The 202,962-nt window shown below is 32.3% G+C and overlaps 5 protein-coding genes across 7 annotated transcripts; 2 read left to right on the top strand and 3 right to left on the bottom strand.

Moving 5' to 3' along the window:
* Positions 1–322: 322 nt before the first annotated feature.
* Positions 323–112,207, bottom strand: LOC114326341 (rho GTPase-activating protein 26). 2 transcript variants are annotated; one of them, XM_050654212.1, is made up of 16 exons: positions 111,789–112,207; positions 88,279–88,436; positions 81,609–81,779; positions 31,697–31,849; positions 30,850–31,039; positions 30,590–30,687; positions 30,315–30,494; positions 27,382–27,515; positions 26,922–27,118; positions 25,954–26,059; positions 20,001–20,364; positions 15,929–16,163; positions 13,097–13,238; positions 9,636–9,707; positions 1,370–1,449; positions 323–680 (listed from the first exon to the last, which is right to left on the bottom strand). In XM_050654212.1, the coding sequence occupies exons 1-16, from the start codon at positions 111,946–111,948 to the stop codon at positions 589–591; spliced, it is 2,532 nt and encodes an 843-aa protein (XP_050510169.1). In that variant the 5' UTR covers positions 111,949–112,207; the 3' UTR covers positions 323–588. The 2 variants fall into 2 exon arrangements, with proteins under 2 accessions (XP_050510169.1, XP_050510170.1); XM_050654213.1 differs by lacking the exon at positions 9,636–9,707.
* On the bottom strand, positions 13,483–15,183 carry LOC126886987 (uncharacterized). The gene is made up of 2 exons (XM_050654225.1): positions 14,074–15,183; positions 13,483–13,880 (listed from the first exon to the last, which is right to left on the bottom strand). The coding sequence occupies exon 2, from the start codon at positions 13,872–13,874 to the stop codon at positions 13,527–13,529; it is 348 nt and encodes a 115-aa protein (XP_050510182.1). The 5' UTR covers positions 13,875–13,880; positions 14,074–15,183; the 3' UTR covers positions 13,483–13,526.
* A 3,784-nt stretch (positions 112,208–115,991) lies between the features above and the next one.
* On the top strand, positions 115,992–158,453 carry LOC114326316 (calaxin-like). The gene is made up of 5 exons (XM_050654223.1): positions 115,992–116,081; positions 143,106–143,361; positions 149,425–149,554; positions 152,970–153,223; positions 157,035–158,453. The coding sequence occupies exons 2-5, from the start codon at positions 143,108–143,110 to the stop codon at positions 157,255–157,257; spliced, it is 861 nt and encodes a 286-aa protein (XP_050510180.1). The 5' UTR covers positions 115,992–116,081; positions 143,106–143,107; the 3' UTR covers positions 157,258–158,453.
* A 904-nt stretch (positions 158,454–159,357) lies between these two features.
* LOC114326339 (uncharacterized) lies at positions 159,358–183,300 on the bottom strand. 2 transcript variants are annotated; one of them, XM_050654214.1, is made up of 8 exons: positions 183,153–183,300; positions 182,423–182,651; positions 178,291–178,515; positions 175,581–175,675; positions 175,257–175,476; positions 170,602–171,501; positions 168,619–168,833; positions 159,358–165,131 (listed from the first exon to the last, which is right to left on the bottom strand). In XM_050654214.1, the coding sequence occupies exons 1-8, from the start codon at positions 183,158–183,160 to the stop codon at positions 164,963–164,965; spliced, it is 2,061 nt and encodes a 686-aa protein (XP_050510171.1). In that variant the 5' UTR covers positions 183,161–183,300; the 3' UTR covers positions 159,358–164,962. The 2 variants fall into 2 exon arrangements, with proteins under 2 accessions (XP_050510171.1, XP_028130473.1); XM_028274672.2 differs by having other exon boundaries at positions 170,602–171,504; positions 183,153–183,298.
* Positions 183,301–185,770: 2,470 nt separating this feature from the next.
* On the top strand, positions 185,771–202,508 carry LOC114326340 (RNA 3'-terminal phosphate cyclase). Its single transcript, XM_028274673.2, has 5 exons — positions 185,771–186,100; positions 186,155–186,272; positions 196,232–196,799; positions 198,261–198,519; positions 202,384–202,508. The coding sequence occupies exons 1-5, from the start codon at positions 186,065–186,067 to the stop codon at positions 202,441–202,443; spliced, it is 1,041 nt and encodes a 346-aa protein (XP_028130474.1). The 5' UTR covers positions 185,771–186,064; the 3' UTR covers positions 202,444–202,508.
* The last annotated feature ends 454 nt before the right edge of the window (positions 202,509–202,962 follow it).

Raw genomic sequence — 202,962 nt, 5'->3', positions numbered from 1 at the left:
TTCCTGACTTCTATCATCGAAATGAGTTACAGAATAGGCATGAATGGCATGTAGAAACAGGAAAAAATATGAAACTACGAAAATTTAATGGTTTTGTCACTAATCAGTTGCTCCGTGTCCAAAGATCCTTGTATTTTCTGGTTGTATACGTCTAGAAATCTTTAGAACTGAACATAGAATCGTAGCAGTGGTTGTAAAACAGTTGTAATTGTGACAAGCGCGTAGCAGACTACGAAATACCAACTTCCCAGATGATCCTTCGAGCCGGATCTTCAATTATCTTATTATTTGAAGCATCAACTTCCACAAAATACACTCAAACTCATGGAAAAACAGATATGTTTATTAAGAAGTATGATTATTACCTTTGTACTCTTAAACGTGACAAAAATGAGTAAACCTAGTCATGATCGATTACGTAGAACCTTTCCTCGTCATCGCTGAACTGGATTGTTTCACCAGAGTCCTTGTACTATCTAAACTTTGTCTTTGCTGATTCAATCGAACGGTTTGGGCTATTTCTGGTTGAAGTACTTTACATATTCCTCGGCACAGGGACGTGGATAGTTTCGCCAGCGAACCAACCTGTCAAGGAAGCACCTCGACGTAGTTTTCCGGTATCAGTCCCGTTTTGCCGTTCAAAGTGCCTTCTAACCAGCCGGGTTCTTGTGAGGATTTTACTAAAACGATAAAAAATATCAATATCACATCAATACTAGATGAATTATTACTATACAGGTGAGTATGTACATTTTCCTTACATTTCAAATTTTGCTTAGACCTGGACATATCTGAGTACAAGAACTACAATCCTTTCTGTGAGTGCCCCCTCGGAATGCTACTAAGAAGCTATAAATTATCAAACAGGATTCCATAGCATTTCTTATTTTATCGTCGAGATGACTTGTGACGTCAATTTAAGTATGTTGTAGTGAAATACCCACGCGTGGGTTTTTTACAAGCCTAATCATCAGGCCTGCATTTTTTTTTTCAATTACCATAGTACCGGCACTATTGTGAGGGCAATGCACGCTTGTTTTCTTTTGTGTAAGCATCTCAAACCGACCCTAACTTGCCATTATATTTTTTAGACAGTTCGTCAACTTTTAATTTATTAGTTTGTGAAAAGTGAAAAAGTTTGGGAAAAGTGGTTGAAGCAGTTAGTTGATGGGTCAGTTTGATGAAGGTGGCGAAAATGATTCTGAATCAAACAGGAAGCCGAACAAACTTATAAAACACTCTTTACTTTCAGTCTAAAACTCGACCCAATTTCAGTCTAAAACCTATATGATAGACGAACTATAATAACTGTAATTACATAACATAAAAATGCTATAACTAAAACACTTAAAATTTCGGATTGTCTTACCATTTGTAATTATTTGGTTGGGTTCAAACGAAAGTTCACCATCCTGTTCTCCCAAGCAGGCATATAGAGTTCTGACTCGTCTGAAAATAATGCGAAAATTAATATATTACCAATATAAACACACCGGAAAAATAAAAAGGAACCATGTATATGCGCAATACCGGGTGTCCATTTATATTTTCCCCAATTTTAACTGTCTATAACTTCTAAACGGCTCAAGATAGAAATATGCGGTTTTCGCTAAATGTTTTATTTTAGTAAAAGTTTTGTCTGAATGGATTAAATTTTTTATATCGCTTTCAAATACGAAAAAAAAATGGCGGATTTTTGAAAAAAACTTTATTGATTTTTTTTTAATGGAATACGCAGTATATTTTTTTGTAAATTGAAAGAAAGGTCATTCACCTATCCAGCGATATAAAGTTTTTCAAAATCGGTTGTCAAATGACTGAGTAATTAATTTTTAAAATGAGAGGTACAACTCTCTAACTAAGCAAATTGATATTATGTTATGTGATTTCCACATTGCATCTCTCATTTTAAAAATTAATTGCTCAGTCATTTGACAACCGATTTTGAAAATTTTTATATCGCTAGATAGGTAAATGATCGTTTTTTCAATTTTTTAGGTAAATGGACATTTTTCATATCGCTTTTAAATAAAAAAAGGCGGATTTTTGAAAAAAAAAAACGTTGACTTTTTTTATTAAAACACCCAGTATATTTTTTTGTAACTTGAAAAAATGGTCATTTACCTATCCAGCGATATAATTTTTTTTAAAATCGGTTCTCAAATGACTGAGAAATTAATTTTTAAAATGAGAGATGCAATGTGAAAATCACAACATATCATTTTGCTTAGTTACATGTTATTTAGGTATGTGATATCCACGCTGCACCTCTCATTTTAAAAAGTAATTACTCAGTGATTTGACAACCGATTTTAAAAAACTTTATATCGCTGGATAGGTGAATGATTGTTCTTTCAATTTACAAAAAAATATACTGGGTGTTCCATTAAAAAAAAGTCAACAAAGTTTTTTTCAAAAATCCGCCATTTTTATTTTCGTAATTGAAAGCGATATAAATTCAATCGATTCATACAAAACTTTTAGTAAAATAAAACATTTCAGCGAAAACCGCATGTTTCTATCTTGAGCCGTTTAGAAGTTATAGGTAGTTAAAATGGGGGAAAATATAAATGGACACCCGGTATAGTACTCTCTGATATAGCTAAAGCTGTGAAGAAGAGATATATCTGTGAAAAAGCACTCAATTTTATATAACTCGACGAAAGCTAAAAAACTCGCTTAAAGGGTTTCAAAGAGATTTCAAATATTAGATTTGTAAATTAATTTCGATAAAACAAAAAAGATACAAACTTGTAATTAAGCGAACGCATAAGAGTAGCTGAATCGGAAATAGAAATATGTAGAAAAAAGTATACCTACTCGGAACTCAGAAAGTAAGATTCTGCAGAGAGGATAACAACCATAAAACAAACATCACAATGATCGGATCAGATCACCTAGAATGTAAGAAGCCCTATCAAATGAAATTTTCGGATTTTGGGAATGATTTACACAGTAAAAATTGAAACTTGTGGTTATAGGAGAGTGCATATAGATTTTTTGTAATTTCATTAAGAAATGTTTAATAAACAACACATCAAAAAGTTTTACTCGAGAAGTGGGTGCTTCGTTTTTTATTAAACAAATGAACTACGAAATTAGATGTTTTTTAAATAACTTCGAAAATACAAATTTTAGAAAAAAACTGACTTGACCATTTAAAAATTCAGAAAATTAAAAGAAAACCTTATATAAAGAATTTTCTAAAATTAAATCTGTATCTTCTATAATTTTTTATTTATAACGCTAAAGTCACCCTTCTCACAAACATTGGCGCACTGTAAACTAACGTACGGCGAAGTGTATGGTTGAGTTATTTGAATGTAATTCTTTAACTAATGGATCAAATGAAATTTTACTAATTGAACATGAAAGTAGAATAAATAAGCTATCTTATGGTTATAATAGAAAGAAATAAAATGTATGGGCATAAATACGGTGTGGGCAGAAAGTAAGCCTTACATGAATTTTGTTTAAAAATGATTTAAAAATGTGTAACTAATACAACTTTTCTTATAAAACTAACAATTTTGCACAACTTACCTTTCAAGCATCTTACTAAATGATGTTTCATTCAAAAAAAATCTCAAAAATTTAATTCAAATGATATGACGTCTTAAAAAAATGTAATTTTTGAAATCTTTGTAGTTTTATAGAATTATCACCACTTTAAGACGGTATTACTCAAGTTTGAATAGATCTACATATTACAGTTTTATAAGTGCTTTTTTAAAGCTTATGATGTAATCTTTAAAATGCACTGAATTATTTTACTTTAGAAATGAAATAAACTATTTCTTTTTAAGAAAATTAAGAAAGATAACAAAAATGTAATACAAAAACCGAAAATTACCAGCTAAAAAAATGTTTATACAAAGTGATCAAAACTTTTTTCTGTAAAACTTACCTAAAATACATTTAATAATAAGCTTCAACAATAATACATGTTCAGCAAACAAATTTTTTTAGCTCTTATACAGTATGTCTACGTAACTGGGAACCTATTGATAACTTTTTTATTATCAGTTTTACGAAAAAAGTTATTCTTTATAAAATACTCTGCATCGTATATAATCTAAGATGCAATCATCAAATATCAAATTTAATTAATGTTATACGAGGTAATGTCAAAAACTAAGAATTTCACTCAAGAGTAAAGTACCTTTACATTTCAGAATATCGAAAATTATTATTAAGAAAAGTTGTTTGGAATTAAAAAATTTGTTTTAGTGTTCAATTACATCCTTCTAATTAAAATATTGTGAACAATAAAGGCGCTTAACTCTTAAGAAAAATTCATATTTTTTACATATCTCGTATAAAATTAAAAAGGTTTGATATCTGATGGTTGTATATTAGATTTTAGACCAAGGAGAGCATTTTATGAAGAATAACTTTTTTTTTGTAAAAGTGATAATAAAATAGTTATCATAATTGTAATAAAATTATGAGTATCCGTAATTTGAGAAAAAATTGAATTTTTTTTTTTTTCGATTAGAATGATGTAATTGTATATTTAGACATATTTTCTAATTTCAAACAACTTTTCATAATAGCATTTTTTGATATTCTGGAATATAAAGGTACTTTACTCTTTAACGAAATTCACATTTTTGACATAACTCGTATAAAATTGATAAAATTTTATATCTGATGGTTGAGTTTTAGATTTTTGACTATCCAGAGCATTTTATTAAGAATAACTTTTTTTACCGTAAAATTGGTAATAAAAAAGTTGTCCATGTGGTTCCTAGCTACGCAGACACACTGTATAAGAGCTTCTGTATAAGAATTTTCAAATTGAAATGCCATATTCGGATTCAGCATAATCAAAAACAAAATAGAAACATATTTGATCAAAGTAAAATAATTAATTTAACGATATTTTTAAAATTATTTATACAAAACAATTGTTATTATTTAAAGAATTAATAAACAATTAGCCGCCAAATCTGCGAGTAGAACTTTTTACTTTAACATGTATATAAACTAACAAAAAAAGTTTTAGAACAATATAAGCTTTTTTGAATTTTTCCGAAACAATGCATGTTTTCGTTCTAATTGCACTCCCCTATTAGTTCCCATGAGAAATAGTAGATAATGAGTATTGTAAGTATCCATGATCTGATAAATAAAATTATGAACCATTGTGACTAATATTTGAAGTAGTATGGATGAAGTAGAAAAAAAAACATCACGACTAAAGAATTCACACCAATAACGCTATTAAGACTAACAGTAAAAGTGAAAATAATGATATTAATTGTCAACGTTCTGGGGTCGTATTTTCGAATTCAATCGAATATTTTCGCATACGTGTTAACTCGAATGAAAAATTTCGTATACGAACGTGAATGTGTATTTTTGAACGTCCTTCGAAATGTTAAGTTGGATTTATAGTTTGACGTAGCGTAGACGTAGACGCAACGGAGACGTAAGAAACGGACTGGAAACGTAAGAAAATATCATGTCAATTTATAGTTCGACGTAGCGGAATTTTTGCGCATGAGTAGAAAGAGTAAACAATGACTTAATTCTAATTCAACAACATAGCATATAAATTATGCGAACAGTAATAAACAAACTTTGTGTTTATTTATTTATACTTATACTACTATTTGTACAGAAGGACGCAGAGGAATTGGTAGAAAGCAGGCCTCTTGGTTGAAGAATATCCGGGAGTGGACAGGAATAAAGAAAGCAGAACACCTATTTAGAATAGCTCGAGACAGAGACAGTTTCGCCATGTTAATCGCCAACGTCAAGGGGACTTGATAGGGCACGTTAAGAAGAAGACTACTATTTATTATAATATTTATCTGTTTTGTGTGTTACATGGATTAGGAAATAAACGAAGATATGCTCCTTGGTGCCGCATGCCGTGGGATTTCCAACTAGTTTGTTTCATTTCTGGTCTTTAAAATGTTTATTGGATTTACCTATCGTATAATATGTGTATATAACCCCGAATTAGGCTAATAAACAACTCATATTTATCTGAAATATTGAAATGACTATGATATATTTTTATTAAATTAATAACTTAACATCCATTGTATTCAAATAATTAAATTCGAATATGTTGATAAACAACTTTATCTTTACAAAATTGATGAGGGAGTGTCCACTTTGGGTGACAGAACAAAATTCTTAATTTTGATTGGCCAGACGTAAGAAACGCACTGTAAAAGATGAAAGTTGGTCATCTCTTCCGTTACGCTACGTTTCTCTTATGTTCCGTCAGGCGCTTGCGTTCATTTATAAACACGAGTACACAAAATTCAGTGTTGATCTTTTCCACTGCGTCTCCGTTACGTCTACGTCTACGCTACGTCAAACTATAAATCCGACTTTATACGTATACGAGCAGAATTTGCACCGGCAAACACTGCAAATTCGAATAACATTGAACTTATTTGTCATCTGAAAAGTCACAATGTTGCCATATTTGTTTGGTCTATTTCTTGCATAATGTACAAGACTGTCTTAACTGGGGTTAATGTATAAGAATAAGATTGTATAAGAACGTTTAATGTATAAATATAACGACTTATAGTCTGAACAAATTATAAAAAAGGGCCATTTTTGGGAGAAAAGTTGTTTAGAAGTTATTTTAAGTGTAATCGAATATTAAGATTGCATAGGTATATTAGGTTTGTTCGTAGTACGATCCAATCGATCAGCAACCGTTGCAAACCATCAGACGCATGCGCAGTGAACAGTTAGCGTTGCGCAGTTAACAGTTAGCGTTCGTAGACTACGAACGCGCATGCGTCTGATGGTTGGCAACGGTTGCTGATCGTTCTACGAACAAACCTATTAGTAATATCAATTTGCAAAGTCCGCAGAAAGTGTGCCATTTTGTTTAATATTATTTTTATATCCAGTATTTACACTGATACTTTAGTATTTACTTTTCAAAACTTTACTTCAAAGCGATTTTTTAAATGCACCTTTATGTAATGTGATAGTATGAAAAAATTGAGGATATGGCAACGGTGTCATATGTCAAGTTTGGAGCTTAGATCTAATGCTAAAATGCGTACATAAAGTTAGGTTAGATTATATTTTCAAGGCATAATCGTACAACATGTCCTTTCTTTCTATTAAAGAATTATTTAAACCAGCCATTGAAAATAAATTTCAAGGTAAAAATATTGTAGACAACAACACAATTAACACTATCAGCTAAAACTATCATGACAGCTGAAATGACCTTGAAGTGAAACAATAATTCGTATACGAGCATCACGATTCGAATGGTTCATACCCATTCGAGTCGCCGTATACGAAAAAATTCGTACACGAAGTATTCGAAAATACAAGACACCGGATTTCAAGCGAAATTCTTCTAATTTCGTATGCGAAATATGCTCGAATGAATTCGAAAATAGGACCCCTGGATATGACACTCGAAGGAAATAAAGTCCTTTGTGGTTAATAGAGGAATTTGTACTGTATACCAGAGGTTCTCAATCTGTGGTATATGTACCACTGGTGGTACATATCATTATTGGCGGTGGTACACAAAACACAGAAAAAATTAAAATAGTAGTACTTAGTAAGTATTGATAATACAATTTAAAAATATAGGTGGTACCAAAAATAATAAAAATAACTGTAGGTGGTATATCACTCAAAAAGGTTGAGAACCGCTGCTGTATACAAACTAAAATCTACACCCAAATCATGCAGTTGATATTTAGATGGTGCTGGCAAAATTTTTGTTAGCCATAAAAAATCGTTGTTAATTGAAAAATACGCCGTAAATCTAAATCAGTCAAATGACGATATAAAAGCTGGTTTAGACGTTGCGATAAATGAGAGCAATGTATCGTGACGATCGAGTTGTTACGATTTATCGCAGCGTCTAAACAAGCTTTAATAAATATATATGATAATTTGCCTAAAAATAAACAAAGAATAATAATCAATATCTTCTATATAGTCTGTTATTCAACAAGTATCGTCACTTTGTCTGTAAGAAAAATACTATTTATGGTTTGTCCGATATTTTATCATTCTATAAAGTACCTGATATGTTCTTAAAATTCGGAAGACTGTCAAATGACGCTTCTACAGATGCTATTACCGCCTAGTTCGACGAAAAGTATTTGCAACACATGGATTTTTTTAGATATGAGTATAATCAGAAGTCAGAAGGGACCAAATCTGGAGAATAGGTTGGATGTTGCAACAATTCACTGATATTCTCGATGGTTTTGTGAGGTATGTGAAAAAGTGTGTTGTCTTGATGAAACATGTTTTTTTGTCTTTTGAAAACCAGCCTCTAACTAACAAACTTTTACATCCAGCTGGCTCAGTAGGTTAAAAACAGTCTAAGTTGTCTAATTGTTTTACCAGTTTGCACGTAATGCACGAAAAAAATTTCATTTGTGTCCCAAAACTGTAAATAAATAAATTAGTTTACCAGTCTACAAAGGGACATATCGAACAGTAGTACCATCTATGAAAAATAAGATGTCGGGCGCCACAGTGCGATTTCTTATCGAAGGACAACGTTATTGAACAACCACATACACTTTTTCATGTCACAAAACGTGTAAAACTTTATGCTTTGTTCATTTTTATGCAAATGAATTTTTACCATTATGGTTATGAAGCTAAGAAGCAATATCTATGACGTCACGTTTTACACTGCTACTAAATATGGTTAGAATTTTAACAAAATATACTTTAAAATTTGTTAATTGAAAGATCTGTTGTAATTTATAATTTTTTTTCGGTTTTACAATTTTTCTATACTTAATATACAACGGAAATTATAAAAATATATTTTTTGTGAAGGTTTTGACATTCAGATCGGAAGCAGTTGTCATGTCAACTATCATTTTGATCACAACTTCCGGTCGAAACTATAATTATTAGTATTTTGTGTTGTTTATGTAGGAAGTTAGATAATACGGCAGCTTTAGCATTATAACAAAAAAAACCTTATTTAGAAACAGTGAAAATTTTCATTGTTTTGTTTTATTTTGATTACTTGTTGGTCTTGCCTTAATAAACATTTGATTTCAATAATTGTACAAAAATATTATAATTGCCATTAATATTAATTATTTACTAAATCGTCCATTTTGTCTGTAATTGCTTTTCATGAATATAAGGATATGCGAAAAAGAAGATTAACTAAATCAAAAACTAAAAGTAAGTTAGTGTCTAGTCTCTTTGTTAATGGTGCAATACTTATTATTAAGTTAAGTCCGTTAACTAATAAATTACTAAAATTTAGGTAAAGCTCGACCTTATTCACTTACATATTCTCCTTCTAGGATGATGATGAAGTTAACAAAAAACAAAAGTGGCAAGAAAAATAGACAACTCAAAACTAAAAAACTTGAAAAGGAAAAAAGAAATAAGTATTAAGAATGAAAAACAGATAGAAACGATAGATAATTTGGTACAGACAGACATTTCGGAATATTAGCTGTACTGTGACAGCGTGTCACATTGAATGTTTGACAGTCGTGACCTCATTGTATTTTTGACAGCCACATCATCTAAAAGGAACTTTTCTTTGTGATAAACATCAAAAACATTTCTCGAGGTACACTCAAGTAGTTTTATGTATTTAGCGGACAAGACAAACAAGTACTCAATAATGGTGTCGTTACCTTACTCTATTAGGTGTTGGACTACCTCTTCTAGAAGATGTGTTAGTAACTAGAGTGGGGGAGTGCAGCTTCCTAAGGGATTAAGTAATGTTAGTAGTGTTTCGAAGAAAACCAAACGGTATTTTAGCTGTAAGTAGGGAGCCAAGCACCACAGCAAACCCACCATATACTACCAAAACAGGTTTGTATCATGAACTACCAAAATTTTTCAAATTTGGATCTATAAATTTTATGAAAATTAGAGGGTATACTTTGCAAACCGTCTTAGTGGTTAAAAAAATACAAATAAACATTTAAAAATGGCGAAAAAAAAAGAGCTAATTTTAGCGTTTTCGAGTACATTTTTCATTGGTTCTTTTTTTGATGAATAATATCGAGGTCTTGAACCGGAAGAATCGGCTTACCAGAATTTGTGTTTTACTGTTTTTTTTTTATGTAAAAATATGTTGTTTCTTTTTTCAATTCTTTCACACTGTATATATAAATTTTTTAAAAAGGTAATACCGTCATTGAAAAGAGTAAATATATTTTTTAGGAAATATTTTGAACTTTTCATTTGTTTTAATTACCATTTAATAAATGCATAACGTATGTTCACATGTACCTACGGGCGGCAGATTCATTTTGAATGCCCGCCATTTTTGTAAAAGACTAAATCTGAGATAGCCTCATATCTAAATTTGAATCTTTGTATGTGTAGTATGTGTGGTCCAAATTATATGCTTCTACCATTAAATGCACAATAATTATTTTATTATTATTTGCACGAAGCTGCCGCACAAAGGTACCTTCATGTGAAGATACGTTATGCATTTATTAAATAAATGGTAATTAATATGACTAAAGAGATCAAAATATTTCTTAAAAAAATATTTTTACGCCCTTTTCAACGCTGGTATTACCTTTTTGAAAAATTAGTATATACAGGGTGAAAGAATTGAAAAATAACATATTTTTACATAAAAAAACCGGTAAAAACATACAGGGTGTTTGGTAAAGAATGGGCCATAGCTTAATCCCAGGTTCCTGAGGTTAAAATAGACCGATTTAAGCTAACTTACCTTAGTACAAAGTTTATAATAATCGAGATACAAAGTTAAACTTTTTTTTTTTAATATTGAATATTTCCTGACAGGTATGAGGTAACAATATGAAATTTGGTATGTGGGGGTTTTTTGGGTCGAGAAAACTAAATTCGCTACCAAAAATTATGTATTGCCCAGAGGGCGCCACATACGCCTTTCAGCACTCATTTATTACGTTCAATTTTTTTTATCCCTCACTCTGTATAATTTTGACATTAAAATTTTTATTCTCCTCTTAGTTTTACATAAAAAAGGTATACTTCTTTCATCTCCCTAAACTCAATCGTTTTCGAGATAAACGCATTTTAAATCTGCGGTACACCATCTTTTTTAGCATAATATCATTGTAGTTACACCCAAAAATAACTTAAAACCATAATAAGTGTGCCAGTTCTCAAATTTATGTCATTGCATCGCAAATTCCATTTAAAGAAATTTGCGATACATTTTTGGATAATTTTATGGTTTTAAGTTATTTTTCGGGTGTAACTACAATGATATTATGCTAAAAATGATGGTGTATCGCAGATTTAAAATGCGTTTATCTAGAAAACGGTTGAGTTTAAGGAGATGAAAGAAGTATACATTTTTTAAGTAAAACTAAGAGGAGAATAAAAATGTTAATGTCAAAATTATACAGAGGGATAAAAAAAATTGAACGTAATAAATGAGTGCAGAAAGGCGTATGTGGCGCCCTCTGGGCAATACATAATTTTTGGTAGCGAAATTAGTTTTCTCGACCCAAAAAACCCCCACATACCAAATTTCATATTGTTATCTCATACCTGTCAGGAAATATTCAATAATAAATAAAAAAAAAGTTTAACTTTGACACCCTTTATCTCGGTTATTATAAACTTTGTACTAAGGTACGTTAGCTTAAATCGGACTATTTTAACCTCAGGAACCTGAGGTTAAGCTATGGCCCATCCTTTACCAAACACCCTGTATATTTTGGTATACCGATTCTTCCGGTTTAAGACCTCGATAATATTCATCAAAAAAAGAACCTATATACAAAATTTGGTTGAAATCTGACATCTCGTTCAAAAGTTATCGTGCTATTAGTCACATATGTATAGTCGACATTTTGAATGCCCGCCTTTTTTGTAAAAGGAACAAAAACTGAGACGGCCTCGTATCTAAATTTGAACCTCTATATGTGTAGTATATGTGGTCCAAATTATATGCTTCTACCATTAAATGAACAATAATTCTTATATTTGCACGAATCTGCCGCATATAGGTACATGTGAAGATACGTTTTGCATTTATTAAATGGTAATTAACATAACTAAAAAGCTAAAAATTTTTCCTAAAAAATATTTATACGCTCTTTATAATGGCGGTATTAACTTTTTGAAAAATTAATATATACAGGGTGAAAGAATTGAAAAAAAAACAACATATTTTTACATAAAACCCAGGAAAAACACAAATTCTGGTAAACCTATTCTTCCGGTTCAAGACCTCGATCTTTTACATATAAAAAAAGAACCTACATAATCTTTTTCTCATGATCATCTTTCAGTGCGTCACAATTTTTCGATTTCTTTCTAACGCATTAAATTGTATGTGACAGAAAAAAACGCACGTCGGTGATTACATTTCGTCGGTGATATTTTAACATTTATTCTAGTTATTCTAGTTGTCGATAGATGGCGCCATAATAAAAAAATATTTTTTTTAATTAGATAATAATATTACAAATATAATCTGTATAATTTATAAGACTATACAAATCGAAGAAAATATCATTTTATAAATGCAAGAAACACATTCGATTTGTTTTTATTCCAAATTGAAAATAAAATGTGACAACTGTCAGATTTAACTAAAATGTCATGTTAGAATAAATGTCATAAATGTGTATTATCACGGACTTGCCCTTTTTCCTATCATTTGTTACGCACTGAAAAATGATCATGAAAAGGACAATACCAAATTTGGTTGACATCTGAAGTCTCGTTCAAAAGTTATCGTGCTATTAGTCACATATGTATAGTTGACCTTTTTGAATCCCCGCTATTTTTGTAAAAGTCTAGTTCGCTAAAGATTATTGTAACGGTGAACGACAAGTCGTGAATTCAATTATAAATTCCCTTGTCGAGCAATTCACCACTCTGCTTTATATTTACATCTTAAAAAGCGCAGAGGATAATAATATGAATTTTAGTTTCCGTCTCTTTTGACTTACGAATCAGTTGGCTTAGTTAGGCAGTGGAGAACGATATTTTCATGACTAGTTTAGCTGAAACTGTTGCACAGATCTTATGGGCAAAGAATGTCCAAGTTTAACTGTCATAATATTCATCTTTTTCAACCTGTGTTGGAAGTACTTTGTATAATAATAACAAAAAAAGCAAATCAACTTACACATATCCCGGAGACTTATAGTTTTTTGGGTATCCCATGTAGTACGACCTTTTGGATTTCTTTGGTAGCATTCCAATTAAGTTATTCCCGTCTCTGGACGTTGACGATAGGGATTCATTTGAACTACTGGTACTATTAGTTTCTGAAACGACAAACAATCTTAAGTTATGACAACATTGCGGTTATTAGTATTGGCTTGACAAGTCAAAAATTACAAAAATACATTAAATAAAATTAATTTACATTAAAACTTTCTTTGCCTTAGATTTAATCAAGTTCAGATTTAGAGAGACTAATTTATACGAGCACTAGCTATAATACCCGGCTTCGCCCGGGAGTTGATAGGAGATTACGCGGTAGTTGCAATAAAAAAATAAACTATGACGTAATAGTAAAAAAATTTATTGAAAACATTCGCTCATTTTTTACACTATTTGCTTATAAACAACATTTCTTTACTGAATTTTTTCGCGTGGCAAAATTGGCAAATGTTATCCATTTTTCCGATCACAACATGTTTATGATTGTAATATTTTTTCGTCGGTTCGTAGTGGAATGCTTCCTTTGTTAAATTATCTTTTAAAATTCTCGATTCTTCTATACTTTCGTTCTCTTTTCTTTCTTCATTTTTTGTGCTTCTCAGAGTTCTCATCCTAGTTCGTTGATTTTGTAAACGTGCTTCGCGCTCTTCTTCCGTTTCATTTCTTCTATGTTCTTTTTGTTTCCGCCGTTTCGCTGCAGAACTGGCAAGATCTCCTCCTTTTTTACGTCTAGGCATTGTATTCTGTAAAATATAAATTAAATAAACATTTTATAGACAAACAATTAAAAGAAAAAGAAAAACAACCATTAGAATTAATTAAAGACACTATTAATTATCTTTTCAAAAATAATTATTTTTTCAAAAATAATTAATATAAATAATTAATAATCAAACTGAGAACTTCCTTTTTCTGAAGTCGGTTAAAAATACTTACATTTGATATTTCACAATAAAGGCTCACAGACGACTTTTTTCTTCTCGGCTTCAAAATCGAGAATTAATTAAACACACTATTAAAAATACTGACACGTGATACTTCAAAATAAATGCTCACAGATAACTTCTTTCAGTTCCTTTCGCAATCGCTTTTCAAATCGAACTAACTCTGGCGGGTGATACCGGGCCCTTATATATTCAGAGAGCTAGGCTCTAGCATATTCGGAAAAGTTCGAGAGTATTTTCTTTTACACATTCTAGAATGTACTCGACATTATCGTCCGCCGTAACAATAAGGTCTGCAGCTATAGCATAAGTAGTAAAGGCGCGAAATTTGAAAACTTAAATTTTTAAATATTTTCAGAATTAATAATTAATAATTTGAATAACTAAACTTATCTCGCTTCAACTCCAAAATAAAAGCTACTTAATGCTGTATAAATACACAAAATTTAATAACTTTATTATAGAAACAAATGTAATTTGAGACTTTGTTGAAATTGGAATTTCAAATTTCGCGTCATTGCTACACATGCTGTAATTGCCCGCAGCGCCATTCGAAACGCAACTCAAATAATCGTTGTTCTGAATGGAGTTCAACTACTCGACAACAGATGGCGCCACTACTTCACTTAATTTTCAAGTTGAGGAATTGGAAAAGCCCTTATATCTTTAAAAATACGCCCTTTAAGTTAAAACGGGAACTTACTTGTTCGAGGGGGAATAAAGGGCTACGATAAAGTCCCTTTATCGTATCGGGAATCCTTTTTAAGTTTTATCGGCACACACATTTTATCAACTTAGTTTTATTATATATAATAATGATAATGATGTTAATACCGGAATATTTAAAAGTTTGGCGAAGGGGCGAAATTGGGAATATTTAAAAATTTGGTGGAGGAGCCAGGTTTAGGGCTAGCCAAGCTTGCTAGGAAAAGCCCTTATATCTTTAAAAATACGCCCTTTAAGTTAAAACGGGAACTTACTTGTTCGAGGGGGGATAAAGGGCTATTGCACTATATAAGTCCCTTTATCGTATCGGGAATCCTTTTTAAGTTTTATCGGCACACACATTTTATCAACTTAGTTTTATTATATATAATGATATTAAGCTTAAGCTCCATTCCTCAGGCATTTATTCCTTGGACCAAATTTTACAAACTATTTTTGTATTACCTTGGTGATTTGCTCTTCACCTTGTTTAAATGACTCTCCGGAGTGTCAACACTGCCTGGGAATATGTAGTTTTTTTGGAATATTTCAGACATATTACCCGTGGAGAGAGATAGGGAGAGTTGCAACTTGCTCCAATTGATTCTAGATTAGATTCAAGATTGCTGGACAAATCAAATTCCAATTTGCATATGTTAAATAACTATTGAGACGACTTAACGCCTTTGAAATGTGGACCTATAGAAGAATTATGAGGGTTTCCTGGGTAGATAGAGTTACGAACAACGAAGTACTGAGAAGAACAGGTAAAGAGAAGGAAGTTGAACTTACAATTAAAGAAAGAAAACTACAATATCTCGGACATGTGATGCGGGGCGAGAAGTATGGCATCCTGCGACTCATAATACAAGGAAAGATAGATGGCAGAAGAAGCATCGGAAAAAGACAAATTTCATGGCTGAAGAACCTGCGAAAATGGTTTGGATGCAGTTCAAACAACTATTTAGAGCTACTGCCTCAAAAATTAGAATACCTATGATGATTGCCAACCTCCGTAGCGGAGATGGCACCTAAAGAAGAAGAAGAAGAAGAAGAAGAAATAACGATTGTTTTTATGTTTATTAATAAATAGTGATTTTCTTTGGACACAAAACTTGTCTTGATCTGCGTTTCATACTCACCTAACCTATTGCTGTAAGGCCTAAAATTTGGAGGGCTGTAATTGTGCAGAACCGGTAGATTCGTTTCAGACTGTGACACGATACTCGGTATCATTTGCTTGAACTTGTGTTGGTGATTAAGGGCTGCTCGGGGTGATATGTGTTCGCTTCTGGACAAATCAAAGGAACCGTTTGTTGATTCGTTTACGCTGTACATGCTTGAAGATATTCGGGGCTCCACGTGCGTTGAGACGGTCTAAAAATAGAAAAGAAAATATAATTAAATTTTTTTGTTACAATAAGGGCCGGTATTTCAACAGCTACTCAAGCTTTTGCTTAGCTAAGCCTGTGTCAAAAGTTAGGGAGAAGCTTAAGCTGGGCGCCGTATTTCCATCATTTCCTTAACTAAACTGGTCCTCAACTGTCAAATTAATTTGTTTGGTACATCTGAATACGTCAAAATGCCAGAACTAACTGTTTTGATGTAAAAACCACTACTGTTGACATTTAATTTTATCTTGTCATCTGTATATGTGTCATGTATGTCACTTAATTTTTTGTATATGGTACATGTGTTGTTAGTATAATACATATTATTGTCTATATTTTCTCTGGTTAGATTTTTTATTGTTATTTTGCATGAGCAATATATCCGTTTCTGTCATTTTGTTTATTGGATATATTCCTTAAAATGTCAAATTGGACTGTAAGTTTACTTTTATAAAATAAATATGCGAAGCATTGTAGAAATAAATAATTTTCAGGTCTACACCTTCCAAAAGGACTAAGAATTTTAATAATCGTTATTACGTAAACGTTGGTTTTCAAAATAACTATAATTATATTAATCTATAGAAATATCCTCAAAAAACAGAAAACAAATTTTAAGCAAAGGCTTATAGGGCAGTCAATGAGACCAAGAACAGGTTATTACCTCCGAATTCTATCCTACTGCGTGGATTTTAATGAAATTTTAGGAATAGCCTGAAAATATCTCCTTATTCAAGTCTATCCTATGCCGATGTGTGTTTTTGTCTTGGGGACGGTTCCCACCCCTTCTCGGGGGTGGAAAATTTGTTGGTTAAACAACTACGGAAGTTGCTAGAGAACCCAATTCTAAGCAAAAACTGTTCTATATTTTTTCTTTTCGAAAATTCAATACTTTTTGAGTTATTCGTGGTTGAAAATTGTCCATTTTCATTGAAATATAACACCTTTTCAAATGGTTTTCTGCGAATACCTTAAAAACAATGCATCTAACTAAAAAATAAGATATGGTAGGTAAAAAGAGTTTTGGTGCATGCTCAAAGCAGTGTATTTAACTTGAAATAACAGAGAAACAGTCGATTTTATGTATATAATGCTACCAATACCTTTTATTGTGCTTGAAAAGTCCTTTCAAATAAGCAATATTAAATGTCGATTACATTCAAACTAATCGAGATATGCTGCAAAAAATTGATGACTAACGAATTTTAAGAAAAAAATTGAGAAGTATATTTAATCCCTCACCCACAAGAATTTAAATGCATCGTTTTCCTTCTACAATACATTTTACTACAGTGTCATTTTTATGTTCAAAAAGTTGAGCAGGTTCAAAATGAATGGTTTTTGAAAAAAAAAAAAAAAAAAAAAGATAAAATTATAGAGCACATATTTAAATTTTCTTAAAAATCTGCTTTTTCTCCATGTAACTTGAAAATGATAAGAGATACTGTTATAAAAAATAAAATCAAAATGTTTATCTAGAAGAAACCTTCATTTTTGTATGGCATCTCTTATCATTTTCGAGTTACATGGAGAAAAAGGAAGATTTTTAAGAAAATTTAAAAATGCGCTCAATAATTTGATCTTATTTTTTTTCAAAAACCATTCATTTTAAACCCGCCCAACTTTTTGAACATAAAAAGAACACTATAGTAAAATGTATTGCAGAAGGGAAACGATGCATTTAAATTCTTGTGGATGAGGGGTTAAATATACTTCTCATTTTTTTCTTAAAATACGTTAGTCATCAAATTTTTCACTGTATTAATCTGCGCACAATGTAATCGACGCTTAAGCTCAGGCTTAGTGGAAGCTTTGGCTTAAGTGCGGTTGGAAATACCAGCCCTAGGTGTCGCTTATGGTGAAATGCGTCAAACTAACGCCCGGTTTCCGAAAGGACGATCATCTCAAAAATTATGTAATCGACGATTAACAATAGATTAAATGCGCCAGAAACGTCAACCAAACTAGTTTTAACAACAGTCGATCACCTGACGTAAGATTAATCGTTAGTTAACAGCCGATCATGAGTGTTTTGAGTCTCCGAAAGGTCGATTAACCAGTTTCGCTTGTCAAACGGCGGTAAAAATGGACTGTTACCGAATCTGCGACTATCCGTCGATTAACGGGCTGTTAAGAGTTTTTTTTTAGTTTTTTAAATTACTGTAATTAACAAATAATGGGAAAAATTGTCAAATAACACATATATAAATGATATAAATCATATTATTCAATAAAAATAAGATTTTTTTATGGAAGAAATAATTTGAAATATTTATTTAACTTGCAGAACATGGATATCTCGGACATTTTTTATATTTGATTATATAATTTATATTTTTTTTTCTTTTAAAAATGTAAGATAACAAGGATGCTAGACTCATAGAGCTATTTTTTGAGAGGCCAGAGCTCTAAAAAGCAGAACATAATGATTATAGCGATGTAAATAAGAGGGAAAACGTGTGAGAAATTATAACAGCTAACTTTGAAGACAATAAAACAGCCGGTAAATAAATTAAAAATAAATATAAAAAGTAAATATATAGACCAAAAATAAAAATACGATTATAAAATATTATAGATCAAAAATAAACTGTTTTATATATCCAACTCTCGTCACATTACCTAGCCTCATTTTTAAAATGCTCTCGTTCAATTCTTGCCCCAAACAAAAGTGACAGTACGTAAGAGAGAATGCACCTTTAGAATTTAAAGATACAAGTTTGGATTTAGAGGTTAATATAATTGAAATTTTGAAGGATAACAGCCAATTGTGACAGTATCGCTACCAAATCGTATGTCAGATCATCGATTACATGATCTATGATCATGCAATTTTACAATAATTGGCGTTTGAGAAACCCATCACAGGTTAACAGTTGATCAAATCTGACAGCCGATTAGATGATCTGAGATTTGAATAACGTTTCGGAAACCGGCTGTAAGTATTTTCAAAGTAAGTTATCAATCGAAGTAGCACAGAAAACGACAATAAATATCGCCTCCGTACCACCAGATTGACAACAGGTGGAATACTTTCTTTGGTTACACCTCCTGAGATTTTCAAAAATTATAAATCAAACAGGATGCCGAGGAAATTAAGATGAGAGAATTTTAAATTTTATTTTATAAATTTTGAAAATCTCAGGAGGTGTAACCAAAGAAAAATATTTCACCTGTTGTGAATATGGTGGTATGGGACCGATATTTATTGTCGTTTTCTGTGCTACTTCGATTGATAACTTCCTTTGTTTTTCGGTAGATGGCTCTAGTTCATCCGTGACATTTCTTTCTTTGCAATTCGGAAGGGCCCCCAAAGTATGATACGTGGAGAAAGAGAGAAGAGGATATGGGACTACTGATGAGGGGGAAAAGACCTCCGAAACCGGTATAGACTCTTCCTGCACTCTCTGATTTAACCAGAGTATTATGCATCTGCTGCATGTTCGTGTTGCAAAGAAATTGAAAATATTTATACATTTTTTAAGTATTTTCACTTCGACTTAGAATATGGATACTCAATGGTATTCTTCGTTTTTGTCTGTCGAATCGTAAAGTGATGCACACTGAAATATGCTTTTCAATCGCGGAGTGATCTACAAAAGGGAAGCGAGTCCTAAAAGGCGAGTCGAAGGTAGGGATATTCAACATGCTGTATCACCGGCAATTCTGCTCCGATCAACCTGAGATTTTCAGAGAGTATTCTTAAAGTTATGTACTTTCATTCCAAATAATAAAATAATTGAAAATTTCAAACCATACCCCCCTTAATAGAACCCTCTGGGAAGAATAGTTTGCTGAATAATTTCTAGTAAAAAATACTTACGCAAGTATATTGCTGAGGAAAGTCCCTCTCTCTATAACTAGCAAGCACTTTACTCGGTTCCATGTACGTCCTGCTGTTGAGTCCTTCCTCGGTGCTCATGTACGTAGGCAAATGGTTATTAGGCGGTCCATAGATGCTCTGACTGTTATTGCTGCTGACTGGCTGGACGTGAGGCGGCACGCTACCTGGCTCGTTGAAGAATAATCTTTGGTAATTTTCAATCAGTATTTCTACTACGATATTGTAAAATTTGAGATCGAGTATCGAGGCCACCGTTTCTTCTTCGGGCCGAAGGAGAGTCGGGCCGAAACATACGCCCAAATTGCTAACGTTCATAAGATTTTTATCACATTTTGCCACGACACTAAAACAATTCAGAAAAAAAATTAATGTTATAAAATAATATGAAAAATCGCCGATTTTGCAGCTAAACAATCTTTTTTTAAGATAATCTGTTTTCTTCGATGCCTGTTGCTTTAACACACCAACAAATCTAAAATTCATTCAACAATCAGTGGCGTTTGAAAAAACTCCAACCATGAATTTTATATCCTGTCCTAAATATTTTAAAGCCCACCCTGTTAGAATGTTTCAAAATATTACATAATATTGAGAAAGTACTTATTTCCCCTTGAAAAAATTATTGGACTCGTCCCAAACTTGCAGAGTTGCATCATTAGGACCGAATTTAGCTTGCAAGTACGCAGAAGAATTTTCGGAGGTTAGGTACCCCGCCGAAGAGAGTAAGTTCCACATCAACCTCTAAGCTGGTAGCACGTCAGCCAGCGGTGGAATTCCGGAAGCCGCACCTACCGGCTTAAATTGGCTTTGTCGCCAAGTTTAATCAAGAGAATGGTTTAATCTGTAGTTCTGTGACCATAGAAGAACACCCGTGCAAGGTTTCACTCCATAGTGTTGGATTTTTACAGTGGAAATCGGGTACATACGCAGTAACACGTTGTGGCGACGTAGTTGTGAGCCGGTATGATGGTGGTTTCTGCTATCTGTTGGAGCCCTGGTGGTTAGTCATGAAGTTTGATGTCCCCCGTATTGAAGTCCCGTAGTTTGATGTCCCGTATCGAAGTCCAGTTTTAAAAGTTTCCCGATGAGATGTTTGGTCTTAATCTTGTTCCAGTAAGTTTCCATTGTCTTGAGCCTATAGCCACGCCCACCAGTTGATTGACACAAGAAGGTGTTTTGTTTTGTTCAAGTGTGATGACAGGATGTTTAGTTTTGAGATAGAAGTTGGTTTCAATAAAAGTATTGTACTATTTTGTTTTTAAAAGTGATTATCCAAGGATATTAAAATTTGCAGTTGGTAAAAAGTTTAAGTATTTTTATAAAGATATTCTGCTTTCATAATGGTTGTTCTTTGAAAATTGGATAAAATGGCAGTGAAATTTGACAGCTTTGAAATAAATAGGTCAAATTGTTTTGAGATACAGTAGGAAAAATGAAAGAATACCCATGAATGAACATATAAAACACGCTGTATTTTCCTGTCACCTTGTCAGACAAAAAATTGGCCAGCGCAAGTACATGTAATAATTATTGTTACATGTACTTGCACTAGACAATTTTCTTTGTGACACGTTGACAGGAAAATACAGCGTGTTTTATATGTTCGTTCATGGGTATTCTTTTATTTTTCCGACTGTACACTGCTAAAATAAGGTTAAGAATTGGTAAAATTCAGTTAAATAATTATAGTTGTTTGTATTTGTCATTCTTGTAATAAAATCTGTAACGTCATATTTGAGAATAATTATTTTACAATAATAAAAATAGTCTGAAGGTTTAAATAAACATTATAAAATGTACCTATTTTTATTTCTAAAACCTTTTTTGGAAAATTATTAACCAGATTTCTAATGCAATTGAAATTGAGTTTTAGTGTAGAAGAAAAAGAAGTTGGCATAGAAGCCAATATTGATGATAAAGATAGCCCAGCTTGACCCAACAGAGGAATCTCAGATGAATGCGCCCCCCCCCCCCCCCCCAATTGGTATCCGTAAGTATCATAACGTGTCCAGTAAGTACCCAATATGTGTATCGGAGGATATTTTATTCCAACCGGCGTCATAATATATTAAATAGTAGGTAAGTCCTCCAGTCTGTGTAAGTATCCTTTGTTTATTTGGTTGTGGTAGTTAGTCATCTTAAAACCCTCCCATCTCCCTAACGAATCTACGACTCAGCTCTCCGAACAACAAACTGATGCGCCGTTTGCAAAGAAGGTTTATGTGCCTGCTCCTTCTACTTTAGCCCCATTTCGACCCCCAGTATCTTTGTAGTTAGTCTTATCCCTGTCCCCATCTGAGCAGACATGTAAAACGCTTCAGCTTCTATTGCTAAATTTTTAGTTTAGAAAAACGTTTACCAAGATCTTAAGTCTTGTGAATAGATGAAAGTCGGAGAGTATCAAATCGGGTGAATAGAATGGATACTTTATAGACAGGACAAATTTACTTTTTGTATGTGTTTTGATTTGGTGAGATTTTTACTAACCAGGCCTTTTTTCGAATTGTGGTCTTATCAAATTCACACTTGGTGTTCAATCATATCGACATAAAAACATTTGGCAGAAGCAGTACTTCTTAAAATGTCTTAAAGGTTTGTGAAAGATCCGTTTCTTTCTTATTTGTACGACTTTCAATATGTCATTTGCTCAGTTGCTCATAACTTGTGCTCTATAACTCCTTAATAATAAGTTTAATGAGTCTTGTGAGATTCATAGTGCATTCATTTCTCAATTTATTTCCTTCAATGGCTGATTTGCTCATAAATATCACATTAAAGTCATGTAATGATCGTTGTAGAGAGTTTTGTGAAATCCCTAAACAAGTTACTTCTCAATTATTTTCTATTTTAAAACAGAAAACAACGGCTATTTTATTTAGTTGCTCATAAAACCTTTTACGATGATTTTATCGGTTTCGAGAGGATTCGCAAACATCCATTCTTCTATTTCTTTCTTTGCATGACTGGTAATCGTTTGCCCTAAAACTCCACTTTAAGGGGCTATCCTAGTGTATAAGTACGAAGTTCATATACTTTTTTGGGAATTTCTAAAATAAAAATTAAAGTAAAACCTCAATATAACGGACTAATTGCGGAGACGAGATGTCCGTTAAAGGCGAAAGTCTGTTATATAAAAATGGGTTTAAAATCAATCAATTTTTTTTTTGAAAATATGTACATACTGTATTTAGATGCAGTGTACAAATCTGTAAGTTTTTTGGCAAAAACATACAATTAAAGTTGCCATCTTCTGAATGTCGAACATTTTCAGGAAGACAAGCAGGAGCGTTGTCTAAAATCAATAAACATTTCACCTCTTTCGGCGGCATTTCCAGTTTCTTCTCTTGAAATTTTCTCATTGCAGGTACAAATTCTTTAAAATAACAATTTTTGAATATCTGTGGTGAACCATCCCTTATTAGAGCTATAATATGAAACGGGCAGATGACGCAATATATTTTTGACAACTCCTCTAGGTTTTCGAGATTTGCCAATAATTATAGCAGTCAATCCATGCGATACATTGTATATTGGCGTTCGTTACCATAAAACAGTGCTGAGATACTGTCCTTGCCGATTTTTTATTCCAGAATTCGACTTTTCATATTTTTTGCATTCAATTTTTGAAGTTATACTTCTTTGGGCGCGATTTCATTGAGGGTGAAATTTTATTAATCTGCGCACACAGGCAGTATGGAGTTCGTTACTAAATGTTTTAATTTATGTATTTATCAGTCCAGAAAAGGTGTGGAAAGAATATATTAGTGTTTTTAAATATATTTTTCTACAAACGTGTTAAAAATGCAATTTATAGCACTCCGTAGGAGCGTTAAAAATGCTACTTTAAGGCACCGGTGCTTTAAAAATTTTATGGCACTGCAGTTAAAAGTGAATTGTCAAATTGTGAAACGTCAAAATATTTATATTTCATTTATTAACATTAATATTAATAATACAACTTGCGCAATTTGAAGAAGGTGGTTTAAAAGGTTTTTTTAAATTTAATTTAAACTGCATTATTGCATTTTTAACACGTTTGTAGAAAAAAAAACTATTAAAATTTGTTAGAATATACAAAAATAAAAGTAGATGTTATTCTGATTTACGTATTGACAGTATAGACAGTTTTGATGTAATGTCAAGAAAAATATAAAAATGGAATGTCAGTCAAGTTCAAGTAAAAGTTTTTGTAGGTATTTTTCTGTAATTGAGAATGAATAAATTATAATTGTTGATATATAAGACGTTTGTAGAAAAATAGTGTATGATATTGGTATCTACGTGTTAAAAAGTACATTTTTAAGGCACTCATGTGAATTGCAGCATGAGCGAAGCGAATCTTTCACACGAAACTTTCACATACGTGCCTTAAAATTGTACTTTTAACATTTATATCATAAATAACTATTATTATAATTTTTGTGTATTCGGTCTTGTCTACCTCGGGAATAAGATAATAAGTAATATTTAAAGTACATATTTTATAATTCACTTCGTCTGTTTGTCACTATGTCTGAGAAATCTTGTAGCCCGGATAATCAAAAGGGTATAGCTCAGTGGTAGAGCGTTGGACTGGAGATCAAGAGGACCCCGGTTCGAATCCTGGTGTTTCTAATCTTTTTTTAATTTTTGGTATTGTTTTAATAAAAATGTTTGGAAAGTAGTAAGTAAAAATTCATTTAATCTTTAAATAAAATACAAATGAACTGTCCGATAGTATATTTATTTCATTGAAATCATATTTAGAAGTATAACTTCTTAAGTGCGTACAAAGTACACACACATTCTTGTTTTTTACATTTGATTGTATTTATTGTCCGTTATATAGAGGTCGTTCTATCGAGGTTTTACTGTACTGTACCAATTGTTTTAAAAATTTGCATGAGCATTTACTATAAAAAAAAGTATTATGTAAAACAATTTTTATAAAAAAAATATTAAAAATTAAACGATTTATACGCGATATACTGGCACCCTGAAAATAAAAACATAGGTCCACTGCTGCTGTGATTGGGACTAATAGAGATCCTGAAACATAAAATTTCAAAGTGATTATTGAAATATAAGTTACTTTCTATACCATCAATTAGGATTTTTGAAAAATATTAAAATTTGAAAAAATGACGAAGGTTTGAATTTTTTTTTTTTTTTTTAAATTAGCTAAAACATTTTCAATTTGAGAAACCGCCAAAGTGACATTTTTTATCCGATTAAAAAACCCCTAGTTGACGGTATAGAAAATAACTTATATTTCAATAATAACTTTGAAATTTCATGTTTCTGGATCTCTATTAGCCCCAATCTCTGCAGCAGTGGAGCTATGTTTTTATTTTCACGGTGCCAGTAGATGGCGCATAAATCGTTTAATTTTTAATATTTTTTTATGAAAATTGTTTTACATACTTCTTTTTATAGTAAATGCTCATGAAAATTTTCAAAACAACTGGTATAGTACTTTTCATTTTAGAAATTACCAAAAAAGTATATGAATTTCGTACTTTTACACTAGGATGGCCCCTTAAAACACGTTAATGATCAATTCAGGCAGTTTTGTGAGATCCGTAATACATTCACTTTTCAATTTATTTCATTCTTGAAACAAATACCAACGGTTAGTTTGCTTACTTGCTCATAAATCCCACGATAAAGTCATTTAATGATTGTTTTAGTGATTTTTGTGAGATCCTAAACCACTTACTCCTAAATTAATTTCTTTTTTAAACGCACACCATGGCTGGTCTGCTAAGTTGCTCATAAACCTCACATTTAGGTCTCTTAAAGTAAAGACTAGTCTCTTTTTAAGCAGAAACAATGACTGGTGTGCTCTGTTGCTCATAACTTACGATTTACAGCCTTTAATATTCGTTGTAGTGACATTCTTTATTATCAATGAAGCATATTTAAATTTTGATACATTTGAACCAATACTTACTTTGTTAAATGTTTCATGAGCATTTTTAAAACCTCAAAATTAATTTTTGGCAATCTGTACAATAATGTATGGACATCTCTTATACGGTTTTGTTTTGATTCATTTTCTGAAAAACAAAGAGTATGTATAAGAAAGAAAACGAGTCAAAATATTTTTTTATTATAGTTAAAAGTTTAAAACAAATTAATAAAACTAGAAAGTCTTCCTAAGGCTTCTATAATGTTAAGCCATAATAATATTTAGAAATTATCAGACTATCAGACAAACTTTAAATCATATCACATCCCATATTCACTTAACTACTAGACTTTAGAATTGGTAGATCCTTAGAGAAATGACAATTGCTCTATACTATGACAACTGGAAATTAAAACGTGCCATGACAATGGACAGGTGACGTCGAAGCAGCCATTTTGAAAAACGTGGCTCCTGAAAGTTAACTTTTTGATGCTAAACAATAACTTTTGAAAGATTACGATAAAATTGTTCAAAAAATTTTGATCAAAGTTGACTTCAAACAGCCAACTGAAGTATTTAACAAAAGTGATCCTAAAAACAGAGACATGGTTATTTGTCAATAGTGAATATTTCTGGCCATAGTACTGTAACAACAAAATATATTTGTGGCGACGTTGGTAGAAGAATATAGAATTTTGTGACACCGCTAATGCTGCAAAACAAAATAGAACAATCACTCAAGAATTAAAAAAACAACACAGAAAATAGGTCAGAAACATAGATATGAATGAAAATAAGCCACAATGGAAATTATACAAATTTATGCCCTTTGTTGTTATGCATTTAGTTTGGGAATGACGTTTTAAAAGTGAATTTTAGAAATGAATTTTTGTATACTGAGATGTAATAAACTTTGGTGTGCTTAAATGCAACTTATTTCCAACGTAACCACTTTCCTTTATACGGTTTCTGGAAAAATCGTAACATAAATTAGATTTGGTGACACTTACTGACTGCTGCTATAAATCCATTGTGATATCGAAAAGTCATAAGGGGTTCTGGTAGGTTTCGTAGATACATCTTTAAAGAACTAGTAATTGTTTTGGTTTCCCATTCAACGGGATCGTCCAGTAACAATTTGTCGTTTTTTCTTCGGTCCAGGCCCATATTCAATAGTTTCGTCACTTTAGAACTTACTCCCACGACCCTGTTGAAGATACAAAAAAAAATTGTGAATATTAGAACAAAAAATCAGCATAAAAGAGGGGTTTAAACAACGATGTATGGAAAATAATAATGCTCTCGTTACTGTACGCTCGTCTTTAGTCTTTATTGGTAATCAGCTGCTCAATTCATAACGATTAAGCTAATCTGTAGTTTCTGAGGTTGCATAATTGTATAGTTACATATAACATACCATTATTAATTCTTAGTTAAAATGTCCTAAGAATAATTTTATAATTTACATACCTATAGAGGCCTTGTTCTTCTAATCCTCGACTTTCCAGCATATCTATACATTTTTTTACAAACTGAATGCCATTATCGTCAAGAATCCTTTCTTCTACGTTATTCTTACTAACATTATTAGGTATAGTGTACGTCTAAAACAAATCAAAGATGTTTATGAAACGAAATATTAACACTACTTACAATAATATAATCAATACAATATGTGTGCGGCAGAGAGGCAAAGAAAAAACTAAAACGAAGAATTAATTAAGATGACAAAAAAGAAACATGAAAGAAAAATATGAACAAGAGAAAACTAAACAATGAGGATAAATGATGAACGAAGAAAGAAAGGAAGATATATAAAGCAAAAGAGAAGATGTATAATGGGAAGGGAAATAAAAAAAGTGAAATCAAAAGGAAAGAGACAGTGTGATAAAGAAAAATTGAAAACTCAATAAATATAAAGTTGGCAGGAGATTATGCAGTATCACTCTATCCTTCACTATTGTTATGTTTATGACTAGAGTCCGGATTTCTAAGCATAATGCTTATGATAAATAATACAAGCAGGACTATTTTCTTTTTAAATATGAACGAAATATGCAAAAATAATTCATTTTGACACCACTTTTTTATGCTTTTTTGCTTTTTTTTAAATTCATATGCCTTTTTTGAATATATTGTGCTTATTTGGTGCTTTTTTATATATTATTATTATTATTATTTTTGCAGTTGACATAATTTTTATATGATTCCATTCTTCAAAACATAGTCTATAAAAGCCTGTCAAAAAATATTAATAATATCGAAATTTTTGCTAATATTTATTTGTCAATATTTTCGCTAATAATATCTATGCACCTACACTTAGGCACTTCCGGGACTTCCCCGTCCGCGTCGTTTCGTCTGTAGGTAAAACACCGTTGAGACTGTAGGTTGTTTAAATACAGGTATGGAAATAATTTTTCGGAATGTAGAACTTTCAATTTAATAAGTAGATTCCTTGATTTGAAATTAACCAGTGAAAACTTCAAGATAACGTCGCGATATGTCATATTGTGGATAAGGACCACTAATAGTTTTAGCAAAACTACAAACATCGATTTCCCTATTTTGCCGAACTTCATTGACTTTTTTCTCTCGTGGTACATCCGTATATTTTTGTACACAACCAAACAATTCAAATTTTTTAACAATACAACTAATCGTTGATTGTGTTGGAGCTGGCTTATCTGGATTGGCACAAGTAAATTGAAGTTTAATGTCACGATACGAATGGCCTCTAAAATACCATTTTAAAATTTGTATTTTTTCTTTCTTTGAATACATGGTTAGAAACTTAGAAATATGTACTACCTTAATTTCAGCTTATGGCAATAGAATGGAGGCAAAGCAAAATGCGCCACGAAATCTAATATTCACTGTACGTGTGTCTAGTACATGGCAATCGCGTTGCTAAGACTATCCGGCTCAATTTCCACTTGTTAATGAGTTGATAAAAAATGGTAAAAAAAATTCATTGAAGCTCCTTTTAAGGGTGCAACTTAAGTGTTAACTCAGTGGGGTACATGGTTAGATTCAGCTTTATACTACGTCAAATATTTCGAAAATTTTGAAAGCTTCGTAGTTGTTAAGCTAAACTTAGAAATAATTATACATATTTTAGAGTAATCTTCGTAAAAAAATTGTTTGTCAAAATTTATATGCTTATTTTCATGCTTTTTTTTAAACATAATGCTTTTTTCTCATAAAATCGTTATGTTTTTTGCGTTTCTTTATGCTTTTAAATCCGAACTCTATTCATGACTCATGACACTCAGATGATGTTTATAACGGAAATGATAAAAGAGAAAAATATGAGAGAAAAACAGTAAAAATCTAAATAATTATAAGAATAATACAAATACTGAAAAGGAAGATGGAAACGGAAATAGCATGGGGAAAAAGCTGATTCAGTGAAAAAAGGAAGATACAGTAAGATATACAGACAAGAGACAAAACATACAGAAATATAAAGCACCTAGGTGCCAGAAGATGAGAAATAAAGAGCCAGAAGATGAGAAAGGGTGACGTAAAAAAATTAAAGTAAACAACAATGAAGCAGAAAACAAACAAGAAAGAAACATAAAGCATGGGGGCTGTAAATAGCGGGAGAATGACAAAGTGGAGAAAGAGGTGAAAAAAATGAAAGTAAAGAAAAATGTGGATAGGACTGGAGGATTTATGAACAAATCCTCATTATCAATATTATCACTCTGTTCACCATTATTCTTATGTAAATTATCCACGAAATCTGTATAATGAGGTAAGAAATTGCAAGTACGAGGAAAAAAAGAGGGACAAAATTCACGGAACAATTAAATAATGAGAGAAAGAAATGAATGAAGAGAAAGTTAATAGCAATACTGTAAAAGAAAGAAAAAGATAGTGGGAAAAGGTGAGATTGCAGGTATATTCATCTATGTCCCTATGTCATATGTAGAAAAAAGATAAGAGGATGGAGAAAACTAACAGAAAATAAAGGTCGAAGTGGATCTAAAGTTGAGATAATGGAGAAATATTGCAATATAAAAATCAAGAAGTATCAAAGCAGAAAAAGAAGATAAAAAGGAATAAATAAATATATCAGAGAAAAAAATGACACTAAGATAAAGTAGGAAGTGGAATGACAAAAGTATGTGGAAAGTCAAAAAAAAAAAGAAATGCAATCAGTTAGAAATAAAGATATGAAAGAAAGCGTTAAATATGGGAGCAATGAAAAAATGAATGAAAAAGAGTAAAGATGCCGATATATAAAAAGAGAAATTGAAAAATATAACAAAGATGAAGGCACTATAAAAAGAAAAGAGAAAAAATTGAGATAGTAATTAATATACCACCTAATATATTGGTTTATTCGTTTAAATATCTTTTTGGCAATATTATCCATAAATACATCTAATACTTACAGGTTCCTTGCCATCCATTATATCCATCCATGCTTTCCTATCCTGATCTGATAGTGCTTGAAATGTAAACGTGACGCCGGGTTTTTCGTCAGATACCAAGTCAAAACAAAATCGTTTTTCAATGGAATCTGACATCCGTCTTACGCATGACGATATGACCATTTTGTCTGGCGGTGAAAGCTGTAAAGAAAGATATGAATAATAAATTTGAACGGCAGCAGGAATAAAGAATACGAACTACCAATACCTGAAGTAATTTTTGTAACTAGACTTACCGTTTTTGTGGTCAGCTGATTATAAGGAAGCATGCTGAATACTTTGGTTTCTTTGTCATAACTACAGTAATGCTTTGTCCATGTGGTACCAAAGGCTTCTAAAATATAAATAAAAATACGCATAAAGTACTGAAAATGACAAAAAATAAAAAAAATTGCTATAAAACGACTAATTCCAATATTAAACAGGATCGGCGAAAGCATGCATCCTTGTCACACTCCACATTATATCTACTTTTACTTTATATCGATTTACTTACTTTTTTCTAATAAAAATAGATATCCTTCTCGACATCCTTTGGCATTCCTTATGGGTTCATCTTGTTTCTGTACTTCGGACATACGTTTCTTTAATTGTTGACTAAAACCATCAAAATTGTTGCGCGTTTTTTGGATCTTAGCTTGCAAGTCTTTCCAGTACGGATCACAGTCTTTTTTTAATTCATAGCCCTACAATGTAATAATATTATGCATGAAAATATAAAATATGTCTCCATTTTTTATACTTGACTTCGATTAATAATTGTTCTCTTTTTGTTCGAAGTACTGAAAAAATTTCGGCTACAACCTCAACGGTAGGTGTTTTCTGCGATACTTTTATCATTTCAGAAAAAGCAAGTAGTCACTTGGGGCCAAATGTGGCTAATGCAGTGGATGTTCGGTCAATTCGTATGCCAACTGGTATAATAATGCCATAATAATTGACCATCAACAAATACCACGTATCGCTATATTGTGTTCCAAGCACTTTCTATGTTTGTTAATTGTTTTGGACAGAACATACTGTCGGTAAAAGACCGACCAGTACGAAGCCTCTCTAATCTTTAGTGTCTTCCTTGGTTATACTTCTATCTTTTTCATCTTTTAAGAATAGCAATCTAGTTTGTGTATTAATTTAATGTCTTGATGGGTCCCTAGACTAGAAGCGAGTAACCATGTTATTCCTTACTGATAATCAAATAGTTATTGTGATAATTACTTTCTTTTCTTTGCTTTAGGAAGAACTTAAAAAAGTTGTGACTGGCTGAATAGCAAAAGCCTGTGCCAAAAAAAAGGAATAGCAAAAAATAAATATAATTTAAAAAAAAAAGTAATTTTAATAGTTACCTGATGATAGAAGGTAAACCAAGAGTAAATAAAAGTCAATAGCGTTTCTACAAATTCAAATTTTTTCCTCTCGTGCACTTCTTGTATTAAGTAGACATAATCCATGCTAGCAGCATAAAAATGACGTTCAGCCATGTCCACAGATGCATCAGCCTAAAAATAAATAATAAAAAATTAACTTTAGAATGAAGTATGTTAGATATACGAGATACAACTTCATGCTAAAGCTAATCTTTGAACTACTTGAAAATGGTCGCTAATGATGAAGATATGTATATTACTTATTTAAGTATTTATGAATGCCAACAGTTTCTTTGAAGTCAAGAATTGTTTTTGAAATGAAGAAACTCAAACAAGAATTTGTTTTAATTATATAAAATAAATTTAATATTTTTCCACTTTCCATAGATTTCTTAATCACTTCTTTCCATTGATTTATGACCAATGCTTTTTCTTTCCAATTCTCAATTCTGAATATTACTTTTTTGTAAGTCTTCATGCTATCCTTCCATCTCTTTCTTGGTCTACCTTTTTGTCTTTTTTGTATTAACTTTTGCGGGATAATAAAATATACAGGATGTTTCATTAAAATAAAATTTATGAACTATGCTACACTATTTGCTTAAGGTACTAGTACACTAATAAATAGCTAAATTGAACACTTATTTCAATAATTTTTTTTTGTTATTATTTTATTTTATAATAATTTTATCATAATTTACCAATTATGTAAACATAGAACGAGGAGTGCGTCAAGGGTGCATTCTGTCCCCTCTACTATTTAACATCTATGCCGAACATATCATCAGAGCTTCTCTTGAAGATCGCCCTGAAGGTGCCAGAGTCAATGGAATTATCATTAACAATGTAAGATATGCCGATGGCACCGTAGTATTAGCGGAAACAGAAGGCCAACTAAAAATATTGATGAACATACTATCAGAAGAAAGTCACAGACTAGGCTTGGATATTAATCTTTCCAAAACCAAAATCATGGTATTCCACAAGAACCCCCATGAACAAATTACACCCAACATACAAGTCAATGGTATCACCCTTCAGAGTTCCCAAACTTCATATACCTGGGCAAAGAGCTAAACAATCAGCTAGACCATTAAAAAGAAATTAGAAGACGCATTGAAATAGCAACATCTGGCTTCATGAACATGCGTAAAATGCTCTGTAACCCCAAGCTATCAGTCACAATACGATTGAGAACACTAAAGTGTTATGTGTGAATGTGTGGTAAAATCGAAGGTAAAAGAGGTATAGGAAGAAAGAAGAAATCCTGGCTCCGAAACATCAGAGATCGGACCCACACAACAGGGAATGACTTAATCCATCAAGCCCAGAACAGAGAGAAATTTGCCATATTGATCGCCAACCTCAATAGAGAAGGCACTTAGGATGAGGAGGATTTTATAAATTTTTTAGGCATATACATTGATCGTTGAAGAACATATTTTTGAAGTTATACTTCTTTACCGGCGATAGAGGCTGAATTTTTATATGTTAAAACCTATCAGCCCCGCGCATGCGCATTATAACTTTGTTCTGATTGGATGTTCAAATGACATGTCAAAAATTATTCCAAATGGCGGCTGTGGCACAGCTGTACACTAGGTTCACTTTCAAGATGCAGTAGAAATAGAAATAAACAAACCAAGACACGTTAAATGCAACTAGGAGCACAACCGGATCATAATTTACAGTGTATATACATTGTACATTCAAAATCATGATTTCCAAAGTTTATACATTGTAAATTATGATTCGGAAGTGCTCCTAGTAGCATTTAACGTGTCTTGGTTTGTTTATTTTCTACTGCATCTTGAAAGCGAACCTAGTGTAGTTTGATTATTTATGGTTGTTGCGTTTTGAAATTTGTGTGAAAAGAAACAAAGTTAGTTAATAGTTATACTGCCTTTTTAAATAGTTTTCATATACCTATATTTTTGGAGTTTTGGACTATTTTGGACAAGGAAAACTCATTCTAATTTGGTAAGTAGTTTTTATTATAATCATATTGTAATTAAACATTTGGATTAGGTTGGAATACATACATTTATTTTCTCAAGAATGGGGATTTTAGAGAGAAATCCCAAATTAGGTCCGATTTTTATTTTTAAATTATGATATTTTGGCGTAGATTTATTTATCTAGTAGGTATGTAATGCTTTGATTTACATACTTAATTTGATTACCAACAAAAGTTCTACCAATTTTCATCTAATATATTGTTTTCTTATTGTTTTGTTATTGAATATTTTACATAATTTAATTACATATATATTTAAAACAACTGTCAAACAGTAAAACGTTCAGTTACCCTATTTTTCCACATGAGAAATAATGTGGGATTGGACGAGTGAGTCTAGGCTTCGATTACGAATCAAAGCGGCATGAAGTTCACGGGTTCGATTCCCGATGCAAGTTTTTATTTTTTTTATTTTTTTTTTCCATTTTATGATTGTAAGTATATTTGTTATATAATTTTTTTTTCAGAGAATGCGTATTTAAAATTTTTACCAACAATTATTATCGTTCAGAAATAATTTTTTCTTTGTGGCATTTTTCAATGTGTTTGTGTGCGTTTTATTCTTTAATTTTTTAAAATTTTTGGTATTGTCTTAAAAATCACATAATATGTAGTAGAAGTATAACTTCTTACGTGCGTACAAAAGTACACACACATTCTTTTTTGAAGATATTCTTCTTTAGCGGCGAATCTATTGAGGGTAAAATTGTACGTTTACCGCGCGCCTGCGCACACTGACAGTATGTGGTTTTGACATTCATTGCTCATTGCTAATCTTTCAAGATAGGTATGTATGTATCTGTAACCGTGCAAATAAGTCATTAAAAGAATATATTAGTGGTTTTAGGAAATGTATTATGTATTTATTATAATTCTTGTGTTTTTGGATTAATAAAATATTATGTAAGCATAACATTTTTACACTATATGTCGTGTGCCGTGTTGTGTAATTATATCCGAAACTTACATGTCTGTTTCTAGTGCCTCGATGGAGTAGTTAGAAATGAGTTAGCACTGAGATTGGAAGGTTGCGGGTTCAATTCCCGGCCGATTCATATTTTTCTTTATTTTTGGTTGTTTTAATAAAAAATTTTTGAAAGTGGTTGATAAGAAAGTTAGTTTGATTTTTAAATAAAAAACAAATAACCTTTTAAGTATATTTACTTCGTTTAAATTACCTATTATATAATAGAAGAATATCTTCTTACGTGCGTACATAGTACACACACATTCTTTTTTTTTCAATTTATTATCATCTATTATTATCTATTACTCTATGGCTGTGAGACCTGGACATTAAAACAGTATGACGCCAACAAACTGAATTCATTCGAAATGTGGATGTATCGCCGAATGCTAAGAATAAGCTGGACCAGCAAAAAACTACAAATGAAGATGTACTGGAAATAATGAAGACACGTCCTCATCTGGTCAATACAATCAAAATTAGAAAGACGTCATATCTAGGACACATAATGCGCCATAGGGAATTTGAGCAGCTTCAGGTAATATTAGAAGGCAAAATCGAAGGTAAAAGGGGTATAGGAAGAAAGAAGAAATCCTGGCTCCGAAACATCAGAGATTGGACCCACACAACAGGGAATGACTTAATCCATCAAGCCCAGAACAGAGAGAAATTTGCCATATTGATCGCCAACCTCAATAGAGAAGGCACTTAGGATGAGGAGGATTTTATAAATTTTTTAGGCATATACATTGATCGTTGAAGAACATATTTTTTTTTTCAATTTATTATCATGATAATATTGTATAGAGGGCGCCAAAGTTCTGCTCTTGAAAATTACATTGTCTCATGGCACATAGTTATTCTTGAAAACGACTTCTCCGAAACAAAAAATAACAATGGAATATTAAAAAGGAAGGTTAATTACACCGTAATCTACCAGAAAATTGCAAAAATATGTAAAGAAAAAATTTTGGCTTAATAATAAAGTCGAAAAAAAACATGAAAAAAATTTTTTTTCTTCATATTGCGACCATTTTTTTTAAATCGTTTTTTAATAAAATTGTGGTATATTACGGTGTAATTAACCTTCCTTTTTAATATCCCATTTTTATTTGTTGTTTCAGAGAAGCCGTTTTCAAGAATAACTCTGTGCCATGAGACAATGTAATTTTCAACAACAGAACTTTGGCGCCCTCTATAAAATTATTATCATGATAATAAATTTAAAAAAAATTATGTTCTTCAACGATCAGTGTACATGCCTAAAAAATTTTATAAAATAAAATATTAAAATCAGCGGATAAAAAATTATTGAAATAAGTGTTCAATTTAACTATTTATTAGTGTACTAGTACCTTAAACCGCACACATTTGAATTTGAAAGTTGACTGGTGCCAGCGTTTTAAGGACATAAACAATTTTATTTCATAAGTAGTTTCGTCTGGGGATGTGCAAGCCGCAAGCAAATCTAATATTGCTATCATCCAAAGGAGCCAGTCAAAAATACTACGCATGTTCACAAATGCACCTTGGTTCGTGTCGAATTTAACATTACATGAAGATCTGAAGGTTCCATTCATCACAGATATCATTAAAGATAGGTACAACAAACACCACGAGAAAATGGAAACACACCCCAATGCAGTCTTACAGCCGCCAGTAGAACCACCTAGGATCTAGGACTCCTTCACTGGAAGGAATTCCTTCACGCCAATGAGGAGCCCAGCTCCCAAGCCAACATTTTATCTTATAGAACAGGGGTCACCAATTGGCGGACCGCGGTTTGCATCCGGACCGTGGGCTAGTTTTGTGCGGACCGCCATTAAATTCAGAATATACCTAGTGTTTGGCAATTTTGAAAATGTTTAGCCATAAAATTGTGTACTATTTTTGGCTCAACTTATGTGTGCAACTTGTTTCAATAACTTGATTTAAAGAAAGTTAATAACTACATATGTACAAAACTGAATATGTCTAAAAACTTCATTAGCATTCAAAATATAAATTCCTGACTTTTAAAATATTCTCAGTAATATTTACAATACTGCTGTGTTCAAAATATACTGATAATAACATCAAAACAATACACAATGAATTTATATTTTCTTTACTGTACCAGGAAAGCTTTAAGTCTGACATAGACCAAAAAACAATCAGATATTATTAGTTTTCCTTTCCATATTAGTACATGTGTGAGGACAGTTTCGTATGAAAAATGTTTCTGACTCGATTTCTTTGCGGATTCCTGTTCAAAAATGTCCCCTTTAAACAAATCAGAAGGGTGCCGGGCAAAACAATTTTTTAAACAAATTCAAAATTACCTTTTTGCCTCGAAAAATGTATTTTTAGGTTTCTTAGGTCATTTTAAACAAAAAAGGTGTCGTCATATTTCTGAAAATTGATAGTTTTCGAGTTATAAGCGATTTAAAATTTGAAAAATGCGAAAATAATGCTTGAAAACTCTCAAGTTTTGATAAAATGGCAGAAGGTCTTTTTTGTTCAAGATGACTCAAAAATGCTAAAAACATATTTTCGGGGGCAAAAAAGTGATGTTTTGAATTTGTTAAAAAATTGTTAAACAATTTCTGCCCAAAAATGTCGCCCGGTACCCTTCTGATTTGTTTATAGGGGATATTTTTTAACAATAATCCGCAAAGAAACCGAATCAGAACAACCCGACACAGGCAGCATTAAATCCGGACCCCGGAAGTGGTATAGGTTTTCAAAACGAACCCTCAGGGAAACTAATTGGCGACCCCTGTTATAGAATGTATATTCTGATTGATAAATAAAGTATAATTAAAAAAAAAGAAAAAGTAGTTTCAACACTGCATAATATTCCTTATCAATTTCTGTTAATATTTTTTGTCGTTAGCAAATTATTAGGCATTGATCTTCGTAAGTCCAGCTTGTACTCTTATGATTTCATGTTCATCAAAAATAGCCCCATTAGTATGGGGTTTAACTACTTAGTAACTTGCAGTTTCTCACATGTGAAAAAAGTAATTGATTAATTACAGTTGGGTTTTCTTTTTCTTCCATATTGCATTCATTATAGTATGATGAAGGCGACTGATCAGTCTCCTCCATTTTTTAACATAATATCTATAATCTATATTATTATTTTTCTTTGTTGGGAACTACCATTGATGACTGCTATTTTTAGCATCCGTTGATCGATGTTCGTGATAAATCCTACGTTTTGGAAAAAATGTTTAAAAATATTATTGAAAAGAAATATGTGTGTGTATATATATTACACAAATTTTTCATGTAAATATTCAGCGGCCTTGTAATCCTCCTACTAATTTATAAAGTCAGCAGACTAAAATTACGATACCTAAGCCAAATGTTTAGGTTTAAAAAATATAATTTTAAGTATCGGTACCAATAATTAGTTTGGGTATGTAAAAATAAATGTTTTAAAATTTGGAGTTTATATATAGACCAGAATAATGAAACTCAACACAATGAACAGAAGTAATGTATGTATTAGTATTATATAATGAAACAATTTGCTTATTTGCTTCTGTGAGTTCTGTACATTAGCTAGTAAAAAAATACACAGAATATTGCGTTTTTTTTTCAATAGAAACGTAGTTAATCGATATGTCGAATATTTGTCTCACTTTTATAATATCTTGGAAATGAAGAATGAACTCGTTGGTTTGAAAAATTTGCATTTTTTCCACGTTGAATAGGTATTTCCAACGACCGGTTCTGGAGGGTTGAGCGCCCCAGAAAAAACAAAATTTGTCGACCTTTCACACAAAATTACACTCCTCTTTTTTGAGTCACCTTGTATATTTCAAAATAATTTAATATAAACCCTCTATTAATCCACATGTTATCGCTGATTAGACATTGTTTGTAATATTTTATCGTTTAGCAACCAATGCAATGTGTTCGCCTCAACGTCAACGTGACTCATTATAACATTGCAATATTTTTTGTTTCAAACTTATTAATTAATTTTCTTTTTTTAGTTTTAGTAAGGCACTCCTGTCGTGAGGAAACTTTTACTTTCTATATTTACCGCCTCCAAAACAACGATCAATCCTGTGAATATATTTAAGTAAAATATTTATATAATCGGTTCCCGCAATATTTGCATATTGCAAAAGAAATTATGTTATTTTGTTCAGAAATATACACTGCTAGTAATATACACTGCTCAAAAAACTAGTACTAAAAACGTTTTATGAATCGTACTTTCATTTTTACATAATCACTTTCATGAGAGACCGCAGAGTAAGGTTCAAGAGGTCGCTAATTTATTTAAACAAATTATAAAAATCGATTTTTTCGGCCCGGGCAGATTTTTTTTAGGTTTTTTGGATATTTTTGAACAAAAAAAGATATCTTTGAAGATTTGCATTAGTTGATATTTTTCAAATTATAAACAATTTAAGGGCATGGGCGCAAATATTTTACGGCTATCCCTACTTTTTCTGACTTTACACGGCAAATTACGTGTAGTAAAATTCTCACTGGTATGGATATGTAAACGTTACTTGACAAATGTCATCATTAATTTTAAAGAGATCGCTTTTGAATGTTCTTGGATAACTGTTGCTTGTATAATTGCATCATTAATTCAGTTAATTAAAAAATATGATAATTGTTTCACTAACTATGTATTCAGTGATTGTAATAATTTATATGTACAACAAAAACTAATACTCAATCGAGAAAAGAGGAAAAGTGTTAAAGTGAATTTTTAATAATATATTGTTACTATAGAACGCTTACAATTTTGAACATCTTTAACAACAAAATACTTGGACCACAAAATATATCCTGCTGTATTCTCTGCTTGGATCTTCCATAAATAATAAACAATAAATACCTTTTTATTAAGTCACGTCTTAAATCAATTATTTTTCAAATACACTATCAATATTATTTAATCAACAACTCAAAATATTCCGGATGACATGTCAAATATTTAAAATTGTCACTGTCTTGTCACCATTATTATATTCGACTCAGTGCGTTGTATGACAAATATAGCGAATGTTCGATTTGGAAAATATCACTACGGACATGGTGTCCATTTTTTCGAATCCTGAAAAAACTGATAAATATTTTTTAAAAATTTAAACGCAAAATGAAAAACTAAATTATTATCGAGAGCCGAAAGTCCCTTGAATAAATAAAAAGTTTCTATTGAATGGGATATTTGAAATTAAAAATCACACTACATTTTCTAATAGTTTGTCACCCCTGTAACTTATTACAATAAATATTACAAAGTTTTCAGGGACTTTCTGCCTCGATAATACTGTAATATTTCATTCTTTAAATTTTTCAAAAATACTTATTAGTTTTCTCAGGATTTGAAAAAAATTAATCCCCATTTGAATAGCATTGCAGCCGAAAATACGTACCCATCCTCTTAACTTGATATAATATTTAATATGGTCGTCATGTTTTCACTGAAAAAACAATAAAAAACTAAGCTAAAAAATTTCTTTTTTAATAAAAGTCATTGTGATTTTTCCCTATGTAGAAAATATTCAGTAAAAATAGATAAATTTTTTCACATTTTGACCGACTGTACATACAGGGTGATTGATTAGTAGGGTTTGGTAAAAACGTAGGTTGTGCATTGCTTCGAGCAAGACTCGCATAACCTACATGAAATGTGCTGGCAGATGCACTTGTATGCAAGCCAAAAAAACGAAGAAGAAAAAGAAGAATTTTTCCCGAGTGACACTTTGACAGTTTTAATTTCACGAGCCAAAGGCGAGTGAAATTATGTCAAAGTGTCACGAGGGCAAAAATTGTATATTAATTTTAGAGATCGAGTGCAATTTGTTGCGATTATTTCATGAATAAAACTGGTGAACACCAAAATTTTATTGTAATTTATTTATGTAAGTACAAATTAGTACAATTAAACACACAGTTGTTATAAATATTAATTTGACGGTTGAAAGTCATCACTTTTATAATTTTGAAAACATTAATTGTCATTAATGTCACTGAATGTATTTTTTCGTAGCAACGAAGGGCATCTGACGGAATATACTTAACGACGGGATATTATCAAAAATTATCGATTTAATTTAGATTTCTGTAGCTTTCTATTGGTCAGAATCTCCTATGAATGAAATAATCAAAAGTGTCGTATCAAATATTAGATTATCAAAATTGTACTGTATTAAAAAACAATTGATATTATTCACTATCTTTTTTATTCCCTCAATTTAAAATAAGTTTATTTTTAGAACTGGTTCTGAAGCAATAGATGCTGAACTCATTATTCTTCTCTTTGTGTAGACATGACTCTGTCTGTTTTTTCAATGTGCCTCTAGTAAGTTGTAGTTCTATCGTTTTCTTGGGCTTCCCACTGGTGTCTTCCTATTGGGGAACCGTCTTTCACCGTCCTTACTACTCTCCTTGTTGTCATTCGGTTATATTTATGATCGTTATATTTTACTCTTCTCTTTATTTCCCAGTCCTTGATGTTTTCCACCGGCACCTCTGTCATATATACAGGGTGATTGATTAGTAGGGTAAAGCTCAATAGCTCCGCTATAGTAATAGATAGCAATAAAAGTTAATAACAAAAATTTTAGCCACCTTTGAGCTTCACATTACAAAATTAGTTAGAATGTTACAGGGTGTTCGATAACATAGTGGCAGACCTAACTTATGTTTTTTTTAATGGAAAACCCTATATTTTATTTTATATTCGAAATCCTGTTAACTTCTCCATCACAAAAATATAAAGGTTTGTAATGTTATACAGGGTATTTACAAAGTTACAACCAATTTTGTATGAAAATCGTAAGAAGTTCAACTCCCTGTATAAATAAAAATCAGCACAACAGCAATGGTTTATTAATGCCATATGTTTTTATTTATTGCCAAAATTTTTAAGAATTATTGATATTGCTAATTTTCTTTATATCAAATACAGGGTGAGTCAAAACGCAAGTACATTATTTTCTCAGTAATGATAAATGGAACACCCTGTATTTTATATCATTATTGAAAAGTAACATTAACGTACTTTAATTTTTATATAACATTCCCTATGCCCAAATTTATTAGTTTTCGAGATATTTTCATTTTTCAGAGCAAATTATTTTAGGTGTTTAAATTTATCTAAATTTTAAGTAAGCCATGACTGAATTGACAATTGAAGATTACCGATTATCAATCCGGTAATCAATGTAACACTGTAGCAAATAAAGAAATAAAAATAATTTATTAGTAATACATTTTACAAACAAATGCAACAATGCAACATGCAACATTTTTGAAACAATTAAAAACTATCTTTTTATGTAAATGCAACAAATAAACAAACAAAATTAGTAATAAATTTTACAAAAAAAACACACAAACACAAAATACAATATTTTGTGAAGACAATTAAACACTACATTTGTATGTAAATGAAACAATGTAACAAATAAAGAACGAAACATAAATTATCAGTAATACATTTTGAAAAAAAACATGTTTGAAAAAATTAGAAGATACTTTTAATAAAATATTTTTAATATTTAATTACATAAGGTGTTCAAAATTATCTCCTAACACATTTATGTTTAAATACACTTTGTATTCTATTTTTCATCTCATCCCTTGTTGTTGGAGGTATTTTATAAACTTCATTATTAACGTAACCCCAAAAAAATCAGTCCAGTTTATTAAATTCTGGTGATTTGGGTGGCCACGCTACTGGTCCATTGAAAAATGAAAATATCTCGAAAACTAATCAATTTAGACATAGGGAATGTTATCTAAAAATTAAAGTACGGTAATGGTACTTTTCAATAGTGATATAAAATACAGCGTATTCCATTTAAAATTACTGAGAAAATAATGTACTTGCGTTTTTTACTCACCCTGTATTTGATATAAATAAAATAAGCAATATCGACCATTCTTGAAAATTTTGACAATACGTTAAACAATATGGCATTAATAAACCATTGTTGTTTTGCTTATTTTTATTTATACAGGGAGTTGAACTTGTTACGATTTTCATATAAAATTGGTTATAACTTTGTAAATACATACCCTGTATAACATAACAAACCTTTATATTTTTGTGATGGAGAAGTTAACAGGATTTCGAATTTAAAATAAAATATAGGGTGTTCAATTTAAAAAAAAAACATAAGTTTGGTCTGCCACTGTGTTATCGAACACCCTGTAATATTCTAACTAATTTTGTAATGTGAAGCTCAAAGGTGGCTAAAATTTTTGTTAATAATTTTTAGTGCTATCTATTACTATAGCGGAGCTATTGAGCTTTACCCTACTAATCCAGTGCCGGTTTATGCACTGGGCGCTTGGGGCGGGCGCCCAGGGGCCCGGGCCCCGGAGGGGCCCGTATGGACCCGTTTCTTTTATTAATAAAAGAGAAAGTCCGCTAAATAATCTATTACATATTTTCGGAAATAGAGAAAAACACGACGAAACACCTGCGATTTCGGAATGGTCTGATTTTAAGACTGACGGTTTTATACAAACTGTGTTAACTTTTAAACCAAAAAATGATTTCTTAGAAAATTGTAAAAAAATGGATCAAGATGGAGACAAAGCTTATTATAGAAGATTAAATGAAAGCAACTTTTATCGAGGAAATCCCAATGGAGTGAAAGAAAAGAGAGATGGGCTATACGACGCAAGTGTTTATTGTTACCCGTGCAATTATTTTCAATTGCAAAAAATAGTTTAACTGATTTTGGATGGACCCACTGGAAACATTTGGCTTAAATATCGCGAAGAAAGTAAATTTCATCTGAACTCTATGGTTAGATACATTAATAACAAGATCATCATTAATTGGAGTTATAGACGCTGGCTTGAAAGAGCAAGTAGAACGCAAAGCTGTCCATTGGATAAACGTTCTAAGAAGAGTTGTTGTCACTACTAAATTACTTGCTTCTCAAAAGGACTAGTTTTCCGTTGATTCAATGAGGATTTAACGAGTCGCCATAGAGGAAATTACTTTAAATTTTCTTGTATACATACTAGGCTAAATTTGACAACTTCTTAGCTGAGCATTTACATCGGAATGCGAAGAAATGAAATGGTTCACCAAATTTGCAATGAATTCTTGGAAGTGATGAAATCAAAACTCGTAGAAACTTTTGACGCTGTAAATGCTTTACCTACTTAAAAACTAGTGATCCATCAAACCTATTTTTTCCAGATAAACAATAATAGACACGAAAAATCAGCAGTTAAAAATGAAGCCAAGACACTGCAGAATAAAATGGATACCGTTGAGACAGCTCTGTTGACACTGATTTGGACAAAAACTTTAGACCGAGTTAATGCAACAAGCAAAACGTGAACGTGAAGAAACTGTGGACTTGAACGTGTGAATTGAAGTAGAATTACTTACTAAGCCTTTCTACCTTTAGGTGTAAGGCTTGAAGTAGAATTAATGACATATATTTTGAGATGTGTTGGAGACGTAAGAAATATGTTAAACGAAATTGAACTAGAAGCCAAAAATTTTTTTTGCGAAGACGACGATATCTCAAACATATTCTATACAACTGACCTTCAAAAAACAAACAAGAGAAAAACATTTTTCGATGAAGCAGGTGAATGTAAAAGAATTTTAAAGGGATAAGAAAGATTCAGATTCAGAACTGAACTAAGTACATATTTAATGTTATATGCCATAATATTACTCAAGATCTTTTAAAGAGATTTAAACGCTACAAAGATGTTACATCAGCTGTTAGATGTTTCTCTACGCTAGATAAAGAAGCAGTTAAGACGTCAATTAATACTTTATGCGTGAAATATAAAAAATATGTTGAGGAAACCAAAGAGAACTTGCATAATGAAATTACTTATTCTAAGTATAATGTTATGCCAAAAGTTGAATAAACATTTGAAACATTTGGTGCCATCCGGGATGTAAAGGCAACATTTCCCAATATTTTACCTTTACTGCAAATTATTTGACGGCACCAACTCCTAATGCGTCAGGTGAGCGGTCTTTTTCGGCTTTAAAAAGAATAAACATATATTTAACGCCAAATTTAGGTCAAGAAAATCTAGACGCATATCACTATTGTATTATAGAAAATGAAGACCTGGAGCAGCCGAATTGTGATAATATGTAGTATTATATGAGAGATTTTTAATGCCTAGTCAAGAAAAAAGTAATCTAATTTTTGTCGTATGTATTTTTTAGTTTAGAAGATATTCTTTGTTTGTCATGTATTATTTTGTGGAACTTTCTGTTTTTTTATATTTTTAAATTAATATATATTATTCTGAATATTTTTACGTTTGCTATTCTTCTTGTTTGTTGTAAAAACATTTTGTATGGATTTTACAATAAATATTTTTGATGCATGTGTTCTCTTGTTAAAAGAACTGGTAACGAATAGCAATTAAGGGGGCCCCTAAATATCCAGCGCCCAGGGCCCGAAGTTAGGTTAAACCGGCACTGTACTAATCAATCACCATGTATTATTCATTTTATTGATGTCGATTATAAAAAACATTGTCTATACTCGTAAAATTTTTATCAATAAATAAACGACATGGTTTTTAATCGACTATTATTTATTGCAGTCACGTATGTACCTATTACAAACGAACAATGCGATCAACAAAGCTATAAATCAACGTTTTAAACAATATGGTATCGAGTCGATTGATAGTAACATTATTTAATTAAGGTCAAGTCATCATACCTTCCACCTGGAGACATGATTACGGATTCCCTCCAAAAATCTGGTCACATGACAGATGAATTATCGGAGACACCAGTTGAAATACGCGAAAGACACAAAACGTTGAGAATTGCAAACGCAGCACTGAAAATTATACAGTCTGTATGATTTATGTCTTCAAAATTTTTCTGAAGCTGTTAAAAATTACATAAAACACTCTAGTTGTGATTCAAAATGGTAGTTTTTCGCATCTAGGTAACGGGGATGAAAGACTTGCATCTCGGGAAAGCAAGTGAGGATCCTGACCACAAAGGTTTATAGCCAATGCCAGCCCAAAATCTCATATGCGCTAGTTTGAAATATAAAATTTTATGATTAATTATTTATATGGGAAATAAGCCACAATTAAAATGAAAAAAATAATTTTATTAACGTTTCGACGCCCAAATCGGGTGCCGTTGTCAAAATACAAAATATTACAGTAATATTTTGTATTTTGACAACGGCACCCGATTTGGGCGTCGAAACGTTAATAAAATAATTTTTTTTTTTCATTTTAATTGTGGCTTATTTCCCATATAAATAATTAATCATAAAAATGCCACAAGGAAATAGCTTCAGAACAACATAAAATTTTAAGTGCATTTCTCTCTCCTATAGCCCTACAGCCTAAGTCGTACCTTGGCCTCCCCCAGCCCAGCATCCACCTCAAAGTATCTCTATCCCTGGCTGCTACAACGACTAATGGACCGAGTAAAGATAGCCTGTAGAGCAGTGGTGCTCAAAGGGTCGATCGACAAAGATTTTGAAGGCGATCGCGATTCACGGAAAAAATACAAATACAGAAAAAACATTGATTAATCAAATGAACAGAAAGGATTTAAACAACTTTCCATCGTTGAAAAAAAAAGGGTAACCGCTCATAATTATGTTTATTATGAGACGGAGTTGCAAGCACATAGCGAGTTTAAAAGAAGCTTCGCTGATTTTAAAAACTGACAGTATAGTCCATTCTTTCACGGTTTTTGCTCTAAATTTTAAAGAACCGCTTGGATTGACATGAAATTTGGCATACGCATAGCTTACATGTCAAAGAAAAAAAGTGATATTGTGCCGACGTGTGCTTTTGCCCTGGGGGTGACTTTCACCCCCTGTTGGGGGTGAAAAAATATATGTCCAAAACAACTCCGGAAATGGGTAAACTGACTAATTTTAAGTAACTTTTGTTCTATAGAGCTTTTTCGCCAAGTCAACACTTTTCGAGTTATTTGCGAGTGAATATGTTCATTTTTCAACAAAATAACCACATTTTTAGACGGTTTTTCGCAAATAACTGAAAAAGTAAGTATTTTGTCGAAAAAAACGTTCTTAGCAAAAATATAGCCTATAAAAAAGTAAAACAAAAATGGTGAACGCGTTAGGTCTCTGGATCTCGTAGAACCAGAGTTATAGCCAATGAAATATAGATTCATATTCACCAAATTTCAAATAGAATATTTCGACGTGAAATATCCAAAAAATTAAGCACTTTTTGGGGAAAACCCATTTTAACTTTTTTAAAGTGTTTAAAAAAAGCTTTATTTCTGTTTTTACGAAAAGTTTCTAGCATTAAATTTAAGCAAGTTACGCTGAAAATAAAGTTGGTCCCTTTTGTTTTTGCAAAAAAAAAAATCGGGAAGACCACCCCCTAATTAGCAACTTAAATGAAATTAATCGTTGCCGCTCCATAAATTATTTTACTTATATTGTGTTTATATGATCTGTAAGTTTCATCGATTCAAAGTGTTTATTATTGAAAAAATTTGGTTTCAAAGTAAAATTTTTAAAAATTTAAATTTTGAAAAATATGCTTTTTTTCAAAATAACTTAAAAATTATTAGAGATACCAAAAGTCTCGAAATACAAAAAAAAGTCAGATTTGCTTTTCTGAATATCATGTATTTTTTTATTTTTCTGTTAGACAAAAATTCATCAAGATTTGGTGTTTCTAAATTTGCATACATTAGTGATCAGTGACTCGTTTAACCCCTTTTAACTACAGCCGTTTCAATAATAAGGACTTTGAACCGATGAAACTTACAGATCATATAAACAATATATACACGAGTCAAGAAACTTGTGAAGTCGTTACGATTAAGTTCATTTAAGATACTAATTAGGGGGTGATTTTCTCGATTTTTTTACCAAAACCAAAAGGGACTAACTTTATTTTGAGCGTAACTTGTTTAATTTTGATGCTAGAAATTTTTTTTATAAAACAAAAATGAAGCTTTTTTTAAACACTTTAAATAAGTTTAAATGAGTTTTCCCCGAAATGTGCTTCATTTTTGGTTATTTCACGTTAAAGTATTCCACTTGGAATTTGACGAATATGAACCTATATTTCATTAGCTATAACTCTGCTTCTACTACATAAAAAAACGTGATATATTCACTATTTTTTTAAATTTTTTATAGGCTATATTTTTGCGAAGAATGCTTTTTCGACAAAATACTTACAATTTGAGTTATTTGCGAAAAACCGTCTAAAAGCGTGGTTATTTTGTTGAAAAAATGAACATAGTCACTGCCAAATAACTCGAAAAGTATTGACTTAGTGAAAAAACTCTATAGAACAAAAGTTACTTTAAATTAGCCAGTTTACCCATTTCCTGACTTTGTTTGGACGAATATTTTTTAACCCCCAAGAGGGGGTGAAAACCACCCCCAGGGCAAAAGCACATATCGGCACAATATCACTTTTTTTCTTTGACTTGTTAGCTGTGTGTATGCCAAATTTCATGTCAATCCAAGCGGTTCTTTAAAATTTAAAGGTTTTGCAATATTTTACCGTTAATGAATGGACTAGTATTGTAACATTCGTGTCTAATCCATTTTCTTGTGAAGACGTAGAAAAAATTACCACAAAAATATTCATTACTTTCAACATGGAGATCATTTCCGACCAAACTGAGGTAATGAAAATAATTTTGCATGTACACCGTAAGTCCAGAACGACCGATACGATATGTTGATCTTTCATATCGTCTGACAACTATCCGTCTTTGAAGCAAGTAGCTCTGGAGCTTACATTTTGAAGTAGTGAAATCAAAGCACGTAGTGAAATCAAAATAGCGTAATAGGCAACTTACGAACATCACTCATCATATCATGCTTGCGTTTGGCCCTCGGTAATTACAGTAAAACCTCGATATAACGGACTAATTGGAGGGACGGGATGTCCGTTAAAGCCAAAGTCCGATATATAAAAATAGGTTTAAAATTAATCAATTTTTTTAAATATGTACATACTGTATTTAGATACAGTGTACAAATCTGTAAGGTAAAAAAGGAATCAAGTTGTATTTACTACTTTTTTACTTTTCTACTTCATCTAAAAACTTTCTGCAATATAGGTACCTACTCGTTTGGTTGCCAAAATTATTCAGATCCATTGGTATTCAACCCATTCAAGCGATGTATGTTTTGTCAAAAACATACGGTTAAAGTTGCTATCTTCTGAATGTCGAATAGTTTTAGAGGGATAAGCAGGAGTGTTGCCTAAAATCAATAAACATTTCACCTCTTTCGGCGGTATTTCCAGTTTCTTCCCTTGGAATTTTCTCACTGCAGTTACAAATTCTTTAAAAAACCAATTTTTAGAATCATGCCTTATTAGAGTTATATGTACTATGAAATGGATAGATCATGCATTATATCTTTGACAATTCTAGGTTTACGAGATTTGCCAACAATATAGCAGTCAATCCATGCGATCCATCGGCGTTAGCACAAAGCAGTGCCTAGATCCTGTCCTTACTGATTTTTCTTCCAGAATTCGACTTTTCAAAATTTTTTTACATTTGATCGGATTTTTTGTCCGTTATATTTGAAGTCCGTTAAATAGAGGTCCGTTCTATCGAGGTTTTACTGTACTTACCACCATAAGAAAAACTAATTACAACTCCCTGTAGTTACAACCTTTTATCAAATAGAAATGTGCAATAAAGTTTTTTATTATCAAAATTTTTTTTACTAGCAGTCGATCGCTGGACGCTTGCAGTTTATGTGGTACATCTTACGCAGTATAAGTCTTAGCACCACTGCTGTAGAGAATTTGGAATGAAAGTAGATACAAAGAAGACAAAAACGATAGACATCGGCAAGCACCAAAACAGAAAAACAGAAGGGTGAAGGTCAATGTCGACGGAACAGATCTGGAAAGAGTAACAAGAATAACGTACCTTGGAAGTAATCTTGATAAAACTTTGGACCACTCACTAGAGATAAGAACAAGTATGGAAAAGGCACGTACAGACGTACAGTGTTTTACAAAATGCAAAAAGTTCTATGCAACCGCCAGCTGGTTATCTCATTGAGAACTAGAATACGTAAGTGCTATGTGTTCTCCATCTTGCTCTATGGTGTTGAAGCCTGGACAATAACAGAAGCAACACAAAAAAGATTCAAACTCGGGTGCTACCGTAAAATGCTAAGAATATCCTACTTGAGTAGTGTGACCAACTCCAATGCAGTCAAATTCAGGAAAAGGCTGAAATAAATACCTGAAATCCGGGACTTTTCAATGAAAATCGGGCCATTTTTTTAAATATAGAACTTTAATATTATCATTTTATTGATTATTTAACATTTTTATGTTGAAAGGGATATTTTTGGTGGAATTAAGCCATAATTGGTTGTCCTGTTGGTTGTTTTCAATCCGGAAATCGTTCTCAAAAACGGAAAAATTTAAAAATCAACTGATGTTGGATTTCCATGTAAATATAACTTTATGTTAATATAAAAATTTATTTATCACTACAACCAATTATGGCTTAATCCCATCAAAATATAATTGTCTAACATGCCACAAGAAAATAGCTTCAGATCATTTTTATATTGATTAATTCTTTTGGTAGGGGAGCAAAGTATGCTAAATGTGCAGTCACTCGAGCGCTTTGGGGACCTATTGGGTTGTGATTATTGGGTCCTAAAACCAAAAAAAGTTAAGTAAAATTTTCCATTTTAGCGGGCGCTTGCCATTTTTTAATTTAATTTTCCATTTCCATTAATCGTTTTTTCCGAATATAGCGCCATCTATACATAATTCGAAAAAATGTTTCGAATAAAAGTTGCTTATTTTTATGCAGAGAATTCAAATCTGCAATAAAAAATGGGGGCTCCCATTTAAGATTTTAAAGTAACCCCCAACCCCACCTCCGTGGGGGGTCGCGTTTGGTACCATTCGATAGATTTTTCAAAAATATTAAATAAGTGTATTTTGCAGTTTTTTGATCTGATGTTTATTTTACTAAATATCGCGGGATTTGTATTTAAAATTTAAAATTTACCCCCCACCCCTCTCTGCGAGGGGTCGTGTTTGGTATCTATCGATAGATTTTTGAAAAATATTGAAAGTGTAGTTTTCAGTTTTTCGATCTAACTTTCATTTCGCGAAATATTCGCCTTTTTCTTGTGAAACTTTGTGACTCACCAATTCCCTTACGCCCCGCTCAAATCGTCAGATTTTTTAAATATACACTGTTTTGCATGTACTTAACTTACCTTATCTTAATCTGACAATTTCGAGTATTTTTAAGGACAGATTTTTTTTTTCGGGCCCCCCTTAACGAACTCCCCTGTGTTAAGAGCCAATAGATGGCAGAGGTACATCTGCAGGGTACCACGTTTCTCCCCATATGATAATCTGACGCGCTCGAGTAACTGCAAAAATCCCCGCTTGGGCTCCCCTACCATTTGTCATATTTGTCGAACGATTGAATTTGCTTAAAAATGAAAAGAACACCTTTAAAAATCAATCCATTCATAATGAAATTTACCTCAACGAAAAACACAATATTTTGGTCACATCGTAAGAAATCAATAGTATGATCTACTGCTCCAACTTATCGGAGACAAAATCAATAGCAAAAGGGGACCAGGAAGACGACGCAACTCTTGGCTTAAAAACCTACGACAATGGACGAACATGACCTCCACAGAACTATTCAGGGCTGCTGCAAATAAGATTAAATGGACAAATGTAATGGACCATTACATTTGGCGCAAATTGGGCCATGGTGAATTACACACATCGTGTGTAATTCACCATGTGTGTAATTATTAGCTGTACTAATGTCAAAATGTTTACGGTAAGTAATAAAATGACTAATTTATAAGATTAATGGGATGTTAAAATATCTTATCTTTAAGCGGCTTCTGGAATTTCTTAAACATATCGAATTTCATATGTCAAACATTGATACCGCCACTTTGTGCGCAGTCTGACCAATTTTCGTTTCGACTATATCGACACCCCCATAGGACAAGGTTGTAACTCAGTTTTAGCGATTTTACAGGATAGGCAAAAAACGAAAACATGACATTTTAAAAATTTGTAGCGAAATGATTAGACTCTTTTACACTAATGTGATATGCTATTTATATCATAATAAGGGATTACTGTGAGATGTATGTTTTGTAATTTTAATAACTATTGAAAATCTTAAACATGAGTATTCGTAGAAAAAGGTTGTAAGTCGCCTAACAACCATTTTACACTCTCTGTGTTAATTATTTTTCCCATTTAACTATTAAGGGTACGTATTTTCGGCTGCAATGGTATTTAAATGGGGATTCATTTTTTTCGAATCCTGAGAAAACTAAGAAGTATTTTTGAAAAATTTAAACGCAGAATGAAAGATTATGTTCTTACCGAGGGCCGAAAGTACCTGAAAACTTCTATAATGTTTATTTTAATAAGCTACAGGGGTGAAAAACTAAGAGAAAATGTAGTGTGATTTTTAATTTCAAATATCTCATTCAAAAGAAACTTTTTATTCATTCTAAGGGACTTTCGGCCCTCGGTAATAAAGTAATCTTTCATTTTGCGTTTAAATTTTTCAAAAATATTTATTAGTTTTCTCAGGATTCGAAAAAATGATTACATTTAAAATACATTGAAAACTTTGACAGACGTCAAAATGTTCTTTTCCTCTTAAAAGGTTGTATGTTTTGAGTTATTTGCAGTATAGCTAGGAGAAAATGAGTTTTTAAGGGATATTTAAACAAAATATCAACTAAGTTTTCACAATTTTAATTGGAAATTATAAATTTTACAATATACCCTATTCCACGAACATACGCCTGTTTTGGATTACTTCGACAACGAATATTTTACTGTGCAAAATAAGAAGAACGAAAGTAAATTGCAAATTACATTGTTGTTTATTGGAATAATTATTAGCGCCATTTACTTTAGTACTTCTTATGTTGCACAGTAAAATATTCGTTGTCGAAGTAATCCAAAACAGGCGTATGTTCGTGGAATGGCCCATAGCAATAATATTCTATCACTATGAAAAAATCATGGTATAAAATATCTCAAATTTTTCGCATTTTTATTGCGTATCTCTAAATATTTAATTCTAGACCATTTTACTTGATTACTTTAGTCTTTTACGATTAATATCTACTTCAAAATTAACATGTGTGTCCTTAAATAGGTTAAAATTTAGAATTTGGTTCTGATTTCATTCAGTTACGGATTTAGGCTTGCCTGATGCTTTGGCATATCGTATCATGGTTATCCATTGGTCTGGAGCAGCGGTTCTCAATCTGTGGTACATGTACCACTGGTGGTACATTTCATTATTTGAGGTGGTACACCAAACGCAAAAACAGCCAAAATCGGCACCACTATTATAGTTAATTAGATCACCTAGTTAGATATGTATTTCAGTTAGGTGGTACCAAAAATAATAAAAAGTATTTGGTGGTACATGACACAAAAAGATTGAGAACCGCTGGTCTGGAGCATATACCTACGACTTAATGTTTTTTCCGTTTTTCTATAAGGGCATGCATTGAATCACCCTCGTTTTGTGAATGTGCTATTTCGAAAAATACATGTGCAATGTTAATATTACACTGTTTCACTATATAGAAGTATGTACCAAAAACTATTCTATATTTATTTTGTCCACCGCAACTATCAAAATGGAAAAAAGCCTTTAAATCCTTTTTTTATTTTCATTTGGATAAATTGACTTATGAGATACACCATATGTTTAAATACTTAATAAATTAAACATACGTGCAACAAAGTTGTAACTCATTTAACAACCTTGTTAATCGTCAAGTATAAAGAAAGTAAATATTTAACCTAGGGAGTATCCAGTGTTACTGCCTTTTTCACGCTAAAATGGCACACGTAAGTTAAAATACAACTTTTTTCAATGGAGTATTAGCCAAACTATTGAGAATTAAACTATGTCGTTTATATTGATTTGTGTGCAATTTTTTGCTGAATTCGCCTATGTTGAAATCTGAAAATAGATGTAACTTGAGTTACAACCTTGTTCGATGGGGGTGTCGATATATTCGCATAAGCGTGACAACTCTCCTATAATAACTGGCATCGGCTATAAGCTCTTGTCCTTGTAGTCAGGATCCTCGCTTGCTGTCCTGAGACGCAAGGAGATGAAAGTGTCGCGCACCCTCACCAATTAATGACGTCATCGCTCGATATTTCGCAAAGTCAGAACAGTGACGTAGGAAATTACGTATTATACGCGATGAGTCTTGAGGAATGACAGAAAATGATGTGGGTTAAATGAAAGTATTTCATTCAGCAAATACACAGGAGGGAGGCTTTGTTATGAAAACAAAGGCAATCGGGAGAGAACGAGTCTATGGAGACTATCAATTTGTAGGGAATGTGTTAATGGGATTATTTTAGCTTAATTTAATGAGGATATTGCACGTAATATGTAACAACAGAACAACGGATTTTTATCACATTCATCAAAAAAGTTTATAATAAAGTGTCAGGAAAGAATGTTAAATTTGAATGTATAGAATTTTTATAATTTACGAAATAATATAAGGTCTAACAGGTAACTTCTCATAAAATAAAATATATGTTTTTCCATTTAATTACCCCTTAAAGTTTGTCGCACTTATTTAGAAACACCCTGTACTGATGAAGAACATGACTAGTTGTTAAAGTACCTAACTTTTGTATTATACAACATAAGCGAATGAATAAAAAAACAGACTGTTAAGAAAACCTGAGGCTATAGTTGGGTTTTAATTTTACTATTTTATAAATGCAAGAATATTCCACAGGGTGCGAACTTTGAGAAAATAACACAGTTTGATTCGTACACCCGGTACCTATTTAATGAAAATTTACCTGTTTTGCAACAATATTATTACAGCGATACTGTCAGAGAATAAGGCTATAAAATGTTATAGCCCAGTAAATGAACCGGAAATTCGTAGATACCGTGTAATTTTCAGGGGCAACTCCGAATTGCATGAAAATTTGGATTTAGGTTCTACTTACCCTCCACTTCAAAGCTGAAATTGTGCCGTTGGATGCTTTTACGTGGGGTGTGATAGTCACCCCTTCTCGGGGGTGAAAAAACATACGTTCAAGATAAGACCGGAAATGGATAAATTGACTGATTTTAAGCAACTTTTGTTCTATAGAGTTTTTTACGTAGGTCAATACTTTTCGAGTTATTTGCCATTGAAAATGTTGATTTTTCGACAAAAAAACTACGTTTTCAGACGGTTTTTCGCAAATAACTCAAAAAGTAAATACTTTATCGAAAAAAATATCCTTAGCAAAAGTGTAGCTTATAAAAAACACAAAAAAATGGTGTATCAGTAAAGTATATCAATTAAATAAAAACAAAGTTGTAGCTCATGAAAAATACGTTCTTATTCGTCTAATTCCAAATCGAATATTTCAAGGTGAAATCACCGAAAAATTAAGCACTTTTCGGGAAAAACCCATTTAAACTTTTTTAAAGTGTTTATAAAAAGCTTTGTTTTAATTATTAACAAAAGTTTTAGCATTAAAAATAAGCGATTTACGCTCAAAATAAAGTTGGCCCTCTTTTTTTGTAAAAATCATGAAAATCTCGCCGTGTTTAGTTCCCCAAATGAAATTAATCGCTAGCGCTTTACAAACAATTTACTAACCTATCTATTTTTTATATGATCTGTCAGACTCACCGGTTTAAAGTGTTTATTTTTGAAAGGATTATAATTGAGAAAGCTTGAATGGGTCACTAATCACGAGTGTATGCAAATTTTTAACAGCCATATCTTAACCAATTTTTGTCTTACGGAGAAACAAAATAAAACTAGCATATTGATAATAGCAAAACCTACATTTTTTTACTCTTTAAGATTTTTCTTATCACTAATCCTTTTTAAGTTATTTTGAAAAAATAAAATTTTTCAAAAATTTTTAGAAATTTTTTTTTTAATATAAAACCAAATGTTTTCAAAAATAAGCACTTCAAACCAATCAAACTTACAGATCATATAAACAATACACATAGAGTTAAAATAGATGGTAAAGCCAAACGATTAATTTCATTTAGCGTGCTAAATAGAGGGAGGTTTTCACGATTCTTTTTACTAAAAAAAAGGGGCCAACTTTTTTTTTCAGTGTAACTCGTTTATTTATGATGCTGTAAACTTTTGTAAAAAACGAATAATAAGCTTTTTTTCGATACTTTAAAAATGTTAATAAGGTTTTCCCGAAACACGCTTATTTCTTCAGTGATTTCGCGTTGAATTATTCGATTTGGAATTAGACGAATAAGAACGTATTTTTCATGAGCTACAAGTTTGCTTCTACTTAATTTGTAGTCTTTACTTAAATGTTAACAAGGTTTTCCCGAAACACGCTTATTTCTTCAGTGATTTCGCGTTGAATTATTCGATTTGGAATTAGACGAATAAGAACGTATTTTTCATGAGCTACAACTTTGCTTCTACTCAATTTGTAGTCTTTACTGGTACACCATTCTTTTTGTTTTTTTATAGGCTACACTTTTGCTAAAAATATTTTTTTTACTTTTTGAGTTATTTGGGAAAAACGGTCTGAAAATGTAGTTTTTTTTTATGAAAAATCAACATTTTTAATCGCGAATAACTCGAAAAGTATTGACTTACGTAAAAAACTTTATGGAACATAAGATGCTTAAAATAAGTCAATTTGTCCATTTCTGGCCTTATTTTAAACACGCGTTTTTCACCCCCTGAGAAGGGGTAAATGTCACCCCCCAAGTAAAAGCAACCAACGGCACAAATTCAACTTTGAAGTGGAGGGTAAGTAGAACCTAAATCCAAATTTTCATGCAATGCGGAGTTGCCCCTGGAAATTACACTCCAAAACGGTCATTTATTGGGCTATTAAAAAAAATTATGTACTTAAATCGGATAACAGGTTTAGGAGATATGACACATCAAAAATAGCCCATTTTTGGGGTAGCCGTTTTCTCTGAGGCGCAGTGTACATAGTAATGTTCATGAAACAATTAGAGTATTTAGACAAACGTCAAAGAAAGCACAAGGCAAAATAATGTACTTTAGTCAACTTGATAGAAGTTTAAAAGTTTATTTTTGAAAAGTAATCGTCTACTCCCACTCAATTATTAATTTATTTTCTTATTTTAATCTAGACGACCTTGCTAAGCTGACAGTGCATAAATATTTACACTTTGAAGTGATTAACTTAACACAACACTGATCTTAATTTATTTTAAATCAAAACAAATTAAACACGGCCTGCGAAAATTAAGTGAAAACCCAAATATTGAAATATTATTTTTGGAGAGCATCTTTACATATGATTTATATCTTTTTCAAAAGTAGGTATGTAACACGTTCAATAATAAACATTAAATGCGGAGCTATCCGCAAAATCAGCAATTTACAATATTTAAAAAAAAATCTGAATTTGTCACGGTTTTAAACCGTTTTTTTTTTAGTTAACCTTGAAAATTATAAACATTTTTTCTTTAGTTAGTGCATTGAAGTATTCTTTTTTATTCTATATTCATTCCCATCATTTAGAAAAGAGTTTACTGCTAAAATTGTATTGCCAGACAGAAGTGACTTTCGTAAACCAGAGATGGGTACAGAAGCACCTCAGTTACCAATTCTTGTAAATAAATGCCAAAATAATTTGTTCTTATTTAGGTCTACTTAACTATTTGTATTCTTACTGTAGCATAAAAAATATTCGTAATAATTGTACCTATATTACTCTTTTTAACAAATTATAGTAAGTTTTGTTGCTTATAATTCGGCCGATATGTGAAACAATTGCACATTTAATGATACAAGCATATAATTTGCACCACATATACTACACATATAAAAGTTCAAATTTAGATATGAGGCCATCTCAGATTTTGTCTTTTACAAAAATGGCGGGCGTTCAAAATGGCGGCTATACTTATGTGTTTAATAGTACCATAACTTTTTAACGAAAAGTCCGATTTCAACCAAATTTGGTACATAGGTTTTCTTTTTGATTTACAAGAGGGATATGGTGAACCGGAAGAATCGGTTTACCAGAAGTTGTGTTTTTACTGGTTGTTTATGTAAAAATATGTTTTTTTTTCAATTTTTTCCCTCTGTATATATTAATTTTTCAAAAAGGTAATACCGCAATTGAAAAGAGCGTAAAAATATTTTATAGAAAATATTTTGAACTTTTTAGTTATGTTAATTATCATTTAATAAATGCATAACGTATCATCACAAGTACCTATGTGTGGCAAATTCGTGCAAACATTATAAGAATTATTGTGCATTTAATGGTAGAAGCATATAATTTAGACCACATATACTACACACATTAAAGTTCAAATTTAGATATAAGGCCATCTCAGATTTTACCTTTTACAAAAATGGCGGGCATGCAAAATGGCGACTATACATGTGTGACTTATAGCACGATAACTTTTGAACGAAAAGTCCGATTTCAACCAAATTTGTTATATAGATTCTTATTTTGATGTGTTAGACCAAGGTCTTGAGCCGGAAGAATCGATTTACCAGAAGTTGTGTTTTTCCTGATTTTTATGTAAAAACATGTTGTTTTTTTACCAATTCTTTCACCCTGTATATATTAATTTTTCAAAAAGTTAATACCGACGTTGAAAAGAGCGTAAAAATATTTTCTAGGAAATATTTTGAACTCTTTAGTTATATTAATTACCAATTAATAAATGCATAACGTATCTTAACATGTACCTATGAACCTATGTGCGGCGCATTCGTGCAAATAATATAAGAATTATTGTACATTTAATGGTAAAAGCATATAATTTGGACCACACACACTACACATACAAAGATTCAAATTTAGATATGAGGCCATCTCAGATTTCGTCTTTTACAAAAATGGCAGGCATTCAAAATGAATCTCGCACATAGGTACATGTGAAGATACGTTATGCATTTATTAAATGGTAATTAACATAACTAAAAAGTTCAAAATCTTTCCTAAAAAATATTTTTACACTATTTTCAATGGCGGTATTATATTTTTGAAAAATTAATATATACAGGGTGAAAAAATTGAAAAAAACAACAACATATTTTTACATAAAAAACAGTAAAAACACAACTTCTGGTAAACCGATTCTTCTGGTTCAAGACCTCGATCTTATTCATCAAAAAAAGAAACTTGATACCAAATTTGGCTAAAATCGGACTTTTCGTTCAAAAGTTATCGTGCTATTAGTCACATATGTATAGCCGCCATTTTGAATGCTCGTCATTTTTGTAAAAGGCAAAATCTGAGATGGCCTCATATCTAAATTTGAACTTTTGTATGTGTAGTATATGTTGTCCAAATTATATGACTCTACCATTAAATGTACAATAATTCTTATAATATTTGCACGAATCTGCCACATATAGGTACATGTGAAGATACGTTATGCATTTATTAAATGGTAATTATAATTAACATAACTACAAAGTTCAAAATATTTCCTAAAACATATTCTTACGCTCATTTTAATAGTGGTATTACCATTTTGAAAAATTAATATATACAGGGTGAAAAAATTGAAAATAAATTATTTACATAATATAAAATAGTTTTACATAAAAAACCAGGAAAAACAAAACTTCTGGTAAAACGATTCTTCCAGTTTATGGCATCGATCTTGTAAATCACAAAACGAACCTACGTACCAAATTTGGTTGAAATCGGACTTTTCATTCAAAATATATCGTGCTATTAGTCATATATGTATAGTCGCCCATTTTGAATGACCGCCATTTTTGTAAAAGCAAAATCTGAGATGGCCTCATATCTAAATTTGAACCTTTATTTGTGCAGTATATGTGGACCAAATTATACGCTTGTATCATTAAATGTGCAATTCTTATAATATATTGCACGAATCTGTCGCACTATTACTGTATAGTTGCACACCGCTCTCTTAACACCAGGTATATTATTTGCTTATTTCAACGACCAACTACGGTGCAAATTAATACACCTCAGATAAATTTCTTCTTCTTCTTTTGGTTCCTATCCCTTTGGGATGTTGGAAATCATATTGGCAATCATAACCTTGCTCGCTGAGGCTCGAAACAGTTAGGTAGAGGTTTTCTTAAACCATGTTCTCCAATTCCGCAGGCATGATATTCTCCTTCTACCGGGTACTCGCTTACCTTTGACTTTTAGCCCGATCAGGGAACGCAAAATTTTACGAAAACCTCCAAAAAAAATAAAGGAAGGATAAAAATTTGGGAATAGGTAGTTGAAATTGTCTATTATTATATAAGTAAAAGTTTACAATTCTACATCCCCTCCATTTTACAAAAATTGGAAAATACGCGGTGAAAAATTTTTTCTCAGGGGTGAAAAAATATACGTTCCAAATAAGTCCGGAATTGGATAAAATGACTAATTCTAAGTAACTTTTGTTCTATAGAGTTTTTTTACTAAGTCAATACTTTTCGAGTTATTTGCGAGTGATTGTGTTCATTTTGAACCAAAAAAAAATGTTTTTGGACGGTTTTTCGGAGATAACTCAAAGAGTAAGTATTTTAGCGAAACTTAGTAAAAATATAGCTTATAAAAAATTGAAAAAAATAGTGTATGCGTGAGGTCTGTGGACCGAGTAGAAGCAGAGTTGCAGCTAATGAAATGTAGGTTCTTCTTCATCAAATTCCAAATCGAATATTTCAATGTGAAATAACCAAAAAACGGAGCACTTTTCGGGGAAAATTCATTACAACTTTTTTAAAGTGTTTAAAAAGGTTTATTTTTGTTTTTTAAAAAAACTTCTAACATTAAAAGTGAGTTACGCTCAAAATATTGTTGGTCTCTTTTATTTTTTGGTAAAAAAATGGCGAAAATCACCCCTTAATTAGCTTCCCAAATAAAATTAATCGTTACCGCTTTACAAACTTTACTTTTACTTATGTATTGTTTATATTATCTATAAGTTTCATTGGTTCAAAGTGCTCAGTTTTGAAAAAAATTAGGTTTAAAATAAAACATTTTTTTTAATTTTGAAAAAAATCGTTATTGTTTATGGAATTAACTTTAAAACAATTAGGAATACCAAAAATCTCAAAGAGTAATAAAATGTACGTTTTGCTTTTCTGAATATTTTTGATTTTTTGTTTTCTTGTTAGACAAAAATTGGTTATGATATGGCTGTTCAAAATTTGACTAAACTCGTGATTAGTTACTCGTTCAAGCCATTTTAACTACAGCTTCTTCAAAACAAAGCACTTTGAACCGATGAAACTTACAGATCATATAAATAATACATAAACAAAGTAATTTGTGAAGTGGTAAGGTTAAAATTTATATGTGATGCTAATTAGGGGGTGATTTTCGCGATTTTTTACCAAAAAATAAAAGGGATCAACAATATTTTGAGCGTAATGCACTTAAGTTTTTAAAAAAAAAACAAAAATAAACCTTTTTTAAACACTTTAAAAAAGTTAAAATGAATATTTCCCTAAAAGTGCTCCGTTTTTGGGTTATTTCACATTGATATATTCGATTTGGAATTTGACGAAGAAGAACCTACTTTTCATTAGCTGCAACTCTGCTTCTATTGGGTCTACAGACCTCATGTACACAACATTTTTTTCAATTTTTTATGGGCTATATTTTTGCTAAGAATATTTTTTTCGCTAAAATACTTACTTTTTGAGTTATCTCCGAAAAACCGTCCAAAAACATGTTTTATTTGGTTAAACATGAATATATTCACTCGCAAATATCTTGAAAAGTATTGACTTAGTGAAAAAACTCTATAGAAGAAAAGTTGTTTAGAATTAGTCATTTTATCCAATTCCGGTCTTATTTTGAATGTATTTTTTTCATCTTCGAGAGGAGTATTCCCCTCCATTTTTGTAAAACGGAGTGGATGTAGAATTGTAATCTTTTTCTTATATAATAATAGACAATTTCAACTACCTATTCCCAAATTTTCATCCTTCCTTTATTTTTTTGGGGTCAGATTGTTCTTTGATCGGGCTATTTACCTTGCAATATGGACTGCAGCAGGGAGTAACGGTGCTGATTTCTCACAACGTGTCCCAGATACTGCAATTTTTATGCGTTTGATGGTAAACACAATCTCCGGTTCCTTCTTCATTCTTCCTAGAACTTCCTTGTTCATGATACTTGATGTCCATGATATGCTCAGCATTCTTCTATAAAGCCACATCTCAAATGCTTCAGTTTTTTAATAGTGATGTCTGTAAGCGTCCATGCCTCCGCTCCTTAAATAATACAGAGAAAACATAACATCTCAAATGTATCATTTTTGTATCTAGGGATACGTTATGGCTTTTAAAGATGGCGCTCATTTTGTTAAAGACCGTTCTTGCCTTTCCTTAACACCAGGTATATTATTTGCTTACTTCAATGACCAACTATGGTGGAAATATACTTCAGATAAATTTAATAATGGGTATACCCTGTGTACCTGTCCAGTGGCTTCTGGGATTCCCCAATTGATGTGCGTTCAATGGCAAAATCGCTGCAGAAACAGTGTAGATGTGCTCGTGCTCGTCTTCGCATTAGGAGGAAGATTTGTTGTATGTTGTTGATAATGAAGATGGCACTGCAGATTCTATTGATGTGTTAAGCCAATCTGCAAATTTAGATAGCCCTGACCCAAAGTATGTTTCAAAAGATGGTAGTGAAGGGGGGAAAATTTCATTTGCCACAAAAGGAAAGCAAGAAAGCCATAATATACTAAAAATTCCGATATGTTTGATTTACAGTTCCAAGTTTTCAAAGCATAAAAGAAGGAAGCTTTTGAATTGTTTTTGTCACAAGATATGGATATAATCTTATGTAAAACAAATAGAAGTATTATTATTTTAAGAAACGAATGATATTTAATCCCATTTTGCAAGAAGAAATAGCAATATTTATTGGTTTATTAATTATTTTTGGACTTCATGCTGCTAAGGAAACTGTATGTATACTATGTATATTTTTTTACGTTCCTCGTACGTAAAGCGTTTTTTTACTTCCGAAAATGTATAGGTAGTTCCATTGATTATTTCATTCATAGGAGATTCTGACCAATAGAAAGCTACAGAAATCTGAATTAAATCGATAATTTTTGATAATCTCCCGTCGTTAAGTATATTACGTCAGATGCCCTTCGTTGCTACGAAAAAATACATTCAGTGACATTAATGACAATTAATGTTTTAAATATTATAAAAGTGATGACTTTCAATCGTCAAATATTTATAAAAACTTTGTGTTTAATGGTACTTTCATAAATAAATAACAATAAAATTTTGGTTTTGAAAAGTTTTATTCATGAAATAATCGCAACAAATTGCACTCGACCTCTGAAATTAATATAGAATCTTTGCTCTCGTGACACTTTGACATAATTTCACTCGCCTTCGGCTCGTGAAATTAAAACTGTCAAAGTGTCACTCGGGAAAAATTCAATAGTTTCAGAGCTCTTGTGCAATTACTACTGATAATTGGCGATAAAAACAAATTATCTACATGTAACAGATTTTTTGTTGTTTTGAAACTCCTCGTATTTCACATTTAAAGGACAATTCTAGTTGAAGTAAATAATCATTGTGTAAGAAAATCGAATAGCAAAACGACCGAGCCGTTGCGAATCTGTCTTTATATAGACTTAATTGATTTGGCATTGTACTGGTTCTAAATCAATGCTATTGATAGAGTCCAATGGATAAAAATAACTTAAATAATTAAAACTGGAGATTGATATAAAACTAAACAGCTGATGATATTTTATGAAATATTAAAAATGTTGCGCATATAAAGGGTCCAGTCATCTGAAACAATCTAAAAATCATACGAACAAGCTAAATGTTGAGAATTAGGGTCAATTTTGAGACCCCAAAAAAGATGCAAAGAAGCTTTAAAACGCATTTTGATTTTTGTCGATAGTGACACTCTGATCAAAAGAAATCAAATTTTTATCGTCGAGTTGATAGAAATTTTATTTAAAAATTTCTATTACCATCTATAGGCCAGGGTAATAAGACAAAAATATACCCTGTTCGTGACACTTCAGCAGCCAGGGTACTGAAGGGTTTTTTCGACAGGTAATACTTATAGGAACAAATTGTAACTATTTCCTGCGTAGGATCTGGCAGCATGTCTTGTATTTATAAACAATTAAGTGTCAAAAATGGCATTTTCCCCTATTTTTTCAAATCAACGGAAACTTATGATTTTTTAGTACAAATATCTTCGAGATTATGAAAAAAGCTTTAAAATGACGTATTACAAAGTTTGATATACTCATTTATTGTTAATATAATTGCGAAAAAAAGGTCGGAATTGCAAAAAAAATTATTTACGCAATAACTGTTGTAAAAATTAGTGTACAGCTTTGAAATTTTTGTCAAATGAGGGTTCTTTGGTGCTTAATATGTGATAAAAATTTCAAAGCGATTCATTCAATTGTTTAAATTTTATTCAAATTGTTTATCCCAGAGAGCATTTTATTTGCAATAACATAAGTCACAAAAAAATGACGTTAGAACCATTCCACAGATGTCAAATGAAAGAGCATGAGCTACATTTTCAACATGGTTTAAAAAAGTGTATAAAAATGCATTTATTAGTAATAAATAATTATGCAAAAGTATCGTCAATTTTTCTTTATAAACTTTTTGAATAACTTTTTCCAAAAAAATTAACTTTTTTACCCTGTTTTAAGTGTACAACTACCAAGTAATGTTATTTATATCATAATTGATAAAAAATTGTAATAAATATATATAATTTCTTATATAACAAAATAAAAAGTTTATAAGGAAATATTTACGATACTTTTGCATAATTATTTATTACTAATAAATGCATTTTTTATTCACTTTTTTAAAACCAAGTTGAAAATATAGCTCATGCTCTTTCATTTGACACCTGTTTAATGGTTCTAACGTCATTTTTTTCTGACTTATGTTATTGCAAAAAAAAATGCTCTCTGGGATAAACAATTTGAATAAAATTTAAACGATTGAATGAGTCGCTTTGAAATTTTTATCACATATTAAGCACCAAAGAACTCTCATTTGACAAAAATTTCAAAGCTGTACACTAATTTTTACAACAGTTATTGCGAAAATAATTTTTTTTTGCAATTCCGACCTTTTTTCGCAATTATATTAACAATAAATGAGTATATCAAACTTTGTAATACATACGTCATTTTAAAGCTTTTTCGATAATCTCGAAGATATTTGTACTAAAAAAACCATAAGTTCCCTCTTTTCCATTGATTTGAAAAAAAAGTGAAAATGTCATTTTTTGACACTTAATTGTTTATAAATAAAAATGTCCGCCAGATACTAAGCAGAAAATAGTTACAATTTGATCTTATAGGTATTACCTGTCGAAAAAACGCTTCAGTACCCTGGCTGTTCAAGTGTCATGGAAAAAACCTTATAACCCTGGACTACTATCATAAAACATCTGATGATATTTTATGAAATATTAAATGTTGTGCATATAGAATGGCCCAGTTGTCAGAAACAATCTAAAAATCATACGAACAAGCCGCATGTTGTTGAGAATTAGGGTCAATTTTGAGACCCCAAAAAAGATGCAAACAAGCTTTAAAGCGCATTTTGATTTTTGTCGATAGTGACACTCCGATCAAAACAAAACAAATTTTAATCGTTGAATTGATGGAAATTTTATTTAAAAATTGATTTCGCGCGGATAACACATTTAAAATTGCTAAAATCACTTTAACCCTCTTCTTGACAACGTAACAAATTTGTAACATTTTCATTTTAGGTCCTAGGTGAGTTCTAGGTGACTTGAGGTATATTTTGTTATGTCTTATTTTGTACTAATAATATGAAACTACATATCCCTAAATGGCAATATAGACCAAAAGGCAGCGCTGAAAAATCTATTTGAATTTACTAAAGCTAGATTTTTTACAGTTGATTACTGTGACTGTGTAGAGAAACATACTGCGGTCGGTCAAGCGAAACGTAGAACAGGGGTTACTGAGAGGGTATCAAAGTTGCTTTCCTACGAAGGTAATTAAATCCATTTACTAAGGCTGAAAATCAGTACACACATTCTAAATTAAATATAAATAAAAGTTATTATAGTCGGTCAGCTGTATGACGGGACAGAGCCGGTCGGTCGGCCCCAATAGTCGATTGAGGAAATCAAGCATTTTGGCTCGCAATTTTTTCGTCCAGCATGGATTTACTTGAAATTTTCACAGAAGGTAGGGAATAGTCCAAGGATCATTTTCTATATCATACGCTAAAACCTTGGGGGTGGTTGCCACCCCATCTCGGGGGTGGGAATTTTTTATTACATTTTAACCATGTAATTCGATGGAAAAATTGATTCTAAGAAAAAAATGTTTTTTACATTTTGTTCGTAAAACTAATATTTTTCGAGTTATTCTCGCTTGAAAATAACAGTTTTTCGACGAAAAAATCGACTTTTTTAGAAGGTTTTTTGAGAATACCTAGAAAAATATGCATTTAATCAAAAACAACTGTGGATATCGAAATTGTATCTTTTAGTAACACAAACCAAATTATTTTCCTATAATATCTTTAAGACCAATACAAACCGAGATACGGCATGTTAAAGTTTAGCTTTTTTCGTCAAATGCACAATTTGAAATATTCAAAGCCAAATAATGGGAAAAATTTGCATTTTTCGAGGAAAACTTAAATAATCTTTTTTCAACTATACAATTAGACCTTTCAAAAAATAATAATAAAAAGTTTCTAGCATGAAAATTAAGCAACTTACAAAAAAATGTCGGTACCTGCTTTTCTCTATGAAAAAATCACTGAAAACAACCCCCTAACTACCTTCCTAATTCAAAATTGGTCTTCACCTTTCTGTAGTTCCTTTTATATTTATATTATCAATACATTCAAGGAGTTTGACCTATTTAAAATGCCTAATTTTGGAAAAATTGGAGTTTAAAGAAAAATTGATTTTCTGCAATTTGGTATTTTTCACCTTTTACTTCAAAATATCTCCGAAAATACTGAAGATATGAAAAAAATTATAAACTACTAAATTGTAGCTTTTTTAATGACTAAAATTACCCTGTGCATAGATTTTCATTTCAGTGAATAGTTAGCCAGATATAGCTGTTTAAAACCTCTATTTACCAGCAAACACCCCCTTATTCGAGCCCTTTAAACCCGCCCCAATTAAAAACTAAGGCATCTTACGGAATTTAATTTACACAGTCTTATAGCTCTTTAAAAATCCTACAAAATGATTTTTGAGGGGTCTCATTACTGAGAGGGTATCAAAGTTGCTTTCCTACAAAGGTAAGGTACATTCCATGTCAAATCACTCAGGCAAAAAATTTTGGATCTCCGATTTGTCTGAAAATTGGTATATAGCTTCTGCGGGACATAAAAATAAGATATTTAAGGTCAAAAAATCTTCTTCTTTTTTTCTCAAAATGTTATTTTATGCGATTTTACAGTGACTTAATGTTTATTTAAACAAATTTGCATTTTCTGTCGTAAAGTATCAATGAGAAACATAATATTTTAATAGAAAGGACTCAAAAATGTCATTATATGGCATTATAACAAGTTATTTTGAATCAAAACAAGTTTTTGATCCAATTTTATAGTGTAAAAAACGTTAAAATACCGTTTTTTACGTTTTCCTCCATTCCCAAAATACATCATCGATTTGGCTGAAAATTTGCCCACAGATAGCCAAAAGATAGGACTTTAAGTGGTTAGAAGGATTTTAATTATATTACAATACCAAAAAAGTTACATGCAGTAATATCAGACTCAAAAGTATATATTAGTCCAGTCGGGATAGCATTTGACCTTAAATGCCGAGCTGCCCAAAATTTAATTTTTCTGATCTTAAGGGGAGTCAATAGTAGCCTAAATTTAAAATCACGAATGAATTCCTCCGTTACGTTAGCCGCCATCTTGATTTTAAAGGAGAACTTGTTTTGCCCAATATCTCCGCCATATTTAACTTTTCGACAAAAATGGTAGGAACTAAAATTGTTCCAAATAAATCGTATTTACAATTATTACAATTTCTTTTTAACAATTTTTGTCGTGAGGTCGATATTTTCGAGTTAATTGTACTTACAGTAGACGCCTATATTTTTGACTATAATATTGCATGTAACTTTTTTTGTATTGTAATATAATTCAAATCCTTCTCACCACTTAAAGTCCTATGTTTTGTCTATCTGTGGGCAAATTTTCAGCCAAATCGATTATAATGTATTTTGGGAATGGAGAAAAATGTAAAAAACGGTATTTTACCGTTTTCTACACTATAAAATTTGATCAAAAGCTTGTTTTAAATCAAAGTAACTTGTTATAATGCCATATAATGACATTTTTAAGTCCCTTCCATTAAAATATTATGTTTTCCATTGATACTTTACGATAGAAAATGCAAATTTGTATAAATAAACACCAAATCACTGTAAAATCGCATAAAATAACATTTTGAGAAAAAAAGAAGAAGATTTTTTGACCTTAAATATCCTAGTTTTACGTCCCGCAGAAGCTATATACCAATTTTCAGACAAATCGGAGGTCCAAAATTTTTTTTGCTCCAAAATTGAGTGATTTGAAATGGAAATGACCCGTAATTAAATCCATTTAAGGCTGAAAATCAGTACACAGTGAGATATAATATTTTTCCAAAATTAGGAATTTTAAATAGGTCAAACTCCTTGAGTGTATTGATAATATAAATATAAAAGGAACTACAGCAAGGTGAAGACCAATTTTGAATTAGGAAGGTAGTTAGGGGGGGGTTGTTTTCACTGATTCTTTCGTACAGAAAAGCAGGTACCGACATTTTTTTTATTATAAGTCGCTTAATTTTCATGCTAGAAACTTTTTATTATTATTTTTTGAAAGGTCTAATTGTATACTTGAAAAAAGATTATTTAAGTTTTCCTCGAAAAATGCAAATTTTTCCCATTATTTGGCATTGAATATTTCAAATTATGCATTTGACGAAAAAAGCTAACCTTGAACATGCCGTATCTCGGTTTGTATTGGTCTTAAAGATATTATTCTCAAAAAACCCTCTAAAAAACTCGATTTTTTCGTCGAAAAACTGTTATTTTCAAGCGAGAATAACTCGAAAAATATTAGTTTTACGAACAAAATGTAAAAAACATTTTTTTCTTAGAATCAATTTTTCCATCGAATTACATGGTTAAAATGTAATAAAAAATTCCCACCCCCGAGATGGGGTGGCAACCACTCCCAAGGTTTTAGCGTATGCATGATATAGAAAATGATCCTTGGACTATTCCCTACCTTCTGTGAAAATTTCAAGTAAATCCATGCTGGACGGAAAAATTACGATCCAAAATGCTTCATTTCCTCAATCGACTATTGGGGCCGACCGACCGGCTCTGTCCCGTCATACAGCTGGCCGACTATAATAACTTTTATTTATATTTAATTTAGAATGTGTGTACTGATTTTCAGCATTAGTAAATGGATTTAATTACCTTCGTAGGAAAGCAACTTTGATACCCTCTCAGTAACCCCTGTTCTACGTATCGCTTGACCGACCGCAGTATGTTTCTCTACACAATCACAATAATCAACTGTAAAAAATCTAGCTTAAGTAAATTCAAATAGATTTTTCAGCGCTGCCTCTCCGTCTAATAGTTGGCTTATATTTTTATTATTACCGATTTCTGATAATTTCTAATTGATGCCATTGGTCATCTGTTGGATGATAAATCTGGAACTACTAAAATTTTTTATTTCATTAGTAGTTCCAAAATGACACAAAATCTAGGCATCGGATAAAAAAGTTTATTTGAAGAAAGTGTATTTTTTTGTTCTTCTTAATCCTCCGTTACTCGCACACGGTGTATGAGACCGGGCCTCTAAATAACTGCCTGTAACTCTGATTGTAGTGCATATTTTCAATTGCTGCTGCATATACCTCTTCAGTCATCAGTCAACTGTGTGTGAAGTCCAAGTGCAGTGTAAAAAAGAGTATTGTACTTTTATTATTAGGCAAGACCTATTAATTAGTCAGGTAATTAAAAGTAGTAAGTTTCGGGAAAAATGATAATAGACGAACACGAAATCCGAACTACCTGGTATAATTATATAAATGAACTGTATAATGATGATAGACCCGAAGAACTGGACACTTTAGATGAAGGTGAAGGACCAGAAATACTAAAATCAGAAATACAACATGCTATAAAATTGGCAAAAAACAATAAAGCCGTTGGTCCCGACAACATACCTACAGAAATGTTAAAGCTCATAAATGAGGAAAACATTGGAATACTAGTCAAACTTTTCAATGATGTTTATTCGACTGGTGATATCCCTGAAGATTGGTTAAAGTCCGAATTCATAACCCTACCAAAAAAACAACGTCCGAAAAACTGTAGCGACTATAGAATGATAAGCCTTATGAGCCACACCTTGAAAATCTTTCTACGTATCATCCACAGTAGAATCAGAGATAAATGTGAAGAAGACCAGGATGAAACAAAATTTGGCTTCAGAAATGGACTGGGAACCCGGGACGCACTCTTTGCACTAAATGTGTTATTGCAGAAATGCCGAGATCAAAGGAAAGACGTCTTTGCTGTATTTATTGACTATGAGAAGGCCTTTGATCGAGTACAACATCACAAATTAATTAAAATACTAAAGGATAAAGGAGTTGATAGTCAAGATGTACGAATCATAGAAAAATTATACTGGCGTCAAACAGCGACAGCTTGCATAAATGGAAAATCAACAGAAATATGCAAAATACAAAGAGGCGTCAGACAGGGTTGTATACTGTCCCCACTGTTGTTCAATTTGTATTCAGATAGAATATTTAAGGAAGCGCTGCATAATTTGGAATGGGGTGTGAAGGTTAATGGAATTCTGATAAATACAATCAGATATGCAGACGATACAGTTATTTTAAGTGATGATATGAATGGATTACAACACCTTTTAAATGCCATTGACAGAGTGGGAAGAGAGTTTGGCCTAAATATAAACTGTTCAAAAACAAAGTACATGGTATTTAGCCGTTTGGCCCATCAAGATTCACGGTTATATGTTGATGGTCATATGATTCAAAGAGTACCCAGTTTTAAATATCTTGGTTGCCATATTACTGAACAACTAGATCCAGATAAAGAGATAAAATGTAGAATCGAGATAGCCCGCACGACATTTTTAAAAATGAGGTCATTCTTCTGTAATGATACCTTGCAACTTCAACTTCGAAAGCGCATGATTAAATGCTACATTTGGTCAGTCCTCTTGTATGGTGTCGAAGCATGGACATTAAAAATATCCACCATTAACCGTTTGGAGGCCTTTGAAATGTGGCTGCACAGACGTATTCTGAAAATACCATGGACGGCTATGCTGACAAATGTGGCAGTCCTTAAGAGAGCAAATGCTACCCGCGAGCTGCTTGATAACATCAAATATAGAAAGATGGCCTATTTTGGACACGTAGTAAGGGGAGACCGGTATAATATTCTTCAACTTATTATGATGGGTAAAATCGAAGGACGCAGAGGAATTGGTAGAAAGCAGGCCTCTTGGTTGAAGAATATCCGGGAGTGGACAGGAATAAAGAAAGCAGAACACCTATTTAGAATAGCTCGAGACAGAGACAGTTTCGCCATGTTAATCGCCAACGTCAAGGGGACTTGATAGGGCACGTTAAGAAGAAGAAGAAGTTTTAATTAGTCAGGTAATTTAAGGTCTTTTTCTTATTTTTAATGTTTATATATTTGTTTATTTATATTTAGATATGGATTACGAGAAGGAGAAGCAAAGATTATTAAAATTATTTGAGGAAGTATCGACTGACGAGGAAATGTATGAAGATGATGATTAACAAAATTACTTTTTGTTAAAGTAATATAATGTTGACACAAACGCATATTTACACAATTATATGATCATATATTCATTAAATAATATAATTGTACACAATTTTGCAAAAAAAAATTTTTTTCAAATATTGCTGACCCATATTTTTGGACCCGGTCTTCTGCACCGTGCGCGAGTAACGGAAGGTTTAATGGCGGTACAGGCTCGTTTTTTTAATATTGTATTTAATTACAGAGTAATTTCCACATATTAATATATTTTTCAAATTGGGCTCTGTACCGCCATTCTTTATTATATTACGAATACGTGTGCCAAATATCTCGAAAAAATATTCAAAATTACAGCCGCAATCTTGGAACGCGTTTTCGCTACCTGTTGATCGCTACGCTACTGTTTCCTCTTAAGTCATTCCGTGTTGTGTGGGTCCAATCTCTGATGTTTCGGAGCCAGGATTTTTTCTTTCTTCTTATACCCCTTTTACCTTCGAGTTTACAATCTAATATTACCTGGAGCTGCTCAAAATCCCTATGGCGCATTATGTGTCCTAGATATAATGACTTTATTTTGATTGTATTGACCAGATGAGGACGTGTGTTCATTCCTTTCAGTACTTTTTCACTCCTAGTTCTGCTGGTCCAGCTTATTCTTAGCATTCGGCGGTACACCACATTTCGAATGAATTCAGTTTGTTGACGTCATACAGTTTTAATGTCCAGGTCTCACAGCCATATAGTAATAGTGACCACACATAACATTTCAGTGTTCTCAATCTTATTGTGACTGATAGCTTGGGGTTACAGAGCATTTTACGCTTGTTCATGAAACCACCCTTACTATTTCAATTAGTCTTCTTATTTCTTTTGAATGGTCTAGCTGACTATTTAGCTCTTTGCCCAGGTATATGAAGCTTTAGGAACTCTGAAGGGTGATACCAATTATTTGTATGTTGGGTATAATTTGTTCATGGGGGTTCTTGTGGAGTGCCATGATTTTGTTTTTGGAAAAGTTAATGTCCAAGCCCAGCCCGTGACTTTCTTCTGATAACAGGTTCATCAATATTTTTGGTCTTCTGTTTCCGCTAATACTACGGTGTCATCGGCATATCTTACATTGTTAATGATGATTCCATTGACTCTGGCACCTTCAGGGCGATCTTCAAGAGAAGCTCTGATGATATGTTCGGCATAGACATTAAATAATAGAGGGGACAGAATGCACCCTTGACGCACTCCTCGTTCCATGTTTATATAATTGGTGGTTCCGTTGTCTATTCGAACGCATCCTGGTGGTTCTCGCATAATCAACATTAAAAAATTCATATAAATATTAATATATTCATGGCATAATATAATATTATCTAGGTATATGAAATACGTAAATTATCATAGGGGACGATAATTAAGTCAGTTTGGCAACATACCCGCAGTAAAATTAACGCAAAATTACTAACGAATATGAATATCCATCATTGCTACCTAGTTAATGAGTTATAAAATATCTATTTCTCAATGTATTCCCCAACAGAAAATCCTGAAGATGATAGACCAACGGTGTAAATCGGCTCCAAAACATGAAATAAAAATAATGATCGGGATTAAAATGCTAAACTAGGCAACACCTAAACTAAACCCTCAGTCAAAAAGGAAATAAAATAAGTGACTCGTCGTTGGAATAAAGATTAACAGGATATTTGGCCCCAAAGAGACGAAATAACAGGAGATTGGAGAAGACGCGAAGAAGAAGAGAAGATGACTGAATGGTAGTGAAAACATGGGAAGACATTGTATAAAAGCTAGCCAAATAAGATGGGAAGGTCATGTGGAAAGATCAGATGGTAGAATATGAGTAGACCGTCCCAGGAAAACATCGAAGGATGATGGGAGATGGAAGCACAAAATCGTATATGAAGGTCGATCGTAAATGCGGCTAAGACCCTCTTTGAGTTGTCAGGCCAGACAAGAAGAGGATAAACTCTTTATCCTTTATCAACACATTAAAAAATCGGTTAATTTATTAAAAAATCTTTAAAATGAGCCGTGATAAAAGCTTTTTGGGTCATTTATTTGCTAAAAAACGTTGTAAATTGTGGTTAATTCCCATTAAAAATTATGCACAGTATTACAATGCAACAAGAAATTAAATGAAGAATTTGACAGACAGCCTGTGGAGCCAACGGAGACAGTAGCAGCAATGGTCACCAAAATAACAAACGAGGAAATGGCTCAAGCGCTTCAAAAAATAAAGAAAGGAAAAGCGGTAGGACCAGATGATATTCCTGGGGAAGTATGGAAAGCATTGGGAGATACAGGAATAAGGTGGCTAGCAGGTTTATTTAATAGAATTATGGAAGTTGGACAAATGCCAGACGAATGGAGAAGCAGTATACTAGTACCTGTCTACAAAAACAAGGGAGATATACAGCAGTGTACAAACTACAGGGCTATAAAACTGCTTAGCCACACCATAAAAATATGGGAGAGAGTAATTGATAGACGTATACGTGAAGAGACCGACATATCCGAGAATCAATTTGGCTTTAAGCAGGGCAGATCAACAACAGACGCAATTTTCATTATAAGGCAGTTGATGGAAAAATACAGGAGTAAAGAAACAAACGCTCATATGGTATTCATTGATCTTGAGAAAGCATATGATAGAGTTCCTCAAGAGATTCTGTGGTGGGCACTCAATAAGGAAGGAGTCCCTGGTGCATATGTAAAGATTGTGAGGGATATGTATGAGGGAGTAACGACTAGTGTTAAGACAGGTGTGGGAGAGACTGATAAATTTCATGTGAAAGTAGGATTGCACCAAGGCTCGGTGCTTAATCCGTATTTATTCTCATTAGTTTTGGACCAGATAACAGCGAAACTACAGGGTAACATTCCATAGTGCTTAATGTACACTGATGATGTCGGGTTAGTAGGAAATAGTGAAAGAGACTTAGAACAAAAACTGGAACAGTGGACACGAGCTCTGGAGGAAACAGGTTTAAAACTTAGTAGGACAAAGACAGAGTATTTGGAATGTTCATTTAAAGATGGAGTTACTACAAATAAAATGGTATCTTTGGATGGTGAACTGATTGTAAAAAGCAATAGTTTTAAGTACATGGGATCGGTATTACAGAGTAATGGAGAAATAGATGGAGATGTATGCAGTAGAATTAGGGCTGGATGGATGAAGTGGAAGGAAGCGAGTGGTGTGTTGTGTGACAGAAAAGTTCCAATGAAGCTGAAAGGAAAATTCTATAAAACAGCCATAATACCGGCTATGATGTACGAAACTGAATGTTGGGCAGTGAAAAAGAAAGAGGAACAACGAATGCATGTGGCGGAGATGAGAATGCTTAGATGGATGAGTGGAGTGACAAGAAAGGATAAAATTAAAAATGAGTATATTAGGGGAAGTCTCTATTAGGTGTGGCACCAATTGATGCCAAAATGAGAGAGCAGAGGTTAAGATGGTTTGGTCATGTTCAACGTCGAGACGTTAATCACCAATACGAAGAGTAGCTGAAGTGCAAATTCCTGGAAGGAGTAGGAGAGGAAGACCAAAGAAGACGTGGGGGGAGACGATTAGGCAGGACATGTTGGTAAAGGGGATTAATATTGATATGACCCAGGATAGAAGTGTGTGGAGAAATGCAATTAGGGAAGCCGACCCCTCATAGGGATAAGGCAAAGAGAATGATGATGATTACAATGCAACAAGAAAATAGTTTCAGAACATGTGGCATACGAATCCTTTCCTCTTAGGCCCATCAAAACTAAACATCGTAAACCCTGGTCAACTAGAGGTCTACGTATATCTGCAAAGAACATGCGTTCATTATCGTACCTAAAAAAATTCTCGGACAACATATCCTTCCATGATTACGTTAGGCTTTACAAGAAAATTTACCATAAAGCCATAAAAGCCGCCAAGGAAATTTATTACAATGCGAGGCTGGCTAAATCAGGTAATGTTGCTAAGGAAACGTGGTCTATCGTAAATGAACTGAGAGATAAGACTTCTTCTCCCACCACAATCCCGACTTCTACTAAGACCCTGAACAATTACTTTGTAAATGTGGCAAAAAATTTAACAAATACTATACCTCCTTCTCAGGATCCGATTTCATATCTTTCTCATAGGAATGTAAATAGTTTCTTTTTTACACCCATAGTATTAGGTGAACTACGCTCTACAATAAATGCCATTAAAAATAAATCGTCATCTGGGACTGATGGCCTCACTCTTAAAATGTTTTCTGCTCTACCTGATTGCACTTTAAACCATCTTACTACCTTAATAAACAGGTCATTCGAAACTGGAGTTTTTCCAAGCTGCCTTAAGACAGCGATAATTATTCCTATACATAAAGGAGGCGATAAAGATCTTGCTTCGAATTATCGCCCTATTGCACTCCTGCCCACGTTGTCGAAGATAATTGAAAGTCTGGTAAAAAAAAGAATCTTATCTTTTCTGTTGAAATACAAATTGCTTACTCCATATCAATTTGGATTCCTGAGTGACAAATGCACGAATGATGCTATGTTCTTCCTTTTCGATCATGTTTACTCCAGTCTAAACAACCATCACTCTACAGCAACAATTTTCTGTGATTTCTCTAAAGCATTCGATTGTGTAAACCATAACATCTTGACTGACAAATTACAGCACTATGGATTTAGGGGAAATGCTCTTAAATGGCTTAAATCATATCTTAATAAAAGAAGTCAGTTTGTGAGGGTTGACACGAACACGTCTTCTTGCATGCCATTAGAATGTGGGGTACCTCAGGGTTCAGTTCTAGGCCCTATATTGTTTCTGATATACATAAATGACATCTCTAGTCTGAACATTACAGGTAAAATATGTCTCTTTGCAGATGATACTAGTATTACTTGGAGTAACACGGATATTATGGATCTTCGCAATACCATAGCTACAGACCTAGTCACCATTAAATCGTGGTGCGATTCGAATCTCCTGTTATTTAACGTTTCTAAAACCAAAGTCCTACCTTACAACAGTATGATGCAACCTTTAGTACTTAATAACAACAGTCTAGAGGTAGTTGAATCGGTGAAGTTCTTAGGGCTTATTGTGGATAAGTCTCTAAAATGGAACTTGCACATTGATGCCTTACACAAAAAATTAAGTTCTGCTTGTTTTGCGCTAAGATCAGTTGCTACGGAAATGAATTTGTCAACATCTAGGACCGTTTATTATGCCCTTTTTGAGTCTCATCTTCGGTACGCCCTTCCATTCTGGGGTACGTGTTGTGCGACTCAATTTGAGCGTATTTTTAAACTACAAAAGAGAGCTCTTCGTTACTCCCTGAGACTCAATAGCAGAGTTCATTGCCAAGAATTCTTTAAAAAATTTAAAATATTAACTCTTCCTTCTTTGTTTGTTTTTGAATCCGTTTGTTTAATCCGCAAACATGCATCAGAAGGTCCAGAGAGACCCACTCATAACTATCCCCTTAGAAACATGGATCATAATCTTTATCTGCCAACCCCACGGTCTGAGCTGGTTAAGTGCTCTATACTATACAATTCGAGAAAAATGTACAATCACCTGCCATCTAACATCAAATCTATTGCAGCATTTCCCGCTTTTCGCAAGGCCTTGAAAGCTTATTTGCTGGAGAAAGCTTTTTATACAGTGAATGACTTTTTTATAAACGATTTGAATTCAGCAAATTGACTTGTAGGATTATTACTTTCGAGTACTTGTGTACATATTTGCAGCGGCATAGAACTTTTGATTTACTTTCCCTTTGCCCTTTCCTCGTTTGCCTTCTTTTTGCTCTGACGTTGTATACTTATTGTTTGCAAAATTTTTAATTTTTTAATGTGTACTTAATAACTGTAAAATTATATTAAGTAGTATAACTCACGCCATTTACTTGGTGTCTGTTTCTGTTTTTGTTTTGTTTGTAGTTTTTTACTATTTTTTGTTTTTTATTGTATTTTTTATTTTGTATAAGCTTTGTCCACAAATTGTTAAAATTTTTTGACAATAAAGCATACCTTACATTAAAGACTAAGAATTGACATAGTTTTTGCGAGTAATCAACTGAAACTAACCACCGACGATTAGTAATGATAACAGAAAGAAGCCGATTATGTAATATCCATATTTACCGATTATGACATGATACCGTGGTATTTTCAGTCAAAATTGAAATAATAAAGGAAGTGGTTACTTGGACATCTTATCATTCTACTAAAACATATCTAAATAACGTAAACCAGAAAGAAATTATTCTAAACCATAACGAAAGAGAAAAACAAATACAAATATTACTTTTATTAACGTGTGTCAATATTACTTATCAGTATATAAATAATGTAAACGTGTTCGATTAGAAAAAAAGTGTAAAACACATACACTGCACCTTGCGTATTTCATAAAAGGATTGTTCAGTGAAAACATAAATTTAACGAGGTTATCTTGGACCGCATTTAAGAGATTTTTTAAATACTAGTGACGCATGAATCATTCGTCTAATATGGCCCAAATGCTAGGAATATATGACTTATTTTTATTTAATATTTTTTTGCTCTCTAGTTGACCCTGGGCCTGAGACATGTCCCTCGAAAGGGTCAAAAATAGCCCTTTTGCACTACCTAGAAGTGAGAACTTTTCACATCGTCCTCGTATATAAATAAAAAGTACTAAAAAACTACGAATTTACAGATTTCTATTTATTTATGTCGCACCTTCCCGTACTTTTACCTACTGAAACTGTTGTCTCTGCTAATAAAATCCACCATATCAAATTATAAATAGATTTCCTGACTAATTGGCTCGAACAATAAACAAACAAAACAGAAAACTTTCTCCAGTTAGCTACATAATACACATATTATAGACGTATAGACCAAGAGCCGGCATAGGTAAGATTTGCTGTTATTTGTCCGCCAACAAGATGGTCTGATGACATAAAACGGGGATCGAATAGCACAAAACAGCAATACATACATGGAAAAGACTGAGGGAGACCTATATCCAGCAGTGGATAGATCCGGGTTGAATGACGATGATGATGAAGAGTCTATAACTTATAGAATAGAATACAAGAAAAACAATTACAAGAAAATATAAACATATTGTATGAAGAGCTAAAAATCAGAAACATGAAAATAAACAAAGAAAAATCAAAAACAATGATAATTGGAAGAAAAAAGAAAACATGAAATAGAAGTAGATGGCAAGAAACAGGTAGACAGATATAAGTATTTGGGGGTAATCATAAGCCGGGATGGAAAATTAGAAGATGAGATGAGATCTTTGCAATTTTAGAGAAAAACTTTTTAATAGAAAGTTGTAGTAAAATAAAATACCTACAATTTGAGCTATGTTAAGTTTAATTTCGTTTATTGGTTATTGCATAACAGCCTGCGAAAGTCCAACATGGCCGTTTTTTACAATTGCGTTATTTATTGTACAAATAATTTTTTTTTTTCATTTTTTAAAGCTTTAAAATGAAGATCTTTCAATTCCAAACATAAAAAAAATTGTAAGGCCGGATTAACGAATTTGTTGCTTAGATATTATAAATTGTTTATTCCAAGAGGTCAAATGTCGAAGGCTATAACTTTTTGAAAAAAAATCGTAGAGAGTTGGTGAAACATCCAATCTCCTTCTAAAGAGTTATATTTTCATATTCTGATGTAAATAAATGCGTAAAACATTTTTAAACCTCTAATTTTTGGGTTTGAAAATAAGGGGACAAATTTCGTTATAAACATTTAGAGCTGAAGCGGCCCTGTACATCCTATGAGTCTAACTTACAGATTATTGTTGCTGAAGACGAAACGAAGACTTATAAAAAATAAAAAAAAATTACAACCAACTGAAGCCGAGATAATTGTTTCTTTTTTCTTAAATCGTAGTGCCTTTATTTATAACAATTAAGAAATTATTTTACAAACATTGACTAAAGAAAGACTTATATTATCTTAAAATAAAAATTATTATAAAATATAGTTACATTCAATTATTAAAAATTATTTTTAAAATCGGTACTTTTGCGAGCGGCCGAATTTTGCAAATCGCCCGGCTCTCTTCAAATCCGCGCGCTCGGAAAATTTTTACGTAACTTGTATTAAATTTTTACCGAAAACAATTTAATAATATTACCATTACCATTACAATATACAGTCTATTTACCACTGTATTTGTTTTTCTTGATAAACTTTTATATGTGAAATCTCATTTCTGAAGAAATAATATTACAAAAATGATACATATATATGAAATATATAACTATATTTTTAATTTTTTCATTGTTATATAAATATAATAACAATAATGTTACTTCTTATTATACAATATAAAACTTTTTCTTCTTGTAGTGACTATCCGTTTTGGATGTTGGCGACTATCATGGCAATTTGGCAAACCCCATTTGGAAACTGAGAACCAGGAAGGCGAAGGATTACCTTGCTAAATTTACGTACGTCGTTCAACACAACTACAAATCTTTTTAGAGCAGCAGTACCGATTTAGTGTGCAAGTAACGATTGCCTGATGGTCGCCAACATCCAAAACGGATAGTCACTACAAGAAGAAAAAGTTTTATATTGTATAATAAGAAGTAACATTATTGTTATTATATTTATATAACAATGAAAAAATTAAAAATATAGTTATATATTTCATATACCTATTATATGTATCATTTTTGTAATACTATTTCTTCAGAAACATACTTTACATATAAAAGTTTATCAAGAAAAACAAATACAGTGGTAAATAGACTGTATATTGTAATGGTAATGGTAATATTATTAAATTGTTTTCGGTCAAAATTTAATACAAGTTACGTAAAAATTTTCCGAGTGCGCGGATTTGAAGCGAGCCGGGCGATTTGCAAAATTCGGCCGCTCACAGAAGCACCGATTTTAAAAATAATTTTGAATAATTAAATGTAACTATATTTTACAATAATTTTTATTTTAAGATAATAAAAGTCTTTCTTTAGTCAATGACTGTAAAATAATTTCTTAATTGTTATAAATAAAGACACTACGATTTAAGAAAAAAGAAACAATTATCTCGGTTTCAGTTGGTTGTAGAAAATTTTTATTTTTTTATAAATCTTCGTTTCGTGCTCAGCAACAATAATCTGTAAGTTAGAAACCCATAGGATGTACAGGGCCTATTCAGCTCTAAATGTTTATAACGAAATTTGCCCCCTCATTTTCAAACCCAAAAATTAGAAGTTTAAAAATGTTTTACGCATTTATTTACATCAAAATATGAAAATATAACTCTTTAGAATGAGACTGGATGTTTCACCAACTCTCTACGATTTTTTTTTCAAAAAGTTATAGCCTTCGACATTTGACCTCTTGGGATAAACAATTTATAATATCTAAGCAACAAATTCGTTAATCCGGCCTTACAATTTTTTTTATGTTTGGAATTGAAAGATCTTCATTTTAAAGCTTTAAAAAATAAAAAAAATTATTTGTACAATAAATAACGCAATTGTAAAAAACGGCCATTTTGGATCTTTCGCAGGCTGTTATGCAATAACCAATAAACGAAATTAAACTTACCATAGCTCAAATTGTAGGTATTTTATTTTATTACAACTTTCTATTAAAAAGTTTTTCTCTAAAATCAATATCCTAAGCTGCAAAATTAAAAATCTTTAAGCAAATTTAGCATTTGAAAATCGCAATAAAAAAAAAGCTCACAATATTTTTGGTTACATTTTAGTAGAAGTTATTCCTGGCATCGTCCTTTACAACACCTGATAGGTTTCAAAAATTCCTGAATTATATCCTGAAATCGACCTATTTTTCACCCACAGCCTGGAGTATAAGGTAAGGCCTTGTATCTTGAAAACGGATGGCGTTACAAAAATTTTTTACTAAGCACACCCCAATTATTTTGTCACTTTTTTACCTATCCTAGAGATGGCGTTACCTTTTTTTGAAACACCCTGTAGACTCTTACGGGGCCTAAAATGATTAGCAAATTTTACCTATCTCGGCTCTTAGTCTATTAGATTACCTAATACACATATTATTAAAAATCACTCACCTCTTGCAGCGAATTCGTCTTTTTTGTCGTCAAGTTCAAGTACCTCTCTTGGTTTTGGCAGAACTTGGCGGTCTGTTTCTCGAATTTCTTCTTCTCGTTCTTGGCGCCTCCAATGTACTTTTTTCTGAAGTCCTCCAGCGGTTTGACGACGCTGCAATTGGCGTTCTCCAACTGTAACCAAATCATTATGCTAATTATATGTGTGTGTTATAAGCTATTTACATAATTGCTGTGAAATAGCGACTAAACGTTAGAGATTAAATTTTTTTTTTTGGTTTATTATAGTAAAAGTTATTTTCCGCCGATTGCACAACGGTCTTAACGTTTCTGGTGAGATAATTCTTGTCTTCTACATTACGAGAGTAAAATGTTACATGTAAAGACTTTAGACCAATTAGTCTCATGAGCCACTCTCTCAAGCTCAAGCTACTTCTTAAGTAATTCTTAATAGAATCAAGCAGAAATGTGGAGAGGCAATGGGAAACAAACAATAGGGAACTTGCATAAAATTTTAAATTGGAAAAAAATGGTATAAATCACAATAGAACATAACTTAGACCTGTATCAAAGATAAAAAAGTTTTGTTTGTCTTTCGTTTGGCCCTTAAAGACGACTAAAAATTCAACTTATACCAGCCACCCCAAAACGCCTCGTGACGTCACGGGGTTGTATGTTTACATTCTACACCAATTGTATATACTATTACAGTGCGGTGGAATAAGTGTTGCCCCCCCTGTTCACTTGTTTATTTTAAGAATATAAGCAAAACGCTCGGACAGGTCGATTTTTAAACTAACCAAGTATATTATAGCATCAACGTTTCGAACTTTACGCGATCCCTCTTCAGGTGACAGCCATAACTTTGATTTTTTTAAATGGGAAAGTACATCATGTGACACCTCATTTAAAAGCTCTTAAAATACTGATTTGAAAAATGTATAATACTTTAATTCTGTTTGAGAGCGTAGGCGCAAAATTTCGGTCGAATTCTTTCTAAATGCAATCATTTTTTTTCGAATCCTGAAAAAACTAATAAATATTTTTAAAAAATTTAAACGCAGAATGAAATATTACAGTATTTTCGATGGTCCAAAGTCCCTGAGAACTCCTATAATGTTTATTTTAATAAGTCACAGTGGTGAAAACAAGAGAAAATTTAGTGTGATTTTTAATTTCAAATATATCATTCAAAGAAACTTTTTGTTTATTCTAAGGGACTGTCAGCCCTCGGTAATAATATAATCTTTCATTATGAGTTTAAATTTTTCAAAAATACTTATTAGTTTTCTCAGAATTCGAAAAAAATAAATGCGTTTAAAAAGTGTTCGACCGAAATTTTGCGCCTACGATCTCAAAAAGGATTAAAGTATTATACATTTTTGAAATCAGTATTTCAAAAGCTGTTAAATGAGGTGTCACATGATGTACTTTACCATTTAAAAAAATCAAAGTTATGGCTGTCACCTGAAGAGGGATCGCGTAAAGTTCGAAACGTTGATGCTATAATATACTATGGTTAGTTTAAAAATCGACCTGTCCGAGCGTTTTGCTTATATTCTTAAAATAAACAAGTTAACAGGGGGGGCAACACTTATTCCACCGCACTGTATGTTACAGTTCAAGTTGGAGTTGACTTTTCCTAGTTCGAGTCGACTCAAACGGCTGGTTTTAGTAAAAGTTGATTATAAATATAAAATGAATTTTTATTCAACATTTACTAGTAAAAGTAGACTCCAACTAGTTAAGTATACTCTTCCCAATACCATTTAGTAAAAGTTGATTCACACAAACAACCGATTCTAGAAATTAAATGTTACTGTATATTATGTTCAAATCGTGATATTTATAGTCCAGGCTGTATCGTCGCCACCGTTAGGTAAATTATTCCAGTTCGATTCTTTTGCACAAACTTACTCAAAAAGAGGTCCTCATAACGAATCCACAGGGTGTCAGGTTGTACCGTAATCGAAAAATTGTTTAAACAATTTTTTTAAACAAATTCACAAAAAAAATTCACTTCGGACATTTTTTTAACATCATTAATTTGGGTCATTCGGAGCAAAAGAGGTCTTTTGTGATTTTTTTGTAAAATGTATTGTTCTCGAGTTATACGCAATTTAAAATTTGAAAAATGCGAAAATTACCATTTTCAAGGCTTAATAACTCAGTTAAAAATTATTATTTTGAAAGTCAGAAAGTCACCAAATCAAGTTTTAACGACCCCCTACAAAGTACTGAAGAAATATTTGTCATTATTGTATTACTAAGCTGTTATTTTTAATTATTAACAATGAGCGCTAGGAGCGTATTGAGGCGGCTGTCAATGTGAGTGCGACTGAGATGCACCATTGGACGGTCGGAATGGAGGATCTTACTCGCACTCACATTGACGGCCGCCTCAATACGCTTTTAGCGCTCATTGTTGATAATTAAAAATAACAGCTTAGTAATAAAATAATGACAAAAATTTCTTCAGGATCTTGTAGGGGGGGGGGGGGCTTTAAACTTCGATTAGGTGACTTTCTGACTTTCATAATAATAGTTTTTTTCTACGACCGTTTAATAACATGCTCATTATTCGCTATTTTTTCATAGATAATAGCACTCATTACTGTACCCGTGAGTAATAATTCATTACTCACGGGCTGAAGTTACTCACGGGTCATTACTCACGGGCTGAATTTAGATTCAAGTAGCGCATGCCACTTTTAATAGTAATCGTATATAAACTGCAAATAAAATTACTTAAACTTGTTTATTTAATACAATAATTATTGTAATTTATACCAATAATTAACTTCGAAAAATATTTAAAGGAATTTTAACTGTAACAATGTCAGTATATTTTTTACGTTTATATCTTGTTTACTAAAAATTTTGACGTTTACCATTTAATTTAGTGACAGTGACATTAGCGCATTTTGTTTATGTTAATTGGAATTTATAACTAATATTGTGTTTGTTTTTCAAGTTATATTGTGTTAAATATGTTATAACATATTATGTATAGTTATATTATTATTTATTATATTATAATATATACCTAGTTAAATGTAAATATACATTATAACTATATATGAAATACGTCCACCGACAACAGCCATTTCCTTTTTATTAGATTCACTGACAGTAGGTACAAATTTAAGCTTATAATTTTTCGGAAACGAATAGAACTGATATTGATTATTTCTAGTTGTATTTTTACAATAAATAAGAATTTAGTAATAGTAGGCAACCAATTATTCAGCCACGCACTAGGGGTAAATAGCATTTAGGTATTTTTGTAATTAATATAATTTAAATCTCGAGTAGTTGATAATTAAATTTTTTACTAATTAAAATAAAAAAAAGGTCGTAGAAAAAGTATAGTATTCTACTCGCATGTAATGGCTATTACTCACTCTGATGAATTACGACACTCGCCTACGGCTCGTGTCGCAAACTTCATCATCGTGAGTAATAGCCATCATTACATGCTCGTTGAATAATATACTATTAATCGAGTTATTAAGACTTAAAAATGGTCATTTCGCATTTTTCAAATTTTAAATCGCGTATAACTCGAAAACTATCAATTTTAGAGAAAAATCACAAGATACCTTTTTTGCTCAGAATGACCAAAATAATCTAAAAAAATTTGTCCGGGGTGAAATACTAAGTTATTTATAAAGTTCGTGAAGCATGCTTTTTGCGCACGCACGTGATGTTTAGAGCACGAGCGGGCCGAGTGCTATACATCGCCTAAGTGCGCTATTTAAAATACATTATTACTTCAGGCACACTTTAAACCCTTCATGCACTGTTAATCTATATTTACAATTTTCACACAATAAAAACTTATACATAATATGAGGTAGAGTAGATAAGAATTATTTTTGTGAATTTGGTTAACAAAAATTGGTTAAACAATTTTTCGACCGCGGTACCGCCTGACACTGTGTATTTGTTATAAGGATGTATTTGTTTGAGTAAGTTTGTACAAAAAAATCGAATCAGAATAATTTACCTAACGGGGGCGACGTTACAGTCTGGACTAATAAGTAGTTGAAACGGTCAAACCAAAGAGACGCACAATCATCAAAAATGCACGTGAGATTATACTCGTACAAATTGTATAATCTACTTTTACTAACAAGGGTTAGGACGAGTCAACTTCAACTAGTAAAAGTTGATTTAAATTTTTTAAATCAACTTTTACTGCTCGTTTCAGTTGGAGTTGACTCGAACTAGGAAAAGTCAACTTTAACTGAGAATCAACTTGAACTGTAACATATATAATTTTAAATTAGACATTATAAACGTCAGTAAAAAATACAGTTATGTGATGTTAAAAGTGTTTTTGATCGTTTGAACTATTCATAGAAAATTTGTACTTTTACAAAATGGTTTTATTTTCAATAGTAAACCTTCTTTCCTTTCCTTCAAAAACTGTATCAAACTCCAATCTCAACAAACTGGTATATATTATTACAACGACATACGATAAATGTCATTAGAATATAAATATTTTTCTTTTATTCCCCGACGACAAGCTGGCCAAATACCCAAGTAGGTGGAGGCCAATAAACTAAAGAAGAAGAAGAAGAAGAATATACGTAAATATAACCATAAACGGAACCACACAGTTAAACTCTGTGACGTCAAGGGTCGTTTGAACTATTTTAAGATAAAGAAGACTTTAAATTTGTACTTCTAAGTTATTATGAGTTTTTGAAGCGTGAAATTTTGGAAATCTCATTTTTATACAAAACTGAACATTATTATGTAATAAAAAAAATGTGCAAGTTCCCTATTCGACTTTAGAGAAGGATTTGGAACAAGGGAAGCTTTGTTCTCAATGCTAACATTACTTCAACGATCATGGGAAGAACAGAAACCAATTTACGTCTGCTTTATAGATTTTGAGAAGGCGTTTGATAGGGTTCAACATGATACGCTGTTTGAATATCTAGAAAAAATCGGAATACATGATAAAGATCTCAGACTTTTACATCTATATTGGAATCAAGAAGCTTCTATTCTAGTAGACGGTGTAGTTGTGTGCTATCCCAAACTTTGTTTAACGTTTACTCAGAAATAATTTTTAACGAAGCCTTGGAAGTGCAATGTGGAGTTCGAATCGGGGGAGAAACTGTTAACAACATCAGATATGCAGATGACACCGCAATCATGGCTGAAAGTATCGAAGATCTTCAATTCCTTATAGGTCGAGTCACTAGAGAATGCTCTAATACGGACTTAGCATAAATACAACAAAGACTAAGTGGTTAGTAAACAAGACGTCGGCCCTATGCAACTAATTGTCAGTAATGCACCGATAACAAAAGTTAACCATTTCAAATACCTAGGATGTTCGATAAACGAGACACTAAATCCGAATGAAAAAATTAAAACTCTTATAGAAATTGCAAGAGGGGCATTTACGAAATTTGGATTCTGTTCTGAGCAATTCTCAGCTGAATTTACAACTAAGAATCAAGTTCCTAAAATGTTATGTGTATCCTGTATTACTATATTCCTGTTCCAAATATATATTGGTTTAAAAATTATGTAGTACCTCGAAGATATATAACAACATTAATTAGAATGAAGTTTGGACATGCATGTTTCCCTCTACATCTAGCAAGAATTAAAGTTTTTGATTCAAATCTTTGTACAGAATGTCAGAAGGTTGGTGACTTGAATCACACTTTCTTTGAGTGCGCAAAATACATTCCATGCACAGATAATTTAATCCAAGTTTTAATAAAATGTGTTTTTCCACCTTTCAATATATCCTATCTATTGTCTCTGAACAGCAAGAATATATAGGGTGTCAATTTAAAAAGTTGCCACCCCTATAATTTGGTCCCTATAGAAAATCTAAAAATATACAAAAACACGTCAAATTTATTTGTGAGGGGGACATTTTATAGACCAGTTTTCAAATAAATTACACTAACCCTCTAGCGGGGGCGGACACAACCCCCAAAATCTTTAATGGAAAGGGGGGTTAACTAAAATTAACCTCTAAACTTATTAATCCTGATAATTTGGTATATTATGTACATATGAAAAAAGAAGAAGAAGAAGATGTATAATGGAAAATGTGGTGAGCAACTTGGACAGTCCATAGCGGCCAGCTTTTGAACTGAGTAGAGAGCTGTAGAAGAGTTTGCTATGGACTTCTAAGGACCTCATTGCCTTCTTTATGTATGAACAGAAAACAAAAAAGTTGCGACTGGCTAATTGACACCCAAGTCTATGCCATAAAAAAAATATGGATGTGAAACCTGGATCATGAAGGTTAACATGATAAACAAATTAGAAGCCTTCGAGATGTGGTCATACAGTAGAATGCTCAGAATATCTTGGGTTCAACGCATTTCAAACAGAGTGTATTGGAGAACATCGACTAATGTGGCGATTTAGTGCATTCAAAAATTTTAAATTCAATGCAAATTAGTATAAGCCATATCATTATTAGAGGAATTTTTACCAATCAACAAAAACAAAATCTGTTTAATATATTACTGTTTTTTATTTTGATAACGATTTCCGAATTGGAAATTGAAACATCAAATAAACTTAATTTTAAAGTAAAATTGTGGCTTATTCCAATTAAAAATACTACATTCTTATGGAAGCCCTCGTAATAAAAATTTATTTATCAAATAATAGGTACACTTACCATCCTGTCCCTCTCATCTTCAATCTGGTTAATTAAGTCAGCGAAATTACTTAATGAGGCACAAATGACTTGCTCGTCATCGGTTTGTGTCCCTCCCACGCACTCGAATGTAAAACTCTTGAGACATTCTGCAAAAGATCGTTGAGCACGACCCAACTCTGAAAAGAAAAGAAACAAAAAGGATGTTAATTATGCATTTTTATGCAAGTTATTGTTATAAATTGTATAACGACACAGTATTGTGTATAATGATACACGTGAATTCTTTTAATAATTTATATTTTTGTAATTATTTTTTTACTTATTTATTTATTAACACTTTATTTTAAATAAAAAACTTAAATAAAAAATTAATGTACACATACCCAAACTTATATGGAATCATCTGATATTTCTTATTATTTCGTGCCAATTTAAAAAAACAAACACACGAAGTCAAACAATATTTATTTTAAATCAATTTAATAACAAATGCATAACAATTAAATAAAACAATAAAGTATTTAAAAAAAATTGATACTTGTTATTTTAAAGTCAATAACATGAAACATTTCAATGTAAAACAAATAATGTTTAAATTGTTTTTATTTATTTTTTTTGTTTTTTTTTTTTTTTGGTAGTCAGTGTTATCATCTCTAGTCCTTATGCAAGCTTCAGTTTGCTTAGGCACGCTCCTAATCAAATTATCAACATTTTGTTGTGGTAGGTTGCTACATTCTTCAAGAGCAGCTAGTACTAGCCGTGCAGTGTTTTGTAGATTATCCTGGCGAGCTCTAATTTTTCTTTTAAGCATATCCCACAAATGCTCTATAGGGTTAAGCTCAGGTGAGCAAGCAGGCCACTCCAAACAAGGGATACCTTCTGCTTCAATGATGTCTCTAGTCACTCTAATGGTATGTGGAGGTCTATTATCATGCATGAAAATTAAATTTTCTCCTGTTGCACCTCTCCAGAGCCTAACTACAGGTTATCAACATACCTGTGAGCAGTTAACGTTGATTGGATGAAAATTAAAGGAGCTTTTTTACGGATCACAATTCCTCTCCAGAACATTACACTTCCCCTTTTATATTTGTGACAGTTTTCGTCCTTGCTTGTCTTCCTCGACCTCTAAGTACACGATTTCGTGGGTCATCTGATATTACACAAATCCTGACATTTTCTGAAAATAGCACAGTTTGTCAATTCCCAATGTTCCATTTTTAGTGGTGAAGACACCAATTTAGACGATCAATCTTGGATAACTCGGGAACCCATAACTGTCTCCTGCTGTATACTTCTTGGCATGAACTATTCTTCTGCTCGTTTCAACTGAAACAGTTACACCAATACCTTCCAAAAGCTGCCTTTGGAGCTGCAGGTGAGAAATGGTTGGGTGTCTTCTAGCTGATTTGACAATTAAACGATCGGGGGGAACCTTTCCTACTTTTTGGCGACTTTTCCTTGCTTTATTATTGAACTTTCCTAGTTCCTGTTCCCTAGCATAGGTTTTGGACAGAACGCCCTAAGTTACACCTAGCTCTGCAGCTATGTTCCTCTGAGAACATTACTTGCTTCACAAGACCAATAGTCTTTCCCTGTTGTAAGTTCTATAACTCCACATGAGGCATATTTTCGTTTTTGGACGCAAAAGTTAGTTTATTTATTTTCGTTCAATTTGCAACTTAAGCAAATAACCTATACCGTACCGAGCTGTACTATCTGATTGTCTTATTGATTTGTTTATTTTCAATAAAAACCTATATTCTTCGCAACAATAACAGGTTTTTTCAAGAGAAATAAATATTTTTTTGAAATACATGGTGATTCCATATTATAAGTTTGGGTGTGTGTATATTCTTTATTTACCCACACTTATTATTTAATTTATTTATTATTTACAATAATTTACAATACACTAAAACATATTATACTAAAATTATCACATAATATACTTAAGGGCATGGGCGCAAAATGTCGCCTGTCAAATTGTTCAATGTATTTTAAATGTAGGTATTCAGTTTTTTCTAATCCTGAGAAAACTAATACGTATTTTTGAAAAATTTAAACGCAGAATGAAAGATTTATTGGGAAGAAATTATTGGGACCGTGCAAGTTCAGAAAAGCGACATCTGGATTCTACGCTCAGCAACTGTATTCGCACTTTTACTTGTATTGGCCAATTACGTTAGTCCTGGTTACTGGATAATTGTCAAGGCCATAGTCCAAAAAAAATAATAAGAAGAAAAAATAAGATTCAGGTTATGTTATTAAAACGTAAACAATTGTATGTAGTAAATAAAATTAGTTATTAAAATGCAGTACTGCAAGCAAAATACAATTAATTAAATTTAATTTTATATAATATTTGCATATCATATCAATATTGTGGAGCAACATATAATTTTTCTTCTTCAATGACATTAGGTATGAAATATACGTCAATTTGACAATTCCAATTGACAATATGAATTATTTCAGAAAGTTGCAAGATTTCTCCGCTATTCGCGCACGATCGTTTCTCATATCCTCTCCAAGTACTTGCACACCGCCAATTACTGAGGGTCTAATGTCCACTTTTTTTTCACTCCTGTAACTTATTAAAATAAACATTATAGAAGTTTTCAGGAACTTTCGGCCCTCGGTAATAACGTAATCTTTCATTCTGCGTTTAATTTTTTCAAAAATACTTAGTTTTCTCAGGATTCGAAAAAAATGAATACATTTAAAACACAATAAGCACTTTGACAGGCGACACTTTGCGCCTATGCCCTTAATTTATCTCTAATTAATCTGTAAAATTTATTTTATCACTTTTACATCAAGATTATAACTTGCGACATTGATATACAACAACTGATTTTACAAAACAAAGTTCTCGTATTTATACGATACAGTATTTGCCATTAGCGAGTGTTTTCATGAATCTTTCAGAACAATTTAGAAGGATTTCGCATTTTCTGACCATCAAGGTAGTGATGTTGAAAAAGTATCTATTCGTTACAAAGTACTCGTTACTTACGAATACCGAAAGTAACGATTACTATACAGAGAGGCAAATCGTTACTTTGATTACTCTGATTACTTCGTACCAATCGTATCAGAGCGAGTAACGACTGTTGTATCTACTTCGATTACTTTGATTACTTTATACAAAAGTAACGATTTGTAACGAATACTCGAAAGTAACTATAATCAACATCAATACATCAAGGACTGATTTCAGACGCCAGAGTCTCTGTTAGGGTTGACCGGGGGAACGACCGGGGTCAGCGAATTTTCATCATCATCATCAATGGCGTTACAACTCTTCGTAAGTCTTTGCCGCGTTTACTATTATCTTCCATGTTTGTCGGTCCTGTGCCACTAATTCCCATTGTCCCACTCCCATTTTCTCCGGATCTTCTTTGACTGCATCTTTCCACCTTTTTCCAGGCCGTCCTACAGACCTTCTTCCATCTGGCCTTTCCCAGAACACATTGTTTATAAGGCGATTGTCGTTACTGCGTATCACACGCCCTGCCCATCTGAGTCTATTGACCTTTATAATAAATATCTGACTGGATTTTCCTTTCCGAATAGAGGCTCTAACTCGTTATTGTATCTGCGCTTCCATTCGTTTGTCACGCTGTCTCTGCAAGAGCCATAATATATCATTCGAAGCATTTTACGTTCCCACACCAGCAATTTATGTACTTCTCTTTTTGTTAGCGTCCATATTTCGCTTCCATACGCAACTGCTGGTTGTATTATGGTCTTATAGACGGAGAGGCAGCGCTGAAAAATCTATTTGAATTTACTAAAGCTAGGTTTTTCACAGTTGATTACTGTGAGTGTGTTGAGAAACATACTGCGGTCGGTCAAGCGAAACGTGGAACAGGGGTTACTAAGAGGGTATCAAAGTTGCTTTCCTACGAAGGTAATTATTTCCATTTACTAAGGCTGAAAATCAGTACACACATTCTAAATTGAATATAAATAAAAGTTATTATAGTTGGTCAGCTGTATGACGGGACAGAGCCGGTCAGCCCCAATAGTCGATTGAGGAAATGAAGCATTTTGGCTCACATTTTTTTCGTCCAGCATGGATTTACTTGAAATTTTCACAGAAGGTAGGGAATAGTCCAAGGATCATTTTCTATATCATGCCGCTATCGTACGCTAAAACCTTAGGGGTGGTTGCCACCCCATCTCGGGGGTGGGAATTTTTATTACATTTTAACCATGTAATTAATTATAAACGAAATTAATATACTTTTTATTTATATTTTATTTAAATATTAAACTAATTTATACTTACTACTTCTCAAACATTTTTATTAAAACAGTGCCAAAAATTAAAATAATAAAAGAATAAAACACACACAAACACATTAAAAATGCCACACATGATTTCTGAACATTAATTGTCGGAAATTTTTTTTAACTAAATACGTATTTTCTGAAAATAAAATTATATAATAAATATACTTACAATCATAAAATGTATAAAAAAAAATAAAAAAATAATAAAAGTTTCTATTGGGATTCGAACCAACTTACCAGCGCGGCTGGTATTGGCGTTGTATTGGGGTTCACTCGCATTAAATGCTTCGCCACGGAGGCGGTGTGTCATTATGTGCGAAGATCGACTAACTGAACGGATTAAACTTTTGACATTTTTGAATTATGTAAATCAAATTATTTTGATTTTGAATTGAAACGATTTAGAATTGAAAAAATACAACAAAACATAGAGTAAGAAAACAATATATTAGGTGAATATTGATAGAAATTTTGATGGTAATCAAATTATGTAAATAAAAGTATTACATACTATGTATCTTTGTCGGTTCAAATAGGTAGGTACCTATGATACATTTACAATTATTACGTACCTGTTGCTTTAAAAACTATTTAAAAATCACTACAATTATAAACTTTTTTGTTTCTGTCCTCACAACAATAAAACTAATATATTATACATTTGTTTACCTTCATATTGAACAATTATTTATTATTGACAGATCATTTCAACACCCAATGAAAGCCCGTATAACGACTAATAAATTTCGCAATCACTTGCATCGTGCAAAATGGCTATGTTCAAATATCATAACAAAATTTGATCAACTATTTTTAAAACACTTACCAGTGTAAGATTCTTTAGCTTTGAATAAGCGAGATCGTAGATCGTCCCGGTTGATTGTTGTTATCCACAGTTCTCTACGCCTTCGAGCTAATAGGTTTTTTATCAGTAATTTTGCCGCACTCATACTAGTCACAGTTTGATGGGCTTTCACATTGGCATGCAACAATCATCTCTTCTATGTTAATAAGTCCAAAAATATAATATGAAAACTATTTAAAAAGGCAGTATAGTATAACCATTAACTAACTTTTTGTTTGTTGTTTCTCTTCCTACAAATTTTAAAACGCAACAACCATACATAACCAAAATAACCAAACCACAGTCCCACAGCTGTGCCACAGCTGCCATATTGGATAATTTTTGTCATGTCATTTGAACATCCAATCAGAACAAAGTTGTAATGCGACTGCGCCGGGATTAAAGGTTTTAATCCTATTAAAATTCACCCTCATATCGCGCGTAAAGAAGTATGACTTCAAAAATAGTTTTACATTTTCTTCGTAAAACTAATATTTTTCGAGTTATTCGCGCTTGAAAATAACAGTTTCTCGACGAAAAAATCGACTTTCTTAGAGGGTTTTTTGAGAATACCTCGAAAAATATGCATTTAATCAAAAAAACTGTAGATATCAAAATTGTATCTTTTAATAACACAACCCAAATTCTTTTCCAAAAATATCGTTAAGACCAATACAAACCGAGATACGGCATGTTAAAAGTTAGCTTTTTTCGTCAAACGCATAATTTGAAATATTCAGATTGGGAAAAAGTATACAATTAGACCTTTCAAAAAAAATAATAAAAAATTTCTAGCATGAAAATTAAACGACTTATAATCAAAAAAATGTAGGTATGTACCTGCTTTTCTCTACGAAAAAATCAGTGAAAACAACCCCCTAACTACATTCCTAATTTAAAAATTGGTCTTCACCTTTTTATAGTTCCTTTTATATTTATATTAACAATACACTCAAGGAGTTTGACCTATTTAAAATGCCTAATTTTGGAAAAATATTATATCTCAGTGTGTACTGATTTTCAGCCTTAGTAAATAGATTTAATTATCTTCGTAGGAGAGCAACTTTGATACCCTCTTAGTAATGAGACCCTTCAAAAATGATTTTATAGGATTTTTAACGAGCTATAAGACTGTGTAAATTAAATTCCGTAAGATGCCTTAGTTTTTAATTGGGGCGGGTTTAAAGGGCTCGAATAAGGGGGTGTTTGCTGGTAAATAGAGGTTTTAAACAGCTATATCTGGCTAACTATTCACTTTTAACTATTTAGAATGGGAAATAAGCCACAATATTATTAAAAAATGATTTTTATTAACGTTTCGACGCCCAAATCGGGTGCCGTTGTCAAAATACAAAATACTATTAATATAAACAAAAATGTTGTTGCTTAGTAAAAAAATTCTTCTAATAATTTATTTAATTTGACTCATTTATATCGGCAATTCAGATACATATGATACATTTTAAAGTAGAAGACTTTAAAATGATATTGTGGCTTATTTCCCATTCTAAATAGTTAAAATTGTAAAAAATGCCACAAGAAAATAGCTTCAGAATAACTATTCACTGTAATGAAAATCTGTGCACAGGGTAATTTTAGTCATTAAAAAAGCTACAATTTAGTAGTTTATAATTTTTTTATATCTTCAGTATTTTCGGAGATATTTTGAAGTAAAAGGTGAAAAATACCAAACTGCAAAAAATCGATTTTACCTTAATTTTGAATTGCCAATTTTGAATTAGGAAGGTAGTTAGGGGGTTGTTTTCACTGATTTTTTCGTAGAGAAAAGCAGGTACCGACATTTTTTTGTAAGTCGCTTAATTTTCATGCTAGAAACTTTTTATTATTTTTTTTGAAAGGTCTAAGTAATTGTATACTTGAAAAAAGATTATTTAAGTTTTCCTCGAAAAATGCAAATTTTTCCCATTATTTGGCTTTGAATATTTCAAATTGTGCATTTGACGAAAAAGCTAACCTTTAACATGCCCTATCTCGGTGTGTATTGGTCTTTTAAAGATATTATAGGAAAAGAATTTGGTTTGTGTTACTAAAAGATACAATTTCGATATTCACAGTTTTTTTGATTAAATGCATATTTTTCGACGTATTCTCAAAAAACCCTCTAAAAAAGTCGATTTTTTCGTCGAAAAACTGTTATTTTCAAGTGCGAATGAAAAATATTAGTTTTACGAAGAAAATGTAAATTTTTTTCTTAGTATCACTTTTTCCATCGAATTACATGGTTAAAATGTAATAAAAAATTCCCGCCCCCGAAATGGAGTGATAACCACCCCCAAGGTTTTAGCGTATGATAGCGGCATAATATAGAAAATGATCCTTGGACTATTCCTTACCTTCTGTGAAAATTTCAAGTAAATCCATGCTGGACGAAAAAATTGCGAGCCAAAATGCTTCATTTCCTCAATCGACTATTGGGGCCGACCGACCGGCTCTGTCCCGTCATACAGCTGACCGACTATAATTACTTTTATTTGTATTTAATTTAGAATGTGTGTACTTATTTTCAGCCTTAGTAAATGGAAATAATTACCTTCGTAGGAAAGCAACTTTGATACCCTCTCAGTAACCCCTGTTCTATGTTTCGCTTGACCGACCGCAGTATGTTTCTCTACACACTCGCAGTAATCAACTGTGAAAAATCTAGCTTTAGTAAATTCAAATAGATTTTTCAGCGCTGCCTCTTCTTGGTCTATTATATATCTGAATTTTTGAACCTCGTGAAAGAAGTTTTGATTTCATTAGATGTTGCATTGCAAAGAAAGATCTGTTTCCTGCCATTATTCACGTTTCAACTTCTCGCTCTATTTTGTTGTCATTTGTGATTATTGCTAGATATTTAAATTTTTTAACCACTTCGAAAGCGGATTTTCTTGAAGAACATAATATATTTTCAAGAACATAACATTCTTCTTTTTACTTGTGAGCCAATTGGCAATTCTAACTTTGTAAACAGCACCACGAAATGATAGCTATGTTATACTTCGTCTCCCAGTAGTTTTAAAATAACGTTTTTGTTTTGTTCATTGATCCTCGCAATCAAACAACGCCTTTTGATAGTCTATAAGATATGCATGTTCATCTACCATTAAAGACGAAGGTATCAGTCATCGTCAGTATTAAGGAAAATTTACCAGAGAAATGAAACTGTCAGAACACGGAATGCCGGAAGCTGGAGTACCACAGGGGGCAGTTTTATCACCCCTTCTGTATAGCATATATACAGCAGATGTTCCAAGAACACCCGGGACATTGATCAGCCTTTATGCAGACGACACTGCAATTGCTGCAAAACACATGAACCTAGATATAGCTGTAAGAAATCTACAGACGGCATTGGATACAATAGAAGAATGGAGTATCCAATGGAAAATAGCAATAAATCCAGATAAGACCCAAGAGGTTATCTTCAAAAAGAGAAGAGATAACCCAGAACAACAGCTAACATTGCAAGACAGACCCATCGAATGGCAAAACAAAGCTAAATATTTAGGAGTCACAATGGACCAAGGTCTAACATTCACACCACATGTCAACGCAACAGTCCAGAAAACAGCAGCGACCAGAGCGGCAATAAGAGGACTCACAGGAAGAAGAAGCAAATTAGCTATGAAAACAAAATTAAGACTTATAAATAGCATTATACTGCCAATAATTACATACGCATCTCTTGCATGGGATCACACGAGTCAAAGTAACAAAAAGAAGATACAAGCGGCACACAACAACTGCCTCAGAGAAGCTGCAAATGTGCCCAGATATGTCGCCGAACGGTTCTTATTTAGAGACCTAAAACAAATAAGAGTACTGGATATTATGGAGGAAAAAGCCAGAACAAAATTTGCTGAGCTAGAAGACCACCCAAACCAGATCCTGCAAGAGATATTAAGGTATGATGTGTATCATAGATGGAAACACAGGAGACCCAAACAGCAAATATTAGTTAATATATAATAAAGGCTAGATAATCGTAGCTCTCTCAAAAGAAAACAACCATCTCACCTTTGGCATCTCATTATATTTATTAATGTTGATTTTTATACGTGTCAGACATCCCTCAAAAAAAATATACAAAAACTTCAAAACGGCTTCAGCCACTAAACAAATCAATAAAATATTAACAATAGGCGAAAGCCACAAAAAAATATTAGTAACAAAACCCAAAAAACGGGCATGAGGGGCCCACATCCTCGAGCGCCGAGTCACCGAACTGGACATAGCCCAGAGCGGGGACTCGGCGCCCGAGCAAGCAAAATAGATCGAAGATAAGTCACTAGAGATAGCGGGAATAGAGCGCCTCACGCTGGCCTGCATTGATCGGGGTAGGATTTCATATGGGAGTCTGTGTACCCAAGACTCCCATATGATAAGCACTTTGCTGATTGAGAGCCCCTATAGCGCAACCCATATGAGTGCTATCGGGGGGTAAGTGGATGGTCTGGAGCATTGAAGCGGGGTGGAGTGATTCCTGCTTACGGGAGTTAATCCTCCTCGCCCCAATGAATTGTATCACCCGAATGTCATTCTCTAGGGGTGAGCAAGTCTCTCAGGCTGGGTTAAACCACTATGCTTGCTTGCTTGCTAGAAATGAGAATTTATCAAAACAATTTCTGTAGTATTTAGTAGTTATCTATTGAAGAATTTGTTAGTGTATTGAAAAACCTTCAAAATCAACTATGCTAAACGTTCTGATGCATTTATTGACAAATAAACTTCAAAGGGTGTTAAAAATTTTAAAATGGAATAAATTTTTAATATCTTTTGTAAAATTGATTTCACAACATTCCATTTTGCGTCAAAACGAGACTTTTTGTAGTGGACAATAGGTGATAAAAATTTCAAAAGAGGTGATAATCAGATAGGTAAACAATATTTTCTAGTTTTCAAATTAAGTTTAACAAAAATCATTGACGAATATTCGTATATAGGGCAAACTACAATCGAAAATTACGATTTTCTCATATTTCTTAAATGTACAAGCCTATATTTTATTTTTTCAGAAGATTTCTTTCATTATCATTCATTGCTTCATTTTTACAAAGCATTTTTAATATACCTAAACGCATTACTTTCCCAGCTTATTAGCTTTGTGTCAATGGTCTCAGTAGCAAGTGAATAGTGGCTGTTTTTTTTTCAATTGTGTGATTTTTGGAAATAAAGCTGAATTTCACGAAAAATGGTGCTCCGGTAGAAGGTCAGCTGAGCTATGGGCACACTAATCTTATAGATTATAGATGAAACAAGATTAAATTATTTGATGCAGCAGATGACTTTAGAACTTTAAAAAACATGACTCGAATGTTGTTTTTTGATTGGAATGTGTCTGAAGATATTCAACCTCTCATCTTCACTGATGAGCCCAGAGAGGTTGAAGAGGGCGAAACACATTTCTAAGAACTGGTGTTTGGATCTTTGATTCTATTCAAAAAATTTTTCCCAGCCCGAAATGGTGGATGTGTGAATATAGGGGATTTTTCCACATTCTCTATTTCATTTGTTTGATGACTTTAAAACATCAGAATTTAAGAAAAACTAACAGAAAACAACAGAGCCTATTTTACTCTAAATCAGGCCCGAGGCACTACACAATTTTCGGGCCCCTAAATATAATTTAATAATAATAATAACTTTTTTAAGTTTATTAATTATTTAATAGAAATATAGTTGCACAAGAAAATAAAAATTTTATTAACAATAAATAAAATTTATATTTAAACAATTAAACATTCTTTAAGGGGATAGGCGCAAACTTTCGGCTGCAATGCTATTTAAATGCATTCGTTTTTGAAGTTATACTTCTTTACGGGCGTAATGACGGTGAAATTTTATATGGTAAAACCTAGCGACCGAGCGCATGCGCATTATAACTTTGTGCTGATTGGATGTTCAAATGACATGACAAAAATTATCCAATATGGCAGCTGTGGGACTGTGGTTTGGTTATAATGTATGCTTGTTGCGTTTTAAAATTTGTAGGAAGAGAAACAACAAACAAAAAGTTAGTTAATGGTTATACTGCCTTTTTAAATAGTTTTCATATTATATTTTTGGACTTATTTACATAGAAGAGATGATTGTTGCATGCCAATGTGAAAGCTCATCAAACTGTGACTAATATGCCTGCCGCAGATCTCGCTTATTCAAAGCTAAAGAATCTTTCACTGGTAAGTGTTTTATAAATAGTTGATCAAATTTTGTTATGATATTTGAACATAGCCACTTTGCACGACGCAAGTGATTGCGAAATTTATTAGTCGTTATACGGGCTCCGATACCTACCTTGAACCTACCAAAATACATAAGTAGTATGTAATACTTTTATTTACATAATTTGATTACCATCAAAATGTCTATCAATATTCACCTAATATATTGTTTTCTTACTCTATGTTTTGTTGTATTTTTTCAATTCTAAATCATTTCAATTCAAAATCAAAATAATTTGATTTACATAAGTTAAAAATGTCAAAAGGTTAATCTGTTTAGTTAGACGATCTTCGCACATAATGACAAGATGTCTCTGTGGCGAAGTTTTAATGCGAGTGAATCCCAATACAACGCAAATACCAGCCGCGTGGTAAGTTGGTTCGAATCCCAATAGAAACTTTTATTTTTTTATTTTTTTTTATACATTTTATGATTGTAAGTATATTTATTATATAATTTTATTTTCAGAAAATACGTATTTAGTTAAAAAATTTTCCGACAATTAATGTTCAGAAATCATTTGTGGCATTTTTAATGTGTTTGTGTGTGTTTTATTTTTTTATTATTTTAATTTTTGGCACTGTTTTAATAAAAATGTTTGAGAAGTAGTAAGTATAAATTAATTTAATATTTAAATGAAATATAAATAAAAAGTATATTAATTTCGTTTATAATCATATAATCATATAATAGAAGTATAACTTCTTACGTGCGTACAAAGTACACACACATTCTTTTTTTTTTTGGAGCCTGAGAAAACTAATAAGCATTTTTGAAAAATTTAAACTCAGAATGAAAGATTACGTTACTACCGAGGGCCGAAAGTCCCTGAAATCTTCAATAATGTTTATTATAATAAGTTACAGTGGTGAAAACAAGAGAAAATTGAGTGATTTTTAATTTTAAATATGCATGTATCTTTTTATTTATTCTAAGGGACATTCGACCCTCGGTAATAATGTAATCTTTCATTCTGCGTCTAAATTTTTTTAAAATACTTATTAGTTTTTTGATGATTCGAAAATATGAATGCATTAAAAGAGCATTAAAGCCGAAAGTTTGCGTCTATCCACTTAATTATAATTCTTATGGTTATCATTTTTCATTGCCTATTCGTAAAATGAATGAATTTTGAAAATTTGTTTTGTTATTGTAATAAACATGTTTTGTTTGGTGATCGTTCCGGGCCCCATTCAAATACGGGCCCGAGGCAAGTGCCTCAAGGGCCTAGTGGTAAAATAGGCCCTGGAAAACAACCCTTTATCTAAAACTTATGAGTGTTATTAAGCATTTTAAATTAAACATCTCTAGGTATCACTCGGTAGATTATCTACAAACAAATAAATAAAAAAATTACCACTTGAATTTATATGACAGAGTAAAAATATATTATAATAATTCTGACAAAAAGAGTATTTTAATGGAATGCACTCAGGGCTGCTTTATCCATTAGGCAATATAGGCAGTTGCCTAGGGCGACAAATTATGCGAGGGCGGCAAAAATACTGTACAAAAATATTTGTATATAAAAATTAAAATCGAATAACATTTAAGTACATAGTACATCCATCAATGGAATATAAGTGGGCATTCATTTCTAGAAAACAAATTGCATTTTCTTAACACTATTCATTCAAAAAGGACAGAAGTCGTAAATTTAGAGATTATTGGGCTGTCGGCAGCATCGCAAAGGCGGCGGGCGCATTGTTCTATATTTTTTTTAAACTGAATCCTTTTGGGTTATTCGTGGTTGAAAATTTGCCACTTTCATTGAAAAAGGTCGCCTCTTCGGACGGTTCTTTGCGAATACCTTAAAAATTATGATCTAACGAAAAAAACTATATAAAACATTTTTGTAGCTTATAAAAAATAAAAGAGATTCGTTCCTTCATAAGTCTTCTAGTGATAACATAAAAAGAGATATTGGTAGGTGAAAAGAATTTTTTTTTGCCAAGCTCAAATGGTGTGTTCAACTTAATAACAGAGAAATGGTCGATTTTAAGGGTATAATGCTATCAATATATTTTGTAAGTACTGCCCGAAAAGACCTTTAAAATGACCACACTGTTAAATTTCGAATACATTCAAACTAAGGTAGATAAGGTGCAACAAAAATGGATGACTAATTTATTTTAAAATAAAATGCGAAGTATATATATTTTAACCCCTCATCCACCAGATTTAAATGCACCGTTTTGCTTCTACAATCCCTTTTACTATAGTGTTATTTCTATGTTCAACAAGTTGGACGGGATTAAAATGTATGGTTTTTGATAAAAATAAGATCAAATTATAGAGAGCATTTTTAAATTTTTTTTTAAATCTTCCTTTTTCTCCATGTAACTCGAAAATGATAATAAGATACAATAATGAAAGGAAAATAAAATTGTTATCTAAAAGAAAACCTACCTTTTTGTAAGGTATTTTTTTACGTATCTCTTATCACTTTCGAATTACATGGAGAAAAAGGAAGATTTTTAAGAAAATTTAAAAATGCGCTCTATAATTTGATCTTATTCTTTTCAAAAACCATTCATTTTAAACCCGTCCAACTTTTTGAATATAGAAATAACATTATAGTAGAAGGTATTCTCGAAGACAAACGATGCATTTAAATTCTGGTGGATGAGGGGTTAAATATACTTCTCATTTTTCCTTAAAATACATTAGTCATAAGATTTTGCACCATATCTCGCTTAGTTTGAATGTAACCGACATTTAACAGTTTTCGTTTTAAAGGTCTTTTCAAGCACTACAAAAGGTATTCGTGGCATTAACACCTAAAATCGACAATTTCTCTGTTTTTTTAAGTTGAATACACCGATTTGAGCATGCACCAAAAAAATCTTTTTTCGCCTACCATCTCTCTTTTTATTAAAACTGGAAGATTTATGAAAAAATGAATCTCTCTGATTTTTCATAAACTACAAAAATGTTTTATATAGTTTTTTTCGTTAGATGCACAATTTTTATGGTATTCCCAAAAAACAGTCTCCGAAAAGTGTAATTTTTCAATGAAAATGGCAAATATTTAACCACGAATAACTCAAAAAGTATTGAGTTTTCAAAAAAATTTATAAAACAGTTATTGCTTAGAATTAGGTTCTCCGGCCACTTCCGGTGTTAGTTTGTTAAAAAAAATTTCCACCCCCGAGAACGGGTGGGAACCATCCCTAATTTAAAAGCGTCATAGGATAAAGCGTATACTTTGTTTCTTGAGCTATTTCCTACTTACAGTGAAAATATTAAGTAAATTGATGCAGTAGGATGGAATTCGGGGCCAAATACCCTCACTGACTGCACTATTAGATACCTACATCATTCATACATCAATGCATTCACTTAAAGGTTCATTTGGATATCACAATAAAATCACCAATCACCAATAATTGACATACCTAATAGTCCAGAAAGCCACTGCGCATCCGCTAGGAAAAATATTCTAATTCGGATTTTTTGCAAAATCTTACTCAAAAAGGACTCCTTTAAACAAATTTGCATGTTGCCAGGACCAAAAGGTGGTCAAAAATTTTTTAAAGGTTTTTTTTTTGTTTTTTCCTAAAATTATTTTTTTTGCATGAAAAAGTTTTTTTAGGTTTTTTGGACCATTCCAAACAGAAAAGGTCTTTAGTGACTTTTCTCTAAAAATGATAGTTTTTGACATATCAGCGATTACAAATTGAAAAATTGCGAAATCGGCCATTTTTAACCCTCAAAAACTATGTGAAAAACTTAAAATTTTAATGGTGCCAAGGTAGGTAGATATTCTTTAAACAACGATTGATGAAATCCCGAAGAGTTTTTTGCAATACAATATTCAAAACTTCTTTGTCTTTTAATTGCTAATCAAGCGTGCGCGACACTATTTTCCACTGACAGTATGGTGCAAATGAAAGGAATAAATTCGTTATTTCGTAAACGGGCGACTTTAAGGAAAAATCCCGAAACAGGTCGATTTTTATTTTTAAATTATGATATTGTGGCATATATGGTATACTAGTGACGTCATCCGTCTGGGCGTGATGACGTAATCGATGATTTTTTTAAATGAGAAAAGGGGTCGTGTGGTAGCTCATTTGAAAGGTTCTTCAATTCTTTATTCAGTAATGTAAACATTTACATAATTATTTTTACTTCTAGGGTGTCCTTCTACTTCTTTTTTTGTCAAATAATTTAATTTAATAAAAATTTTTTGGACACCCTGTATAAATAATTATGTAAATGTTTATATTACTGAATATAGAATTGAAGAACCTTTCAAATGAGCTAGCACACGACCCCTATTCTCATTTAAAAAAATCATCGATTACGTCATCACGCCCAGATGGATGACGTCACTAGTATACCATATATGCCACAATATCACAACTTAAAAATAAAAATTGACCTGTTTCGGGATTTTTCCTTAAAGTCGCCGGTTTATGAAATAACGAATTTATTCCTTTCATTTGCACCATACTGTCGGTGGAAAATAGTGTCGCGCACGCTTGATTAGCAATTAAAAAACAAAGGAGTTTTGAATATTGTATTGCAAAAAACTCTTCAGGATTTCATCAATCGATGTTTAAAGAATATCTACCTACCTTGGCAACATTGAAATTTTCAGTTTTTCACATAGTTATTGAGGGTTAAAAATGGCCAATTTCGCAATTTTTCAATTTTTTAATCGCTTATATGTCAAAAACTATCATTTTTAGAGAAAAGTCACTAAAGACCTTTTCTGTTTGGAATGATCCAAGAAACCTAAAAAAAATTTTTTCCATGCAAAAAAAATAATTTTAGGAAAAAAACAAAAAAAAAACGTTTAAAAAATTTTTTACCACCTTTTGGTCCTGGCAACATGCGAATTTGATAAAAGGAGTCCTTTTTGAGTAAGATTGTGCAAAAAATCCGAATTAGAATATTTTTCCTAGCGGATGCGCAGTGGCTTTCTGGACTATAAATATTTAAAGAAGAGTGGATTGAAAGATTTTTCCCTAATTTTGATATTGCTTTGCGCATTTATTTGTGACTCCCAGTTGCCAACCAATGTGTCTGCTGAAAGGTCATTTTCGAAAATTAAATGTCAAGAATTTAAAATAGTCATGAAAATAATTTCCGATCAAGTATGACGCAAGAACGTCTTAACAATTTGTCGATTTTGTCCATAGAAAGTTACGTAACAAAGGCGATAAATTATTATGACGACATTATAGATGATTTTTCCAAAGAAAAATCAAGAAAAACATCTGATGTGATCGACAACTGGAATGACAATTTTTATGTATTCTTATTTAAATAAAAAAATCTGCATGCAATTTTTTTTGGTACAATGCAAAATGCTACATTGCAATGGTACATGCTTGAAGGGCGGCTACTAGAGAATTGCCTAGGGCGTCAATTGACCTAAACGCGGCCCTGAATGCACTTAATTAAATGCGAAACTAAGGAAACCAAATCTAGCGTAGATAATAACGAGACACCCCATAATTACAAATGTTTTAAATGAAAATGGAATACTTACAAGGATGTACTGATACCTAGTTAGGTTACCTGGGTCCCATCGATAAAGAAGTTATTGAATTACCATATAGTTCAGGAGAATAAGTATAAAAGACGATGTTTGGAACTTTGAAATAATTTAAGTATCTAACAAGTTTTTGAAATAATATATTTTTATACTTATGGAAAGAAAATTTAGTTTCCTGAAGTTGCTGTTTTTTAATTTTGAACAATTTTCTGTAAAGATACTATTCTACAGGTTGATGACAATATGAGCTGTAAATATCTGGATAATATATATTATCTAATTTTTTATTATCCTGGAAATTTTACCAAATTTCGTGTTTTTTTAAATAGCATGTTGGGAGCCCCCAATGCTCGGCTGCAGTGTATCCCTTACAGGCCTGTTATTGCCGGTCCTGTTACATACAATATACAATTAGGATAAAAGTAAGTAAACCCGCCAAAAAGTACTATTGTGACATACAGACCTCAGAGCACTACAGGGTCTGTTACTTACACAAAACAAATCCCAAAAGGAAAGGGTTAAACTTGCAGACACTGTATTCAAATAGATTCTTAGTTAATTTCTAAATCAGAAAACAATATTAAAAACATTGTCAACAAATTGGGTAATAAAGATATATGAAAACAGAAACTGCTTAAATAGTATTTCTGTAGGGCCAGTCAGGGTAATTGGAAACACTATTTGAAATATCTTGACATCTAAGCATTTGAAATTTATTTAAAAATATACTGTTTTATATTATAATAAAATAAAAGCTTTTGGCTATTATACGAGAAGACTACAGTAGAATGTCCTAAAAACTAGTAAGAAATAGTCACAAAAAAATAAGATATTCAAAGTTTCCATTTACCCCAGAAATTTTAAGAAAAAAACTAAAACATGGGGTAAAAGTAAACAACAATCTCAGGCTTTTAAAGATGTAACAATATGGTCTTCAATTTTGGCTGACCATGCAGTTGAGTAGACCCACTAGTTACATCTTATCAGTTGGTATGTTTCTACCCTTTATGCAGTTGTAAATAATGCAATGTGGAATGCTGTAGTAAGCATCAGCCTTCCTATGTTATATTTTGTTTTAACGTCTGACACCTCATCTTCAAATCATTCAAAGAGTATTTCGATGGTTCTCTCTTCCGTATGTACTTCCTCAACATTTTAAAAATGGCAAGACCTGTAGCCTTAACATAAAAAATTGATTTCCATTTACCTCACATTGTTTCCATTTACCCCTAACAGGTGTTTTCATTTACCCCATGCTCAATATTTAAGGGGGTAATTGTGAACACTTTATTGTACTTACTTCTTGTATTAAATAACATTCAAATTAACATTGTAGGCAATATAAATATTCTTGTAGTAGCTATAAATTATATAATCACTATACATACTTAATACAGAGAGATAAAATTTGTAAAATATTGGCACTGTTCTATCGATGGCTTAGTGTGAAAACCTCGTATCTCTTTTTTTTTTCGAAAATGACATTTTGGTGGTTTTAGTTTGAAAACCTTGTATCTCACGATTTACAACTGTTAGAAAAATTCCAAATACACTAACTAGACTATTTTCTACAGCCGAAAAAAGAAACCATGTATATCAATTATTGCTCTCTTGATTCAGTGTGAATACCACGTATATTTATAACCAAGAATTTGGTACTTAATTTGGAGTGTTTGTTTGAGAGATTCGACTTGCAGAAATGTTTTTTGTGAACAACAAAAGGTAGTCCGGCATATAGAAACATTTTACGAACCTTAAATCAAAAGATTTGTATTGTATCGACCTAGTATTTGGAGGTATGCAATAAGCTATAAAAAAGGAAAACCTTATAAATAATAATAAACACAACCTCATTTGAGATGAAAAACACGTATATCAAGATATACGAGGTTATCATAGTTACTTGGGCAAAGGCTCTATATACTGCATGGATATTTACATGTTTTTCATAGTTAATATTTGTATTTCCAATTTAATAGCAACATTTAACACTTTTAGCTCTGTGCCAATCAAGGGCGGATCCAGGGAGGGGGCCAAGGCCCCCTCCGAGAATAAAAAAAATATGAATTTAAATATGTGCAGTTCAAATGTTTTTAGTTTCAAACGCATACAGTATGTCCCTGTAAGTTGTATCCATATGGAAAACTTTTTTATTATTAATTTTACGAAAAAAAGTTATTCTTCATAAAAATCTCTGCTTGGTCCAAAACCTAAAATTTAACCATCAAATATCAAATTTTTTTAATATTATACGAGGTATGTCAAAAAGTTTGAATTTCACTCAAGAGTAAAGTAGCATTATTTTTCACAATATTGAAAATTGCTATTATGAAAAGTTGTTTGAAATTAAAAACTCTATTCTAGTATGCAATTACATCCTTCTAATTGAAAAATTTATTTTTTTAATAATTTTGGATAACTAACATTATTTTCAGTTATTTTAATTCAGATAACTCTTTTATTATTAATTTTACGAAAAAAAGTGATTCTTAATAAAAAGTTCTGCCTGGTCTAAAACCGTAAATACAACCATCTTATGTTAAATTTTATCAATTTTATACGAGGGATGTCAAAAAATATGAATTTCGCTCAAGAGTAAAATACGTTTATTTTTCACAATAGCAAAAATTGTTATAATGAAAAGTTATTTAGAATTAAAAAATATGTTTCATTATGTAATTACATCCTTTTAATTGAAATATTCTGAACTATAAAGGTACTTTACTTTTGATCTAAATTTATCTTTTTTGACATACCTCGTATAAAATTGATAAAACTTCATATAAGATAGTTGTATTTTAGGTTTTAGACTATCCAGAACTTTTTATTAGGAATCACTTTTTTTCGTAAAATTAATAATAAAAGAGTTATCAAAATTGAAATAACTGAAAATAATGTTAGTTATCCATAATTTTTCAAAAAAATTTTTTTTTAATTAGAAGGATGTAATTGCATATTAGAATACAGTTTTTAATTACAAACAACTTTTCATAATAGCAATTTTCAATATTGTGAAAAATGAAGCTACTTTACCCTTGAGTGAAATTCAAACTTTTTGACATACCTCGTATAATATTCAAAAAAATTGATATTTGATGGTTAAATCTTAGGTTTTGGACCATGCAGAGCTTTTTATAAAGAATAACTTTTTTCTGTAAAATTAATAATAAAAAAGTTTTCCATATGGATACAACTTACAGGGACATACTGTATATGTACAAAACAGGGGATAAATATATCTTCTGGACTAGACTTCAACAAAAGCAGTAAGGAAGCTTCAAGAATGACATAGGATGTTGTGTAAATCAAAATGTTGATAATTTTACAAAGTGCCAATGGTTAAAACGACTTTGGCTGCGATCAAAATTGTATCAGTTTCAATATTCTGTACACACAAAGAATAAAAAAGAAATGAAGCATTACTTGGGTCACCAGCACTTAGAATAAAGGAGTTGATTGGTACTTTCGCACATTCAAAAAGGATTGTTTTGCAAGTATTGCATTTTATTTTTCTAATGAAAAATATGGTCATAATAAAGGGGATGACAGCCCAAAGTAGGGATCGCCAAGTTCTTGAAAATTTCAAGATCTTGTCTTGATTTCAAGACAAGAACAAGACAAGAAGTAATTTTAGATTTCAAGACAAGACAAGAAATTGTATGTCAATACCAAGATTTCTTGTCAAGAAATCAAGAAATCTTGAAATATATCTTGACTAGGCAATAATCAAAACTCTAAAACGTATACATCCAGACCCCCCAGTGCCCCTCCCAAAAAAAGTTCATGGCCCCTCCCGAAAATCAGTCCTGGATCCGCCCTTGATCGGATCCTTCTTCATATTTCAAAAATTTACTGACGCCATAATCCATTTTCCTGCACATCTTTCATCACTATCATCACCATCATCATCATTCCTCAACCCTTCCCAGATAGCACAAGTAGCACAAGAGTTTGTTTTTTGGTGCATGCTCAAATCGGTGTATTCAACTTGAAATAACAGAGAAACGGTCGATTTTAGGTATACAATGCTACCAATACCTTTTGTAGTGCTTGAAAAGACCTTTAAAATGAGCAATATATGTCAATTACATTCAAACTAAGCGAGGTATGCTGCAAAAAAAAATTGATGACTAATGTATTTTAAGAAAAAATGAGAAGTATATTTAATCCCTCATCCACCAAAATTTAAATGCATTGTTTTCCTTCTACAATACCTTTTCTTATAGTGTTATTTCTATGTTCAAAAAGTTGGACGAGTTTAAAATGAATGGTTTTTGAAAAAAATAAGATCAAATTATAGAGCGCATTTTTAAATTTTCTAAAAAATCTTCCTTTTTCTCCCTGTAACCTGAAAATGGTAAGAGACAGAGTAATGAAAAATAAAAACAAAATTTTTATCTAAAAAACCCTACATTTTTGTATGGTATATATTTTTCGTATATCTATCATTTTCGAGTTACACGGAGAAAAAGGAGGATTTTTACAAAAATTTAAAAATGCGCTCTATAATTTGATCTTATTTTTTTCAAAAACCAATTATTTTAAACCCGGTCTACTTTTTGAACATAGAAATAACACTACAATAAAAGTATTCTAGAAGAAAAACGATGCCTTTAAATTGTGGTAGATGAGGGGTTAAAATATACTTCTCATTTTTTCTTAAAATACATTAGTCATCAATACTTTTTCCAGCATATTTCGATTATTTCAAATGTAATCGACATTTAATATTGCTCATTTTAAAGGACTTTTCAAGCACTACAGAAAGTACTGGTAGCACTATGCACCTAAAATCGACCGTTTATCTGTTATTTCAAGTTGAATACCCCGATTTGAGCATGAACCAAAAAAACAAACTCATTTCACCGTGCCAATATCAGATATTTGTCTCAATGTGCTCAAATTAAAAATACGTAACGTAATTTTTGTTTTTAGGTTATATAATGCAGAAAATCAGTTTTTTGCCTCTCCTGTAAAATTGTAATTTAATGAGATACGAGGTTTTCACACTAAGCCATCGTTATGCGTTTAAAAACAATTAAATTTAAGTTGCACAGAATCGATATTCACTTGGCTTGGAAACAAATGAATAACATACAAGCACAATAACATACAAGCTTTACAAGAATAAGCAAAGATGGAATTGTAATTCTGTGTATGTGATATTGTTGCAATATTTCATTTCTAGCGGTAAAGAGTACTGTTTCCAATCATCCCTGTTTCCAATTACCCTTACTGACCCTAAATAAACTGTATCTGTACTAGTGATGTAACGAATGTCATTTTTTGAACATTCGCGAATACGAATGCGAATGCGAATATCTGCTACCGACATTCGCGAATGCGGATGCGAATGCGAATATTCAGTTTTTTTTTAATTTGTTTCTATTTTTGTAATGTTTCCTAAATTTATAATGAAAAGTTAATTGGCATTTAGTGTAAATCAATCTGAATCTTGCTTTATTACATAATACCAAATAATAAAAAAAAGTGAAGGCTGATAATGTGATTATACAAGGTGAAGTTCTATCTATCTATTGCCCTTCTATCTGGTCACTGCGTATCTTTTTAGGTCATTCGACCATCGCATCTGTGGTCTGCCCCTTCCTGTTTTGTGGTCACAAGGTCTCCAGTGAGTTATCGCTTCATTTCATCTTCCGTCTCTTTGTCTGCTGTATTGTCTCCTGCATTTTTCCATTTGAGAGTAGATGCATGTTTGAGGTTAAGTTACCTTTTTTTAATAAAAAAAGATGAGAAGTGAATAGATTTTGATTTTATTAACCTAATATTATCTTCAAATTATTTTTTTTTCTGGTTTTCATATTCGCAAAACATTCGCACAAATTTCGCGAATGCGGATGCGAATGCGAATATGCAAAAACATGCGAATATTCGCGAATGCGAATGCGAATACGAATATTCGTTACATCACTAATCTGTACTACTTAAAAGGATCCAACTAAACAACAAAATGATTCATAAAACAACAAAATACAAAATACCCTTCTAATATATTTAAACAACCTTTTGTACATTGATTGGTATAACTGAACTGTCTGCATAACATTGAAAGAGAAATGAATAATGAATTGACTAAAAATATATCTTCCTTAAATGTCATCTTGCATTGCATACTGGAATCTGATATTACCACACCCCCTAAATAAAAAGTTTATTGGAACACACTGAATACCATAGAAGTACAACACATTGAGTACAACTAGTGTATGATCAGAATAATACAATGGATATTAAGGCATGTTTTGAATAATAGATGGGCACTTGCACTTTCCTTTGGTGGAATATTTAGGTTAGTTACACAGGATGCTCCTCTTAGTAAAAGGAGCAGTCTACACTGCCAAGCCCCAAATTATTCTGTTTGGAATGCTGTGAATGCATTTATTTTAAAATTAAACTGAAGACAATGCAAGTCTTATCTATTTTTAATTACTACCCAACACTATTCAAAGTTAATTGCTTTTTGTTGAATATTAATACATAAACAAGGCAAATCATAATATTCGTAATGATATTCGCAAAATCATGTATTCGTTAAAACAATTGAAGCGCATTTGACTGTAAAACAATTGAGACACGTTCAAAGACATTTGTATAAAAACAAAACAATTGAAAAGTGAAAATGCTTACGTTTAGCTGCAGTCAAAAGGTCTTTAACTTCTTTGATAATCCTCTTGATATGTTGATTGGTCTTTTCCAGCTCCCGTTCATGCTTATGTAAATTTTCCCTGAAATGCGGACTGTCACTCAAACATTCAGTAAATTCTAAAGGAGGCAGTACGACCCCCATATTGTTTTTTAAATACACTCAACATTCATATAATCAGTTGGAGACGTAAAAAGTTTGCTGGGAGCCGTCAAAAATGTAGTACGAGATAAGCACTGACACGGAGATTGCACATTTACACTTTTTTCGGATATGTCACACCTAGAGCTTATCGAACAACACCTTCCTATAAAACTGATAACTGATGTGTATAAAAATCACAATAACAACCTGTTGCTGTTGAATTAGAATAAATAATTGTACACAGAAAGTTTTCTGTTGTTGCGCTTGCGGCTGCGATGACAAGTATGACGTTTCATAGATCTTCCATAAATCGAAATGGCTAACGTTACGGCTGGCGGCACTATTATGTGTTATTTTTACTTCTCTTTTACAGACAAGATTAGCGAGTTTAATATGTTTTTAGTTAAATACTGTGAAACTTATACAGTAATATTTATTTTAAATTCTTGTTTTTCATGTAAATATACTATTTGTGTGAGATATTTAGTTATTTACATTACACATGTTTTTCTTGTATATTCTAATATTCAACTGTAAATGTTTTTGCTTAAATTCTCTCTTGCCTCTTTTAAGCTAAATAAAGAAATTTATGGTCTTCTTAATATGCTTAAGCAGTTTTTATACAGTCTTTTTAAAAATTTATGGATAAATCAAAATGTCTAACATTACATACCGCAGGAATATAATCTGACTGTTGAATTCAAAATTTTCAAAATATTTTGTGATTTAATTAGAATTTACTCACTAGTGCCCCACCAGGCCACCAGTTTGTTTTGCTTATACACATTTAAAATATCTGCTTTTTTATCTATTCTAGTGTTTAACAATTGTTTTTTTACACATTTGTTTCATTTCTGTTTTTTGAATTTGAAATTATTATTCTATTATTTCGTGTATTTGTTTCTAAGATTTATGCTTATTTTGAAAGTCAATGTAAAAATCTGTCATAAAAACATCATCACACATAAAAATCAAGAAGTTTGCATATGGACCAAATACATACAAGAACTCTTTGATAATAATAGGTCCGAACAACTTCCATCCTTAGCTTTCGGAATGCATTGGATACATGAGAGGCTTTGTTTAGTATACAAGAGCTATTTCAACGATGTTAAGATGTACCTAAATTGGAATATTTATGCATGCTTCATTGATTACCATAAAGCGTTCGATACAGTAAATCGTAATAAACTGAGAGAAATATTAACAAATATTGGAATAAACACCTGTGATCTAAGAATTATTTGCAATATTTACTGATATCAAACACCTTCTAACCGTACAGAGGCAGGGAGACCCGATGATATCAATATCAAAATCAAACGTGGGTTCAACAGGGATGTGTATACTATCACCCCTGCTGTGCAACATATCTAATACTCTGAGGAATTCTTTCAAGAAGTAGTAAAAGATGTTGAAGTCGGAATTCAAATTAACGGAGAATGTATCAATAATATCAGATACGCAGTCGATACGGTGGTATTCGCTAAGAGTTATGAAGCCCTCCAGAAGTTAATGAATAGGATCACAGAAGTAATTCATACATATTAACTTTCACTAAACATTAAGAAAACCAATGTATGATGGCCTCTAATAAGGAACAACAATTTGGAAGAATCAGTGTGAACGGTCAACGAATAGAAAGACTCAAAACATCCACCTACTTTGGTACCAACGTCAATAAAAATTTATTTATTTATTTATTTATTTATTTACTTCTAAATATTTAAATTGTAAAAATTATGGTGAAAATGGATAAAACACCTTCAAAATATCATGAAAATTCTTATAGAAAACGAAGTCCCGCCAGAAGAATCCAGTCGGAAGTTTTTGCAATCCTGTGTTGAATTTTATTAGAAATTTTTGTAGATCCGATAAACAAAATTTAACGTTAACTGAATTAGTTAGAAGAGGAGCCCAAATTTAAAGACATATGAGAGAACAAGAATGAACAAGATTATATTCGATTCCTTTTTTTAAACTTTAAGATAAATTCATGTTGTTTTATAATCTAAATTTAACCCTCACGCACAAGTTGTAGTCCATGTGACTAACAACTTCAGTGAGAAACTGGGTTTATTTATTATGTACTAGGTTGCTACAAGTAAACTCTATTATTATTATTATTATTATTATTATATTTATTTATTTATTTTCAACGGGACACTGCCCAATAAGATTACAAGTTTATAAGTCCAGTATACATAATACATGTGTCAATAATAATAAAACTACAATAAAATAGTAATAATAAAATAATAATACAATAAAATATAAATATCACAAACTTAATCACATAAATCAGATTCATATATCACAATAAAGAATATCCAACAACTACTCAAACAAACAAACGTCTGAGGCCAGAGATGAATTCAGACTTCGGTGCAAAGAAATCTAGATCAGGTTGAGTGTTTGCCCATCTTAGTGCTCGAGATAAAAAGTTGTTATATGCATAGTTGGTTCTATGGATAGGAACATAGAATGTTTGATTTAATCGAGTTCTGCGGAGAGGTACATGGAGACCAACCTGCTCAAGTAGCTGAGGACACAAAACTGTTGAATTAATTATGCCATAGAGCATCCTTGCATCCTTAATTACTCGTCGGTCACGCAATGAGAGAATACCCAATTGGGTTTCAATTTGATAATAATTTAACTGATTTAACTCAAAAGGTATACCCAGTTTATATGCTATGTACCTTAAGAACTTGTGTTGGACTGTCTCGATTTTTGTTATGTAAATATTGTAAGATGGAGACCAAACACATAAACAATACTCTAGATGAGGTCTAACTAAAGAACAATATAGTAATTTAATTGCATCAATATTCTGAAAGTCTCTAGTGCATCTTTTTATAAAACCAAGCATTTGTAAAGATTTGGAAATTTTTTATGTATAATGTGATTCAAATAAAAGTTTACAGACTAAATTAATTCCCAAATCACGAATTTCAGTAACCCAGTCAACAGGAATATTCTGTATATTATAATTATATTCTATTGGGTCTCTCGATCGTCCAAAAGAAGTAGCATGACACTTAGATTCATTCAGGGCCATGGCATTCAACATACACCACTCACTCAACCGATCAAGATCATGTTGAAGATTAATACAGTCTTCTGTATTGGTGATAATTGTATAGAACTTTAGATCATCTGCAAAAAGCGGAGGTGAACTGTGTCGGAAGCAGTGGTGTATATCAAAATTGGATCCATTCCCTGGAAATCAAATGTAGGATAAAGAAAGAAAGAACTGTATTTTAAAAAATGGGTAGGTACGCTATTCAAATGTCATGATGTATCAATACCTACTCATAAAAATCAGGTTGCTACGATGTTATATTTTCTCTATACTATTGTACGGAGTTGAGTCGTGGACTGTCACAGATGTAATCTGTGAGAAAGAAAATCGAGGCTTTCGAAATGTGGCTTTATGGTCGAATCCTGAGGATATCTTATATCGACCACGTTACTAATTACGTTACTATATAATTAGGACGTCTTATTAAGAATACGAAAACAAAAAGAGCTGTAACCACAACAACATCATCCAAAATCGAATACCTCGATCACATCTAAGGAACTGAGAAAAATATGGATTTCTGCAACTAATTTTATAAGGAAAAGTAGAAGGAAAATGAGTGACAGGGAGGCGAAGGATTTCCCGGTTGAAAAATCTACCCTGGTGGTTTAAGACAACAACAACGTGGTGCAAAGTACAGAATACCATGATGGCCACCTGGCCACCAACATCCGAAACGAATAGGCACTACAAGAAGAAAAATAAGAGTGGTTTAAGAAAATATTTGATAAAAATCCATTCGTGATTATCTATTTTATTTATTATGGTATATAAATTCACAACAAACACATCGTAACAGGCTATGGAAATCTCCGTTTTATTGAGATTTATTGTCTATCTATAAGTGCGTCTTAGAAAAGAACAATTCACTAAAAAGTCGATAAATTGACACGAACTTCTTTTCCCAGCTCCAAAAGTATTGACCAAACTTTCGCTCCTAGTACAATTTCATCTAGTAGCCATAGTGACATTTTTATTAATAAAATATTGGTCTGCATATTGTTTCGAGTGATACTATTTTTTGGGGGAGTGTGAAAACCAGGAAAAGGTAACATATAAGCAATTTTTTTCTGTAATACGTTTCCACCACTACATTGTTTAGGTAGTTGCCTATGCACAACACTTTATCAGGTATGCGTGTTCGATAGAGAATCGCGTGAGAAGGAAAAAAAGTTTTGCTATTTATCATTTTTGGCATTTTTGTCCTGTATGTCACAGAAAATGGATGAAAAATGTTTGTTGCATGCCTTTAGGTTGAAAAAGATGGGGCAATTATATATTGGTGATTGTTTTTTGACATGCGGACTGTACCATTTTTATACTTAGATAGGATGCTAACTGTTCCTTTGTAAATCTATCACAAAATTTATAAATTTAGCTGCCTTTGGCGATTATGCAATAAAGTATCCGATGGTTTTGGAAAAGAATTCTTGATATATGTTCTTCTTCTTCTTCTTCTTATATTAGTTATGGCCTAATCCTAAAGACATAGTGACATTATGACGTTGTCTTTTGAAGAGTTTCCTGGTGGTCTGGTATCTGTTAATGTTAAATCTCTTGGTGTTCTGTCCTCTTTGTTTTCCCCATGGTGCCATATTTTAGAGATCTCTTTACCACAAATCAATAATAAAAAGTACACATAGTCAGGCACATACACCTACGACAACATTTAAAAAAAACCCAACAACAGGTCGTTTTTTACTTAAAGGGGGACACATTTTTTTCCTATATTTCCGATTATTTTACTTTCATCCCTAATTAAGCCACGGTTAGAATCACTCCAAAATTTTTTAAATGCAATGTGAATCAATTAATACATCGTTTTAAAACCCTTACAATTCATTAGTCTTTAATTTTTAAATTCAGTCCAATACTTTATTTTATTTATTTAAAAAGACTTTTACACTTTAAATTGTATTTACCTGTTTAATTTGTTGATTTAGTACGTCAATGGTTTATATTTTGATTTATTTCTTCGTCCAGCTTTTGAATTTTTGTCACATTTGTCACACTAAGTAAATGATATGATATAAACACATAAGGAATGCAAAATTAAAGGATTCTCCTGTTAATATCAGTTGTAAGCATTAATTTGTAGTCTTTGAAAATTTATTACCATGGTTTATTCCATTCCGGAACACGTAGACAGCGTTTCGTTGTATTTTATGGACAATAAATGTGCCAACATGACAGCTCAGTAATTTAATCTATGACATCAAGATAAATAAGGCAATAGGAAGTATGTTTTGGAGTCAGTAAAACAATTTCAAGAAGCTATGAATATATGAATGTAGGTAATAAAAAACGAGAAACTGAAAGGCCTGCAATTAATGATTCTAGTGAATTTTTAGTAGGTACTACGACATGTTCACCTAGATTGTAAATGTGCTCCTCGGCATTATGCTTTACTCGTTCGTCAATATTCAGACCAAAATTTTCCACGGCATTGGATTGGGAGGAGAGACAGCATCGAATAGCCTACTCGATCACCAGATTTGTCTCTCCTTGATTTTTTTGTGGGGACGTCTAAAAAGTACAATCTATAGAACACTACCCGTATCTTTATAATATTTACGTCAACGAATTGTCAACAAATACCTACGAATCACTCAGCAAATGTTTCTGAATGTGGAAGAACTATCTGGGCCAAGTTCTTTATAGTTCTTAAGACTAAGTTCTATAATAGTTAAGGAGTATATAGGATTTTATGGTTCAAAATACATTTTATTATTCAATATAGATTCTTTGAACTTCAATCAATAGGTACACTTACTCCCGTAAGCTTCTAATTGTTGTTTTCAATCCCTGACATGAGAAACATGAGGATTATCAATAAACTCTCCCAGGGCAAGCATACATCTTTCATACTGTGGATACGGTTAGAAGTCAGAGGGAGCTAAATCTGGGTAATAGGATGGATGTTTCAACGATCCGTACTTTAATTTTCACGACGGGTTTTTGAGCTATGTGAAAACATGCGTTATCTTGGCCAAAACTAATTACTTTTCTGATGTAAACGAGGTATTTTTCTACGAATTGCTACACTAAAATTAAAAAATAAGATTATAAAAAAATTTTAATAATAAACTTCTTCTGTAGTGAAGAAGAAGAATATCTACCACGGAGGTTTAAAAGTAATATAAATATATTCATTTTAAGACAGATGTCTTCCTTTCGGCTTACAGTTGCATGTAGCATGTGATTATAAAGAGTTCAACGACGATTGCAGATTATCGAACCAACTTAAATAAAAATTGTCTGTACCATTTTATTGCCATATCTACATATTATCGAGAATTGAGCTCTGAAACAATTGCATGACTGCTGCGATTACCGTGTACCCAAATTTAGAGTTTGAGTATACAGGAAGTACGATGTATTTAGTCAGAATGTTATATTATATTTGCTTGGTGTTTTTTTCAAAAAACGGCAAAACAGACTAGTTAAAAGAAATTAAGCAAGTATTGAAAATACTTCAAGGTATAATTAGGTACTTATTTTAAGACATTACCTATGCCAATATTAGCATAGTGCTTGATACGTCAATATTTCTTCTTCTTAAAGCGCCATCTCTTTTCTAAGGTTTCGAAGGATCACCATCATGATTATTTGAACTCTGTTCACTGCTGCTCGAAAAAGCTGTTTAAACTAGCATCTAACTAAACCATTCTCTAAGATTGCTTAGCCATGACATTCGTCGTCTGACAACGCTACGCTTTCCTAGAATCTTTCCCTGAATGAAATTCTGCAGAAGCTGCTATTTTGTTCCTTTCATGACGTGGCCAAGGTTTTTCAGTTTTCGTATCTTTATTTCATTATTAAGTTTCTTTTGAAAGTCTTTCTAAGACTTTCATTCGTGACTCTGTCTACGTAAGATATTCTCAGGATTCTTCTATAAAGCTGGAAAACTTCTTCTTTTACCTCTATACCATATGTTAGTTTCATTTCCAAGTATTGCTACTATCTTGGAAGCTATTTTCTTATAGCTTATTTTTTTAGGGCAATTCAGTAATGTCATCAGATATAGGGCATTCCATAAGAAAAAATATAACTTTGATATACCACTCTTTTTTTAGCACCTTGTGTAATTCACATTATTTTTAGATTGTAGTATTAAAGGCCCTGTATATTTCTGTGAAGAAATTTTTTTTAAATATCAAGTGGTTTTTTGTACAGAGACCGAGGCGAATAAGATGAACCACCCTGTATTTATTTCTTTCATTTGTTTATTCCAAGATAATTCTAAAGGTGCAAATTCGAACTGCTTGGTTGCTTCTCAGTTTTTTTTTATCTAGTTCCGGCTTCAATCTGTCCAATATGATTTTGGTCAACACTTTGGATGTGTTCTTTTAGTAGTGTTATTGCATGCCAACTGTTGTGTCTAATCAAGTCTCTTTTTTGGTTATTTTTATTATTAATACCCCCTTCCACTTCTTTGGTAATTCTTCGTCAGTCCATACACTTTGTTCAAAAGTTTATGTAACGTTTTTACTGATTGCTCAGCATCTGATTTTATTAGGTCAATAAGTATATTGTCGATTCCTGAGGCTTTGTCATTTTTTAGAAGTTTTAGTAGATTTCCAATTTTTTCACTTGTAATTTCTCCAATATTCGCTTCTAGCTCTGGTGATTCTACTTCGTCTTCTATGACTTGTGTTATTTCATGTTGATCATAGGTATATTTCTTCGAAGTATTCCTTCCATCTTTGTATTGTTTCTTTTTCATTTTTTATTCTGTTTTCCGGGATAATAAGGCCCGACAAATTTTAGATATTGACTATACTTTCATCCGACTCTCTTTATAGTATTTCAATCGAAGGGCAGAAAAGTCATAAGGGCCAAAAAAAGATCAGGACGATAAATAATTATTCTTACGTGTGGACCAAGTCTAACTTATGGTAATAATCCGATTGTAGATTGTAGGTGTATCAAGAAGGCCTCGTTGTTCAGGGTCAGTAACTTTAATAAGGGGGAGTGGGGGATAAAATAATTTAAGACTTACTACATCGTGGGCTTTTCACTACAAAAACTTAAATTAACATCAGCAGACATGGTGACAGTAAACTATGAAATGCTCTGAAATCATATGTTTGACTAGTTATATGTTCAACTAGTATTTGAAAAGTATTCTAAAAGGGTACCTACCTACTTAAAGGAATTTTAGTTCGATAATTGCCCAAACGTTTTTAATTATAAGGGGAAGATTTGAAAGTGAGCAATATGTATGGGCAATAAAAACTGTCTATATATTTGACGGAAAAGCGGTTATTGGGCCTAAGTATTCACATTCTTCCCACTAGATTAAACATAAAACTCAGAAACTAGTGCAGCTGTGTACAAATTTGACAAAAATTTTAAATTCAAGAAAAATAACATACTACATAAGATATACCAGGAGAAAAGAATGCATTCCATGATGCAACTGGGGATTTGCAAACTACATATTGAGATAACGGACACCCTTTACATTCAAATTGGAGCATTGCGTTCGTTCGAGGTAATCTGATTGTTCGAAATCCAATCAAATCCCTAATACCAAAGTTAAGATTGATTTGAAATTACCACCACCTCCCCCACGCAAGCTTTTCAATATACTTGACGTCTAAAATTACTCCTAGGACACGAATCGGTGCTTTATTCCAAATTGTTTTCCTGCACTTATAATTACTATACGGAGAACTATTTTAATGGAAAATCATAACTGGTGTGATGCATGACACGGCTACTTTCTGATTGGTGTATATTGTTTGATAATTAATCAAAAACGATGGAAACAAAATTATAATTTCCATCAGCAATGGCAAATCCATTAATCAGCGATGTCTTGTTAGTAGAAAACGATCTATAGGGAATATGGAAGTATTTTTCACAGAGTGTGCAAGTAATATGCATCTTTGTATTATATTTTCTACTTCCTTACTCCCAGATTTAATATAATATACATATTGTAATTAGAGCCGGTTCTAGGGTTTACGGCGCCCCAGGAAAAACAAAATTTGGTGCTCTTTCATACATGAATATATAAAATGACTGCAAATTAAAAAAAGACTACAAACAAAATTACACGATATAAACAACTGTATAAAATTTATTTATTTATTTAATCCGCTGTGCTGCGATAAGCTGCACAGATGTTGTGTTGAACCAGGTTCTGAGGTCCCTTTACCATGATGTTCTTTTCCTGGATCTCGCTTTCCAAATATTTTTCCTTTCAGGATGGTTTGTAGCAGTGCATATCTGGATTCGTTTGGCATAGTGTGTCCGACGTATTGTAACTTTCGAGATTTGATAGTGGTCAGTACCCAGTACAGTGGCGTACTGATAGATCAGCGGGCCCTGGTTACAGTTGGGATGCGGGCCACTCAATAAAGACACACATTGTATATCAAAAGTTTTTAATAAATATTAAATATAAATCATTATAATATATCATAAAATATATCATATATTTATAAAAGCTGAAGCTAATATTTTTATAGTCCATTTACTCACGGATTTTGCTGTAAATTTTAAAGAATCGCTCGGATTGAGATGGTCTTACATATAGCAAACATTTCTAACAAAAAAGTGTTATTGTGCCGATGTGTGCTTTTGCTCTGGGGGTGAGTTTCGCCCCTTCTTAGGGGTGAAAAACATACATTCAAGATAAGTCAGGAATTAGATTAACTGACTAATTCTATGAAACTTTAGTTCTATAGATTTTTTTCACTAAGTCAATACTTTTCGAGTTATTTGTGAATGAATATGTTAATTTTCAACAAACAAAAAACACGCTTTGAGACGGTTTTTCGCATATAACTCAAAAAGTAAGTTTATTATCGAAAAAAATATTCTTAGTAAAAGTATAGCTTATAAAAAAGTGAAAAAAATGGTGTAAGATTCAAAGTCTGTAGATCCAGTAGGAGCTGGATCATATTCTTATTCGTCAAATTCCAAATCGAATATTTCAACGTGAAATTACCAAAAAATGAAGCACTTTTCGGGAAAAACTCATCACAACTTTTTTAAAGGGTTTAAAAAAGCTTTATTTTTATTTTTTTTTTAGCTTCTACCATCAATATTAAGTATTATGTAGCACTCAAAATAAAGTTGGTCACTTTTTTGGTTAAAAAATCATTACAATCACCCCCTAATTAGCATCCCAAATGAAATTAATTGTTACCGCTCCTCAAGTTACTTGACTTATGCATTATTATATGATCTGTAAGTTTTATCGGTTCAAAGTGCTCAATTAAAAAAAATGGTTTTAAATTAAAAAAAACTTATTTTGAAAAAAAATTTTTTTTCAAAATAACTTAAAAATTATTGGTGATACCAAAAATCTCAACTAGTAAAAAAAATTAATTTTGCTGTTGTGAATATTTTGGACTTTTTTTTTCCTGAAGACAAAAGTTGGTTATATGTATAAGATATGGCTGTTCAAAATTTGCATATACTCGTGATTAGTGACTCGTTTAAGCTCATTTAACTAAAGCCTTTTAAAAAATATGCACTTTGAACCAACAAATCTGACATATTGTAACAAAATAATTATTGACCTACCCTCGTATACCAGCTCCCGTCTCCTCACAGACAGAACACTATCGATGTTTCGAGATACGCCGATGCAGCGCCGATGACGTGCAAGCGGTCACATGGACATAGCTGGAGATATATAGATATTTCTGGAATATCTGTATCGCATATATAAATAGGACATATTTGTAAATAGAGTTAGTCTTAAGCTAAAGTTTGTAAAGTAAACTTGTATAAATAAAAATAAAGTCGTATATAAATTACGAACCGCTGGTTTTATTGTAATTAGAAGTAATTACACAGTAAATAACCGCTACAGTGGTGTTAACGGTGTGGAGTGTAAATAAATGAAAAGTGAAAAAAAGACTTTTGAACTTTATTCGTCGGGAATAATCGGAGTGCGTTAATTGTTCGGTATTCGGAAAGACTTTTGAACTTTATTCGTCGGGAATAATTGAAGTGCGTTGATTGTTCGGTATTCGGAAAGACTTAGACATTTTGAAAAGTACGTGTGTGCCGACCAAAGATGTTGCTACAAGAACTGACCATAAAACAGCTCCGTGAACAATTAGAAGAGTACGAATTAGACAGCAGTGGGTGCAAGATAGTCCTACAAGCACGACTCAAGGATGTCCTCACAAAGAACGGAGATGACCCAGAGACGTTCCACTTCCAGTCAGCAGAACAAGTAATCTTATCGAAATTAAAAACTGTTTCTGAAACGATCAATGAAACTTGTAGAAAAAGCGACGATAAATTCGAAAATGTTGCTAAAAGATTCGATGAGACTTCTCAAATAATTAAAGACGTATGTAGTCAAAACAATGAGAAATTCGAAACCATTTCTCAAAAGATCGATGAAACTTCTATAAAGAACAACGAGAAACTTGAAGAAGTTAGTAGAAAAAGCGACGAGAAATTCGAGAACGTTGCTAAAAAATTTGACGAGACTTCTCAAGTAATTAAAGAAGTTTGTAGACAGAGCAACGAGAAATTTGAAAGTGTTTCTCAAGTAATTAAAGACGTTTGTAGACAGAACGACGAGAAATTTGAAGAGGTTTCTAGAACATTCGATAAGATACAGAAAAGCGTAGACGACAGTAAAGAAATGTTAGAAGAAAAGATCAAACAGCTAGAGAGCAGGATAACCGATACAAAAGTACAACCATCAGTTAATGCAGCAACGTTAGATCCTTTAGTGAAAGATGAACTACCGAGAGACGAAACGTCGCATAATATGAGATTCAAATTACCACCATTTGATGGAAAGTCCTCTTGGTCCATATATCTTAGACAGTTGGAAGCTATTGCGACCGCCAATCATTGGACCGAACAAGAAAAGGCTGTTTCCTTGACTGCTGCTTTACGAGGTGATGCTGCAGATATATTAAGGTCAATTCCCAAGGGTCAAGAAAATTGTTACCAGACCTTGTTCACTCGTCTAGAAAAACGCTATGGAGATGCCCATCTACAACAAGTATACAAAGCACAACTGCGAAGTAGAAGTCAACGAGCAAGTGAGAATCTGCAAGAATTTGAAGCAGATGTGGCTCGTGTGGTGCGGTTGGCTTATCCAGAGGTGCCAGACAGCGTTTTAGAAGAAATTGCAGTAGATACCTTCGTCAATGGGCTGAAAGATAATGAACTACAGAAAGCTTTACGACTAGCAAGACCGAAAGTTTTAGATGAAGCACTTGCTATTGCATTGGAACACGAAACGGCTAGTCAAACTTCACGAGGCCATAGAGTAAGAACCATTGAAGAAAGTGACGAACACAACGATGAACGTCTGGAGGAAATTATACGGAGAGTATTAAGTAATCAGATGCCAAAGAGACGCGAGCCTAGATGTTGGAATTGTGGAGACGTAGGCCACATTCGTCGTAATTGTAAGAAGATCGTACAGCCGTCGGAAAACTAGAGCGGGTCGACACCAAGGGGCAACTGCCGACCTCGAGAACTAGAGCCCCCATAGTAACTGTCAACCTTACGTCCTCCGGTGGAATCCACAACTTATACATCGAAGGTCGTATCAGTAATAGATGTAGATCATTTTTGGTGGATACAGGTGCAACGAGAACTATCGCACGTCCAGATGTAGTACGAGACCATAATAAATTATCACCTGCAACAGTAAAGCTTAGAACAGCGACTGGTGAGCTAATTAATACATATGGCGAGGCTAATATGTCAGTATCCATTGGCCAGACCACAGTTGAACATCAAGTATTAATTGCCGAGATCTCCGACGAATTCATATTGGGGATGGACGTACTAAGGAAAGTGGGGGCAATATTGGATGTTCAAAATGGAGTTCTCAAGATCAATGGTGAAGAGTTGCCCTTTCACGACGACAAAGAAGATGTCATCCGCTTGCTTACTACATGCGACGTAACCATACCCGGTAATAGTGAGAAAATTCTGATGACCATGCTTGATGGACACTGCCGAGAGGGAAGTTTAAGGATGGTCGAAGATGTGGATAATGTCGAGTTCCTAACGGCGAAAACTTTGGTAAAAGTTCGAGATGCGATTCCTGTAAGAGTTATGAATTTAAGGGAAACTGCTATCAAGTTAAGTAGAGGAGCTTTGATCGGGCAGTGTGTTCCCGTGGCTTCAATTTGCTCTGTGAATACCAATGAGAAATCATCGAAGGCGAAGTATCCAAAGGAGCTTGTTGAGATGATCATTGAAAGATGCCAAGATCTTGATCATGAACGAACGGAAAAAGTGACATCTATGCTGATAGAGTATCAAGATGTTTTTGCTATTGACACGAAGGATAAGGGAAAAACAAGCATAGTAACGCATAAAATAAATACCGGAGACGCTCAGCCAATCAGACAACGGCCTAGACGACTTCCATTTGCGAAAAGAGATGAAGCCGAAGAGATTATCAAGGATATGGACAAACAAGGGGTAATTGAACCATCGAACAGTCCATGGACATCACCAGTAGTTCTGGTAAAGAAGAAAGATGGTTCAACGCGTTTTTGTATCGACTACCGCCAGCTCAATGCGGTAACAAAAAAAGATAGTTATCCTTTGCCCAGAATAGACGATACATTGGATACTCTCTCCGGTTCTCGTTGGTTTTCCACACTCGATTTAAAAAGTGGATATTGGCAAGTAGACATGGAGCCAGCCGATCGGGAGAAAACCGCATTTTCGATAGGATCAGGGCTTTGGCAGTTTACGGCTATGCCGTTTGGTTTATGTAATGCCCCTGCCACATTTGAAAGATTAATGGAGGCAGTTTTAAGAGGTCTAACATGGAAAACATGCCTGGTTTACTTGGATGATGTAATTGTGGTTGGAAGGTCCTTTGATGAACATGCCAAGAATCTAATAGACGTCTTTCAACGATTGAGGGCAGCGAACTTGAAGTTAAGTCCGAAGAAATGTCACATGTTTCGACGAGAAGTTAAGTACTTAGGACATATTGTATCGAGTAATGGTGTAACAGCTGATCCTGAAAAGATTGATGCAATTAAAGATTGGCCAGTACCAAAAGATAAACATGAAATTAGAAGTTTCCTTGGCCTATGTACATATTACCGACGATTTGTCAAAGGATTTGCCAATATCTCCAAGCCCCTAACAAAGTTGACGGAGGAGGGCAAAGAATATACATGGAGTGAGGAGTGTCAAAAAGCTTTCGAACAACTACAAAGAGCTCTGATCAGTGCACCGATATTAAGCTACCCGGGACAGGCAGGAAAATTTGTTTTGGATACCGATGCTAGCAACAGTGCCATAGGAGCTGTTCTCTCACAAATCCAGGATGGACAGGAAAAAGTCATCGCTTATTTCAGCAAAGTCCTGTCGAAACCAGAAAGAAACTATTGCGTTACCAGAAGAGAACTGCTGGGTGTAGTGAAGGCTTGCGAACATTTCCATAAATACTTGTACGGCAGAAAGTTCCTTCTTCGAACAGATCACGCTGCTCTAAAATGGCTCATACAATTCCGTAATCCAGAGGGCCAGATGGCAAGATGGTTAGAACGACTTCAAGAATATGATTATGAGATAGAACACAGGGCCGGAAGAGTTCATTCAAATGCTGATGCCCTTTCGAGACGACCATGCAGTGCAAATTGTAATCACTGTGCCAAATTAGAGGAACGATTTTGCCCCGTGAGACGAACCACCGTCGTTAATGAGCAATGGCAGCCACAACAGTTACAAGAAGCCCAAGAAGACGATCCATGTATAAAAAGAGTATTGGATTGGATGCGTCGAGGTGAGAGACCTAGTTGGCAAAACATTAGTGCATGTAGTCCGGAAGTCAAGGCCTACTGGAGCCAATGGAATTGCCTGATACTAAAAGATGATCTTCTGTACAGAACCTTTGAGAACGATGATGGTACAGAATCTAAGCTTCAGTTGATTGTACCTAAAAGTAAAGTGTCAGAAGTATTGCGTCAGTTGCATGACGGTACATCAGGTGGACACTTTGGTATTACGAAGACTCTGCAAAAGGTTCGAGAACGGTTCTATTGGGTGAACTGTAAAGATGATGTAAGAAGATGGTGCCGGAAATGTGAACTGTGTGCATCCGGTAATGGTCCAGTTGGTAAAAAGAGAGCACCCATGAGACAGTACAATGTTGGAAGTCCTATGGAAAGAGTAGCAATCGACATTGCAGGTCCATTTCCAGAAACCGATGCTGGAAATAAATACATTCTGGTAGCCATGGACTATTTTACGAAATGGACCGAGGCCTATGCATTACCGAATCAAGAAGCTGCTACCGTTGCAGAGGTACTTGTTAAAGAATTCTTCAGCCGATTTGGTGTTCCCTTGGAGATCCACTCCGACCAAGGGCGAAACTTTGAGTCAGCTCTTTTCCAAAACGTTTGTAAATTGATTGGTGCCAATAAGACCAGAACAACACCCCTGCATCCTCAATCAGATGGAATGGTCGAGAGGATGAACCGAACGATGGGTAAACACTTGTCTAAAGTTGTATCTGAACATCAGCGAGATTGGGACCAACACATTCATTTATTCCTGATGGCCTACCGCTCGGCCGTGAATGAAACTACAGGTCAAACACCAACCTGCCTGATGTTGGGTCGTGAAGTTCGTTTGCCCTGCGACCTAGAGTTTGGCTGCAGACCTTCCGAGGAATATGTTGCAGGCGAAGAATACGTAGACCGCCTGAAGTTACGAATGAACAACATTCATGAACTTGCCCGACAACACATCCAGATAGCCAGTGACAGAATGAAAGATCAATATGATTCTCGCTGCAAGAATGAAAGCTTCGAAGTAGGTGATCTTGTCTGGCTTTATAATCCACAACGTCGTCGAGGCCTGTGTCCTAAACTGAAAAGACAATGGGAAGGTCCGTATGAAGTTAAGAAGAAATTAAATGACGTAATATACAGAATTAAGAAGTTACCAAACGGTAAACCAAAAGTTATTCACATAAATCGTCTTGCACCATATGCTGGCTCAAATGAAACAGAGGAAGCCCGAGTCCTCCAACAGGAGATGAAAGATGCACCACAGCCAAGTTTTAAGGAATTTATGTCAAATTACGCAGAAAGAAAGAGTGCTAGATTCGGCGTGACCACAGAAGTTCAGCAAGATCTGTTTGGTGTTCCAGAAAACGTCTCTCTAGCCCACTGTGTTGCACAAGACCTCGAGATGACTAAAGGAATCTCGTCCGTATTCAATAGAAAGTTCGGCCGCCTGGACGAGTTAAGGAATCAACAACCTAAAATTGGAAGAGTATTGCGATTGGAAGATGGTCCTCGATCTTTGCTGTATATAGTGACCAGGAAGTCTTATACGGACACGCCAAGCTACGAGAACATATGGCGTGCTCTAACTAATTTGAAGAAAATGGTCTGTAATTATGACATCAAAGATTTGGCTTTACCAAAAATTGGCCATGCAGTAGAAAATCTGGATTGGAAGATTGTGAGAAGCATGCTGGAAGTGATCTTCAGAGAAACTGGCGTACGGATTACTGTGTGTTGCATGAACCCGAAGATGTCATACCCTTCAAAGACAGTAGACTGTTACTTCTTTTCTAGGGGTGTATGCAGAGCTGGAGAATCCTGTAGATTCCGCCATCCTGGGCCATCTAGAGTTGCTGATCGGGACGCTCAGATCTTAAGAGGGGAGCAGTGTAACAAAATAATTATTGACCTACCCTCGTATACCAGCTCCCGTCTCCTCACAGACAGAACACTATCGATGTTTCGAGATACGCCGATGCAGCGCCGATGACGTGCAAGCGGTCACATGGACATAGCTGGAGATATATAGATATTTCTGGAATATCTGTATCGCATATATAAATAGGACATATTTGTAAATAGAGTTAGTCTTAAGCTAAAGTTTGTAAAGTAAACTTGTATAAATAAAAATAAAGTCGTATATAAATTACGAACCGCTGGTTTTATTGTAATTAGAAGTAATTACACAGTAAATAACCGCTACAATATTTATATAAACAATACATAAGTAAAGTAATTTGTAAAGCGGTAACGATTAATTTCATTTCGGATGCTAATTAGAGGGTGATTTTCACGATTTTTTTACCAACCAAAAAAAAAGATACCAACAATATTTTGATCATAACTTACCTACTTTTGATTTTATAAACACCTAAAAAACAATGGACTATTAAAACAGTAAGTTAATATTAACCCTATCATTTTTCATACTAACATGACTGATCACTTTACGCCAGCCGTTTTTATAAACAATGAAACTCAAACATTTTCTACATCTAAATCTCCCGTCATAATTAAAAACTAGGGAGATCCCTACAATCTCTATCCTTACAAAAGCGTTCCCTGTGTTTCTTAATAAATTTTGTTTTCAAAATTTTTTTATAAATAGGTATTCCTTGTTTTTATTTATAAGTACCTACACAACAATAAAAGTTTAATAAGCAGTTACATTTCCTAGTGTGTACTTGTGTAGTTCAAAATGTCCGCATCAAATTATAAAAAAAAAGAAACAAAAAGCATATCAGAGAGGGCCCTGCGGGGAACGGGCCCTGGTTCCGCGGAGCCATGCTCAGTACGCCACTGACTCAGTACTCAGAACCTCTCGGTTCTTCTTCATTCTTTTGAGGATCTCGTCATTTGTAACTCCGTCAGTCCACGGGATTTTAAGTATTCTCCGATATAGCCACATCTCAAATGCTTCCAATTTCCTGCACATATCTTCGTTGAAGGTCCACCATTCAACACCATAAGAAAGGGCAGAGAAGACGTAGCATTCTTATTTTTATACCAAGAGAGAGAGAGGTTGTAGCTCTTGAAGAAGGCCTCAATCCGTTTGAAGGGGGATCTAGCTTTTACAATGCGGGATCCTACCTCCTAGTTGTTCGTCCATTCTTTATTTATTTTAGTGCCTATATAGTTGTAGTGCGTCACTCTTTCTACTGGGGTTTGGTTGACTTAAAATTGACCTTCTGTTATCTCTTTCTTGCTCATTATCATGAGCCTTGTCTTCTTTACGTTTATATTGAGTCCATATTGTTGACTATTCGCTGTGAGCCGATGAGTAGAGGGGATTTGACAGTTTTTGCCAGCGCTGTTAGTGGCAGTTTTGTGTATTGAATTTAAACTATTTTATCAGAAAAGTACAAGTTTCAAACCGCGAGAGAGCGCTACCGACGAAACTCAAAGCCAATAAAAACAGAGGTAACCTCTAAATTTTACATAAACTTCTTCTTTTTCTCAATGGCCTTGTGCATAAGCAGTCATCCAGTCGCATGAATTTATATATTAAATATTAAAATTATTGTTGTTCTGAAGCTATTTCCTTGTGGCATTTTTATAATTACGTATTTTTTATGGGAAATAAGCCACAATTTTACTAAAAAATGAATTTATTAACGTTTCGAAGCCCAAATCGGGTTTCGTTGTCAAAATACAAAATACTATTAAAATAAAACAAACATGTTGTTGCTAAGTAAAAAAATTCTTCTAATAATTTATTTAATCTGACTCATTTATATTGGCAATTCAGACGTATATTATACATTTTAAAGTAGAAGACTTTAAAATGATATCGCCAATATTTATGAGTTGCGTTCCTGGGACGACTTTACTAAAAGATAGTTCATTCGATTACATGAAATCAATCCCAACTCAAGAATATCCGTCAATAAATTAAGAAATTAAAAAAAAACTCAAGAAACGTTAATAAATTCATTTTTTAGTAAAATTGTGGCTTATTTCCCATAAAAAATACGTAATTAAAATTATAATGAATAAAATACAAAAACATAATTACTTTTACTATTAATTCTGTGTATTCGTTCAGTAATCAGGTTACAATAATATTTCAGTTCATAATTTGTTTTTCTAGATAAATATCTATTTTTCTCGTTTTGTATATTTCACAATTTTACTGTGTGTAAAGTACTTGCACACCGCGAATATTGTACGTCTTCTTGTTTGTCCGCAAATACTAGGTATGGTGTCATCTGCATATCTCATGTTGTTTAGCTGGTATCTGTTTAGTAAAAGGCCTTTTTCAGTTTCGGGTAAAGCTTCGATAAATATTCTGTTAGAATTGACATAAACGGCGGAGATAAGTCTTGACACATCTAAAACGAAACGACTACTAGAAACAACAGAGATGAAAATACTTCGACGAATATCAGGGAAAAGTCTGTTGAATAGGGAGAGAAGCGAAAACATAAGAAGAGTACGCAATGTAGAAGATATAAATGGATGGGTGACAAAACGGAAACAGGAGTGAACGAACACATTAGTAGAATGGCAAAGAATAGGATAGCACAAATAGCACGAGATAAGTCACCAAATGGACGAAGAAGTATTGGGAGACCAAGATGGTGCGATAATTTAAACAATTTAGGAGGCTAATATTGAAGAAGAAACAGGCTTTAAAGCCTAAATAAAAGAAGGAAGAAGAAGAAGAAGAAGAAGAAGAAGAAGAAGAAGAAGAAGAAGAAGAAGAAGAAGAAGAGTAGAGTTTGACGATTAAAGAAGACAAAATACAGCTATGCCTCATTCCACGTATTTTCATATAGTCGGCGTGTTCACCTTCAACTCTGAGATTTGCGGTCCGATTTCAGCAAAGGGTTCCTAAATATTTTCAGGTCTTGGTTGTTAATTCCTGCTTCCTTTAGTATTAGGATGATCTTAACGTGCTGTACTAGACCATACTAGGAAAATTTTATCATAGGTACTAATGTTGAAACAATTGGATACTCCACGAATCGAAACAACATTTACAACATTACTAAATATCCATAGTCAATTCTAATTAAGAATTATTTTCAATTAACTTAGTATCTCTGAAAGAACTAACATCTAAAATGTTGGAACAATGTCTTGCATCTTGCATCAATGACTATATGTTCTATTTAGTTAATCGTTTCATTATCAGGAGATTTCTAATTTCCCTTATGTATATTCTCACGGTCCCAGGCCGGCCCTGTCAATTCCGGAAGCTTCTGGCGGCGAACTGTCCGAGACCCTTTCTGTGGGCGAGGGAAACTTGTTTACAATCGGCGTATCTAAGAAAGCCATCGATAAACCTTTTTTTGTTGCTCTGTAATAATATTTACTTTTCGATGTTTCTGGAAATCAGTAGACTAATTATTGTACATAACTATACAGGGTGTTTCATTAATAATTGTCCATATAGTAACTGGAGAAACCTTAGCACAAAATACGAAGATTTAACCTATAACACTTAAATAAAATGTGGTTCCTTACTGAGTTACAGGGTGTTTTATCTAAAAAGTTAAGAACGATTTTTGCTCGGCATTTTAAAACTATTCGACGTATCCTTTTCATACTTCGCAGGAAGTATAGGCACTGTACAAACTACTAAATTATGTTAAACAAACGTTTCTGGCTATTACCAGAGGCGTACGACGGGGGAAAGTGAATGGTTGATCCTTTCCAAATTCTACGCCACTGGCGGAATTGCTATTTTAGTTTAATTTTTGGATTCTCCAATACTTTCTATGAAAATAATATACTCTTCATTCGTAACGATAAAGTCATTAGTTTTCGAGATTTTTGAGGTTAAAAATGAAACGACACGGTTATTTTGATTAATGTATTGTGTCGCTTCATTTTTAATTTCAAATATCTCGAAAACTAATTATTTTATCGTTACGAATGAAGAGTATATTATTTACATAAAAAGTATTGCAAAATCAAAAAATTGCACTAAAATAGCAATTTTGTCAGTGGCGTAGAATTTGGGATGGGTCAACCAGCCACTATCGCCTGTCGTACGCCTCTGGTAGTAGCTAGAAACGTTTATTTATCTTAATTTAGTAGGGTTTACAGTACCTACACTTTCTGCCAAGTATGATAAGGATACGCCAAATAGTTTTAAAGTACTGGGTACCAATAATTTTTAAATTTTAATCATAATATGAATCATATCATAAAATTAATCAGAATAACTGTGCCGTTTCATATTTAACTTCAAATATCTCGAAAACTAATGACTTTATCGTTACCAATGAAGAGTACATTATTTACGTAGAAAGTATTGGAGAATCTAAAAATGGTACTAAAGTAGTAATTCCTCCAGTGGCGTAGAATTTGAGAAGGGTCAACCATTCACTATCCCCTGTCGTACGCCTCTGGTAGTAGCTAGAAACATTTGTGTACAATAATTTAGTAGGGTGTATAGTAGTCGCACTTTCTGCCAAGTATGAAAAGGATACGTCGAATAGTATTAAAATGCTGAACAAAAATAGTTTTAAAATTTTTAGATAAAACACCCTGTAACTGTAAGGAACCACATTTTATTTAAGTGTTTTAGGTTAAATCTTCGTATTTTGTGCTAAGCTTTCTCCAGTTACTATATGGACAATTATTAATGAAACACCCTGTATAAATAGACATTTTTGGAATTAGAGTGGAGTAGCGAATTTGAAACCGTCGGTGTACTTTGATATGTAACGAGCGCGGTATATTTTTGAATTTGTAATTAGATAAATTATTAGATTTGGTGTAATAAATAAATTAGATATCGTAGTTTGTAAAATAAAGGATATAAATTCAGTGTTTTTCATTTGTTTAGAAGTAAGTTATTAGAAATAAATAAAGTCAACTAAAACTAAACATTAGTGCCTAAAAGATCATAGAAAAGTCAGTTTTGTAGCAATATCTTTGTAGAGAAATTGTGTCCTATCTATTACCATTTGCTTGATCATAGCAATGTTTATGAGTCTAAGTCCGGTATCATTTTAGTCTTCGTGAAGGCTCTCTTTATCGATTGTGAGAGAAAAGATATTCTCCCTTATTCCAGTGAAGTCTCCTGCTAATATTTTAACATAATTTTTTGGGTAGGTACTTATCATACTTCCCAATAAACTATTAGTATGGGAATGCAAAATCCTGCGAGTTATATATGGTCCTTGCAGGGACAGTGTGACGAATAAATGGAGGAACAGATACAACAATGAATTAGAGAGTGATGATGACAGACTGATTAGCAATGTGTTTTGTTAAAGACCAAACGGTAGAGAATCAGCAGGACAGTCTAGAAACAGGTGGAAAAGTGCAGTCAGAGAAGACCCGGAGAAGATGGAAGTGTGACCATGGGAAATATTAGCACAGAATCGGAACCAATGGAAGACATAGTAAACGCGGCAAAGACTCACGAAGAGTTGTAAAAGCCAAAGATGATGATGGTATCGTAGTTCCGGTCCAGTACCTCATAGAAAATATCTTTTCATCATCCGTAACGTCAATTATACTGTCTTTAATCCTACTGCTCACAATAAATCAGATACCAAAACCTTAATGGGTAGGTTGTTTGCTGTAATAGATAAGGGAGTTCTTTTACCCAGGATTCCTGTGCCAGTCCATCTCATCTTATGTAAAGCAATGAATTGTGACATGATTATGTCACCCGACTGTTTTCAGCTCCTGGCCTATTTATTATAATTTAACAGACCCTTTTTGTTTGCTGAATTTGTTTGTGAATGCTTTTAAAAGGGGGACCTTTTTAACAGGTACACACCTCGATATTTCTTTTTCATTCTAGAAAATGCTTATTTGATATTTATATAAATAACCTTTCGACTGTTATTCTAGAATAAGATGAATTCTTCCGTAATAATCTTTCTTATTCTGGAACATTGTAATAATGTATAAATAGGGGTTTTTGGAATTAGTAGGTCAGTTGTGAATTTGAAACCGTCGCGTCGGTGTACTTTTGAATTTGTAATTAAATAAATTAGTAGATTTGGTGTAATAAATAAATTAGATATCGTAATTTGTAAAATAAAGGATATAAATTCAGTGTTTTTCATTTGTTTAGAAGTAAGTTATTAAAAATAAATAAAGTCAACAAAAATTAAACATTAGTGCCTAAAAGATCATAGAAAAGTCAAGTCAGTTTTGTAACAGAATTCTGCTTTTTTATGAGTGGAGCTGTAGCTCCAAGTTGATAAAGAATTCTTATGTTTTACGTGTAAATTTTCAATTGTCCTTATTTCGTTTGCGAATTTGTCGTTGCTTAAACAGTCCGGTTTCTTTCTTTGTAGCTTTCATAACATGGTTACGCAGGGTTGGATAGTTAGTCCAACGCCAAAAGTCCTTTTCGAAACTCTCTTTTTCAACCTATCTCGTTAGTTCCGACCCAACTTTCCACCAGGTTTGGTTACTGCATCTCCAGTTTGGTCAGGGGCACCAGCGTGAAGGTGAGGGATTGAAGTAGAAGAGGCTAAGCAGAGTAAACTGGAACCAACTTTATGTTTTCGAATTTTACTCCTTTACCCTTAATTGTTTATAAATAGCTGAGTATTTTATGGACTTTTATACACTAAGAATCAAAATTAACGCACCACCTTAAAAATGGGACATTTTTGATGTCTCGTATTTTCTAAACCTGTTGTCCGATTTTAGTGATTTTTTTAGTATATTATAGCTTTGTTCTTCAAGAATATCGATGTAATGAAATTATTGCTAAACAGGTAAGTGTTATTGTATACCGGGTGTAACAATGATAGAGTGTTTCTCCTCAAAGTTTGGAACACCCTGTGGAATATTCTAGCGTATATAAAATATTAAAATTAAAACTCAACTATAAGAATATGAGGGTGTTAATATGTTAAGAAAGCCTTAGGCTTTCTTAACATTTTGCTTTTTGATTCATTCGCTTACGCGTAATAATAAAAAAGTTAGGTACTTTAACAACTAGCCATGTTATTTATTAATACAGAATGTTTCTAAATAAGTGCGATGTCCACAACATGTCCACAAATGTTTCAGAGATACGGGATGTTGAATTTTTTCTTACAAACTGACGATTTATTTATTACTCTAAAACCGATTGAGATATGCAAATGAAATTTAGTAGGTGTTAAGGGGTAATTATTGCGCATTCTTTGACATACAATTAAGAATTTTGTACTCACCATTGGCGTGCATACGGTTATAAACATTTTAGATACATCCCGTATGCACGGCAATGGTAAATATAAAATTCTTAATTGTATGTCAAAAAATGAGCAATAATTACCTCTTAAAACCTACCAAATTTCATTTGCATATCTCAACCGATTATAGAGCAATAAATAAATCGTCAGTTTGTAAGAAAAATTCAACATCCCGTATCTCGGAAACGAAGCATTTGTGCACATATGTTTATAAAGCAAACGGTCATTATTTTTTCATGCAAATTACCCCTTAAAGTTTGTCGCACTTATTTAGAAACCCTGTATTGATGAATAACATGGCTAGTTGTTAAAGTACCTAACTTTTTTGTTGAAACACATAAACGAATGAATTAAAAAGCAAAATATTAAGAAAGCCTAAGGCTATAGTTGAGTTTTAATTTCAATATTTTATATAAGCTAGAATATTCCACAGAGTGTTTCAAACTTTGAGGAAAACACACTATCATTGTTACTTACACCCGGTATACAATGACACTTACCTGTTTAGCAATAATATTATTACACCGATATTCTTGAAGAATAAAGCTGTAACAAGTTTCTTCGAAGTCTATATTAAAAAGAAGAGGGTACAATATGCATCCCTGTCGTACATCATGGTACAATAAAGTTGCGAAATTTATTGTACCATGGTCGTACATGTTTTTATTCAAGGAAAAATAGAAAGGAAACTGACTGACGAAAAAGAACATCCTGGCTTAAGAACCTCCGCCAAATCAACACAACGACACTATTTAGGTCCGATGTGGATATAGTAAAAATCATGCAAGTGGTCGTCAATGTTCTTGGTGGACATAGGCACTTAACCTTCGGATGACCAAGGGGGTAAATTTGGACCCCAATGCATGTTTTTATTTAATAAATTCAGAAATATTTTCAATTTTAAACTCATTATTTTTTTATTTGACTTTAATATCATTCTAGACACCCTCATATTTTGTGAAAAAATATGAAAAAAAATTTTTTTAAAAACGCTTTTCTTTAGTTACGTGTGACTAAAATTAAACATATAAAAAAATTCGCTAAAAAGCAAAAAATAAAAAAAAAAGAATGTGTGTGTACTTTGTACGCACGTAAGAAGTTATACTTCTATTATATGATTTAAACGAAATTAATATACTTTTTATTTATATTTTGTTTAAATATTAAACTAATTTATACTTACTACTTCTCAAACATTTTTATTAGAACAGTGCCAAAAATTAAAATAATAAAAGAATAAAACACACACAAACACATTAAACAAGCCACAAATGATGTCTGAACATTAATTGTCGAAATTTTTTTTAACTAAATACGTATTTTCTGAAAATACAATTATATAATAAATATACTTACAATCATAAAATGTATTAAAAAAAACAAAAAAGAAAGTTTCTATTGGGACTCGAACCAGCGCTGATAAGAGCGGTTGGTATTGGAATTCATTCGCCTTCTCCGCTTAGCCACAGACACTATGTGTCATTATTTACGAAGATCGACTAACTAAACGGATTAAACTTGTGATATTTTGATATTTTGAAAATTGATCAAATTATTTTAATTTTGAATTGAAATGATTTAGAATTGAAAAAATACAACAAAACAGAGTAAAAAAACAATATATTAGGTGAATATTGATAGAAATTTTGATGGTAATCAAATTATATAAATAAAAGTATTACATACTATGTATTTTGGCAGATCAAATAGGTAGGTTTATACTCATGATACATTAACAATTATTACGTACCTGTTGCTTTTAAAAACTATTTAAAAGTCACTACAATATTATAAACTTTTTTGTTTCTGTCCTCACAACAATAAAACTAATATATTATACATTTGTTTACCTTTACCTCCAAACCACAGCTGTCCTACAGCTGCCATATCGGATAATTTTTGACATGTCATTTGAACATCCAATCAGAACAAAGTTATAATGCGCATGCGCCGGGCTGATAGGTTTTAACATATAAAAAAATCACCCTCTATCGCCGGTAAAGAAGTATAACTTCAAAAAAAATTCGCTAAAAAGCAAAAAATAAAAAAAAATGAAAAATCTAACACATTTGTCAAAGAAAAGCGTGGTGCGTCTTCATCGAATAAACGGTTTTCGCACCATGCTTTTCTTTAACGAATGTGTTAAATTTTTTCAATTTTTTTTATTTTTTGCTTTTTAGTTGATTTTTTTATGTTTAATTTTAGTCACTCGTAACTAAAGAAAAGCGTTTCTTAAAATTTTTTTACTCATATTTTTTTTATTTTTTTACTTTTTAGTCTTACACTTTTCAAACATTAAAATATATCGTCATATTTATTAAAATATGTATAAAACATATGATGTACATACATGAAAAGTAGTCGGAATCGGCAAACAATTTGAAACTTTATTGTTTATTCATGAAGCATAATAATGTTAACAATTAATGTAAAAAGTGAAATTATGTATAGTTCATATAATTAGCTACAATCTGCAAAAGTTTCAAGTTTCTTCATTGTAAAAAACAAGAGAATTTAAGCATTTTCCGTTAAAATCGTTTTTTATTTAAACAATTAATAAACAAAAAAAATTTATTGGCTATTCGTGTATTGTCCTGCGAATGCATATGTCTGCAAATTTTTAGTCATTTGCATTGAAGAAAAGGCGGTCAAACTAACGTCCAAAGATTTGACCCAAACGATTATACTAACGAAAAGCGTTTATTTAATTAATACGACAAAACGAATCCTAATGATAATTGTAGCACAAAACGTCTCTACCGGTGGTTTTTCTAAGACTACGATAAAAACACAAATTTTTTGAATTCGAGTTTTGGTTGAAGTTTTGTTTCGTATCGTATTGAAATTTAACACGAATAAAGGCCGATTTATATATAAACAAATGAGCATTCAAAATTTGAAACTTTATTGTTTATTTATGAAGCATAACGTAAACAATTAACGTAAAAAGTGAAATTATGTATAGTTCATATCATTAGCTACAATCCGTAAAAGTTTCAAGTTCCTACATTGTAAAAAATAAGAAAATTTAAGCATTTTCCATTTTTTATTTTTTTTTTGCAAAAATGCAAAAAAAAACTAAGAAGATGTAAACCTCCGCGAGGATGAATCGGGTTTACGTCTTAGCGTAGTAAAAAAAAACAATTTATAAAAAATAACAATAAAAAAATTAAAAAACAAATTAACAAAATAAAAACAAGGTGCAAAAAAAATACAAAAAAAAATAAAAATTTACAAAAAAAAATGAACAACCAAAACAGAGTATTATTTAGATAATAATTGTAGATAATAATGTTAGTTTGTTATGTATTTAGAGTTAGAAATACAGAAAAAATTCCTGTGATTGAAAAATCAAATTTGTTTGTTTTTAAAATAACAAAATGTCTGACTAATTGGCTCGGCCAAGGCCATCAAATTCACTCAAAAAAAAAGCATTTTCCATTAAAATCGTTTTTTCTATTTAAACAATTAATAAACATAAAAAAAATATTGACTATTCGTGTATTGTTTCCGCGAATGCATATGTCTGCAAATTTTCATTCATTTGCATTGAAGAAAAGGCAGTCAAATTAACGTCTAAAGATTTGATGTAAACTATTGAAGTAAAGAAAAGCGTTTAATAAAAAAAATTCCCTATATTTTACGAAAAAAAAATTATTTTCTGAATTTGGGGTCAAAGACGAACTCCCTTGGCCCTCCATATTCCAATTTTATATTAAGCAAATACCGTCTATTATCTGGAATTGTATGTAAGGAACATTTCAATATTGAAAAAAAAATTGTTTGCTAAACCTGTAGCGACGTAATTAGTGTATATTTGAAAATATCTTTAGTTCTAAGTTCAGAATGATGATTCCTGTTTTTGTTCAGTTGTAATTAAATATACAGGGTGAGTTTTTAGTGCGGGATCGGTCGATAATTCCATTACGGTGTAGAATATCGAAAAAAGTTATTTAGAAAAAATGTAGGCAATGATATTCTCCACGCTTGGAAAATATGTCCATTTCTACAGGGTGATCAATAACAGCGTGGTATATCAAACATATAATTTTTTAAATGGGACACCCTATATATTTTTTCATATTTATATTCCCCTCATAATTCTTGTTCATATAATATAGGGTTTTGCATTACTATACAGAGTATTTAACAAGTTATGACCATTTTTATTTCGAAATCCCTATGAGATTAACACCCTGTATATAAAGAAGTAATTCATAGACAATAATTTGTTTTATGTAGTAAGATAAGTAATATACTGTAGTTTTTAAATTAAGTCCAATTGAAATCATTGACGAATGTTTGTATACAGGGTGAACTACAAAACCAAATTACGATTTTCTCTATTTTTTTAAATGGATCACCCTATATTTTATTTTTCAAAAATATTGTATTTATTATACTCTTTCATTTTTACATAGCATTCCCTATATCTAAACTTATTACTTTCGGAGATATTTTTAGTTTTCTTCAACTTTCGGGAATACATTCAATTTTTCTAGTAGAAATAAGTTGGTATTGAATGATAATTAAACAAAATTATTTTTATTCAATAAATAACTAACACAAAATATAAACCATAGCAATATGCAATGAATGTATCAATAAATGTGATATTAAGGAATTATCATATTTCCATAATATACAAGAATCATACAATTCCTACAAAAAAAATATAGGTAGGTATCTTGTGTATAATAAAATTACAAGATTATTTTTATTTAATAAACAACTCACACAAAACATAAATCAAAACAATATACAACTAATTTAATAGTTTTTAGATTATTATATCAACAGCATTTTAAGCCAAGAAGTTTTTAGTAACACATTCCTAATTGCAGATTGTGACCCGCAGTTATTAATAATATAATTTTCATATTAAATTTCATTAGTATGCATCAAGAAATCCCTACTTTGTTAACACTCAAACTAGGTGATCTATAAATGTTTAAGGTGATATTGTTACATATTATATGATTGGTCCACATTTTTTGACGGTTGAGGTTTTTATACGACGGTGCTCCAGTTCTTCCAAAATTGATTTTTTTCAAGTGGGGCTATATAAAAAACCTTGTATACCAGAAGCATCCAACAACGCTTGATGATATGAAAAATAGAATAAAAGAAGCTTTTAATAATATTGACTTACAAAAATGTTAGAAATGTGGCTCGGTCATTTGAATATCGGTTACAAAATTGCATAGTCGTTGAAAGTGGTCATTTTCAACATTTATTTTAGACTTGTATCCTTAACATCACATTAATTGGTACATTCATTAAATTTTGTTATGGTTTATTATTTTTTTGTTAGTTATTTATTGAATGAAAATATTTGTTATATTATTACGTAATACTTATTTGTTATGTAAGTTATTTATATTTATAAGATTTGAATGTATCCCCGGCAAATGAAGAAAACTAAAAATATCTCAGAAACTAATAAGTTTAGGTATAGGAGATGCTATATAAAAATGAAAGAGTATCGTAAATACAATATTTAAAAAAAAATAAAATATAGGGTGATCTATTTAAAAAAAATTGAGAAAATCGTAATTTTGTTTTGTAGTTTAAAAGTGCTCATAAAAATGAATGTTCTACTAAAAAATTCTTGGCTTAGAATGCTGTTGATATACTAATCTAAAAACTGTTACATCAGTTGTATATTGTTTTGATTTATGTTTCATGTAAGTTATTTATTGAATAAAAATAATCTTGTTATATTATTATATACAATACAAAGTTTTTTTTGTAGGAATTTTACGATTCTTGTCTATTAGGGAAATATGATAATTTCTTAATATCACATTTATTGGTATATTCACTGCATATTGCTATGGTTTATATTTTGTGTTAGTTATTTATCTAATAAAAATAATTTTGTTTAATTATCACTCAATACTAACTTATTTCTACTAGAAAAATTGAACGTAGTCCCGAAATTTGAAGAAAACTAAAAATATCTCGGAAAGTAATCAGTTTAGATATAGGGAATGCTATATAAAAATGAAAGAGTACATTAAATACAATAATGTTGAAAAATAAAATATAGGGTGATCCATTTAAAAAAATAGAGAAAATCGTAATTTGGTTTTGTAGTTCACCCTGTATACAAATATTCGTCAATGATGTGAATTGAACTTAATTTAAAAACTACAGTATATTGTTTATCTTATTACATAAAACAAATTATTGTCTACAAATTACTTCTTTATATACAGGGTGTTAATCTCATAGTGATTTCGAAATAAAAATGGTCATAACTTGTTAAATACTCTGTATAGTAATGCAAAACCATATATTATATGAACAAGAATTATGAGGGGAATATAAATATGAAAAAATATATAGGGTGTCCCATTTAAAAATTTATATGTTTGATATACCACGCAGTTACTGATCACCCTGTAGAAATGGACATATTTTCCAAGCGTGGAGAATATCATTGCCTACATTTTTTTTAAATAACTTTTCTCGATATTTTATACCATAATGGAGTTATCGACCGATCCCGCACTAAAAACTCACCCTGTATGTTTTACTAATGTTTATTTATAATTTATTGATACAATAGTAACATTAAAATTAAGAATACATTATTACATTTCTTAAAACAACTTCATTTTTGGCCAATTGTCATTTTTGACTTGGGGTCATTTTTTACCCCCTTTGGTCATTCGTGTAACAAAAAAAGGTTGGTCATCGGAAGGTTAAAGAAAAAAAACAAGGTACTTAAAAAAAGAAAGGGAAGAACGCCAAAATCGTTTATATTAAGATCCTGGCTTTGGAAGTCATATCGTTCAAAATGAAGAAAAAAGAAATAACATTTTTTTATTTGTGTTTATAAATATTTTTGTTTACTTTTCTGCCCCAAAACATAAACAGCAACCCTTATATTACGTCATATTTTTATATAATATTGTATTGAAAATGGAAACTTAACAAAAGGATATAATTATAAAAGTAGAAAAGTCGAACGCGAAATCTTTTGACACACAAATTTTCCTTTTCGCCTGTCTCGTTAATCTATCCATTATCCATCACTTAACCGTACCTAGTGCATCGTTCTACAAAAGGGCCCTATAAAATCGATTCCCATGAAAAGTGAAAGCATTTTTTTCAACAACCGATATTTTTCAGCTATGTCTAATAAACAAGCTCAGGCGACTCAGGCGTCGTCTGGAAAGAAACTGAGCATGCGCGGTGGAGTTTTCGTTATAAAGGGTGTTACACTCTTCCTAGCAGCTGCAAAAACTCCCAAAACTTTGGGAAATCAGCCCAGTGGAAGTTCCGGTGGTGCGAAGAGCAGAGGGCGCAAGAAGATGAGCGATAAGGACGTTTGTAAATGTTCGCCGAAAATTATGGAGGCGGCGAAAAAGGACACGTTGTTACACAAGTAAGAGACTTTTTAAATATTCTCCAGTTTTTTTATAATTGACAACAAATAAGATGATGTTTTATTTTTTTTTATTGCCATGTAAAAATTGAAAAGGTTGTTACATTTTTTATAGAGTTTAAAGTGAAGCGTAATTGATGAAACATTGTTTTCATAGTAAAAATCTAAACAGTATTGTTTTCTAAGTTCCTACAAAATTATTAGTCCAAGTAATGAAGCCTAAAATAGGACAAAACCTCGCAAATTTTACAGAATGGATCGATTTGCTTGAAAATTTGAGAATAAGTAGTGGATAGTCCAAGGATCAAAATCTGTATCAATACGAAAGGCGCTTTTACCATGGGGGTGGTTGCCACCCCGTCTCGGGGGTGGAAATTTTTATTATATTTTGACCGCAAAAGTTGGTAAAAAACATTCATTATAAGCAAAAAACGTTCTATACATTTTTTTGATAAAATTAATAGTTTTCGATTTATTCGCTATCGAAAGTTTTATATCGAAAAAAATCAATGTTTTTAATCAGTTTTCTACTAATAACTCAAAAAGTTTTCGTTTTATCAAAACAACTTTACTTAACAAAAATGTACCTTTTGTAAAAATAAGCAAAACTGTTTTTTTTTTATTTTCTTTAAGACCAATAGTAATCGAGCTATACTTTATTATATGTTGGCTCTTCTTCGTCAAATGCTAAATATTGTAGTTTCAAAGTCAAAGGACGGGAAAACTATGCATTTTTTTGAGGATAACTTGTTGGAGCTAATTTAAAGTATTTAAAAATATGTATCTCCAGAAATAAAAAAAAATCTCTAGCTAAAAAAATTAAGTGACTTATAATGAAAATAATGTCAGTCCCTATTTTTTTCAACAAAAAAGGGATCGTAAACAACCCCCTAATCACCACCCTAATTAAAATTTGTCATTGACCTAATTTGGTTTTCTTGATTTATGTATTGTTAATAGATTCTAGATGTTTGATCGGCTTAGAATGATTAGTTTTTTAAAAAAAAAATTGAGTTAAAAGCGAATAACGAGTTTTTGTAGTTTGGTAAAAAATTCATTTTTCTTCAGAATAGAAAGATTAGCATCAGAGATACGAAAAAATATTTAAATATGAAATTGTAGCTTATTTAATTTACAAGAACTTGGTTTGCAAAAAATTTTTTTACGGCAAAAATTGAGTGAGCTATTGACAATTAAAACTTGTAATGACATGCAAGAACCACCTTTACCAACCCTTTCAAAATCACCTCTTTTTGCGATTGGGGATTCTAAAAAGATTTAATATTAATAGGCTTATAGACCTTGTAAAAACTTACAAAATTCTTTTTTACCAAACTTTCTAAGATAAAAAATAAAAAAGTTATTTATAAAAAAAAATAAAAGAATAACGAATATTTGCAATTTGGTAAAAAATGCCATTTTCTTCAGAATAGAAAGATTAGCATGAGAGATACGAAAAAATGTTTAAATATGAAATTGTAGGTAATTTAATTCCCAAGAACTTGGTTTAATAAAATTTGTTCTACGGCAAAAATTGAGTGAATCGTAAATGAGTAACTATACGATAGAAAAACATTGATTTTTTAGATATAAAACTAACACTATCGATAGCGAATAAATCAAAAACTATTAATTTTATCAAAATAAGTATAGAACATTTTTTGCTTAGAATGAATGTTTTTATTAACTTTTGCGGTCAAAATATAATAACAAATTTCCACCCCCGAGATGTGGTGGCAACCACCCCCGTGGTAAAAGCGCCTGTCGGCATCATATAGATTTTGATCCTTGGACTATCCACTACTTATTCTCAAATTTTCAAGCAAATTGATCCATTCTGTAAAAATTGCGAGGTGAAAAGCTTTGGTTCCTGGACTAAATTCTGTTTAGCAAATTACCTCAGTTTTTTGTGCAAAGTGCAAAAAGCAAACTTTTTGGATTCCTTGAGAAGCCATAGCCGTAACCAGGGGGGTTTTGGGGGTTGTAACCCCCCCATTGGGATGGACTTTGAGCTCAGTATGCTTAACACCATACCTCTCAGAGACCTTCCAGTAGTTGTAACCCCCCTTTCCAGTAGTTGTAACCCCCCCTTAGGATCATCCTGGTTACGCCTATGTGATAAGCTATTTTATTTGTTTGTTTTTTACACTCTCTATAAGGTTTTCGTAGCTAGTTGTTTCTAATTCTACATAATTTCTAATTCAAAATAAAATGGCCATAGTTGTCGAGGTACTTTATGTAAATGAATAAAAAAAAATCAAATAAAATTCAATTTTTAATAAAAAATTTTCCCAGTATTTTGTAATAGGGAACTTACATAAAATTTTAAATTCGAAAAAAAATGTTATAAATCACAACAGAACATTTAGAACATGTATCAAAGATAAAAAAGTTTTGTTTGTCTTTCGTTTGGCCCCTAAAGACGATTAAAAATTCAAATTATACCAGCCAGCCCAAAACGCGTCGTGACGTCATCGGGTTATGTGTTTACATTCTACACTAACAAAGTAAACAAAATTGTATATAATTTTAAATTAGACATTATAACGTCAGTAAAAAATACAGTTATGTAACGTTAAAGTGACGTTACAAGTGTTTTTGATCGTTTGAACCATTCATAAAAAAGTTGTATTTTTTTAAAATGGTTTTATTTTCCATAGTAAACCTTCTTTCCTTTCCTTCAATAACTATATCAAACTCCAATCTCAGCAAACTGGTATATATTATTACAATGACATACGATAAATGTCATTAGAATATAAATGTTTTTCCTTTATTCCGCGACGACGAGCTGGCCAAATACCCAAGTAGGCGAAAGCCAATAAACCAAAGAAGAACAAGAAGAATGTACCTAAATATAACCATAAACGAAACCATATTTTACCATTATTTTATATACTAAGAACCATATAGTTAAACTATGTGACGTCACGGGTCGTTTGAACTATTTTAAAATACAGAAGACTTTAAAGTTGTACTTCTAAGTTATTATGAGTTTTTGAAACGTGAAATTTTGGAAATCTCATTTTTAAACAAAACTGAACATTATTGTGTAATAAAAAAATGTGCAAGTTATAAGTTATCCCTATTTCTTACGCGAAGAATTTATATTGCTACTATTTCTCTATTGTTTCAAATTTACTATTTGTTGGTAGATCCCTTACAGATTTTTTCTTCTTCTTCTTACGGATGTTGACCATCAGCATGGATATTCTAACTTTGTTTGCAGCTATTCGGAATAGTCAGCTTGTAGACGTATTCAACCGCTTTCTCATATTTTGAAGCCAAGATATTCTTCTTCTCCCTGGTCCTGTCTTTTAAAATACCCTGCCCTTAAAGAGTGAGTGGCAAAAAGCTATATCTCTGTTCATCTCTCATAGCATGGCCAAGATATATTCTAATTTGCGCTCTTTGATTGTGTTAATAGGTAATCTTGCATTCCTTGTAAATTCTACGAAAGACCTTAACATTAGTAACAAGCTCCACCCATGGACTTCTTAAAATGCGTCTGTAACACCACATCTCGACAGCCTCTAGCTTTCTTAAAGAAGCTTCATCAAGTGTCCAGGCCTCTACTCTGTATAATAACGTATAAAATACATAGCATCTAATTATAGAGACTTTGGTACCAAGAGATAAACCATGACTTCTGAAAAGAGACTTCGTTTGGTCCCATGGGTGTTTATATTAGTACCAAGGTTCTACCTATGTGTAGCTGTCAATTGGTTGTTGGTTAACCAAACGCTGTATATTTAATATTTCGCGCTTACTGATTACCATATACTTACTTTGTTTTTTCGTATTGAGATTAAGTTCATGTTCTCTACTTATATCTGACATGCGCGAAATTATGTGTTGTTTAGATGCATTCCGTTGACTTACTGTAGTTCTCCTAGTGCTTGTTCTAGGATATATTCAGAATACATGTTAAGTAACACCGGGAACAGAATGCATCCTTGTCTCACTCCCCTATCTATGGAGATTGCCTCTGTCAACTGGCCATCCACTTTAATATTGGTAGTTTGGTTGTAATATAAATTATATATGATTCTTAAGTCTCTATCACCTAATCCCGCTTCTTTCAAGATAGTTATGAGCTTATTATGTTTCACTCTATCAAATGCCTTTTTGTAGTCGATAAAACAAATATATAGGTACGTCACAGTGGACATCCCTGCACTTGTGCATGCGCACTTGTAAAGCGAATAGAGCTTCTCGGGTGCCTAAAAGGCATCGAGGAATCCAAATATTGTGTCCATGACACTTGTTCTTCACTTTTTTATATACGTGGGTGAATCAAATATGAACCGACCTTTCCGTTCCGGCTTAGCATAAGCTGGCGATATGGTCTAAATTAGTTCTGTGATGGGAGGTTATAGTCTATATAATGTGTGACTGCGCGCTACCGCCTGTTCTCTAATGACGTGCAGTGTGCAGTCAGTTATTGTTGCGATGAGCGAGGGGGTAAGGCCATGTTCAGTTGCACAACTCATTGTTCCTCAAAATTCCTCGTAAAAGAAAATGTTGGTCCCGCTGAAACTTGGTGAAGATTAAAAAAATAATATGGAGAACCAACACTGTCCAGTACACAAGTGAAATTTTGGTATAGACAAGTTCGTGAAGGACGAGATGCCTTGCAAAACAAAAGTCATCAACGTCGTCCAAAAACAAGCACGTCTCAGGAAAATATTGATGCCATCCGTGACCTTACTGCGACAGTGTTTTTGAATTATCGTGGAGTTTTGTTGCTGGATTTTCTTCATGAGAGACGAACCATTATGCCGCCTATTATTGTAGTCTTTTGGACCGTGTTCGAGCTGCCTATAGGTACAAAAGAGCAGGATATCCTATATGAGATGTGTTGCTCTTGCATGACAACGCCCAACCGCATACAGCTGACAAGAAAAAATAGCGGAAATGCATTGGACACTCGTTGAACATCTTGTATATAGTCCTGATCTTTCACCACGTGTGAGTACCATATGATCTGTACATTAAAAGATGCACTAAGCGGAGCGCGTTTTGATAATGATAATCAAGTGGGGTATCTAACCAATAGGGCTTTTCATCGATTGTAATTTGTTTCGAGCTTCTGTCATATGTCGTATAATCCGTGCATATTAACATTATACACAGATTATACAACATATGACAGAAGCTCGAAACAAATTACAATCGATGAAAAGCCCTATTGGTTAGATACCCTCCCTCATTCTTTTTATGAAAATGGGATAAGTACATAAACTTCCTAGCCACTGGGGAAAATGTGTACAGAAGGAAGGAATGTATATAGAAAAATGAAGTATTGTTTAATTGTTGTAATTATAATTTAATAAGAGGTTATTAGCAAAGAACGGTTCATATTCGATTCACCTCTCGTATATTCTGCTGTGTTTTCACTTTTAAAAACGTTTTTTTCACTTTTAAAAACGTTTTACTTAACATGTCAGTGCCAACTTACCGTGAACAACATTATTACCGAATGTCATCAGTTCAGTAGTAAGCTCAAACTCAAACCGCAGCTATATGTGACATTCTAAGTGATACCAACCAGTTAGACAGAGTTCTTCAGTTTTTTAAAAAAATATCATTGTATCATAAACTTTAATTTTTTTTATGACATAACTTGTTAATGCTCTTTAATTATACCTCTTGTAATCTTGTTTGTAATCGTCCCGTGCGAGTGGCCATAGTTGCCGAGCACGTTAATGTAAATAAAAAAAAAAAAACGTTTTAAGTAAGTGGCCAATTAGGCTAATTTTTCTGTAGTTTTCGTATGATTTTGCATTTAATTTTTTTGGTATATTTTGTGTATATTTTGCTAAATTTTCTCTAACCATGTAGTTCCCTTTTGATGTATTTTAGCTATTTGTCTTCTTTGATCTGTTTATTTTCTTTGTTGCACTCAGTATCTTTCTGCTAATGTTCCCGTTCTTCCGGCCTATAGTTTTATTTGTACCTTCTTCTTGGCTTAAACAATTTGTTTACAGTCCTCTTTGGCAAATGTTATCACATTTGCCAACTTTATTGTAGTCTTATTAAAATGTATTCGATTACTTTTAGAAAGGAAATAGAAGCTCTTTATAGAATTTATAAGAAGTTGATCACTTTTAATAAAACGACTCCACAAGGTGATGTTGCTCAAAATGCAAAACCTGCTACTGTTATTGGCAAACCACCTACTGTATCAGAGGTAAGAACAAAATATACTTTGATTTTTCTTTTAATGTTATTATTTTTTCTTAAACATTAATAGGATGATTGATACAAGACATGTAGAAGATGTAACTATTTTCAACTGCTGTTGTGTTTAAGTCTTCTTGAAATATGTCAAAAGAAAAATAGCCGAAGATTTTCGTATAATTTGTTCGTTTCGTACTTAAATAATTCTCCGGGTATATCCCCTGGCAAGGATGCATTCTTCCTCTTCAACTGTTTACATACATTTTTAATTTCTTCTGTTATTAATCTTATTGTCGAGCCTGCTATTGCAATTCTACCTTAGTTTTGGTTTCAATGTTCTTGGAATTCTATTTTATCTTTACTAAAATTTCTTTGAAATAGGTCTGTCCCAGTCTGCAGGCTGTATGCTCTGTATTATGGCTTTATTCTTCTCATTTCTCAATTTTTTTTATCAATTTTCAGCTTTCTGTGCTTCTGGTTCCTCCTAGATAAGTATTTATGCGTTAGCAATTTATTTTCCGAAACTCGTTTTTCTTCTTAGAAAGATTTCTTCGTACTTATGTCTGTCTTTCTATATATTTTATTTTTACTTATTGACTTAAATATAATGATATTAATTTGAAACTTAAATATTGCATGTATTTGCTTTTACATTTTATTTCTTCCCTCTTTCTATTCTGTTATTTTTACTCCCTTATTAAATAAAACTAATAAATATTAGGGTCAGGGGGGAGGCAAAATGACCTTTGAAAATGACTGAAATTTACAAAAACTACATCAATCTTCATCATTACATCATATACAGGGTGTAACAAAAATACAGGTCATAAATTAAATCACATATTCTGGGACCAAAAATAGTTCGAATGAACCTAACTTACCTTAGTACAAATATGCACATAAAAAAAGTTACAGCCCTTTGAAGTTACAAAATGAATATCGATTTTTCGAATACATATGTCGAAAACTATTAGAGATTTTTTATTGAAAATAGACATGTGGCATTCCTATGGCAGGAAAATCTTAAAGAAAAATTATAGTGAAATATGTGCACCCCATAAAAATTTTATGGGGATTTTGTTCAATTAAACCCCCCAAATTTTTGTGTACGTCTCAATTAAATTATTATTGTGGTACCATTAGTTAAATTCAATATTATTACTTACTAATGAAGTAAAAACCTCACATGTAGGTAGGTGGTATATAATTTAAATTATATACCACCTACCTACATGTGAGGTTTTTACCTGTGAAGTAAAAACCTCACATGTAGGTAGGTGGTATATAATTTAAATTATATACCACCTACCTACATGTGAGGTTTTTACTTCATTAGTAAGTTTTTATTAGGGTATACAGCCAATGAGAGGAATCTTTTCCTTTATATTCAATATTATTAAACCTTTTTTGCCTCTTAGTATTTTTTCGATAACGCAGTTTTTATCGAGTTGAGGCTTATTTTTCAATATGTTTACATAAAAATTTTATGGGGGTTTTGTTCTTTTAAACCCCCCAAATGTTTGTGTACGTTCCAATTAAAATATTACTACGGTACCATTAGTTAAACACAGTGTTTTTAAAACTTTTTTGCCTCTTTGTATTTTTTCGAAAAGGCACCTTTTATCGAGATGTGACTTATTTTTTAAAATGGTTCAAAATATCCCTAAAAATGTAAATCATAACAAATAAATGTTAATATTATTACCAAGTCTCCATAATCGTACTTAACCATACAAATATGTGGTGGATTTGACAAATATTCGAAATATCTCGATAAAAACTGACTTTTTGAAAAAGTACTAAGAGGCAAAAAAGTTTTAAAAACATTGTGTTTAACTAATGGTACTACAATAATAATTTAATTGCAACGTACACAAAAGTTTGGGGGGTTTAAAGGAACAAAACCTCCATAAAATTTTTATGGGGTGTCCAAATTTCACTATAATTTTTTCTTAAGATGCTACTGCCATAAGAATGCCACATGTCCATTTTCAATAAAAAATCTCGAATAGTTTTCGATACATTCGAAAAAATCGATTTTCATTTTGTAACTTAAAAGGGCTGTAACTTTTTTTATGTGCACATTTGTACTAAGGTAAGTTAGGTTCAATCGAATTATTTTTGGTCCCAGAATATGTGATTAAATTTATGACCTATATTTTTGTTACACCCTGTATAATGTATTGTATATATTATACAAATACGTGTTCAATCATTTTCAAAAATCTATCCAATGACACCAAACACCAACCCCCACTGCACCCCCTGGAGGTGGGGTGGGGGGTAACTTTAAAATCTCAAATGGAAACCCCAGTTTTTCTTGCAGATTTTAATTTGTTACGTAAAAGTAAGCAACTTTTATTCAAGACATTTTTTCGAACTGTGGATAGATGGCGCTATAATTGGGAAAAACGATTTATCCTGATACCATAGGTAAATTATAGAAACGGTCTAATATCTCACGAAATACACTTCCAAATGAGAAACTAAAAAACAGATTTTTAATCTTTTTCGAAAACCTTTCGAATAACGCCAAACATGACCCTCCAACCCATCCCCTGGAGGTGGGGAGGGGGGTAACTTTAAAATCTTAAATAGCAACCCCACCTTTTATTACAGATTTAGATCCGTCATAAAAAATTAAGCAACATTTATTCGAAACATTTTTTAAAATTGTTAATAGATGGCGCTTTAATTGGAAAAATACGATTTATTAGCGCCATCTATCACAACTTTTAAAAAATGTTTCGAATAAATGTTGCTTAATTTTTTATAACGAATCTGAATCTGCAATAAAAAGTGGGGGTTGCTATTTAATATTTTAAAGTTACCCCCCACCCCACCTCCAGGGGGTGGGTTGGAGGGTCATGTTTGGTGTTATTCGATAGGTTTTCGAAAAAGATTAAAAATCTGTCTTTTGGTTTCTTATTTGGAAGTGCATTTCGTGAGATATTAGACCGTTTCTATAATTTACCTATGGTATCAGGATAAATCGTTTTTCCCAATTATAGCGCCATCTATCCACAGTTCGAAAAAATGTCTTGAATAAAAGTTGCCTACTTTTACGTAACGAATTTAAACTTGCAAGAAAAACTGGGGGTTTCCATTTGAGATTTTAAAGTTACCCCCCACCCCACCTCCAGTGGGTGTATTGGGGTTTGGCGTTTGGTGTCATTGGATAGATTTTTGAAAATTATTGAACACGTATATTTCAGTTTTTCGATCCGATGTTTATAGCTCGCGAAATATTCGACCGTTCCGCTACTTTTGGGACACCCTATATAATGCTTGCCCCCCCCCCCCAATAAAAATTTCAAATGACGCCCCTGATTAAGTCGTCTTTTGAAACATGCTTTGTTGTTCTTTATTCTTCTTTGTCATCCAGAAGCATTCATACCCAATATTTAAACATTTTTTAATTGCAGGGAATAGACAGAACAGTCTTTAGAGAAGTCCTTCACAACACATTCGACATAGTGACGGAACATATGTTAATGGACAGAATCTTTTGTGTTTGGGATAAACATAACTGTGGATTAATTACTGTAGAAAACTGGTTTAAAGGATTGTCGCTCTTTTTAAGAGGAACGATTCAAGATCAAATTAAATATTGCTTCGCAGTTTATGATTTAAATGGAGATGGCTTTATTACCAAAGATGAAATGTTTCAATTACTAAGGTAATGTAGTTGTATGGTAGAAACTAAATGTGGATCATTATAATTTTTTGTCTTTATCCCTATGCGGGATCAGCTTCCCTAATTATATTTCTCTGCAAGTTTCTATCTACCTAAGGGTCTCTCATCCTATAGGTCTTCGTCTTCCATACTATACAGGGTGTCCCAGATTAATTTAGCCACGCTATATTATCTCTTAAATGAATAGAGATTTTCAAATGGGACAAAAAGTGATCTATTCTACTTGTAATACATTTTAATATGGCGTATAAAAAAATCATCCACTAAATATTCATACCCTAGTTACAACCCTTAACTTTAATTTTTTTTAATAGCACCCTGTAGATTTTTTTTATAGTTTTTGATGTGGTCTTCTATCGTCTATAGTCTATTCAACAGGTTTATTAAATATAAAATCGGTTTTTAAATAATCAAGAAATCAATTTAGTTTTTATTTTTATTAGTGTCCCAGACTAATTTATAAAAACTGGTCTATTCCATTTGTAATACACTTTAATATTGCGAAGAAAAAATCATCCCTTAAATATTCATTCCTTAGTTACAACCCCTAACTTAATTTTTTTAATAGCACCCTGTACATTTTGTTATAGTTTTGGTTGGAGTCTTCTATCATCTATTCAACAGATCTTTTAGAAATAAAATCGGTTTGAAGTAATCAAGAAAATATCAGTTTATTTTTTATTTTTGTCAATTATGTGTCTCAGACTAATTTTTCCAGGTTATATCTCTTAAACGAATAGAGATTTTCGAATGAGGCAGATAGCGTATGCTCCTACAAAGACCAAATTTTGAAAAACAAAAATTAATGTTTAAATAAAAAGAGTGTGTACTTCGTACGCACGTAAGAAATTATACTACGTAGTTTAAATTGTAAAATTTTCAAGCAAGCAAGCAAGCATAGTGATTTAACCCAGCCTGAGAGACTTGCTCACCCCTAGAGAATGACATTCGGGTGATACAATTCATTGAGGCGAGGAGGATTAACTCCCGTAAGCAGGAATCACTCCACCCCGCCTCAATGCTCCAGACCATCCATTTACCCCCCGATAGCACTCTGATGCGCTATAGGGGCTCTCAATCAGCAAAGTGCTTATCATATGGGAGTCTTGGGTACACGGACTCCCATATGAAATCCTACCCCGATCAATGCAGGCCAGCGTGAGGCGCTCTATTCCCGCTATCTCTAGTGACTTATCTTCGATCTGTTTTGCTTGCTCGGGCGCCGAGTCCCCGCTCTGGGCTATGTCCAGTTCGGCGACTCGGCGCTCGAGGATGTGGGCCCCTCATGCCCTTTTTTGGGTTTTGTTACTAATATTTTTTTTTTGTGGCTTTCGCCTATTGTTAATATTTTATTGATTTGTTTAGTGGCTGAAGCCGTTTTGAAGTTTTTTGTATATTTTTTTTTGAGGGATGTCTGAAAATTATAAAAATCAACATTAATAAATATAATGAGATGCCAAAGGTGAGCAAGTTGTCTTCTTTTGATAGAGCTACGATTATCTAGCCTTTATTATATATTTAATAATATTTGTTGTTTGGGTCTCCTATGTTTCCATCTATGGTACACATCATACCTTAATATCTCTTGCAAGATCCGGTTTGGGTGGTCTTCTAGCTCAGCAAATTTTGTTCTGGCTTTTTCCTCCATAATATCCAGTACTCTTATTTGTTTTAGGTCTCTAAATAAGAACCGTTCGGCGACGTATCTGGGCACGTTTGCAGCTTCTCTGAGGCAGTTGTTGTGTGCCGCTTGTATCTTCTTTTTGTTACTTTGACTTATGTGACCCCATGCAAGAGATGCGTATGTAATTATTGGCAGTATAATGTAAAATTTTCAGTGACAATAAAGCATAATATTTCTTTTCTATTTTATTTTTTAAGGCTATCTTGATTAGTTTAACAAAAATAAAAAATAACGTGATATTTTCTTGATACCTTACAAACCCATTTTATTTTTAAACAATCTGTTGAACAGACGAGAGACCACATCCAACACTATAAAAAATGCCAAAACTATAAAATCTGTAAAAAATGTATTAAAAAAATTTAAAGTCAGGGGTTGTAACTAAGGGATGAGTATTTAGGGAATGATTTTTTTCTGCGCCATATTAAGGTGTATTACAAAAATGTAATAGATCAGTTTTTGCCGAAAATCTGAATTTGAAACTGAAAGCCTGTAAATTTGATCGAAAATCTCTATTCGTTTAAGAGGAAACAGTAGCGATCAACAGGTAGCGAAAACGGGTTCCAAGATTGCGGCTGTAATTTTAAATATTTTTTCGAGATATTTGGCACACGTATTCGTAATATAATAAAGAATGGCGGTACAGAGCCCAATTTGAAAAATATATTAATATGTGGAAATTACTCTGTAATTAAATACAATATTAAAAAAACGAGCTTGTACCGCCATTAAGAAGAACAAAAAAATACACTTTTTTATCCGATGCCTAGATTTTGTGACATTTTGGAACTACTAAAATTTTTTATTTCATTAGTAGTTCCAAAATTACACAAAATCTAGGCATCTGACAAAAACGTTTATTTGAAGAAAGTGTATTTTTTTGTTCTTCTTAATGGCGGTACAGGCTCGTTTTTTAATATTGTATTTAATTACAGAGTAATTTCCACATATTAATATATTTTTCAAATTGGGCTCTGTACCGCCATTCTTTATTATATTACGAATACGTGTGCCAAATATCTCGAAAAAATATTCAAAATTACAGCCGCAATCTTGGAACGCGTTTTGGCTACCTGTTGATCGCTACTGTATCACCTTAAGAGATATAGCCTGGAAAAATTAGTCTGGGACACATAATTGACAAAAATAAAAAATAAACTCATATTTTCTTGATTACTTACAAACCGATTTTATTTCTAAAAAATCTGTTGAATAGACGATAGAAGACCCCAACCAAAACTATAAAAAAAGTACAGGTGCTATTACAAAAATTTAAGTTAGGGGCTGTAACTAAGGGATGAATATTTAGGGGATGATTTTTTCTTCGCCATATTAAAGTGGAAATAGTTTAATATTAAAACGGAATAGATCAGTTTTTGTCCCTTTAAAAATCCCTATTTTGTTAGGAAATATAGCCTGGGACACTAAGGGCCGGTTGTTCGAACGCTAATCAACAATGATCACTATCAAATATTTAATTACTGTCACAACTGTCAATGTCAACTTTGGTTGGGTTGCTGAAAACGCATATGATTATAAATTATGAGATTAGTTAATCAATTAACATAATTGATTAACTAATTTCATAATTGTTCATCAATAATTATGTTTTCAGCAATCCAATCAAAGTTGACATTGACAGTTGTGACAGTAATTAAATATTTGATAATGATCATCTTTGATTAGCGTTCGAACAACCGGCCCTTAATTAACGAAAATAAAAAATAAATTGATTTCTTGATTATATATGAATGAATTTTATTTTTAATAAATCTGTTGAATAGACGATAGAAAACGACATCCAAAACTATAAAAAATATACATGGTGCTATTAAAAAAATTAAAGTTAGGGGTTGTAACTAAGGGATGCATATTTAGGGGATGATTTTTTCTACGCCATATTAAAGTGTATTACAAGTAGAATAGATCACTTTTGTCCCATTCGAAAATCTCTATTCGTTTAAGAGATATAGCGTGGCTAAATTAGTCCGGGACACCCTGTATTCCTTTTCAACAGCAACTTCATTCCTACCGTTACCTACTTTTCCTTACATATAATCCCTAGTTTGTTCATATGTACTAATTCTAACATTAACAATCTTCTTACAGAAATTGTTTAATAAAACATCCCCAAGAAGAAGATCCTGATGAGAGCGTCAAGGATTTGGTAGATATAGTGATGAGAAAAATAGATAAAGATAAAGACGGAAAAGTCTCTCTTGAAGACTTTCAAAATACAGTTGAAGAAGAACCACTGCTTTTAGAGGCATTTGGAAAATGCTTACCATCAGAGGAATCGAAAATGACGTTTTTAACAACCCTCAAAGCATAGAAAAGCTAGTGGCTAGATCTTTCGAGCTGGTGAAACTTACCAAGTAAAATAGGAAACAGAAACCGAAAAAATAATAATGTAGAAAATGTAGTTACTGTGCCTAGAGGTGCTCACATTTAATTCGAGAAATAAAATTTTTGTACGATGAACTAAAATGTCAAAAAATAGTATACAGTGAGCACGTAAAGGTTGGAATAAATTCATTTTCTCGAGAACGGACGATTTTGGAAAAAAATCACGAAAGAGGTCAATTTTTATTTTTAAATTACGACTTTTTGGCATATATATTATACTAGTGACTTCACCCATCTGGGCGTGATGACGTCATCGATGATTTTTTTAAATGAGAATAGGGTTCGTGTGATAGCTCATTTGAAAGGTAATTCAATTCTCTATTCAGTAATATAAACATTAACATAATTATTTATACAGGGTGTCAAAAAAATTGTTTTGGATTCAATTTATTGGCATAAAAAGAAGAATGTATGTAATTTATTTAATTCAAAATACATTTTACTGCTCTCAGAAAACAAAAAAAATGTGTATTTGCAAAATAATCATTGCTTTTCGCTTAAATTAATTGTTCAAATTGTCACGAGGCTAGTGGGTGGCTGCTTTAATATTGAATTTAAGCAAAAAACAATATTTATTTGCCAAATAAACATTTTTTCCTGTTTTCTGATAGCAGTAAAATGTATTTTGAATTAAATAAATTACACACATTCTTCTTTTTGTTTCAATAAATTTAATTAAAAAAAAATTTTTTTGGGCACCCTGTATAAATAATTATGTTAATGTTTATATTACTGAATAAAGAATTGAATTACCTTTCAAATGAGCTATCAGACGACCCCTATTCTCATTTAAAAAAATCATCGATTACGTCATCACGCCCAGATGGGTGACGTCACTAGTATGATATATATGCCAAAAAGTCGTAATTTAAAAATAAAAATTGACCTGTTTCGGGATTTTTTTCCAAAATCGTCCGTTCTTGAGAAAATGAATTTATTCCAACCTTTACGTGCTCACTGTATATTATTATCTAAATAAATAACAAAAACTTATGATTTTATTATTTTCACATTAGTATGCTTTTTCTGTTATTTATTACTGTATCCAGATATTTGCATGTATGTTTCTTTGCTTTATTTTTGAAGTATGATATTAAAAAATAGTCGTTACATCTTTTAAGTTATGTGAAAAGAATATTTATATTATTAGTGTTTTTAGTAAATATATTTATTATAATTTTTATGTCTCTGGATTTGTCTTCCTCCTAATAAGTATTATTGAAAATGTTTATTTTCATTTAAAGTATCTGTCACCGAGATTGTAATTATGTCCGAGAAATGACCAACTGAATACAAAAGCTGTGGTAGCTGATCGGTAGAGCATTCGCCTAGGAATCGAGAGGTCCCCTGTTCAAATCCTGGCACAGTCATATCCTTTATTTTTTTTATTTTAATTTTTGGTATTCTTTTTGTTCATTCTAAAATTAGTTTGATATTTAAATATAATACAAAAAAACTGTTTAAAGTAGATAGGTATATTGATTTCGTTGAAATCATAATATGAAGTTAGATTATATTATAATAGAAGTATAACTTCTTACGTGCGTACAAAGTACACACACATTCCTTTTTTGTTCATCTATCACCACTTCGATTAGATCTTCCTACTACTTTTTTTCTTCTTATTTTGCTATCCTTGCCTGAACTCTCTTTTTTTCTTCTACTCCACTAATATGTTTCCTATAAGTTTCCGTTTTCCAATATCGTGGTTCATCTTCCTTTTCTTTTTGTTTCTGCTGTAGGTTCTACTTCAATCTTCTATTTCTTTCTCCGGTCCCATTTCTTTCCCGTTTATGCTTCTTACATTCCATGTTGCCATTTTAAAAAAAGGCTTTCTCCTTGTTTCTTCATGTTCCACAGGGAAGGTACGGGTTTACATTCATTATTAGAGTTAGGTGGTGCTGAGCACATTCATTCTCAGCACTACAAGAACATGAGGGGCGAAATAAAACACATTTGAAGCGAAGAGCAAAAGGAGAGGTTACGAAATATGTAAATCATTCCTCTTCTTCCGCTCGACTTCTCATTAGGAAATAGAGACATTTATTTTATTCTAGCTTCTCACCAGAATTTTGGTTTTCATACATTGGACTAGATAATCATGACAAAAATATAATAAGTACATATATAAAAATAGTAAATAATATAAAAAACATATCACTTCTTTGAAGACTGAATATTTTTTGGGAATGTATATCAAGACTTACGATAATATGCCTCATTGGTGTGACATCACTTTGTTGTCTATTTGAGGTTAGGTACATCAACTAAATTTCTCATACATTTCTCATAGGTAATTTTAAATTTTATACAAAAATCACAGGATTGATACAATATTGTTTTGAAGCTATATTCTTGTGGCATCATATGGCTTATATGACATATATACAGCGTGTCCAATTAAGTCGGCATCATATGGGAAACTTTTTTATTCTTAGTTTTATGAAAAAAAGTTATTCTTTATAAAAAGTTGTGCATGGTCTAAAATTTAAAATACAATCATCAGTTATCAATTTTTTTAAGCCGTATACGAGGTATGTCAAAAAATATGAATTTTACTCAAGAGTAAAGTAGATTTATTTTTCACAATATTGAAAATTGTTATAATGAAAAGTTGTTTGGAATTAAGAACTATATTTTAATATGCAATTTCATCCTTCCAATTGAAAAAAAAATTTGAATTTTTTTATGGATAACCAACATTATTTTCAGTTATTATTTTAATTAAGATAACTCTTTTATTATTAATTTTACGAAAAAAATGTATACTTTGTAAAAAGTTCTGCATGGTCAAAAGCCTTAAATACAACCATCTAATATCAAATTTGATCAATTTTATACGAGGTACGTCAAAAAATATGAATTTCGATCAAGAATAAAGTACCTTTATAGTTCAAAATATTTCAATAAGAAGGATATATTTACATATTGAAACATGCTTTTTAGTTCTATACAAATTTACATAATCACAATTTTCAATATTGTGAAAAATACCGGTATGTATTTTATTTAAGTACATACTCTTAAGCGAATTCATATTTTTTATATACCTCGTATTAAAATTGACAAAATTTGATATAAGATGGTCGTATTTTAGATGTTAGACCATGCAGAACATTTTATACAGAATAACTATTTTTGGTAAAATTAATAATAAACGAGTTATCATAATTGAAATAATAACTGAAAATAACGTGGGTAAGTATCCATAATTAAAAAAAATTAAATTTTTTTTTTCAATTAGAAGGATGAAATTGCATATTAAAATATAGTTCTTAATTTCAAACAACCTTTCATTATAACAATTTTCAATATTGTGAAAAATAAAGCTACTTTACTCTTGAGTAAAATTCATATTTTTTGACATACCTCGTATACGGCTTAAAAAAATTGATAACTGATGGTTGTATTTTAAGTTTTAGACCATGCACAACTTTCTATAAAGAATTACTTTTTTTCATAAAACTAAGAATAAAAATGTTGTTCTGAAGCTATTTTCTTGTGGCATTTTTATAATTTTAACTATTTATAATGGGAAATAGGAAGCCACAATATTATTAAAAAATGATTTTTATTAACGTTTCGACGCCCAAATCGGGTGCCGTTGTCAAAATGCAAAATACTACTGATATAATAATAATAATACAAAATATACAAAATACAGTAGTATTTTGTATTTTGACAAAGGCACCCGATTTGGGCGTCGAAACGTTAATAAAAATCATTTTTTAATAATATTGTGGCTTATTTCCCATTATAAATAGTTAAAATTGTAAGAATAAAAAAGTTTCCCATATGATGCCGACTTAATTGGACACGCTGTATATGGCATATATGAAGAAGATCCAGAGTTAGAAATTAGAACCACGAAAAGATGTAATGAATATAAATATCTCGGATCTATAATATCTAAAGAAGGCACTACCAAAAGAGACATCGAAAAGAGAACGCAGCAGGGCAAAAAAGCGGTAAACATTCTGAGCTCTCTACTATGGTCTAAGGATATAAGACAAGAAACGAAATTGACAATCTATCGTACCTTGGTAGAGCCTATTATGACTTATGGGGCAGAAGTTTGGCAGATGACAAAAAAAGATAGGAAAAGAATAGAAGTAGTAGAAAAAGAGAGCGTGTGGTATATCTAAAAAAGATCACATCAGGAATGAAGATATTAGAAGGAGGACACATACTGTATATTCCAGTGTAGATAAAATTGAAACTAGACAACTAGTGTGGTATGGTCACGTAAAACGAATGAATGAAGATGGATGGTAAAAGAAAGCTTTAAATTACATACCACACCAAAGAAGAAAAAGGGGAAGACCTTCAGTTGCCTGGGAAGAAAATGTACGGCACATCATGAAAGATAGAGCCATCAAAGAAGACGAATGGATGGACAGAAAACGATGGCGGTCGAAATGCGAGAAGCGGCAGAGGCTGTAGGAACCTCGCTGATAGATAGAGATAGATCATATGGCTATATGTATTGTTTAACTGTAATTTATTATTATCGTTCGGAATAAGTCACAATTTTACTTTAAAATAAGTTTACTTGACGTTTCGATTTCCACTTCGGAAATCGAAACGTTAATTTTAATGTAAAATTGTGGTTTATTCCCAACAAAAATAGTAAATAGGATTGACACAAACCTTGCAAAAACTATTTCTTCTTTAGTCTTCTTTTAGAGCTTTTATCCAATCGATGGTTTCTTTCGTCTTTTTTGATATTGTTTACCACCATGGCACTTGTTTGCGATCAGTTTTGCCCATTTGGAACATTTTAGAAGTCTCTAAAAGAATTCAGAACAGGTAGGGACGACTCCAAAACTTCTGGGACAGTCTATAATTCAAAACTGTCCTAGAATAGTACACTACATCACTATGCTGAAACTAATAAATAGTTTCTCTGGAATACCTCGGGGTAGTTTGGAATCTTTCAGTTATGCTGAAATTTTTCGAAGGATTTTAGATATTCGTTTTTCCTTTCCTTTTTATCTACTTCTCTTAGTTGGTCAAGAGCGGAATACAATCAGCCCTATTCTGTAACTTTTAACAAATCGAATAGAAATGACCAAGTCGAATCGTAATTACCCAAAATCGGAATGTTTGATATCTATTGCGTCATTTTTGTGTTTGGATCGGTATTCTGTAACTCATATCGTAATCGAAATCTCTGACTTCTATTTCACGCGGTTCTGAGGAGGTGGCAACCGCGCAGTAACCAGCGAAATTGTGTTCTGTGACCTATTTTGTTACTTGAAATATGACACCGTTGCCATTTCCTCAATGTTTTCATACTTTCTTCATACTATCCTCAAAGTTTTGAGAAGTAAATAAAATATTCGTGTAAATACTGGATGCAAAAAGCTCAAAAGAGGATAAATGGTTTTAAATTAAAGTTAATTAAAATTGATATAAAAAAGAAGATAAACTGATAAATAAAAAAGATAAGTGAAGATAAGAAGTATAAATGCTTTTAAATCAAAGATATTTAAATGGATGTTATTAATTCATTATTATTAATAAATTATTTAAAATTGATATTACTAATAATATGCAATCTTTAAGATTCGATTCCAGTTGAAATAACTGCTAAACAGCTTTTCCCAAAAATGGCATCTTTTCTATAATTTGTTCAGACTATGAGCGTTGACTGATAAATATACAAGTATACTGGTATAATATTTATTTATCAATTAACGCATAAGAAGTCTATCGTATGCTATTCTTGTGCATTATACCATTGATTGCAATTGTACAAGAAATATGCGAACAAAATATGGCAACAATGTGAATGGGAAACATTCAGACGCCAAGTAGCAAATAAATAAGGTTAGGTCCAATTATTCATACTCGTACAACATGTCTAAATGAAATATATATAGTTCTCTAAACAAATAACACCACAGACTAAAAATTAAGCAGCTAAAAAAAGGTACAAATACTATAAATAATTATAAATAAGTAGTATGTAATTAATTATTTTTATATATAAAATATAAACGTAAAAACAAAACAAAATGCGCTTGCGTCAACCACAATTCCGATAATCGAAATCTCATCTCGACAGGGTAAATGCTGTCGAAGTGATTTCTATTCACATTACGATTGTAGAGATTCCGAAGTAGTTATGGAATACGGATTTGGACTATTTCTATTCGACTTTACTGACTTCTATCATCGAAATGAGTTACAGAATAGGCATGAATGTCTCAAATAATTGTATCATAACCATAGAGTTATATATTATCATAGACAGAGTGTCATTCAGAGCGCAGTGACGACACCATCTTTTTTATTTGGCTCAGTGCTATTTCACTCTTACGCATAGTAAAGCTGCGACAGTTGTCCTCCCTTTCCGTACTTATACTCACACTTAGTGTCATCTTAGTTTCTCGATACAATGTGTTAGAAAGAGATGCCGCAAACCAGTCCATGAGATCTTGTCGTCAGGAAGCGCGGAGGGTAGGTTCACTCTATGTTAATATATACCTCTATGATCATAACATGTACCTAACCTCAAAAAATTGTACGTTGTCACCACTAACGTGGCATATTCTTTAATAAATTACACATTTAACACAATCTATCACATATAGGGGATAAATATTATTAAAAACAAACAAATTTTTACTAATAATTCGTTAGAAACAGCTTTGTTGCTTAGAATTTGGCGTGTAGAGTAGAGTTTGAAGTGAAGATAAACCGACATAAAGTAGCATAAGAAGCCGACATAGTTATAATTATAATCTTCTGCAGAAGGATCTTTCTGATTTGCAAATCTCATATATGCACGTGTAGACTTAATAACAACGCTGTCGGATCTATCAAGACTTTTTTTGCTAGTTAGCCGATATTAATCTGGGCTTCACAATAGGGCTTTTCATTTACAATCATTTGTTTCGAGCTTCTGTCATATATCGTATAATCCTTGTATATTAATATTATACACAGATTATACAACATAAGACAGAAGCTCGAAACAAATGACAATCGATGAAAAGCCCTATGGGGGAAAATCAGCTGTTTTTCTTCTGTTTCTTCAGTCAATGGTGCCTTGTTTGTTAAGAAAATGTAGGTAAAAAAACATGTCTATTAAAAAACACTTTGGCACGGATATTTTTCGTTGTTTAACCGTTTAAAGCTTAAATTGTCTGTGCAGATATTATTTTAAATGTCAAATAAAATGCAAATGTCAAGAACTATGTTGATTATGAATGACTATATGAGTGTCGAGGGGAACTAAACATGGTCCTACTACATAATGATATGCAAACACTTAATACATTGTATAAGAAGAGTAATACCATCGTAACATCAGTCATGGAAACAGAATAATAGAAAGTTTAGGTCACTTACAGTCGGAAAAATGAAAGATTACCCATGAACGATCATATCAATCCCTTATTTTGTATTTGCTGTCTTTTTCTATAATTACCAAACGTTTGTTATAGAAAGAGACAGCACATACAAAATAACTGATGGATATGATCGTTCATGGGTGATCTTTCATTTTTCCGACTGTATATTCCATTATTTCCATTGTAAGTTTAATTTTAAGTGACCTAAAACCTGTCTTATGAAATAAATACAGTTACCTACACCTACAAAATCATCTAACAGGAAAAAAGTTAAAACAAAATTAAAGCATAATCTCTTTCGAGTCTTCTTTTTGCCTTTACTTGCAGTACACCCATAGGATCGGCCGGTAGGGGTAACCCACCATTACAATTCGTCGTTTCACCGTAAAAAATCTTAGTGGGACCGCAGTGGTAACCATAGTATGAGGTGTCGAGAGACCTAAAATATAGTAAGTATATGAGCAATAGACAGCAATCAATGTTTTACTATTATTTTTGTATTTTTCGTATTATAATGTCTCCAGAAATGCAAAATTGAGATTCTACCTAACAGTGATCCAGCCAACAGTGATTTACGGAAGCGAAACATGGGTTATGAACAAAAATCAAGAAAACATGCTGAACATCTGGGAACTGAGTGTTCTAATGATGATATTCGGGGGAGTAAAAAACTATGAAGATCTTTGGAGGAGACGAACAAATGCAGACATCAAAGAGCTATACCGGAAACCAGAAACTAGCCAAATTGTCAGAACAAAGACACTTAGATGGTTAGATCATTTGGTCAGCGAGAATAGCTGACGGAGAGTGGGCAAAGGACTCTCTACTAAGAGAGGAAGGAAAGATGAGAAGAGGATGGCCACGGAAAAGTGGCTAGAAGCGTGTAAGGAAGACCTTGAAACAATCAGGATAACAAATTAGAAAACTGCGGACTAGGACAGAAGAAAATGGAGAAAAACAGTAGAAAAATCCCAAGCCATGGGCCTTTAAGGCCTGTTGAATTGTATATGTATGACGATTTAATATTAATCTATTCGCGGTATGCAAGTACTTGGAGGGGATACGAGAAACGATCGTGCGAGAATAGCAGAGAAATATTGCAACTTTCTTAAATAGTTCATATTGTCAATTGAAATTGTCAAATTGACGTATATTTCATACCTACTGTTATTGAAGAAGAAAAATTATATATTGCTCCACAATATTGATATGATATGCAATTATTATATAAAGGTACATTTAATTACAGTATAGCGTCGATTATCCGAATGTCGATCAACCGAACGACCGGTTATCCGAACACCCGACTCCCGCGCCCCGCACTCGAGTACTTAAAAAGCGTTAGTAATTAACGCTTAATATATCTTCAACTTTCTTCAATTGTGTATCCAAAAATATGTTGTTGCAAAGACTGCACTTTTTTGTTTAATTGCTATTTGTCATTATCAAGGTATAAACAAATATACAGTTATATAAATATGGTTTTTATTCACTTGTGGATAAATATGTATGACAATCTCAGTATAGTTCGATTATCCGAACAAATCGGTTTTCCGAACACCCATGTCCCCCAATTAGTTCGGATAATCGACGCTCTACTGTAATTGTATTTTGCTTGCAGTACTGCATTTTAATAACTAATTTTATTTATTACATACAATTGTTTACGTTTTAATAACATAACCTGAATTTTATTTTTTCTTCTTATTATTTTTTTTTGGACTATGGCCTTGACGTTTATCCATTAACCAGGACTAATATAATTGGTCAATATAATTAAAAGTGCGAATAATGTTGATGAGCGTAGAAACCAGGTGTCGCTTTGCCGAACTTGCACGGTCCCAATAGATGGCGGATTAGGCCACTGGCAATTTTCCAGTGACGTTGTGTTTTTACGGGAATATGTATTAAAAACATAGAAAGAAGGTATTTTCATTTTTTTTTTTCTAATGAAAGTTTATGGATGTTTGTGTTAATAGGGGAGTGCAATTAGAACGAAAACATGCATTGTTTCGGAAAAATTCAAACAAGCTTATATTTTTCTAAAATAGTTTTTGTTAGTTTATATACATGTTAAAGTAAAAGATTTGGCCGCTAATTGTTTATTAATTGTTTAAACAATAACAATTGTTTTGTATAAATAATTTTAAAAATATCGTTAAATTCATCATTTTAGTTTGATCAAATATGTTTCTATTTTGTTTTTGATTATGCTGAATCCGAATATGACATTTCAATTTGAAAATTCTTATACAGGAGCTCTTATACAGTGTGTCTGCGTAGCTAGAAACCACATGGAAAACTTTTTTATTATCAATTTTACGAAAAAAAGTTATTGTTAATAAAATGCTCTGGATAGTCAAAAACCTAAAACTCAACCATCAAATATCAAATTTTATCAATTTTATACGAGTTATGTCAAAAATATGAATTTCGTTAAAGAGTAAAGTACCTTTATATGTATTCCAGAATATCAAAAAATGCTATTATGAAAAGTTGTTTGAAATTAGAAACTATGTCTAAATATACAATTACATCATTCTAAGCGAAAAAAAAATTTAAATTTTTTCTCAAATTACGGATAGGTACTCATCATCATTTTATTACAATTATGATAACTATTTTATTATCACTTTTACGAAAAAAGTTATTCTTCATAAAATGCTCTCCCTGGTCTAAAATCTAAGATACAACCGTCAGATATCAAACTTTTTTAATTTTATACGAAATATGTAAAAAATATGAATTTTTCTTAAGAGTTAAGTGCCTTTATTATTCACAATATTTTAATTAGAAGGATGCAATTGAACACTAAAACAAATTTTTTAATTCCAAACAACTTTTCTTAATAACAATTTTTGATATTGTGACATGTAAAGGTACTTTACTCTTGAGTGAAATTCATAGCATTTCTTTAGCTGGTAATTTTCGGTTTTTGTATTACATTTTTATCTTTCTTAATTTTCTTAAAAAGAAATAATTTATTTCGTTTCTAAAGTAAAATAATTTATAATATTTATAATAAGATTACATCCTAAACTTTAAAAAACCACTTATAAAACTGTAATATATCTGTTCAAACTTGAGTAATACCGTCTTAAAGTGGTGGTAATTCTATAAAACTACGAAGATTTCAAAAATTACATTTTTTGAGACGTCATATCATTTGAATTAAATTTTTGAGATTTTTTTTAATGAAACATCATTTAGTAAGACGCTTGAAAGGTAAGTTGTGCAAAATTGAGAGTTTTATAAGAACAATTGTATTAGTTACACATTTTTAAATAATTTTTAAACAAAATTCATGTAAGGCTCACTTTCCGCCCAAACCGTACTTAAGCCCACACATTTTATTTCTTTCTATTATAACCATAAGATAGCTTAATTATTCTTCTTTCATGTTCAATTTGTAAAATTTTATTTGATTCATTAGTTAAAGAATTACATTAAAATAACTTAACCGTGCACTTCGCCGTACGTTAGTTTACAGTGAGCCAATATTTGTGAGAAGGGTGACTTTAGCGTTATAAATAAAAAATTATAGAAGATACAGATTTAATTTTAGAAAATTCTTTATATAAGGTTTTTTTTGTAAAATTTTCTGAATTTTTTAATGGTCAAGTCAGTTTTTTTTCTAGAGTTTTTATTTTCGGAGTTACTTAAAAAAACATCTAATTTCGTAGTTCATTTGTTTAATAAAAAATGAAGCACCCACTTCTCGAGTAGAGCTTTTTGATATGTTGTTTATTAAACATTTCTTAATGAAATTACAAAAAGTTCTATCTTGTTTGATTTTTTCCGAAGTGAAAACCTATATGCACTCCCCTATAAATTAACATTTGAAAGAAAAGTACAACAGCAAGATAGATATAAAAATAGAATAAATTCCCCTAGTGACGTTTCGCTAATACTTAAAAATTTCTTACCTTATTAAAACTTCAGTAATACTATTGTTGGATAATTCGTCGTTAAAATAATACAGCTCCCGCCAATCCTCAGTAGTGCCGTTCCAGAAGGTTCTTGGACCGGTTGAGTCTAACGTTATAAACTGGTAGTGTTCGCCCCCTTGTGACTGCTTTAACTCGAAGCAATCCCTCATTTTATTCTCTAGCTTACTCAGCTGGTTTTTGCAAATTGTACACTAAAATGCAATCGTGTTATAGGTGAGCAACAACAAAATGTTTCTATACATATAATTTTTATAATTATGTTACTTCTAGAAAGCGGTCTATCGCAACACAAAAAACAGCACAACAACATATCACAAGAATCGGTAGAAAAGAAGGTACCTAATCAAAGTAATAGATCTAAGAAATAATAAAAGTTAAGGAGAAAGTGAAGTGACAGCAGAGTTATTAAAAGTAGGAGAATAAATACTGCAGCAAAAGATATCTCCACTTAAAAAACTTATACAGAAGTAAAAACTTCAAATTGTATACTGGTATAAAATCGTTTATTAAAAACTATCTAAAATGTCATCCAAATGGATTGCAAAACGTTTTCGTTCTAATTCAGAACATCTTCAGTGCCTAGAATGAAGTATTTCCACGTTAGATTAAAGCAAAAAGGTTAAAATTGTGACTGTTAAAAAGAAAAAAACATGTGGAAATACTTACATTCTCCTGAGTAGTTGGAACTAGCACACTATTTAGTGATAACCCCATAATATATGGTTTACATATTTTATTTTAATAAAATATGGTGACTACAAGTCGATGTTATTAAATATAATAGAACACATGCTCAAAGGGCAACATGATTCCCTGCTCGAAAATGCTAGGTACTTGCCAGTTCAATGGGCACAGACCAACTGATAAAATAGGAAATGGATATTCAATATGAAAAGAGTGACGTGACATGACAGGATAAAGCCAAAATATCTCGACTTGTTATAAAAATATGGGAAAACGAAAAAATGTCAGTGCAATGGAACACAGCACTCATCTGTCCAATTCACACGAAAGGTGATAAAAGTGTTTGTAAAAATTACAGAGGAATTGCACTATTGGAAGTAGTATGTAAGGTATTAGCAAACATTATAAGAAGTAGAATAAAAACCTACGAAACAGATATAATAGAAGACCATTAGGCTGGTTTCCGACAGTGAACAACAACTGACCAAATTTTTATGCTAAAATGATTACCAAAACGACAGATGAACAAAATCTAGATTTTGATTTGCATATACTCTCTCTTGATTTTAAACATATCTACGACTTCATCTCACGAAACAGACTAGACGAGTTATTCTGAAGCTATTTCCTTGTGGCATTTTTATAATTAACTATTTAAATGGGAAATTAAATTGAAAAAATAATTTTATCTATTCTATGTCATATTATGCATAAGTTTTTAGTTTGTGAAAACTGTCATTATAGATAGCAGTGCGTGAAGGATTAAAAGTGTGCGTGAAGTAACAATGTATTTTAAATGGGATTTACTTTTTCGCACTGTTTTAACTTTGGCGTTGTCATGATGATGACAATATGAGCAATGAATTACAACAAAAGTTTTGACAGTTTTGTGGTTTGAAAGTAGTTAGAATTTTTAAATGTCAAAGTCCTAAAAATTGTAGAATAGAAATGAATTCCAGTGACGAAGACTTACAGCTTTTTTTAGTTGTTTATCGTAGATAAAATATTTATGAAACTGTGTGTGAAGTACTTTTTCCGAACTTACGCGATTTATAGCACTCGTTCCGTTGTCGCTCGTGCTCTAAAAATCGCGTGCGTTCGCAAAAAGCATACTTCACGAACTGTTTCATAAATAACTATTATTAACGTTTCGACGCCCAAATCTGGTGTCGTTGTCAAAATAATAAATACATACTTAATAGTAGTCGAAACTATCGAAGCCAAAGGTCTTTAAGGCCTGTAGTGCTGTTATATAACATTATCAACAATACATACCAATGAATCTATAGCAGACGAGTCTTCAATGATGTCAAACTTCAACAAAATGGTTATGGTTATGTTATTTTCGTGCCATTGGAACAACACACATTTTTCCATCTGATTCCCTCCATTACAACTCTTTTCAAGTTGCATCGTAATTTTTTTACGGTGAAAATCAAAACTCGGCTTCGCAATAACCGATTTCCTGTTATCTATCTTACTTCCTTTGGCACTATAATTCAGAAACGACAGAGATTTCAGTCTGTTGGGTACAAACGTGGAATCAGGAAAACTATATTCTCCACTTTTTTCGTACAGCAACAAGTTACTTTTTTCGCGCGAAAAATTCAAACTGTCTTCTTTGTGAATACTTTGGCAGCTTTTGTTTATCGATTTTTGTTGTAAAATATCTTTCTTCTCGTTTTCTTCGTAAAATGAAAGAGACATGTGCTTGCCATCGCGTTTTAATACTGGAAAGGTAGGATCAGCAATGGTTTGTGACCTTTTAGATATATAATTGTGAATTTTTTTATTTAGTTTGGCAGTTTTGCCTTCTGTGTTGTTAATAACTGCCTTATTTGTACACTCAACTATATCTGGCTTACTTTCATTATGACACAGAGACAATGGATTGAAATGAACGAACTTCTTCTGTTCTTGCAAAGGAGTGCTACACACAACAATCTGGCTGGATATGTTGTAGTCACTCGTTTGTCTTAAGAGTTTGTTTGTGCTGCCTCTGGTAGTGGTATTTTCGAGATTCAAAAATCGGGGTCGATTTTTCTTGGTTGTTGGGGTAAAGTTAGACTCGAACGTTGGTACAGGCCGTTCTTCGGGTACTGAAGTGAACAGAAGTGATTGTTCTCTTTTGATTGTAGACAGGATTGATGTTTCTTTCTGAGATAATTTTCTCGGCTTCTAAAAAAATTAAATTGATAGAAAAAATTATTTATTATTGCATATTTGGTTGTAATTGACAGCTCGTTACAAGTAAAAATCTTCACACAGCAGAAAAGAGTGGTCGAAGTCAAATTAAAAACCATCTTTATTGTAGAGCTTTTAAAAAATACAAAACACCTGTCAGTCTTAACTATTATTAAGGTACTAGTACACTTTAGAGAAGACCAAAAATAATTATTTTTTCAAGAACTTTTTTCTCAGAACCTTTATTAAAAAAGAACATAACACTTTTTACATATTAATATCTAACTCTTAGAGAATACAAAAAATATATCTTTTTTCATTTATGCACGTACACTCATTTTGTAGAGGGCGCAAAAGTCGAGGCCTCGAGAAATGATGGCGGACAGTTAATCTCAGGATTGGAATATCTGAAACAAAAAAATCGTACTGCATTTGAAAAAGGTAGGTTTCTTACGTGACAATTTATCACAATTTGACCAAAAAGTAAATATAAATATTTTTAACCATGAAAAACGGAACGAAAGCGGGCGATTTTTCCACAAAATCTTTTCAAATTTCCGTAAAATCTTTTTTTGCGAAATTTTTTACTAACGGTGGTAAATTGTCACGTAAGAAACATTCCTTTTTCAAATGCCGTACGATTTTTTTATTTCAGAGATCCCAATCCTGAGATTAACTGTCCGCCATTGAAACTACTGTTTTTGAGGCCTCGATTTTGGCGCCCTCTACAATAATAGTGTATGTTCATAAATGAAAAAAACATATATTTTTGTATTCTCTAAGAGTTAGATATTAATATGTAAAAATATTTATGTTCATTTTTAATAAAGGTTCAGAGAAAAAAAAAAAAAAAAGAATGTGTGTGTACTTTGTACGCACGTAAGAAGTTATACATACTTCTAGTATTATGATTTCAACGAAATTAATATACTTAACAGGTTATCTGTATTTTATTTAAATATTAAACTAACTTTCTTACCTACCACTTTTAAAAAAATTTTATTAAAACGATACCAAAAATTAAAAAAAAAAAGAATATGAATCGTCCGGGATTTGAACCCGGGACCACTCGATCTCCGATCACACGCTCTACCACTGAGTTATATTCCCTTTGCTTTGACAGGTTACAAGACTTCTCATACATACTGACAAATTTAATAGACCAGGTATACTTTAAATATACTTACTATTATTATAAAATATCTTATTCCTGAGGAAGACAAATCCAAAGACACAAAAATTATAATCAATAATACATTTACTAAAAACACTAATATATCCTTTTAACGACTAATTTGAGCTGACAGCGCTGATACATTCATATCTTGAAAGATTAGCAACGAACTACATACTGTCTGTGTGCGCATGCGCCCGGCATTATAAAATTTCACTTCCGATCGTAAAGAAGTATAACTTCAAAAACTTGAAAAAATGCTTATTTTTGGTCTTCTAAAGTGTACTAGTACCTTAATACAATTTATTTTACAAACTTTTCAATAAACGTCAAGCTATTGTTAGTTTTATGAATTAATGTCAAAGGCACATCATTTTATATTTACATTACTTAAAAACTAAATTTGCGTGCATAGAAATCAACCCACTTAAAAATTTGGTCATTTTTAATGTCTCGTGTTTCCTAAATCTGTTGTCCGATTTAAGTGATTTTTTTTATGTTATAGCTTTATTCTTTAACAATACTGCTGTAATAATATTGTTGTTAAACAGGTAAATTTTCATTGTATACCGGGTGTACGAATCAAACTGTGTTTTTTTCTCAAAGTTCGCATCACCCTGTGGAATATTCTAGAATTTATAAAATAATGAAATTAAAACCCAACTATAGCATCATGTTTTCTCAACATTCAATTTTTAGATTAATTCGCTTATGATGGACCATAAAAAAGTTAGGTACTTTAACAGCTAGCCATGTTTTTTATCAATACAGGGTGTTTCTAAATAGGTGCGACAACCTTTAACGGGTAATTCTGCATGAAAAAATAATGACAGTTTGCATTATAATAGTATGTCCGCAAAAGCTTCGTTTCCGAGATAGGAGGTATTGATATTATTGTTTTATGTTGTACAAACTGACGATTTATTTACTGCTCTAAAACCGGTTGAGATATGCACATGAAATTTGGTGGGTTTTAAGACGTAGTTATTGACCATTTTTGAAGTTATACTTCTTTAGGCGCGATAGAGAGTGATTTTTTATTATTCTACGCGCATGCGCACAGAGACAGTACGTTATTCGTTACTAAATATTTTAATGTTGTTCTGAAGCTATTTTCTAATTTTCATAAATATTTTAAGTTATATATGTATCAGTCCAAAAAATGTGTGGAAAAAGTATATTAGTGTTTTTAGTAAATATATTTATTATAATTTTTGTATCTCTGGATTTGTCTTCCTCGGGAAGAAGATAATACGTAACTTTAAAACATTTTTATATTTAATACTTTTTCACTTCGTCTATTTGTTACCGTGATTTGTCATAATGTCCGAGAAGCCGTATATAGAATGCCTTCGTAGCGTGATTGGTACAGCATTCGACTAGAGATCGAGAGGTCTCGGGTTCAAATGCGGACAATGGCTGTCTTTTTTCTTATTTTGGGATTTTTGGAAAGTGGTAAGTATTAAAATTAGTTTAGTAAAATAAAAATAAACTGTTTAAAGTATTTTTTCTACAATCGTGTTAAAAATGCAATTTTTAGCACTCTATACGAGCGTTAAAAATGCTACTTTAAGGCACTAGTGCTTTAAAATCTTTATGGCACTGCAGTTCGTATTGACTGTATAGGCAATTTTGATATAATGTCAAAAAATATAAAAATAGAATGTCAGTCAAGTTCAAGTTAAAGTTTTTGTAGATATTGTCCTGTAATTACGTTTGTAGAAAAAATATTGTATGATATGCGTGTTAAAAAGTACATTTTTAAGACACTCATGTGAATTGCAGAATTCGCTTCGCTCATTCTGCAAACTTTCATATGCGTGCCTTAAACGTGTACTTTTAACACTTATATCATAAATAACTATCATTTCGTTGAAATCATATTATAATAGAAGTATAACTTCTTACGTGCGTACAAAGTACACACACATTCTTTTTTTGACATACAATTAAGAATTTAATATTCACCATTGGCGCGCATACCGATTGATGACCGATCATATTACCCGTATGCACGCCAATGGTGAATACAAAATTCTTAATTGTATGTCAAAAAATCGGAAATTAATCTTTTTCTCATAGGCATTTTTCAGTGCGTCACAGATTTTCGATTTCTTTCTAACGCATTAAATTGTATGTGACAGAAAAAAAGGCACGTCCGTGATTACAGGCATTTATAACATTTATAACATTTTATAACAACGACAATTTTATTGTTTAGCAACAACATTATTAGAGCGATGTTGTTAAAGAATAAGGCTATAACATATTAAAAAAAATCACTTAAATCAGACAACAGGTTTAGGAAATTCGAGACATCAAAAATGACCCATTTTTTAGGTGGCCCGTTTTCTCTGACACGCAATGTATATTCAAGACTTTCGTTATGTGATAAAATACCAAGTGTTATATGTCATTGAACTCGTAATAATACATTTTGTTCTGTGTTAAGGTATTGAGGTATTGTGATAAGTGATACAGGTGTCGAATAACATGTTAATTAAAACTGAAAGAATTATACATGCTAAAGATGAAAAGATCAACTTTGAATAAATATTAATGTGTTAAGTACCTTGTTAGTAATGCCACCTCGCAGATGTTGAAAGATATTTTCATGGGAAAGCTTAAGTAACTTGGAATATTCGTTACCGGAGATATACACTTCGTATAACTGCACTTCTTGTGGCAGAGAGAATGATGGTTTGATTAATTTATTGGAACATACGACACTGCATGCTTCTGTTAGTAATACTAGTTGTGTTAATGCTGAACAAAGTTGTGTTACGACTAGCCTAAAACAATGTTGCAATAATTATTTTTTGTACATCATATTGAGAGATTCCTTATAGAATTATGTCAATAGAACAAAAAATCAGTCAGTTAACAGTAAACTTACCTATTACGGTAGCTAACAACACCCCCTAATACATAGTTACCACTTCTACAGCATTCCAGAATATGTACAGCTTGAGTAAAAATGTCATTGGAGCTCTACAAATATAAGTAAAGTACAGTTATACAAGTGTGGTTTCACATTGATTATTATACTTACAAGTTCAAATTCAAAATATCTTTTATTAAAAAAATTGTAAGCAACACACTTATAGCAAATTGTCACAATAATAATAAGTGTCTAATATACATACAAAATTAGAATTACAACTACTACATATGAGTTAAAAGTTAAAATGTGTGATTTAAAAACTCATACACAGAATATGGTTCTAAATCCAATAAAATGCTTTTTATTTCAGTTCTAAATATATTAAAATTCTGATGCAATTTAATTCTAACAGGTAATTTGTTAAAAAATTTTATACACGAATATGTAGGTCCTCTCTCTGTTGCGACTAGCCTATGTATAGGGAAATTGAGCCCTACATACCTAGTGGGTATACTGTGTTTTGGCTCAGAATGTGTAAACCTATCCCTATTCTTGAACAGGAACAGTTAACACTCATATATAGGGTGTCCCAAAAGTAGTGGAACGGTCGAATATTTCGCGAAATAAACATCGGATCGAAAAACTGAAAATACGTTTTCAATCATTTTCAAAAATCTATCCAATGACACCAAACACCAACCCCCAGAACACCCCCTGGAGGTGGGGTGGGGGGTAACTTTAAAATCTCAAATAGAAACCCCTAGTTTTTCTTGCAGATTTAGATTCGTCACGTAAAAGTAAGCAACTTTTATTCAAGACATTTTTTCGAACTGTGGATAGATGGCGCTATAATTGGGATAAACGATTTATCCTCATACCATAGGTAAATTATAGAAACGGTCTAATATCTCGAGAAATACACTTCCAAATGAGAAACCAAAAAACAGGTTTATAATATTTTTCGAAAACCTATCGATAAACACCAAAAATGACCCTCCAACCCACCCCCTGGAGACGGGGTGGGGGGTAAATTTAAAATATTAAATAGCAACCCCCACTTTTTATTCCAGATTCGAATTCGTCATGAAAAATTAAGCAACATTTATTCGAAACATTTTTTAATATTGCTGATAGATGGCGCTAATAAATCGTATTTTTCCAATTAAAGCGCCATCTACCAACAATTCTAAAAAATGTTTCGAATAAATGTTGCTTAATTTTTCATGACGAATCCTAATCTGTAATAAAATAATAAAATCTATTTAAGATTTTGAAGTTACCCCCCACCCCACCTCCAGGGGGTGGGTTGGAGGGTCATGTTTAGTGTTATTAGATAGGTTTTCGAAAAGTATTAAAAACCTTTTTTTTTGGTTTACCAAATCCAAATCTGCAAGAAAAACTAGGGGTTTCCATTAGAGATTTTAAAGTTACCCTACACCCCACCTCCAGGGGGTGTACTGGGGGTTGGTGTTTGGTGTCATTGGATAGATTTTTGAAAATGATTGAACACGTATTTTTCAGTTTTTTGATCCGATGTTTAGTTCGCGAAATATTCGACCGTTCCACTACTTTTGGGACACCCTGTATATAAAGCCCTGTCACCGTTAATAATCCTAACTCCTTAAATTTTCCCCTACAGGCCCTTCGAGCTTTTATCTTGAGCATTGTTCTTATTGCTCTCTTCTGAGCAATGAATACTCTATCAACATCAGTTCCTCCGTCCCAGAAAATAATACCATATCTGAGCACTGGTGGTCATTAGTGACACAAGTTATACAAGTGTTGTCATTTTGGAAAGCTCAATTTGTTCATGATCGTAGTAGTCTCCCAGAAGCCGCCATTACATCAAAAATGATCTACAAAGACCGTAAAATGAATCATTACATATTACATTACACCCATTTGTATCCAAATTTATCGAGCAACCACCATATTCGCCAGAATTAGCCTCATTTGACTATTTTCTCCTCCAAAACTTCACACTATTTTAAAGGAATCAGTCAAAATTAATTTTGTGAATGAATAAAAAATCCATAAGAGTATCTTATCAAGTATATTGAGCAATGTTCAAAAATAAATGAGAAAAATAAAAAAAGAAAAGCATTATCATACTTGAGCTACAGTCAGAAAAATGAAGGAATACCCATGAACGAACATATAAAACACGCTGTATTTTCCTGTCACCGTGTCAGACAAAAAATTGGCCAGCGCAAGTACATGTAATAATAATTATTACATGTACTTGCGCTGGGCAATTTTCTTTGTGACACGGTGACAGGAAAATACAGCGTGTTTTATATGTTCGTTCATGGGTATTCTTTCATTTTTCCTAGTGTAGGTAAATGTTATTAATCAGTGGACACTAAAAAAGCCTTAGGTAATCTGTAATCAGTAGTAAATTGTTTTAAAGAGGAGTGAATATTTGGGATGGGCTGTTTGTCCACAATAAATAAATAAGTTTCACATAAAATGTAGAGACTTTGATGGACTGGTCATCTAGTGAGAATGGAGACCAAAAGATTGTTGAAAAAACCCTAAATAGTAAAATGCAGGGCGCAAGACTAAAAGGAATGCCATAGAAAATGGGGGAGAGTGGGGTGGCAGTGGACACTCCAAGGTTTTCTGGAACTGAGCAACCTGGAGAAGATCGGAGGAGGACTGTATATAAATTAACCTAAACCTAATATAACTTAATAAGATACATAATACATAATATACATACTTTAGGTAATACAAATGCTGGCTTCGGTGTAAATAGTTTACCGGATACTAATAGCATCTTTAAGTAAGAGTCGATAATATCGTGTAACTTTTCTACATCGTTTTTACTATTATAATTCAACTGTAGCGAATAAATATCTTTATGGAAAAACTCTATCACAGCATATAAACTTTTGGCACGAGATTGCAAAAAAGTGCTTGGAGTGTTTTTATCGGTGCCCATAACCTGGAAAAAAAATATATTTTAGAAATAACAAATCTGACAGCACAACCTAAACCATGATCAGATCACTCTAGGTATATCTTTTTACCTGGATACATTCTCCATGTAAGAGATAGATGATGATCTGAGAAGGAATAATAATTAACAGAAGAACTATTAACAACATAAGATACAAAGATGGCAATGTGATGATGGCAAGCTTTGCTGAACAATTCCAACTACTACTAAACAAGAAAAGCAGTTTCTGTGAACTATACAGACAAAAATGAATATAACAAAGACTACAAATATATGATAATATCAAAGAAAACAAAAATACACACAAGCATACATTTGGTAGGTGTACAGTTAGAAAGGATTGATAAATAAACTCCTGGACAAAATTAACGCACCACTTTAATTAATCTAAATATTTACAATATGAACACAAAATAAAACTAAGTTAGATTGAAATATGTAATAATAAACACCTACAAATGAGTCCAACATGACTTTATCATGACCTTAATTTGCCTTATTGTTTCTTTAAAAAATTGTTTTTGCCGGAAATGCGAAAAAAGCTAGCATAACTCCAAATTGCAAAATGAAAAAACTCAGTAAAGTAACACAATAAAATGCACCTGGGTCAACACTAATACCGTGTAGGCCCTTCTCTACTTCTTATGACTGCATTTATGCGTCGAGGCATGCTTGATATCAAATGTTTAACAAAAGCTTGCGGAATATTCTCCCATTCTTCAATAACGGCCTCAATGAGTTGGTCGTGATTGGCAATAGGGGGTCTACGACTTCGAATCTTTTTTTTGAGATAGTCCCATAAATGCTCTATAGGATTCATGTCCGGACTGTTAGGTGGCCACTCTAATAATGGAATATCAACATCATCTAGGTAGCCAATAACCTGTTGAGCCACATGAGGACGAGTGTTGTCTTGCATGAATAAAAAATTAGGCCCAAGAAACGGAGCAAAAAGCATTACATGTTCGACAATAATGGTGTCTAAGTAGTAATGGGCATTCATAGACTTCCTACGTATGGGGACCAACTCCGTGCGAGCTTCAAAACAAATTCCCCTCAAAAACATTTTAGAGCCACCAACAAAAGGTACTTTAGGAGAGATATTGCAGCTGGCATACCTTTATCCTTGCCTTCGCCAGATACGCTCACGACCATCTGGAGCTTTTAGGCTTACTCTAGTCTCATCAGAGAAAAGAACTCGTTTCCAATCATCGAGGGTCCAATTTTGATGCAATCTTGCAAAATTCAATCTCTGAACCCTGTGTTCTCTGGTAAGCAAGGGTTTTTTGGCCGGTTTCCTGTTGCTCAATTCTGCTTCATGTAAACATCTTCTAACTGTTCGAGACGATATCGCGACATTCCGAGCATCTGCTAGTTTATTTTTTAGCAAATTGCTGGTGAGTCTCCTATCTCTGAGAGCACGTTGTCTCAAAAAACGATCGTCAATTTGATTAGTTCAACATTTTCGCCCTTGCCCTGGTCTTCGATGGTACAACCCTATTTCATTATATCGCCTCACCTTGCGACTAATGCTGGAATGATGTCTTCCTAACAAACCTGCAATGTATCGCATTGAATATCCTTCATCTAGGAGAGTCGATGCTCGCACTTCCTCCTCCATTGACAAATTTTTTGGCGGTTCATTTTTTTATTTGATTTTTATGCAAATGAACTTCCAAACATGCATGTGATGAAAAATATCACAATAAAAAGCTTGTTTCTCACAAGCACTTCACTTTAATCGGCAACTTTTCATAAAAAGTGCCGATTAAAGTGAAGTGCTTGTGAGAAACAAGCTTTTTATGAAAAGTTTAACTCACTTTTAGTCTAAAACGAAGTTTAATACAAATTATTGTTAAAGCAAGACTATAATTAGCTTAGATAACAACTGTCACTGTCAAACAAGGTCCGTAGGCAACTTGTCGTACAGTAAATTATCAATAAATAAAGATTATTGAGAAAAATATGAGTGGTGCGTTAATTTTGTCCAGGAGTTTACAAATACCTGGAAATCTGGATTTCAGAAAATAATGATCAAATGACAGAAATATGGGCTAGGATAGAAATATTCTAGCTCTATTAAAACTGAGAGTAAGAGCTCTGAGATGTTACATGTTTTCGATACTACAATATGGACTTGAAAGCTGGACACTGCAGCAAGAACAGTCATTTGAAATGTGGTGAAATACCACAATACCACAAATTACACAAGAAAAATAACACTAAAGTATTGAGAGGAATGGGCAAAGAATATGAAATAATAAAAATAAGAAATTTACAATATCTAGGACACGTAATGAGAGGATAGTGATATCAAATGCTATGATTGATAATACAGGGAAAGACAAAAGGAGGAAGAAGTATAGAATGAAGGAGAGTATCGGATTATTGAAAATTTTAAGGAACTGGTTTAAATGAAGTTTAATAGAACTCAGGGGCGTCATTTGAAATTTTGATTGGGGGGGGGGCAAGCATTATACAGGTTGTCCCAAAAGTAGTGGAACAATCGAATATTTCGCGAACTAAACATCGGATCGAAAAACTGAAAAATAGGTCAATCATTTTCAGAAATCTATCCAATGACACTAAACACCAACCCCCACTACACCCCCTGGAAGTGGGGTGGAGGGTAACTTTAAAATCTCAAATGGAAAGCCCTAGTTTTTCTTGCAGATTTGGATTTGTTACGTAAAAGTAAGCAACTTTTATTCAAGACATTTTTTCGAACTGTGGATAGATGGCGCTATAATTGAGAAAAACGATTTATGCTGATACCATAGGTAAATTATAGAAACAGTCTAATATCTCCAGAAATACACTTCCAAATGAGAAACCAAAAAGAAGGTTTTAATACTTTTCGAAAACCTATTGAATAACACTAAACATGACCCTCCAACCCACCCCCTGGAGGTGGGGTGGGGGGTAACTTTAAAATCTTAAATAGCAATCCCCATTTTTTATTACAGATTCGGATTCGCCATAAAAAATTAAGCAACATTTATTCGAAACATTTTTTAGAATTGTTGATAGATGGCGCTTTAATTGGAAAAATACGATTTATTAGCGCCATCTATCAACAATTTTAAAAAATGTTTCGAATAAATGTTGCTTAATTTTTCATGACGAATTCGAATCTGCCCCCCACCCCGTCTGAATCTGAATTTACCCCCCACCCCGTCTCCAGGGGGTGGGTTGGAGGGTCATTTTTATGTTTGTCGGTAGGTTTTCGAAAAATATTAAAAACCTGTTTTTTGGTTTCTAATTTTCAAGTGTATTTCTCGAGATATTAGACCGTTTCTATAATTTACCTATGGTATCAGGATAAATTGTTTTTCCCAATTATAGCGCCATCTATCCACAGTTCGAAAAAATGTCTTGAATAAAAGTTGTTTACTTTTACGTAACGAATCCAAATCTGCAAGAAAAACTAGGGGTTTCTATTTGAGATTTTAAAGTTACCCGTCACCCCAACTTCAAGGGGTATAGTGGGGGTTGGTGTTTGGTGTCATTGGATAGATTTTTGAAAATGATTGAACACATATTTTTCAGTTTTTCGATACGATGTTTAGTTCGCGAAATATTCGACCGTTCCACTACTTTTGGGACACCCTATATATACAATACATTATATATGATGTAATGATGAAAATTGATGTATTTTTTGTAAATTTCAGTCACATTCAGGGTCAGGACCCTATCAAATGACGCCCCTGATAGAACTCTTCAGAGCAGCAGTAGATAGAGTAAAGATAATGATGATGATATCCAACCTCCTTTTAGGAGACAGCACTTAAAGAAGAAGTAGAATGTCTTCTATATAGAAGAAACTAAAACAGTTATGCAAATAAAGAACACACAAAAGAAAATCAAACTTAAAATAAATGTTACTTACGAAGAGGAACTGTTTGTGTTCAATAATGACAAACTTTCCATTAACCAACGTTATAACATCTGGCTTTGAAAATATATTCTTCATACATTGTATAGTACCTACAACTTGGCCACATAAAGCAGCTTTTTGTTCTTGAGGCACCCACATCGGATGAAAATACAAAATAGGTCCACTTTCATCCTCTTCTTGTGATTTCGAAGTATCATAAATGAACAGGATGTGAATTTCCCTAAAATATTTAAACAGCTTAAACTATTCCAAAGCATTTCTAGTAAAATTGTTACTTCTCTCTGTTGGCTGCGTTATGAGACATATAGACCTTGTATTAGTATTAGATTAACAGTTGGCTTGGTCGACTTTTCCATAATGCACGGTGGCAAACGGGGTATACGGGACATATATGTCTCATAATGCACTCAACGTAAGTTTATAAATATCTCTCTAAACGCAGCAAAGTTTTTCAGTATTTTTTTCAAGGATTTTATCTTTAGAGAAATTGTATCCATCTGATTCTATCTTCCTGAATATATAGTCTTTTATAACGTTACAAATTATTAGTGTATCTACTCTTTCTAAGTGATAATAGTGAAATAACAGAGTGATTTTAAATGTAAGTTTTTTTAGGCAGTAATTATTTTAGTAAATCAAAAGTTTTAGTTCAACAAAAGTATGACAGATAAAAATTTCTATCAATTGAACACTTCAAATTAATAAAATAGAAATCACTTACTTAGCCATAATCAAAATTGTAGAGATACCTTCATTTAAAATATTTAAATCGAATTTATCAAAACATTTCACACTTTTTTGACGTTTTCACTAAACAAATAAAACGTCAATCAAATCGATATGAAGATAGCAACATTTCTTTTAAAAACATATCATTGGCTGTGAGTTTCGACGGTAGCGCTATCTCGCGGTTTGAAACTTATACTTTTCTGATAAAATTTATGTATGTGAAATATACAAAACGAGAAAAATAGATACTTATCTAGAAAGACACAAATTATGAACTGAAATATTATTGTAACCTGATTACTAAACGAATACACAGAATTAATAGTAAAATTAATTATGTTTTTTTATTTTATTCATTATAATTTTAATATTTAATATATAAGTTCGTGAGACTGGATGACTGCTTACGCAAGAGACCATTGAGAAAAAGAATAAGTTTATATGAATTATTTAACATTTTAAAGGTTACCTCTGTTTATTTTTGTGTGCTTACTGCTTTGCTTATTAAAATTTGTAATTTGTATGAATTGTAATTTGTTTGAATTCTATCAAAATGGATATTAAACATTATACTGGATTCAAGTCTTATTTCCCATGATATCCAATTTCAATCAGCAACACCAAAAAAGGAAAGGATTTAGTTGACACAGGACATGTACGCAATGTTTCCGAATATAATAACTGCATCCAGTACTGTTATATTCAATATTTTTACATGAATCAATACAAGAGCTGCAATATCTTGTTTTCTTTTTTGAAAAATCCATATTACCCGCCATTTCAGTTTGTGAAGTTTATCAAATGCACAAAACAAAACTGCCAACAGCCACTAACACAGCGTTGCCACATTTTATTTAGAAAATCTACTGTAAGTTTAGCTTACTATTATAAAATCTACTTATCAAAAACTAAAATATACTATATAACTTTATTAATATATTTGTATATAATTTAGGACTTTTTATAATAAAAATAACAGCTGACTAACTAGAAATTTTTTTTATTTAGCTAATGCCTCGACAACTAATGGGCATTGGCATGGTGATGGTACAGTGGATTTTACCATAGGTAGCTAGTGTTATTGTGTAGTGTGTGTGTTGAGTAAGTGTCTTGTTACTTTGCAAAGTCGATGTCATTGTCTTTGCAGAGGCGCTAATTATATCCGAACGTCTGCGGTCCCTCCGGTGGGTACCGATCACACAAGGATAGAAACTATTTTCATTTATTAATTTATAATAAACGAAAAATTCTCTACCCTGGTGAGATTCGAGTTCACGACCATTCGGACCTTTCGATCCAAAGGTAGGCGCTCTTACCACTGAGCCACAGAGGGAGTTTAACTAGAAATTAATACGACTGTTTGTAAACAAAAACCAAACTTTTTTATATTTTAACTGGGGAACAAAATGACCAACTATAATTAATTTTTATCAGTTTCATATTTAATATTTGTATATAATATTTTGTCATCCACTGATTTTAACATCTGCATGTCTGGATCACATTCTTTAAACAATTATTTCGCATTTTACATTAGAAACACGCAAACACAACATTTGTTGTTTTGCAAATATTTTAGTTTTCCATCGTTAGCTTCTAAAGGCCGCGTCTCACCATCAAATAATTTGATCAAACAGTTTGAGCAAACTCCGGAAGTACGTCAAAGTAACGTCACAATTGCAGTTTTTTTGAAATTCTAAAAATCTGTGCTCTCACTATCAGTCTAGTTTGATCAAACTTTTTGTATTGAGTTGTCCAACTTGTTTGTACTTTATTTAAAATTAAAATTTTTCATCAGGATGTGACGTCACTAACTGTCACTTTCAGTTTGCTCAAACCAGTTTGATCAAATTATTTGATGGTGGGACGCGGCCTTAACAGGTTCACCGAATACCAGAACTCTTCAATAACACCTGAAATAGGTACTGATTGCACTGCTACTTGAAATCTGCAAGTTTGTTACACCAGAATCCAGTTTCATTTCTGTTTAATATTCATCATCTACGTCCTGGGGCTAGATTCCGTGCACTGTAGATATCTACACTTCGATTTCTATCGATGTCAATTGTCGTGAAAATATTTGAATTGTTAGCTTTAATTGAATTATTTTCTAGTTTTGCTAGTTGATGCTGAAGTGAAAGAAAATATTTGAATTAAAACTAAAAATTCAAATATATTGACATTGATAGAAAGCGGTCGGCGGTGTTAGCGATTGTACACAGAATCCCACCCCTGAATCTTATTTTCGGTAATGACATTGGGAAATTGTAACAAAATGTCTAAAAATTAATTTAGAAATGGGGTAAATACTATTAAAAAGCAAATTTTATTTTAGTCATAAAAAATGTTGAAATATACCAAAAATCTTCTAAAAAATATTGCCTACTAGAATTTTTTTAAAAATTTTCAAAAATCTACCAAAAAAGTAGAAATCTACTAAATGTGGCAACGCTGCACTACCAGCGCTGGTGAAAACCGTCAAATCCCCTCTCCTCTACCCATGGCGCGCCATTTAAATTTATCAGATAAATGCACAAAACTGCCACTAACAGCGCTGGCGAAAGCTGTCAAATCCCCTCTACCCATCGGCTCATGGCCAATAGGCGGAAACACTAAATTCATAGATAAGGGGGTGGGGACTAAATTTTAGAAGGGTTTTTTTTATCATAAAGTAACAAAGAACAAAGAACTTGCTAAATATTTGAAAAAAGTAAACTGTTTACTTAATTGGTGAAAGAAAAATTATTTTGAAACATTGAAAAACTGGAAAATTATAAACTGAACACAATTAACAGAACAGATCAATATTAAAACCAATCCTAACCTATAAATGCCATCGGTATAAAATTTATAAATTAGCTATTTTGAAGCTGTTTTCCAGTAATTTAAGAATATATTTTAAATATGATTCAAGAAATTGATGGTTCGTTATTGGAAGGTGTAAGTAATGTATAAATTTAATCCTGAACAATAATAAAATATATTATTTTTTAGGGTGGGCAAATTCTGAGGATTGCCCTAACTTTAAGCGCCTTAAAAAAGATACCAATTCGAATAACCAAAATTAGAGGAGGCAGAAGTAAGCCGGGATTAATGGAACAGCATTTAAAAGGTTGATTTATCTGTTAAATATTATTTTAGTATGTAGAAAAAAAAGTGGTTTTTAAACACACTATAGGACACAGGGTTGTCCTATTACAAATGGTAGCACTGATTATGTCAGTCGACATCCCACGTTTTAATCCGTTATCTATTGACTATCTTTTGATGATATTAAATGAATTATTCTTCTTCATTAAATACCTTCTCCAAATCGGAGGTTAGAGATCATGATGACTATCTTTACTCTATATACTGCTGCTCACAAGAGCTCTATTGAACTGCATTTAAACCAGTTCCTTAAATTTTTCATCCATGACACTGTCCCCTCATTACGTCATCATCATACTCTTTGCCTTATCCGTATGCAGGGTCAGCTTCCCTAATTGCATTTCTCCACATAATTATATCTTGGGTCATATCAATGTTAAACCCCTTTACCAACATGTCCTGCCTTATCGTCTCCCCCCAGGTCTTCTTTGATCTTTCTCTCCTACTCCTTCCAGGAATCTGCACTTCAGCTATTCTTCGTATTGGGTGATTAACGTCTCGACATTGAACATAACCAAACCATCTTAACCTATGCTCTCTCTCATTTTTTCATCAATTGGTGCCACACCTACACCTCCCCTAATATACTCATTTTTAATTTTTTCCTTCTTTGTCACTCCACTCATCCATCTAAGCATTCTCATTTCTGCCACATGCATTCGTTGTTCCTCTTTCTTTTTCACTGCCCAACATTCAGTTCCGTACATCATAGCCGGTCTTATGGCTGTTTTATAGAATTTTCCCTTCAGCTTCATTGGAATTTTTCTGTCACACAACACACCACTCGCTTCCTTCCACTTCATCCATCCAGCCCTAATTCTACTGCATGCATCTCCATCTATTTCTCCATTACTCTGTAATACCGATCCCAGGTACTTAAAAATATTGCTTTTTACAATCAGTTCACCATCCAAAGATACCATTTTATTTGTAGTAACTCACATCTTTAAATGAACATTCCAAATATTCTGTTTTTGTCCTACTAAGATTTAAACCTTTTTCCTCCAGAGCTTGTCTCCACTGTTCCAGTTTTTGTTCTAAGTCTCTTTCACAATTTCCTATTAACACTACATCATCAGCATACATTAGGCACCATGGAATGCTACCCTGTAGTTTCGCTGTTATCTGGTCCAAAACTAATGAGAATAAATAAGGATTAAGCACCGAGCCTTGGTGCAATCCTACTTTCACCTGAAATTTATCAGTCTCTCCCACACGTGTCCTAACACTAGTCGTTACTCCCTCATACATATATCTCTCACAATCTTTACATATTCACCAGAGACTCCCTTCTTATTGAGTGCCCACAACAGAATCTCTCGAGGAACTCTATCATATGCTTTCTCAAGATCAGTGAATACCATATGAGCGTTGGTCTCCTTATTCCTGGATTTTTCCATCAGTTGCCTTACAATGAAAATTGCATCTGTTGTTGATCTGCCCTGCATAAAGCCAAATTTATTATCGGATATTTCGGTTTCTTCACATATCCGTCTATCAATTACTCCCATATTTTCATGGTGTGGCTAAGTAGTTTTATAGTCCTGTAGCTTGTACATTGTTGTATGTCTCCCTTGTTTTTGTAGACAGGTACTAATATACTGCTTCTCCATTTGTCTGGCATTTGTCCAACTTACATAATTCTATTAAATAGACCTGCTAGCCAACTTATTCCTGCCTCTCCCAATGCTCTCCATACTTCCCCAGGAATATCATCTGGTCCGACTGCTTTCCTTTCTTTATTTGTTGAAGCGCTTGAGCCACTTCCTCGTTTGTTATTCTGGTAACCATTGCTGTTACTGTCTCCGTTAACTCCACAGGCTGTCTGTCAAATTCTTCATTTAATAAACTGTCAAAATACTTTCTCCATCTCTTTTTGACATCCTTTTCGTGAATTAGTATTTTATTATTTTCATCCCGGAAACATCTAATCTGATTAAAATCTCTTGCTTTCTTTGCTCTCTGTTTGGCTATTTTATATATCTTTGCTTCACCTTCCCTGGTATCAAGTTGATCGTATAGGTTTGAATACGCTTCTGCTGTAGCTTTTGCTACTGCTACTTTCGCTTCCTTTTTGGCGACCATATAGTTTTGAAGATCTATGTCCGATCTGGTTTCTTGCCACTTTTTATATAATTTTCCATTCTCCTTTATTTTTCCTTGTACTTCATTTGACCACCACCAAGTCTCTTTATCCTCAAACTTCTTACCTGACGTTTTCCCAAGTATTTCAATAGCTGTCTCTCTAATAATATTGGCCATTTTTCTCCAAATTGTGTTAGGGCTTCCTTTCATGTTCCAACATATTTTTTCTACTATTCTTTCCCTGAATAGACCTTCTTTCTAATCTTTTAGCATCCACCACTTGATTTTTTGTGGTCCTCTCCGTTTATTACATGTCCCAGATATTCTAACGTTCTTATCTTTATTGTGTTTATTATTTTGTATTCTTTACCCATTTCTTAAAATACTTCTATATTCATTTTCTTCTGTGTATTCTAAGCATCCTTCTGTAACACTACATTTAAAACGACTGTAGCTTATTTATGCGTGCTTGCTTCAGTGTCTAGCCTTAAAGTCCATATGCAGTATCAAAAACATGTAACATATCAGAGCTCTTACTGTCAGTTCTAGTCTAAGGTCTTTACTGATAAGAATTGTTTTCGTTTCTACATTTTAATTATTCTTATAAGAAGGCAAATGCTGTTTTAAGAATTAGTGGAAGATTAGCCTATGTAACATTATCACTTTTTTTCTGTTGAAGACTTGAATATGGTCTTGTTTTCAATTATATTGAAATCTCCATGTTGTACTATCTCGTACTGATTTGTTCCATTTGTTTACTTTAATCAAAGAGCTAGTTCTCTTGTTAAGGTCTTTGTAGAGCTAATTCCTAGTGATTTTTATAATTTATTCAACCTGTATTTGTCTTCAAATGTATTTTTAGCATCTTGTTTGTTTTTTGAATAGTGTATATTTTTGTGGCATATGACATTTCATCACTTATGATTCATTAATGGTTTTTATACATCTTGTCCCATATTTTTGGGTCTCTAAATAATTTGAATCACTTCTTATTGAAATCTTTTTACTTTTTTCTTCTCCTAGTTAATATACAATTGTTGTTATACAGGGTGTCCAGAAACTCTACCGACAAACGAAGATAGGAGATTCCTCATATAATTTTAAGACATTTTAACCCAATTCATCTAGTCCGAAAATGCTTCCTCAAGGAGCTAGAGCTCTTTGAAGATGGCGTCTTGTAATTAGTCTTTCTTAAATATCTCCAGAACGCTTCTATTTAGAAAAACAAAAATTGGTACGCATATTTACCTTCCAGAGATTAATCGATTTCAACCATAGCGAATTTCTAGTACCGATCCTAAGCGTCCGTTTTGGGTAGGGCAACGGTTATTTTATCGCATAACTTTTTTGTCTTTAACTTTTAGGCATTTTCGATAATGGATTATTAAATTGTGAGGTATTCTACTACTAAAAGGTACTCTTGATTTAAGTCGGTAGGACACACCGTTTTCCAGAAAAATCGATTTTAAAATTTTTCTTTTTTTTTAATAAAAAAAAAAATAAAAAATATTTTCAAAAAAAAACGGTGTATTTTACCAACTTAAAGTAAGAGTAACTTTTAGTACTAGAATACCTCATAATTTAATACTCTAAAGTCAAAAATTCTTAAAAATTAAAGACAAAAAAGTTATGCGATAAAATAACCGTTTACCTACCCAAAACGGACGCATATGACCGGTACTAGAAATTCGCAATTCATGAAATCGATTCATCTCTGGAATGTAAATAAACGTACCAGTTTTCGTTTTTCTAAATGCTTTTTTTTTGAAATTTTTTTTGGAAATTCAAAAAACAAAAAATTTTCGAATCGATTTTTCTAGAAAACGGTGTGTCCTACCGACTTAAAGCAAGAGTACTTTTTAGTACTAGTATACCTCACAATTTAATAATTCAGTGTTAAAAATTCTTAAAAGTTAGACATAAAAGTTATGCGATAAAGTAACCGTTGCCCTACCCAAAACGGACACCTATGACCGGTACTAGAAATTCACAATAATTGTAATCGATCTATCTCTAGAAGATAAATATTCGTACCAATTTTTACTTTTCTAAATAAAAGCCTTCTGGAGATATTTAAGAAAATCTAATTACAAGACACCATCTTCAAAGAGCTTTAGCTCCCTTAGGAAGCATTTTCGGATTAGATGAATTGGGTTAAAATGTCTTAAATTTATCTGAGGAATCTCCTGTCTTAGTTTGTCGATAGAGTTTCTGGACACCCTGTATATAATGAGTTTGTTACAGCTGCCCTTTTTCTTGCATCTTAGCTTTCAGTGCTTGCAATCGTTCCAGTAATCTGCTTGTAGACTCCTATCTTCCATTGCACCATTTACTTCTTGTCTCCACGATTTTTCTTGGCCTTCCCCTTTTCCTAGATGCTCTCTGATTTCAGTATTCCTTGCTCTGTCTCTTCTAATGATTTGGCAACATCTACATCAAAGCTCTGAACCATATGTAGTAATACTTTGTATGATATTTTTGTATATTCTTTTTCCTCCTTTGAGTGCATATGTGACTATCGTTCTAATTATTGTAGTACATCACTTAATATATTATTGTTTAGAGTATTTTTCTCATAGAATGGTGTATATATAACCTATGTAACATGGTGTATAACAGACTCCCTGTCTGTTTTAAATTCCTTGGTTTTGACTAAGTACCCAAGTTACTCCTCCAATTATATAATATATGCAATCAAAAAACGCTTTTTACTTTATCGTACTATATACGTAGTATAGTATAATAGATAAAGTTATAGGATCGTGCAAAAAAATTTTTTTCAGATTTCACTTTTTTTCGACGTTTTGAGTCCCCCTGAGTCTAAAAAGCAAATAAAAAAAACATGTCGGAAGTATGTACGTACGTACGTATGTCGCCACCGCCCAGCAAAAACTACTGGACCGATTTTGATAAAATTCGGTATGAGTAAGTTTAAGAGAATTTTGTCGAGAAACTAAGCTTTTAAAAAACATCTCTCAAAGGGGGGCCGAAATAGGGGGGTTATTTAGGGCCCATTTTTACAAATTTTGACCGAAATGAATGAAATTTAACTCACAGCAAGCTCATCGATAGGTAAATAAAAATACGGAATTTGACATTTCCAAATTCAAAATGGCGGCCAACATGGCCGACCGCCCACCAGACACATTTCCCTATCTATCTAAAAACTTGTTTAAGATAAGTTTAATTTGAAAATGTCGTTATATAGCCTAAAGATGGGCTATAAGAAGGATGTTATCGTTTTTCAGAAAAAGTTACGGGTTGCCTATATTTAAGGGGTAAAATTTTGACATAAATTTGAACTAGATTTTCTCAAAAATGGCTCCAAGGAATTTTTTTATTTTTTGATATATTTTTGATATCCTATCAGTAAATTGAATGACATTAGTCATATATCGTAACTCCCCATAGGAGGGGAGTTATGAATTTTTTATAAAAAAATATTCGAGTGCCCATAACTTCCTTCTTAATAGAAACTAAAATTTGAAATTTTGCAGACATATATGGTACTTTATTATCTATTATCACAATAAATTTTACCAAAACTATGGCTTCCGGTTGAACCGGAAATGAATAAAAAATCTTAATTTTTTAGATACGCCCTCTATATTTTAACATATTTTGAAAAAATGCAAAATTACCTTTCCAATGACATAAAATTCATTGCTGTAGCTCAAAAACTCGAAAAGTTACGGTAAATAGAAAATTTGCTATAATCTTATGTGTGTCCTCTCTCACGCGATCATAGCAGAGCATTATTGTAGGGCAGTCAATGAGGGTATTTGGCTCCGAATTCCATCCTACTACATTGTACTTGATATTTCCACAGTAAGTAGGGAATAGCTCAAGAAACAAAATCTACCCTATATACTATTGTGCTTTTATCTTGGGGCGGTTCCCACTTCTTCAAGGGGGTGGAAAATTTGTTGGTCAAAATAAGCACGGAAGTGGCTAAAGAACCTATTTCTAAGCAAAAACTGGTCTATACTTTTTTTTGAGAACTCAATACTTTTTGAATTATGCGTAGTTGAAAATTGGCCATTTTCATTGAAAAATGACACCTTGTCGGACGGATTTTTTGTGAATACCTTAAAAACTATGCATCGAACTAAAAACACTATATAAAACATTTTTTAGATTATAAATAATAAAGAGATTCGTTCCTTCGTAAATGTTCTATTTATAATACAAAAAGAGATATGGTAGGTGAAAATAGTTTGTTTTTTGGTGCATGCTCAAATTGGTGTATTCAACTTGAAATAACAGACGAACAGTAGGTTTTAGGTGTATAATGCTACCAACACCTTTTGTAGTGTTTGAAAAGGCCTTTGAAACGAGCACCGTTAAATGTCGGTTACTTACAAACTAAGCGAGATATGGTGCAAAAAAATATATGTCTAATGTACTTTAAGGAAAAATGAAAAGTATAAACATTTAACTCCCCATCCACCATAATTTAAATGCATTGTTTTCCTTCTACAATACCTTTTAATATAGTGTTATTTCTAATTTCAAAAAGTGAACGGGTTTAAAATGAATGGTTTTTGTAAAAAATTTGATCAAATTATAGAATGAATTTTTAAATTTTCTTAAAAATCTTTCTTTTTCTCCATGTAATTCGAAAATAAAAATATTTCACCCCTGAGAAGTGGTGGGAACTTCCCCCATGATAAAAGCGCCATAGTATATAGGATAGTCTTTGAATTAGGAGATTGGGCTACTCCCAAAATTTCATTAAAATCCATGCAGTAGGATATAATTTGGAGATAATATCTTGTTCTTAATCTCGTGCATTGACTGGCGTAATCGAAATATGTAGAATGAAATTCAAATATTGTAAACTATTAATTTCTCAGAAAAATGAACTTATTTAAAATGAAAGTATGACTATAATATTCTATTGATTTATGCAATAATATACACATCTATAGTGTGTCCCCGAAATATGGCATCGAACATTTTCTCAAATGCAGGAATTAATGATGCGTAGAACCATAAAATACTTTTAAGTACAGTAGGTGTTTCTAAAATATCAAAATAACGAGTAACTTTGTTATTTTTATAGAATGCCAGTATCTAGTACCATAACGATAATAGATCGGTTTGATAAAGTTCTCGGGCGGCCCTTCCGTCCAGCGTTTTGGAGCTACATCTTATATATAAAAATCTATTGCTGTGCGTTAGTCTCGCTAAAACTCGAGAATGTGTGGACCGATTTGGCTAATTTTGATGTTGAATTATTTGTGGAAGTTCAGGGAAGGTTTATACGGTTTTATATTGTCATTTTAGTAGCCACCAAAATTTTTACAGCTATATGTATAAAATGCTCTTTTTACAGTGTTTGTTGCCATACTCCTCCGAAACGACTTGACCGATTTTTATGAAAGTTTGCAAGTGTATTCGACCGGACCGGTAGTAGGTTGTTATCTATATTTCATACCCGTGCGTCTTAAGGGGGCTTGCCACCCTTATATTTATTTCTATTTTTTCAGAGAAACTCTTTTTTTTAATTTCATACGATGTGGAACGTAAAGATACATACAACCCTAAATTTTCACTTTTCCAGCACTAACCGTTATTTTTTAATGGCCATTTAAATATTTTACATCTATATAAACAAAAGAAAGTCGTGACAGTTACCAACACATAACTCGAGAACGACTGAATAGATTTTTATGAAATTTTCCACGTATATTTGACCGGACCGAGAATAGGTTGTTATGTATTTTTCATATCCGTACGTCGTAACGGGGGCTGCCCCCCTAAAATATTTTTTTATTTTTTTGGTCAAACTGTTTTTTCTTAATTTTATGTGATGTGGAAGGCAAAGGTAAATACAACCCTAAATTTTCACTTTTCTATCTTCGACCGTTATTTTTTAATAGCCATCTAAAATTTTGCATCTTATATATAAAAATCTATTGCTGTGCGTTAGTCTCGCTAAAACTCGAGAATGTGTGGACCGATTTGGCTAATTTTGATGTTGAATTATTTGTGGAAGTTCAGGGAAGGTTTATACGGTTTTATATTGTCATTTTAGTAGCCACCAAAATTTTTACAGCTATATGTATAAAATGCTCTTTTTACAGTGTTTGTTGCCATACTCCTCCGAAACGACTTGACCGATTTTTATGAAATTTGGCAGCTATGTTCGACCGGACTGGGAGTAGGTTTATGTCGATATTTTATACCTCTACGTCATAAGGGGGTTGCGTGTGACGTCATAACTCTCACAATAGTGACGTGAAAAATACGAAATTCCGAACAGAACCTTACTAAATTTTTTTTCTAGCTCAATCGGTGTCCAAAATACAATATTTTAAGCCTTAGAAATATTAAGACAGAAGAAGAACGAGCAACAAATTTCATCGAAGAAAAGTGCAACTGTTTAACTTTTGAACTTATTTTGGGCAAAATATGAATTTCTTAATTTTTTGAAACTTTCAAAAAATATCTCTACCGAACTTTTCTGACGAACGGCAAGCAGAAGAAAAGTTCTGAGCAAACGAAAAGAACAAGCAGCAAATTATAAAATTTTATTTAATTTTAATTAATTTTGTTTCATTTTATTAAATTTTAATTATTTTTATTAGATTCTATTTATTTTTTTTAATTTTATTATCTTTTTAAATTTATTTATTATTTTTATTTAAGTTTATTCAGTTTTATTTATTTTTATTGACTTTTATTCAATTTTATGAAATTTTGTTTCATTTTATTTAATGATATTTAATTTTAATTTTATTTTATTTTTCAACACCTATATAGTTGGACAACCCCGAACCCAATTATAAATACAGGGTTTTTTTGAATGTAAATAAAATAAAGCTGTTATATTCATTATAAGAAAAACAAATTTAAGATTGCAACTGCTGCACTGCAAACTTTTTCTAACTAAACTGTATGACTTCAAACATTATGTGTAATTCATTAAAAATAATAATAAAAACTCATTCACATCGAGCATTTTTTGTGTTTATTAATTACGAATTCCTTTTGTTTATTTTAAGTTTATTGTTTACAAAAGTTTGTTCTTATCTATTGAGGCAGTACGAAGTCTGCCGGGTCAGCTAGTAAAGTTAATAAAAAGATTAATTTTGTTTGGGTTAAAGCACATAATCAGTCTTGAACATAATGAGCATGTTGATATGCTGGCGAAAAAAAGTGTAAAAAATGGTTTTCCTAATAAACATCCTGTAAGTTTTTGTGATGCAGTCTCTTATATTAAAATGAAATACGTCACAATTTGGAATGAATTTTGGTCACATCATACTTATACCAACCCTTCTAGGTACCTACTGTAGTATACAAAAGAAAATACCGAATAGAACGTGGTTCCAGCCATATAATTATTCAAGAAAATACATCACAACGTTTTGGTCACGCCTGTTATCCCACACACCTGCATAAAATTCGTGTTCTCGAAAATGATCGATGTCCAAATTGTGATAAAAAAGGTGATTTAGATCATATTTTTTTTGAGTGCCAAAAATATTCTTGTTTATTATTATTCTTATTTTATTATTCTTATCTTATTGTTATTAAATTTTTGTAGATCGTTTTTGAACACACGTATGATGTTGAAAGGAGGCTACAATTAGCTTACCTTAGCTTAGTACCATCTCTTTATTTCAGTATATAAATTACCTCTCAACAGCTATTGAACTAATTTTTCTTCGTTATTGATATTTTATGGACTTACGGTCTTTAAATATTTAATCTTCTTGATATAGTAGTCATGTTGTGACTGGCTGATTGACATAAAGTCCAAGCCATAACAAACAAAAAAAACCTATGTATAATACATCAAATATCATTTTTATTCTTTGGTTTTAGGAGTGGAACTTTTAAGAGACATTTGTTCAGCCAAAGTAAAAGGTGCGCAATTGGGTTCAACAGAAATTGAATTTTGGCCCCAAGAAATCAAAGGAGGCTCCTACAGAGCACAAGTAAAAACCGCCGGTAGCATCAGCCTATTACTTCAAGTATCTTTGCCATGCATTATCTTTGCAGATACACCTACAACTCTTCTTCTCCGAGGAGGTACCAACACAGAAATGGCACCTCAAATTGATTATCTAACTGAGGTATTTAGGCCTATTTTAGAAAAATTTGGAGCAACATTCGATCTCGATCTAAAAAGAAGAGGGTATTTTCCTAAAGGTGGTGGGGAAGTTATTATTAATGTAAAACCCGTGGAAAAATTAAATCCTATTGAAATGACAACACAAGGATCTGTAACAGACATCTTTGGATGGAGCTTCGTTGCAGGAAATTTGCCAGAAAGGCTCTCTCACCAAATGGCAGACAGTGCTGCAAATGAGTTAAAGAAAATAGCTTCGGTCAATATTGAAAGGTATAAAGAGGATCAGAATATAGCACCAGATAGCTGTTCAGGTATTATGTAAGTATTAAAAGTGTGATGTATATCAAATTTGTCTTGAAGTAATGTGTCTTGGAGCAAAGGCTAATAATGCTATTTTATTACCTTTATCATCAGTTGGCGTTACAGCCCTTAGTGAGCCATGGCGTGCCTCAAATCATTCTTCCATCCTTCTCATCGAGTGTCTGTCTTCCCCAACCCTTTACTCCAATCTTTCTTAAATCTTCTTTCACATCATCCAGATATTTGAGTTTAAGTCATCCCCTTCTTCTTCCGATCAGCATATTTAGTATAGTTATTTTAGCAGGATCACTTTTATCCATCAGCATAATGTGGCGCACGTAAAGTCTATAGAGTTCAAAATTATATCGCCTTCTTCACAGATCCTGTTCGTTAACTCCACAATATATAATATGGTCCTCAATACTTTTCTTTCAAAAGTTCGTAGTAACTCTTCATCTTGAGTTGTCTCATTGCCAATGTTTCTTATCCGTACATGAGTACTAGGGGTACTAATTCTGATATTTTGAGTATTTTATATACTTTTCAGGTATAGGTATGGTATTTCTACCATACACTTAATCCAATTCTACTCATTTCATGTTTGAACAGTTCTAAAGATGTTTTTGCATTAACCTTTAAGTAAGCAAGTAAATGCTCAATTTTTTTCTAATTTATTTTTCAATATAGTTTCTTTTTTGTCTCAATACTTCTGATGAGAAGCTTATATGACCATTTTATCCTTTCCAACAGTAAGAAGAACAGCATCAAAAAGTAATTTTGCTTGAACTTCTCAAAATAGTGTGTAATATTGTATAAAATCAATGAATATACCATGGCCATTCATAAAATAAGGTTCACATGAACTTTAAAAACAGACTGCTTTATTTTTCTTCTTAGTATTATACATCATTTTAAAACTTACGCTATTTTTCTACATAATCGCCGTTTTTGTAGAAACACTTTTGGAGACGATGCTTCAACTTTTCTATCCCCATGTTATAGAATTCTACCGCCAATTCTTTGAGGAATCGAGTAACCTCTTCCTTAACTTTATCATCAGTGCTGAAGCGTAAGCCACCCAAGTTTTCCTTTAATTTTTGGAATAAGTGAAAATCACTTGGTGTGAGGTCTGGACTGTAGGAGGGTGGGGCACAACAGTCCAGCCAAAATATTGAGCATTATCTTGGAGGAGCCTCACACCACTGGACAATCGACCTCTCCAGTTGTTCTGGATCGCACATCTCAGTCTTTTTAATGGCTCGCAATATATGTCGGAGTTAACTGTTGTTTCATGAGGCAATAAGCCGGGTGGGAGGGAGAGTTGATACTTAATGCAGTGTTGTCAGATTTCTCTTTTATATTCCTCCTCAGCGGTATAGGAAACCTTTCTTACGAATGACCCTCGTAAATGAATATATTGTGTAGAGTATTTATATTCGTTGGCAAACTATTTTATTTATAGGAAAAATTTGTTTATAGATTAGTTGCAAACACAAGCACAAATTGTGTCCTAGGAGCATCTGCACTTGGTAAAAGGAGTGAAAGTCTTCAGGAAACCGGAAGAAGGGCTGCTGAAGAGTTGCAGCGATCCATTAAAGCAGGTGCTTGTGTGGATGAATATAGCCAAGATCAAGTAATTATATTCATGGCGTTGGCGAAAGGACCGTCCAAAGTAAGAGTTGGAGATATAACGATGCACACGAAGACTGCTATTTATGTTATAGAGAAACTAACAACAGTAAGTGCTGAGTTTTAAAGGTTATTAATTTGTGTTTGTTTGTATAGAAGATAATATATCAATTCTTATTGAAGGGTTGATCTTTGACTAATTACACTGGTAAACACACAGTTTGCTGCCGGAATTTTTTTACTGTTTCTATGTAATTTGGGTCTTCTGAATCCAAAAATGCCACCAGACTTGTTCCATCAGATCGTTTTCAGAAAATACGACAACAGATCACATTTCTAACATATAGGGTAATTTAACGCAGCACCACCTACATATGTAGTGCTGCTACCCATGAAATAAACCAAATACGAATAAAAAGTGTTTGTAAAAATTTTTGTTGTACAATAATGTACTTACAAAAATCATCACACATATCTGCCAAAAAAACTTAACTTTTCATCTAACCTAACCGGCAGCGTCGCAACAAAAATGTGTTATTCGGTGTCACCTAAAAACTTCCTTTTATATGATTTTCTTGCAAAGGCTTTAAAAGGACGGTCCTTTTGAAGACTCCAGCAGTAATCCGCCATCATGTGATAGCCCCATGTCCCTGATACCCCTCTTCCATTGTTTTGATATCTTGGTGAAGATTTTCTGGGAAACGGTCTAAGTGGCTGTGGAGGTAATGAATTTTAATACTCATATGACAACCGTGTTTGTTAAAATTGTTGAGCATTTATTCCACTCTAATGCCCAATTGAGGCGTTCTTTGCAAAAACTCCATATGTCACTTTTTACAACATCGGAGATATTTAAAAAAAAGTTATTTAATTGAACCCTATTAAGTTTACGGAAATTCTCAAATTAGTGATTTATTATTTTGATGATTACACACAGTTTACAATATAAATAACATTATTTTTTCCTTTTGTTTATTTATGAAGGACATTTATTCATTTGACATATGGGGTTTTTGCAGGAATTTTTCATTAATTTATAGGAAAAACGATATTTATAGTAATAAACCAAAATAAAAAATGAACGAAAAATTGTGTTTACTTATAAAATCACACAACACAACTATTCGAAGGAACTTTAACCTATAAAAACCTACTGACAGCCAAGCGATAAAGTTTCCCGCAAAAACACCAATAGTCATTAACAAAGGGAATTGCGCTTGACATATGGGGTTTATGCGGAATCGCCTATACTTTTGTCGCTTATATTTTGGACTACTGTAACTTTAATGGAAGTTTCTTACGCAAGGAACGTAGGTAATTAGTCCTTCAATCCATAGATGGTATAAGTCCATTTTCGGAAAAAAAGTACTACTGGGGTTTTTGCAAAGAACGACTCAATTGGTATACTTCCATATTTGTTGCCATTGTGTAGAAGGACACACCTTAAACTTCGTTTGGAACTGTCGATAAAAAGACGCCAGTGATCTGGTGTATACTCCGATACACCCATTTTTTCTAACAGTCCTTTAAAAAACCATATCATCTTGCTGAGAAAAGAAGGCAAAATATCTTTTATCTCTATTACGGTAGTATGTAATTTTGGTGTATGTGTGAAGAACATTCTTTTCTTTTAGTCTAGAGGTAAGCAACTCGGAAGAATCCTTTGGAAGGTTCAAATTTCTGATAAGATCGCTTAGCTCTTCCTGAGTAAAGCACTCAGGACGTGTTGAATCCCCTTCAAAATCACTGTCGTCTTCCTCAAATCTATTAGTCTGCAGTTCGTCAAATAACGTTTCGGCATTATCCTCTGGTGACATAGGTAGACTGCTAAATATTGGAATGGGTATCTGCTCAAGCTGATGTGGAATTGGTCTTATTGCTGAATCCAGGTTAGGATATGTTCCCGTATGTCGATTATTACGATTAATGCCCTTTATACTCACAAGACAGAAATAGCAATCGTCAAAATGATTTTTTGGTTCCCTCCATACCAGTGGAAAACCAAATTTAAACATTTTCGTTGCCCTTTCGTCCACTGTCGCAAGTTTTCAATACAAGTTTTGCACACTACATGTGGAGCTCAGGATTTATCTTGATCTCCTACATGAACACCAAAATAGGCCCTTTTGTTCATTTGTCCATTTGTCTTAGAATTTGTTAATTTTGTTTATAAACATATTGCAATTATAGTGGTGGAATATTCAGAAATGTAAGAATATTTAAGTATTTGATAAGTATGTTATATCTCGAAAACTAGAGCTGATACAAAGAAAAGGTTTGTATTTTTGGAATCAGCACAGATGAATTAACTAAAATCAGTTGATTTTTTTTCGGCAGCAAGACACATTTTTTTTTGTTGGGCTGTGTTATTAATATCATCATCATAAGTGGCTTGACAATCCGTTGTGGATCTTGGCCTGCTCGCAACTGCCAACTGCCAGGAATCGACTCCTGTCGATTCCTGGCAACTTACCTCCAACTTCTGACCCTTTTAGAATCTCTAGGACTTCTTCCACATCATCAATCCATCTTCCTGGTCATCCTCTTCCTTTTGTGCCCTCTGGCATGGGCGCCCATACCCATGGGCAGGGGGGGCCCGTGGCCCCCTAGCTTTTCGGGTGCTGTAAACTGTATATGGTTATCCTAAGTATACAAAATATAATGTGCAACATCTTCACGTCTGCCTCCCCCCCTGAAAATTTTTATATGGGCGCCCGTGCCCTCTGGTCTTGAAAATGTTAATCTCTTCGTGTATTCGTGATCTGACATCCTAGCAATGTGTCCAGCCCATCTAAGTCTCTGCACTTTAACGAATTTCACAACGTCTGGATCGGTTTATAACTGATATAGTTCAAAGTTGTATCTTAATTAATATAATAAATTAAATATTTCACACAATATAAAACTTATACATATTTCTGCAAGAACATCGTATCACAAGATATACAGCAGTTAGTTGTTTTTGAAGTTATACTTCTTTAGGCACGAGGGTGAATTTTTACATTCCCTGGCGCATGCGCACACCGATAGTATTGTATTAGTCGCTACATCTTTTAAGTTATGTACAGTAGGAAAAATGAAAGAATACCCATGAACGAACATATAAAACACGCTGTACTTTCCTGTCACCATGTCATACAAAAAATTGGCCAGCGCAAGTACATGTAATAATTATTATTACATGTATTTGAGCTGAGCAATTTTCTTTGCGACACGGTGACAGGAAAATACAGCGTGTTTTATATGTTCGTTCATGGGTATTCTTTCATTTTTCCGACTGTAGCGCAAATAAGGTATGCGTGAAAAGAATCTATTATTAGTGTTTTTATTAAATATATTTATTATAATTTTTATGTCTGTGGATTTGTCTTCCTGTTAATAAGTATTATTGAAAATGTTTATTTTCAATTAATGTATCTGTCACCGTGATTGTAATTATGTCCGAGAAATGATCGACTGAATACAAAAACGGTGGTAGCTGATCGGTAGAGCATTCGCCTAGGGATCGAGAGGTCCTCTGTTTAAATCCGGACAAAGTCATATCCTTTTTTTAATTTTTGGTATTCTTTTTGTTCTTTCTAAAATTATTTTAATATTTAAATACAATACAAAAAAACTGTTTAAAGTAGATCGGTATATTGATTTCGTTGAAATCATAATATGAAGTTAGATTATATTATAATAGAAGTATAACTTCGTACGTGCGTACAAAGTACACACACATTCTTTTTTTTAGTTTTTGGCAATGTTGCTTTGGAGATGGTTCCTCTGATTTATCTGTAATCTTCTGTAACATGAAGTCATATAATTTTGTTATATATCGTTAAAACAAACTCTAGATTTGACATTAATAATTACGGTTTCGAAACAAAACTTTCGTCAGCTTATCATAGACCAGCCCTTCATTGTGTTACTTTTTGTATCCACTGTAGATTTTTAAATATTTTTATTATAGGCACTTTGTATTTTTCAGGTAAAATATGAGATAACGCCTTCTGAAGCAACAAATATAATTGAGTGTAGTGGCAGTTAAACTTGAAATTTATTTTTAATTTACTTATTTATGTATGTCTTTTTAATTAAATTATATATCTACGATTGTTCATTTTCCAATTCAATCCATTTTCACCACAACTCTTCAACTTAGCTCTGGAACACATAATCAGAAGTGCAAGAATCGAAAAACCGAATACAGTATTTCATCGGGAAGGACCAAACGTACTACTGGCATTTGGAGACGATATCGATCTGATAGGAAACACATGGTTAAGGATGAAGGAGACTTTCGTGATGTTCGAGAAGGAAGCAGAGAAGGGAACATCCATAAACAACGTCGTAAAAATTTTGGAGTTTTTAATACCCTCCCCCCCTTCCGTCGTTTACAGTTGACCCCCCCCCCCCTCCATCATACCGACGTCGCAATTGCAACTCATTACCCCCCTTTTTAGAGATTTTTTTAAAATTCAATGTAATTTCTGGATTTTTTAAAGTTAGCTCTCCAAGTTTATTTACGAATGTATCCAAATCAGTATTACTATGTAGCTCATTAATA

The sequence above is a fragment of the Diabrotica virgifera genome, chromosome 6, assembly GCF_917563875.1.
Source record: "Diabrotica virgifera virgifera chromosome 6, PGI_DIABVI_V3a".
In the NCBI taxonomy this organism is placed as follows: Eukaryota; Metazoa; Arthropoda; class Insecta; order Coleoptera; family Chrysomelidae; genus Diabrotica; species Diabrotica virgifera.
Note: the sequence above shows the minus strand (reverse complement) of the source record. Positions and strands in the feature narration are given on the sequence as shown.

Excerpts from the sequence above, each read along its gene's own strand:
- LOC114326340 (XM_028274673.2), top strand. The coding sequence starts at position 186,065 with ATGATTCAAGAAATTGATGGTTCGTTATTGGAAGGT. Across the intron at positions 186,273-196,231 it reads AATGGAACAGCATTTAAAAG|GAGTGGAACTTTTAAGAGAC; the intron begins GTTGATTTATCT and ends CTTTGGTTTTAG. Across the intron at positions 198,520-202,383 it reads TTATAGAGAAACTAACAACA|GTAAAATATGAGATAACGCC; the intron begins GTAAGTGCTGAG and ends TGTATTTTTCAG.
- LOC114326341 (XM_050654212.1), bottom strand. The coding sequence starts at position 111,948 with ATGGGGGTCGTACTGCCTCCTTTAGAATTTACTGAATGTTTGAGTGAC. Across the intron at positions 16,164-20,000 it reads TTCCTCAGCAATATACTTGC|ACCGTCTCAACGCACGTGGA; the intron begins GTAAGTATTTTT and ends TTCTATTTTTAG. Across the intron at positions 9,708-13,096 it reads TATAAGTCTCCGGGATATGT|GAAGCTGCACTCCCCCACTC; the intron begins GTAAGTTGATTT and ends TTAATCCCTTAG.
- LOC114326339 (XM_028274672.2), bottom strand. Across the intron at positions 175,477-175,580 it reads GTTGTTAGCTACCGTAATAG|GCTAGTCGTAACACAACTTT; the intron begins GTAAGTTTACTG and ends ACATTGTTTTAG. Across the intron at positions 168,834-170,601 it reads CGTCTGCTATAGATTCATTG|TGTACAATTTGCAAAAACCA; the intron begins GTATGTATTGTT and ends ATTGCATTTTAG.
- LOC114326316 (XM_050654223.1), top strand. The coding sequence starts at position 143,108 with ATGTCTAATAAACAAGCTCAGGCGACTCAGGCGTCGTCTGGAAAGAAA. Across the intron at positions 149,555-152,969 it reads AACCACCTACTGTATCAGAG|GGAATAGACAGAACAGTCTT; the intron begins GTAAGAACAAAA and ends TTTTAATTGCAG. Across the intron at positions 153,224-157,034 it reads GAAATGTTTCAATTACTAAG|AAATTGTTTAATAAAACATC; the intron begins GTAATGTAGTTG and ends ATCTTCTTACAG.
- LOC126886987 (XM_050654225.1), bottom strand. The coding sequence starts at position 13,874 with ATGCCTAGACGTAAAAAAGGAGGAGATCTTGCCAGTTCTGCAGCGAAA.